Source organism: Saccoglossus kowalevskii, chromosome 17 (assembly GCF_978046115.1).
Source record: "Saccoglossus kowalevskii chromosome 17, keSacKowa6.1, whole genome shotgun sequence".
Lineage (NCBI taxonomy): Eukaryota > Metazoa > Hemichordata > Enteropneusta > Harrimaniidae > Saccoglossus > Saccoglossus kowalevskii.
This window is the reverse complement of record NC_140657.1, coordinates 9,847,999-10,136,356: the sequence shown is the minus strand read 5'-3', so window position 1 is coordinate 10,136,356 and position 288,358 is coordinate 9,847,999. Positions and strand designations below refer to the sequence as shown.

General features: G+C 36.5%; 6 protein-coding genes, 3 long non-coding RNA genes and 1 pseudogene across 9 annotated transcripts in view; 8 read left to right on the top strand and 2 right to left on the bottom strand.

Moving 5' to 3' along the window:
• Positions 1-3,325, top strand: part of LOC146732627 (NADPH oxidase 5-like) — a 4,170-nt gene extending 845 nt beyond the window's left edge. The window contains exon 2 of the mRNA XM_085491855.1: positions 3,158-3,325. Coding sequence (XP_085347981.1) covers positions 3,158-3,325 — 168 coding nt within the window. The remainder of the gene's footprint in view (positions 1-3,157) is intronic.
• Positions 3,326-5,187: 1,862 nt separating this feature from the next.
• Positions 5,188-21,694, top strand: LOC100371394 (NADPH oxidase 5-like). Its single transcript, XM_078010501.2, has 11 exons — positions 5,188-5,551; positions 8,092-8,282; positions 8,601-8,801; positions 11,094-11,275; positions 11,890-12,081; positions 12,271-12,403; positions 12,601-13,076; positions 13,498-13,572; positions 13,783-13,992; positions 19,292-19,558; positions 20,482-21,694. The coding sequence occupies exons 1-11, from the start codon at positions 5,325-5,327 to the stop codon at positions 20,611-20,613; spliced, it is 2,286 nt and encodes a 761-aa protein (XP_077866627.2). The 5' UTR covers positions 5,188-5,324; the 3' UTR covers positions 20,614-21,694.
• Positions 21,695-61,093: 39,399 nt separating this feature from the next.
• LOC144355095 (short transient receptor potential channel 4-like) lies at positions 61,094-103,454 on the top strand. The gene is made up of 10 exons (XM_085492550.1): positions 61,094-61,319; positions 76,842-76,972; positions 82,571-83,071; positions 92,429-92,783; positions 93,076-93,218; positions 93,611-94,224; positions 94,400-94,598; positions 97,877-98,038; positions 98,149-98,190; positions 100,690-103,454. The coding sequence occupies exons 1-10, from the start codon at positions 61,148-61,150 to the stop codon at positions 101,095-101,097; spliced, it is 2,727 nt and encodes a 908-aa protein (XP_085348676.1). The 5' UTR covers positions 61,094-61,147; the 3' UTR covers positions 101,098-103,454.
• Positions 103,455-114,128: 10,674 nt separating this feature from the next.
• On the top strand, positions 114,129-139,806 carry LOC100371550 (ATP-dependent RNA helicase A protein-like). The gene is made up of 31 exons (XM_078010494.2): positions 114,129-114,225; positions 115,855-115,972; positions 116,165-116,305; positions 116,927-117,044; positions 117,491-117,615; positions 117,970-118,109; positions 120,221-120,267; positions 120,981-121,117; positions 122,794-122,898; positions 123,103-123,255; positions 124,219-124,296; positions 124,693-124,812; positions 125,403-125,474; positions 126,042-126,183; positions 126,684-126,766; positions 127,528-127,684; positions 128,213-128,322; positions 129,575-129,673; positions 130,211-130,325; positions 130,742-130,836; positions 131,017-131,090; positions 131,421-131,573; positions 132,159-132,319; positions 132,738-132,849; positions 133,502-133,663; positions 133,937-134,021; positions 134,617-134,659; positions 135,803-136,026; positions 137,567-137,682; positions 138,310-138,531; positions 138,950-139,806. Exons 2-31 carry the CDS (start codon positions 115,862-115,864, stop codon positions 139,362-139,364), a joined length of 3,915 nt encoding a protein of 1,304 aa, XP_077866620.2. The 5' UTR covers positions 114,129-114,225; positions 115,855-115,861; the 3' UTR covers positions 139,365-139,806.
• A 6,834-nt stretch (positions 139,807-146,640) lies between these two features.
• LOC100371702 (laminin subunit gamma-1-like) lies at positions 146,641-209,618 on the top strand. The gene is made up of 28 exons (XM_002731040.4): positions 146,641-147,093; positions 171,737-172,038; positions 173,616-173,746; positions 174,417-174,595; positions 175,452-175,640; positions 177,840-177,957; positions 178,499-178,606; positions 179,200-179,336; positions 180,450-180,572; positions 181,812-182,004; positions 183,682-183,794; positions 184,064-184,288; positions 184,749-184,934; positions 185,540-185,669; positions 186,876-186,988; positions 187,679-187,969; positions 188,573-188,710; positions 189,205-189,396; positions 190,212-190,340; positions 192,239-192,419; positions 193,021-193,158; positions 194,848-195,022; positions 199,339-199,461; positions 203,145-203,259; positions 203,758-203,957; positions 204,603-204,761; positions 205,167-205,266; positions 206,487-209,618. Exons 1-28 carry the CDS (start codon positions 146,652-146,654, stop codon positions 206,744-206,746), a joined length of 4,890 nt encoding a protein of 1,629 aa, XP_002731086.3. The 5' UTR covers positions 146,641-146,651; the 3' UTR covers positions 206,747-209,618.
• A 1,036-nt stretch (positions 209,619-210,654) lies between these two features.
• On the top strand, positions 210,655-249,609 carry LOC144357057 (crystallin J1B-like). The gene is made up of 7 exons (XM_085492407.1): positions 210,655-210,946; positions 235,382-235,558; positions 236,008-236,118; positions 237,365-237,518; positions 246,218-246,396; positions 247,725-247,864; positions 249,085-249,609. Exons 1-7 carry the CDS (start codon positions 210,655-210,657, stop codon positions 249,172-249,174), a joined length of 1,143 nt encoding a protein of 380 aa, XP_085348533.1. The 3' UTR covers positions 249,175-249,609.
• LOC144357058 (uncharacterized) lies at positions 227,582-229,602 on the bottom strand (annotated as a pseudogene).
• Positions 249,610-250,916: 1,307 nt separating the features above from the next.
• Positions 250,917-251,713, top strand: LOC144352839 (uncharacterized). The gene is made up of 2 exons (XR_013420696.2): positions 250,917-251,140; positions 251,634-251,713. It is a non-coding gene; the product is annotated as an uncharacterized LOC144352839 (long non-coding RNA).
• A 19,780-nt stretch (positions 251,714-271,493) lies between these two features.
• On the top strand, positions 271,494-272,233 carry LOC146732626 (uncharacterized). The gene is made up of 2 exons (XR_014926894.1): positions 271,494-271,604; positions 272,088-272,233. It is a non-coding gene; the product is annotated as an uncharacterized LOC146732626 (long non-coding RNA).
• Positions 272,234-273,734: 1,501 nt separating this feature from the next.
• LOC146732625 (uncharacterized) lies at positions 273,735-274,965 on the bottom strand. The gene is made up of 2 exons (XR_014926830.1): positions 274,533-274,965; positions 273,735-274,355 (listed from the first exon to the last, which is right to left on the bottom strand). It is a non-coding gene; the product is annotated as an uncharacterized LOC146732625 (long non-coding RNA).
• Positions 274,966-288,358: the final 13,393 nt, after the last annotated feature.

Here is a 288,358-nt window from a genome sequence, read left to right as displayed (position 1 = left end):
ACCTCCAACCCCTTCACATCGGCTGAATCCCATTAACCCAACAGACTGAATGAACCAGACCTACAACCCATTCACATCGGCTATATCCCATTAACCCAACACACTATCCGAATCAGACCTACAACCCATTCACATTGGCTATATCCCATCAACCCAACAGACTGAACAAACCAGACCTACAACCCATTCATATCGGCTATATCCCATCAACCCAACAGACTGAACAAACTAGATCTACAACCCATTCACATCGGCTGAATCCCATTAACCCAACAGACTGAACGAACCAGACCTACAACCCATTCACATCAGCTGAATCCCATTAACCCAACAGACTGAAAGAACCAGACCTACAACCCATTCACATCGGCTGAATTCCATTAACCCAACAGACTGAACGAACCAGACCTACAACCCATTCACATCGGCTATATCCCATCAACCCAACAGACTGAACAAACCAGACCTACAACCCATTCACATCGGCTATATCCCATCAACTCAACAGACTGAAAAAAACCAGACCTACAACCCATTCACATCGGCTGAATCCCATTAACCCAACAGACTGAACGAACCAGACCTACAACCCATTCACATCGGCTATATCCCATTAACCCAACACACTAACCGAATCAGACCTACAACCCATTAACATCGGCTGAAACCCATTAACCCAACAGACTGAACGAACCAGACCTACAACCCATTCACATCAGCTGAATCCCATTAACCCAACAGACTGAAAGAACCAGACCTACAACCCATTCACATCGGCTGAATTCCATTAACCCAACAGACTGAACGAACCAGACCTACAACCCATTCACATCGGCTATATCCCATCAACCCAACAGACTGAACAAACCAGACCTACAATCCATTCACATCGGCTATATCCCATTAACCCAACACACTAACCGAATCAGACCTCCAACCCCTTCACATCGGCTGAATCCCATTAACCCAACAGACTGAACGAACCAGACCTACAACCCATTCACATCGGCTATATCCAATTAACCCAACACACTAACCGAATCAGACCTACAACCCATTCACATTGGCTATATCCCATCAACCCAACAGACTGAACAAACCAGACCTACAACCCATTCACATCGGCTGTATCCCATTGACACAACACACTAACCGAATCAGACCTACAACCCATTCACATTGGCTATATCCCATCAACCCAACAGACTGAACAAACCAGATCTACAACCATTCACATCGGCTGAATCCCATTAACCCAACAGACTGAACGAAGCAGACCTACAACCCATTCACATCAGCTGAATCGCATTAACCCAACAGACTGAAAGAACCAGACCTACAACCCATTCACATCGGCTGTATCCCATTGACACAACACACTAACCGAATCAGACCTACAACCCATTCACATTGGCTATATCCCATCAACCCAACAGACTGAACAAACCAGACCTACAACCCATTCACATCGGCTATATCCCATCAACCCAACAGACTGAAAAAACAGATCTACAACCATTCACATCGGCTGAATCCCATTAACCCAACAGACTGAACGAACCAGACCTACAACCCATTCACATCAGCTGAATCCCATTAACCCAACAGACTGAAAGAACCAGACCTACAACCCATTCACATCGGCTGAATCCCATTAACCCAACAGACTGAACGAACCAGACCTACAACCCATTCACATTGGCTATATCCCATTAACCCAACAGACTGAACAAACCAGACCTACAACCCATTCACATCGGCTATATCCCATCAACCCAACAGACTGAACAAACCAGACCTACAACCCACTCACATTGGCTGTATCCCATTGACACAACACACTAACCGAATCAGACCTACAACCCATTCACATCGGCTGAATCCCATTAACCCAACAGACTGAACGAACCAGACCTACAACCCATTCACATCAGCTGAATCCCATTAACCCAACAGACTGAACGAACCAGACCTACAACCCATTCACATCGGCTGAATCCCATTAACCCAACAGACTGAACGAACCAGACCTACAACCCATTCACATCGGCTGAATCCCATTAACCCAACAGACTGAACGAACCAGACCTACAACCCATTCACATCGGCTGAATCCCATTAACCCAACAGACTGAACGAACCAGACCTACAACCCATTCACATCGGCTGAATCCCATTAACCCAACAGACTGAACAAACCAGACCTACAACCCATTCACATCGGCTGAATCCCATTAACCCAACAGACTGAACAAACCAGACCTACAACCCATTCACATCGGCTGAATCCCATTAACCCAACAGACTGAACGAACCAGACCTACAACCCATTCACATCGGCTGAATCCCATTAACCCAACAGACTTAACAAACCAGACCTACAACCCATTCACATCGGCTGTTCCATCGTCCCAGTAGACTAAGCGAACCAGACCTACTACCCACTCAAATTCGGCTGTTCCATCGTCCCAGTAAACCAAACGAACCAGACCTACAACCCATTCATATCCGCTGTATCCCATTAACCCAACAGACTGGACGAACTAGACCTACAACCCATTCACATCGGCTATATCCCATCAACCCAACACACTAAACGAACCAGACTTACAACCAACTCACGTCGGCTGTTCCATCGTCCCAGTGGACTAAACGAACCAGACCTACAACCCACCCACAACGGCTGTTCCATCGTCCTAGTAGACCAAACGAACCAGGCCTACTACCCACTCAAATTCGGCTGTTCCATCGTCCCAGTAGACTAAACAAAACAGATCTACAACCCACTCACATCGGCTGTTCCATCGTCCCAGTACACCAAACGAACCAGACCTACAACCCACTCACATCGGCTGTTCCATCGTCCCAGTACACCAAACGAACCAGACCTACAACCTACTCACATCGGCTATATCCCATCAACCCAACACACTAAACGAACCAGACCTACAATCCATTCATACCGGCTATATCCAATCGTCCCAGTACACCAAAATAACCAGACCTACAGCCCGCTCACCCTACTGTATTCTATCAAGCTTGTGTAACAAACGAGCCAGTTCAGACATATAGTCCACTCACCTCGGGTGTTTTCCTTCACGATCGACTCAGTGTAATAAACCTAGTAACTAACGTACTTCCTCTCATTCTATTTCAGTCGTTTTTTGCTGAGAGATTCTTTGCATTATTTGACGCTGATGGCAGTGGCACTATCACGTTAGATGAATTGATGGGTGGGTTACAGTTACTGCTTAAAGGAAGCTCAGCAGATAGACTCAAATTTCTCTTTGATGTATACGATGTTGATGGTAAGTGGTCTTACTAAAACGCAACACGTGCCTTTGCAAAAGAGCGCCTCTATCCACCGATCTTTCCTTGACATTTTGGGAGTTCATTGATTGCTTTGATTAAGTTCCAGATTTGACAACAAGGTGTTCATACTGCATTTACTTCCCAAAGCGAGATACAAATACATTTTATTTATTAAAAGGTCGCGTGACAAATTTCATAAATTCATAAATGTATTTATCTATTGACTACCATAAAGGGGCGCGCCAGTACCATATTGTAGCATAATAGGCACGTCAATACCATTATGTATATTAATGGGCACGCCAGTAAAAAAATGTTTTTATAAATCACACACATCTGGACGCATGTCATGGCAGCGCTATGTTTTATTCACGTGAACCCACACTATCGAAATTTACGTTTATAATCGACAAACTAATGCCAATTTGCTCCACAAGATCCAGCACTAAATGTCAAACAAGTATTGTCCCTCGCAGTTTAAGCCGCGACTTCCTTCGTTTTTAAAAAAAATAAAATAGCGCCGCCAGAGGCAACTAGTTTTCCCCTCGACAGTTTCCGCTAATACATATTTATACACAATTGTACAATTACATAATTTCAGTCACCTCTACAACTATTTAAAATATGCACCAGTAATCCTGTGTTACCTGCCCATTATTATCTGACTCTTTGCTTCCCATGACCTTCTCCTTCAACCACAAAGCTGCAATTAAGTTTAAGCCGTAACAAATCGGGATACATAAATGTCACATATGCATGCACATAATACACCCATACAATATATCACATTGTAAGAATAGCATACCACTGCTTTAGGGCGCACCCCGTTGATAATCCACAATTGTGTATTCACCGTGGAATTATAACGTGTAGTAATCACTGGTAGCGACGTGACCCTGGACCGATGATTGGAAAATGGGAATGCGGCGACGCGAGAAAATATTCTGTAATAAAAAAAAAAATAAAAACATACAAAGTATGTATAAATAAAACTATAAAAGTACAATATGTAAAACTAAACGCAATTTAAAAAGTGAATTGTGAGCGCTGTTAAAAGGTTCAATAGTTCACTAGGCAGGTATTCACGCGAGGTAATAACACAAGTCTTGACGTGCACGCTAAGCCCCTAAACTACCTTAATGGATTGAATAGAGGGAAACTTTCTAATGTCCACAACATACAATTTACTCTGTCCATTTTAGTACTCGCTGTCGGCATTGCCTTACATTGAATAGTCACAGACAGTTTAGAATGGCAAAGCGCCATAGGGGGCGCTTAACCTTCACCCCGCCAACAATACCATTGTACAACTAATTTCTTCCTTTTAGGCTATTGTCTAAAACTATATCTATTGTTTGCTGATATTTTAAATATGTTTATTTCGATAATGAAAAACTGATTGTATGTGTTGTCATACATACGTATACAATATGATTATGTCATATCCCTAATAAGGGGCAACTTATTAATATATGGGTGGGCCCTAAGTTGGGTGGACCATGGGTGGACACTTCACAAAGTATTAGTGTTAAAGTACAATAGCCACATTGCGTGATAACAATGCATCACCCCATTCACTAATAAATAACCCGGCGCTTTAGGCTTCTTACATGATTTGTTGACATTCTATTTACTTATTTATATTATTATCATTATTAGTATTAAAAAACAAACAAAGATAACTCTTATGTCACCTGACAGTTCTATTATCATCATCGATATGTCACGTGATGGATTTTTTACATCATGCTGATATGAACCGACTTCACGAGAAAAACATTTTAGCAATGTCCTTTGTTGCCCGAGTGGGTATTAAACTATATAGTTACAGATGACTGCATCTCACACGTCACGTCACGACTGGTCGGCAGTAAACATACAGCCCACCTATGTTTCAATCACAGAGCCGTGCGCACGTTACTTGTCTCTCAGTACCTATACTGATCGTGTAAGTTTGCTTTTCTACATTATAACGTGAGGTTCTGTACATTTCTTTTTCCCCCCGAACCAACATGGCTACCTGTACAGGTAGTGGGCAAATAGACAAGGAGGAGCTTTACACGGTTCTGAAATCGTGCATGGAAGAGAGTGCTCTGCAGTTAAGTGAAGACAACCTGCAAATGTTAACAACGGCATTGTTTGAATCAGCTGACACCGATGGTAGCGGTACGATAAGTTTTGAAGAGTTGAAAGTGGAATTGGAAAAGAACCCCGAAGTCATGGAAAATTTGACAATCAGGTTCGTTACTATCATAATATCCTCCATGAATGCGTGTGATTGTGTACAGGTGGGTGTAGCCTTGACATTATACTCGTATTTCGACTGTATAGTCAATTCACAGTGGTACATTGTAGCCTGCTTAAATAAAATAAGAGTTAGTGTACGATAGGCGCACCATATACGTTTATTTCTTTAAACGCAATTAATTTAGTGTTATGTAGTTAAGTTAAGTTTATTCGACGACTCAACAAAACGGGAGCGTCGCATTCATTTGTAGTTGATGGTATGCCTTGCATACCCTATTTAATGGAAATATTTTTATTAGTTTTCTCTACCGTACCAAAAACATTTTTTTTAGCGAAAATAATCAAATTTATGATAGGAAATAAACTGTACAATCGTTTGATGATTGTACGTGACATATCCGAAAGAACTATAATTTCAATTCTAAGTCATACAATGTTTCGGATAAAAATCATGACGCGTCGTTATGCTCTCGGTGTTGGTGTTAATCTGCCTTCGAAAAGGCTGCACAAAATATATTAAGACTAAAGATAAAAAAAACGCCAGCGCTCCTCGTCGCATTTATATAAACAAGCAAAGCAATCTATGAGGACTTGTGACAGAACCCACGTAAAACACAACGCGATGCTTCGACTGGATTGCTCTCATCTCAGTTTATGAAAAGGGCGAACTTCCTGCCGCTGGGATACTTGTTTAGAAGTGATATGACCGCTAATGGGTTCCGATAATAGTCTCGAAAGAATTCGATATTCAGCGCCTCCAACTGCAAAACGGTCTCTTAAAAAAGTAAAACGTCTTTTAGTATAAATAAACTGCCCCCTAAAGAAATGTATAACAATTGTTTTCAAAATGATTTTTTTTTTATTTTCGATCTGGAGGTACCTAAAGCAGCCTTTGATTGTACAATCACCGTGACCATACGCACGCAGAACGCTGTTCCATTCGCCCACGGTCCGTTGCATTTAGAATGAATATGCTTGTGTTTCACTGGCATCGTATGATTTTATCTACAAATGTTATTGTTTTATTATTGTGGTGTTCACGCTACGGCTCCATAAATTTTCAGAACCCCTAAACCAGATCACCCCAAATAAGTCCCCATGCGTTTACACAACACTAGGTAGTTAAACCCGCGAAGCGAAAACTAACTTAGTTTGGTGCACTGTGATTTCCGTTATCTGACCTAATTGAGAACATGCGCGGTTTATTTTTATTTTTAACTTTTACCCGTCAGTGCGCTGTATATTAGCAGTAGCAAGTTTCGTACAAATATGTCTTGCACATACGCACATCTTACCCGATGTACACTTCAAATCATCACAATTTATTAGGAGATTATTGTTATATTTACCCTATTTATCATTAATGATAGCTTCTAAAAAAGAGTGCATGTGATAATATTCTATGTGGAAACTCAACAATTTGTCAGTGAAAAATGTCAGGTGTTTGTGCCCCTTCATAATACTTAGCAACAAATGAATTAATACTCATAAGTTGGCGACAATGAATGACCCTGTACTGTTTAGAGCACACACTACTCACTATACATTACCCGAAAACAGAATTACGGAGGATTAATTGTACATTTGTATATTAACTTTCAACTACCAAAACTTTTACTAAGTTGAGTCTATAATTAGTTTTTGGTGCGCCATGCAATATAAATATATTCAGATTACTACAAAGAGCAGGTGAAATTAATCAAATAAGTGGCGCAGGGCGCGCTTTTTGGCATACAATTATGCGTTTTTGCCAAGAAAGACCCAAATATTGCTAAAATGGTCGGAAATCTTAAGAATGGGGTAAAAATGATCGACTCGGTCGTGGCAATGGTGAAACAACAGCGGTGTATACCTATGTACTTCGACTTTGGGAGAGCCCTGGGTGACAATCTATTAAATTCGTGTGTTTCATATTTTATTAAACGCTAATTCTATTTAATTTGAGGAATAAAGTCAATAACATACTATTTCATTTGGTAACAAAGCCTGTTCACGTGACAGCTCATATGGAATGATATGCCAGGTGTAAAGCTAAAGTGACTTATTAGTAGTTAAGTGGTAAAAGGTGAAAGTGCATGGCCAAATAAAATTGTAAACCATGCGTGACGTAATTCGAGTTATCACTTTCATAAATCACTTTATTTGAACCCACACGGTACGATGTGCTTGTTTACTCGACTTTATACACGTACCATGAAGGAAGTTTAAAAATAATATATATACAGCCCGAACTATCAGCGTCCTTGTTTTGTATTGACAGAGGGCGCTGTCGATTCAAACTGTTCATAAGAGGCGATGATCACTTCGCCTGTATCGCGATATCGCGACAAAGCGTAGATCCTTGGGGTGTGTGACAAGTGAATACTTCAGTTAAGCAATTATTCACGTTTGAATGCAGCCCGAAAAAACAAACAAACGAACAAACAAACAGTGTATTTTACATGCGTTGTACGCGTCGAATGAAACTCATCTGGATTTGTTGCATATATACGTCTTAACGTACAATCTTTTTGTTTTTGTTTTTTGATATAGTGCTGCTAGTTGGTTGAAACCACCGGATAGGAAGAGATCAGGTCGGATCATTCCACGTTATCTCACATGGAGGTATATTCACAACAATCTAAAAAAAGTAGTTTTCCTTATCGTATATTTTCTGCTCAATATTGGTTTAGCATTTGATGGTGGCTGGAGATATAGACAGGAAAGCTGGTACATTATTGTAGGTGGGTGGATTACGTCATTCATTATTGTAGGAATGTAATTACGTCATGTATATTATGGTATACGAGTATCATTACGTCATATGTAATATGCTATATGATTATCATTACGTCATATTTAATATGCAAATATGAATATTGTTATATGGCACGTGATAACATACTGTACATAATGTATCATGTATCATAATGTATCATGTATCATATGTATCATTACGTCATTTACATTATTCATTATTATAACAACTACGTCATGCAGGTATATTGTCGTTGTGGTATGAGTAATACATGGGTAAATTTATAATTGTCTTTATATTTTAGCAAGAGCATGCGGTCAGTGTCTAAATTTTAACTGTGCCTTCATACTGATTTTAATGTTGCGGCAATGTTTGACGTTTTTGAGAGCGACCAGGCTAGCGCATTATCTGCCCCTTGACCAAAGTATCACTCTACACAAGATGGTTGGATTTGTGATCGCATTCTGTACTTTGGTCCACACAGTTGCACATATTGGCAATATAAGTAAGTCTACAATGTTTTTCGAATATATATTTTATTATTTTGTTTTTCAAAATACTTTGGGTTTATTCCTTAACTTGATAGTATTATTAATAGTCACCTCTACTTAGAAGTGCACTTATTAAACACATATCAACTGGCCATGAGTGTGATAGCATACATCTATTCCCCGATGGGTTTTAAGTCGCCTATTTACAGAGATCATAGGCATGAACAAGTTAATCTTACAATATTTAAAATGTTATCTATATGTTTTATACATGTAACTCATCAAACCAGTAGTCAACACAGTGCAATTCATAATAACAACAGTTGCCCATGTTCCTTATTCGAGCGTATACATGCAATATTGATTGAATTTACGATTGGTACTTCTCATAAGAATGCCAAATTTGATGTAGTAGTTTTGCAATGGAGTCAAAAGTCAGTAGTCGTCGCGTCACGTATGCGCAAAAACGGCTACTTTTGCTGTTGCCCAGACCAACGAGCACAAACTGATACGTTGATAAGTCTTAACTAAGTAATTTCTTAATTGAAAGGTATCAAAGGAGTCATTGACCTTAATTAGTGCATGCAGTGCTAAGGTCAAAACTTAAACACTTGGATGTTTATCTACACAAATGTCGCACATGTATCAAAGCCATGTATTTATAAGATATTTAACAGTGATCTTTATCCTATGATGGATGTCAATTCTCTGTCTGTCAAAATAAGAAAACGTGGAATTGCGTCGTTTTCGATATGCGTATTCATGGCCATCAATTATAAACAAAGATGTCTGCACATATGCATTTGGAGAGGAGTAAATCTGGGTGAGGTGAAGGCAGGGTAGCTTTAAAAGCCGTGAAAGAGTAGCTCTGACAAAGATGAATGCAGAGTAGCTCCTGGAGAGGTTAAAACAGTAGCTCTGAGAGAGGTGAAGGCAGAGTAGTTTTGAGAGATGTAGACGGAGTAGCTTTGGGAGAGGTGAAGACAGAGTAGCTTTGGGAGCGGAGATGGCCGAGTAGCTTTGAGAGAGGTGAAGACAGATTAGCTTTAAGAGAGGTGGAGGTAGAGTAGCTTTGGGAGAGGTGAAGACAGAGTAGCTTTAGGAGAGGTGATGACAGAGTAGCTTTGGGAGAGGTGAAGACAGAGTAGCTTTGGGAGAGGTGAAGACAGATTAGCTTTGATAGAAGTGTAAACAGATTAGCTTTGGGAGAGGTGAAGGCAGAGTAGCTTCGAGAGAGGTGAAATAAGAGTAGCTTTGAGAGAGGTGAAGACACAGTAGCTTTGAGAGAAGTGAAGGCAGAGTAGGTTTGAGAGAGGTGAAGACAGAGTAGCTTTGAGAGAGGTGAAGACAGAGTAGATTTGAGAGAGGTGAAGACAGAGTAGCTTTGAGAGAAGTGAAGACAGAGTAGCTTTGAGAGAGGTGAAGACAGAGTAGCTTTAGGAGAAGTGAAGGTAGATTAGCTCCAGGAGAGGTTGAAACAGTAGCTCTGAGAGAGGTGAGGGCAGAGTAGTTTTGGGAGAGGTGAAGGCAGAGTAGTTTTGAAAGCGGAGATGGCCGAGTAGCTTTGAGAGAGGTGAAGGCAGAGTAGTTTTGAGAGAGGTGAAGACAGAGTAGCTTTGGGAGAGGTGAAGACAGAGTTGCTTTGGGAGAGGTGAAGGCAGAGTAGTTTTGAGAGAGGTGGAGGCAGAATAGCTTTGAGAGAGGTGAAGACAGAGTAGCTTTGGGAGCGGAGATGGCCGAGTAGCTTTGGGAGAAGTGAAGGCAGAGTAGTTTTGGGAGAGGTGAAGATAGAGTAGCTTTGGGAGCCGAGATGGCAGAGTAGCTTTGGGAGTGGTGAAGGCAGAGTAGCTTTGAGAGAGGTGAAGGCAGAGTAGCTTTGAGAGAGGTGAAGACAGAGTAGCTTTGAGAGAGGTGAAGGACGAGTAGCTTTGGGAGAGATAGAGGCAGAGTAGTTGTGAGAGAGGTGAAGACAGAGTAGCTTTGAGAGAGGTGAAGGAAGAGTAGCTTTGGGAGAGATAGAGGCAGAGTAGTTGTGAGAGAGGTGAAGGCAGAGTAGCTTTGAGAGAGGTGAAGGCAGAGTAGCCTTTGGAGTGGAGCAGTCAGGGAAGCAGCATAGCTCTTAGAGCATAGACAACTCTATAATTTTATGAAATATGCTACGCTCTTCATTCAAATACTGATGTATAGACCTCATGAGATGTCTACCACATCCGGAAGCAAATGACATGTGCATTAGGGTTATCAGATATCAAAACAGTTTAAATATGTATTTTTAAACGCATCATAACTTTCCTCTTTGTTTGTAGTTGCCTATCATGATTTGCTTGGCCTCAAAATCTGGGAATGTTTATTCACTACTAAAGCAATGGTAGGCAGTGTCGACTGGCATTATGGCACAGCGTATATCACTGGTTGGATATTAGACTTAATACTTATCATTATGGTGGTGTGTTCAATGCCATTTGTTAGACGAAGTGGATATTTTCAGGTACGTGTAAACACAATGTAACACGAATCAGTAATAGTTTAGCATAAGTTGTATAATCGTTGAGCATTTGACTTCAATGACTTTGAATTAATTTTCCTAATCAATGTATACTATTTTGCAGCAACAGTCAGTATTAAAAATAATATAAAAAAATACATATTTGAGGATTTCTTTTTTACATTATGCTGTTCTCTTAACATACAGGAGAAACAATGTTTGCTTTTGTATAGTTACGTACTTCTCTCGTATAAATTAACTGAATACATTTACAGTGAATGCAAAACTTGAAATTGCCATTAAATAGCCTGGCTTATGCATTTAGTTGACTGTGATGGAAGTCAAATTTCTGAATTTCGAAATTAAAATTATATATGGTATGTTTTGTATGTGAAGAGTTAAAAACTCGCCAATCCATTTAGTGAATACAGTTTGTTGAAGAAATGTTGATTATTTGCTTAGCGCTTTTAACCTGTAATCGTTATTTACTGCTGATTTTATCTGACATCTTTATTCTCTTATTCAAATTCCATGTTTTATTTACCCTGAATCAGCATGAATTTGTCAACAATCATCATTGCTGTTACATATATAATATATATAATTATTGGTTTTAGGTGTTCTATTGGACTCATTTGTTATACATCTGGTTCTGGGCATTTTTATTGGTTCATGGTCCAAGGTTCTGGAAATGGTTCATAGCACCAGGTGCAATATTCCTTATTGAAAAAATAGCACGGTCGAAACTTGTGAAGACAGCACGATATGGGAAGACGTACATTGATGAAGTGAACTTGTTACCTTCAGGCGTGAGTATGATGATTCAAACTTTCCACACTCAGACAGAGTTTTACAGTACGAACTGAACTTGCTTTTGCCCAGCATGAATTATGTTTACTTGCTAATTTCAGGCGTGATCATAATACCTTAAAATTCATATTACTGATTACATCAGGGATTCGTGCAACTTTTCATTCACTATTACTTTTATGTTTCAGGTGACGCACCTGGTTATTACCCGACCTACCAATTTTCACTATCGACCTGGTGACTACATCTACATACAGATCCCGGCCATTGCTAAATACGAGTGGCATCCATTTACAATCAGTAGTCCACCAGAACAAGAAGGTAAGTCCCCTCACTTGAAAATACTCGACTCTAGATCAGTCATACATATAAACATACATATCTATATTAATGAATAAATATACCGTATGTGTTATCTAGCAATGGTACCTCAATAGAGATTGCAGAATATCAAAACATTATGGTTGAATCGGTGTACAAAAACAGCAACATATTTGATTTGTTTTTTTTTGCACTAGGAACGTTGTGGGTGCATGTTAGATCAGCAGGTCAGTGGACGAACAGACTCTATAAATATTTCGAAGAACGGAAACGTGAGCAAAAAAGGTTACATGCAGCGAATAGGGATGAGCCAGGTGAAGTGAATATTGCAATGGACATTGAGGAAGAGATTCAAAATGGTACGTTAACCAGTGAGAACGTAGCACTTCCAGTTGATAACCCGGATGATAACCAAGTTACGACGGACAGTAATATTGCAATGACGCCCTTATCCAATGGTGCAACAGTGTGCGCTGAACCAACAAATATAACAGAGTCTATTGATACACCAGAAAATAAGGAAACTGCTATAATGGCGGAAATATCACCAGCATCATCGCCAAATCCAAATGAAGACCAACCACAGTTAATAGGATTTCGACGAATGCCATCTTCACACGTTTATGTTGAGAGAGGTACTTTGTACAACGCTGAAGATACAACGGATTGTGACGTAAGTTATCACGTGACATTGCACGTGACATAAAAAAATAACATACCCAACCGTAAATTTGTTAACGAAGTCGAATAGGGAACTTTACAAGTTACAAACTCATGATATACATGAAGTGATGTCAGATGTTTCAAAAGGAGTGAGCACATCCTGCGCCACATGTGGTACCTACCATATGTCCTACTGAGTTATAAAATTATATGGTTTCTGTTTGACACATAATGGTCACGTGACAATGATGTCACCTGAGATATAACAGTGTTATTTGATCACAAGCGCACGACCAAATCAAAATCTGAATGTTATGACGAGTGATTCTCTATAACACCTTTGGTTTAATACTTAGTTTAGACAAAAGAAAAAAATCCCTATAAACCATTTACCATAATCATGGCTGAATCATTTATTTTATCATCTTTAGTCATCTACGAGGAAACGAAAAAAGTCACGTAAAGAAAGTATTGCGTTATCCAGCACATTGGATCGGCATGTAAGAGTAAGTGCACTCATCCGTTGCTATATATTAATATTGAGATATTTGCCTCGAAAAACTCAACTGTAATATTTAAATACATATTACAAAACATCCGAGCTAGAAATATCAACACACAATACAGTGTCTTAGTAACTTGAGTTGATCACTTTAACCCAAATACAACAGAATGGATCAGTTTTATATGAAATAAATCATTTTGTTTCCTGTTAGATCTATGTTGATGGTCCCTACGGTACACCAACGAGGCAGATATTTCAAGCGGAACACGCAGTGCTGATTGGTGCAGGCATTGGAGTGACACCGTTTGCGTCAATATTACAGAGTGTTATGTATCAATATAAAAAGAACAAACAGACATGCCCAAACTGTAGCCATTCCTGGATGACGGATATTCCAGCTGACACTATGAGGCTTCAAAAGGTAACTACGATATTAAAATCTCATCGATCGAGTGTTTATATGCAAATGTATACCCGGCGGCTCTCTCGAAAGCGAGAGTCACGCGACTTGTTATTTACCTTCAACAGTGTTATATTCTATCCCGTTGTCTCGTTTACTGCCCTTTGATCAATGCAATGAATGGATGCGATGAAGGGATGGAATAAAACACATTTCAGGGAAAGAAACAAGTCACATGACTGCTCGCTTCCAATTACTTGTCGGCGGTCATATACATGTATGGTATATTTATAGTCGAGTTGCTCTGTTCTTTGCATTTTGGATAAAATTCACAATTTGTGACAAATACTAAATCGGTTTGTTTTTATTATCTGAGACTTTATAAACTCATTTAGATTAAAACGAACCTGCCTTGAAACTTTAAAATAAAAAAATAATAAACATAATTACTGAATAAAACACCCTAAAACTAAAATTAAATACAGGAAAAAAAATAGCGCAAGTGGAATTTTTTTCTCCGAACATATATATGTTACTGTGATTATAAATATCTATGAAAAGTGCGTATTTTGGGGTTTTTGTTTTCCGTTGACGTTGTAGAAATAATCCTGAAGGCAACTGATTTTGGCAAGAAAATTCAGGAATATATAATAATCTGCTATATTCTCTATATTTTTGTTCTTCATTTGTTTTGAATTATATGAATAAAATTATTAAAGTATGTAGCCTGTCCAACAACTCGTGAACACCACCATTTAAGAGTAAATGTCTGTTAGGATCAAACAATGGTGGCAGGTGTCGAAAAATCGATTTGGCTCATATTTTGCACAGTGGTAGAACTTGGTCCACAACCCCTCAAAATAGATTTCTTTTAGATCAAAACTGTTTGTTGCCATGGTAACAGACAAACACAATTTTCTGGCCATTTTCCCCAATTTTTGCATCTCAAAAACACGGAAATCAGCATAATTCACGGAATTGTCACTGCCACAACTTTGAACTTATCGTCAAAACAATACAAAATCTGAATAGACCAATATTTTGGCTTTTTGAACAGTGTTTTGGAAGTTTGAAAGAAATAGACTTCAGTTTTTGGGCAGCCTGAAAACAATGCAATGGGTCGAGCTTCTAAAAAATGTAATTTTTTTGCCCAACTTTGTAATGCTATAAGTGTCGCTCTGGTATTTTTTCACGTGAAATTTGCACCATGCATGGATAATTGAAATATCTTTCAAATAATATCTTGCACAATTTGGTAACTTGTTTTGTTATTACGTGGACGTCCCAAGAAGTAGGTAATCTTTTGCGTTTGGCCAAAATTGTGGATGTAAGCCAACTTCAAAGTACTCTACATGACAACGTAAAATAGAATTCACGCTCAACTTCCCTCCAAATGTAGATCTATGCATGACTTATCAAATACATGCTTGTAGAGTTTCGGGTCGTAATGTTTAGTCACGTGGTTGTCCCTGAAAGTAGGCCATTTTTTGTACTAGGCGACATTTTGGAATTTTAGCCATGTTCAAAGTATTATACTGGACAAAGTAAAACAGAACGTTAATTCAACTTCTGGTCAAATGTAGCTCTATTTATTGCCTATCGAATAAATGCTTGTAGAGTTTTAGGTCTAATGTTTAGTCACGTGGTTGTCCCTGAAACTAGGCCATTTTTTTCACTAGGCTAAATTTTGGAATTTTAGCCATGTTCAAAGTATTATACTGGACAAAGTAAAACAGAACGTTAACTCAACTTCTAGTCAAATGTAGATCTACGATTGCCTATTAAATTAATGCTTGTAGAGTTTCGGGTCGTAATATTTAGTCCCATGGTTGTCTCTGAAAGTAGGCCATTTTTGCAGTAGGCGAAATTTTTGAATTATAGCCATGTTCAAAGTACTCTACGGGACAAAATGAAATAGAACGTTAACTCAACTTCTATTCAAATGTGAATCTACGATTGCCTATTAAATTAATGCTTGTAGAGTTTCGGGTCGTAATATTTTGTCACGTGGTTGTCCCTGAAAGTAGGCCATTTTTTGCAGTAGGCGAAATTTCGGAATTTTAGCCATATTCAAAGTATTATACTGGACAAAGTAAAACAGAACGTTAACTCAACTTTTAGTCAAATGTAGATCTTTGTATTGCCTATCAAACAAATGCTTGTAGAGTTTTGGGTCGTAATATATAGTCCCATGGTTGTCTCTGAAAGTAGGCCATATTTTTGCACTAGGCGAAAATTTGGAGTTTTAGCCATCTTCAAAGTACTCTACAGGACAAAGTGAAATAGAATTCTAACTCAACTTCTAGTCAGTTGTAGATCTATGTATTGCCTATTAAATGCATGATTGTTGAGTTTTGGATCGTAATGTTTAGTCACGTGACAATGCTGGGTGTTATCACAACACACTCATACTTCAAGCAGCTAGGCATATCAACGAAACGGCAGGAGTCACAATCAGACGAGTGGACTATTGCGACCCACAAAGGGAAAGGGTCATGGCAAACAGGCAGCAACAGTGAAGTCCCACATCAAGACCTGGATCAATGAGGGCCACAGTGTTGAGACGGCCGAGGAATTTAAGATTGCCGTAGAGTCTTGTGGTGGAATCCCAGGAGTTAAATTCTTTCTGTGTGAAGTGGGTGCAGGTGTTGCAGCGACATCCATAAAACTGTATGGAATCACCAAACTCAATAACTTTGAGTTTAGTGATGCAAGTCTACATGTCTGGCGAGCATACAACATCGGGGAAAGGAATCTTGTGCCTTGGATGCGATTGCCTGCCATAGAACCACCGCTGCTGAAAATTGTCAGTCAGCCGTCAAATCCTGGTTCTGCATTTCAACCCATCAAGTCCAGGCAGATGAAGGTGCAAGAGTCAGATTCTGATGAAGATGCGACAAGTCATGAAACTGTGCAACCCAGCCTTGACAGCATTTTCCCTTGTCCAGAAGAGAGCTGCGTCAAGGTTTATCAAACATGCAAAGGTCTGGAAGCTCGTGTAGCTGTCGGAAAGCAAGGCAAAGTTGAAGTACGCAGAAAAGCTTGCGCAAGGCCCGTGAGAAGTGCCACATGTAGAGCCATTCTTAAATAGAACAACACCTTGCCCATAGCAAGGATTGGCACTGTGCAGTCCGAAGAAGGCTGTCAGGTTTAGCCACAAGCAAAATGAGTACCTTGATAAGCGGTTTCGGCTTGGACAAGCTACTGGACGAAAGTCAGACCCGATTACTGTGTCCAAAGTGATGGGACATGCGCGTGATGCACAAGGCCAACGGCTATTCCAGGTGTGGGACTTTTTGACTGGCCAGCAAGTCTCTAGCTATTTCTCCTGACTGGCAGCTAAACGCCGTAAAGCTTCAGAAGATTCTGAGGAGGAGGAGCAACAGGACACTGCTGTAATCGAATCTTCTAATAGTCGCATACAGGAGGAAATCATCACCAACGTCCAACTATGTCACCCTGTCCTGTACGATACATTCAACCTTTGTGACTTGGCAAAGAGGAGATGTCAATGTCCAATGTATATTATATGGGTACTACAATGACTGATAAAGCACTTACAGTGTTATCCTAAAGTTTAGTTAAGCGCCGACTCTGTTATAAGTGTAAATATCAATTTGTAATAAATAAACTAAGATATTGTTTTAAATTCGGCTATGTTCTATAATGCATATCAAAAGAAACACTAACACGAGAACAAAAGTTTCTAACATTCAGTTGATACACAATGTCTAAATATGGCCTACTTTCAGAGACTTCCGGGACTAAACGTCACTTCCTAAAACTCTACGAGCATTTACTTGATAGGCAACACATAGATGACTGCCTTAAGAAGTTGAGTTCGAATCCTGATTTGTCAGGTACAGCATACTTTGAACATGGCTAAAATTCACAATTTTCGTCGAGCACAAAAAGTGACCTGCTTTCAGGGACAACAATGTGAATAAATGTCATGACCCGAAACTCTACAATCATTTATTCAGTAAAAAAAACACAAAGATGTACATTTGATCAGAAGTTGAATCAGAATTCTTCTTCATTTCGTCACGTAGCGTACTTTGAAAATTCACAATGCAAAAAGTGGCCTACTTTCAGGGACAACCACGTGACTTAACGTTATGACCCGAAACTCTACAAGCAGTTATTTAACCATAGAATACATAAATGTACATTTGACCAGAAGTTGAATTAGAATTATTGTTCACTTCGTCACATTGCGTACGTTGAACAAAGTTAAAATTCAAAATTTTCGTCAAATGCCAAAATTGGCCTACTTTCAGGGACAACCAAGTGACTGAACGTCATGACCCCAAACTCTACAAGCATTTATTTGATATACAAAACATAGATGTACATTTGACCGAAAGTTGAATTAGAATTATTGTTCACTTCGTCACGAAGTGTACGATGAACAGCGCTAAAATTCACAATTTTCGTCAAATGCAAAAAATGGCCTAATTTCAGGGACAACCACGTGACCGAACGTCATGACCCAAAGCTCTGCAAACATTCATTTGATAGACAATACATAGATTCACCTTTGATATTAAGTTGAATTAGAAAAATAATATTTTACTTCGTCATGTAGCGTACTTCAAACATGGCTAAAGTTCACAATTTTCTCCAAACACAAAAAGTGGCCTATTTTAAGGGACAGTCACGTGACAACCGAACGAGTTACCATATTTTGAAAAATAATATTTGAAAGATATTTCAATTATCTATGCATGGTGGAAATTTCAAGTGATAAAAATACCAGAGCGACACTTATAGCATTACAAAGTTGGGCAAAAAATTACATTTTTTAGAAGCTCGAAACATTGCATTGTTTTCAGGCTGCCCAAAAACTGAAGTCTATTTCTTTCAAACTTCCAAAACAATGTTCAAAAAGCCAAAATGTTGGATTATTCAGATCTTGTTTTGTTTTGACGATAAGTTCAAAGCTGTGGCAGTAACAATTCCGTGAATTATGCTGATTTCCGTGTTTTTGAGATGCAAAAAATGGGGAAAATGGCCAGAAAGTTTTATTTGCCCGTTACCATGGCAACAAGGAGTTTTGATTTAAAAGAAAGCTATTTTGAGGGGTTGACCAAGTACTATCACTGTGCAAAATATGAGCCAAATCCATTTTTGACCCCTGCCACCATTGTTTGATCCTTACAGACATTTGCTCGTAATATAATTTTGCTTGTTCAAAATACTGTATTTCTCCATCAAACGAAAGAATTTCATTATGTTTTTATTGTAGAGTTACAACTACTTAATTAACACTTGGCTCATTTAGTTAATACCTCTTTCAATACTATTGTGTTTATTTAAGGTTGACTTTATCTGGATAAATCGAGACCAGAAGTGTTTTGAGTGGTTTGTCAGCTTGTTGACGCAGCTAGAGTTGGAGCAAGCAGAGGAAGGCTCATTTGACAGATTTCTCGAGCTGCACATGTTTATGACAGCAGCCCTTGGCAAAACAGATATGAAAGGAATCGGACTACAGATGGCGCTAGACTTGTTACACAAAAAGTCGAACCGCGATTTAATCACAGGTCTGAAGACGAGGACGCAACCAGGAAGGCCAGAATGGAATAAGGTATGTACTCAAATATAGTATGAACCAATGCATTATAAGATGAGAGTTATCCAAAAATAATCAACATTGTTATTGTCGTTGTAATATTATTGCATGTATAAACATATATAATTTGTCGTTTACATTTAAAAAGGGGATTGTATTCTTACATGCTCTTTACTTCATCTAATGTTATTTTATTTATTATCAGCAACACTAATATGTATGCAATAATATATAAATTAGTTAAACGGTTGTGATCAGATTGGAATTACAAACATACAGTTAAAGCGGGAGGGTCGTCACCTGGCATACGCGGGCATTAAGTCCCAAGTGACGATAATAACACACGCTAAAAAGCAAAGGCTCATGGGTAGACGCTTGTTTGTAAACAATGACACGCTTTGGCAATCTGAAGCATGCGCAGGTGACGACTCCCCCGCTTTAAATAATTGATTACACAAAATAAACGATTTACCATTTCGAAAATACGCAAATAACATCTCATAAATTGTATGTAGATTGTGACAAAGTGGCAACATTGCTGTCCATATAACAATATCAATTTAAGATAAAAGTATTAAAACCCTATTAAAGTTCCTCGTGTGATGGCGCTGTACGCATTAAATTAACGTGTCCCATAATTGTAAGCCTAATTTCCATTATTATGGCCACAGTGTTATGATCACTTCCCTGCAATGAATCGCAAGCATTTGAAGAATGTTACATGCAAGTGTTAATAAACAAATGACAGAACATTCTGACAGACCACTCTGAACTAGATATAGTTCAATTAGAATTTGCCACTGATTCATTACTGATAATAACCTCATCAACTCCACTATCCAGCTAGAATTACTTTTTATACATAGATAAACTGTGATTATCGCACTTGTAATATGCTTTAGATATACATACTAAAATATGCTCAACTTATATTGCAGCTATTTTCAAAGATTGCAGAAGAAAGACGTGGAAAAGTCAAGATATTTTTTTGTGGTTCACCTGCTTTGGGTAAAACTATAAAATCACACTGTGAAAAATTTAATTTTAAATTTTCAAAGGAAAGTTTTTGAAAACCGCCATGATTCGATCGATGGAAATTATATTTGTACGTGTATTGACGTCATTTAAATATGGCGTGTATACCCAGAATGCACTTTGTACACTCACTTGTTTTGATTCATTTATACATTGGGGCTGGCGGTTTTAAAACCAACACATTTGTATATGCTACTTTCGTGTTAATTCAAATACTCATTTATTCACATTGAAAAATAACATCGTCACGTGTCAGTGCGAATATAACATAACCACATTTCAGTGAAATATCACATCGCTGAACGTGAGTATAGCACATAACCACACGTCGGTGACAATATCACATCGCAACATGTAATTGAGGATAACGCATTCGAATCAGATATTTGGAAAGTGGTTGTACTTTATAACTATACATCTCTGTATTTGCGTTGATCAGTGTAAAACTGTATTATTTGATTCCAAAACCATGATATTGTAGTACTTGTATATAACGTTTAATATATTTCATATATTGACCATATAAGACCGATCTAAGTGCTTGCTACAGCGGCGGACGTTCCGCTAACACATTTCTTTGTGTCACATAATGGAATCACAGACAAAATCACTGGCGAGCAAATAAGACAATAAGTACTTTATAGTTTTCAGTATTTTGTTTACTTTTAAATATTTAATTACACTTTTGTATTTTTTCAAAATGGTATATGTGAAAACTGTAATTTGTAGTTTACAAATCAAATCAAAATGAAGTGGCGTAATGCTTTGTATTCCAAGATCAGATCTGATAAACCACTGCAACAGCAACGCTGTTACGTCACTCTATTACGTTATACTGAACTATATTGGTAACAAGTTAATAACAATGCAGTATTTATGTTGATATTTCTTTTTTGTTTTACTAAAATACTATGTCCAAGCATATCACTTAATGTAAGAATGTTATAATTGACAACTATTATGTAGCAGTATTATTACATAATTTTAATATTCAGTTATTATTTACTATATACCTCATAGATGACCTATTTTCCCAAACACGTTTATGTATATATTTAATATAGTTTTTATTATGATTATTTCTTTTCCTAATAAATAACCATGATATATTCAGAATCTGTTATCCATCGATCCAAAAATAGAGATATCAACAAAAATCGCGTGTCAGAGAAGGCGTGACCCTTGTCTCTAATAATCTCTATGTTTACACTTGTTTGAGCAAGAAGGAACAATACTTGTAATCTGCTTACCAGAAATCAGTCCCACTTCGTATGGTACTTTGTGTGCATATTTCCCAGAGTCGAAATTGTCTGAGATGACCATTGTTAAGGCCAAATGTCCTCTAAAGCTGTCAACCGAATTGGACCATTCCATCAATTTTCAGTGTTTACAAGCTCTTTAAAAGTCATCCACCTTTGTTGCATTGTCCAATGGATTATATCTGAAGTAGATGTCATTAGACCTGATTTCTTTGAGTCTGTTTTCAACAAATACTGACAGCACTTTCTTAGATTTTATCTAGCTAAATACACACTGAGAGTCTGGCCATATAATCCGCTTTGTGACTGATAGTTGGAGTTTTCACAAAGTTTAGACTTCGTACGCCAATCTGGGGGCCAAGACGAGACTTTGAAAACACCAACTTCACCTTACACGAGTCTTCAGTAACACTACGTAAGTAAACAGTTGCTGCATACGCTCGCGCCAATGAATCACAGAAGGCAATAAGCTGGTAACTAAATTCTTTACAGGATACGGTTTACAAGTTATTGCTTGCAGTACTTCTCTCTTGGCTGAAACACAAGAATATTTGTCCATGTTAAGTACATTATTTCTTAAGGAGTCTTTAATAGTATCTCAGGATATGCCTACAACTGTGATTACCTTTATCGGCACAATTATGTTGAGGAATGTGGTCCAAGAATTTGTGCGAGTTCGATGCCCAGAAGCAGAGATTCATAGATGCAGTATTAGACATGGCTTTTTAATCATTATAAAGGTTGAGGGCTTCTTCGAGAGATTGGCATCCAGTAAATACGTTATCCACATATATATTATTTACTAACTTCAATGCATTAAAATGATGTGTTATACTAGTATCAGGGGGGAATTCTTTTCGCTGGGGTTCTCCACACGTGTCAGGGGGGAATCTCGTCTCGTCTCTATATCTCGTCCCCTTGAGGTGCGGGATAGGGAAAGTCACTTGAGCTTTACAGTCAAATAAGACACACACAACAAAATACGTTTCAACTCTCGTCTTAGTCGGTCAATCGAGCACTCTATAAGACACAGCGCCCTGGGGAGAAATCCCCAAGACTATCGCAAGGCTGGCCCAAGACTAGCCCAAGACTCTCCAGGACTGGACTGCGTCTGTCGTGCTGTACTCGCCAAGACCAACTAAAACAACTTTATTCATTTTCAAAACTCTAACCAATTACAAAGCAGAAAAAAGACTCTAGGGCGTAACCTTCGATCATAAGGCCAATCACACTAAGTACTGAATACGTCATATCCTATTGATTAATCGTTCACTACATTAATAACTACGAATACCAACTGTCAGAAATAGTAGTCCGAATAGCGACGGTTATCTCGTAATTAGTTCCAAATCACTGAGTTAAGTTCCGTCCAGGACCTCGCCTGCCTAAACGATGACAGACATAACACAGCCATTCGCTAATAATCAGCTAATTAAGTCGATCAACAGATACGCAAAAACAAATTCATCATACTAGCACCCAGTAGGAAGGGGCTAGATATTATGCCAAATAGAACTCGACAGAAACGGTATACCTGTACATTACCTTCCAACTTTTGACTGGTGTTGTTCTTTAACTAGAAAAAAATTAGTCACATCTATATCTGGCATTTGCAGACTTAATTGACAAAAATGCTTTCACAATCCTTGCTACCAGGACAACTTTATGAATCTGGAATCGTAATAGAAGACCACAGAGATTTTCTAAAATTATAGGCCTTTGATATATTTAGGCGTTTGTCACTCGTTCTGGTCATGCATCATATACAATTTTAACTTTTTTTGTTTCTTTAGCCTGGAGTGAAAACAGGGTGGTGAGGAATGTAGTGCTTCCTTGTACGTCCTTCAATGTTTGGTGGTACTGATTCAATTATTCCTCTCTTTTCTTCCTCTCTAATAATTTACTTATATTTCTTTAAAAGTTTCGGGATAATTGACTTGAAATGTATGTTAAGTTGTAATTGTCTGGCAGTTCTGTATTTCTATGGTCATTTAACTTAGTATCTTCCTTCTTCTAGCTTTACTGTTTTTTGAAGTCTTGAAGTGCCCTATCATCATCTGATCTTTCAAAGTAGCCAGTTATACAAATAGTCTCCTGTTTTCAGTATTGCTCCAGATTGAGTTTACTAAGAGGGTGGATCCGATTTAGTGAGTATCAAAGATTTAGGTTTCAGTTGGTTACCTAGTGTAAGTATTCACATGCTTGGTTCAGTAGTGAGTTCTGAATCTTGAATCTACCATTACACGTATGCTGCCATCAATGGTATCTATTATTGTTATGAATCCGCAACTAGAAAACTAACAAATGAAACATAGAGGGCGTCACATTGTAAAAAGATACATACACGATCCAGCTATACAATATTTTTAGTATGCATTTGTCCAAAGTTAATATACAGAGAAGGCATTTGTATTCCCAAATGTAAATTCATCCAAACGCAACAAACAACTTACCAACGTCGTCCTATAAAAATACACTAGTGAGAGTATTCACTATTGTCATATCACGTCGACTCGGTGAGTAATTGTCACACCGGGAAGACAAATAACCCCCAAATTGCAGTAAATAATGTTTTAATTTATGTAGCTGCTAAAATTGGGTTTTGTGTCAAAATGGCCAGCAGTGGGACAAAACAATTAGCTCTCTTTTTATGCAACAATATTTTTGTACTGATAGTGATTTGTGTACAGACTGTTTATTTTTATTTTTATTTTTACAGGAAATGTGGTTGGTGATCACACCAGTACTATAAATCACATAATATTACAGTACAGTCCTCGTTATCTAAAGTATCAGCATGGAGTTAAACACAATAATAGCAGCATGACGTCAAGGTGAGACGACCAGGTGCATGCAATTATGGTCTGCCTGATGTTTCACCAAAAAACGCAAGAAAGGAAATTGGTTCTCAATGGAAATAATGGTCACTAAATGTTGTCGTTCTGAACATTAGACTGTCACAGTTCATTGGAAATCTAATCGCCTGTAATAGAATTACGTCGTGTATTAGTATTATCTTCCTGTAGATCAGAATGCTAGAGACGATGAGATATATTTATCTGCTCTATGTCAGAGAGCCAGTCTTATACAAAATGAGAGCATAAAGGTTGTAATTGATACAGCCATGCGTGACAATAAGACTACCATCAACACGCAAATATCTGAAAAGTCTGTGTGACTTAATATGACCTGCTTTTTTTTTAAGGTTTCCAAATAGTCACTTGAGAATAGGTTTAAGAAGGTTTGGTCCAAGTTAAACATTATATATCATCTTCATCGTATTTCTATTATTTTAGATTCATGCTACTTAGTACTAAAAAATGAAAAAAATATTGGGATAACTGAACAATGTTTTAGAAAATAAAGGTCCAAATGGCCTTGAAAATGGCAAACGAAAAATGTGTAACATTTTAGGAGCATTACGCCAAAGTGAGACTACTTGTAACATGACACGGTCTGTCTAATGGCCCTCGCCAAACTCAGTATACTATTCCCCAGGTTTGTACTGGAAAACAGAGTAGATTAAAAATGATCGATAATGAATTACACCAATTCGCACCTATTTTACCCTCATTATGCTGGTATTACATACTATAAATTTAGACTGCAATCCAGCATATAATTGTATATAATTTGCATAACATTTGTAATTGGTGTGAAAATGCATGACAATAAAAGAACCAGGCTCGCGTGAAAGTCTATAGACCGCCCCTACAAATGTTCTATTGCTTTTTTAATTATACTTGCTTGTCGCCATTGAATATATCTAATTTATTGAGAATCAACTCAAAATCAGCTGCTTTGATACCATACATTTCTAAAAAGCTGCTTCCATGTCAAATTCACAACGTTTTTAAGGCCTGCCTCATGATTAAAAACTTAAAATGATCATTACCACTAGCTTCTGCCAGACAATACTATTTTCTGAGCCTAATAATTGGCACGCATGGTTATATCATTTATAACCTCAACGATATGATGGCTGGTTATCTAAAATTCTAGTATGTGAGTACATTGATAATAACAACTGCATTTATGAAGTTGTGATATTAGCAACAAGGTCTAATTAGCTTCCTATGCCACATTAAAAAAGTATGATCTTGTATAATTTAGTATCGTTCATTATTCTAGCTTTCTCCTCTCAAGGAATATAATAAGAGATGAGTGAACGATGGTGTACTGAATAAGTTTTGGATTGAGCATCAGCAGACTGGAACATGCATCCATGTGTCTCACCTCAACATAGTTGATGACATATAATCTGTAATTTAAACTGCATTATGTGCTGCTGTATGGCCTTCCATGCTTCAGATCCCAGAAAAAATCAAAAATATTCAATAGTTTTCTCGATATGTGTCAGATAGACACACCTTTACACGTGCATAACCTCTACAATTGTACTTTATATACATATTCTCTTCAACCAGCTTTATACAATTTCTAGTACTAATGGCAATACCAGCGATAAAAGCTCCAATACTAACAATAAGAGTACTTCTAAATAAAATTTGCGAGCTGGTATCCACTATTTCTTTCTCTACTCTAGGTTCATGTCTTCAGGAAGATAATAATATGCAACGTGATCTGGCGTTAGGCATCAGACAAACCAGGTCATGCATCAAATTGTCTATTATTGATGTCATGGCTTTAAAATTGCTTACCTCTACAGTGGGAACTAGGGCAAATGAGTATTTGCAGGCCATTTTCCAGAACATTTCATTTTGTTTTTTGGAAATTTGGTCAGTGATCCAGTAACATGAAATTATAAACAACATAAAGAAGACGTATAGTCTTCAATTCGACCAAACCTACATACACAGTTAAACAACTTTTTTCGACAAGAACACACTTTTGACATAATTAGATCTCGATCAATAACCTAAAAATAAGGGTGATTATAATGTAAGTCAGACAGAGCTTCGCGTGTGTTTGTGTCATAGCACGCATATCAATGTCTAAGCTTCACGATCGTACTTTGTATAATGCTGGCTGTTTGAAGTAGAGCATATGAATACACTACCAGCAACAAAATGTCCAATGCTAACAATGCGATTATTAAATAATTGTTGAATAGCATCAATTCTCACTAGACGTTTATTATTTACTATTGCTGCTTTCTATCTCCAAGATGATAATAATATGCAACATGATTCTATTTTAAATGATTAGTTATTTACGAAACTGTAATAGTCTAATGTTTACAACTACAGCGGTAACTACTGTAAACCCATCCCTATTCTTCTCATTACATCCTGTCTATAGTCTTGATGAATTAGCGCATACGTGTATGTATCTGGTTATGGGTTTTAAAATCGTTTGATACTAATACATTGGACGATGCTGTTTGCATTGTACAAACTATTATTATATAATTTATGATACGGTTTTGATCAACATCCAAAATGCTCTTTCTATGTACCGGGCATCATCAGTGTAGAAATGGTTGACATTGTTTTTCAAAATACCACAATGCTTGACAAAATACCACAATGGCGACATTGTCCGGGTAAGGTGTTTTATGAATTTGTTTATTAATACGTAACACAGCTGTCATTTTACTTCTGTTTCTATTGAATTTGGATTCTCATTGTATTTTCATAGCAAGCTGATGAGCTCCCTACTTATTTGTTTCAACTGAAAGTGAAGTTGTACCTTTGTCACACAAACACAATATTGACATATTTATGTGTAATCAAAAAAGCTGATTTTATGGTATGGTAGAGAACCTGAATATGATGTCTTTCATTTTTTCTTCGTCAAATGTACCATGTATATACTTGACCATTAGTTTATTCTTGTGTCCTATGTTGTATTGTGGGGATTAGCGTTTGTCATACTGTCATGAAAGCCAAGTTATCTTGTGGTTGTATATGATCGTAACATTTAAATCACCCTGATCGTACTTTGTCTAAAGTAAAATAAACTGAGTGTGCTGCAGTAGAAGGGAGGCAAACTCGCTACACCCATTCTTTCACAAATCTTTTAATATTTATAACTAAACACATTCTGTTACATATGTTTATACCTGTTGTAATGACATTTTAATGGAAAGTACGTGAGAGAACACAATGGATGTGGTGAGACTGTTTTCCCCCATGGAATGATCTTTTATATTTTAGTCAAAAATTCTTTAAATTCCTTAATTAAGAAAATAAATAAAAGGTAGCATATACGAGCACAGACTGTTAACAAAAGGAAGAGCAATCACACTATCGTGGTAGACCTTTCAACACAGACACATGCTATGTTTTCCATGGTGTAGTGAATTGCCTGTTAAAAAGCTGCACTTTCCTTTAGTCTGCCTTATATCTTAGACAATTTGCAGGGAGAAAGATTTATGGTAATTTGATACGACATATGTATTTGACTTTTGATGTAATGGCATTTCCTCTCTAGGTTAGATTAAGTTTGGCATCATTCAGACATACTACTATTACAGGTACCCTGTTGTTATGTATGTAGCATCGTTTATAACATCCATTGTTGTACTTAGTACAATGCATGGTGTGCATAACAATGAGACAACAGGGTACCCACAATAGTACGCATGAATGGTGCCTCTCCAAATAATCTAACGTTAATGCACTTTCACGGTGGATTCCATTAATTTATGGGTAGGCGTACGATGAATGCCATATTCAGAATCCAGAGACAAAGCTTCTCGAACATCTGAAGTAATTTATTTAATTGACACAACTCGTACAAATCACTGTAACGATGCTGATTATATGAACGGTAATCAATAATTATATTAATATTCTGGACATAATATCATTATTGTCGACAACCTGAGAGCGTAATGATTCGTACGCCTAACCCTATATTAATGGAATCGACTGGTAAAGTGCATTAACGTCAGATTTGACAGCCAAAAGCAGTATGTGATGCGGTTGGTATTCCATTCATCCACTGCTGTTGATTTTAGCCATAATGTCAATAGTTTAAAAGGCTTTAATAAATTAAGTTTGAAATGTTTGAAGTGTCCGTGTATACAATTTGCGTCATGGGTTAATACTTCTGTTCATCAGTTTCGGCTGTGTATCACTTCCCTGTTGGGCTTGGGGCCATGGCATTTGAAAACCGACAATTGTTGAAGACACACAGTCCGATTCGCATGGTTTCTCTAAAGCTAACCTTCCATGGCTATTCCCGAGCGTGATAGAAAAACATCCTTTTTTTATAATTTGTAGGTTTTTTATTGGGTACTTAATGAGTTACATTCCATAGAATTATAAAAAGTAACATAACTTCAAGTAGGTTCTTCCTGGTGAAAAATAAAAACACTTTGCTACAGTGAGCCTATCTCACAAAGGGCAGTAGAAGATTCCATTTTTTCAGATGTTTTACCATAGTGTTATTTTTTTGTGCAATAAACCTCTCAGACCGGTATACTCTTTTGATATATAGAGTCTCATAAAGTTTGGTTTTTTTTCATTCATTTTGCAAAAATATATATGTTTTCTGACAAGCAGTGCAATGAAATTAACCGTTAATATTTCCTTTGGGTCGGAAAGGATCATACACAGTTTACTTGATATTTTTTGTAACTTTAACGGTTTCCCCAATAGAATAATAAGTCTCTCCATAGGGCTACTGTGAAATCACAATCATAGAATAAATGTTGAATATTCTCTATTTCTTTGTTACAAAAGGTGCACATCTGACCGGAGAACTTAACTGGATTAATCTTACGGAGTTTCTCATTTGTATAAATGATTCCGTGTAACAATTTAAATTGGAATTCTCTTAATTTACAATCTATTGACATTTTTAACATTAATTTATACATGTGTTTCCATTCTAATAATTCTGGTTTCATTATAGCCTCCAGTGCTCTGTGACCTACCGGCGATGTGAACACTCTGTTTTTTAATTCCTCATTCAGATTTGATTTTGAAATGTCTTCCAATGGTGTATGAATTCCTGAGTTGGTTAAACATACCTTGTCTATCTCTTTTTCTTTTTGTTTCATATCACCTGGTATGGCGGCCACAAGGCCTAACCACTTTAGTTTTGTAATTAATGAAAAGTCGTCATTGGCCAAAGTTTCCCAAGGAATCAAATGTTTTCCATCAAACAGATCCGAAATTCTATATATTCCCATTTGGGCACTCTCCTTATAATAAACTGATTTGCCACCTATTTTAATATTTCTGTTGTTCCAAATAATTTGGTCTGTATTAACATACACTTTCTTGGTTTCCCCCTCCCAGATCCTAAGAGGTTCCGAGAGGAAGTCAGAGCACCGAAGCGATAATGCTTCAAAATGATAATTACACTTAAAAATAAGATTGCCTCCCACCCAAGACAGTTGGTTTTCTATAAATTGCTTATATGAATGAGTCATGTTTGGCTGTATATACCTTTTGATCCATAGGATCCTCTGTTGCTTTCTTAAAATATGTAAATCAGGCATACTAATGCCTCCTTGGCCCACGCCCTCTATCATTGTTCTCCGTGCTATTTTATCCTTTCCTTCCCATATGAAGTTATAAATAATTCTACGTGCCTCTTGGATGATCTTATTTCCTATTGCACAGGCACCCACTATATAATTAAATTGTGAAATGCCGAATGTCTTAACAATTTGGACTTTCCCAAATAAGGATAAACGTCTTTTCTCCAAGGGTTAAGCGCACTTTTCAAGTTGTCCAAAGCTTTAATAGCATTCCTTCTCCCACACTCTTTCTGATTGCCGGAGAAGTAAATACCTACGATTTGATAGGGGACGTGGGCCACTTGACCCCGAACAGCTTTTCCTGTCTGTCTTTCCATTTGCCCAGCCAAACTCCTTCTGACTTATTTCTATTTACTTTTAATCCTGAGCATTTATTGAAAATTATAAGCAACCCAATTAGTTCCCAGGCGGATTCCACATCTGACAGGAAGCATGACATATCATCTGCGAATGCCGCTTCCTTTACTTCTTTTCCCAAAACCCCAACACCCCTGATATCTTTATTAGACCTGATGGCCACCAGCAGGGTTTCTAAAACCAGAATAAAAAGCATGGGGGACAGGGGGTCTCCCTGTCGTACTCCCGTTGAATCTCAAAGTATCCTGTGCTATACCCTCTATTCATGACGCAGCATTCCACATTATTGTAGAGTGCTTTAATCCACTCATGGAACCGGGGTCCAAAGTAAAATTTTTCCAGCACTTTAAACATGAAAGCCCAGCTGATCGTATCAAAAGCTTTTTCGAAATCTATGGCTATTAACAATGCTGCCGCCTTTGTCTGTTCTGTGAATTGATAAATTTCGTCTATAAGTCTCACTTAATCCTGTATGTTACGACCCTTCACAAAAGCTGCCCGAGTTGCACCGATTAGGTCCGGGAGAACCTTTTCCAAACGCCCTGCGAGGGTCTTAGAAGCCATTTTTACATCAACGTTCATCAGGGAAATCGGTCTCCAGTTTTTTAAAAAGAGTAATAGTACTTTGTCTTTGAGATGTGGAAAATTTGCCGTACTGAAAAGCGCAGTTTAAGGAATTTATGATGAGTTTGCCAGTAGGCCTTGTAAAATTCTATAGTCAACCCACCGTTGCCAGGGCTTTTATTATCTTTCATTTTTTGTAATGTTTCAAAAACTTCCTTGGCGTTTAGTTGTCCCTCACAAATATCTATTTTGAAAGGCTTGGGGTCTCAAAATTATTTAAAAAGTTAATCATCTCAGTCTCGTTTAAATGCTCTTGAGAGTACAGTCTAGAGTAAAATGTTTTGATTTCCACTAAGATTTCCTGGGGTTTATCAATAATTTGTGTTTCCTTAATGGTAAGTTGTTTTATACTTGACTTCTTTTATTCATCTTTTCTAGTCCCAAAACATATCTATTACATTTCATAATGTTCCTCTAACTTTAATTTGATTCCTCCATAATCGCATAGTTTTCATCAGTTGGCTTTTCGGAACACACTTGTTGGGCGTTTTGAACTTTTATTCCAAGGTTTTCTCTTTCCTGTTTAGATTATTTTACCTTTTCTTTACTATACTTAATTGTAAATTCCCTATTTTTATATTTAATGAACTCCCATAATTTTTGTTTATCCTTTGTATCATTATGTTCTTGTTCCCAGCTTTTTATTTTGTCTTTAATCATTTTATCATAGTCTTTATCTTTTATGAGGGACGCATTAAATCTCCAATGGGAGGGTCCATGTTCTTGATGGTGTTTTTTCAAACTTAGTTTAACAGCTGAATGATCTGAATTCAGACCTGGGATTATGTCCACCTTATTTGTTATGTTTTGCAGGGTATCTGAGATGATAAAATAGTCTAGTCTGCTTTGTTGAATGAATGGCCGTTTTCTACGCCAAGTGAATCTTTTTTTGTTATCGTTCCGAATTCTCCAAATATCAATGAGGTCAAATTCTTCCACTATGGTCTCAACAATTTCCACTGATTTTTTCCATGGTCTAAAGTTCCCTCCTGACCTGTCTAGGTTATTTACTGTAAAGTTTAAATCTCCGCCCCAGATGATTGTATCATCTGATTGTATCATCTGGGTCCAAGGCCTCCTCTGTTAAGTAATTTTTTAAGTCGTACAAGAATTGTTTATGTTGTGCCTCTCTATTTGGCGCATAAGTGTCTATTTTCATCATGACCAGTCTCCCCTCACTAACATTTTTAATAACGGTCAGAACCCCCCTGCTGGTAGTTGTCCCATGAGAAAAAAACATTTCCCTTTAAATTGAGATTCCCAATAAATTTCATCCGCCTGGGTACTGTGGGTCTCCTGTAAATATACAATATCTATATTTGTTCCATTAATCAATTAGCTATTTTATTTCGCTTTTTATAGTCCCTCAGCCCTCTTGTGTTAAAAGTTAATAATGTTAAGTTAAGATCCACTTAAAGCAATAATGCATATAATGCATAATATCTTCACTTAAAGTTATATATTTGAAGCCTACCCAATTTTGTATAAAAAACAACAACAACAACAAACACACACAAAAAAAACAGATCATCGCTCATCAAAAGCCTAAACACTTGTATCAACATCTTAGGCACTGCGACTCTGGACGGCGTCCAGGACAACATGAAAACGTTTATAAAAATCCCTACTCATAGAAATTATTTAACTCACCTGCACTATGACCCCTTTCTACCCCTCAATGTGAACATATGAATAAGTAAATAATAAATACTCTGGCGTTATTTGAACGCTGGACACAATGTTAATTACATCATGGTTACGAAAGTTTGTGATCCCCTGCGTTCAAATCCTTTACCGTTATTGTCTTCATGACGTCTTCGTACATAAATGTCGCCGGTACTCGCCACGCTATGAAGCACTTTTTTTTCGGGTTTACACTCTGAAATTCCTTCTTGGCCGTCCACAGTCTCTTTCTTTCATTCAATACGTGTTTACTCACGTCGTCTGTGACGTAGATTTCCCTGTCATGGAATGGATTTTCTCGGAGGCACTTCGGTGCAGCATAGAGGATTCTTCTAGCAATACTCGCGTGGACGTGGTTTCCCTGATTTGAGTGGACGCGCTGGTACTATGTGTACACGCTGTATGGCGACGTTCTCCTCAATCCCGCTTACTTGCATGTGTTTCAAAATAGATTCGCTAATGAAACGGGCGCACGATCGCTCCTTCTTTTCCATGTCTTCCTCAAAACCAAAGAAATTTAGGTTAATTTGCCTTCCTCTGTTCTCTAGATCGTCATTGTTCAGTTCTCCCATCCTCACTTTGTGCTCCAGTTCCTTCACTTTGTTTATCAGCCATTTGATCGATTCTGCCTCACGTGCTACGTTTTCTATCGTCTTTTCAACTTCATCTACACGGTCGCCCACTTGATTCAATGACATTTCCATGTCTTCCACTTCACACCTGTACTATACCAATTACGGTAATATTACGTTGCGTGTGACAATCGGATGGTGATTCCCGCAGAAGGAAGTTGATGTTGATGCAAGGGTTTCAGGAGAAGGTGCAAGATATGGTCTTCAAAATGAGTCATTTATCATGACAGCTCGCAAGGTTCCAAATACAGATGGTTCATTCCCCATACATATGATGATATGATGGACCAGGATTTCATTCACAACCACAAGGAGTTGATAAATCCACTAGAACATGTGATCCGCTGCTTGAGCATTGGAGGGCATGCAGTCCACATGCATCATTTACGTTTGGTAGTTGATAGGTATGATGATAGTGGACGGAGGAAGAGTGACATAGATAGAGAGGATAGACAATACTGGGCAGCTGCTCAACGTCTAACATTTCTTAAGATACGCCTGTCTACGAAGGATTCAAGAGGCTGAAGATCGGAGTAGAGAGGATGTATTGGGGACAATTACATACTTTGAATTGATCTTGTTCTACATGGATATCTTCATTTCAAGAACAGCCACACTGAAATCAAGCGTTCAGCATGCTTCTTATGTATGCAACTTGCTGTGACTGTGGCGCATGTGGATAATTTAGGAGCACTTTATAACTCGTGAATGCTATCACGCCACATGCTATCATGACCACTAGGCCCCTAACACCTGGAAAAGGGGTCCGCCTGGATTTATCTGGTCGCCAACCATGCGAGGATTATTTTAGTGAAAATGGTAGTTTCATTAAAAACCAACATAATTTTTCATTTGCGGATTCGCTTCTCAATCTCTCCAGAATGAATCGCATCCAGGAAATGAGATCATACCCCAGTGCTCCGAGCGTCCCTCGTAAGCACAAAAAGCAAGAAGACATGTGGATGAATGGAAATGATTCAAATCCAAAGGCAGATTTAACCGAGTATCCATCTGATGGCGAAACGTTTAGTTCTTGGAAACAGGGACTCCACTAGTCCAACAAAGGGTGCATGATCATATACTACAGCGATGAAAAAGAAAGGTTCAGACAAAAAACCTTGGTAGCTCTGTGTGGCTTCAATGTGATTGTGCTATATCTGGAAATGGTGAGGATGTAATATTGGGCAGAGAGTTTAAAGGATAAGAAAATATGGCAGAACAAGCCTGGAGTATTTACTTGACATACCTGCAACAGAAAAGAAGACAATTGAACTGATGTTTAATCTATATGAAAGAGGTGGAAATTTGCATCAATATAAACCAGAAATGAAAAAGACTGTTAAATTGAGCAATGTTATAATGCCAGTTTTTCTTCAGTTCAGTAACAATGATGAATTCCGCCTTTCAAAACGAAGGAGGACATTGGTAGTCTTCGAATCAATTTTCTAAAATATATATAATATATATGTATTCACTTCACATCTGATCATCAGATGGGATTGGTTTTGCTTCTATAAAATTATTTGTTCTTGTATAGGGATGGTACCCGCCTGTTTCTCAAAAAAAGCAACAATTTGGCGTTGGTGGTTAGTTCTACTATTATGCGACTTACTTTTATTGTGTCTAAGATTTTAGACATACTGTAGGCATAATTTCGAGACTGTAACAGCTATAAAATACCAGGCTAAAATCCCAGGATGATATCTTTAAAGCCCGTTATGGACCATGGGGTATAAAGCAATTCCGTCATAATAATCAAATAACCCCCGCAAATAACAAAACAATAACATGATAGTCTCACCTTTACTTGCCTGAACAATGGGTAATTGGGTATTTTAAACCCTTTCTAAGTGGATGGGAGTATGTTTTAGAGTAAATGAATATCTTTTTTTACCTAATTGTGTCGTCAATATGGACCAGGGTTATAAATGTAATGACCTTCCCACATTTGAGGGGTTAATTTGAAATTTTGGTACAAGAATAGGTATCATAAAGTTCCTGAGTGAGGGGGCCGGGTCTTTCAGCTTCTGCTTTCTTAAGTTTAGTTTTCTGGGTTTTCTGCCCTGTATTCATGCCAAAGTCATTTGGAGCTGAACATAAAATTGCGTACTGGTATCTGATGGAATAAGAATCCTAGCAAAGTTGTGCATTGTGTATTAACTAACAAATAAATGATCATATATATTCATAATCATGTCAATAGTTCTCATCTTTCTTCATCAAACAACGAATGACACTACCGGGAGTTACATACACAGCAACCATAAGTAGTTTGTATAAATTGATCACACTCCACTTGAGTGAGAAAAAAACGGCAGAGAATGCTCGCAATAGGGGGTAGGATGTTTTCAATATATATCTGCAATAGGGGGTGTTTTTTTTTCTTTAATATGTCTGCTCTAGGGGGTACTAAATTTACATTGCGTCCGCAATAGGAGGTATGGTTTGACAATGGGGGCCTATTATTTTTCAGCACGAATACACACGATGTAAGGTTTTAATAGAGAGTGACCCCCCCCCCACAAGTATACAAGTCTTCTAAGTAGCTGTCTAAAGTTAAATCAAGGCATTTACACACAGCACACAAATTGTTATAAGTTATTTTCATACACGGTGTAATACGTTTATTTTCAAAACTACTGTGAACAATTATTAACAATTCACTTTAATTTTGAACACAATTATCAGTAGAATCATTGCCATCGAAATCAAGAACATCTGTGTCGGATTCACCGTTCACTGTGGAACGTTTTAACAAGACCGCTGATAATTCTTCTGCTGATGATTGAGTGTAGTGGTGTTGGTCAACTAAATCATCCATTCCTTGCAATGGTTGTGGGCTCACTAGTTGTATTTTTATGTTACCATAACCTGTTTGAGTATTGTTATTTGATTGGTGGTTTCGAAATAAATACTATGTCAACAACATACACTATGGCAGGATGTGTAAATACCCTACGGTGAGATGTGTAAATACATTATAATAAGATGTGTTAATACACTATGGCAAGATGTGTAAATACACTACGGTAAGATGTGATAATACACTATGGCAAGATGTGTAAATACACTACGGTAAGATTTGCTAATATACTACGGTAATATGTGTTAATATATTATACCAGTATATTGATGGTGCTAATCCATTGATTTGATTTGATTGGTCCAAACACAAAATGTGCATATGCAATCAATGGTATATTGGCTGAGAATGCACGGCTAAACCAAGTGGCCCTGGAACATGAATTGACTACATGTTTAATACGGAAATACATAAAACCGGTATTTTTAGGGAAATATAGTGATTGAATTTTTGAAGAATATTGAAAAAAATACTGAATTAAAAACATCTGAAAACTTATATAAGCATAATATTGCTTTTTGTTAATGGTGGGATCCAAGTTGTGAGCGTCGGTCGTTGGGCGATTGTCGTTCGCTACACAAACCTAAACCACCGTCCCTTAACACCTTGAGGTGCCTAAACGAACGCAGGAATGATGTGTTCTCCGTGTTGTTACTTTGAGATGGATTGCGAACTTACAACAAAGAAAACATTATCTTTAAGTACTAGATGGGATAGAGGGATTGAAGGACAAAAAACATGCACATGTATGCCACCAATAACAACCGGTGTCCCGTAGCGGCGTTCGAATTCTAGCTGACAAAATTGCAGTGAAATTGCACCTGGGTAATTGCCATCTGTTTCAAAGAACACGGGACAACGCAGAATTCGACGACGATATATAGTATTGTAATTCTCCACTATGGGTAAATAAATTACAGGAGATGATGAGGATTTGTGTCGAGTGTACACCAACCACTGCATTAGAGCGACGGCGTGCAAAGTCTTTCTTTCGGCCGGAGTTGAGACAAGGCATATTATGTACGTGTCACAAAAACGATGCGTGAATCCGATCTTACACCAACAAACTTACCCCAGAACAACGACAAAACTTGTCAGTCATACTGTCACAAAACTTTGGTTATACCAAAGGTATCCAGGTCAGATGTTGAGACACCGCGTCCCGCCGCATCTCAAATTTCGGTCGAACCAAGTACCGCTGAACGTCAAATATCCACAGTTATAAGTAGTATGATGAACCACAAAACCGGTTTATTTTTACAACTGTACTTGCAATGGGAAAATTACAATCCAAATTGTACAAAAACCGGAATGAAAACGTGGAAAATCTGTTGTTTTAATGATCCAAACTGTACACAACTCTATATTTCAAATGGCGTTGACGCAGTCAGTAAAAATTCAGAACAGTCATCTTTTGTTATGCTAATTCCTGTGTTTACGCTGCTCTATTCACCGTGGATACGTTTCTTTTTCATGCGGAATAAAAATTAGTTTGTATTCAATTTGAACTGTGTTGCGCATGTAATTTTGTATGCATTCAGCGTACAACTACATACTATTCTTATAAATATTCATGTTCAAGGCCCATAATCATGATCTTTTAGTAGATGAAAGTAAACTCTTTTTTTACTAGTTTTATTGAATTGTCAATATACTGGTATAATATAATAGGAATAACCCCCCGCCGAAGTTGGGTATACCACTTGATATTGCAGGCTCGTGCATATATGTCGTGAATTGTGCAATATCTAATGGTATACCCTTTGGCAGGGGGTCATTGCTTAAATACACTATGGCAAGATGTGTAAATACACTACGGGAAGATGTGTTAATACACTACGGCAAGTTCCTATCTTACCGGTAATGGATTACACACGATTGAGAATGGGTGGTATGACAAAACAAACGCTACCGTAGTCACATGCACACAGTGTGTTACTCGAGCTATGACTTATGACCGACAATTAACCATCAGCCCAAGCAACCCTGGGACCCTTGCTTCAAAATAGAATAAGGAATTACAAATCTGGTAAAGTAAGAATTTACAATCAAATATTAAACACTTTTCATAGGTTCACTGAATGAAGAACGAACTCATTGCAAATAAACAGCGTTTTTTTCAATCGCCCTCTATACGACCATATAAACAAAATTATGCTTGCATAGAATTCACTGTATATTGTTTTCACGTGAAGTTGGGTTATCCTAATTATTCGACAGCATTCACCATTCATTATTATGGAAAATCCTTGAGGCATATGGCTTCCCAACAAAGGTGTCACACGCAACGTAATATTACCGTAATTGATGTAGTGCAGGTGTGATGGTTCAAATACCAAAATGGCAACAGTAACAGAAAGACTTCCCTGGCGGCGATGATAACATACGAACACGGAGCCAACAGATGAGGTTTCAACTGGTACAGGTATTATTATACTCTGCAAACATCAAGTACAATAACGCGGTAAAACTCCACTACTCCAATAAATAGATACTTAAACTCCAATACAATTCAACGAGATCTCCGATCTGAACTCAGTGCTGAACAACTCCCCTATATATACCCCCACTGTCTATAAATAGACCATTACATCAGCATACATAATGAGTCTGGAACTTACTAAAAATTCTAGAATGTTCCATTACCTTCTATTGCCTCCTACAGTGTTCTATTACCTATTCAATCAGTCTCTAAAAAAATCTAGAATATTCCACCCATACACAGTACGGTTCTAGAGCATTCTCAGTGACACGGAAGTGGTAAATAAGTCGTATGCGACAAAAGGTCATCAACATCCTGAAGGACATGTATGCCAACAACCATTGCTGTGTAAGTCATGATGGACAACAAAGCGAATGGTTCTATTTGAAAACAGGAGTCAGACGGAGCTATGTGATATCACCCACCCTCTTTCTTATCATCAATGACTGGGTAATGAGAAAGGCCACCAGTAACAAGCAGCGAGGACTCTTCTGGGGACTGACCACCAGACTGGAGGACTGTGACTTTGCCGATGATATTGCCCTTCTCTCTCATACCCAGAAGGACAGCTAAAAATAAACAGATAAAGTGGACAAAACAGCAAGGAGTGTGGGACTCAAGATCCACTTAAACAAGAACGAGATAATGAAAATGAAGAACAGAAATACAACCAAAACCATTGTATGTGGCACCGAACTCGAAGAGGTAAAAGACTTCAAGTACCTGAGCAGCTATATTTCTGCCGACAGCAACATTGAGAAAAAAATCTCCACTAAAATTGGACTGGCAGCACAGGCTTTCAACAGTCTGCGGAATGTTTGGAAGTCCAAGGCCCTCCAGACCAGGGCCAAGCTGAAGATTTACAAGTCCAACGTCCGATCCATCCTTCTCTATGCTTCCGAGACATGGAGAACCAACAAGAAGATTGAAAGCAGGCTGAGGGCGTTTGAAGGACGCTGCCTCCGCCGCATCCTCAAGATCTGCTGGGAACAGCATGTCACCAACTTAGAAGTCTACAGGCGCACCTGCATCAATAGTATCACAGATGAGGTACAGCAGAGACGCTGAAGATGGCTGGGGCATGTGCTAAAAATGGGCAGAACCAGACACCCTCACGCTGCATTGAGATGGGCACCACCTAGGAAGAGAAAGATAGGCAGGCCTCTGGGCACCTGGAGAAGGACTGTGGAAGAGGAGTTGAAGGCAGCAGGGAAGACCTGGAATGAAATAGGATGGCTTGCTTAGGACCGTGACGGCTGGAAGAGATTTGTCGGCGCATTATGCTCCACCCGGAGCGAAAAGGAATAAACTAACTAACGTATTAAATGAATTGAAGCAAACCTACAATGCGAAAACAATTTAATACAATGGGAAGACAAATTAATGTAGTAGTAAATTACATATAATTTTTGTCGATTTACCAAAATTAACGACTATGTGCCATAAAAGATAGTGTATTCTGTTCCAATGTCCATCATTTCAAATATGATAAAAACGTATCAACTACCTTGCTTTGCATTTGTTTTACGGAGAAGAATGTAATTACGATCCACTATTTTTGCAGTGTTGCATTCCTTGCTAATTCTTTTCCGCTATTGTGTTTACACCATGAGACAACGAAGTCAACAAAAATCGTTTCAGCACAATGGAGACTCTTGCCATCAAATATATGTGAAGTCGTCTGTTTTAAGATGGATTGTTCCTGTGGTTTGGTAAAGGTGATTGAAAGTTGAAGTTTGTCTTGTTTCTAGTGGCGGAACAGGAACAGGTCTGGACGACCAGGGCTTTACTGAATTCCATTAAATTTTCAACAACTTGTGTTTTTTTGACAGTGTGTTTCCCAGGTTACCAGTGTTGTTTACCTACCTACATACACACCCAAAAACATGTTCGAATAATTAAATTAAAATGTACATGATTTGCGTCAAAATTTGCATCACTGCGACAACGACCGATTCATTTGATCAGCCAGTCGGGAATGTTTGCAGCTACTGATTTGGTTGCTGCCTCACTTTGGAAACTCACTTTGTGGCTGGTGTACTGGGTGACGTTTGGTTGTAAGCATTGCGTCAACAGTTGTGGAATTATTTGGGAGAGCTTCTGTCGAGTTACGTAGGACCCATCAATGAAAGCTGGGCATTCTGGTTGTTGAATGGTTATGTTTTTGTACTGACGATAGGCTCTCACTGAACAGACAGATGGGCCTGATGTGCCTAATGTTATATTTTGACCACGTCTTGGACGCTTTGATGCGAATTAATAGAATGTTTCGAACATCGTCCATATCAATATCGGAGTGCAGCATTGTTGTTAATGAGTCGTATGTAGCGTTGGAGCAGCAAACTCATGGGCATGGAGAAAGTCAAAAAATGCTACGGTGAGTGCTAACCACAGCATAAGCTGACGGCTGGTTGTAACAAGTCTGATGTGCAAAGCATGTTCTGTAGTGTGCGTAATAGTAAACCAGGTTGGTGACAAATAATAATGGCCCAGCAATGCAATTAAATAGAAATGGTGCTGACCGAAGTCCAAATGGCAATACTAGAAATAGTAGTTGTCCCACTTGTAGCCTAATAAGTGCCAGTCTTTTTGTCTGACTGAGCACATGCGAAATGCGTGCTGAATGTCTATGTTCACAAGTAGTGTGACCTGCTGGTAGTATCAATTAGACTTTCCAAACTTTCCGTAACGGAGTAACACTATTATCATACCTTCAGGTTAATTTAGAATAGCGTCCGGTTCTCTTCTTTTCTCAGAAAGCCTAAAAGACATCATTTGGTCCAAGTTGTTGCTGCTTCTTTAACGAATTCGAAGTGCTTCAAGATTTGGGAGAAAAGTGCTCTCATGGACATTAACGTGCCTTATATTTTGCGAAACATGGTGTAGTGAATTGCCTGTTAAAAAGCTGCACTTTCCTTTAGTCTGCCTTATATCTTAGACAATTTGCAGGGAGAAAGATTTATGGTAATTTGATACGACATATGTATTTGACTTTTGATGTAATGGCATTTCCTCTCTAGGTTAGATTAAGTTTGGCATCATTCAGACATACTACTATTACAGGTACCCTGTTGTTATGTATGTAGCATCGTTTATAACATCCATTGTTGTACTTAGTACAATGCATGGTGTGCATAACAATGAGACAACAGGGTACCCACAATAGTACGCATGAATGGTGCCTCTCCAAATAATCTAACGTTAATGCACTTTCACGGTGGATTCCATTAATTTATGGGTAGGCGTACGATGAATGCCATATTCAGAATCCAGAGACAAAGCTTCTCGAACATCTGAAGTAATTTATTTAATTGACACAACTCGTACAAATCACTGTAACGATGCTGATTATATGAACGGTAATCAATAATTATATTAATATTCTGGACATAATATCATTATTGTCGACAACCTGAGAGCGTAATGATTCGTACGCCTAACCCTATATTAATGGAATCGACTGGTAAAGTGCATTAACGTCAGATTTGACAGCCAAAAGCAGTATGTGATGCGGTTGGTATTCCATTCATCCACTGCTGTTGATTTTAGCCATAATGTCAATAGTTTAAAAGGCTTTAATAAATTAAGTTTGAAATGTTTGAAGTGTCCGTGTATACAATTTGCGTCATGGGTTAATACTTCTGTTCATCAGTTTCGGCTGTGTATCACTTCCCTGTTGGGCTTGGGGCCATGGCATTTGAAAACCGACAATTGTTGAAGACACACAGTCCGATTCGCATGGTTTCTCTAAAGCTAACCTTCCATGGCTATTCCCGAGCGTGATAGAAAAACATCCTTTTTTTATAATTTGTAGGTTTTTTATTGGGTACTTAATGAGTTACATTCCATAGAATTATAAAAAGTAACATAACTTCAAGTAGGTTCTTCCTGGTGAAAAATAAAAACACTTTGCTACAGTGAGCCTATCTCACAAAGGGCAGTAGAAGATTCCATTTTTTCAGATGTTTTACCATAGTGTTATTTTTTTGTGCAATAAACCTCTCAGACCGGTATACTCTTTTGATATATAGAGTCTCATAAAGTTTGGTTTTTTTTCATTCATTTTGCAAAAATATATATGTTTTCTGACAAGCAGTGCAATGAAATTAACCGTTAATATTTCCTTTGGGTCGGAAAGGATCATACACAGTTTACTTGATATTTTTTGTAACTTTAACGGTTTCCCCAATAGAATAATAAGTCTCTCCATAGGGCTACTGTGAAATCACAATCATAGAATAAATGTTGAATATTCTCTATTTCTTTGTTACAAAAGGTGCACATCTGACCGGAGAACTTAACTGGATTAATCTTACGGAGTTTCTCATTTGTATAAATGATTCCGTGTAACAATTTAAATTGGAATTCTCTTAATTTACAATCTATTGACATTTTTAACATTAATTTATACATGTGTTTCCATTCTAATAATTCTGGTTTCATTATAGCCTCCAGTGCTCTGTGACCTACCGGCGATGTGAACACTCTGTTTTTTAATTCCTCATTCAGATTTGATTTTGAAATGTCTTCCAATGGTGTATGAATTCCTGAGTTGGTTAAACATACCTTGTCTATCTCTTTTTCTTTTTGTTTCATATCACCTGGTATGGCGGCCACAAGGCCTAACCACTTTAGTTTTGTAATTAATGAAAAGTCGTCATTGGCCAAAGTTTCCCAAGGAATCAAATGTTTTCCATCAAACAGATCCGAAATTCTATATATTCCCATTTGGGCACTCTCCTTATAATAAACTGATTTGCCACCTATTTTAATATTTCTGTTGTTCCAAATAATTTGGTCTGTATTAACATACACTTTCTTGGTTTCCCCCTCCCAGATCCTAAGAGGTTCCGAGAGGAAGTCAGAGCACCGAAGCGATAATGCTTCAAAATGATAATTACACTTAAAAATAAGATTGCCTCCCACCCAAGACAGTTGGTTTTCTATAAATTGCTTATATGAATGAGTCATGTTTGGCTGTATATACCTTTTGATCCATAGGATCCTCTGTTGCTTTCTTAAAATATGTAAATCAGGCATACTAATGCCTCCTTGGCCCACGCCCTCTATCATTGTTCTCCGTGCTATTTTATCCTTTCCTTCCCATATGAAGTTATAAATAATTCTACGTGCCTCTTGGATGATCTTATTTCCTATTGCACAGGCACCCACTATATAATTAAATTGTGAAATGCCGAATGTCTTAACAATTTGGACTTTCCCAAATAAGGATAAACGTCTTTTCTCCAAGGGTTAAGCGCACTTTTCAAGTTGTCCAAAGCTTTAATAGCATTCCTTCTCCCACACTCTTTCTGATTGCCGGAGAAGTAAATACCTACGATTTGATAGGGGACGTGGGCCACTTGACCCCGAACAGCTTTTCCTGTCTGTCTTTCCATTTGCCCAGCCAAACTCCTTCTGACTTATTTCTATTTACTTTTAATCCTGAGCATTTATTGAAAATTATAAGCAACCCAATTAGTTCCCAGGCGGATTCCACATCTGACAGGAAGCATGACATATCATCTGCGAATGCCGCTTCCTTTACTTCTTTTCCCAAAACCCCAACACCCCTGATATCTTTATTAGACCTGATGGCCACCAGCAGGGTTTCTAAAACCAGAATAAAAAGCATGGGGGACAGGGGGTCTCCCTGTCGTACTCCCGTTGAATCTCAAAGTATCCTGTGCTATACCCTCTATTCATGACGCAGCATTCCACATTATTGTAGAGTGCTTTAATCCACTCATGGAACCGGGGTCCAAAGTAAAATTTTTCCAGCACTTTAAACATGAAAGCCCAGCTGATCGTATCAAAAGCTTTTTCGAAATCTATGGCTATTAACAATGCTGCCGCCTTTGTCTGTTCTGTGAATTGATAAATTTCGTCTATAAGTCTCACTTAATCCTGTATGTTACGACCCTTCACAAAAGCTGCCCGAGTTGCACCGATTAGGTCCGGGAGAACCTTTTCCAAACGCCCTGCGAGGGTCTTAGAAGCCATTTTTACATCAACGTTCATCAGGGAAATCGGTCTCCAGTTTTTTAAAAAGAGTAATAGTACTTTGTCTTTGAGATGTGGAAAATTTGCCGTACTGAAAAGCGCAGTTTAAGGAATTTATGATGAGTTTGCCAGTAGGCCTTGTAAAATTCTATAGTCAACCCACCGTTGCCAGGGCTTTTATTATCTTTCATTTTTTGTAATGTTTCAAAAACTTCCTTGGCGTTTAGTTGTCCCTCACAAATATCTATTTTGAAAGGCTTGGGGTCTCAAAATTATTTAAAAAGTTAATCATCTCAGTCTCGTTTAAATGCTCTTGAGAGTACAGTCTAGAGTAAAATGTTTTGATTTCCACTAAGATTTCCTGGGGTTTATCAATAATTTGTGTTTCCTTAATGGTAAGTTGTTTTATACTTGACTTCTTTTATTCATCTTTTCTAGTCCCAAAACATATCTATTACATTTCATAATGTTCCTCTAACTTTAATTTGATTCCTCCATAATCGCATAGTTTTCATCAGTTGGCTTTTCGGAACACACTTGTTGGGCGTTTTGAACTTTTATTCCAAGGTTTTCTCTTTCCTGTTTAGATTATTTTACCTTTTCTTTACTATACTTAATTGTAAATTCCCTATTTTTATATTTAATGAACTCCCATAATTTTTGTTTATCCTTTGTATCATTATGTTCTTGTTCCCAGCTTTTTATTTTGTCTTTAATCATTTTATCATAGTCTTTATCTTTTATGAGGGACGCATTAAATCTCCAATGGGAGGGTCCATGTTCTTGATGGTGTTTTTTCAAACTTAGTTTAACAGCTGAATGATCTGAATTCAGACCTGGGATTATGTCCACCTTATTTGTTATGTTTTGCAGGGTATCTGAGATGATAAAATAGTCTAGTCTGCTTTGTTGAATGAATGGCCGTTTTCTACGCCAAGTGAATCTTTTTTTGTTATCGTTCCGAATTCTCCAAATATCAATGAGGTCAAATTCTTCCACTATGGTCTCAACAATTTCCACTGATTTTTTCCATGGTCTAAAGTTCCCTCCTGACCTGTCTAGGTTATTTACTGTAAAGTTTAAATCTCCGCCCCAGATGATTGTATCATCTGATTGTATCATCTGGGTCCAAGGCCTCCTCTGTTAAGTAATTTTTTAAGTCGTACAAGAATTGTTTATGTTGTGCCTCTCTATTTGGCGCATAAGTGTCTATTTTCATCATGACCAGTCTCCCCTCACTAACATTTTTAATAACGGTCAGAACCCCCCTGCTGGTAGTTGTCCCATGAGAAAAAAACATTTCCCTTTAAATTGAGATTCCCAATAAATTTCATCCGCCTGGGTACTGTGGGTCTCCTGTAAATATACAATATCTATATTTGTTCCATTAATCAATTAGCTATTTTATTTCGCTTTTTATAGTCCCTCAGCCCTCTTGTGTTAAAAGTTAATAATGTTAAGTTAAGATCCACTTAAAGCAATAATGCATATAATGCATAATATCTTCACTTAAAGTTATATATTTGAAGCCTACCCAATTTTGTATAAAAAACAACAACAACAACAAACACACACAAAAAAAACAGATCATCGCTCATCAAAAGCCTAAACACTTGTATCAACATCTTAGGCACTGCGACTCTGGACGGCGTCCAGGACAACATGAAAACGTTTATAAAAATCCCTACTCATAGAAATTATTTAACTCACCTGCACTATGACCCCTTTCTACCCCTCAATGTGAACATATGAATAAGTAAATAATAAATACTCTGGCGTTATTTGAACGCTGGACACAATGTTAATTACATCATGGTTACGAAAGTTTGTGATCCCCTGCGTTCAAATCCTTTACCGTTATTGTCTTCATGACGTCTTCGTACATAAATGTCGCCGGTACTCGCCACGCTATGAAGCACTTTTTTTTCGGGTTTACACTCTGAAATTCCTTCTTGGCCGTCCACAGTCTCTTTCTTTCATTCAATACGTGTTTACTCACGTCGTCTGTGACGTAGATTTCCCTGTCATGGAATGGATTTTCTCGGAGGCACTTCGGTGCAGCATAGAGGATTCTTCTAGCAATACTCGCGTGGACGTGGTTTCCCTGATTTGAGTGGACGCGCTGGTACTATGTGTACACGCTGTATGGCGACGTTCTCCTCAATCCCGCTTACTTGCATGTGTTTCAAAATAGATTCGCTAATGAAACGGGCGCACGATCGCTCCTTCTTTTCCATGTCTTCCTCAAAACCAAAGAAATTTAGGTTAATTTGCCTTCCTCTGTTCTCTAGATCGTCATTGTTCAGTTCTCCCATCCTCACTTTGTGCTCCAGTTCCTTCACTTTGTTTATCAGCCATTTGATCGATTCTGCCTCACGTGCTACGTTTTCTATCGTCTTTTCAACTTCATCTACACGGTCGCCCACTTGATTCAATGACATTTCCATGTCTTCCACTTCACACCTGTACTATACCAATTACGGTAATATTACGTTGCGTGTGACAATCGGATGGTGATTCCCGCAGAAGGAAGTTGATGTTGATGCAAGGGTTTCAGGAGAAGGTGCAAGATATGGTCTTCAAAATGAGTCATTTATCATGACAGCTCGCAAGGTTCCAAATACAGATGGTTCATTCCCCATACATATGATGATATGATGGACCAGGATTTCATTCACAACCACAAGGAGTTGATAAATCCACTAGAACATGTGATCCGCTGCTTGAGCATTGGAGGGCATGCAGTCCACATGCATCATTTACGTTTGGTAGTTGATAGGTATGATGATAGTGGACGGAGGAAGAGTGACATAGATAGAGAGGATAGACAATACTGGGCAGCTGCTCAACGTCTAACATTTCTTAAGATACGCCTGTCTACGAAGGATTCAAGAGGCTGAAGATCGGAGTAGAGAGGATGTATTGGGGACAATTACATACTTTGAATTGATCTTGTTCTACATGGATATCTTCATTTCAAGAACAGCCACACTGAAATCAAGCGTTCAGCATGCTTCTTATGTATGCAACTTGCTGTGACTGTGGCGCATGTGGATAATTTAGGAGCACTTTATAACTCGTGAATGCTATCACGCCACATGCTATCATGACCACTAGGCCCCTAACACCTGGAAAAGGGGTCCGCCTGGATTTATCTGGTCGCCAACCATGCGAGGATTATTTTAGTGAAAATGGTAGTTTCATTAAAAACCAACATAATTTTTCATTTGCGGATTCGCTTCTCAATCTCTCCAGAATGAATCGCATCCAGGAAATGAGATCATACCCCAGTGCTCCGAGCGTCCCTCGTAAGCACAAAAAGCAAGAAGACATGTGGATGAATGGAAATGATTCAAATCCAAAGGCAGATTTAACCGAGTATCCATCTGATGGCGAAACGTTTAGTTCTTGGAAACAGGGACTCCACTAGTCCAACAAAGGGTGCATGATCATATACTACAGCGATGAAAAAGAAAGGTTCAGACAAAAAACCTTGGTAGCTCTGTGTGGCTTCAATGTGATTGTGCTATATCTGGAAATGGTGAGGATGTAATATTGGGCAGAGAGTTTAAAGGATAAGAAAATATGGCAGAACAAGCCTGGAGTATTTACTTGACATACCTGCAACAGAAAAGAAGACAATTGAACTGATGTTTAATCTATATGAAAGAGGTGGAAATTTGCATCAATATAAACCAGAAATGAAAAAGACTGTTAAATTGAGCAATGTTATAATGCCAGTTTTTCTTCAGTTCAGTAACAATGATGAATTCCGCCTTTCAAAACGAAGGAGGACATTGGTAGTCTTCGAATCAATTTTCTAAAATATATATAATATATATGTATTCACTTCACATCTGATCATCAGATGGGATTGGTTTTGCTTCTATAAAATTATTTGTTCTTGTATAGGGATGGTACCCGCCTGTTTCTCAAAAAAAGCAACAATTTGGCGTTGGTGGTTAGTTCTACTATTATGCGACTTACTTTTATTGTGTCTAAGATTTTAGACATACTGTAGGCATAATTTCGAGACTGTAACAGCTATAAAATACCAGGCTAAAATCCCAGGATGATATCTTTAAAGCCCGTTATGGACCATGGGGTATAAAGCAATTCCGTCATAATAATCAAATAACCCCCGCAAATAACAAAACAATAACATGATAGTCTCACCTTTACTTGCCTGAACAATGGGTAATTGGGTATTTTAAACCCTTTCTAAGTGGATGGGAGTATGTTTTAGAGTAAATGAATATCTTTTTTTACCTAATTGTGTCGTCAATATGGACCAGGGTTATAAATGTAATGACCTTCCCACATTTGAGGGGTTAATTTGAAATTTTGGTACAAGAATAGGTATCATAAAGTTCCTGAGTGAGGGGGCCGGGTCTTTCAGCTTCTGCTTTCTTAAGTTTAGTTTTCTGGGTTTTCTGCCCTGTATTCATGCCAAAGTCATTTGGAGCTGAACATAAAATTGCGTACTGGTATCTGATGGAATAAGAATCCTAGCAAAGTTGTGCATTGTGTATTAACTAACAAATAAATGATCATATATATTCATAATCATGTCAATAGTTCTCATCTTTCTTCATCAAACAACGAATGACACTACCGGGAGTTACATACACAGCAACCATAAGTAGTTTGTATAAATTGATCACACTCCACTTGAGTGAGAAAAAAACGGCAGAGAATGCTCGCAATAGGGGGTAGGATGTTTTCAATATATATCTGCAATAGGGGGTGTTTTTTTTTCTTTAATATGTCTGCTCTAGGGGGTACTAAATTTACATTGCGTCCGCAATAGGAGGTATGGTTTGACAATGGGGGCCTATTATTTTTCAGCACGAATACACACGATGTAAGGTTTTAATAGAGAGTGACCCCCCCCCCACAAGTATACAAGTCTTCTAAGTAGCTGTCTAAAGTTAAATCAAGGCATTTACACACAGCACACAAATTGTTATAAGTTATTTTCATACACGGTGTAATACGTTTATTTTCAAAACTACTGTGAACAATTATTAACAATTCACTTTAATTTTGAACACAATTATCAGTAGAATCATTGCCATCGAAATCAAGAACATCTGTGTCGGATTCACCGTTCACTGTGGAACGTTTTAACAAGACCGCTGATAATTCTTCTGCTGATGATTGAGTGTAGTGGTGTTGGTCAACTAAATCATCCATTCCTTGCAATGGTTGTGGGCTCACTAGTTGTATTTTTATGTTACCATAACCTGTTTGAGTATTGTTATTTGATTGGTGGTTTCGAAATAAATACTATGTCAACAACATACACTATGGCAGGATGTGTAAATACCCTACGGTGAGATGTGTAAATACATTATAATAAGATGTGTTAATACACTATGGCAAGATGTGTAAATACACTACGGTAAGATGTGATAATACACTATGGCAAGATGTGTAAATACACTACGGTAAGATTTGCTAATATACTACGGTAATATGTGTTAATATATTATACCAGTATATTGATGGTGCTAATCCATTGATTTGATTTGATTGGTCCAAACACAAAATGTGCATATGCAATCAATGGTATATTGGCTGAGAATGCACGGCTAAACCAAGTGGCCCTGGAACATGAATTGACTACATGTTTAATACGGAAATACATAAAACCGGTATTTTTAGGGAAATATAGTGATTGAATTTTTGAAGAATATTGAAAAAAATACTGAATTAAAAACATCTGAAAACTTATATAAGCATAATATTGCTTTTTGTTAATGGTGGGATCCAAGTTGTGAGCGTCGGTCGTTGGGCGATTGTCGTTCGCTACACAAACCTAAACCACCGTCCCTTAACACCTTGAGGTGCCTAAACGAACGCAGGAATGATGTGTTCTCCGTGTTGTTACTTTGAGATGGATTGCGAACTTACAACAAAGAAAACATTATCTTTAAGTACTAGATGGGATAGAGGGATTGAAGGACAAAAAACATGCACATGTATGCCACCAATAACAACCGGTGTCCCGTAGCGGCGTTCGAATTCTAGCTGACAAAATTGCAGTGAAATTGCACCTGGGTAATTGCCATCTGTTTCAAAGAACACGGGACAACGCAGAATTCGACGACGATATATAGTATTGTAATTCTCCACTATGGGTAAATAAATTACAGGAGATGATGAGGATTTGTGTCGAGTGTACACCAACCACTGCATTAGAGCGACGGCGTGCAAAGTCTTTCTTTCGGCCGGAGTTGAGACAAGGCATATTATGTACGTGTCACAAAAACGATGCGTGAATCCGATCTTACACCAACAAACTTACCCCAGAACAACGACAAAACTTGTCAGTCATACTGTCACAAAACTTTGGTTATACCAAAGGTATCCAGGTCAGATGTTGAGACACCGCGTCCCGCCGCATCTCAAATTTCGGTCGAACCAAGTACCGCTGAACGTCAAATATCCACAGTTATAAGTAGTATGATGAACCACAAAACCGGTTTATTTTTACAACTGTACTTGCAATGGGAAAATTACAATCCAAATTGTACAAAAACCGGAATGAAAACGTGGAAAATCTGTTGTTTTAATGATCCAAACTGTACACAACTCTATATTTCAAATGGCGTTGACGCAGTCAGTAAAAATTCAGAACAGTCATCTTTTGTTATGCTAATTCCTGTGTTTACGCTGCTCTATTCACCGTGGATACGTTTCTTTTTCATGCGGAATAAAAATTAGTTTGTATTCAATTTGAACTGTGTTGCGCATGTAATTTTGTATGCATTCAGCGTACAACTACATACTATTCTTATAAATATTCATGTTCAAGGCCCATAATCATGATCTTTTAGTAGATGAAAGTAAACTCTTTTTTTACTAGTTTTATTGAATTGTCAATATACTGGTATAATATAATAGGAATAACCCCCCGCCGAAGTTGGGTATACCACTTGATATTGCAGGCTCGTGCATATATGTCGTGAATTGTGCAATATCTAATGGTATACCCTTTGGCAGGGGGTCATTGCTTAAATACACTATGGCAAGATGTGTAAATACACTACGGGAAGATGTGTTAATACACTACGGCAAGTTCCTATCTTACCGGTAATGGATTACACACGATTGAGAATGGGTGGTATGACAAAACAAACGCTACCGTAGTCACATGCACACAGTGTGTTACTCGAGCTATGACTTATGACCGACAATTAACCATCAGCCCAAGCAACCCTGGGACCCTTGCTTCAAAATAGAATAAGGAATTACAAATCTGGTAAAGTAAGAATTTACAATCAAATATTAAACACTTTTCATAGGTTCACTGAATGAAGAACGAACTCATTGCAAATAAACAGCGTTTTTTTCAATCGCCCTCTATACGACCATATAAACAAAATTATGCTTGCATAGAATTCACTGTATATTGTTTTCACGTGAAGTTGGGTTATCCTAATTATTCGACAGCATTCACCATTCATTATTATGGAAAATCCTTGAGGCATATGGCTTCCCAACAAAGGTGTCACACGCAACGTAATATTACCGTAATTGATGTAGTGCAGGTGTGATGGTTCAAATACCAAAATGGCAACAGTAACAGAAAGACTTCCCTGGCGGCGATGATAACATACGAACACGGAGCCAACAGATGAGGTTTCAACTGGTACAGGTATTATTATACTCTGCAAACATCAAGTACAATAACGCGGTAAAACTCCACTACTCCAATAAATAGATACTTAAACTCCAATACAATTCAACGAGATCTCCGATCTGAACTCAGTGCTGAACAACTCCCCTATATATACCCCCACTGTCTATAAATAGACCATTACATCAGCATACATAATGAGTCTGGAACTTACTAAAAATTCTAGAATGTTCCATTACCTTCTATTGCCTCCTACAGTGTTCTATTACCTATTCAATCAGTCTCTAAAAAAATCTAGAATATTCCACCCATACACAGTACGGTTCTAGAGCATTCTCAGTGACACGGAAGTGGTAAATAAGTCGTATGCGACAAAAGGTCATCAACATCCTGAAGGACATGTATGCCAACAACCATTGCTGTGTAAGTCATGATGGACAACAAAGCGAATGGTTCTATTTGAAAACAGGAGTCAGACGGAGCTATGTGATATCACCCACCCTCTTTCTTATCATCAATGACTGGGTAATGAGAAAGGCCACCAGTAACAAGCAGCGAGGACTCTTCTGGGGACTGACCACCAGACTGGAGGACTGTGACTTTGCCGATGATATTGCCCTTCTCTCTCATACCCAGAAGGACAGCTAAAAATAAACAGATAAAGTGGACAAAACAGCAAGGAGTGTGGGACTCAAGATCCACTTAAACAAGAACGAGATAATGAAAATGAAGAACAGAAATACAACCAAAACCATTGTATGTGGCACCGAACTCGAAGAGGTAAAAGACTTCAAGTACCTGAGCAGCTATATTTCTGCCGACAGCAACATTGAGAAAAAAATCTCCACTAAAATTGGACTGGCAGCACAGGCTTTCAACAGTCTGCGGAATGTTTGGAAGTCCAAGGCCCTCCAGACCAGGGCCAAGCTGAAGATTTACAAGTCCAACGTCCGATCCATCCTTCTCTATGCTTCCGAGACATGGAGAACCAACAAGAAGATTGAAAGCAGGCTGAGGGCGTTTGAAGGACGCTGCCTCCGCCGCATCCTCAAGATCTGCTGGGAACAGCATGTCACCAACTTAGAAGTCTACAGGCGCACCTGCATCAATAGTATCACAGATGAGGTACAGCAGAGACGCTGAAGATGGCTGGGGCATGTGCTAAAAATGGGCAGAACCAGACACCCTCACGCTGCATTGAGATGGGCACCACCTAGGAAGAGAAAGATAGGCAGGCCTCTGGGCACCTGGAGAAGGACTGTGGAAGAGGAGTTGAAGGCAGCAGGGAAGACCTGGAATGAAATAGGATGGCTTGCTTAGGACCGTGACGGCTGGAAGAGATTTGTCGGCGCATTATGCTCCACCCGGAGCGAAAAGGAATAAACTAACTAACGTATTAAATGAATTGAAGCAAACCTACAATGCGAAAACAATTTAATACAATGGGAAGACAAATTAATGTAGTAGTAAATTACATATAATTTTTGTCGATTTACCAAAATTAACGACTATGTGCCATAAAAGATAGTGTATTCTGTTCCAATGTCCATCATTTCAAATATGATAAAAACGTATCAACTACCTTGCTTTGCATTTGTTTTACGGAGAAGAATGTAATTACGATCCACTATTTTTGCAGTGTTGCATTCCTTGCTAATTCTTTTCCGCTATTGTGTTTACACCATGAGACAACGAAGTCAACAAAAATCGTTTCAGCACAATGGAGACTCTTGCCATCAAATATATGTGAAGTCGTCTGTTTTAAGATGGATTGTTCCTGTGGTTTGGTAAAGGTGATTGAAAGTTGAAGTTTGTCTTGTTTCTAGTGGCGGAACAGGAACAGGTCTGGACGACCAGGGCTTTACTGAATTCCATTAAATTTTCAACAACTTGTGTTTTTTTGACAGTGTGTTTCCCAGGTTACCAGTGTTGTTTACCTACCTACATACACACCCAAAAACATGTTCGAATAATTAAATTAAAATGTACATGATTTGCGTCAAAATTTGCATCACTGCGACAACGACCGATTCATTTGATCAGCCAGTCGGGAATGTTTGCAGCTACTGATTTGGTTGCTGCCTCACTTTGGAAACTCACTTTGTGGCTGGTGTACTGGGTGACGTTTGGTTGTAAGCATTGCGTCAACAGTTGTGGAATTATTTGGGAGAGCTTCTGTCGAGTTACGTAGGACCCATCAATGAAAGCTGGGCATTCTGGTTGTTGAATGGTTATGTTTTTGTACTGACGATAGGCTCTCACTGAACAGACAGATGGGCCTGATGTGCCTAATGTTATATTTTGACCACGTCTTGGACGCTTTGATGCGAATTAATAGAATGTTTCGAACATCGTCCATATCAATATCGGAGTGCAGCATTGTTGTTAATGAGTCGTATGTAGCGTTGGAGCAGCAAACTCATGGGCATGGAGAAAGTCAAAAAATGCTACGGTGAGTGCTAACCACAGCATAAGCTGACGGCTGGTTGTAACAAGTCTGATGTGCAAAGCATGTTCTGTAGTGTGCGTAATAGTAAACCAGGTTGGTGACAAATAATAATGGCCCAGCAATGCAATTAAATAGAAATGGTGCTGACCGAAGTCCAAATGGCAATACTAGAAATAGTAGTTGTCCCACTTGTAGCCTAATAAGTGCCAGTCTTTTTGTCTGACTGAGCACATGCGAAATGCGTGCTGAATGTCTATGTTCACAAGTAGTGTGACCTGCTGGTAGTATCAATTAGACTTTCCAAACTTTCCGTAACGGAGTAACACTATTATCATACCTTCAGGTTAATTTAGAATAGCGTCCGGTTCTCTTCTTTTCTCAGAAAGCCTAAAAGACATCATTTGGTCCAAGTTGTTGCTGCTTCTTTAACGAATTCGAAGTGCTTCAAGATTTGGGAGAAAAGTGCTCTCATGGACATTAACGTGCCTTATATTTTGCGAAACATTTATAGTCTAGTGTTTTGGGTTGAAACATCGTTGGTAATTTTGTTTTCTGAAGTGTTTCAAACAGTTTTTGAGAAAAAAATGTTTAAATCGCATATGAGAATGCTTAGAGGATGTAATTGGAACTACAACTACCATTCACCAAATGAAGAGTATCGAAATCCATTAGACCACGAGGTACTTAATTCACCACGTGTCTCGATTTCCACTTGTACTTATAGGTCGGTAAGACCATATAAGCGTACATACAATTAATTTCTTCACAACTTAGTGCTTGACATAAAACATTTTTCAAAAGGTAATGTCACGAGCATCTCATTATGCGTTGAATTATCCATACCCTCGGTGATTGTCTAGTTAATAATGTTTCCAATGCTTTTCACTCAAATTTGTCTCTGTAAACATCTCCGGCAATCTGAATGACCTTAGCTGGAAACCAACGACATGCTTTAATAGTTCGGAGTAGATGCTTCACACTAAGCAAACTATTGACTCAGTAAAATTAAGCAACGTGGGTATGACTAACTAAAAAGTGTGTTTCATTGCCCAAGCACGCTTGCTAAACAGGAAAATTCACCGTAGTTTCCCAAGTGAGCGGCCAAAAGTAATCTCATTAAAAACAGCCAAAACAACTCAAGGTATAGGCCCACCATAAAGTACATTCATGGAAAAGGTTTATCTTTGATAAGAGCCACGAACGGCATCGAACACGGCCCACAGAATGCACGTGAACATTTTGGAAAACTTAACTCATGGGCCATACCAAAAAACTATACATGACGAAAGATTTTTTCGCTCGCAGAAAAGATACAAATGGCATAAATTATAAAGTTTTGATGCAATAAAAGTTTACGTAAGTATTGTTCAACGTTCAATTGCAATCAACAATGTCTGGGGCTTCTTTTCACTAAATAACTTTTCACCTACCAGTCACGATGAACTTCACTCGGATTGAACTAACAGTCGGTTGGCGCACCGCAGAAACATTGTTCTTCAGGAACGTCTCTCCTGCCCCGGAACTTGCGTTTGGCTTTCGATTTTCGCTCAGCGGCCAAACAATCCTCTTCCAACAGCATGCTACGATGCTGCCAGTCCCGGACCAAAAAAGAGAGCGTCCGTTTACACTATAAATAAACTTCTATATGATTTCATTTCATTCCTATAAGAAAAGTGTATACCACACAACAGCACAGGTGCGACTATAGCCACACCACATCACATTACAGTCATAACAAAGGTTCCCCTGAATGAGGTCGCCCTAAAGCCAACAGAAGAACTACTCACGGGAGGACACCACCCACGTATATGCGTGAATGCACAAAGAATATGGGGATATAAGCTAGTGTAAAAGAGGGGCTTAAATGCAGCGTAAGCCTGGGTTACACTTATTTTTCATAAAAAAGTGTTTTAACTCGCAAAAACACTTTTCTAAAAATAATAAAGCACTATTGATTTGATAGAAAATGCAGGCGTTTAATCATATAATACACATGTTTGCATTAGTGTGCTTTCTAAAACTGTGTATTTCAATGAAAACATGGAAGTGATATTCAATAGTCCAATAATAAAACAAAAGACAGCTTACAGATGATGTACGGAATGTTATAGTAGCTTCACATTTCCTTAAGAGAATATTTGAATCACAGTTTTTTAAACATTTTTCACCCCATTTTGCTACTTATCTATCCTGGTCAATTTCTCTACTAAAGTTTGGTGAACATTCGTCAACCGAATGCCAATGTCTTGTGGGCATTTTAGATAAATGAGTCAGGGTCATGTTCAATTTTAAGTTGATAAATGGTCTCATTCCTGATACTAAACACTTCAGGTGGAATGGTGAACATGGCGTCCAGGTCAAAAATAAACCGGAAATAGCATCGTCTGAAGAATTATTTTTGCAGGATCTAAACATGATTAAAATTGTTTTACGTATTTGGTTAACATAAATCTATTTTTCATTTTCAGTCATTTAATAATTATAACGGTCCTTACTTCTGGATTCCAATACTCATTCCCGAAGTTGTCTATATATGTTATATTTCGTGTAGTTGACGAAATTCGCCAGACACGAACTCCTCGTGAGAAGATTTAACAAAGTTTATCGAAGCACAATAAGACATTTACATGTTTGTGATTTGTGATTCATATCTGGTATTTAGTAGTTATTTGTGGTTGTGTGCCATGTTTGTAGGCTGTAGCTATGGTGAAAGCCATTATTCATGTTTCATAAGCGTCGCGTTTATCTTGCTACAATGTTACGTCAGAATAAATTATCTACCAGCACACTTTCTAGTTTGTTTAGGTTTTGTTCGCAACGAGTGAAAAACGTTGTATATATCAAGATGTAGAACATTTTCATATATTTTTTTCAAAGAAACAATTGAAAATATAAGAAAAATATAATTTGACGTTCACAAACAAATGAGAAAATGTATTTAAAAACATCATAAAAACGACAGAAAGGAAATCCGTGAACGGAATGCAATTTTACTTTCAAAATGTTTTTTTATTATATATATTACGATGATGCTGTGTCCATGTTTTTGTGTGACTTTATGTTCGAGTGGCACGCACCGTGGTATTCATAGCACCGTGATTCGATCAGTAAAGGTTGTTTTATTTTGGTGCGCGTTTGACAACCTTGCGAATCAGTTTTTCTTGGTGATTTGTAGTCTAGATGTTTTAGTCTCACTGGCGCTGCCCGTTATTTCCCGCAATCATGTCTTCTGTCGCACTCACTTACGGCTCGCAAAATGTACTAGTTTGGTTCGTCATTGACATAACGTCGTCAATGATAAAGGGTCTTAAGGTCAATTCGCTATACTTTAGTTGCTATTAGAAATGTTGAGCTAGAATCTCTAATCTGAGTTGAGCAAGATTCCCTAGACTGAGTTGCTCTAAAATCGCTCAGCCTGGCGCACTGAGTAAACTACAAATGTAGCGCTGCATTGTGGGCGGAGAATAACCACGTGGCGTGACAGGTTCATATAATACGTGATCACTTCATATGTATTGATATACACAGTGCTTTCTGAAGAGCATATTATAAATTTTACGGTTTGTAAGCATAAAACATTTATAAAGTTGAAATCTGCCATTGACCAATCAGAACGATCGCCGTGACGTCACAGCGGACGAATTCACGATCCGGTAAAAGAACGGGGGGGGGGTACATCTCGCTAATTATTATAGACAATCCAGTTGTATCAATTGGATTTCAATGAAACGTTCGGTAAATAAAATAATGCATAGATCGTATTAAATAGTTTGTCTATGAAATAATATAATAGGGACTCTCTAAATTAACTTCTAAATGTCTGAAAAGAGTATACCACACAACAGCACAGATGCGACATTAGCCACACCATATAATAGAGGCATAACATATTCCAGCGATAATACGTAACATAATGAAAAGTTCACATCATATATTGGAGAAACCGCATAGTATAAAAGAGTGATCACATGATATAATAGAAATATCACAGAACATCTTCACATCATACGAAAGAACATCACATAAGATAATGCAGTGAGCACGTAACATATTAGAGTTATTACATATTATAATGAATTGATCACCTTATATGGTGGATTAATCATTTAATACAGTGAAAAGATGACATCATATAATTATAAAATAATATAATGGGGGGGGGATCGCATAGTATAACAGGGTAATTACCTAATATAATGAATTGATGGCATTTTATAATGAGATATGTCATGTCATAAAAATATGTAGCAGCACATTAGACGGTCTTGACATTCCATTACAGCGCAATATACTAGTTCTACGCACGTCCCGCCGATGCTCTACAGGAACGCTCAAGGCCGATTGATGTAGGATACATTCGTGTGAGAATCATTATAGTCACTTTAATAAGGCAAACAAGAGCGTGTTGAAATTGTCACCGGGCGAGCCAGACTTAACTACGACTACAACGGGTCTCTTGAATACTTTTTTTTTTTTTTTCTCTTGAATACTTACGGAGACAACAAACATGACATTACCCAGCTCAGTAACAAATGCCTTATACTGAACAACATTTAGCACGTCGCCCATTGACAATGATTAAATAATTACTTTTTTCCCCATAAAAAATAAACTTAATCAAAATATCTGACTACCTCTTTGATAGAACATATTGTATCTTAGTGTGAATAGGAGCTTGCAGTATCGCGAAAAAAACTGTTCTTAAATATACATTTATGCCAAGTTTATGTGAAATTACTGTCATATATACATTCAACAACACCTGAGAAAAGTCGATGGTCGTCACGGCGTGTCATGATATATACGGCTTCCATCTGACGTACTGGTATGCAATGCGAGTAATATCAATTAAAATGAACAGATACTATTGTTTTAATCATTGTTTCTTACCGCATGTTGCTGATCAAATCTGATTGTGATTCATCATAAACTACAAAAATTATGTGCTTGCCAAACACACAATAGTATTCGTTGGAAACCAATCAAAATCACTAATACGCATGTGCAGAGATTTTTCAATGTACCAGACCATCTTTATTTAATCTTTGCTTCGTAGTCCTTTTATTACATAATCGTAGGTGTTGGTACTATGATCGCATATAATATGCCATTACCAGGTCACGGCATATAACCACGCAAATTCTAGAACGGTCGTTGAACTATGCAGTAGTTGGTTCAAAGATTATATGCGAGGCTAAAAGAATTATACGAAAAATACGAACATATGAAGCGTTACGAGAACAATACCCTCCTTACAAGGTTATGAAATTATCAGTAAAATGTCAACATCTCCGTTCTCTCTTGCAAAGAAAGATGAATGGGAATCTTAGAATGGGCGAGAATTATTTCGACTCAAACTCTAACAACATCACTGTTTCACAACCGCCTACATGGAACGTCAAACACAAATTACTTAGAGACAAAAGACAATTATAAAAAAAAAACGTTAACAATCTTAGTGTGCCGACGCCTAGAATTTAAAATTGATGTTTTATACTGGCTACACAGGCATTGATAATTGTTAGAAGAGTAAAGCAAACTTGGTAATAACATTATATTGAGTGTGACGTGTGCGGCAGACAATTACAATACTTAGCATAGGGGGCTTTGACGGATGACATGATATTACAAGTAAAAATACTTTTCTGTTCTATAAATACTCGTACACTATCGAATATTAGAGTGAAAAATCATTCATGCATTAATAATTAAATGTTCAGCTGTGGGATGATTATATTTGTGTACGCCACCACAGGCCGTGTGTTCGAATAGTGCCATTGGTTAGTGAAATACATATTTTAATTTCTGATGGAACGGGGAGTTACATGTAATAGTTGATTAGCCAATGATGTGATAAGGTTCGTCCTTGTATGAGACCATTGGTTTATTACCTCGTTGTGTCTGACACTTTCGGTCAGCGCTGTATTATCAAGTCTCACAAAATAAACACTTGTCTTTGTAAGCGTGCGTCCAAGGATCCGTATCAAGCTTGATCGACAGGTATGCAAATCGTATCACAGCGATAAAACCACAGGATACATTAACGGGAATATAACTATCTCGCACGACTGATGATGACACGCAGTAGCGCGGAACCACGTCTTGTGCACTATCATGGTTGAAGAAATCAAACATTTACTCGAGACGATATTTCTGTCAGCTGCCGAGAAAGGAGAGAAGAAAGCCGTTCTTATTTTATTGGAAAATGGTGACTTATTTGACGTAAATTGTACTGACAATGATGGAAAAAACGCTATTCTCGTGGCGCTGGAAAGCCGTAACCTAGGTGAGTGTCCGTATGTCTTTAGTCGTCATCAAATTACCAACTAAAGTTTTTCCCCCAATTAATAAGAATACATGCGTATTTGTTAATTAGAATTGCACCGAGGTGATATTTATTTTTGGAATTCATCTCATTTTACTTGCATCAACTAACGCAACTACCCGCGTGTATGTCCATTCTAGGCTCATTTTATAACGACACACTCCCCTGCAACCAGCACATCACTCAAGGCACTGACTAAATGTATGCAACGAATATTGTTCGATGTTATTAGTTTCATGGATCAAAAAAGACAGAGCAATTATTTTTAATAGACAGCAATTTCTAAAGATTCTCACAGAAACATGCCATAGAATAGTTGTGTTGGCTGAGCGCAGTTTCATCTACATTATATCTTCTAATGCTATTCTATGTATTGTACACGCTAACGGTATGGTACGGCATATCGTTATTTGGCAATAAAGGGAGTTACCCCTCCCCTTATAACTGCTCCCTCAAGTACAGATATATACAATATAACCGGCACGCAACTACACTGAAGGATCACTTAGGCAATAAAACACGTAATTACAGAATAATCCATCGAGTGCCTTGAATAATTCTTACTGGCTGCAACGTTGATTCATTGCTTGATCAAATTACGTTAATTTTATGTTTGCTTCTCACTCGTAGGGTGATTATGTTTTGCATGTAGTCAGTCAGTATTTCCATCTTCAATACCGCCCATCAAAAACAGGATCAGCATCTCTTTTCCCTGCGGATAACAGTCATTATTACGTTTCTGAAATATAGGTGTATTTTGAAGTGCTCCCGTATACATTTGGATGTAAACGTGAACGTGACTACACTTTGTGATCACAGTTACCTACATGCTATGCTATGTGCTGATCACATTTATAATGTGTATTGCCGAACAACAATTAACAGTCTGTAGTCAGATGACCATATTAATTGCAGCAATATATCATACGGCTCGACTAAAACTTACTGAATATTCTTTCATATGCCTTCAAAACTATCAAAAATGTAACTATCAAGCTAAAGTTGTTTGCATGGCGTACTTTAATGCAATCATTATCTGTAACTGTGAAAGACAAAAGATTCAGAGCTTATACTGCCGAATTGCTATGAAGTGCTGGGAGTTAGTGGGTACTACAAGTTATTGGTAGTGATATCACATTACCAGCCATAAACATAATTTTCGCAAAAAATGTTATCTAGAAAAACCAATAAATATGATTGTAGGATGATTCATTTCTTAAATTATTGCGAGTATTTATAAGTATTGGTTTCAACTCACACAATATTTAGAAACGATTTTATATCAAGGTATGCGATGGAGAAAATATTTATTTAGCAGTTGACATATTGAAGAGACATAAAACAATCAATGACCTGTAGTAAATTTATAAGCATATCTCAAAATATATGATGTAAAATGTACTTAAATACTAAAAGTTAAAACAAACAACTGCAATAATAAAAGCTTTGCGGGTAGGCAAAGTATATATGAGTTATTTTTGAATGACATTGTGGCGTATACACCATTGTAAATAATATACATATACTTTGACGTATAACAACACAAAATGAATCCCGGCCCATTTCATAACGCGAAATATCAAGAACGACGTGCCATCGAAAACCATTGTTGTACAGAATGGTAAATGAAATCATGCTGCAAATGATGTGCATTATCAGTGGAAACGTAGGCTTATAGATAACCCATCGGTAGTCATGACAATACAGTAGTAAAATACACAAATCATCGTCGTAAATATGAAGCTTGGAGTCGGAACTGAGTCCAGAAAACTCCAGACTTCCAACGTCTAGCACCAAGATGTTTCCGCCAATGTTCGCTCGTTCGTCTCTCTTTTTTCGTCCCGCTTCGTCTGTCCGACTTTTACTAAAGCCGAACAGTTTAACGAGAGCACTGTACATCAGTTCAGTTCGAATTAATTCACGTGACAAATTATAACATTCAAATGATATATGATTCAGCTGGACTGTAATATCAATTAATTAATATACACACACGTGTCCTGCATAGCACACTAACACATCCACAGAATTTTAGGATTTTCAATGACCGTATTTTAAAATATAAAATTATTTTAAAATGTATATTTATAAATCGTGCGAGAAAACATCCGGGATAACAGATTTTCTAGATAATTACATCTTAAGCCGAACTTTAGATGGCAGAAGGGAACGAATACTCGGGCTTTGTCCTATATATGTCTGTCTATATTTAAAAATTAAAACGAATGACAGAAACACAAATGACACACTAAAATAGTGGCGAAAAACGAGTGAGAGCATGTGCAATTTGTTAATGACAAAACCACAGTGTGTGCTGTGTTTTAATGGGAGAATGGCAGCTTGTGCACAGTGTAAAAGAAAACCAATGATACATTAAAACGAATACCATTCATTCGTTTTTCTGACAATGACAACACGAATGATAGCATGTGTTGTGTGTTAATGTTGAAATATCAGTATGTGTTGTGTGTTAATGTTGGAATGTCAGTATGTGCAGTGAGTTAATGAGAAAATGACAATATTGCAGTGTTAATGAAGGAATGTCAGTATGTGCAGTGAGATAATGAGAAAATGACAATATTGCAGTGTTAATGAAGGAATGTCAGTATGTGCAGTGAGTTAATGAGAAAATGACAATATTGCAGTGTTAATGAAGGAATGTCAGTATGTGCAGTGTGTTAATGAGAAAATGACAATATTGCAGTGTTAATGAAGGAATGACAGCTTGTACAGTGTCCCTGACCTCCAACACAATTCTGATTTTGCGCATCGGACGTTGAATAAGTTTCATTGTATCCGTTTTAAGAGGTCAAACATTTGATATCTTGGGAGCGCTGGAAGAGTCTAATAATTGCATTTTGTTCACGGTGTACGTTTTCCCTGCAACGCCTACATTTTTTATCCCGATGATTAACTTTTAAAATTAAAATTTTTTCAACAGTCCTCCCAGCCACCTGCTTAATTTCAATTGGTCGCCTTATAATGCAATGATATGGCTACATAATATCAATTTTATAGCGTAATAACAAATGCTCCGAAAATGCAGAAACACTTGTTTCTCAATTGTACTGGTGAAACAAGGGTCGTTCATTTGATATATGGATGTGTGTGTCGGGGACAGCTACAGTACGTACAGCTTGCAGCGGGGTTATTTATCGCACAAAGGTGCCAGATAAATGTTTTACGAGTGATGAGATTTTATTTTACTATGTTGAATGTCTATCTTTGTAATAATTGGGAAATAATGCCCACGCCATTAATCGTCCGATTAAACATACTGCACATACTGTCATTCCATATCTTTCGTTTTTAGTAACAACACGTGTGACTTTTCATCTGGGCGTGAGAGACATTGAATCCATAGTGGCTAGAGAAAAACGCATCGGAAACCTTGATAGCGTCTAGTTGCTTGAACACTCTGATCTATTTCTTTGGATGCATGTGTATTGCATTGTGATCAACTACATGTATATAGTTTGCATATGACAAATATGTATCGCATGTTTAGCGCGACGACCAGCCCTTTTCATCCTTGCTCTTCAGTAATGTGATGGCGTTTATCACTACTGATAATACATCAATACTAATAATACATCTATTGAATTATTCACCGTGTCAGAGTCCATAAATGCCACATGTGTATACAGTGTGCAGGTGTCGAATAAAGCATTAAATTTCCTGGCAACAAGAATGTGACGATATTTCCCTGACAGCGAGATTATGAGATGAATTAGTCGGTATTGATCAAACGTTCAACACTACCACCGACGAGGTGCAGCACATAGCGTTGCGGGCAACCTCGATTATACCGTGACTGCCATTGATTCAAGGCCGTTCACTCAGTAGTATTAGACTTAACGCATATATTTGTCATCAAAAGCCGTTTTTTACTGGATATCGATACGCATTCGAAGGAACGTCGGGCTCATAAATAAGCGAAACTTAACATCATTATCTGGTTTTTTTAATTAGTAAACACAATCAAGCAAAAGAAAACAGTTTCTTTATATCTAGTACCCGAATGTAGCATATTGATGACGTCACAGCTCACATAAAGATCGAATCGTTAATAATAGTCACATTAACCTAGTAATTAAGATAGATGGGGCTCTGTGACGAGCATGAAACATATATAAAGCAGTGTCTATGCGATTATAACGTGTCGAAACGAACAGTTTGCCGCCTGGTAACTGTTTTGTGGACCATGTTTTACTACTAAAATGTTCGAATAATCAACAATATTACATATATAGTACAGATTACATAGTCATTTGTCATTGATATTGTTTATAATGGGTATACAGACACGATAAAATAGTCTTTTCTAAAATGGAGTTTTCTTCGCATTTGCATAACTTAACCTGCCCAGGTATATTTTTGGTTCTGATAATTACTCTTGAGTCTGAGAATCGCTTAATAAAAGACTGTCAAAATCACATTCTTGCATAAAAGAAAGTGTCAAGAGCCTTGAAATAACTATGCAAATTACTCACGTGACCATTTGGTTATTCTCTATATTTTAATGTCAAAATCAAAACGAGGTTATTTCAAATCGTGCAAGTTTTAATATCATCAAAAACCAAAAGAAAATGTACGAAAATTACAGCGGCATTTTTTTTGCATTTGCTGGTCCGCATTTTTGTCGAGAACAGAAGAGCAAACATTGGAATGAATCATATAGGATGCCGGATTAACCAATCGTAAAATTTTCTGTCAAGAAGCTGTTCATCCCTGCTGCATTTTACTTGATAGTCTCGTCAAAATGCGGCTGCAGGATACACTGCATATCCCGTGATAATGTTTTTCATACTCCGCAAAAGCCGGGCGGAAGACAATGGCGTTCTATCATAATATATATATATATAATTTCAATTTCTATCAGAACACCTTTTTATGTGGCAATATCTTTAGAACTACACATCCCATGAGACGAGAAATGAGATATACTTTTAGTGAACACCTACTCATAATATTTCAATAAAAGCCTAGTAGAGTAAATATATTTTCTGGTCACCAAACTATATTCTCATGGCGGCCATTTTGTTTATTGTTTCATCTTAATCAACTGTGTGGGGACATGGTTTGATTTTTTATCAGTGCTATAAAACAATATGTAGAAAATAAGGTAACACTTAGTAAATCTTCTAAAAAAGCTGTGCATATTATTTGGCCTATTTCCTACAAAATATAGATTCTTGCCACGCAATTGCCAAATTACACCATGACGAAAAAGTGAAGTTAAAAGATTTAGCAAGCAGCCGATTTTCCCGTGCATAGCCTATTAATTAGTTACTGTATGCGAATACCTGTACTCTAGTCATTAAAAATTTAGTGACATTGAAACTTCGTTCTGAGCCAGTTATAGCTCTATCCGAATCAAATTTGAAAGCTTTGCGCTTCGAAATTTTACTAGACTTAAAATTGTCCGTTAATTTTGTTTTCTTAATTAATTGTGAAATTGTGTTCAGATTTTCAAACCACCAGTCGACAGTAGTGAAAAATCAAGACTGGTTTTTGAAAGCAAGATGATTTGCGTCAGTTTGATACGAATGTTAATTTGGCTGAAGTAAAAAAATATATTAATTTAAAAATTTGTTTACATGAAAGGTGTCGACGGTGTTTCATTAAAGAACAGAACTTCAATGAAGTTTGCATATAATACTGTAGAGTGAACAACTACCTGTGTAACCATGTCACGTGATAATTACGTGCATTTGTGTATTTCTTCACGCCTAATCACTTACACAAACAGCCGTGTCATGCATAAACTTAACAAATACCGCGTTGCTATTTTCTCGATGGTCTTATTTAAAGGAGACACTGCAATGGCAGAGTTTCTGCTTTTTTCATATATTATTTCTCGTGAAATTCCTTGTGGCCTTATCTGCTTCTAAATAATTCATGGAATCTTTTTATTTTATAGTACAACATCAATGAATACATATAAAACACAAGAGACTTGACTGTGATCGATGAAACTGTAGTCTTATCGATCACATTCGAGTTGGGATTGATTTCCAAATTTGTATTTATCAGCAAACATTACCCGGGAATACACAACAGGTTGGACCCACACGAAATATTCAGTTTGATTTAATTAATGGTTTGTTTTGAGCTGTTAAATGGAAACTCGGCAACATTAGCGAAACTTGACACAAGAACGAGACAATAATTTGTAGACATAACTAGTTTATCGGCCATGACGATTGTTTTTGTTAACTAATCGCTTTAAAATCCGCCCACGCAAGTCTTAACTTTTACTTTTTTCTTTTTTACTTGTGCTGCATTTCTCTCTATTTCAGTATCTCCTAATCGGGCTGCGAATAATTTCGCGTTGTTTGTTTAGAATTTATTCTTCTCCCCATATAACGATCAATGATTTTATTTTTTCTTCAGTCAAATTTCCTCCTTAAATACTCACAGCCATAGTTGTCGAAAAGATTTTGAGATTGTCCAGCAACGCTCACAAACCTCATTTTCATTTTTACTCAACGATAGTAGCGATCACGCTGGTACTTGTTCATACATTTGTCAGACCGGTCTAACGCTGGGATTAAAATTGGGGCATGCCTCGTACTCTTTTCCGGACGTGACTTATTTAGGCCGGGTAACAGTCCTCGTATAATGCTGGAGATGTGCTTCTAAAAACATTCTTCATCATGTGTACTCCATTGCTTCTAATATTTTAGGCGCACGGAGTTCTTTCTAAGCGTTTTGATCAGCATTCTGTTTCATTGGCATATAATGTGTTGATTACGACCCTCTTGTTGCACAAAGTGTAAATACACATATATATATATAAGTATAAATATATTAACTCACACATATGAAGATAGATGACGTAACCATGGCAATACAGTAGTAGGATACGCAAATGTGGCCACGAGGCTTCATCTTCGTGAACGTTTAACTGTTAGTCGGAACGCCCAGCACCAAATTTTGTCCGCCTGTTCGTCTCATTTTATTCGACTTCCTTCGTCTTCTCTCTTATACTAAAACTGAACAACTTAATTACAGTACTGTGAATCTATACAGATGTCGAATTCAGTGACGTAATAATTTATAACTTATATGGTGATATTATATCAATTTATTAATATGCACATGTGTTCTGCATTCACGCATGACGTAATGAAAGATCCAGGCATTTTATAGCATATTCTATTCAGAAAAGGGGGCATCGTGTTGACGATTTTATATTCGGGTTATGGCGTCGGATAACCTACTGTGCATGGACTAAACAGTTTGTCTCTGGGTGTCGACCAAGGGAATAATCTCAAAGAGCAACAATCAGAGCATGTGTCTAGGGCATTGTCCTTTCTGTAAAGTTCTATTATAAGCCCAATCATGTGATCTGATCTGAACTCAAAACTCATGATATTATTGTTTGTAAATTTATAAATATACAAAGGCGATGGCAGTTGCGCCAAGCAGATTTGCGTTGATGAAAACATAGAATTTGTCCACAATCCACCTCGCTCTACTACTCATTTGAGTTTTGATTTGGGCGTAGTAAACGCTGTGCTCATGATGGTTTGAGAACACGCGGTGAATCGTAATTTTCCTGCATATTCTAGTTTGCACAACAATTATTGATATATTTGATGTATGTAATTATAGATGTGTGTGCGTTTCACTGTGACAAATATAGCCAGAAATGACGACCGTAAATAACACATATCTGGCCCATGCGTCTTACGACCACAAGCACCTGAAACCATTGTATTTAGTGGTTCGTTGTTTATTATCACCACTGTGTAATATTACATAAATTACATATTTTCTACTAAATGCGACACGTGTAAAGTTTGCAAGTGTCGAAAAAAACATTAAATCATTTCGCCGCCGAATATTATTTCCTGACAATTAGAATGTGATAATCTTTTCCTGACAACGAGAAAACTAGGCGCTGTTGCACACAATTGATTGGCCAGCATTGACTCAAATTTCAACACAGCCTTCCTTGAGTTGCTCACAACCCTTATTGTAGCGCGTTTTCCAAAGATTTACCCATTGATCACCAGAACAGTTTGAATAGCGTTGACTTTCTAAAAGCATGTTATCTATCAGCACTCTGCTACTGTCAATCAATAGATTGCACAATCAATTGGATAACACTTGCAACGTGTGTTGTATCACCGGGAGGAACATCCCTTAATTTACCGTGTTTAAGAAAGTTCATTTTACTTAGGGTCATCTACCCTAATTTGTAGGAGTGTCATTGAACATTGTAAAACTGTCCCATACTGACATTGTTCAACGCTGACAAAATAATAATTAATAATTAATGAATGAATGCAGCACAAGAAGCCGATGTAGCCGACCGATAAATATCGAAGCTAAATTGTACATCCACTAAAATTCAACATTATCAATGTTTGATAATTTCAAATTAAAACGTTTTACTTAAATTACGCATCAACTATGTTATGAGTTAACAGGTGGCAGAGAGCCAGTTTCCGCTCATTATACCCGCCTAGACACTGCTTGATACCGTTTAATGCCCGCTATGGGAGGCTTATCTGTCATAATTACTAGGTTTATATGAGTATTATTAACGATACTCGATTCGATCGTTCTGCAGAACGTGACATCATCAATATTCTGGATTCGTGTATAACGAACTGTCATATCATACTCGATTTTTGTCACCTATTAAAAATACATGAGTTTTTTTCTTCGTTCGTTCATTATGGATCAGATTTTTACATATTTTTATATAGTGTGGCGGCATAAAATTAAAATACTAGCTATGAGTGACATCCAGCTTTTTGTGCAAGCTTCGAGGCTGATTTTAAGGCGAAATTAATCTTATATTCATTTGTTTATTGAGTTATTTTTAATACACACTACATATCATTTTAATATATATAGAAACTATAGAAACATTATATAAACTGTTTGTTTTACATGGAACTTCCCGTAACATTCAACGAATCCGAATGTTGGCGATCGTGATATATCCCACAAATAATTGTTTATTTACACAATGTGCTTATTTATGTGTTTATTTTAAACCACATATCAATGCCGCGATGCCATCAGAAATGCATAGGAGGCTCACCAAACAATAAATGCTATACAAATCAGTTTACAGTAGATTGCGCATATGCGATGTCCCAGCAACAGTGTTGTTCGATGAGACAAGCAATTTACGTGGCATTGTTTGTTTACACTGCAGATGTTTGATATCAATCTGATTGAAATATTATTCTAGTTTGAACTTCTTCTTTTTTAATATATGTTAATTATTTATTTTTATTTACTTGAAGCCCTGTCCAGCAGAAATTATTTGGGATAAACTGGGGTGGGGGCATTGCTAGGATTGACGCAATGTTTGTCAATAGAAAACAAAATTAATAGTATCACTGCACATTTTATTTTATTTTTGGTATAAAGAATGTATTTATTTTAAATGCAACTAGTGCGTACTTTATTTGTAGTATGCTATAATTTTAGATTGACTGCAGTATTAGTACTTTCACTCAAACATCAAATTGGTAAAGTGTGAGAAGCTTTCAGTTTGGCAAGACATGTTCTAATTGGTATTGGTGAAATGTGTTGATCTCTACCATGCAGATCAATTTTCACCCAAATATATGGATACCTTTGATAATTCTCGTCATTTGTCAGTGGAATTTGAATTCTATTTTTTACACAACAACCGCGAAAAGTATCAGTTATTGGTCAGGATATCAAGTGTAAGATAGTGTCATTTCTCGCTCTTGTATCACATATTTTGCAATTGATAATTCTGCAAATGAAACTATTTTATTGACAAAATGAGTTGATGTATATATGCAAATGAAGCCATTATATTGAATAATTCTATAATTCTCGCCATTTATCAGTGGGAATATGGATTATCCTTATTAGTATGTTGTTGTTGCTGTTGTTGTTGTTTTAAATTTCACACTACCACAGCAAGAAATATCAGTTATTGGTGTAGTGAGGTGCGCGGAAGTGTCAGTTACCCGCTCTAGTATAAAAAAAAAATTGCATTTCATACATTTCAGTGTACTAACATATGTACAACCCAATAAATTAACTCGATAAACCATTTAATAGATTGTTTTCTTTGTTTACAAATGAGATTCCACAACATTACACAGTTATTGTAATTGAATTGAATGTATGATTTCATTTCCAAGAAATGTGTACACTTCCTGCTGTATGTTCACAACGTTCGTTTATTCAGCCATCACTTCAACTTTACAACAAACTCTGGGAATAATTAACAAGAATGGAAACACAGTAAGTAAATCATAATGATGAGAGCACTGTGAACAACTATACTAAATAAAACAAAATCGAATCCCAAACAGATTTGAGTCTAGCGAATTTAAGTTGTATAAGGATCGCCGGCACTCGGCGTGCACGCTGAATATTGGAGCAAAAAAATAAAATATTTTAAAAATATTTCCTAATCAATAGTGCTGTGAACAATTGGTATTTACAGCTACACCTTCAATACCGTAGACAACTTGAAACCGATTGTCAACAAGTGTTTGGTCGATCTTTAGTAGTTCCATGGTCGAACCGGTGGAAAAAAGTCGTCATTCACGACCTAAAATGAAATCATCTAAGCCACAATATATGCATGAAAATTATTATGTTCGTTGCATTTAATAAAGTTAAACTTACCGAAAAGCCATGTTTTCACCATCGTTTTCTTCGCTAGCATCAGTAGAGTCGGTCATTTTATTTGTTTAAGATTTGATTTGTGACAAACATTTTAAAACACTGTGTATAAATAAAAAGTATTTTCTTTAACAGTGTTTTATAATAAATAATTCATGACATCCTTTTATTTTATTTATAGCCTAATCCAAATTAATACATTAGAACACAAGGAACTTGACTTTGATCGTTAAGACTGTGATCTCTTGGTAATATGCTGCATGACCTTGCCGAATGACCTTCCGTGATTCATTTTTCTCCAGCTTTGAAGCTGAGTTTGCTTCTTTTAGTTGCACCTCTTTTCAGTGCTAGGGTGTACCTTTTTTTGTCAAAATATTACCATGATGTCATCCCCCATAATACGATGGAATGCTCTATTATCACTATCACAGTAAATCAGATGTATTTTTAATGCAACTAGCAATTGCTATAAAAACCTTTCGAAAAAAGTTGCGTTGAGGCATGTGTTTCTATTTTTTTTAGTATTTTCTATATTTTACAAAACATAAATTCACAACATACGATTTTTTCAGCATTTGGACACCCAATATATTGCTATTTTTTCACTTGTTATAGACAAAATAAAAAAAGAATATAATTAATTAAACCTATGTTTAACTTTTGATTAACGTATCAGTCTCAGTGCTTTCTATCCGACATCGCGTTCACACATGTAATCATAAATTTGTAAAGTCCGTATTCATTCAAATGGGACCATTCTATTGCCATCAAATAATCAGCTGATTTATTTATGCAAATAAAACCGTTCTATTGACACAATGACGTCATGTATTTATACAAATGAAACCATTTCATTGCCACTAATGAAAGAAATATTTATGCAAACGAAAGCATTATATTGACACCATGACGTGATTTATTTATGCAAATGAAATCATTTTATTGGCACAATGAAAAAAATATTTATGTAAATGAAACCATTATGATGCTATCAATCATTAAAGTGAAGTAGTTATGCAAATGAAACGATTTATGCAAATGAAATCATCTTATTGGCACCAATAAAGTGATGTATTTATGCAAATGAACCCTTTTTATTGTGACCAATGAAGCGATGTATATATGCAAATGGATTCATTCTATTGATACCAATTGGGTGGTGTAATTATGCAAATGAAACTATCCTATTGACACAAAGACAGGATGTATTTATGCAAATGAAATCATCTTAATGGCACCAATAAAGTAATGTAATTATGCAATTGAAACCATTATATTCACACCAATGCAGTGCCTCGGCAAATATTTATCTGTTTATTATTTATTTGTTTGTTTATAATATTAATATTAATTTTAGTTGGTTGGGGAGGGTAGGCATGCATCATTTCATCATCATAGGCATACATCCATAGGTATACGTTCATAGGCATATGTTCATATGCATATATCGACTCTCTTGTATCAAGCGTTATATATAATATATAAACTATAACTATGTATAAATATGCATATATTCACTGACACATACAAATGTAGAACTATTTTATTAGACCCAAAGGCTATCCAGAGATAGTTTTTATTGCCCGTATACATGATTAGATATTCACAATGTGTCTTCAGGTCATTGCCGAATGTTAATCACATCATACTATTTCCGTGGTTGATGTATGATGGAATGTCTTCATTCACGGCATAATAATTCAATCTTTTTCCACTGATATTTTAAAAACACTTAACATGACTAGATACATGTTGGTGCTTAGGTGTTCTAATACAAATCAAAGACACCAAAATGTTTTCATTGTTGTTACATATATATATGTTAGCAATAACAATGTTCAATTATGTAGATCAGAATGCTTTCACGTTGTCTGTTCTGAACAGCAATTCCAATTTGTTTGTTTGTTTAATGGGCTAAATATCTCAAATTTTCTCAACACATGATTGCTGTTTCTAATTTTTTCGTAGCTATATTTTGTGTGTTTGCATACAACTAGTGTATGCATGTTTTTTTGTTGTTCGCGTCATTGATGGATCTAGTTAGATTAAATCAATACAATTGAAGCGTTTGGGAATAGCAGAAAACCCACTTGACTTTACTATGGACAATCACATCAATAACTATATTTATGTAAAGTAGATCTAATACTATACTTGATTTGTGGAGTTTTCGAAGAAGCTTAACTAAGGGATTAAGTAATATTTCAATGGCAGATGCCATAGTTTTATTACTGAAGTCTGATTTATTTTAAAATTATGAATGATATATTACTTAGGTACTAAATATGTCTCCACAAGTAATATTGTACTGCAAAACTGGACCAATTTAATTTAATTTAATACAAAATATAGTAATACAGCGAATGTACTTATGGGAGCCTCTTATTCACAAGACGGTAGTTATAACCATAATGCTTCAGCGTGCAGGGCTAAAAATTGTTAGTTCATTCGACGAATTTTTTTATGGAGACTCAGTACATAACGATATTGTGCACGCGTTAAATGTATTGTTCGTGAAAAACATCTCCAAATCTGTTTTATGAGCTTGATCCGTAGGGCCGTATTTCTCTTCCAACATCAAACTTTAACTTCTGAGTGGGTCTCCACATCTAAAAACTATGATTTCATTTTTAATTGAAATCGATACGCAATATCCATTTTGCACAATATTCACAAAGAATTTTCAGTTATCATTTTATTGAGTAGGCTAATAGTCGACGAATAAAAGCTTACTTGCGACAAATTTAGTTTTGGCGTGCTTTTAGGTTTATTCTAAGATCATACATGGGGGAATTGAATGTTTACCGATATGTGCATTATGCCTGTATCAGTCAATCATATCAATATATTTACTGGTCGTATCCAGCAAATGTAATAACCTAATAAATACATATTCTATAAATAGTTCAAAGCTTTGGTAATAATAATAATAATAATAACTTTATTTAATTAAGCGCAACAATTCCAACATATGAAGATCAAAGGCGCTGATACAATAAACAATCAGTCAAATATTAAAAGCACATTTAAATAAGTGCGTTTTCAGTCTGGATTTAAAAATGTCTACTGAAGGACTAGAACGAACAGACAGAGGTAATTCATTAAAAAGTTTAGGACCTAAATTTTCAAAAGCACGGTCTTTGTATAACACCTTGGACTTTTTACTACACACCTGACGAGTTTTAATAAGAAACTTTGATTCAGATCTTAAACTACGACTAGGTACATAAAATTCGATTAATTCACATAGATAATTTGGGGCAAAACCATACAAAGATTTATACACTAGTAAAAGTAATTTGAAATTGATTCTTTGTACAACTGGTAACCAATGAAGTTTAATAAAAATGTCTGTAATGTGGTCATATTTTCGAGCACGAGTGACAAGGCGGGCTGCTGCATTTTGTACACGAATAAGAGGTTTTATCTTAGTTACAGGGAGACCAGACAATAATGAATTACAGCTGTCTAAGCGAGAAGATATGAATGCATGTACCAACTTTTCAGTATCAGATTGGGATAATGATTTACGAATACGATTAATATTTCTTAGATGGGAATATCCAGATCTACAAATAGTAGAAATGTGTGTTTCCATAGATAGCTGCGAATCAAACAAGACACCTAAGTTTCTAGCACTTGACGAAGCACTAACCAATTCTTCACCAATTGCGATACTAGACAAAGGACACGAGTCTTGTGAGAATCTCCGAGACGACATGCACACAAATTCAGTTTTCGACACATTCAAAAGTAGGAAATTACAAGACATCCAATCGCTAACGTCTTGAATACATGTCTGAAGTATCACCCGGGCGCGAATTTGATCATCTTCAGAAACCGATAAATAAATCTGTGTGTCATCGGCGTAAAAATGATATTTTACGCCGTGACGTCGCAATAACTCGCCCAATGGACGCATGTACATTGAGAACAATAATGGCCCTAAGACGGAGCCCTGTGGAACACCGGTTTCTAATATAGACGTCATATCAGAAAATACATTTCCAATTTTCACTTTTTGAATGCGGTTACTCAAATACGACTCAAACCATTTGATGATGAGACCATTTAAACCAAAATTTGATCTCAACCTATCGATGAGAATCCTGTGATTCACAGTATCAAAAGCGGCTGAAAGATCCAAAAGTACGAGAGCAACTGAATTCTTAGAATTATCAATACTGCATAGTACATCGTTAGCGACCCGCAAAAGAGCCGTTTCAGTGCTATGTGCGGTCCGATACGCTGATTGAAACTCTTCATACAACGAATAATTCTCTAAATGTTGTTTCACTCTGGATGCAACGACACGTTCAAGGACTTTAGATATAAAAGACAAATTAGAAATCGGTCGATAATTTTTCAGCATGTTTGAATCCAACGATGCTTTCTTGAGCAGAGGTTTAATCAGCGCACATTTCATTTTCTCAGGAACACTTCCAGTGCGAAGTGATTCATTTATGATATCTGTTATAGGTGAAAGCAGGATAGAAAGGAATTTTCAAATTTTGGTAAATTTGTTGGAATGGTAATAATGTTAAGGAGTGAATGTAAAATGATTTACCCTATTATAGTTTTTTTCCAAATAGTAAGATTCAATTTTAGTTATGAATAGGGTTCTATTGTAAAACGCGTGATTATAGATGATACTACGCGTGACGGGTATACATCATATCAGACATGTCTATGTCATGTCTATGCACAGTGTTCTACGAATTCTACGAATTCTGCGAATACATCGAGACATTAAACAAAGCACATGCGTTTGAATACAATTAAATTCAAATTATAATCAATCATTTTATTTTTATTCGCCTCTTTATACATTTTTGTTTTCAGATGTACTGGAAATCCTTGCTTCGGACCGTCGAATTCACCTGGGGGATACGTTGCTGCGAGCCGTGAATGTGGGTTACACACCTGCAGTGGTGTCAATATGTAGATGCCTCAAAGACAGAAATGAACTACCAGTAAGTCGTCAGCTAGAAAATATACCTTATTCACCATACACCGCAACGACCACCGCTCTTTAATTTACAGTGACAAGTTTTGTTAGATATACAATAACCTTGACAATGGATCACAAGTACAAGAGTGGTGTAACAATACATGTGCTTGATATTTATGAAAACAAATACTTAATCTGTTACGCACTATTATATTCTTGAAAGTCACAATAGCATTCCATGTGACTATACCCAACATCCTGGTAATATAATGACGCATATATATTCATTTATTCATTACACATTACAGGATATCGCATTAACATCAGCCAAATGTGAAACTACACAATAAAGTTAAAAGAGGTTATTAAAATCAAACTAGCGGTTCCCGGTCCGGTATCCGCGGAGCTGCTTTGTCCCCTGTGCTCCGATGAACTCGCGCGAAATGCAAATGTATGCAAGAATATTCACGAGCTGAAAATTCAGTGCGGCGCCTCGTTTCGCCAGCAGACTGTAACAAATTGGAAACCCGTTGTTTAACTCCAAAAGAATGTTAATTGCTGTGTGAAAAATAAGACAATTTGAACGTAAATAAAAAAATCATGTATACCCGTACGTTTTTACATTTTTAGGACATTGTAGCAAGGTTTTTGCTGACCTATCAACATCGTGACTATGCAAATTTGATAAAATCACAGTCACTTGGGGGCTGAAAATCAATAAATACTAATTTTCAAAAAAAAATCATCCGCTATACGTATATAAATAAACAAGTTGTGAAACACGGCACCTAGTAAATCGACACCCTGTCGGTTTCAAATGTCGATTTCTTACCTTAAAATGCGAAACAAAAATGTTAGAGGAGATCAGGTGTTACGTTTATAATCAATGTTCATAATCGCTAACTTGGTTTTATTCAAAACTGCACAAATCCTGCGTTTTCTGATAATATCCGACGATTTCATGAACGAAAATGGCCAGCAGCCAGAATCAAGGGGGATTCGCACAGAGTTCTGGGTAAATCAAGTGCGCATACTCTTTTTCAGCCAATCAGGCGTGCCGTAACAGCGAGTATTCACAGTTATAATGATAAACACAATTGAATTATATAACGTAATTCATCACATCGTAACTAGGCAACAATTCGTTTTTCTGGAGATCGCGCGAAGAGGGTGGGGGTCAACTACCCGTCAAACCATCGAGGTCAAACTGCGTGAATATAATTAAGACGCTTTCGCTGACTTGGAAGCACTTGCACCAAAACAAATTGACAATCTCTATCAGAACAGGAATTTCAGCTTCCTGAACTTTGAACCAACTTCTATTAATTTTGCAAAAACAGTTGGCAGTTAAACTTTCTAGTTGACTAGTTGAACCTGCTCGTATTCGGACAGGAAAAATCCGTTTCCGGGTGACCTCATTAAAAGCTAATGAGTGAAATCGGAGCTATTAACCAGGTAATGGGAGATGCGATTTATCGTTTTGATTAGTGCAATAAAGCAATATTCTGGAGGCGAAATCAGCGGAACTCCACGGTGGATATGTTAGCTCCGCGGATATCAGACGGAAACTGCTTGATTGATTGTGATCACGTCCCTGAGTGTAGTCTACCATGATGTTTAATATATAACAACATATATACATTCATGATAATAATTAAATAAATGACTTATGATCAACCTACTCCTAGATGAAATAAATCAAACAAAACGCTTAAATATGGCAATAAAAGTTCAAGATATCAATATTGTCGAGTAGAGAGTTTGACAAATACGGACCACAAAAAAAAAACATTTTTGATCTTCACTCGAACTTTGGAACTAGAAAATTTAAATTGGTGGTCACACATGTATGATGGCCGTAAACGTCATTGACGTAAATTATTCTTGACTTGACTATCATATGAACATTTTTGCTTACAAATCTTCCAATGGGGATATCGATTATAATACTATCGAAATCCTACTTTAAGCATATAGACTTCCCTATGTGTTTAGTGCTAAGCTTCTTTGTTAAGTACAACAGCAAATATTCTCCCTGGTGTCCGGAGAGGGAACAGCCAGCACACCTTGACGAGGAAAACGTGCAACGCACTGGATTATTTACGTTATCGCGTGTAATACTAGGTTTTGAGGGCTGCCGAATCCAAACAAGTACACTCAAAAAGAACAAAAAAGCATGCTTTAGAAACATACATATGAAGACGTTGATTTGCCAGTATTTAATCCATTTTAACATCTTGGCTTGGATTAGGCTGCTTATCCTATTGATTAGCTCTTGAGCTGGCTGATACCAGACGTACAAATCGTGCGTAGAATGCCACAACGCGCGCGTTTCATACAGGATTTAAAAAGAGTAAGCATAAAGGGGTGCCTCAACTAACATAAAGCACATCTATTTCCTTTAGTCGAAGTATCATATGTGGCACGTAAAACAATGGAGAATGAGTATTTATCTCTTGCAATTTCTATACTCTATACTGATTGCGGAAGTCGTTTTTCCCTCACTGAATTAGATCGAAATAATTCATTTTGCAAAAAAAGTAAAAAAAAAAGATGATTGTTCAAACAATGTAATAAACCATATATTTTACAAAGCATTAAACAAAATTGATCCCACAAAACGTTGGTTGGAATAATTGTTGAGAAAGCAGGCAAAAATGTTATGTATTCTGAGAAATCATTAAAGCGGGAGAGTCTTCACCTACGCACGCGTGGGAATTGAGTCCCAAACAACGATAACAACACACGCTAAAAACGCAAAGGCTCATGGGTAGACGCTTGTTTGTAAACAATGACACGTTATGTCCATCTGACCCATGAGCAGGTGACGACTCCCCCGCTTTAATAATAACGAACTCCTTGAACAAAAAGGGAATGCGTGCACAGTTCAACATATATTAATAATACAAGTAGGATATTTCAAAATAACTAGAACGCTTACATGAGGTAATTTCGAATTGTCTTATCAAAATCCGTAGACTTACAGTCTTTCAAAAAATGCAAAACGAATGGTATGGTAGTATGTGGAATGTTGGAAGACAACCCATTTAGTCTTAAGTGATATGACTTCCCAGATGTTTCATACTTTTGAGGCAATATGGAAGCATTGGCAATTTCATAATGATCATATATTGAATGATATTGAAATGTCAATGTAAGTTACATGTAAGGCATGTTTGTGAGAAAGTCATGTGATAATCGACATGTACATTATGTAGATATTTCTGTTGCTTTACATAAATGTGGTCGATGCACGTGTTAGAAATGAATCGTATTGGATTTTTAACAATTAGCACATTTTTTTGAATTTCGAGGACGATAAACATTAGCAACTAACTTCTTCGGAAGAGGTAACCGCAATCTCAATTTTACCCCCGCCCCCAATTCTATTTATCTTGTATTGTTTGTATTTACATCATAATTATGTTCATTTAACAAATATTCACAAAAGAAAATAATATTGATTCTAAAGATGTCAGCTAACAGTGCAGACCTTGATTCATCGACTGTAAGTACCGTGATATATCGATTCTGCCCTCGCCTCCGGGATATTGCTTCATTGAACTTGTACTAATCAAAACGATAAATCACATCTCAGTGTCATCATCCAATTACGAATCACATTATCTGGTTTAGTCTGACCTATATTTAATTCGATAATGACTTTACTTTCTCAATTTAATTAGGTTTATTGCGTTCATTATCTATAATCATTTTTGTATAAATAGGTTAATTATTCCATCAACTTGAAATATGGTATCCATTGGGGAATATAAATCTCTGCTTCTACTTGTCAGGGAATGATGCATTGTTTTATTTTTTCTTGCTATTTCATCTTATGCTTCCTCTGACCACTGAGGTCATTTGTGATACATTTGGCAAAACATATTTTACAGTTGCTCAATGGTTATAGCACATATACCATTATTCAATGGCAAGATCGTTCGCTTTTTCTTTCTTGGACAACGTTGTGTAGACTGAACACAAAACGGTTTACCGAGGATCAGTTTTTTGACAGGCTGCAATAAAACGACATATTTTTGTCACTGAAGGACATCCCGACTGCGTACATTCGACTCGGGTCGCATAGTATGCGTAGCAACATGTATACATGCTGACCGGAAGTAGGATCCACATGACGTCAACTTTAAAAGTTGTTTGTTTACTCTATGTCTAAGTTTGCGATAACCTTTTGCCATAAGAATAATGGCCATAAACCATAAAACTCGGGCTAATATGTATTATACAACAATATAATACTGTATATATTACCATACATCTTTTTCGTGCGTGTAGTTATAATTTAATGAGAGATAACAGCCCGAAATGACAACGTTTTGCGTTGTACGACCTTTGCGTTCAGTGACGGCATTCTATTTCCGACACGCGCTATAGCGCTACTGCATCCAGTGTAAACAATAGAAAGTGCTCGAATGTGACGTCTACGTTGGTGACGTAGATTATCAAGAATAAGAAAACAAAATCCTGATATTCGAACCCGTGCAGATATGTTTTAGAATGAATACCGATTCAGCGCTTTACGGGATGCCAACTTGTATTATTGTGGTGTTAGATATATGAGGTTATCATCTGATATCACTTGTGGAGCTGGTTTGATACAGCTAACGTCATAGTATTATGGCAGTTCTACGAATGAATGATATTTTGATGTTCTCGCATGGCTAACTCCGAGTATCACATCGACAGAGGGATCGTGCCTTCACGAAGCTTCGCCTATTCATTCTGAAATTCTGATATCACAACAATAAAACAGCACCGTTTATTTTGTATATACAGGTATGCAAAACACCAACATTAAGTTGAATGCAGACAAGATAATGTCAGATGAGATCAGTCGTCAGAAAAATCTATGTATTTTACATATTTACAAGTTGAAGGTCAAGTTTATTGGAATGACAGTTGTATGTGTTCATTACGTTTACTCTGTACATATTTTTAATGCACTCAAATAAACGAAGAGCATATAACTGCTTAGTGTTCATGTATTTAACATGAAGTTCAAGAATATGTATTCCTGAATGGCTATGTAATTGTCAGATTTATGTGACTTATGGGAAAGACGCATCTGTGTCAGTTTAAACTGTATTTCACAAATGGATAATGTGGATGATGTAAACCGTCCTCAGTTTCCTTGACAACAACAACAAGAATAACAGCACAACGTGACGAATGCAAATATTTCTATTGACTTTATCAGTAGTAGAACCTACACCAAATAATTCACCTGCAGGATACACTTGGCAATTGAACAACTTGTAATTTCCTGCACGATAAAATACCGACATCGAACGTAATTTGAATGCAAATATATGCATAAACTAGGTACACTAGAGGATATGGGCACATACTATAAATCTACAGATTTTTGACATGTATACAAATTCCGATTATAGTCAATATATGATGAATATGAATATATAATAATAAAATTAAAAATGTCCTTATGAATTGGAATTGAAATGGCAAAATTTATTTTCATGTGTTGGTGCTACAGTGTTTGCATATGTTTTGTTACTAATACAGATTAATGTGAATAACTTTAACTGACATATAACAATTGACACGTTTGCTACAATTCCCGTTCTAAACTCTGTTTTAGGGAGGACTGTATTGCAAATCTTCCAACGATGATTTCCATGCTGATATGACCCCCGTTGTGCTGGCAGCTCAACATAACAACGTTGATGCTCTCAAGATACTGTTGGAATACGGGGCACGCATTGAGGACCCAGATTTTGTCGAATTCCTCTGCGAAGAATTCACTCTGCAGCATTCAGTTGGAAGAATAAATGTCTACAGCGCCATGACAGGTGTTGCGTGTCTCTCACTGACAAACGAAGATCCCTTGAAAGCTGCCTTCCAACTCAGCAGCAAGATGCGTAAACTGAGCGAGAGGGAGTTTGAATTTCGGTCAAGATACGCTGAGATGTCCCAGCATTGTGAAAACTTTGCCGCTGATTTGTTGGATTATATTCGCAACTCCAGCGAGCAGAATGTTATTCTCACCCACGATCCCGAGGAATGGTCACGTGATAGCTTCTGTGGTGATTTCAAGGAACCATTTAAAGTGAAAACGGCCATTAAGTATGATCAAAAGAAGGTAGGATGTTTTTTTTTTACAATAATTTATGTGGTCACCATGCTTTAAATCATAATGATAACGCGTCTATTGCACAAATGTGCACATTAAAATGAGTTAAGTCTGCAATTAATTATATTAAATAAACGTGTAATACGTCGCCACACCATCTGTTGAACATCTGTAATTTCCATGGTGTCATTAACCCAACAGTTAGACTGACCGAATTTAGAACATATTGCCTAGCATTGCATGGAAACGTTACGACCTAGATAATAATTACACTTCCATAAATATGTCTACCTGCGGGATTTCCTCGTAATTCATAATAATACTGTTTGCCAGGAATGTGTCAAGGAACATTAGACATACTATGAATAATAAACTTATTTCCGATATATAATGTCAGTAACGATAAGTACGTTATTAATAAGGCTTTGCACGAATAATGTGCTTCGAAATACTACCTTCATACAGCTGGCGTTCTCTGAACGACACATGGTGTTGGTCACGATTACGAGGGCATACTGAAAACAGATATGACGTAATCATAGAACATCACGTGAAAATATTCCTAAATAAATACCCCTTTCGCTTACACCTGTTTTTGTTTTAAAGAAAACAATTCCCCAGGGATTTTGACACCATATTCTCCAATTTAGAGTAGTCACGCTGTCTGCATTTTTTTAATAGACATGTCTAACTTTACTCAGTGTCGTGAATCATATACAACTTATAGGAGTTACGTACAAATATGAAACTTTTTGTCAGTGTTAATCAGTGAGTTAACTTCTCAGTGAATTATGAACAGTACTAGTAGTGATTTTAATGACCTTCTCGGAAATTGCCGTTACCGCTGTAGAGCTAAGACCTTGACTTTTAACCATTTCTGTGTTAGTATCTCGCGTTGTTTTGCGTGGACCCGATAGCATACTATTAGACTGGGGAATGGGACTTCATGGACGAAGATTCCGTGAAAGATGTAGTCTGTGTAGTCAGTATACTCCCAGGGGTGTACTGCGCTAAGGTGTATTCTAGTCGCGTGATTCGCATCAATCTGAAAGTGCCCTGGGGCAAAACAATGACGATGGGAGTTCTCGAACGGCAATTATTTATGCAAAAGAGACAATGAGGTTTTGTGAATACGCGTTCGATTCTTATATTCGTTTTTTTTTTGTAGTGTATTCACACGCTACGAAATAGATATATACGTTAAGCTGCATGTCAAATGTACAAATATACATTCATTAATAATAATAAGATGGATATTCTGGTATCATATTCAATAGAATTGTTTGAAATACAAGCATGTATTTCCTTACATTGGTTCCAAAATAGGCACTCGCAAATATGATAAATAGCACTGATAAAAATGTTAATTATAAATGCAAACCTATAGAGCCACCCAGTGGTTTATCTAAAAAAAAATGAATGTTGGTTTTATTCCTGAATGGTACCCAGTGTTTGCGTATCATAGATATTCTAGAAGTAACAAGCAGTTCATTATGAGACTCAATAATATTTTTACTTAACCGCGTTGCTATCCGGTACGGTACGGTACGTGACATGGAGGGAGGGTGGTGGGAACCTCGGCGTTCGCCTGAGCAGTAATTGCTAGCATATAACGGTATACACAAGAAGGACATTCTTACACGTAAAATACTGAACATGTTATATGCACCCGTATTTTTGAGATAATAGAATCAAAACATATATCCGAGCACTGGAAATGGTATTCGTATTCCATGTTAGCCCATTTTGAATTATAGATAGATTATTCTAATCTGTGTTTCATACTGCGTTAATCTCCCATATTCTTGTAATAGGCGTGGGTTCATAATATACGTCGATTAAATAAAAAGCTCCTTGTTAGGAGGTTGTGCATTTCACTTCTGTGATTTGCGTATTCAGCCCACACGTAATCACTTCATGTTAAGTAAATATGTTTTTGAACGAGATTGGTGTATTCTGAATATAAAAATGAAGACGTGTACAGTCGAGTTGACACATATAATGACGTCATTAACTATTCGTGGCGAAAACGTGTTAGTTATAGAATGAGTTCATGTTTGAATTTATTTTGTAAGGTGTAATTTTTACATGCATGGTGTTCATTCTGCTATGGTGTGAAACTGATTTATCACTGTCGATATGAACAGCTGGGTAGTCTATATGCATCAGTGGGTCTCTCCTGCATATTATCATTAATACGTTATTCTACAGTGACGAGAAAACATGACCAGTAGAGTGTAAAACCGCGAATATCGCTTATTACGTGTATTACTTCCGTATAACCATAGATGTGAAGAGAAATCACTTTCAGGCAGTGTTTGGAAAATATAATCCCAGTATTGATTTGGACGAAATTAACGACAACTGATTGATTATTTCAACCACAATCCCTGAAAAAAAAACGCATTTTTAGGTCATACTATTTCTCCTAGCTGCAAAAGTGAGTGGAATAAAATACAATGACGACATGAATAGAAATAATGCAGCCTTTTATAAAGCATGAAATTGCGATAAATCAATTGAGAATACAAAATACTAAGAGATATGCTAATCTAATCTAATCTAATCTAATCTAATCTAATCTAATCTAATCTAACGAATCACTGCATAATGACATATGGTGTCTCGTTTTGCGAACACGGCAACCTAATTCAAAATTTGCAATCACAAACTCGGCGATAACAAAAAACAATTGAGACAAAGACCTTGGCAACTGTGTGATGCGAAACACTATCTGTACTTGCTTTTCAATCGTTGGCAAGATGTGGACCCTTGTAGAACATCCGTTTCCGGATTATTGTTTTCCTGAGATATATTGAATTCCATGAATACATTTCTACGTCATGAACGGCAAATCTGGCAGAGATAGTTTAGATCTGAGAGATTCCATTCGTTGTTACCATGTCCTCGTGAGATTTGCTTTCAGGTTTGTTCAGGAAGATCATCAAACACGATGTACAATAAGAGGTCACCGTAATAATTATTTTCTTTTTCTCGAGACTTTAGGTTGTGCACAAGACCGTCTTTTGTGTCGTAGAACGTTTGCCATGATAGTTTTCAGAAAATTTAGGCAATCCCATAACGATCTCATGTAAGCGCTAAACACTTTGTATCTTTATTCATAGTGTTGTTTCAATATTCCGAATAGATTTTTTAATTAAATAAAAAAACATATACTGTCATATATATTTTATTGAAAATGTGTTTTCCTATGAATAAATACATATTTTTGTCATCTTATAACAAGTGCGCAAATTTGTGTTTACTCGTGGTAAACAGTGTAAGCACTGTATTATTAATATTTATGATTGTTAAACATAACTGAAAAACTAAGCTATATTAAGTGTTAAGGAGGATATATGGTCGTCAGTTGCAAATACCTAAAAGTAAATTTACAGGTGCCGCATCCACTGAGTGGTAGATAAGCTTCATTCGTGATACAGTATGTCAACAAGAACGCCAACTTTGCATCTAAGGGCTTTAGGTAGTGACGTCATTGTATGTTTTTGACAGAGACGGTGCGATAACTTGATTCCATAAGAGCAAACAGTCAAAAACACCGTTTAACTCTCTTTCAAGACAACGTTCCAATTTCAGTCGATTCGAATTTACTCTGTCACACCAAATGCTGTTTTCACCATTTTTGATTCGCATTACAATGTCGGCGTTTGTTTTTTCTGGTTGTAAAAAAATATGCCCCGTATCTCCAAAAACTTGTGAAGAAACAGCCATTTTTAGAAATTAAGAAAATATTAATTTAAAATAAGAATAAATTTTTTTATACCCTATGACGTATTTTTATTCTCATGCTCATGCTATCTAATATCGATCTAAACATTTTACGTCATTTTCATTGAATATAATATGTTCCACATATCGGTATCGAGATATTATTTTGAGATCGCTAACACCAAGGGAATATTTTCGCTGCGTGGCTGATGAAAAGCTGATGAGAATCTGTGCTATAAATTGTAATGCTGAGTCGTGAATCAGCAATGTTATGGATGCTGCGTACTTGTGTTGATAATTACTCCTAAGATTATAGTTGTCGCATTGCATGTGATTCACCCTTGAGCGATTTAGGTAGAGCATGCGAAATGGTCGATTTTATCAGAGGAGTAATACTTGAAACAGCCGGGTATTGTTGACACGTTGCAGTGACGGAAATCCAGATATGGGATTTGTGGGTAATTTTATTATTTTAGTGTTAGTTGCGTGGATACTGTGAACACAGTTTATAGGCCTATTCGGCACGACATACGGTGTACTACGCAGGTAGTATTTATGTGTGTGTTGAACACGCTGTAGATGCATTTACTCTCGGCCTACCAACCTCAAAATCCCAGTATACGTCTGTGAAGAATGGTAGTCGTCGGGTTGAGTTGGATATAGTTATGCCAACAAATTATTTATTGAACACTCAACTTTATAAAACCACGTTTTAGCACACACAATAGTAATTCAGCTTTCCATTTAGCATTTGCAAATAGAAAAACAATTACATATTAATAATATAAGAATATGCGTGCATATTAGTCACACATCAAAACGGCAGCGCAGTTGGTCGGATTAGGCTTGCTAGTTTAAAAAATAATTGTATTGCTCCTGTTCCCACAATACAACCATTACTTTAACATGCAATGCATTGTAGTGCCCAATTGATCTCAATGATTTATATTTATTGTGCGTCATATTGCCTTACGAGTATCATAACACTAAATATTGCGCAATTGTTTGGCAAAAAAGTTGAGCTAACATGCAGTGTAAGCGACTATTTGATCATTAACAACATATGGCCTCATGCCCCATGCTTCGTTTTCTCCACTCACACTGTCATTCTACGGTATTGAAGTGATTTATATTCGCTGCATGTAATATACCTGCATAGTTATAATTATGTATATTCATCATTATTTATTTAAAAATAACACGGTATTTATCGCCTACTGAATATGCTAATGTTCCCCGAGAGAGGTATTACATTCCGTCACGATATACCAAATAGTTTTACTTGTCGTTTATAACCTGTAAATACATGTACATCACGTTAACAGGAACATCCGTTCTGCTAATAACAAGTAATTGTATTCAGGAAAATCAATGGATGGTCTCTTCTTTAATTTGCAAGTTAGACAGCCTGTCTTGTAAGTTACTCAATAAATGACGTGTCACAGTCACTTTTCTGTAGCATGAAATGACATTCAACATTACCGCCGTCATGACATGTAACGCGATCCTCATCTATTTGATTACATATATCTTATATATTCAGTAGGCCTACAAGTCATATTGTTTCTATGAACATTTAAATATAGCCTTTCCAATTGCTATCGACATTCATAGCTACGAAATTGTATACTGTGCTGTAGCTGTACCATTCATATTTAAATCATTATTTATTATTACATGTATTCTATTATACTAACTGGCTTCATTGTTTTGGATAATAGTGTCAAATATATATAACATATATATAATAATGTGGATCTTAAATTAAACGCTATATTGTATTCAATAAATATGAGAATGAAAACTATAACTATTTCAAAACGATACGATATTATTGACAATACTAATTTCTGCATAATATGTATATATTTGCTTTGATATATACTGGTATACCACTTTGATATATACTGGTATACCACTTTGATATATACTGGTATACCACTTTGATATATACTGGTATACCACTTTGATATATACTGGTATACCACTTTGATATATACTGGTATACCACTTTGATATATACTGGTATACCACTTTGATATATACTGGTATACCACTTTTTATGTGTCCGACATACTGTTCAGCGTATTCCTTTAATCGAATTTAGCTTAGTTTCGAGTTATCCTGCAACACCATGAAATTAATTAGATTGTTTTTATCAGCTTTCATTGTGCAAAGTAATCTTCAACTTCAATTACGAACAGATAGTCAAATGAGGTAATCTCATCATGGATATTTTGAAAGTTAATGTTCACTCTACATAATGAATGATAATTTTACAGTGAAATGCGATGTACCCAAATTATGTCTAATATTAACCCAAATCCAATCTTTATATGTCTTTTACAGTCCAGTCAATTGTAGTCCCATCTTTAACCATAAATTTGTATGAACTCTGTGTACGACAGTCTTTATATTGACGTGTATTTGACACACAAAAAACACTTCGGGGAATTGCCGTGAGTAACACTAATTCAACTCGTCTAAAACCAATAATTCTAAGAGTAAGTGGTCTGTAATTAGCATTCATAGCAAACATGTTGGTGCGCCAAATGTCACGTGCATAATCCAAGAAACTTTCAAAGGATTTGTTAGTTCAATCATCAATATACTTCAAAAGTTGACATATGAGAACAATTCCAACTCATCTCAGTTACAAAGCTTCGACAAAAAAGATTACAGATGTTTGAGTTGATCACTCATTTCACGTTGTATATCGTTGGCAAACACGGTTATCGTATTTTGATTGTATGAACACTGTGATTGGTTCATTTCGAAGATTATATAGATAACACTCTCTCAATAGACATGTGTTTTCTCTTGTGGGCACTCCCGGGACATGACAGGCGTGACTGGCAGGCTAATAGTCGTGCATATCATTAACGCTGTACATCCATGAGAGCGTTCGCGTCGCCACCCCGGGTGCCCCCGAAGAAGTTAGCTTACGCAAACGTAATCCGGGGAAGTGGTGTCACGTGATTGTATTGGTCCATTGCCATGTAAGCCAAACTCGTGTAAAATGTTTGCAATTTATTTTGAAAACACACCGAGTTGCATTTTATGTTTGAGAAAATTACCTTAACAACTTTTACTTGTCTGTTTTGTCGTTCGCTATCTTTGCGACGAGGGCGGTTGAAACTGCCCCGAGGCGACGGCGCGAACGCACTCAATCTGAAAAGTTATATTTACATGACTCTACGTCAGTTACTGGTAGTCTCTTCACCGCAGTCCTATATATTATAATGTATTCAAGTATTATAATTTATTATACGTATTTAGTATAAACATAGTTTAACGTGTACATTTCACACATCACATCAACAACATTACTTATTGTAGAAATGCGTGTGAACATGTTCTTATCGGTCATCCCCCTATCAACATAAACTATAAATATAATATATAATATCTGTGCCGTTTAGAAAAAAATTACACAGACAGATGTGCTTGGTAAATGACATACTGGAATGCAAATTTAAATGTTTTTACATTGCGACCGTCTTTAGTTATGAACTGGTAAATATAATCGTAAAATATAACGACCAATAGTGTTGCATATCATTATCGCTGCTACACTACTATGTTGAGTTGCTTCCAAGGGTAGTGTTATTTGTAGGTTTACATGACTCAACGTGAGTTACCAGAAGTCTCGTCAACGCATAAACTGAATTTTGGCGTCCGCAATTGCCTTACATAATTAAATAAATCTTACTATGATATATTACTCCTTTGATTGCTCTTATTACATTTATAGAGAGCATTTAACAACATCACATGTGCAATACTATGTGTGTGAAAGTCTTAACATCTTGTCTGCCTATGCACAATTTTAAACACGCGAATCATCTACAATCATTGTACAGTTAGTTACCTCTTTTGTAACATTGTGCTCCACAGTTCTTTGAACACAAATATCCAGACTAATATGACTGGTAAATGTAAGATTAAATGTTTTGAAATTATGAGCTTTTTCATCTAGCAACTGGAAAATATTACGTGCTGTACCAAAAGGTACATAAAGATAAGCTATCATTAAGAAAAAATGTGAAGATCGTTGAAGTTCCTTTGGATTCATATCGTCTGCATGCCATTATTATTATTATTACTATTACTATTACTACTATTACTACTATTACTATTATTATTATTACTATTATTATTATTATTATTATTATTATTATTATTATTATTATTATTATTATTATTATTATTATTATTATTATTATTATTATTATTATTATTATTTATATTATTATTATTATTATTATTATTATGAGAATGACACACATCAGACATACAGGTATTAACGCACAATGTGTACCAATGCTACCTTTATATATTCATATGGCCTATGTGCCATCTTATATATAACGCGCCTTCAATTTGTATTTGAATTTTCTAGAGATTTACATTCCCAGGCCCAACCACCAAATATGTTCGAAAACGTCCAGGTATTCTAAGTGATAATAAACAATGACATGCCATATTAAAGTTCCACTTGCGTTGCTCTTCCAACTAGACAGCATTCCGAGGAAATATAAACTTGCACGTTTAGGCTTCAAACACATGTATACAGTTACCTGGACTTTTGACCCGGAATTGTATCCATTATGATATACGGATTTCACACATAGAGACAAAATGCCAAGTTTGAAGACCCTAGCTATTCTCCTTTGTAGTTATATAATAAACATTCATATACTTATGCTTTAAAGTTGACTTTTGATCCTAAAATGTAAAAAGATCTTGTGAACTGCATATTGTCACATACATGCAAATTTAGCACATGAAGGCGCTGGATATTTTCCCACACATGAATACAAACTTTGTCATGTCTTGTTGATAACATGTGTTATTCCCATTGGAGCTCCATATACATAAAACATACAGTGACCTCAACTTGTTGATCCCAAAATGCGTCCGGATGTATTGGGTCGCACAGGGAACACGTGTCAAGTATGAAGGCCCTGGTTATTTTCGTCCTGTAAATATATAACAAGCATACATAATCTCATACTGTGGCCTTGATCTTTGATTTTCAAAATGTAGCAAGGTCTTGTTAGTTACATGGGAAACGTGTGTAAATTATGATGACACAGCCTATTTTTCAATGTAGTTATACTGTATAATACTTAACACATGCCCTGACATTTAGTTTTTTTGTGCGAGTGACATAGAAAGTATTTGTATTCTGTAGTTTTGCATTATTAATTATCACACTCAGTTAAGTTACTTATTCATTACAATTCTAATGTTCTTATCTTTAATTACAATCAAATTGGATCGAATGATTTTTCCAACAGGTTTTTCAAATATATGTGTGTTATTTAGTAAATGTTATCTATCTAATTTAAGATTTGAAAGTTTCATTACATTGTTGCATAATATTAAAAACATATTCAGTTCAATTAACATGACAATTAAGTGAAATGAAACATATAAACAACCAAATACAATGTTCCATGTATATAATACTGTTTATGGAGTTCCGCCCAAGATAAACAAAATGTCAGTTATTTTGGATTAAATTAATTTGAACACAACCTACTAGTACGAAATAGTACATAGCAGTTTACGAATGTAAATATATATATATATATATATATATCAAACCATATATATTTTCGTTATTCACAGTTTGTGGCACACCCCCACAGTCAACAGAGTCTTGTGGAGAGATGGTATGCAGGACTCCCTGGCTGGAGGCGACATACATCGAACAAAGCAATGTTACTGTCATGTATCCTAATGATCAGCTTTCCAGTCATCTCGCTGTGTTACATGGTAGCACCGAAGCAAAAACCTGGCAACTACCTCAACACCCCATATGTCAGGTTTCTGTGTCATGTGATGTCACAGTTAGTTTTTCTCACTTTCCTGTTAGTGCATTTTGTTAATTTCAACGAGACTGACGATGACATCGATGAGCAGTATTCCGGGTTGAATTTATTGCCAACACAATGGGAGCTTGTTATACTTCTCTATATCATAGGTAGGTGAAATGTTTGTGCATTATATATCATTAGCACCATCAGAGTGGAACTGGACAAAGAAAAACAGATCAAAGATGGTAATATGGGAAACCAAAAGATTTGGGACAATTTGACTTTAAAAATCAATTACATTTAAAACGGCCAACCTTGTATTACTTAGTTAGCAGTATGTATTTATTTATTTACAATTTTGGTCTTTAAATGATATAAAATCACAGAAATTACACACACTCGTCACATTTGTGAAATATATGATACATATTATTAACCACTGTACTTTCCTATTTATAGCTATGACATGGAAGGAACTAAGCTGTCTTGTAAATAAAGGATTTTCTGCCTTCACTGATAACCTGGAAACAAAGCTGTTTGATAATGTGACATTAGCACTGTATTGGGGATGGATTATATTCCGAATGGTTGCTATTTGGCAGGTAGGACCATTTATATTTTTCGAAATATATGAACTCAGTTTATGTGTATTTATTAAGGCCAATAGTGTTATATTTCCTGGACAAAAGCTGCAATCATGTTATAATCTATATATAATGTGTAACTAAACAAAGGACAAACTACTGGTTTGAAAAAAAGTGACATATTGCTTAGTAATTCAGTAATTCGAACAACACATGACGGAAAAGACTCGTGTCAGATATACTGTTTGTGATTTCAGCAGTTTAATCTTGTTCGGCCCAAAACACTTAGTATATATGTGTTTCATTTTGAAATGTTCTTGATATTTCAGTACGCAGTCAACATGGGAGGAGGAGGAATTGTCGTGCAGGATGGTACTAATGTAACGTATCTGAGTGCGAACGTAGTACAGTCAACATCGCCCCCGCAGTATACCTTGCTGGATACCTTCATGAAGGACATCGTACAGCCATATAACAACAGTGATGATATGGGAAGAATCGCCATCTTGAATATTTTAGAAAAAGTTGACTACATCTTGGATGATACTGACCAACTCCAGGAAGAACTTGTGTCATTTCTGGAGTTAAGATTCAACGAACTTGAAAGTAAATTATCACCTAGTGAGACGTCTGGTAGAAAGAAGCGTTCTCCACGAGTCAAAATCTCCCGACCTTTCAGTAATAATGAAAAGCACGGTTACAGCAACTTGCGAGTTTTGAACACCACGGTGGGCAATCTTCCACCAACTCACCCACTACTCATTGCTGAGGCTATGTTAGCAGTCGCCAAGGTGTTTAGCTTCCTGGCAGTGGTACGAATGACTGTTGTGCACTTACATGTTGGGCCTATGCAGATTTCCTTTGCACGAATGGGTGGTGATATTCTCAAATTTACGGTATTGTTCGCGCTAATTCTTGTTGCGTTTTCTGTTGGATTCAGTGAACTGTACCACCTCTATACGTATGAGTTACTGGAAGATTGCAAGAATAAGAACATACGCCGATGCATAATACCATACCAAAAGTAAGTAATTGAATTACATCAGCTCTACCCAAGTAAGTATTATTCCCATACTCAATATGAATACTGCAGCACAATAGAACACTAAGCCTTTTTTGTATATTAGTTTTATCTGATATTCCACTACAGTATACATATGACATCTTATGATTCACTATTAATTCTTTGTTTTCTTTAGTTTTCAGACCTCGATGTTGACTCTATTCTGGACATTGTTCGGCATGACACCATTAACCAGTGTCGAGATAGATGTAGCTAACCATTGGATTACTGAGTTTATTGGACAATTCCTATTTGCTTTTTATCACCTCGTCGCCATCATTGCTTTACTTAACATATTGATAGCTATGATGAGTAATACCTATACCAGGATAGAGGTGAGTCTGGATGTCGAATAGGAGGTATCGATTTTTCTAGTTGACTGGTGCTTGTGTGGATTTTTCTTTAGAGAAGTTTTATCTGTTGTAAACAAAACCTGAGATTGGACCATTTTGTCATATTCATAAAGAAGATTTGATGAATGTAACTTTTGGTCGATCACACTGCTTTGTTTATTCATCAGAAGATGCAGATATACAGACATACTGTTCATTCTGGTTATTTACAGAGTTAATCTATCTTTTGTTATCCATTGTAATTTTAATCCAGAAAGTAAAGGCACATACAACTTCCAGTGCTGTGGACCACTACTGTCTAGCATTGCTGTTGTAGGTGGGGCTTCCTTAAGTCCAAAATCAACAAAGATGCTACCTTCATTTATTTTAGGCATTATAAACAATGATGATTACTTAACGAAAACAAGACTAGAATTTGAATAATCCAGAGTGACAGCAAAGTTGACCTTTAGTGGAAATGTTATTGTCCAGCAGTACAACAGATTCTTTCAGTTTTCTCAGAATAGAACATATTTTATAAAACAATTTTATCATACTGTGGAATACTTTATTTTCGCTGGAATTAATTTTCGCTGAAAAGGCTTTTTGGGCGTTTTGTATGGAATTTATTATCATTGATTTGTGAAAAACACGGAATACATCCTCGCAAGATGCTAATTCAAAGGTGTCTGAGGGAGTTACATGGCAGTTGGATGTTAAAATTGTTATTTTAATCCTCATAAAATTCAAATAGAAAATAAGATTTGCATTTGAGAACCGGTTTACTACTACACAGCTTCCTTACTTTTAAGTTATAATTGTTAGCAATATCATAGCTGTGTCTAAGTGTGTCTAGACAAAGTTCATAAATTCAAATTAACAGTATAAGACTATGGTGCTTAGAAGCCATTGAAACTTGTTATGCTATTTGACAAATGGTCTCCAGTCCCCTTTACCCCTACTTGATACAAACCGGAAGTTATTGTTTGTTTTGCCAAGAAACCTTTACTTTTGAATGGGAAGGTCTTGACAAGCCTTTGACAGTCTAGTAGGCTTCCTATGGGAGGCTGGAATAGCTTACTAGGCTCCCTGTTGTGAGTGTGGTTTCCGCATTGAATTCCTGTGGTATTGTAGGCTTTGTTCTCCTTGGTATAGCTACACATTAACTATTCAGAGGTCATTCCTAATACTTTATGCAACTGTAAGAATGTAAGAATGTTGGTAGGCCTCTCTCTGTATTAATAGATAACATTAAAAATTGTCATCTTGAGCTTGAACTTTGAACCTTTCACATGTGATTTACATTGGGTAGTTGTTTCACTGAGCTTTCACTGCTTTCATAGTTAGATATGTTTTCCATACAAAAACTGGAGAGATTTATTATGATTTCCATGTTTTCCCCTTTTGATAGTTGTGATATTAGTCTCTCAGCCGAGGATTTTGAAATAACGTGCACACAATTTGCCTAAAATAATGTTAATGCAAGTATTCATTTGTAACTATCTGCTTTTAGCTTGTACATTTCAAAAATTAGTTGCATTCAGTGAGTGCAAAGTGAAGCCTCACCAAAACCCAAAACATTGAGTACATGTATGCATCAGATCTATAAATAATTTTCTTTGGATTTAAATCATTTTTTTCGCATGTTTTGAAAATACCTGCAATTTATTCTTACAATTAAAAGAACGTGTGTAATTATAAGGTTATTACAAGATACAGCAAAATGTGCATAAAGGCAGTCATGTGATCGTATCAATACGCATGTGGTATTCTCACCTTATTTTTAGATTTCTATTTGCATTTAGCGGCATAAGCCATATTTCCTGCCCAAAATTCCTGTAAGAAAGCATTTTACATGTTTTTAATTTCTACTTGCGTGATTTTGTTCGTTTAGAAATGGGATTCTATTTCAACCACTTGCATTTATTGGTATTGTCAATAGAAAATGACCTGAAAGCTAAAAATAGCACTTCTGAGTACAGTAACTTAAATGATTAGAGTAGCTGTGATATTACAATCATTTCATAATTGTATGCAATGGGAGACTGAATGATAATTAGATTTTCTGGATTCTAATTTGAGTGATAGGGTAGTGGAGTGATCACTCGCCTCAGAAAGTATGGCCTAGAATTAAAATTTGGTAATTTTTTGCTGCTGCCAGATGTTTAATAACAGTTATAACTAAATGAAAAGTATTGTAGAATACTTTATTTTTGCTTGGAATTAATTTTCGCTATTTTCACTGAAGAAATGATTCAGTAAAAATAAAATCCAGCGAATATACCTTTTCCCCTATATTTTACATTCAACTCATCATCAATCAGTGAAAATAAAATTCATACAAAACACCCAAAAAGTCTTCAGGGAAAATTAATTCCAGCTAAAATAAAGTATTTAATCAATGACAGTGTAGTAATTAAATTTACACCTTACTAGATGCTTGCAATCTCTAACTTTTATTGTAGAAATTCAATTCTGAAAAAAGACACAATCTCGGGTATGTAGAATGACTGCTCTGAGTTCTCACACCATTGCATGCTGATAGGACACTGAAGTGTTTGTTAACCACAGCAACACTTGTAGACAGGAGGCTTTCTAAATTCACTCAGGCTTTCATTGTCCATGGTTAGTATGTGTGAATCCCCTTAGTAAACTAAACAACAGTCTGAGTTGCAGCTTTAGTCAGATTAACTGATTGTATCTAGACTGTGACATGTAACAGGTAGAGGCTTATAATCTTGGTAATGGGTTGTGACGTGTGAATAGCTTTGATAATTCAGGCTGTTAAAGATTACTTGATAGGGTTATCTTTTGTTAACTTCACTTTGTAATCAGGTGTTTACAGCTATTGACCTTGCTATAAGGACATCTATAGTACACACAATTAATTGATAATGTGCATACAATCAGTGTTTCTGTTTAATTTAGCAGCAATCTTGACTTTTAAACTTCCTGAGTAGATACATTTGTTCTACAATGTGCCCTGTTTTGTTGGGAAGGAGATTGCTACTAATCAGCATCAAGGATTTGTAAAATAAATGTTATTAAACCCTAAATTTAGTGGCTATTTTTGATTGGAAAATGACATTATTTTGCACTATATATTTACTTAATTAAGTGAGAACTGTTAAATGCACAAACAAGGAAATCCCAAAAATTGCCTAAGCTTTAAAAACAAACGTTGAGTAAATTGCATGAAAAAATATTGTATTACTTATTAACTTACCATTTTACTAGCTAATGTAACTTTTGGTCGATCACACTGCTTTGTTTATTCATAGGAAGATGCAGATATACAGTGGAAATTTAGTAGAACGATGCTTTGGATGAGCTACTACGAAGAAGTGTCTTCTCTGTCTCCGCCGTTCAATTTACTCCCTTCGTGGATGACGTTAAAAACATTTATCTTGTCAAGGATCAAAGGGAAAGATGCAAGAAAACGGGTATTTATTATTACCATAGACATGAGTTATTTGTTGTATAAATATGTGTGTGATATTAGTGTATTTCATGAAATATGTATTAATTGAAATATCTATCTATTTATCATCAGAGAAAAATCACTCGGATTGAGAAAAAAGACAATGAATACAAGGTAAGATATGCACATTATTCGTTGAACAGGAGTAAAACACTGCATTCTTTACGGGCAATAAATAAATAACTCGGGGATGGGATTGCAGTACAGGTATGGTACCAGGAAGTATGTATTACATACATTTAGGCTGATTTACTTTCCCTGTTTTGCCAGTCAACATGTAAATTTAGAAGGATTCATCTGTCCAAACATAATTGCATATGTAAAGATAGTGATTAGTGATTTAAGACACATATACTTTATACTTTATGAACTATGAAATTTCATAATCAATCCATTATAGTCTGATAATTCCAGCACATATAACACGCAATCATATTCAGTTATTTCATTTAGATGTAGAGTAAAGTTATTCACTGGTAGTATAATAGTAACAATGAATATATTAACACTTTGTCGGTAGCTAAAAAATAAAATGAAAGACGCTCAATTCAGACTCAGACTCTGTAATTACCACAAATAAATACACACACAACACACAAATTCAACACCGTGTGAATTACTCGATTTTATTGAGTAATGAATGTGGGCGAAGTTATCAGATGTGGTGACCTCAATGCCCGGAATGGTTTACTACAGGACTTTGTTGAAGACAACAACAAAACACTTTTGCGCACGTTTATTATTGGAATACAAATGTGTTATCCATGTTATATTTCCACGATATATTCACGTATATGGGTATATTAATATGTTTATTAGTGACATTTTTGTGTTTGCAAAGATTATGAAACAGACAAAATTATATTAAATGGTTTAACGCGGAATGTATTTAACTAAAACATTGTTGCTTAGAGCATTCCTAGCAAACCTCAACTTTGCTTGTTTACTGAATGTACTGCCTTTTGAATGTTGGTCACAGTTCAAATCTATGAAACAAATAGTGAGCTGTCAAACTGTGATAATTTCCATGAAGATTGTTTACAATGGTTCAATGACACCCTGGTATGTACCCGAGTTAAAATTATGTATGTTGAAATTATGCGTGCTCCCACGGCACATGAAAACACACACACAACCTTGTTCAGACGGAATTGAAATGGAGCTTTTACTATCTGCTAAATCTTTACGTCAAACTGTTTAACCTGTATTGGCTTGGTTTTTTGATATCTGTAAGACATATTCAGGATGTGATAACTTACAGCCACACGAGATACTACATTGCTTGATACTACAGGAAAGATACTATGTGAGAGAAACATAATAGATTGAATGAAAAAAGAATATAGTACAATTGATGTTGTCATCTCTCATATTCTAGTTAACAATCTGATAGAAAGAGAATCGGTCACGTAGAATGGAATAAATCAGAATTACCCTACAGTTTAAGCAAATTACACCGCCATTCCACGCAAATACAGTGTATGAGTACACAATTGCGAATGTGCAATATTTGTAAATGTTAATAGATTTGGAAACTTGGATTATGACGACAATCAGGAAAGTATTGCCACAACGATATTTTGCTTGTGTCGCTGGCAAATTAATTGCTGGTAACACTACATATGAATATGAATGTGTATACGTTAATAAATGCAGCCAGGTAAGCAGCGGGGTGGGCAGATGACTGTATGAAATAACCAAACAATCTTGTCAATAAACAGGATAAGCATCTTATAGTACAGTACTGTTGTTCCACAGACTCTTGGGCTAGACAGCTGCAGGGTGAGATACAATGCTTACCAATAGGGTCACGAACGGTCAAATCGTTGAATGGATTTGACAAGTATAACTCCGAATTGAAGATGACACAACATGTATTAACTGTAACCTCCAGTTGTTCTTCGCGATGTGATATTATTAATAGTCACATCAGGAAGACAATTATTCATATGCCACCAAATGCAGTTAATATTTGTTTAATTCATACTCAAATGTCTGATTGACAAATTTCTGGCAATTAAAAATAAATATATATGTTTCGTAAAGTTGTGGGTTAAATTAATTGCACGGGACTTCTGTACCAACATGATAAATGTGTGTGGAATTAATTATGTACATGATTTCAGTGTGCAGTGATACAGAAATATTTTACAGGTGAACCTACTTCCAATAATGTTGTATGGGGAGGAACTAGAATGACCGCCTCGACGAGTGAACAGATATTGACCACAGACTATTAATCTGTGGAAAAAAATGTATCCACATATCTCCATTCCGTAATTTCAATCAGGTCAGAGTTGTAAACCGCTACAAACAAATGGTTTGATCATGTATGGTCTTCATATCCAAATATACCTAGGATAGAATAGACTCTAACTATTTAAACAATAATGAATTCTCCGCGGCGCCATATTAGATGAGGTAGTAATAGTGAGTAAAAACCTTGAATTATGATAGTGTTGAGGTATAATATTATATACAGCATACTGAAGTTGTATTACTCGAAGTGTGTGTAAGAAACATTTATCGCAACCACTGCTAGACAAATTTTCAACAAGTGTTTTCTACAAATTGTTCTGTTGAACAAAATGATATATTATCTATATGTTTCAGGAGCTGGCCAAACAATTGGTACAGCGACTCACTTTCGACCGTAAAGGTGAAGAGGATTCTTCTTCTCAGGAAACATTGATGTTACAGCTGAAAGAAGACATGTCTGGGTTCAAATATGACATCTTTGAAACCTTAGGGGACATGTCAAAGACAGTCAACAGCATTCACAATGCTGTTGATGAGAGTGCTCCTGAATGTGACACAAAGGTTGGCAGTGATTTGTTAAGATCGGCTGAGGCCGCGATAATTAAAGCGAAGAATTGTATGCTTCCAATTCGACCAGATGTGTTCACGCAGATGAAAGGGTGTGGTAGCAAAGAGATTGATTTTGCTGATGACGATGATGATGATGATGTAGATGATGATGAAAATGATGATGATTCTAACGAGATGGAACATCAAGTCTGAGCACAGTGATGTATATATTTAAAATTGAAGTATGTAGTTGTACTCTTATTGGAGTCAGTATGTGATATATGTACACGTGTACTTTCATCAAGATTTACAACTTATGAGAACATTCCTCATAATACTAATGCAAGAACATGCTTCCGAGTTTTACATTAAAATGAATTGAATCTAGTTCGCCACTCCAAAATCTCATTCCTCAACTAAATAGTCTTTCTTAATCTGTCAAACATATATCCTTTGTGTTCAACTAATGATCATATATCTTAAATGTAGTCCCTCATTCTTTGTGTCTGAGATGTATGTCTTATATATCTGTCTTCAGCCTCACATTTCCGTCCTCGTCCCCAACTCGCTTTCTCTGGATAAATATGGCTTTTCAATCACAAACCTGGTTCACCAATCCTACATTAAGGTTCCTCAGTCCTAGTCTAACAATTCCCAAATTCTCTTATTTAGTTTCCAGCCCATATTCCATTCCTTAATCCTAGAATCTAGATTCGCAATCCCCAAATCTTTCCCAGTCCCAAGATTTGTTTGGTTAGTACCTAAATTCTGGTTCCCAATTTTGGTGTACCCATCTACAAATCTGGTTCATTAGTTGCAAATCATGGAATTTCTATCCCTGAAATGTCATTTTCATTCACACCATATTCGTGTTTTTCTGTATGACCTCAAACTATGTATGACCTCAAACTATGTATAACCCAAATTGTGTTTTTATGTGTGACTCCCAAAATGTGTTCTTCCGTGTCATCTAAAATTGTGTTCATCTCTATAACCATAAATTGTATATGTCTACATGACCTCTAATTTTGTTCCACTGCATGACCGCAAATCATGTTCATCTTTTCCCAAACTGTGTACCTCAATATGACCTCATATTGTGTTTATCTAAAGTCCTATTGTGTTCATCTGATCCAAAATTATGTATTTCTGAGTGGCGATGACCCAAAATTGCATTCCTCTGCAGCCTAATCCAAATTGATGTTCTTCCAACTGACCCCAACTTATGTTTTTCTGTATGATTACAAACTGTGTTTCTCTAAATCATCTGATCCATAATTGTGTTTCTCTCTGGTTATAGTTTACAGATTTCGTACTATCCCTTGCCTGTATTTAATTTTCAAACCCAGTCATGTATACCACATACAATTAAACACATTGAATTGTTCAACAGTACAACATGATATGGAAGTCACTATTCTAGAAAAAGTATGGACCAAATGTTTTTGCTTACTGTTTATTATTCTATATATAAAAATACAATTTCAATAATATAGTTAATTGAACATTCTATTCTAACAAAACTAGTTTTTACTGCATTAAACTATAAATAAGTTAGTGTGTATCTGCAAGTTTAAGTACAGTGTTGAGAAAGAGAACCATCAGGTTGTTGTAACATGTACTGTTTAAAAAGCACAAGCATGGCAATAACTAAATATAGTATTGAATGGTTTGATGATGTAAATTCAATAATGGTAAAATGTTGTATTGTAAAAATACGTGTTTTTCGTGATTGATAGTAGATCCAACGTTCAAATCTTTCTAGGCTTGTTGATTTTTTTGTTTGGTGAGCTTGGAACATAAAAGAAGACAAACAGAAGAAGAAAATGGAAAACAGATTAAATGGTTGACAATTTTGCACAATTTGAAAATATAAGTAAGACATACTCTCTGTACACATATCTGATGTCATTGTTAACACGGGATATTTTTACACGGCTGTCTAGAATTAGCGTGTTAGAATTTCAGTAATCAAACGCTGTACCTAAGTTATGACGTGGTGTATAAGATCACATTACCGGTAATTCTGAACACTTAACAAATGAGCTACAAATTAAACTGAGCATATTCACATTAACAATTATATTGGACGAAACCTTCAAACAAAAGCAGTACAAGTAGTAGTTATATCATGATCACTTCGCACAATTTGTTGTTGTTGGTATTGTTTTGCTATCGTCATAACAACGTCGTGATTTGACTAGCACATTTTTATTTTATAAGTCAAAGCATACCAGTATTCATACTTCATTAGAGTTGGTTAGTTCTGACAATCGTGTGTATAGCGCTTCTGATTCTCTTTATCAATAACATTAATAACTTTCAATATTGTATTTATTAGTGTTTGATATAGGGTAAAATAAAATTCTCTACAATTATTTCATTGGGTTTTAGAGGGCGGTGTGTCTAAAATACTGTATATAACCGAGATTGAAATTTGTGTACTAATATTGCAAACTTTTTTAAAATATTATTATATGTGATTTGTTGCTGATAGATTGTTCATATTATATATGATTTAAAATGTATGTCATATCTATTCTCAAATAAAGAATTATCTCTCAAATAAAGTGTTGTTATATGTTTGAGCTAATGCATATAGAAGTAAGCATTTCAGTCGAGTTGTGTACAAATTACACGAATCAGTGTCAGTCACATTCTCCTATATACACGATTTTAAAATCTATATTTATTTTGCATAATACAATGGTGCATATCATTCGCAGAAAATTAATTTCACGTTTCACTGCCAATCAATGAGTTACAATTCACTGAAGTTGTATTACAAATATAATATGATCATAAATGTAATAAAATGTAATTCCAACCACAAATGAAATAACTTCTTTTTCAACAAATGTAATATATTTGATCAACCATAAGTAGATGTAGATGTAGACAACACTCAGAGCAGGTGCCGACCTGCACTAGACTTCCTCGATATTTATATCAACACTCAGAACCACAGTTTAGACTTTCTATATGATTTGGAAATCTGAATGATCTTGCGATTAATACACGTATAACGTTTAATAATATTTCGGTATTTTCTTTTGGAACTGTACTGTATATTATACAATATATTACCTACACATATATTGTGTATGTAATATTGGGTCACATAATGAATAAGTGTGTCAAGTTTAAAGGCAATGGCTATTTTCAACTTATAATTATGTTGCGAAAATACATAAATTTATATTTTACCTGAAATTGTAACCCTTGTATTTCAAAAAAAAAAGTTGAATGCGGCCAAGTTTGAAAGTGTTAGCCATTACCCGTTATTATATAACTAGCTTTCATCAACCAGTACTGTAACCTTGAAGTGTGTGCTAATTTTGAAGGTGCTAGCTATTTTCCCATAACAAAGTGTGTGGTTATATTGTATAGTACAGACACACATACTGTGATTTTGACCTCTTCTGTCCAAGTTTGAGATATAACAACTCCTTCTTGTGGCTCAATAATGAACAAACGCATACAGTGACATTACCCTTTGATATTTTGAACTGAAAACGAGCCCAGGCGCTGTGTAGTTGCACAGGCAACGTCATTTCAAATTCCAAAGGATGCTGGCTATTCTAACCTGTAGTTAAATAACAAACGTACATAAACTCAAACTGTGAACAGCGAAATGTGGCAAGGTTTTGTGAATCGCACAAGTGTGCCTATTTGGGTGCCACTGGCTATTTCCCAACGTAGTTATATCATATAGTACAAAAACATATAAAAAAAACATGCTGTGACAATCGGCTTCGACACCTAAACAGTTACTGTGTTGTGCTGTGACATCGGGAACACTTGTCCCAAATTTCAAGTCATACCTATGTTTTCTTCGAGTTACAAACAGAAACCAACGCGCGCACATACACATGCATATAAGCACGCACTTACACAAACAAGTACAAACATGCACCACGCACGAATAATGTGTGGTTCTGTGATGAAAATTTATATTTATTTGGTTCACGGTTGAATAACGGGGACTTAATTTCATTTTATTTTACCACAGCAAATAACACACCCACACACATATATGCAAGGAAGGCTATGACACATTTGCATATATCATATATTGGCCTTGCTTACGTCAAAAACCAGTGAATCTCAACTCCCAAAATACTGACGGGAAAAAAAACAATTAATATATTAACCTTTCTGGATTGGCCTGAAATATGCCATTCAAATATAAGGGAATGATTAGGGTAAAATAAAAACAATGTTTTTACGCACATGCTTATTCTCCTCCTTTCCAGCTTTATAACTGCACCAAGGTAGTCTTTGCAATGTATTGGGTAAAACAAAGTAGATCAAACCACAATATCTGAAGCGATTTCAAAGGCAGTGCTTGTACTCTGAGCACTAGGTTGTTTGACTCATTTGGAAAATTAATCATAACTATTTCTATGTCAATGTCGGGTCTTCCTTGAATATACTCAGCGGAAGATTGTATTTGACAATCTGTAATACATTGCTTAGCAATAGAAACGTAAGTAAAATGATTTCAATTGAAATAAAGTACTTCTTTCTGTTAATAATAATTGAGGGAGTGCTGTGACTTCTAAGAAAATTATGTATGTCGCTTTACACCTGAGGCTATTTCACAAATTACCACCAGATACTCTAGCCTGTTGGAGAAGAGACGCTAGTGCACACTGAACGTGTTGCTCGACAAGACAGGGTTTTGCAAACAGAATAGCAATGACTTTGAACAGGATAAACACTATGTAATTTTGTTCTTATAAATACATTCTTGCACAATATCCAGAGAGCGGACAATATATTGTGATAACACTGATAGCAGCCAATTTGCTGAGCAGAACATTTTTACTGATCGTAATGGATCACCGATGGATAGCTTGTTTTATTGACATGCTGGCTACAGTTGAGTGAAATGCTTAAACGTCTCATTAAACTATCATCATGGTCATATGTGAGTGGGAAGATGAACAATAGAAGGTTGTTCTAACAAGTCAACTCCAATTTTACTACATTACGTTTTTCTTTAATGTAATGTAATATTAAATAAATAGTGTAATTTATGAAGCTAGTTATTTTCTTGATTATTCGCAATCCGGCAGCGATGGCCGCGATTGATCACGAATTCTAGTTCTCTGAAATATACAATTCGGTAGAGTAAACGTTTGCGCTCAATGGGTAATAGGCAGGTGGGTAAAGGGTACGCATTATTTGATATTGATTATGTTCGGTAACGAATTGTTGTTCAACATGTTTGTCACAGACTTGGACACTGGGAGATCAAAGCCACTACAAAATTAATAACTAAGGCATGAGACTTTTGAAAACATTGGTTAACGGGTCTACATATGATTGTGTTTGACTGGGCCTGGTTGACACTAATGTATCGATGTTATTGGGGCCTATAACATCTGTCTAAAATGTGTTCACATTCATATCTCGTACAGTCAAAAATAATATTTTTTAATATAGTAATATGCGTCAGTGCCATTTGCTGGGTTGACGTGCCTAGTTAGAACGTGAGTGTGTAATTGTATTTGGCACGACTGTTGTGACACTGTTTCACCTGAAGGACATTTGCTCAAACATATAGACTACCAGCATCCAGTATTTTTTTTTTATATTTTAGTACATATATTAAACAAGTGTCATTGACCAGAGAAGAGTGAAAAAGGTACGAAAATAAAGATTTAGGAGAAAAGAAAATCTATGAGATGAATTAGTGTTTTGCAACGTCTATACACATTGACATCTGTTGTCATTGTTCCCGAACAGAAAGACATATCCTCTGTACATTTCTTGAGACTGGGTGTCATTGTCAACAATGTGTCTATCAAATAAATTTGTGATGTAGTCGTTGATTCGTTTTCAGTCAATCTAAACATAGGACACCCTTCTTACTTTCTGCCAATCAACTTTTAAATATTTATTCAATTATTTGTGTGAGATTGTCGCAGACACAATGGGGAGGGGGCAAAGCCACTGCAGATTTATTACCCAAAGGATGCGACTTTAGAGAACGTTGGTTAACGGGTCCGTGTATGTTTGTGTTTGAGCGAGCCTGGTTGACCTCTATATGACCCATAATCAAATTATTTATTCATATTCACTGATTTATTTTTGTTTGCCTATCAGAGAATAACGTCATCATTGCACTTCGTTTGCGTGACGTCACTTGTTAGTACGTGATTTGTTCAAGGCCGTTGTGACATTATAGTCCATTCAAAAATAGAGGGTACCATCATGCATTTTTTATTTTCATTTCAGGAATTAGAAATGATGCCGTACTGTTTTCAACCTTAAATTTTATTATAATGTATTGTTCACTGCAGGATTCATTTACTGAATTACCGTGCCTCGTATCGGTGTTCCGATTGTTCCAAACACACGGTATGTCACTGTCCAACATGTGCTCACGGAACAAAAAATAATCAGTGAGTTTAAAGAAATATACTTCCTCCTCAGTTTTAAAAAAGATTATTATTTCCAGTGACGAAATCCGAGATCCCGTTTTTTAGGTCAGCCAGGTCATGGAGAGAACCTTATACCGACTGAACTACGCAGGTAGGCTGTGAAGGAATGCAATAAAAAGATCTAGATTAAACATGCATGTATCAGGTGTGCCCTGCCATGTACATCCGGGTCGTTTTCTTCCATAGTCATTTACATAAGAAACGTCACCTAGAATGTTTCTATAAGTTATTAAACAGCTAGCTGTCTGAGGCAATGTGAAAACAAAATTCCCATTTATCATGAATCAGTTTATAATAACAAGTTAAAACTATGGGTTCCGGTCAGTTGACTGCAAGGTAATTATATTCCTTGTGTACTGCAAAAGGTCTATACTTCAAATTTATCGTAAGGTAATGTACTTGATGTTGCTCTAAAATAGACCACTTGTAACCAACCTTGTGTGCTACCATGTGCCATTGTTGTCACCAATCATAACTTAGACCCAGCATTCGCTGTCAGTTTCTTCTAAGAAGATAATGTCCTCAGCACGTAACTTGTTTGAAGTCACAATAGAGAACAATGTATTTTACACGCGTTGTATACGTCGCTATGAGTTCCATATCTAACAGGACGCGGCGCGACGACCACCGCTTTTACAGTCGCGGCGGCACCGGGGGCAGAACTGCCGAAACCCTGAAAAGCTGAAACCCTTTGTGTCAGCAAAATTTGCCTCTCAAAATGCAGGAAATAGCGTTCAAGAAGGTCTAGATTTCAATTTTTGTCCGGGGAGTATGCCCGGACCCCCTAGTAAAATCGTGCCTTCCAGGGATTGTGAGCAGACCCCCCCCCCCTCGCAAAATTTCGTGCCACCGCCTCTGTTTTTAATACCGATGAAACTACGCTATGATGGTTCTGTCGAACAATCATATCGACGGTCAAATCTCACCGCTCCCACGCCCGCTATAGTATGCCACACGCTAAAAATATTTAAATACCATCAACTTCTGTTACGATGCCATCTGCTACGATTACGCCAAACCGCCATTCGCTGTTAATGCTCAACCTACGATTCAAGTTCTCCAGATGACTTCTTTGCTATGAGCGTGCAAATACATACTACGCTACAATACACAGCGATCCGGGACTATATTTGTACTGTGCTTACCGGTGAAGCTTAACGAACACTCGCTGGAGGTGATCTAACTAACGCGAATTACTCACAATATCGCTACTTCAAGAAAAATACGGGCAGAACCAAACTATTATTGATGCATGCTTGCAAAGATTTCGGGAACTAGCAGCCCAAAAAAAACATAACTCGTGACATAACTACCTCTAACCACATGTATGCCCGCATATACGTGGTCTGACGCATCGGGTAACGACTAAAAAAAACTACGGAACGTAACTTATACCGATGTTTCATGAGATTTAACTTCTCCACGACTTGTAATAAGGGCTCATTCGATCAGCAACGATAAAGATAAAATGTATCCCAACCACCACCTATTGCTACATTTCTTACCTGTTCGAATTCACGGCATATTCACACTTCATGGTCGTATACCGAACTGAGGCTCGACGACTTATACGTGGCTGTTGTGAAAACATAACTGTAGCGGTAATACATAGTTGTATACACCTCCCCTTCCACCACATCCTACAACACGTACTTATATAAGAAGAGGAATATGCTTTTACAAGTTTTCATATTGGTATTCGACATTGTTATGCCTTTAAACACGTGTGCCGCAGGTTACTTTACACATGTATGGTCAATGACCAGGACAAAGATTTCGCAAATCGTTTTGTTTTCATGAGCAATATTTTTTTCTTTGTTGAACAAACTCTTGATGATGATACATTTTAGACACCGCCAAGTTCGAAATTAACACGCCATCCAATCTATGTAGCAGAACTATTGGTAAGTTAATTTGGATGTGAAAATGTACGTGAATATGTCAGAAATAGGACAATTAGAAAATACAAAAAATTATTATTACCCATCTATAACATAAGGTCAATGATGCACACACGACATTCTGTACACGATTACTGGTTAATCTGGTTGTGTTGTTTTTGAACTTCAAGTTTAGCAATCTGGAAGAAAAGACAGAATTGATCATTCTAAAAACAAAAAGATTTTAGAACTTCTGTTTCATAAATGCCAAACTTGCATTTCAAAATACAAAAAATGTGCCTAAAATGGCAGACATTAAAATCTTCGAGTTTTTTTTTTCATTTAAATGAACATTCGACATTTTAGAAAACCGACATTTTTCAATTTGTTTGAAATGTACGTTTGTAATCTTTAAACCTCGTGTTCAGAATTTATGACAATTGTACTAGTATATATTTAAATGTTAAGGAAGGTAGCGAGAAGGGGTTTTGAATAAAGCATTCTCTGTCTGTTGTTTTATTCAGAACCATAATTTTAAGTATATGATTCATAAGCATAAGTATAGTGGGACAAGTTCGCATTAACTGGAAAGCCATTGTTTACATAAGTACCACGTGACAACAAAAATGGCGAAAATATAAAAGTTCAATAATTCCCAACCTGCCTAGAATGCAAAACGTTCGCGACTTTCCCTGACTTTCGAAGTCAGGTTATAAGTGGAATTGGTTGTCGGAGACGCCACGCCTTGCTCCACCGTTCAAGTGAGAACAGTCGTAATATCTATGACCGCGTACAAAATAACACGTCCAAATCAATAAAACTACTGGCGTCGGTATTTCTGATCCGGAAATACCGAACAATAAAAATGATGTAAAACAAGAGCGCACTAAGCTAGTTTCAACCAACCGGTCCTTTGCTTCTTGAAACTGAGATTCCGGTATTTGCGAACAATCTAGTACGCTACTGTGTTATTTGTTGAAGAATACATAGATTAAAGCTATACAATCTGATAAGTTCGGTGACTAAATAACGTGTGTAAAGAAATACTGTCTTCGATACCGGCCGTTTTTACTACACCGAAATTATTTCTAACTGACGCAGGTATACTTCGATACGGTGGACGTATATGTCACACGCAACGTAATATTACCGTAATTGGTATAGTACAGGTGTGATGGTTCAAATACCAAAATAGCAACAGTAACAGAAAGACTTCCCTGGCGGCGATGATAAAATACGAACACAGAGCCAACAGATGAGGCTTCAACTGGTACTGGTATTATTATACTCTGCAAACATCAAGTACAATAATGCGGTAAAACTCCACTACTCCAATAACTAGATACTTAAACTCCAATACAATTCAACGAGATCTCCGATCTGATCTCAGTGCTGAACAACTCCCCTATATATACCCACACTGTCTATAAATAGACCATTACATCAGCATACATAATGAGTCTGGAACTTACTACAAATTTCTAGAATGTTCCATTACCTTCTATTGCCTCCTACAGTGTCCTATTACCTATTCAACCAACTTCTAAAAATTCCACCCAGACACAGTGCGGTTCTAGAACATTCTCAGTCACACGGAAGTGGTAAACAAGTCGTATGCGACAGTATACATAACGCTTTGTTGAATTATGATACTAAATAAAACGCCGAAATTAAGCTTGTTTTCGTGTGCTGTCACGAGGGCGGATAAATAACGCTTTCATGATGTCATCATGACGACCGACTTATTGAAAAACCTGCTATTGAACCTTCCACGAAAATCATGGAATTTATGATTACAGTACATGGAAAGTTTCTTGTTTATTTTATATTTATTGTTTTCTGTAAAAGGGTTAATTATTCATTGGGTTTTAATTTTGCTTATTTCGCTGACTGGAAAATGCGCTAATTTAAGACCCAGTAAATATGTAAAATTTAGCATAGAACACATTAAATGATAAAACCGTGAAATTAAAATCCAATGAATATGCCTGAAATGGTGAATCAGCGAAATTTGAACGCAGTGAAAAGTAGTCATTTACGGTAATATTGTTTTATAAAATTATTTGTTTTATTTACACTATGAATTCCAGTGAACAAATCATATCGTTTGAGCAAAGAGAAATTTCATTGTAAATTTGTTTAAAATGTATATTTTATTTCATTCACTGTGTTGCTATTTTTTGTCCCAAAATATGACTTAGAGCCGATATTTCTTTTTTCGCTCGGGAGAATGTCTGAAAACGCTGAAGAAAGTGTAGTTATTATTGTGTATTATTATTAAGAAATACTGGATATCATATAATCCTAGTTTGAATTCAACATAGAGGGTTTCAAGGACTTAAGAGCCAAAATTTCGGATTATTATAATCCCTATGACGAATGGGTTAATTTCTAACCTAACGAGGGTTGAACTCCAGGAAGTTCACGATTCCTCGGGTGAATTTTCAACAGACATTACGGGAGATTCCAGCTACCGTAGACTTGTTAAAATCTCAAGACTGCGACTTTGGGGACATTGGTTTACGGGTTCCGTAAGAAATGTGTGTGTGTAAATGTGTAAGGTCAACACCAGGATGGCGCATTATTTACTTATTTATTTTAAATGTATTATTATGATATAATGGAATTCATATTTGTATGACATGTGTCCGAAAATGCGTCACCTTCGTGCTTCGTACAGTCTTGATAATCGATTCAAATAGTTCTTTACGTCAATGTAATTCGTTAAAGTGACGTCTACGCTGGTGAGTGATAAGAGGATGTAGTGACCCGTAATTATAGATGCATGCACTATGTTTCCTTTTCAAAATATTCGAATCCACATTGAATTTAGTTATTATCAGGTGCTGCATTCAATAATGAGAAATACTAACATCCCATGTTATCAATTATTTATTTGTCCATTTAGCGTTTGGTCACCTGTTATATTTAAGCGATTGAAATAAACATAGACGTAAAACGTGATCGGAGCCTCGTTAATATCCTGTCTTTATTGGAAAATTCACAAATTAAAAATAAAATTTATACCATTTGCACTCAGTATAAGTTGATGATACTACATTCAATTTTCCTGATCTACCAAATTACATTTCCGGCCTCTCGTACTACTTTTCAGCTTTCTAAAATAACCTTTCCAACTTTGCAGGAGTCTTTCTTGCCTTCTTAAACGACTCTACGAACTTTCCTTGCAACTATCTCGGTCTCCAATGCAACATTTAAGACTACGCAAGCAACTTTTCAGACGTTCCAAAATACTTGTGAACCTTTCATAAAGTCCTGCATTCGCTAATTGTCGAACCTTTCCCGTTTTTCGAAACACCTTTTGTGACTTGCGACTTTTGACAGGAAGTACTAGTATTTCCTGTATTATCAAACAGCATTGTGAGCTTTACTGCCCTCCAAAGCAACTTTTTGTACTTTGTAGACAACTTTCCTGTCTTCTCAAACCGCTTTGCGAACTTTTCATAGAAGTTTTCCGTATTCCAATGCAACTTTCACGACTTTATTGGCTTCTTTCCTCATCTAATAATAAAATAATTTCCCGCCTCCCAATACTAATTTTCTACCTTTGCAGACGATTTTCTTTTATCTTTTAAAACCACTTTGTGAATTTTTCATACAACTTTTCCGCCTTGCTATACAATTTTTATGACTTTTCAGAGGACATTTTTTTTTACATCTCAAACAAATTTCTCGCCTCTCAAAGCCACTTTTGCAAACGACTATTTTGTCGTTTGAAACCACTTTGCGAACTTTTCAAACAACTTTTCCGCTTTTCAAAGCAACTTTTATGACCTTCCAAACAACTTCCCACTGAATCGTTCTTGAAAGAACTTCACATGCGCACAAGCATTTTTAGCTTTCTTTCGTTCTTTTTTATCACAAGCTCGGCATAAATAGTTATGTCATAGTTAATATATTTAAGTATTTTTTTTAAATAACAACATCATGTTCCAAGAAAAGAATAAAAGTTTATTGCGAGAATGTCCCAGAGTATGCACGTAGTGGGAGAGCGTCCGCTATCTTGAAAATACAGCGTAATCGTTCCATATTTGGAATTTACATTTCTTATACATGTATATGTTAGGATGCAGATACTCTGCGCATTATCACAAAATTATGCAATGATGTAACTTATGGCGATACGATGACATATGTATATTAATAACGGATATATATATATATATACCATAGAAGAAACGCTACTTGGGTCTCCTCGCAATGCCTCTCCGCCAATTATTCATGCGATTTAGACTCGGGTTTCCGTGAATATCAAGTGATTTCTACTTGAATGCATGACAAGAAACATTTATTCTTGATTGCGCCCTCTATTGTCAAGAAGGACTAATCTTTTTGTTTATAACTTAAAACAATTTTTTTATAGTTACCTATAAATTTAATTTCGTATGTCACGTGGAGATTGAGAAATTCATTCCTGATTGTATTTAGCTTATTTGTATTTCACCATGATATAACTTTGTAATTATATTACTAGTATCGGGTCTTTTATATTCTTTTCTGCAATGTTCTTTCGTTTTTGTTTTGAGGCTATTTCGCACACTCAGCTCAGTAAAACACTCGATATATTGTACATGTATGACTTTCTGTGTGTAGTGACTTACTACCATGTTCATCCCCTACCCCACCCCCCACCCTCTGTCTTAATTTCTTCCTCATCTTCCTTCTTGTTCCTCGGATCGCGGCACTCGACCTTGCCCCATATGTGATCTCGATGTTATTTTCGATAGTATTTTTAACCCAGATTATACCGAGTCTGGGGTTGATGTGGGTATCAATGTTCCAGGATTTGCCCCATACTTTCTCTCCAAAACCCGTGGTGGGAGGGGTCGCATTTCTTGCAGTACTCGGGTCATTTATAGCGCCAACAGTAGTTAGTCCCGTACCTTCAAGCAACGCGAGAGTTTGAACTCGGTTAAAAAAAAATCACACGCCGATGCCGGCTTTCTGATGTTGTGTTGTTGTCTTCCACAAACACTGGTGTGAAACAGGTGAAGTATTCTTTACGAGAACACAAACCAATGTTAAGATGTATACATAGCGTGATTTTATAATGAATCGGCAAGACTCTTTGACCAGAATGACTCCGATTGTCGATTTCTGTCTTTATGATTGCTCTGCCAACAGTCCCTCTATAGAGGGACTGTGCTCTGCCTCTGTTTTTGGCACTGCACACTGTACCCCAGACTGTACATTCTGTGTGTTTAGTTTGCATTTAATTTTAAAAATAGCTTCTACACCCGTCTAAAATCAACGCCATGTCATGGAATTACAAATCATGTAGTGTCGCGACTATGTGTAATACAGTCTATTACAGATCTACGACTGTACACATTGTTTTGTTGATTTTACTAGTAATATTTTTACTTTCCCAAAAGTCATTGTTGCGCCAATAAATAAATTTAAAAGAAAGATTGTCCATTTTGCCCGATAATAGCGAGTTAAATACTGTATAGCACCATTGCTAAAATCCCTTGACAAATCTGCAGGGCCAGAAGTTCTCTAGGCCATTAGCCCTGAGTACAGTCCTGTGAGAGTAGACGAAATTTACATTCCCTTGTCGGGTGCCCTGGATCCTGCTATAAAATAAATGTGGTGGATGTGCAAGACTGAATGCATTCAGTGCTGTTTCTGGCCATCATTTGTTTGTGTTTGCTTCATCTGTTTTGTCGAAAACAGTGTGCACTAATTTGCTGCACTTAAGCAGGATTAATGGCAGTGTTTGAGTGGTCAGCCAACTAGGAGTGAATAGTTGCGTTCACGCACAGCTTCTTAGCACGGGCTAAGAGGTCAAATTCCTTAGCCCGTGCTAAGAAAACGTGCGTGAACGCTTAGCACGGGCTAAGGAATGCTGAGTACGGGTTAAATCTGATCCGAATTTAAGACATGCTCTAGACCCTTAGCACAGGCTAACGAAGTATGCGCGAATGCTTAGCCCAGGGCTGAGCGCCTTCTGCGGCGACCTTTGGGTGTGAAAATTATGCATGTGATCAAATACATCCAACTTTCTCATTCCCATGTTCGTATAACGACTCTATTCCACCAGTCATTACTCCGCGCTTGCTTCCACACTGATCGGCTCGCTGTAGTAGAGCGTACAGCAGCTCCAATTGTAGACAAAATAAATTTGGTTCGCTGTCTACAACATGCATTAATAAAACTCTGTATTCTGTTGCGCCGTTGTATACTGTTTCCGTGCATCCAAATAAATTGAGTCCGTCTTCTCCCGCGTTCCTGTGCACGTAGCTTCAAAATTAGAACGAAACATGCCAGCAGCAGAAATAGAACCTCGTGTTATCCATTTTTCGTTCGTAAATATCGGCTTACCAAAGGTCATCGACTGATAGCGCCCCTTAGCCCTCTATGTGCGTGGATGCAATTGGGTCTAGCCGAAATGCAAAAATGTTAGATAAACCTAAATCAGCTTAAATCTTAGCCCGTACTTCGTGTAACGTGAACACAACTATAATCACCCACCCAGACCCCGGGCTACCTCTCTAATTCTACTATACTTGTCAGTAATGCAAGTCATCCTTTTCCCCATCCCCTATTTGTCATTGCAATATTTAAAAAAATCATCCATTCATAAAGTGTCAATTTACCATTTATAATTTTTTCAGCAAGACAATGGCAGATATTAAAAACTTTCTCTATTCATGGTGTGGGAAGAAAAAAGTTGTACCACAATATGAATTCCGAAGTGCTGGATCCAAACATCGACAGAGATTCATGTGTGAAGTGAGTATACAAATAGTTTAATTTACATGTATGTACACCAAACAGGGCAAGAAATTTCTGATACCAAGGCTATTATTTCGACAATTACTGATAGTACCCCACTGTACTGTACTGTATTTCCATTAATTCTGTAATGGTTACTTGTGTCATAAAATGAAAGAAATGTTGTAAATCATTAAATTGTGTGTTTAGGTACGTGTACAAGATTACGATTACATCGGTGTTGGTAATTCTACGAGCAAGAAAGATGCCCAAGCAAACTGTGCAAGGGATTTTGTAAACTACCTCGTCAGAACTGGTAATTGCTTGGCGAGTGAGGTCCCACAAACTGGGGTATGTATTTTACAAAGTGATATTTGTTTTAAATTATGGTGATAGAGATCGCTGAAATTTGTACTTTAATTGATAGAATGTGAACTGCCCTTACACTATGTTTCACAAAGACTGTGCAATGGGAGTATCTTTTTCTCTCAAGGATACATCATACATTTTGAGAATACCAAAATCCATAAAGTTTAAAACAGATTTAGCAAACTTCTTTGTGTGGGGTCCAATCAAACTTTGCACTGGGAGCTGCCATGTTTGTTTTTATTATTAGAGGATGCTTATGCGCGTAATTATCCCGTATTTGGAATTCGCATTTCCTAATATGGTAGAATGAAAATACCCAGTGCAATACCGCAAAATACGACGCTCTGTAACTTACGGTGTTACAGTGACAGATGTATGATTATTCAGCGAGACATGTTATGACTTCAATTCAAATACTGATACTGTATTTGCTCTATTAGAAGTGCATGCAATTACCTACATGTCTTGTTAATATCAGTGTGAGGTTCGTGGATTTACAATTTTGGCTGACATGTGCCTCTGCTGGAGATGTGCTTCTAATAGATCAAATATAGTTTTCTTTTATTTACTACGTGTAGTTGCTCATGTCTGTTTCTATGACAGGCTAATCCATTACCAAGTGTATTAGAGACTGCTGGTGGTGCTGCATTGCCTGATGGAGCTGGTGTTCTGCCGTCTGGTGTGGCACCCCCTCCACATCAAAGCGCAAGTATTAGTATCGGTGAGTAATGCAACACATTCCACATACTGTAACGCTGCTGTCTTGCAAACATCATGAAAAGTGTATTATGAAAGATTTGATTTGATTTGATTTGATTTGATGAATTATACTTTTGTAGCACAAGCAGAATATGTCATTAATCCTGTATTACCTGGTAAGTAGCACGTGCACTAACATGAATGAGCGAAATGTGTGTCTATTGTTGAACAAAGTCATATTGTATTTATCTGGCATAGGTTGATTGCAATTTTTTGCTAAGTGCATTTCAATTAGAGATGTGCTTCTAATAGACCAAATACAGTAATCTTGTTGATAAAGTGTATATTATGTTTGGCTTGTTACAATTTTAATCTGAGATGTACAGTGTATACATGTGACTATGTCAGAACTACGACCACTGATGTGTAACAATATTGTTGTCTCAGTATGATGCAATTGTTTCATAGGACCTGGAGAAGGTACAGCTAGAATGTTGCCATCTTTATTTGATGCTAGTCAACCTGGTGGAGGAGAGGAGGGATTCAGACAGAAGTATTTTGATGCAGCTGGAGATCGTAAAAAGTTTGAGGAGGTAAGACGAATCTATATTTTGGGACACCAAAGCCATTATACACTGGGTGAGTGTGTCATAGAATCAATTGGAAAATCTTGATCAGATTTTTGGCCCTGGTTAGTGCAAAAATATTATGACAAATCATGATGCCATAATGATAGAAAGTTATTTCACACAGCCTGTTACTTTGAATGTGATTTCTGGCAAAAAACACTATGGTGCACCATTAGCACTTAAATTAGTAAAAGTATCAGGATAAAGCTGAGACATTAAATGGCACATAGTTTTAAAAATTTTCCTGGTATCTTATAATAACTATCACACTGTAATGACAATACACAATTCTCAATAACTGCTAAATATTTTTAACAGAGTGAAAGTGTTGATTTGAATGCTGGTCTCCATGGCAACTGGACTTTTGACAATGCCAAATCTCGTTTACATCAGTTTATGCAGACAAATCGCATCAATGCGGAGTATAAATACACCACGGTTGGTCCGGATCACAATAGGTAACGTTGGTAATAATTTTATCTATAAAAATCTCAAATAACCGCTAATTTGGCACAATTTGGTTAAATTTTCCTGAATACAGAATCAAAAGTTAGGGACCGTAATCACTGTTGTATGCATGCGTATTGCATGCATTATGTCTCGCCACTCCCCATTGTGCCAAATCCATGGCTTAGTTTGAGTGGGCAGCCAATCACCAAATGTTTAAAAAAACTCTCTGATAAAGTCATAAACCCAGAGCACTTCATTTAGAACATCAACACTTTGAAAAGAAATAATGTTAAACAAATAAATTGTATCATAAACTATTATGTTTAGATAAAATGAGATGCACACAATTCAAAATTACAATTTGTCTGTAGGTTTAACTTTTATTATGTTTTTTTTTTTTTCAATAAATTAATTGACTGGTCAGGTACTTTGTAAGACTAATTGTCTGGAATTTTGCTAAAAAAATCAGTGAACAGTAGTGTTAACTTCTATAAAATGTCATCGTCTTATATGTGCTGAAATCACTTTTAATCAGATTTAACAGTAATTAGAGAAATATTGGTAATACAGTTGTATGTAAACACCTATGTGAACTGAACTCATTTCTCAGTCCCTTTGGTGTTTAGCTGTTATTGTTGTGTATATCTTGAGATTAGTAGTACTACATGTTGTAAAGTTTCACCTCATAAAGTCACTGGGTTATTACAGAGTTCATTTGCATACTATGTATATGTTATGAAAGAGACTCTGTGGCTGTGAGACATGTGTAGACTTTGTGAGGTGTTACTAATAAATGCTCACTCTGTGTTTCGTTTGTCAACACCGATAGAGCATTGAAATGCCACCTGATATATCACCATTTGCAGAATTGATCAAGACACCACATCAAAAATCACAGTTGCCTATGAATACGTCATCGGTTTTTAACTTACTTGGTGGTTCAATGGCTTGGTAATTAAATCATGGCAGCCATATTTTGATTCTTGCCCCCATGTTGTTTTGTAGAGAGACTCACCATTGTCTGTTTGCATTAAGTTGATGTTGTTAGTGAAAGTGATTTTCTCCACTACCATTAGCAACATATAAAGTGAATATTTAGTGATTTTTGATGTGGTTTCTCCATAAAAGGTGATATATCAAGTGTCCAGAAATGACTGGATTTCAACAGTATCAGGTTTGTATATCATATTTATATTATTTTATTTATGTTTTCATGGAACATACCGTACTGGTCAGACTTTACCGCCCATGCTCGGCTAAGCATCCCTCTAAAATGCCCTAAATTTGGCTGTCTAATCATAAAATCTTGTCTTTGATTATTGTTTGCCTTTTACGAATAGTGTAATTGAATTTAAATAACACAGTGGTAACCATGCATAAACAATGACCTGTTAACAGCCGTGATAGTTAGTAAATACTCATTCCATATTCACCATTCAAAAATTGCTAATTACCAGTTTATAAATAATTCATACCATGTTTTCGCCAAAATCAATTCCAAAAATCATACTTTGAATCAATATTTCACTTCTGCATTTCGGGAATCCTAGGCAAATTAAGTACTATGCAGCATTCTGATTGGTTAATAACAGATTTCACCTAGCATGTGAAAGAACGTTGTTGCAGGTCAAATTGTTTATTTCCTATATTCTTCAATATTTCTGGAAATGAACACTAATTTTGGAGCCAACAGACAAAATTTTTGTAAATTTTCAGATTTTATTCAAAAAATTTGACTATTTTTGTCCCAATCTTCTGAAGGAACAAATGCTACAACTAATAAACGGGACTATTTTGTGAATTTGTGATGAAAAGAGGAAACTGGTGGTGAAAAGGTTAACCTATGAACCTATTAGACATGTGTGCATACATATATTTACCATATACACTGTAATTTTACAAGGAAAACGTACAAGGACTATGTCATGATTTATCCTACTATAAATTTATTTGTTGATGATGCTTAAAATAAAATTGCTTTTAGGTTGTTTTTGACATGTTTGGTTAACCAACATAACCACTACATTATCATCAATCGCCAAATGCTACCAGAAATGCGGGATTTGTAAACTTGTTTTACTGATTTATTTTTATGTCATTTTTGCTTTCTATTTTTCAGGAGTTTTGTTACTGAATTAACTATCTTTGTGAAGCAGCTGAAGCGAAGTAAGTTCATTATCATGATGCTGTCCAACATGTTTATGCTAATTTATGCAAATATCTGAACTGTGAGGGCAGTATTTACCAGATCAAATAAATTACTGATATTGGTATTTGGTTGCATAACTTATCAGTAGAATTTGGATGCAAAATAATCATAGATAATTTGGTTTTCACATGACTAATATTTGTTATAGTTATAGTAAAATGTATAAAAATCAGTGATTTCTGAAATGTTGGCCAAATTCAAAAGGTAAAACCTTGAAAAGTGAGGTATTTTTTGTGTCTAGGTGGTCGTTTTCAAGTGATGATTTGTTACTTTCATCATCACTAACACTGTCCTTTACCAAATATCTGTTCTTAATTTGTTGCAAGAAAAAAATTTTAAGGGAGGTGAAAAAAAAATGAAATCTGGGGAATTTTGAGAGATGATGCAATTTTGAAATTGTTATTGTATACCATCAGCTGATGACTTGTGAATAATTATGAAAGTAGACTAGAAGTAATATGAAGCGTCTCTGTCCCATTCTGAATGCTTTGTCACTTGGCATTGGTGTTCTAATAGTGACTATATCTAGATACGGTGTGTGCATGTGTACTATGATTTTGGGAAGCCATGGTGATACCTGCGACGTAGCCCGGACCACAAGATATTGAGGTGCAAGTTAGTGAGGGACCACTGTATTCATTTTCACATCTTTCTCACTTTTATTTTGTAGATGTATATGCCCGTGAACATGGTTCTAATAAGAAGCTCGGATCGCAGGCATGTGCGTTATCGCTAGTCAGACAGCTATTTCATCTCGGGGTTATAGAGCCGTATGGTGGTCCGAAAAAGAAGAAAGACTCTGAAGAAGTATGTATTTTATTATGACAGATATTCACTGTGTGGCTACGTGTACCATTACAATTGTTAGTGTCTTATGCTGATGATACAGTATTGTGTGCTAAAAAATAAATACCAAACCTAGCATGCAAATTACTGTAAAAACCAAGATTTTAAACATTGAGATTGCTCTGAATGTTGTAAGATCAGAACAACTAATTACCTACTTTGTTTCAAAATATTATTGAGTACCCGTGGACTTTTGTCACACTATATGTCACGCAGACATATTCCAATTGTTCTAATCTTAACTTTTTCAACACTAGATTTTCTTGCCAAAATGTTTCGACACTTTTTTCTTATATTCTTCAATATTTCAGGAAATTAATCCTAAATTTGGAGCCAACAAACAAAATTTGAATCAATTGTCAGTTTTTACTAAAAAAAAATTAACTATTTTTTTCCCAATCTTGTGAAGGAAAGTGCAGACTATAGACAGGACTATTTTGGAACTGGTGGTGAAAATTCAGAGCAATCTCAGTAATAAAATCCTATTATTTTTCACTACAGTAATTTTAAACCTGGTTATGTGTGCTGTCCTTACTCTCACCAGTCACACAAGGTGAATTATGTGATGGAATTGCATACAATGAACGGTCATCATTTAAAAGTATGTCATCACCAACATTGTTGTGGTCTTAAAAAAAAACATGAATTGGGCGAGATATATCATCACAAGCTTTCTACCGGTAGTTGTTAGTTGTATGATCCTGTCGGAGAAAGTTACTCCGAGTTATATGAAATTCAAGGACAAGCGACTCCACACCCGTTTCATGTAGTACCAGCTGTGATACTAATAGTTTATATATCAGCCTTTTATATTAGCCAGCCGGATTCTAAAAGTAAATCCTCTTGTTAATTACGTGTGTTTAATTAGTCTTGTTACCATGGTATTTATAGAGCCAATCACGACATAGTATTTTCATAGACATGGCCAATCACTGATCGTAAGTTTGTCCTTCAAGCTTTCCCGCCTTTTTTCACTCTTTTTTTGTGGGCTATGTTTCCTATGACGTTCGATTTAAGGGTATATAAGAATGAAACACACGCTTCTCGATATGTATTTCTTCAGTTTGTAACTCGTTACTATGTTCCAGCATTCGCTGTTGAATAAACCATTAGTTTATTAGTTTCTTAGACGAATTGCTGTCTCCGTGTCTGACATTTGTATACCCCCGCTCAAGGAGTCCGGTTTTTAACTGCATTCCCCCACAGATCCCAGGATATCCAGTCATTGAGAAGTAAAAATGAGTGTTGTTGAATCTGTTGTAGGGGTTTAATCATAGAAACAGCGATTCTTCTTTAAGCATCAATGAAAAGCAGATACTAAACTAGACTCAAAATTCACACATACTAGTGAGCAGTTTACCCTGATGCCTTACATGTATATATTGATGCCCTCCAAAATAGCAAAATATTCAATCAAAGTAATTTTGAATAAATTTCATTTTGAAATTATTCTCAAAATACCAATGATCAAGTGATTTATTTACTGAAGTAGAGATCTGTGTGTAGCTTGGGTGATCATAAAAGAAAACTGACATCTTCATTTCTGACTTGAATTTAAGGGTAATTTTAACGTTTTCTTTAGCAAGTTTGTGTTTGTTTGTTTGAATAATAGTTGGTTTTATTTTATTCCATTTCAGATGCCACCTTATAATGTTGGGATGAGTCCAGAATTGGAGACTCAGTTGTCTAACACACTACAGGCTTTTGACGTGCGGCCAGTGCCAGAAGTGAAACCAGAAGAGGTACTATATATATTAATTTGTTACTTCAAAGTTTTTGTACATGAGTTTTCCACCAATATAATAGTGTGTTACATCGTATAAGAGAAATTCATTATAGTACAGTGCATTTGATTGGTACACATTTTATGATATCATTCTACTTTACTGAGAAATTGTCACACAATTGAATACATTACTAATTAACACATTGTGTTGTCGTGACAGGGAAATGAATCTGGGACTTCGTTGGTAATTGCAAAACAAGAAAGATTTCAGAATTCACAGCCATCTAGAGGAGGAGTTGTACCGTGGTCACCACCGCAACAAAACTGGAATCCCTGGATAAGCTGCAACATTGATGAAGGACCTCTAGCCTTTGTAAGTTATACTATGGTGTCATAGGCATTATGGCAATAATGAATTTTAAACCACTTGGTCATGTGACACACATTTCTGGCAGTATGTCTATTTCGTAATGCCATACATTATGCAATATGTCTTTATGCATATTGTAAATTTCTATGGTTGTATTTAACTGTACATTACTTGTAAACAAGCATTGCAACAGCTTACATATGTTATCTGCATCAAAGTGTTAAAGTGTAAATTCTAGCGTTGACAAGAAGATAGGAATTAAGGGATTTACTTCTTGCTCTCTAGAGTATTTTTTATCCACTTTGCTGATTTTATTCCATTCAATAGCCTTGAATCATCTATTAGCAAATACAGGCATACAATAGATTTTTTGCATTTTTGTTAATTATGCAAAACATCTGCTTGCTAAAGCTTTCAATAACTCGTTATCATGTAATTGCGATTGTATACACCATACAGTTGTAGCGTTTACAAATCATAAACACATGAACTTTACACATGCAATTACATATATGCATCAGTGAGATGGCTGCAATTTAAACAGTAACTGATTTATAATATCAGGGTATACAACTTTCATAATGATATAAGGTAATACTGTAGAATACTTTATTTTAGCTGGAATTAATTTTCACTTAAAAGACTTTTTGGGTGTTTTGTATGGAATTTATTTTCACTGATTTTTGACAAGTTGAATGTGAAATATAGGAAAAAATGTATATTCGCTGGATTTTATTTTCACTGAATCACTCCTTATTAATTCCTTATTAATTCCAAGCAAAAATAAAGTATTTTACAGTATGCAATAACAATCTCACGAGGAGCAAACTCATGCTTTAAAAACTACCATTGGTTTACTTGTGTAAACAGAAAGTGAGTAAATTATCGTCACAGTAAAAAAAACTCAAAACTCACATGTCACACTCAGGATCACTTATAAAATGGTTGATATTTTTACAATTTCAGGCTCCATTGGAACAAGTGAGTCAAGATTTGCAGAAATCTCAACAACATCAGATGGCTACTGACAAGGACTTGCAGAAGGTATGTATCAATGAATAGTTTAGACATTTCTGCAAATTTTGTGACCCTAAAGTCATTACTTGTTATGAAACTTGTCAAGTTACCTAATAATTACATGTGTTTTTTTTTTACAAACTGTGTAATAGTGTTCAGAGATACTTTGATGGGTTAGCTACTACAATTCAAAAATACAAATACATCGGCGTAATATGTGCATTGTCTTTAATAACAGTAGTACGTACTGCATAGAAGAAAAGTATGAAAGTTGTTTTCTATGGAGACAATGATGCTGAAATTTATTTCTCAAAACATCTTAGTTAAAAATCAAACAAGGGTAATCAGATTTTTTTAAGATTCACTTTTTTCCATTCGACAAAATACAGTATTTTTATCACTTATTATTTTTGTTAATTTCAGATGTTAGCTGAACGTGCCGAATTACCAGTACATGATTCACTGCAAAATATTTTAGAGACAATAAACAGAAATCCAGTTGTAATTATCAGAGGAGCTACAGGGTGTGGTAAGACTACACAGGTAAGTTATAGTCTCAGGGGTTGACCTGACACAACTGGCAAACAACTACTTGAAATAAATAGCAACACTACTCAGGACAACTAATATAACTGGTTGAGATAAGTGGTTGATTTAACTAGCATCAATGGTTGAGATTACTGACATGACTATTTGAGATAACTAATTACTAAGATAACAATTAATATTACTGGCATAACTAGATGTTATAACTAGTTGAAATTACTTGCATAGCTAGTTTAGATAACTTATACTAGAATAACTATTTAGGAAACTGGCTTAACTTGTAAAGATAGCTAACATAACCTTTTGAGATAATTTTTGATATACCGGGTACATGTAACTAACATAAACAGTTAAGATGACTAGCATAACTAATCAACTAGCTAGAACAACTTTTTGAAATAACTAGTTGAAATAATTAACATAACTAGTTGAGGTAGCTAGCATAACTAGTTGAAATAAATTATTGAGATAACAGAAATATCATCTGCTCTTCATAGGAGTGGATATATGAACACATGTAATCTACTGTAAAAAACTTTTTCCAGAATGAGTTAAATTTAAAAATGTGTAATGTTGTTGAATTTCAGGTACCACAGTTTCTGTTAGACGAAATGATAAAAATGGGACTAGGTGCATATTGCAATATTATTGTAACACAGGTGAGTTTACATTATACAAAATATATGATTTCTTACTAAGCTTTCAGGGCCTGGTTTGTTTATTTTAACTGCTGATAACTGTGATCCTAAACTTTAAGGTCATATATGAAGGAGAGTTACTGTAATGCCATTCACTTGTATTTACTTTGATATTAACATTGAGAGGCATTGAGAAAATCCTGTGACAAAACGGATTTAGTTGAATATTCTGAAATTATCAAAAAATAATGCCTAAAGCAACAAGACTCTTGATACAGTGTATATAGTAGATAATATTTGGTAATTGTTGTTCTAAGTAACTATTCAAACTAGCTAGAAGTTTTGAGCAATGGCTCTTTATTGATAGCTTTGAAAAAAATGTTTAAACATAATTCTTCGCTTCTCAATGGCTGTTCAATTCTGCTAAGCATAGCTAACTTAGATATAGTGCAACCTGTCTGAATTGTACACTGAATGGACAGAGGAAACTTCTCACTTTACAAAGGTATGCAGTTTGTGTTGGCTGTCTATAGAGGTGGGACTGGATCAGGTTAATACTGAAAGTGTTACTATGTGTTTGACTTTCAGCCTAGAAGAATCAGTGCTATATCTGTAGCGGAGAGAGTGGCTAACGAACGTGGTGAACACCTGGGTATGAGTGTTGGCTACTCTGTGAGATTTGAATCTGTGTTGCCGAGAGCATTGGGTGCTATGCTGTTCTGCACTGTTGGTAAGTCCCATACCTGGAGTGTGGATTATTGTAATCAGGGGTGCTTGCTGTAGGATTTCTGAAAAAAGGGACAATTAGAGGTGTATTTCCCATATTACATCAACCCAGGGTTCATTTTTTATTCTACTTGTGGTATGATTCATGGTAATCCGCTTGTGATAACAATAAGTCAGTGTCATGTATGAGACAAATCGCAAGCATCACAAGAAATGATGAAAAATTCTCATTACTACAAAACTGTGTTCTAGATAATATACATATACATGCATGTAAGTCACTACCATGTGTATTCATTCAATCTGAAACCTGAAAGTATATGTGTGAAAAATGTAATCTGTCCCTTTACTTAAAAGCCGTTGCAGCTATATTTGTATTTGTTATTGAATATATTGCCTATTAACAGAAATTGTGCATCCAAGCACCCATGTTTTTTGATAGGTCTGTTTGTCTGTCTGGTGGTCAAATATTATATCACAGCCCAGATTTCTGTTCTTCACTAGGTACTCTACTGAGGAAATTAGAGGCTGGTTTGAGAGGTATATCACATGTAATTATTGATGAAATCCATGAAAGAGATATCAATGTAAGTTATCAATTTTGTAAAGTGTGTGTGGTCCTATTCATCCCACACCGAGACGTAAAGCTGCAATCAGGTCCCTCCATTTCTGTCTATCCTTGGCCACAATCTCTGCTCCACTCCAGGTCAGGTTTGCTTGAGCAAGCTCTGTGATAATGGTTCTTCTCTATGTGGTTTTTGGCCTCCCTCTGTTTCGTTTACCCTGTGGCGTCCAGCGAAGTGCATTCTAAGAACATGACCCAACCATCCTAGTCTTCAGCTCTTAATTTCAATAATAATGTCCTGAGAATGTGTTAAAGGTCATCATTGAAGATGATCAATGGCCAGATTATTCTGCAAATTCTCTTAAGGCAAGCATTGTGGAAAAATGTTAACTTGGTCATGTCGGATTGTGTTACACGCTAGCATTTGCATGTATAAGGTATGACAGATTTTACATTGCTATTGTATAGCTTGAATTTAAGCTTCTGACTGTATTGGTTGGATTTCCAAATTGGATTTAGTTTTATGAAGGCATTCCTGGCTTTGGCTATTCTTGATTTGATGTCTTTACTTGTGCTGTCCTCTTTGCTTACATTACTGCCCAGGTAAGTGAAGTCATCAACTTCATTGATGGCCTTACCCTGAATTTTGAGTTGGTTTTGGTTTGTTGTTGTTGATTTTGTAATATAATCTAAGTCAATTAGTTAATAATGAAACAAATGAAACCGAACGTTGTTAATTCCCTCCATGTTACAATGACAGCTGTGTTTATTTTCAATATTCAGACTGATTTCTTACTGGTTGTGATTCGTGATATGGTACGTGCTTACCCTGACATGAGAGTAGTGTTGATGTCAGCAACCATCGACACTACAATGTTTTCACAATACTTTGGTGATTGTCCAGTAGTAGAAGTGCATGGAAGAACACATCCTGTGCAAGGTGAGGTAACTCCGACAACACCTTATCATGTTTCAACTTTTAAATTGTCAGTAAACAATGTATGATGAAGTAGCACTTCTGTGGGATTCAGGCACTAGAATTGAATGGGTTCAATTATCAGTGTTCACTGATGGCGTCATTGAGTGGCCCTCTAGAGGTGAAATAATGCCATACAAAGTGGACGTTTGTCGTCTACTTCACAGCCTGTTTTATACTCGATATTGAGAGCATTTCGCAGCACATACAAGTTGTTTTTATCGCCAGAATACATTCATAGATCTCAAATTTCATGTACGGAGTGGCAAAAGCCAGACCTCTGCTCTCCTTTAAGGAATATCCGAATCACTAATTAATTTCGAACACGTTTTACTCCTGTTGATACCTTAAAGCGGGGGAGTCGTCATCTGTGCATGCGTCAGGTGGTCATAGCATGTCATTGTTTACAAACACACGTCTACCCATGAGTCTTTGCGTTGTTAGCGTGTGTTGTTATCGTCGTTTGGGACTCAATTTGGATTTGTTTTTCAGAGTATTACTTGGAAGATTGTGTGCAAATGTTGGGATTTGTACCGCCATCGGATAGTAGGAAAAGAAAACGTGATGTAGATGATCTTCCGGATGGTGACGATGGGGATGATGTAAGAATCTTGTATTTACTATCAAAATACTTATAACTCTAATATAGAATAGTATTCCAAAAAATATGATTTTGTCAAATCGGAAATTATGATCAGTTACTTTCATAAAACAAACTGTTTATGGTCTGATCACAGATATGATATTGATTTTCTGATAAAAATTAGATCTTTTTCTGGAAGAGACTACTGTAGATGTATTAATTATTCACGAGGTTTGAATTTCGCTTTTTTGAATCCATGTTGAATATAAAAAAGTACAATTAATTAATCACATTTTTTTACATGAGTTTAATCTTTTGGACACCAAACTTTCTCGCCCAAATGTTTCTGCACTTTTTTTCTCATAGTATTCAATATTTCTGGAAATGAACCCTAATTTTGGAGCCAAGAGACAAAATTTTAGTAAATTTTCAGTTTTTACTCAACAAAAATTGCCATTTTTGTCCCAGTCTTCTGAAGAAAAGTGCAGACTATAAAGAAGACTATTTTGTGAATTTGTGATGAAAAGAGGTAATCGGTGGTGAAAAGAAAAGTAGTGGTTAAAACCAAGTGAATGTGCTCAAATAGTGAAATTAACTACTCATGAAAAGTAATTCTTACAGACAAGTTTTGAGAATTAATGCTTTGACAACATGAAAGGATTTGGTAGATAAACGCAATTGCAAATAAAAGCAGGTCAATAGTGTAAACAGCCATACATTATAATTCTAGAGAATGGCAGTTTGATATCAAATAATACTCAAAATAAATGGATTGTTGTCTAATCATCATGTTAAATACTGTAAAGGGGTTAATTATTCATTGGGTTTTAATTTTGCTGACTGGAAAATGCACTAAATTAAAACCCAGTGAATATGTAAAATTGAGCATAGAACACATTATCTAAATGATAAAACCGTGAATTTAAAACCCACTGAATATGCCTATACAGTATGTCTATTAACTCTTTGAGCGCCAAGGTTAACTTTTCTCAACATTCACAATTTTAGTCCCACATAATTTTTTCGTAATTTTTTCATAATTTTGATCAATATTTGTAGCCTATTGAAAATTATGTCCATTTAGTCCAAAATTGTCAAAAAAATATATATAGAAAAATGCATAACAACAGACACTATGCTGGTGCTTCAAAAGTTGATATCACCTTGGAGTGATAGATTGGCTAATAAGCTGAAAATGCATAGTGTTTGTTTGTAACTGTGTAGGAGATCCAAGGTAAAGATTTTTGTAACACTGATTATCTGTTTTTCAGGAGAATTGCAATAAAATGATCAGTAATGAATACAATCCAGCAACCAAGGCTGCCATGTCTCAACTCAGTGAGAAAGAAATGTCATTTGAACTAATTGAGGTAAGGATCCTTTGAAACTGAACTTTTTTAGCTTATACACACATGATATTTTTGATCATGAATTGAGTAAATACTGAATATGTGCAGTGAATTTGTGTGTAAATTCCCTCGAAAATGTTTTATTTTGTGGGAAACCACCAGAAAATATTGGGGGATTGTTTCCTATTAATTACGACACTAACATTCTGAATTCAGTGTTGATGACTGTTAGTAGTGAGACTATATTACATGTACCAATGATGGCAATAGAATCCTGTTACTGAATGCAAACATTTGCGTAGCGTGAAACGTTCTATGTTACTGGCTGTTATCTTAGATATATATACAGGGAAAGATAAAAAGTTTCTTTTTAAGAATACCGCAAAGTATGCACTCAGGCAGTATGGTGACGCAGCAACCTCTACTACACACCAGTATGATCACTGTACTGCCTTGTGCATACTGTACTTTGCGGTATTTTCTTATTAAACAATATTCTTGGTAGCGTTTATTAAAATCAGATTTACAAAACTAAGACTGTTTTGATTTATTCTACAGTCATTGTTGCGGTATATCAAGGGTCTTGGTGTTCCTGGTGCTATATTAGTTTTCTTACCAGGATGGAATCTAATTTTTGCATTGATGAGACATCTACAGGACCATCCTGAGTTTGGTAAGTAGTCTGCGTTCTTTCAGTTTAAAATACTCCAATAATAGAAGTACATGTACGTTAAAGTTGTGTATTTTATCTGCATTAGATAAACCTGTCTGCCATTCCCAACCCCTTTCAATGTCATTTCAGTTAATATTCTGTTTCATGTAAAGCGAAAATGGAAAAAATACTGTGAAACGGTTTAATTCTTGCTCCTAGAAAGTTTTATGATGCGATGACAATTCATTTGCAAAAGTTGCTGACACTTCATTTCATTTCAGCGCCAGGGAAATTCTAACTGTTACTGTTACAACCAGGCAGCTATTGGCTTTAATGTAAAAAATTGAATAGTTGATATGTATTTTTTAATGCAAAAAACAAAACTCTCTTAGATAATTATCGCATGCCTGTGGACTAATTGTTTTATTTACGAACAGGTAGCAGGAATTATTGTATACTGCCTTTACATTCACAAATACCGAGGGAAGACCAGCATAGAGTCTTTGAACCTGTACCAGAAGGAGTTACCAAGGTAACAGTTTACATCATCTCTGTTTATTTTCCAACCTTAGTAGATTCAGGCTTTATGCATAACTGAGATGAGTCACCATTTCCTTTCCATCGTCGTCATGATTTACTTTTAAGATTGACTATTCTGACTACTGGAATTGAAAACATCTGATATGTAGAGTATTGTTGTTTATTTCTGCAGATTATTCTGTCAACAAACATTGCAGAGACAAGTATCACCATCAATGATGTGGTCTTTGTCATTGATTCATGCAAGTGAGTGAGTGTACTTTATATACTGACCTCTGATGCCAATAATAAGAGTGTCACTCTGTTATCATAATTTCATTCCCTTTATATTCTTTAGCCAATTCCATAAGCATTCTGTAACGACTAAGGCAGATGTCATATGTGTTGTATCACACACATTTTATAGGAAAATAAAACCACGTCACATCTACCAAAATAGTTTTGGAGGATAACAAAAGCTCAAAGTTTAGTAGTAATCTCTTGCCAATGTAATTTATGAGTCTCATCATTAAGATTCAAATTTCCAATTTCTCACATGTCTCAAAGTTATAAATCTGTCGTTCTGTTTGATTTCAGAGCTAAGATGAAGTTGTTTACATCGCATAATAACATGACCAATTACGCTACAGTGTGGGCTTCAAAAACAAACCTAGAGCAAAGAAGAGGCAGAGCTGGCCGCGTCCGTCCAGGATTTGCTTTCCATCTTTGCAGTCGACTAAGATTTGAAAAGTTAGTAATTTTTTCATTCCGTTACTTATGTCAATTTCCTTCACTGAAAATGCCTAATATGTTTCAGTTGAAAATGCGTGTCAAATCCTTGCGTATCTATGATAATGTTTCTTTCCTTCTTCTATCAATAGCACTTTCAACTATCCCGGATTTCTGATTACCTTCAAAATTTGTTACCTACCCGGTACCTACTTCATATGATACCTGCGTTTTTGATATTTCTATTCGCCAGTTCGACCTGTTATTGAAATTTATCCCATGTATGACGCCTGCTCCATGAGATACATCCATTGTATAATTTTAATATCTCTGATTGATTGATGTATTCTTATAACAAGTGAGAATGAGAAAACAGACCAAAATTATTTAAGATTTTAATGTTAACAATTCAGCTAAGATTGTAAGCAAATAACACCGAATAAACGGCAAGGTAAATACTACGTCTAATTATAGTAAACACGTACTGCGTGCGTGACTCAAATCGGCGCTCGCGTACGGCACCTTAAGCTAGCTAAGATTGTAATAGTGTTTGGATAGCTGTGCTCTATTGTTTAAATAACACGTATAATTCATTGTTTGCTGCAGGCTGGACACTCACTCTACTCCAGAAATTCTACGTACGCCCCTCCATGAGTTATCACTGGCGATCAAGTTATTAAGACTTGGTGGTATTGGTCCATTCTTATCAAAGGCAATTGAACCACCACCAATTGATGCTGTCATTGAAGCTGAGGTGCTGCTCAAAGGTGACAAGAACATTGATATACCTTTTGCTTCGCTGAAATTTTTGAGGGGATCATACACATGTATACTAGGTTTGAATCACATGGACATGTACCGTAAAATCTGCATTAGAAGCTGCATCCCTAATAGAAGTCGCACCCATTATTTTGTATAATTGAGACCCAATAATTCATCATTTCTCATACATGTAGATGCTCTAAAAGAAGCCATATCTTCTCTGTTGCATTGTACCATTTTAATGAAAACTGCGGATTCTAATACAGATTTTACAGTAGGCTTGAAATTGAATATGCATATCACGCATGCAGAAAATTTTAAAAAAATTTAAGCCAATATAATTGCTATAGTAAATGAGAAATATTCTGTAAATCATTCTCTGTGACTTGAGTGTGCAGTATTTAATGGTGTGATTTGTTACAGATATGAATGCATTAGATGCCAATGATGAGTTGACACCACTTGGAAGAATTCTTGCTAAACTACCAATTGAACCAAGACTTGGTAAAACTATTGTACTGGCATGTGCTTTCTAGTGAGTGAAATACAATCATGTGTGTCTTTCATTTTGCATTGCAATTTTTTTTATCTATAAAGAACAAAAAACTTCCATTATATAAATGCACTACAAATGACTGGTCCAAGTGTGTGATTGCCGCCGTGGGTATTTTGAACATCATTAATAATTGGACCTCAGTGGTGTCAAACTATATTACACTCGTAGATTCTGCAATCATTTCCGATTTGCACTCAGATTTTTGTTTGTAAAATGTTGGCATATGTTACAAGTATACATTAGTCAATATGTTTTATAAATTATGAAAACATACATTTTGTCCAAATGTTTTTATCATCTTCTCGAATAACTTGATGTTTTGTTTGGTATATAACAATTTTTGTCTCCAATGCATAAAACTTTTCAAACGTGATAATTTTTTTCGGCAACATTTTTGTCAGTTTTTAGTATTTTGTATAGACATAATATTTTTATTGGCTACGAGTTTTGATCAAAATTTTGAAATAATTATGAAAAAATTATGCGGGTTTTAAAATTCCAAACAATGACAAAAGTTGACTTCAGTGCTCAAAGGGTTAAGAACCGCCATGTCTAATTATCACACTAGCAAGTCACTTAAAAATTGATGAAAAAAAGCTTCAATAAATTTCCCAATTCACTTTTTTCACAGCCTTGGTGACGCAGTGTGTAGTATTGCTGCTAGTACATGCTTCCCTGAACCATTTGTCACCGATGCACGGCGGTTAAACTGGACACACAGACAGTATGCTGGAACTCGTCATAGCGACCATGTTGCTATGCTGAATGCTTACCAGTCATGGGAGGACGCTCGGTAAGAAACACACTTTGTATCGTCATGGAAACTCTCATAAATGCCTCTCTTAAAGATTAAGATGTTTGTGTTCAAAGCATTTGAAGCCAGGAAACAATTAACAAATTAATTATTATTTAATTACGTGTGATTTAAAACCAAGAATAGTATCATATTTTACTTGTACCTGTTACATTTTAAACATTGTTTTGAATTGTTTGTATATGGGCAGGTGGCCTAGAAAAGCAATAAAATAAAATATCTCTTAAAAATTTGGAATATTCTTGTTAATAGGTCATATGGTGAAGACAGTGAGAGACGTTTTTGTGATTCTAAGTCGCTGTCCATGCCAACCCTAAGAATGACCGCTGAAGCTAAGGTTTGTCTAGATCTCTTCAATATACTGTAAACCACTTTAATTTTGTGATGGAAAAATGTTTGCTTCCATGTAGTCAAAATTAATGTGTCAGTAAGGGATGTGTTAACAATAAGTTATGAAGCAAGAAAAAAATGAACAAAATTATTCAAATCTTCATATTTTCTGAGGTTTGTAGAAACCAAATTAACCCAATCAGTACCCATCTCTGCAACCCATAAACATTATTGATATTTGATGATTTATTGGTGTTTGCGAGGTTGTTGTATGGTGTGATTTCTACTGTTTCACAAAATAAAAGTGATTTACAGTATTTTTTTTTCAAAATTGTTCTCACATACAATTGTTTTCTATATCAGTATTGTCACTGTATTGTCATTTTGCTTGAATACTTGGGTGTTATTTTTATCAACACTGGCTGACTCCCCTCCCTATAGTATATTTTAGTCTGTTTCAGCCTATTAAAACTAGGACAACTGATTAGCCCTCCAATCTGTCTCTGAAAATGCATCATTGTTTTGTTGATATCAATGGACCGTGGGATTACCTTTGATGATTACATCATTGATTTTAATCGTTTTTTTATTTCTTTTCTCAGAATCAGTTACGTGACATTCTAATCAGTTGCGATTTCCCAGAAGGTATGTCAACAATATTGTTTCTATTAAACGGAAAGTGAACAAACATGTTCAGTTTATTACCCCCAGAATATATAATCAAAGGAATTGTCGCCACACACTATCACCATTGTGTCATTGACTTTTGTTTGCTTATCTGTGAGATATCTTTAAGATACAGTATTTACTCCATTAGATGTGCACATAAACAAAAATTACATTTGATGTATACTGAATCATTAAAATATGACTTGCAGTACAGCTCAAAACTTGCTTACTCAACACGTTAACGCACGTTAACACTACGTTAAGATCGCGTTATGACCATGCCAACATAACGTTAATGGATGTTAGCTCATTAACTTTGGTAGCTTTGTTTGCATGCAAATGAGGAGAACAATGAAACTGAACGTGTGGGACAAAAATATTTCAAAACAAGGACGCCTAAATGGTTTAGTAACAAGTTACGTTTTGAAAATAAACTTCAAAATGTCATGCTTCAACTCATAAGTTTTGTAAATTGTACTTGCAATCAGAGTATTATTTTTAGTAACTGTCTGTTGAGGTGGTATTATTTCTAGTTGCAATAAAGTTATTTGGATAACCATTAATTCCTGACATTAATTCAGGAAAATGCATGTTTCTTTAACTGACTTAAGAGATAAGCCAAAGTTATTAATATTGAGCCATGTGTATATTTTTTTGTTCTAATTTTCATTATATGTTGAATATTTGCATTGATTGTGGACCGAGAGAAACAACCTTTTACAAAAAATACATGTCTGTTTGTCATTTTAGTAAGAGTACGTCAGATTTTAATTATTCTGTGTACAACACTTGTTTTTGTTTGGTTGGGAGATATGCACTCCAAAATAGTGTATACAGTAAATATTTTATTCTGAGGATAGATGTTATAGTTATTTGGCTTCCTTGAATAAGGTCAATAATCTCACTTATTTCAATCTCTGCAATCAAATTTTTCCATGGTTACCGACAAGCGTCAATGGAATTCTGTGATGCCATTGGTCGATTGATGCTCACATGAAACTGGAACAGAATAAGATCTTTATTGTATATCACCATACTTTGTTACGAAAGTTGTGTACCCATTTCTTGATGCCATCTCAAGTCAATCAAGCAATAATTTTACATCATTTATTTTTTAAGATTGTGTGGCTCCCCAGGTGTTCAACTTCACTGGTCCCGATTCCAACTTGGATGTTGTCATCACATTGTTTGTGTTAGGACTTTATCCTAATGTGTGTATACACAAAGATAAACGTAAAGTGCTGACAACGGAAGGCAAAGCTGCACTCATCCATAAACACTCTGTCAATTGCAGTAATAGGGATCAGAACTTTCCGTCTCCATTCTTTGTGTTTGGTGAAAAGGTAAGATTTTATTTCATCCATGGTGAACATAGAATAGAAACGATGAGATATCTGTTGCACAGTGTTCTCAATGTGTTGGTGATAGAATAGAGATAAAGGAACTGATACTGTTGTAATATTAATGCTAAAGTTTTTTTCTATTATTGCTCTCTGGACTTTTGAAAAACTTTTGTATAACTTATATTCTATGCATCAGAAAATCTATTTGTCTCCAAATAATTGTCTTGCTGTGACATAGTCTACCTGTCCTTCTGCTGATGTGTATAAATTTACATTTCAAATTGTTCTAAAAAATATGAATATTAAATGATTCATAAATAAATTGTTGTGTTCATAGGTCTACCTTAGTCATTAGGATAATGCATATCAGTGCTGAACACCAATAAATTCACTTCTTGTGAATATAACAAGGGTTATATGTGGATTAACTGTCACCAGTTTACTATCCATTCCCCTCTGTACCTCTAATAACAAACATTTCCCTTGACATGAGACATGTTACAATTTATGGATCATAAGTTGCTATAATGTATTGCTTAATTGCTGTAAATGAAACCTGGCTAACTCATTGGTTCTAGAAACTGGAAACATTATTGATAAGCCAATCCATAACTTATTTCTCATAATATTGTACCCCAGCTGCCTCTATCTGTTTTTGCTACCGCAAAACAGATTTTAGAACATTTTTTATATGTCGTAGCGAAGAGTACAGACAGAGGCATATGCGATGCCAATATTATTGGCCACTTGTTGACATTGTAGCATAATGTGAAGACAGCGACATGTGCAGTGCCATGTATAATGTTAATAAACATTATTATACATCTGTCACCGTAACGCCATACGTTACATCGTGCCGTAATTTTGCGGTATTTTATGGGGTATTTTCATTCTACTGTATAAGGAAATGCAAATTCCAAATATGGAATGGTTGCACACATAAGTGTCCTCTAATAATAAAAACAAAGATGGCTGCCATCAGGGTTTGATCGACCTCCACACAAAGAAGCTCGCTGATTCTGTTCTAAACTTATTGATGATGTATCATTGGGGGGGGGGGGGGAGATGTATAATAATGAGGTTATTATGAGGATACTGTAAAGTATGCACTTAGACAGTACGCCTTTGCATCGACCTCTGCTGCAAATCTGTTGATACTTCCGCTGTACTGTCTTCGTGCATACTTTCGATATCCTCGTAATAACCTCATAGTATGGTATGTACATGTATGTGATAAATACAATCGCTATTAACACATCGGCTGCTGATGTCGTTATATACTATTCATATCGGCTATCCACTGGCGATAGATAGGCAATGTTGTTTTTGGCGATAGATAAGTGTTAAATATAGAGTGGCAAGATGTTTCTTCTAGTCAGTACTGGAGTAACAGACTTTGATATAACCCAGGGGTAGTGGGTATTATGGGTGTTTATTTGTTCTAACTTGATATCTTAGCTCAGCCCAAGTAGCACCCTGTGACAAATAATTTGACTGTAACTATGAAATAACTTCATTTTATTTATTTTTTTATTTTCAGTTGCGGACACGTGCTGTATCTGCTAAACAGATGACGATGGTTACACCTTTTCAGCTATTGCTATTTGGTTCAAGAACGGTGGAATCTTTAAATGGGATTATCAAGCTGGATGACTGGTGAGTTAGTTGTTGTATCCAACCTGATTTGCTTAGTGTAGCATTGAGAGCCATTATTCCTCACATACGCTGTTTGTGTTTTTGCCCATGAGGAAATGATTGCAGCAAATTATGTCACCATTGTTGTCAAATATTACTGGTTTCATAATGTCAATTTGATCTTGGCCTTGAACATAGGTGAAAATGTGGCTTAGAATAGCATAGCAAGTATTTGAAGAGTTAAATAACCATGAGATGTGTGTATAACCTTTTCACCACCAGTTCGCTCTTTTCATCACAAATTCACAAAATGGGCATGTTTATAGTCTGCACTATTCTTCTGAAGATTGGGAAAAAAATAGTTTTTGAGTAAAAACCAAAAAATGACTCAAATTTTGTCTGTAGAAAAAAAAAAAAGAGAAATTCTGGTGGTGAAAAGGTTAATGTTGACTGTGGGTAGCATGCTTTCATTACATTGGGATGTGTTTATGGTTTTGATTGCATTTATGCTATTGCTAGTTTCTTGTATCCCCATCTGTGAGAAAAAAGAAAAATACCAAAAAAGAAATGATTTGATCTTAAATCTGAATTCTGCAGCCTGGCAACTCATTCCATAAATACATAACAACTCTTTATCTGTTCTCTCAGGATTAACTTAAGGTTAAGTCACCAATCCGCAGCCAAGATAGTGGCACTGCGTCCTCCAGTGGAAAGATTAATTATCAAGATAGCCAGTGATCCTCAGATTATTAGTGAACCTGCAGAGGAGGATGATTTGTTACTTAAAGTGATCCGTGCCCTATCAAAACCTAATGCTGGTAAATTTGGTGTTGAGAACCAAACATCTGGTGGTAACAGCAGCCAATCAGGGTAAGTGTTGTATTCTGTGTTCTAGCCATTTTGATCTGCTCCAATGACACTACTTCTTACATACCGGTATCAATACACCCAGGTGATCAAGGGGACATATAACATCTTCACAAAAGTATGTATTCTCATCCATGAAATAAAAGAGTCCCAAAAATGTCACAGTAAGTTTGTACTGGCTGTGTGGAGGATTATTTTTAAATGATGTATGATTGTGATCCGCACTTCAAGCCATGTACGATTTATTTGTATTGGTCAATTAGTGATAATATGGGCAGATGATATGTATGTACACTCCTGTGTGTATAGCAAAATATCATTTTAACTCTGGTTAGATGAATGCATCCATCTGCAGCACTGCATATTAGTATAGTCTGGGAATACTGTTGTTTATGTTAAATTCTGTTATATTGATTTGCAGTTATGGTCCTCCATCACAAAGGCCCAGATTCTCATCTGACGGCGGTGGCGGCAGCGGATACAGACCAAGATTTGGCAGTGGTGGAGGTGGTTACCAAGGTGGTGGGGGATATAGAGGAGGTGGAGGGTACAGAGAAGGTGGAGGATACAGAGGAGGTTACAGAGGTGGGGGAGGCTATAGAGGTGGTTATGGTGGATATCAAAGTGGAAGAGGGGGTGGATATAGAGGAGGCGGAAATGGATACAGGGGACAGGGTGGTAACAGTAATTATGGGGGAGCCGGTGGTAACAGTAATTATGGGGGAGGCGGTGGTAACAGTAATTATGGGGGAGGTGCTAGCAATTACGGTGGTGTGGGAGGTAACAGTGAGTATGGTGGAGCAGGAGGTAGTGAATATGGGGGAGGAAATGAATGATATCAAAATTAGAAGAATCAGTAATCAAGACACTGATTCATGAATAATCAATTTTGTTCAGTAATGTAATTTTACTTCATCAAACTTTTAAAAGTATTTTTCACTGGGAAAATGGGAAATAGCTCTATAAAATTTTTGTCAAATTAGTGACAACAAAAATTAATTATACCAGACATCTTTGATTATTTTCATAGAACAAACTATGTTGCAACCACAACAACATGTCATTGGTTTTATATGAGTAACTGCCTTTTATCTTTGTTTTTATTAGTACTTGAAATGTCCTGTGATGTATTGTTCACAAGGTAGCAAGCCCAGGAGGATTAGAAGACTTTGTTCATTGTTTGGGGGGGAGGCAATAAAGATTGAAAGATTGCTTGCTACAATCACATGTTTTGTTTACATTCTTCATATTTTGAATACAAGTGTATGTGGTTCACAATCTCTGTATGAATACATGTGTTTGTATTAAAATCTACATATGAATAGGAATGTGTGGTGTGCAATCTCCATATGAATACAAGTGCATGGTTTACAATATACATTTACAATCTACATATAATGAAAGTATGTAGTTTACAATCTACATATAAATACCAGTGTGTGGTTTACAATCTCCATGTGAATACAATGAATACAAGTGTGTAGTTTACAATCTTTCACAAGAAGGTTGTGGCAATAAAATACTATCCCTTATGAATAAAGTGTGTGGTTTACATTGGCCATGTGTATATCAATACAACCAGCTGTTGTAACTATTGTTTCAGTCGCACACATAGTCGTAATTTGCGAGTGGTTTACAATATTCATATGATAGTGAATGTTGATTACACTCACTGACATAAATGCCATCTGCTAATTCAAAAAGTCTATTTGGATGGTGGGAACATTGCCTGGAAAAGCAGATGCTAAGTTTCAAAAGTAGCTTTCAAAGGTACAAAAAGTTTGAAAATTCGCTTTAGGGGTGGAAAGCCACTTACGAAGTTCAAACAAATTGTATTGAATCCATGAAGGTTGCCTCAAATGTCACGAAAGCCATCTGCAAACTTTAAAAGTCGCAGGGAACTAAACAAATTAAAAAATCACTTGGAAAGGTCAAGAAAGTTTCAAATATATTTGAAATTGAGAACGTTTCTTGAGAAGTCTCAAAAACCATCTTTGAAGTTTCGAAAACCACTTGGAATGTAGACAGTGGCTGGAAAAGTCATGAAAGCCATATGCAAAGATCAAACACATTCTCCAATCACGCTGTTTGGTGTTCTCATAGAAACACCAAGAAATGATCTTCAAGCCAAGAGATGAACACGTTTTAAGTGGTCGTATTTTTGGAAGCCCCAAATTTCAGCGCCGTAAGTCAAAATAGGGATGATTTTGGTGTCGAAAATTTTAAAATAAACATCGTATGGGAGTGATTTTAACAGTGATAAAGATCGAAGTGTGTACAAAAGAACTTTTCTAGCTTGATGTGCCAATAATTTGGTTGCATAAAATAATTTTTGAGAAAACAGAAGGCCAAGATATTTATAATACGACACAGTTTCAACCACTTCGCCCTGGTACGTCCATTTCTCGTTCTTGCATAAATGTCCCCCACTCTTAAAAACAATAATCTTAGTTTTCCTTAAATTCACTGACATATTCCAGTTATCAAAATGTAAATCAAGTTTCATTTCAAGACGCTGAATACCGCTAATGAAATCGGCTACTAATGCTACATCATCAGAGAAAAGGAGACAAAATAATTCTACAAGATCTGGAAATAAATGAAAACAATAGAAATCAGATTGTTCAGCTCATAACTTAATTCATTAATAAATAAATAAAGAGAATAGAAAGGGGCCTAACACATACAGCCCTGCCGTATACCTATGGAGCAGTTAAATTAACCTCAGACTTGTATTACGAGTGTGAGTCCTAACACACGATTGGTATTTGCATAGATATAATGTAATACTTTGAACATCTTCCCCGTTGACACCCCCCCCCCCCCATGAGCAAAACATACTACAATCTTTGTCTTTCCACGGTGTTAAATGCTTTGGACAAATTACACAATACAATTTATCACGTTTCTTGGTAATATATGTTATCAAATGTCAATAATCATGCCTAAACCCAGCCTGTGCCTCGTCGATTTTCCCCCAAAGCATTCCCCCAAAAAGTTAAGCGTGCATTTAATATGGATGAAAAAATCTTACTAAAAATACCAAGTAGCGATATCGCTCTATAATTACCTGGATCATTCTTTGGACCATTTTTTATAAATGGGAACGATAATCGCCTTTGACCACTCAATTGGAACAACACCAGATTAAAATATTTTATTAAAAAGCACTAGTAAATATGGCAACAGAAACTGAATAGAACTTTTAAAAAATTCCCCAAGAAGAACGTCTGGTCCTGGGGATTCACTATTTTCGATTCTGTGATTGGGCCATTCTAAATATCCCAATCAATCTCCCTGTTATACGTAAAGGTATCAACTGATTCCAAATAACTTAACAATTCGGTGTTATAAATAAACACATTATTTGTTGTCGAGATAAAATAGAGAATTGATTTGGTTGTATATTAGATAAAATGGTGTTTTTTTTCGGAAAACAATACCTCTAATCGTGGGCCAGAACTGTTTAATACTGTTTGTATAAAAGACATTACTAGTATGTTTGCTTTCTGTCTATCAATGTAAGATTGCTTTCAGTGCTTTCTCTCACGGCAAGTGTATTTAAATGTGTTGCGCGCACTCTAATAAGCTCTCAAATGGTCAGGGTGGTTTGTACGCCAAAATCTCCGTAACAATTTATATTTTTGCTCTTTGAGCGTTCAACATGTGGTGTAAAACCATATCGGTTGGCCACGCTTACCTCCAAAATTGGAAGATGTCATGCGACTTTCTACTACATTAAGCCTACTTTTGACAGAAAGAGAATTGGTATTGAATTGGTAAAAGAATTACTAGTACTACGGTTTCCTAAACAGCTAAATTTGCTTTGATCCCTCCCCACTTTTGGGTTGCGTGTGAATGCTACTCCCGGTCTGTAACGCTGTTAACAAGGAAGGTAAACAATAAAGGCAGGTGGTCAGATTCCGACCGCGATGCTATGGAAATATCTAGTATTTTATAAAACAGATGTGGAAACTATGACATAATCAACTATGTTCGTACCATTATGTGTGATGCATGTGAAGTCACTTACACCTGCTTGATTACCAAGTTTGCCGTTTAACATGTGTACTCCAAAAGTATAACACAGCTAAAAAAAAAAAACGCCCAAATAAATTGATTTCTGTATTTTTAGATACACGTGGTATGTGAAAAGGGTCTTCCGCATACCCAGCTTAACGATCTACTACATAATTTGGATTATCATGAAAAGGTAATTGACTTCATTGGCTTTTCTACTGTCAAATTTTTTTACCTCCATGATTTATCTAATTCAGATTCCAAGATTCCAGTGTTAGTGTCTTAATTGCGATAGGACGTGGACGTATGCGGGGGATATATACACTCACATAAAGAATGTCTTTCTTCTCATTGAAAAGCTCCCCTTTAAACAATAAAACTATACAATCATTTTACATATTTGATTAAACCATTCTTGATTAGAACACTCATCCCGCCAACAAAACGACCACGTGTGGAGATTCTTGGCCTAGATCAACTGAAAAAAGTGAAACCAGTAAGTTGATCAATAAATTGGTCGTCATTCTCAACCCAAGTTAAATAAAAGGATTATATCGTAATTACAAATAAAATCAACAAAATCAGGGGAGTATACTAGTAATTTACTTTTTAGCCTTCTAACGTTCCTGGAAATGAATTTCAGTTCTGTCTGTCCGTGGCCGAATTCCTATTCTGAAGCAATGTCGTTATTAGCTGCAAGCATTTTTTGTAAGCTAGTTCTTGGTTCTTCTGTCCTCGGTGATATTTGTTCACTGGCACCAAGACTGCGATCGGGTTCGGAGTTTACGCTTTCGGTTCTATCCACTTTATCACTATCAAACGCTACCAATCTACCATTCTTATAATATCCCTTTCGGCTCTGTTTCCTCAGATTGTTTAGATATCTCTGTTGCCGTTTTGTTTTGTCAGCGCCATTACCAATGCCATCCACTTTTAAGTCAGTACGCGCAGAAAGAGCCAACAATCGTCATCAAAATGATGAAATTCCATGATGTTTACGGTGCACTCAATCTGATAAACTAGTTTTGGCTTTTTTTTGTTTGTATTTTGGGATATTTATTTTATTTTATTTTGATCTAGTATTTATTTGTTGATATGTTTTTGAAGTTTTGGTAGTTGCGAAAGCAGTGGCTGGCGATAGTTAAAAATATACCGAATCACAAGTACGTAACAAAAAATACAAAATAATTAAAAAAAATAGTAAAAGTAAAATAAATATATAAAATATAGTACACTTTACAATACATCAGATTTTAATCAGATTGGATGCGCTCTCACGATATCACGTTTTATCCAGGTTTTGGCTTTAGACCGTCAACATCAATTTGGTTAATATTTGCAGTCTCTTTTAAGCCCGACAGCAATTTTGTTATTTCGCGTAGACCAGTTTTTATTACAGGTCTGCTGTAACTTATCCTGTGTCGTTTTCATCTTTCGAGATATACTTCCATTTTACCGTTGAGTTCTTTACTAATTTTGCGCAATTCCGTCATATTTTCTGAATTACTATCAACCGTGCGTGAATTTGTGTAAGAGCCTGGATTAGCGCCGGGATTTAATTCAATATTACCGATACACAACAGCACCAGGATACGTTTCATATTGCTTCCATTGTCATGCAAAATTGCCGTGTAAAATTGCCAATTCTTGCTCGGCAGGCTTCAACAGAGATACCCATTGCACCAATATTCTCCACTTAGAACGAGTCAGTAATCACACTGCCGATGGTTCTGCATGAACTCAATAACGCAATAACGCTTGGAAAGCAGCAAAAAAAAAAAAAAAAAAAAAAAAAAAAAACTTACGGGAGCAGAGATTCGCAACTCTGTGTTCATTAACACCCTCAACGACCAAAGTAACTTTGAAAGGCTGGAAAGTTATCTGAAAAGATCCCGTAAACCATCTGACGTGTTCGTAAAGTAACTTTGTAAGGAAGGAAAGTTGCCTGAAAATTCATGAAGGCTGTCTGAAGAATTCTTACATTAACTTTGGAAGGCAGAAGAGTTGTGTGAAAAGATCACGAAAGCCATCTTACGAGTTCAATGTGCAATGGGAACGAACTATCGAATGAATGGACATAAGTGTATGCAGGCAGCGTATAACCAGAGAGGAAACGAGATTATTTTATCTATATCAATATCAACAAAGGAAATTACTTTTTGTAGACACTGTATAAACATTTCCTATAAATACGCCCTCTAGTGACGAAACGTAGCGTGAATAGGTGGCAGGAAAGTTGTTCAAAGCGTCGTATCGTTTTGTAGTCGTCTACTAACTAATGATGAGAATGTTGTGGGAGATTTTACTATATTTTAGATGATGAACTAAACACATACAGTTGTCGATTTGAACGGCATTGTCTTCATTCATATACATTGTTTTAGCATATTGAACAGATTGAGAGGTGACTTATTTAAAAGTTGCATGAAACCTCGTGTTTTTCTGTATGAACAATTACAATTATTGTACAACAACTACCGATTACCGATAATATATCTTGATGTCGGGTTGTCGGTTCCGGAAACAAATATTTGTGTTCACTTAATAATACACTATAATAGTATTATGCGGAGAGGCAATTTATGATCGGGTGGGGTACAAACGTTTTTTTGTTCCAGCTACAGCAGCTGTGTTATTATCAGTTATACATCTAATTATAAAAATGTTCCCATCAAGTTTAAAAAAAAACAGTTCTGTATCGTTTATGGTAAACTAATTCAATCGTGTCTGGCGTGAAGAACGCCCCCCCCCCTTTAGCTAATGGCTGAGACCGTATACTAGGTTTTGATTATCTGTCGTCCAATTCACATGGTTCGCTGAAGCCGACCATCCGAGGTCGCAGAATTATTTAGTGAACCGCTGCTGGTGGGTATGCTCGTCGTCGCGTTAATAACTTAATTAATAATCTGCGGGTAATGTATGGTAAGACAAATACAACATTAAAGAGAAAATTACAATAATAATACTGTAAAGAAAAAAATACAAATAACAAAAACGTTACTTTTTGTATATTGTTTGTTTTAGGTGTTTAACTAGTGGAAAACTGTTGTTGCATATGTGATTATATTGTTTATTCTATCCTGTTTGTTTAAAATTAATTGTGTCACGCGCAGATTTTTTCCTTTATCAATTTAGCGTGCCATTGAAGTGCGCCGCATACGTTATAACAGAGGATTTTATTGTTTGCTAATTTCAGAGGATGTTTTGCCGACCCAAATCAATCTTCCCTACTTGTTCCGAAAGCATTATTTAATTAAAGGGTAGTGGTCGTCGCGCAACGCATGTTCGAATTTCATTTAAACTCAGACTAGTAATAGTATTACTAGTCTGAGATTTATACAGACAATGTATCTCACACGAGTTGTGTACGTCGCTATGAGTCTCATATCGAACAAGGCACTGCGTGACGACCACCACCCTTTATTGTAAACTGTTACAAATATACGCGTGTCACAATCTTAATTTTCTTTGGACGATAAGCAAAATCTTTTTTCTGGGCCTAAATGCGCTAAAATATAATTCAGTATGTGAAGTTATTAGATACTAGTATGTTTCCTGCATCTTCTCCAGAAATCATCCCGGCACCAGGAAATATACCACCTTTTCATCAGCAGAACTCAGCCGTTCTTTGGAATCTCTTGCGATTCTGACGGTAGATCTCATGAGAAAAGTTGTTCTACAATTATTGATTTATTTGCAATTCAATGTACACTCGCTTGTGGGACTTGCTCAATAGATTTGGAAAATGTGCTTTCCAGTTTTTTATTTATTCTAATCAATGAGACCGGAACATCTTTTCATGGAGCTGCGTGATCTTTGTGACCGGAACATGCTTGTCTCGCCACTGAATGGGTGATGAGATCCCAAAGTATAACCAAATTTCCTCTGGTATGTAGCGCGGCGCATTCCGTATCCGTTTGATCAGTCTATTCTTAATAAAATATACACGGTTTTGAGCAAGGACGCTTGTGGATACTCCCAACGCCCAGTCACGTTCGAACCCATAACTTCAAGCTGCCACCCCTGCTGTCGATTCGAAGAAAAGTTTGGAATAGTCCATCAACGCCTTGCCCCACAATTCTGTGCGAAACGATTTCTTGAGAATGGCGGTCGGAGAAATGATAGCTATGGGTAGGCTCCTGAAATTATCGCCGTTTTGCCCTGGAACAAACTATTTCTTAGCAACACTTTTATTAACTGTACTCACTAACCATTTTAGTTTTGCTCAACAAAGTCGAAGCGCTTGTTACGATTCGCAAGGACGACCACAGCGTTGCATCGCCGAGTTTGTAAACGCCGCGTACGAAGTGAAGATAGAATCAACTAACACATGCGGCTATGATAGGACTTTATTCTGCCTCCAGACCGGCGTTACCGGTGCCACTAAGTCATGCGATGAATGCGTAGCCTCCGATCCAAATCTACGACACCCGCCTCGTTATATGACTGATTACAACAGTGACCAGAACACAACATGGTGGCAGAGCGAAACTATGTACGAGAATATTCAGTATCCACATTCAGTCAATTTAACGCTGCCGCTGGGTGAGTACCGGCGTCTTAATGTTATAACTTCTAAATACTATGCCACTTTTTACAGCTATTAAGAGACATTTCATACATGATATGTTCCTGGGTTTATAAAAGGTCAAAGAGATCAGGTCGTAAATAGTCAAAATTGGGCCAGTGACCACTGGCACCAACGGCAGAGTACTCTATTAAATTTCAAGTGTTTGCACATTAAAGTACATTCTCGCTTCTACCAATATAATAACAAAGCTCTGGTGAGAATGACAATCTTGTTATTGCAGCTCTCCCACCCCTTGAGTTAAAATCTGTAAATTGGTATATGCGAACAGCTGAGTTATACAAACGCCATTGATTGTACGCCACAATGAATGCGTCTCGTATTGTTGACTTGACACATTTTACCTGGAGTTGTCATTCCGAAGATGGAAAAAAACTTAACAGCACTGACCGTTAATACAGCTTCAAGTAGAAGGCCAGACAACTAGTTGAATAATTTGTTTGTGTTTGGGGAAAACTAGGCCCAAATCCTCTTGGAGAATAATCAAGAAATGTGCCCGTTTGTTTTTCTTCAGCTAGGTAAATTCCCGCAATACCTAGGGGTGTGGGTGTAAAGTATATGTATAAGTATACTATCAAAAATTTATAAAATAAGCCCTCGTATTATAAATCTTTGATATTATACTATATATAAACTTTGTGTTTAATATATATTTTTTTGTTTACATACACACCATATGTTAAGTGATTGAAGTGCCTGGGGTCTTAAAAGTCAATCCTATTCCTCCCAGAACGAAAAAAAAAAAGGACGAGATGGGGGGTTGAATTTTTTCTACAACATTATCGTAAATCACGTTTTATGAGAGTAACCCCTGATTATAAGTTCTAATGTATTTATATCCAAGAAACCCACAGTTATTGGCAAGCACATTTTGTGCATCAGTCAAAGCAACCGTTCCAGAGGATTCCAGTGAAATTCTCCCTTCTGCAACAATTTTGGAATTGAAATAAAGCCGTTTATAAATTGCTTTATATTCATTAAACACCATCTTTTGAAAATCTTGTTAGTTGGTAATTTCTAAAAAGTTTTTTTTTTTTTTGAATCATTAAATCATAAATATTATTAAACTGTTTGCAGTGTAACATGTACAATGTTTCCTATAGGAGAATCCCTTGAGTATATTCTACTGGTAATTTTATCTGAGTACCCCCCAGTGGATAACAGTTTGTGTGTAGTGTGTGGTCCACATTATTATTTCCAGTATTTTCACTAAACTTTTATCTAAATTCCGTCTGTGTTTATACATTTTCTCCACTGAAGGTCCATTTATTCGGCCATTACCTGACCATTATACCTTGGCAGAATTCCCATAATAAATCTGTATTCAATGATGTCGGAATCAAACAAAATGGCGCTTGCCATGGTACGTTTCCATGGGAAATCGAGCAAGAGGTTTGTGTCTTTGTCATTCAGGCGTCGATTGGTTTAAATTTGAAATTAAGTTGTTATATGATGTTTTTCCTTGTTTTTCTGATTCAAAACAGATTTACTAATACTCCAAAAAAATCTTACTCCATTAATAACAGCAATGCAAGTGACAAGTATATAAAACAAGTGCGTGTCAGTATTGAAACTTACTATTCAGTTTACTGAGATTGAAAATAGTTTCTTTGTATGCGACTGTACGTTGTAGTGTCAACACTTATTGCTAAATTGGCAAAATAAAGTGGTTAATCATTTCATTAGACTGGGTCAATATTGAAAAAGGAAATGCCAAAGAATAAAAAGCCTTGCTTCATGGTCTGCTAGTTTCTATGCATAGTGAACTGTTCTCTTCACAGCCACACCAGATTAAATACTGGAATTTAATCTGTTAGATTATAATGTTGTAAAGTACGAAGATGAATTTGTACAATAAAAAGTATGACATTTGTAGAGTTTTTTGTTTGCTCTTGAGTGTTTTTGTTCACCTTGTGGAAGGAAGGTGTCTATACATATATATAAGTGTTATCAATTGACACCCACTACATAGGGAAGTAGTGTCTGTGTTCCTGTTAATTACCTTGATGTTTCTTGTGGGTGGGTGGGTGTGTGCTTGTCTGGCAGTCTGTCTGTTAACCATATTTGGTTCTGTTATAGCGACATCATCTGTCTTTTTTAAATCATTTCTGTCATATTTCTCATTGAGTCAAAATTACTCTTTTGATAACAAATAGATGATGTTGTCATGTAATTGTGAGGATGTAAATACTACACACATGCAAAATGCGGCATAACATTTTCCCAATATTTGCAAGGTATTATCAATTCTGGGTGCTCTATAAATTTTGAATATTAGTGATAATTGAAAACAGAAAACAAATAACCATTTCAATATAACAGTTACGAATTAATCTAGTGATATTTGGGAGATTTTGAAAACAAAGTTTACTAACTAACATTTACTGATATAGAGAAAACATGTATTGTATTTGTTCTACTGTTAAATCAATTTATTTTCAGTATTTTAATATTTTTTAGAAATCTCACTTTATTGTTATTCTACAAGTTCACATGAATTTAATTTATCAAATTTTAAAATCAAAATTAAAAACCAGTGATTAATTTACAATATTAGAAGAACATGTACTTATGTAAATGACCGAAGGCATATTTTAATTATACATACAAGTACATTGTGTACATGTAAATGCAATTATTCTGCTTCAAGTGTGTTGCTATGCGAAATGCACATCTAGTAGAGAAAATATGGTATATTCCCTGTCATGTGACATATTGCTGTGCATGTGCGTGCTCATGTATATTCAAATGTCCTTTTTACTCAGTATTACCATATATAGATTAATTATTATAATTACTATAAAGACATTTATAAAAAAAAGTTGCTTGTACCCATGTATTGTGTACTGCATGTAAAAAACTATGTCCTCATTAGTTGCTTCCAGTCATCCATTATTTTGTATTGATTAATTGAAATAGTAACCCAGATTTCACACAATAAACTCATCTCCCCTGGGTGCCATTGAAGACTTCAAGGATTTCTCAAGAAATGGGAGGTTCTGTACACAAGGTCTCAATTCATGCAAATAAACTTGCTGAATATTATCACTGTCATAATCAGACCTTGTCATTTGGGTATGGTCTAGTAAGCTTCCAGAGTTTCAGTTTTTATTGTATTTTCTCTGATACATGTTTGTCATTCCATAGAATTAAAACTAGTGATATATCCCTCCCTCCCTTCATGTTTGTTTCATCTCTCTCAGTACACACTTGCATTCTTCAATTATAGAGCTAACCTTGTCAGCCCAGGAACTAACTTTTCCGGGTTAGACCATTATTTTCAGGGGGTATGCTCCTGTTATGGATGTTGCTTAAAAATATGCTGTTCCACGTTCAAGTTAATATTTTGCATCAGTGGAATAAATTAAATAATGTTCTCATTCATTATGTTCCAATTTTGTGTAAATGAACAATGTAATTGATGCGTAATGTAACTGTTGCATGGGACCCACACCAAATATTTGCCATTATTGTTCTAATAACATTTCAGTTAAGTTCTTTTTTTTTTAGCTAGCATGTTATTTTCAAATTAAGATGTTTCTAATTTTAAAATAAAATTCCATCTCATTAAGAGATTGTTGGCACTTTATTTAGTTAAATTTGCTAAAATACTGTCAATGCATTAATTATTTACTTTTTAATATCACTATTTTAGCTGATAAGTAAAATCTGCTAAATTAAATCTTCAGGAACACGTAAAATAACAATAAAACTCATTGTTTCCTTGACAAATTCATGAAATTAAAACACAGGAAATATGCTCAAAACACCAAAATAGTGAAATTAATATCAGTGAAAATAAATAATTTTACGGTAACATGTACCGTAGCTATTTCAACTTGCTTTAAAATCATATTTTATAGAACATTTTGCGACTCAAACTTAATCTAATCTCAGAAATCTAAACTTAGTCTTTATTTTTTTTAACTATTATCAGTTGTATTTTAAATTATTACCCAGTTTCTATTTTGAGCATTTTTTGGACCATTTAAAATGTAAAAATGATAGAATTATTGTCAATTTATGAAGGAGAATCATTCTGTTATACTGTGACATTGAACTTGTAATGTACATATACTGACATGTGTCCTCTTCCTCCAGTTCTTCTCAAATATACAGAATACAAAACTCAAAAGGAAGTGACAATTATTTCGCCTAAATAAACAAATTAAATCAGGCAGATAAACTTGCAGTGGATTTCAATAAATAATTATAGCTTTGGTCATTTACCTTGTCATGGTTGATTGGTTCAGGGACCAAAAAGTCATTCCGAGGGCGGTTGAAGTCTACTGCTAGTGTTTGTGTGTCTCGATTCCAAAAAAAACTTTCATACACGCATGTCTATGTTGATTTGAATATATTTGCTACCGAAAAAATATATTTGACTCATTAATACCGTACAGCGAAAGACAATAAATGGTAAAAATGCCCGCTGTTTACATCTAATGTATGAATAATAAATAATATTTATAATATTTTTGTTAATAATTTTTTATTTATTTACCCAATAATAATAACAACAATAAGAAACACTGAAAAAAAAAAAAACAGAAGTAAGCCATACAGAAAACTAATGGTAAGAAAAATACACATATATATTGGGTAAAATGGAAATCAGAAAAATATGTTGCACGTGGCAATAGAGTTTGTGGTTTGCAGTGTAAATTAAATCTAGCTACAATAAATGGGTCACTTCAGTGTATGGTTACCATATGCGTATTATAATTTTTGTTTTGCTGTGCGTTAATACACGTACCACTGTATATTGTATCATTACTCGTGGTGCTTTTTTCTTTGCAATGTGATAATACAGATCAAATTATATCACATTTTTCACTTGTTATGTTAGTTAATTCTGGTTCAGTATAATTGTGTCATCTGTATTTCAAATTTATAAGCTTCTAGGCAGACATTATGACACTAAAGGTTAGATGGGAGGGGCAGGGTGGCAACAAGGGAGGGCAGTGTCTCAAATCAAATATAACTGTCATTTATTTCTGAAAAAAACCTGGATCAAATTTGTGTTTGGCTGTTTTGATGACATTTTGATTTATATCGCTGTCAGAGTGTTGCAAAGCCTGCTTTCATGGCCAGCGCATCCCACACATCCATCTTAGCAATAACTCTTGCGTTTTTATGCATACACAGAGTAACAGTAGCAGAAGTTTACATTCCAACTAAAATTCCTGTTGCTTCTAAAGACAATTTATTAATGCCTTCATAGTAGTATGGTATCAATATCACTGCTAACTGTGCTGGATTATGACAGCATGGCTGCCTGGTCATGACCTTCACATACTAGTTAAAAGTATAAAGTTTCAGTTTGGCTTGCTGGATATGTTGGCTTGCTCATTGAGGCCCAGGGTGGGTACTTAACATACAGCACTGAAACCATACAATTGCACTGTGATTGTAACACATTTCTTTTATAAAATAGAATTTTTATGTTTAATGAAACAAAATTAATATCAATTAAAATGATTTTGTTATTAAAAGTACATGTAATTAACGCAATGTTGAATTGAAGTGAAATTAAAAAATAAGTTTTAGTTAATGATTATTTTCTGACAGCTGTTTTGTATACTTAGATGGTGGATTTTTGTTTCTCCATCTTGCATGGAGCTTGTCTTCTGCAGAAAGGGGATCAGTTGTGTTGTCAACAATTACTGTAAAATAATTTAATTTACCTGGAATTAATTTTCGCTGAAAAGACTATTTGTATTGAATTTATTTTCAATGATTCTTGACGAGTTAAATGTAAAATATAGAAAAAAAGTTATATTTGCTGGATTTTTATTCACTGAATCATTCCTTCAGCGAAATAAGTGAAAATTAATTCCAAGCAAAAATAAAGTATTTTACAGTATATTTAAATATAGAACCAACAAAATTTCCTTGAAAGTGGTTAAATGCAAGCTTTCATGAAATTTAATGATTGTATAACTGTTTTAGTAGCTTAGCTAAATTCCTAACTGAAATATCTCTTATCTTGACCAAGGTTGTACGTACATTGCCATTGTATACTGATTTGCACAGTAGACTTGCATGGTATAAAGTTTCTCTGGTCTTCAGTGCTGCTAATTAGGATTAGCCTGCAGGTGTTAATTAGATGGCTATGTAAACAGTTGGTGATATTGATACAAGATTGGAAATAGATTATGGATGCTACTGGTTGGTTTTAACTTTGGATTTTCCGAAAACTTGTATTTTTGTTTTTTTAAGATTTCCTGATTTAAGAGTTTTGACAGGGACCAGTTTTTGTAAAAGCATCTGGACTTCATGACCTAGCAACCCCGATTGTTGTTGTTGTTAAGACAGTGCTACACAATTTGGGGTTTGTTCGTGACTTACGAAAATTGGTCTCTCCTAAATTTAAAGCTGTTTATAGAGATTTTACAAATTACACTATTAGCGATTGACTATTTGAAACTCTTGTGGTAGAGTTAGGGATAACAAATCTACACAGAGTATATTTATAGAAAATATTTATAGAAAAAAAGCACGAGAAGTGAAGAAAAAAAAACACAAACAACCAAAACAAGCTCCAAACTACATGTAAGAAGAAAATAAATCATGCTTTTTCCCACATTATTTCATCCGTGTTTTTAATAGTTGAACAAAATTTAGGACTGTTGTATTTTGAAAAAGTACCAGCAATGTACAGTGAGCATCAATGTGGTCATTCCTAGTGGAAAAGTTGTCCTTAGTTACACATGATACAGCCTTTGCTGCACTTCGCAGGGTGATCTGAAGAAACTTATACTTAAAGGGGAACCTTCCAAGCCCAGGGATTGCACCAAAGAATCATGGGACACTATTGTTTATGTTATTTACAGAGTTAATCTATCTTTTGTTATCCATTGTAATTTTAATCCAGAAAGTAAAGGCACATACAACTTCCACTGCTGTGGACCACTACTGTCTAGCATTGCTGTTGTAGGTGGGGCTTCCTTAAGTCCAAAATCAACAAAGATGCTACCTTCATTTATTTTAGGCATTATAAACAATGATGATTACTTAACGAAAACAAGACTAGAATTTGAATAATCCAGAGTGACAGCAAAGTTGACCTTTAGTGGAAATGTTATTGTCCAGCAGTACAACAGATTCTTTCAGTTTTCTCAGAATAGAACATATTTTATAAAACAATTTTATCATACTGTGGAATACTTTATTTTCGCTGGAATTAATTTTCGCTGAAAAGGCTTTTTGGGCGTTTTGTATGGAATTTATTTTCATTGATTTTTGATAAGTTTAATGTAAAATATAGGAAAAAAAGTATATTCGGTGGATTTTATTTTCACGGAATCATCCCAATAGCGAAAATTAATTCCAAGTGAAAATAAAGTATTCTACAGTAGTTGATTTGCCATATGTTCATGAAAGCAACTATATAGTTCTCCTTGCTTCATTGTCTGTAGTAACAAGAATTGTGAAAAACACAGAATACATCCTCGCAAGATGCTAATTCAAAGGTGTCTGAGGGAGTTGCATGGCAGTTGGATGTTAAAATTGTTATTTTAATCCTCATAAAATTCAAATAGAAAATAAGATTTGCATTTGAGAACCGGTTTACTACTACACGGCTTCCTTACTTTTAAGTTATAATTGTTAGCAATATCATAGCTGTGTCTAAGTATGTCTAGACAAAGTTCATAAATTCAAATTAACAGTATAAGACTATGGTGCTTAGAAGCCATTGAAACTTGTTATGCTATTTGACAAATGGTCTCCAGTCCCCTTTACCCCTACTTGATACAAACCGGAAGTTATTGTTTGTTTTGCCAAGAAACCTTTACTTTTGAATGGGAAGGTCTTGACAAGCCTTTGACAGTCTAGTAGGCTTCCTATGGGAGGCTGGAATAGCTTACTAGGCTCCCTGTTGTGAGTGTGGTTTCCGCATTGAATTCCTGTGGTATTGTAGGCTTTGTTCTCCTTGGTATAGCTACACATTAACTATTCAGAGGTCATTCCTAATACTTTATGCAACTGTAAGAATATGTTGGTAGGCCTCTCTCTGTATTAATAGATAACATTAAAAATTGTCATCTTGAGCTTGAACTTTGAACCTTTCACATGTGATTTACATTGGGTAGTTGTTTCACTGAGCATGTATTTGCTTTCATAGTTTATAGATATGTTTTCCATACAAAAACTGGAGAGATTTATTATGATTTCCATGTTTTCCCCTTTTGATAGTTGTGATATTAGTCTCTCAGCCGAGGATTTTGAAATAACGTGCACACAATTTGCCTAAAATAATGTTAATGCAAGTATCCATTTGTAACTATCTGCTTTTAGCTTGTACATTTCAAAAATTAGTTGCATTCAGTGAGTGGAAGGTGAAGCCTCACCAAAACCCAAAACATTGTCAAAACATTGAGTACATGTATGCATCAGATCTATAAATAATATTCTTTAGATTTAAATCATTTTTTTCGCATGTTTTGAAAATACCTGCAATTTATTCTTACAATTAAAAGAACGTGTGTAATTATAAGGTTATTACAAGATACAGCAAAATGTGTATAAAGGCAGTCATGTGATCGTATCAATGCGTATGTAGTATTCTCATGATAACCTTATTTTTAGATTTTTATTTGCATTTAGCGGCATAAGTCATATTTCCTGCCCAAAATTCCTGTAAGAAAGCATTTTACATGTTTTTAATTTGTACTTGCGTGATTTTGTTCGTTTAGAAATGGGATTCTATTTCAACCGCTTGCATTTATTGGTATTGTCAATAGAAAATGACCTGAAAGCTAAAATAGCACTTCTGAGTATAACTTAAATGATTAGAGTAGCTGTGATATTACAATCATTTCATAATTGTATGCAATGGGAGACTGAATGATAATTTGAGTGATAGGGTAGTGGAGTGATCACTCGCCTCAGAAAGTATGGCCTAGAATTAAAATTTGGTAATTTTTTGCTGCCAAATGTTTAATAACAGTTATAACTAAATGAAAAGTACTGTAGAATACTTTATTTTTGCTTGGAATTAATTTTCGCTATTTTCACTGAAGAAATGATTTAGTAAAAATAAAATCCAGCAAATATACCTTTTCCCCTATATTTTACATTCAACTCGTCAAAAATCAGTGAAAATAAAATTCATACAAAACACCCAAAAAGTCTTCAGGGAAAATTAATTCCAGCTAAAATAATGTATTTAATCAATGACAGTGTAGTACTGTAGAATACTTTATTTTCGCTTGGAATTTATTTTCGCTATTTTCGCTGAAGGGATGATTCCGTGAAAATAAAATCCAGCGAATATACTTTTTTTCCTATATTTTCACTTTAAACTCATCCAAAATCAGTGAAAATAAATTCCAAGCAAACGCCCAAAAAGCCTTTTCAGCGAAAATTAATTCCGGCGAAAATAAAGTATTCCACAGTAATTAAATTTACACCTTACTAGATGCTTGCAATCTCTAACTTTTATTGTAGAAATTCAATTCTGAAAAAAGACACAATCTCGGGTATGTAGAATGACTGCTCTGAGTTCTCACACCATTGCATGCTGATAGGACACTGAAGTGTTTGTTAACCACAGCAACACTTGTAGACAGGAGGCTTTCTAAATTCACTCAGGCTTTCATTGTCCATGGTTAGTATGTGTGAATCCCCTTAGTAAACTAAACAACAGTCTGAGTTGCAGCTTTAGTCGGATTAACTGATTGTATCTAGACTGTGACATGTAACAGGTAGAGGCTTCTAATCTTGGTAATGGGTTGTGACGTGTGAATAGCTTTGATAATTCAGGCTGTTAAAGATTACTTGATAGGATTATCTTTTGTTAACTTCACTTTGTAATCAGGTGTTTACAGCTATTGACCTTGCTATAAGGACATCTATAGTACACACAATTAATTGATAATGTGCATACAATCAGTGTTTCTGTTTAATTTAGCAGCAATCTTGACTTTTAAACTTCCTGAGTAGATACATTTGTTCTACAATGTGCCCTGTTTTGTTGGGAAGGAGATTGCTACTAATCAGCATCAAGGATTTGTAAAATAAATGTTATTAAACCCTAAATTGAGTGGCTATTTTTGATTGGAAAATGACATTATTTTGCACTATATATTTACTTAATTAGGTGAGAACTGTTAAATGCACAAACAAGAAAATCCCAAAGATTGCCTAAGCTTTAAAAACAAACGTTGAGTAAATCACATGAAAAAATATTGTATTACTTATTAACTTACCATTTTACTAGCTAATCAGGTGCTAGAATGCAAATTTCCTGTGAGTCCATCTTTACCCATGATGCAATATATAAAAGAAAATTTAGGTTGCACACATTAGCATTCAAGATTGTTATTTGATTCAGTCACAAAATCTCAAGAAAAACCTTCATTTCTAGAAATCCTACTGCAAATTAATGAGTCTGTGAGAAAACTAATTGTGTTTATCTCAGACTGTTTGTGGTAGTGTCCTTGCGTATTTATGAAGCATGTAATACCGGTAAATGCATTTTGTGTTTTTGAATGCGACGAAAAACTTTCCAAGCATTCACTGCGATCTGTGATGTTATTGGTTAGAATTGTTGTGCACCTGGAATGAGATGGCTTTTAAGTGTTTGCAAATGCGACAGTTGGTTTCTAGTGAGATCTTAATCGCATAACACCATACTAAATACACTAAACCTGTCATGCAAACTGACATAACTGAATTCCTAAACATTCCACACCTATTACATGATGTACAAAAACTCTTTCTGTGAACTAAACAATTTTCTCAGTCATATTGGTGGACAATTTAGGCAAGTATATGTCAACAATGGAGTATTGTATGTGTTAGATAATGCAAGCTGCACCTATAGAGTACACACTGTATTCCAAAAATGCTGCTGTTTTTGTATGTGTTGAAAACTGGCATTGTCATCTGTGTTAGGGTATGCTAACTTCTTCCCTGCCATAATGTGCTCAAACACTGGGGTAAACAAAAAGTGTACATTTATGTCAAAGATCTAGGTGAGATCAAGAGCTAGATTAGATCAATTATATGGATGGGATCAAGAAAGAGGTAAGGTCGAGAGAAAGCCAAGATAGATCAATAAATAGGTGGGATTGAGTAAAAGGTAGGATCAACAGATAGATGAGATTAAGACATAGGTGGGATCAAGAGAAGGGCAAAATCAAGAGATAGATCAAATCAAGTGGTAGATTGGATCAATAGATAGTTGGGATCAATAGATAGGTGAGATCAATAGATAGGTGAGATCAATAGATAGGTGGGATCAAGAGATAGTTGGGATCAAGAGATAGTTGGGATCAAGAGATAGTTGGGATCAAGAGATAGGTGGGATCAAGAGATAGGTGGGATCAATAGATAGGTGGGATCAATAGATAGGTGGGATCAATAGATAGGTGGGATCAAGAGATAGTTGGGATCAAGAGATATGTTGGATAAAAGGTAGATGGAATCGAGAGATATTTGGGATTAAAAGATAGATGGGTTCAAGAGATAGGAAAGATCAAGGTGCATGATTAAGGTGCCTGCGATAATTAATACACAATTTTTTTTTTTTTTTTTAGATGTGCCTTGCACTGGTTTATTATTATTAAGTAAAGTATGTCACTATTTTGACCCCCCCCCCCCCCCACGGTCAAGCCCATCTTTTTGAACATTTTAGCAAAATACGAATAGTATTTTGAAAATAATTCCAATGCTCTCCATAGTTCCCATAGCAGTGAATGTAATGAATGATTCATATAGAATATAGCTTCTAATAGAGCAAATGTAGTCTTTTTACATAACTCTACGGTTATGTGTAACAAATAGCGATGAAATTCCCTTGTCTGTGGACTGTAGCGTTTCATTTTCGTTTGTGTGACTTGTTGACGGGAATGTTGAGGGAATGTTGATCGAGTGATCTTGTGGTCTTATCAGAATGGCACTGACTATGAAAAGCCCCAGCAACTGCTGGCTTGGCAGTAACATGTAATTTAAATCTCATCATATCATATGAACTGAAATAAAATACACCACAGCTGTAAAATGTAGATGAAGTTACAATGCTGGCTTGTATTGTATCATTATGATGTAGATAACAAGTTTGTTCCCACACATATTTTTATCCCATATTGTGTTCAGAGATTTGATGTGCTCAACTGTTTTTTCTTTTTATTCAACGTTTTAAGCTATTGAGTATAACAATGAGAGTGAAATTAAATTCTGCCTATCATACTGATTTGAGATTACCGGTACAACCGGGTAGCTATTCTATTTGTTGTCCTTTAAAGAATCTGAGGACATTCTGATTGTTTCTCTGGATGCCAGTGCCTGCTTGCTGTATTTCAGGTTTCCTTGTAGCTCATAATTGGTGATTTTACGTTCAACTGTGAGATCTTGTGTATTGTGTGAAATCGAATGATTTGATTTTTAACTCGAAATTCATGGCTCAAAGTTGAAAGGCCAATCTTTGATTGGGGAATATTGCGTTTAAATACCCTTACTTCGTTGATATTGACCAGCATCAATTATTATGCGTGGAAATATCCCCCAAAATACTTTCCCGTTTGTCGAGTCCCATGCGATGTTTGACATCATTACCACGCTATGAATTTTGTTTTTACGTTAAGTTTCACGCATATTGCGGGATCTCGGAGTGAGCGGAAAATAGTCTATTCTGATGTGTATGAAGAAATAAATCAGGTACTTATTTTTGTTCAACCTGTGCATGTTGACCAGAAATCTGATGTGTGTTCAGTCATTAATCTAGAAATAACTGCATAATGCAGGAAAGTTATGAAATTTCCTGCTATGGTTTCAGTTTTGATCACATATAGGAGACTTCATACCTGACCATGTAGTCCCAGAAATACACAGACTGATGAAGCATTATGGTCTGTGATGATTAACACATTGCTGAACAAAGTGTATTGAACAATATTTTATGCATACACACTGTGCTGGAAAAATGTTCTTTTTCAGTTCCTGAAATGCCTCCATGAGTTTGGTAGTCATTCCTTTATTTATTAGCTCCGCTGTCGACTTTGTCGAGCGGAGCTTATCATATGAGTGATTGTCCGTTGTCGTCGTCAGTGTCAATGTTTTACTTTTTCGACTTCTTCTTGAAAACTATAAGCCTGAATGCTTTGATACTTGGTGTATATGTACCTTGGGTAGACCTCTCTCAGATTTGTTCATTTCATGTTGATATCTTCAATTCTCTAATTTTGGTGAATATTTTTGTCATTTTTGGTAAAAAGTGATATTTTCGACTTCTTGTTAAAAACCGCAAGTGCAATTGCTTTGATATTACATATATAGGTACTACATGTGGACCTCTCTCAGATTTGTTCATTTTGTAATGATATCTTCAATTCTCTAATTTTGATGAATATTTTTGTCATTTTTGGTAAAAAGTGATATTTTCGACTTCTTGTTGAAAATTGCAAGTCTGATTGTTTTTATATTACATATATAGGTCCTACATGTGGACGACTTTCAGATTTGATAATTTTGTGGTGTTATCTTCAATTATGTAATTTTGATGAAAGTTTTTGTCATTTTTGGTGAAAAGTGATATTTTTAAATTCTTGTTGAAAACAGCAAGTCCCATTGCTTTGATACTATACATATTGTTCATTTTCTAATGATATCTTCTGTTCTTTCATTGAAATGTGCATTGCTAACAGCGGAGCTATCTCAGCCGTCAGGCTGCTTGTAGTCTGTCTATTACCCATTTACCGTACTCGTACTAGAATACCCATCTGAAGACACAGTTTTGGTTTGATCAACAGAAACACCACTCTTTCCTGGTGATGTTGTAAGTTGTCTCTCTGAGTGCTATATGTTAGATGCATTGGTAGTGTGACATACAGGCCAAGTGGGTGTGACCCACCCTTGTCAGACTCTGTCAGTGATATATCTCTTTGACTGACACCCAATGGTTTACATTGTCATTGAACATTTAGACTTAGTTGCTGTGTATTGGAGTGTGAACGTCTGCTGTGTTTACTCCTCATAAATTCTATGTTAAGTTTTGTCCATTGCATTGTGTAGCATTCAATTATGGCAGTAGAGTGCAGTGCACTTGGAGTTTTTCCCCATAGGGAATTGACAGTACAGTAGTGTGATGGCAGTATGTTGTACAGGGTCTGCCTGTTTTTATTTCGTCCTGTTCATTTCTATGTAAAAATGGTATGCAATAACCTAATGTACTGTAGAATACTTTATTTTCGCTTGGAATTAATTTTCGCTATTTTCGCTTAAGGAATGTTTCGGTGAAAATAAAGTCCAGCGAATATACCTTTTTTCTCATACTTTACATTCAACTCGTCAATAATCAGTGAAAATAAATTCCTTAGAAAACAGCCAAAAAGTCTTTTCAGTGAAAATTAATTCCAGTGAAAATAAAGTACTTTACAGTATGCCTCTGTGATCACCCCAGTCATACTTGGATGATCAAAGCAGACAGTTGATGCATTTGGCTTCTATGCCACAATAGCACTTACTAAAATCAGAGCTTGAACTTTGGAGTTCACACCCATTTTCAAAACGAAAATTTATAAAATGGCCTTAGCACATAGGATTAACATAGGAAATATACACACATATGTGCACCAAGGCAAAACTCATTGGGCATCAAGGCAGTTGCTTTTGTTGCCTTCGTGAAGTTCAAACCCTGCAAAATTTCTTTGTAGCTCTAGAGTGCTACTGAATGAGGATGATGTTGTGTTGGTGAATTGTCTGATCAAACATCATGAATTGATGGAAAATCAATGTTTCTCTTCCGTCGACATCAGCAGACTCAAATTGATTCCTGCCAAACGTTTTGTGCAAAGATTGATGTTACTATAATGGCAGTAATGCTGACATCGACCTAAGAGAAAATGAAATTAATGTTTCTGGTAGTGTCATCAAAATAGCTTACAAGGTTCCCATTGGTTGCCACACTCTGATCATGAGGCATTGACCAATCATAGAACACCTTGTTTTGTTCACATTCCTGATTTAACAACAGTTCCACTTTCTTTGTACACAAGAAAAAAACCTTCCCCTCTTGCCTTGTTCATGCTTTTAAAGACTGACAACTGTAGTGTCCGTTTCTCACAATAAGTCTGTCACTGAATTCTTTAAAGATGTCATTATGCTAGTTTTTTGCACGTTTTATTTTAAAATAGAACACACTCGACCCACTGTCTTCCATTGATATGTGAAAATAAAGGGAACATGTGCTATAAAAAAGATGTGTACTATAAAAAGAACCTTACTATAAAAGAAATAAAAACTATAAAGGACCTAATTATTCACGGCATTTTATATTTTACTCATTCAACAAATTCCTATCTGGACCTTATAAAGGAATGTGATGCAATATTGTTTGAAAAAACCAAATTCAAAAATATTATTCTGTATAAAAAAATTCTTAAAAGAACTAAAAATCCTGATTTTTTGAACAGGTTTATAAAATGAATCATTAAGAGCCAAAAAGTGATGGTTTTCCAAACTTGTTTCCATGGAAACATTGACCTTATGAATTACCTATAGCTGTACTTTTGATGTGAAAAATATACAATTAAAGTTCATAATTCTAAGACAAGTTCTGGTTCTGTAAGTGTTTTACTTGGCTAAACTGTCAGCCACAGGGAAGAATATTTCAGTGTCAGTTTGTCAGGCACATCCTTTCGTGATGTAAATAGTTAAACCCAATTTACCTGTACTACCCTATAAGTACCTATATGGAATTGGGTCAGCTAGGTCCTTTATCTATCCCTGGAGGGTATGTGACCTACATACACACATATATTATGTACTATTCTATAAGTTGTCCACTACAAAATGATTGGTTAATGGACCAATTGACCTTTTCACTGAGTTTCGTTCACATCATTCAAACATTCAAATATACTTACTTTATTATTCATATGTACGCCTTAAGTGAAATTTACTGTGGGAAGAAACCAGTCATCTTTTTGATGTTCTTTGGCAAGTTGACGATGTTTCACGAAACGTGCGTATGATCAGAAAATAGCATGTGGATCAGCACACATTGTTGAAACAATATTCCTAAATTAAAAATGTTCAAATTTGAAAAAGTGGTTTATCATTATTCATATACATGTACCGCCATGAATTATACCCCCAGTAGTCAGGGTACATACTATATTTTACAAGTCTATGTACTTCACTCACTTGACTTTTTATCTACTTGGTGACTTATTGAGAATTTATGAGTTTGCCAAGTTTAGTACATTGCAATGGTTTCTTTTGTGTGGCCTTTGTTATTGGAGGTCTATTGATGGTCATGGTCATTGCTATGCATTGTGATCAAACCTGAGTGTCCCCATAGTGTGTTTTACAAGCAATTGTTTCTTTTTGCATGCACATTGTGGATTTAATGTTGTATTGTCTGCAAAACTTAGTTGGAAGTTGTTTTCGATTTTCAGTATCTTGGCCAAAAGATGACCGCAAAAGTTGCGGCATTTGCGGGTTATACTGATCAAAAGACGAATTATGTCAATTCACCCATTGAGTTGGTCATTTATCGTTTTTACTAAAATAAATCATGTCATGCATTATATGTATTTCAAATTCTGCCTTGGGTACGCATTAAACGCAACTAACCATTATTACTCAATGTTCAAAGTTTCCTTGGACACAGTAGGAACAGGAGTAAAACAATCATCCTATAATTTCAAAAAAGGGACCTAATGGTGATATGTAAGGAATAACTCGAAAGTTTTGCATCTCGGTCTTCTCTTAAATGAAAATACTTCACATTAAATATTGATTTTGTTACATAATCCATCTTCAATCATCAAACAGATAATCCTGTAAATCGATGACTACGCAACTGCTTGATATTGTTCACTTTTAGCATGGCAGTTATGTTGCGAAATAACAAAGCTGTTGTATTTATTTCAATATCACTTAACATGTCGAAGACTTCAAACTCAATTTTGCTGACATTGATCTTCAAAGTAAAGGCATGTGCTGAGAAAATGTTTTACCTGACCCAAAATAATCTTTTTTGCAAGGAAAATAAACTTATTTAGCGTCAAACGTCCCACAGTCATCTGTTCTGATTCTATGAACTTATTGTCAGGTCAAGTCTTTGATCTGACCATATCTAGTGGTCGTCACTCAGTCTGTAGACAGACAGATGGAATGCACATCACTATCTAATTCAAAGAAACTTTTTGTCTTTTAAAAATATTCATGCCCACAGGCGGAAACTTGCGATGCTTGGATGGACGAAGAACAGATTGAGATTTGAAATCGGCAATCATGTGAAGAACCTTTGTGGCATGTATTGGTAGTTGCATGTTCCCTTGTTTGTTGATAATATCTATTTGTTTAGTATTAGTTGTACCTGTATCAAAACAAACATTATATGCTTTCTGCTACCTACATGACCTTTATCAATCGGTAGTACGGCTGAAATCGGACTCTTTGCAGGTGTTGTATCACACACAGTTTCTCCTTGAACAATACGTGTCAAATCTTAAAAAAACATTCTTAAGGTGGTCCTCTACTAAAGAGAGGTACAACTAGAAAATGAAATAACAAACAAACATACCACATATAAACAGTGCATTGATGTGTATAAACAAGTTACATGTACTCCAGGTTATATTGCAAGTGTACTGAAAAGTGCATGCTGGGAAAAGTGCATGCTGGGAATGATGTTATTTCACATTTAGAACACATACTGTAAAGGGGGTAATTATTCACTGGGTTTTAATTTAGCTTATTTCGCTGACTGGAAAAATGCGCTAAATTAAAACACAGTGAATATGTAAAATTTAGCATAGAACACATTATCTAAATGACGAAACCGTGAATTTAAAACCCACTGAATATGCCCGAAATGGTAAATCAGTGAAATTTAAACCCAGTGAAAATTAGTCATTTTACAGTAGTCAGTGAAAAGATTTTATACTTAGTGATTAATTTTAGTTCTACATATCTCATTCTGTAACAATTTTTATATCTGACAACAGCACATAAAATCTGACAGATTAGGTTTGTAGCCGCAAATTGTGGTCTGGAAACCAATTATTTTTTTACAAGTTGGTCTCAGAAAATGTCTGTGTAAATAATTTTTTAAAAGTTTCTATTCATCATTAACACCAGGTTGGTACTAGCTGTTGAGGACAAAATCTTAATTTAGCTAAAGTGTCAACTATCTTATTGTGAGAATATACTTTATGTTAAATTAGCGATATCTTGAATTAGCGAAATTACGGATTAGCTAAATTAGCTAAAATAACATGCTAGCTAAAAAGACACGTTTTACAGTATATATGGGTATTCTGAGACATCAATAGCAATGTGTTCACTTGTCAAGTAAAGATGTATAACCCCAAGGTAAAATATGATACAAATGTGAAAGACCAATATTTGTATAGCGCCCATCTAGTTAATTAAATGAGTCTTGAACAGCGGACATTGTATAGTGATACTGTATAGTGTACTAACTAAGTTATTAACAGATTGTATAGCAGTCAGTTTATGGTGTACGTGACCTATCTGGTTGCACAATTGCCTTTGATAATTACACCAAGCATTGGATGCATTCACTGATAATTACCATACTCCATTCATTGGGTGGTCGATCCACTAAACAACTCGCACCAACAGAAGCTTACTGTGTTCGCTGGTTATTCTGTATAAAATTCTGAATGCTTGTGACTGTTATTGCTAACATTCGTGTAACATAGCTGTGTAATAGATATTGGCTTCTCGTTGCAAACTTTGCAGGTTTCTGTGATTGTTCTGGTGGAGTTTGCAGGACCTCACATGACCAGATTAGCGTACCTCATTTTCTCCTCGACTACACTGCCGCTTTATAAAGATAACAGAATTTCACATGCTTCACCGCTGGCCAGGGCATTTACCGTTTATTATCTTTTGCCATTGATCATGCACTAATCTTTCATCGCTATTTAGTGAACTGAATTCCTTTACTCACTTGGATAGCCTGACCTTTCAAGGACTTCTCTATTGAGTACTGCATTCACATTGAAATGTTAACCACAGTAAATTAGGTCTGAACTTTTTAGGGTCATTTTTTTCCCCGGACATACAGATGTACTGTTGGTGATCCAATATAAAATAAAGGATTAAAGGATTTTTGTTGTATTTTGCAACTTGATGTGATAAATTATGATGTGACAACTCGTGATAATTTGTTATTAACCTTGTTAATAACTACTACTATTGACCTGCAGCCCTGCTAATGACTTGCAGCCCTGCTAATGACCTGCAGCCCTGCCATTGACTTGTAACCCTGTCATTGACCCGCAGCCCTGTCATTGACCCGCAGCCCTGTCATTGACCCGTAACCCTGTCATTGACCCGCAACCCTGTCATTGACCCGCAACCCTGTCATTGACCCGCAACCCTGTCATTGACCCGCAGCCCTGTCATTGACCCGCAGCCCTGTCATTGACCCGCAACCCTGTCATTGACCCGCAGCCCTGTCATTGACTCGCAGCCCTGTCATTGGCCCGCAACCCTGTCATTGGCCTGCAACCCCGTCATTGGCCCGCAACCCCGTCATTGGCCCGCAACCCCGTCATTGGCCCGCAACCCTGTCATTGGCCCGCAATCCTGTCATTGGCCCGCAACCCTGTCATTGGCCCGCAACCCTGTCATTGGCCCGCAACCCTGTCATTGGCCCGCAACCCTGTCATTGGCCCGCAACCCTGTCATTGGCCCGCAACCCTGTCATTGACCCGCAACCCTGTCATTGACCCGCAACCCTGTCATTGACCCGCAACCCTGTCATTGACCCGCAACCCTGTCATTGACCCGCAACCCTACCAATTGGCCTGCAACCCTACCAATTGGCCTGCAACCCTACTATTGGCCTGCAACCCTACCATTGACTTGCAACCCTGCCATTGACTTGCAACCCTGTCATTGACCCGCAACCCTGTCATTGACCCGCAGCCCTGTCATTGGCCCGCAACCCTGCCATTGACCCGTAGCCCTGTCATTGACCTGCAGCCCTGTCATTGACCTGCAGCCCTGTCATTGACCCGCAACCCTGTCATTGGCCCGCAACCCTGTCATTGGCCCGCAACCCTGTCATTGGCCCGCAACCCTGTCATTGGCCTGCAACCCTACCAATTGGCCCGCAACCCTACTATTGACCTGCAACCCTGTCATTGACCCGCAACCCTGTCATTGACCTGCAGCCGTCATTGGCCCGCAACCCTGTCATTGATCCGTAGTCCTGTCATTGACCTGCAGCCCTGTCATTGACCTGCAGCCCTGTCATTGACCTGCAGCCCTGTCATTGACCTGCAGCCCTGTCATTGACCCGCAACCCTGTCATTGGCCTGCAACCCTACTATTGACCTGCAACCCTACCATTGACCTGCAACCATGTCGTTGACCCGCAACCCTGTCATTGACCCTGCAACCCTGACATTGTCCCGGAACCCTGCCATTGACCCGGAACCCTGCCATTGACCCGGAACCCTGCCATTGACCTGCAGCCCTGCTATTGTCCTGCAGCCCTGCTATTGTCCTGAAACCCTGCTATTGGCCTGAAACCCTGCTATTGACCTGCTGCCATGCTATTGACCTGCTACCCTGCTATTGTCCTGCTACCCTGTCATTGACCTGCTACCCTGTCATTGATCTGCAACCCTACTATTGACTGCAACCCTGCTATTGACCTGCAACCCTGCTATTGACCCGCAACCCTGCTGCTATTGACCCACAACCCTGCTATTGACCCGCAACCCTGCTATTGACCCGCAACCCTACTATTGTCCTGCAACCCTACTATTGTCCTGTAACCCTGCTATTGACCTGTGACCCTGCTATTAACTTACAATAACTTACAAGCAAGTTATGTTGATTTGTAAATTGTACAAGTAGTACATTATGAGACCTACATTGCAATGGCTGTCTATTTTAAGCGTTTAAAACAGTTTTTCCCCACTGCTCATTTTTCATAAATAAGACATTTGTGATCACATTTTCTAGGGGTACAAACTTGATACATACACCATGGTTAAAGTTATCTAGTGTTTTGAGGGTTCCCCTTGACTACTCATGGTCAACTGTACATACATGTAGGTAGTCACATGTAGCAATGGTCTCATGTATCCCAAGTATGTAATCCAAAGACTGGAACCAAATTAGCCCAAAACATTGCAGAAATGGAAATGGTGTGTTAAAGCATGTCACATTACATGGTGGGATTTCCTGTGCTACATGCATTGATGACTGCCATGCTCTAATGGACACTTCAAGTTCACTGCAATGACTCCTGGAATGGAATGCCCTTCCATGCTGTTTGTGTTTCCTTTATAGTAAATTCACCATAGCCACTGTAAGCTTTAACGACCTCAGTCTCTGGCAGTCAAATTTTATGTTGAATTTTATCTTCATGTGTAAGCTAGTTTTTCGGTCTGCTTGTTTCACTGTCTCCATGGCTTCAGGATGTTTCCTATAAAATGATAACTTGCATGCATTATGTTTGTAATTTATCTGTTCTGTGTTTGTTTCCAGTCTGCCATGATATTCAGAGAATAATATGATATCATGACAGAATAATTGAACCTCAAATCATCTATAGAGAGCTATGCTGTATAAAACAGTTTGAATGCTTTGTGTAACATGGCTGTGTAATGGATATTGGCTTCTAGTACTTTATTATACCTGGAATTAAATATTCACTGAAAAGCCATTTTGGCTGTTTTGTGTGATGTTCATTTTTACTGTATTTTGATTAGTTATTGAATGATAAACCAAGAAAAAATGTGTTTTCACAGGATTTTAATTTTTCTGATTCACTTTCTTCAGTAAAAATAATTAAAAAATTTAATTGAAAAAACAGTACCAGTACTTAAAAGCCATTCAGACGTGGCATACGAGACAACTGAAATACCAATACTATTGAGTGAGAATTATATTTAATTTATATTACCACACTGTTATACCCATACATTTGAAGTATTTCACCCTGGCAGTGTTAACTGATTTGTAAATTTGGATGATAAAATCTGAATATAACCTTTTCATTTGTTGCATTTTCCCCTTAACGATAAACATTTGTAATCAATAATAAACAATTAATAACTGGAGATGCAGCTTTCTGTTCGTTTCTATGGAAACTCGGATTTGTAAATAAATCTTGTCATGTGAGCAGACCATGTTGGTCTCTGTGGTCTAGACATCTTGAAGAGAGTTGTCAACTATAGGGCCACACAGCTAGCTCAGCTGATAGGTCCTGATAGCTAGATGATTGTATTGTTTACGGGATTGAGTCTGGAATGGAGGGGACAATCAGTGATACATTTTGAGCAGATTTAACTGTAGTAAAAATTAATACGATAACATTATTCTACTTTTGTATCGTCTATTCCAGATATATTGAAAAAACTTGAGATAATGAAATAAACTAACTGTGTTAACCCTACAGGTTCTATAAATGTATTTACTGTGGTATCACTGCCCTACTCTCAGTTTTCTCAGAGGCCTGTGATTTGTATCATTTGTGTCAAGGTTAGCTTTACTTGTGAGACTGATTTATTTGACATTTGGTGGTGTTCATGGGCTGTGTGACGCAATATCTTCAGAGTATAGTGTGAATTGGCTTTTCTATTTCTCACTTAAATGGACAAGCTGAAAATCAAAAATTTTCTATTTATGTCATGGGTATAAACTGAATTTCATTGGCATACCAAACTGAACTATTTGTTTTTTACACTTGCTCTTATAAGATTTCACAGAATGCATCAAACACAATCAAAGTTATCATGTATTTTAATTATTTAATTAAGCAATTAACAGATTTAATTGCTCTATGCATGATTATTGTTTTGTTATAAGCATAATCCACTGCCATCACTTGGGTGACTGTTTACTTCCCTTGGCAGTTGGCATTCATACTCTTTATATTTAATCTTTTATATGTTTGGGACATTTCAATATACATATATTATAAGCACATTTCCATTAAAAGTGCACATGAATCAAAATTGTATACATTGTATGATTATTAAAATTTTATGGCTATGGAAATGCATCGGGTTTTGAATAAGATTTGTAAAAATTCTAAACTTAGGAAAACTGGGTAACAACTTTAAACATGACTTTTGACACTTGTATCTGCAAAAACAGTTATAATATAAAAGACAAAAATGAAACCTAGAACATATATATAAAAAATAATCTACTCTATTTTTGAAAAGCATTTTCTGGGAGCAACATTATGCCTAATATGGTATGAGTGATGAAAGAGTATTCCATACATAGCATTGTTGTATGACTTGTCAAGGCATTTTGTGTATAAATCTGTGAAAGCTAATATGAGTTATGTGATGTTATTCTATGACATCGTCAGTTGTACTGTGATAAGGGCGAGGTAAATAAGAATTATCTGCAAAATATCCTCTAATCTCTACCTACTGTGATCTTGTGCTCTTTCAGTAATCCTCCTCGATAATCTGTGGTTTAATCTGTTACGATCAAATCACTTAAAAAATACAACAAAGAGTGCTATGATTCATCAGGGTTAGAGATATGCAGGTTTACTTTATTTTACCCTTTTCTTATGGCCGCAAGATATGCTTAGAAATTGTTTTAACTTGAATTTTGATAACCACCACCCTCTTTCCATCAACAATTCATGCAATAGTAACATTTTTTGAGTAAAAACTAAAAATTGATTCAAATTTTTTCTGAAAACTCCAAGATTAGGGTTCGTTTCCAGCAGTATTGAAGAACATACAAGATAAAAGTGCAGACAAATTTGAGTGAGAAAGTCTGGTGGTGAAAAGGCTAAATTAAATTATTTTTACCCAAAATTAATAATTACTTTCACACAAGAAAAATATTTAAAACTGGTAAAAATTACAGGGATGTGAATAATATGTGTGGATACAAGTGGTGTTGACTTGTTTGGCATGTTATGTCTTGTACGGAAGATAGTCATTAGGACTAGGCCAGACACTGGTCACTGCATTTTATATGATTTTGTTGCTATAGCAACCATGATAAGTCTGTTGAAATGGCAGAAAATAGATCTCACTACTTGTCTCCTCTGTATGTGAAGACATTTGCAGACAGATTGATACATATTGAGGAGGTTGAGATTGGTGTACTGTAGTAGGATTGTAGGTCAAACTTAGGAAGTAATAGTAGAGCAAGGAATGTGACATGTATAATGAGAGGTCAAGTCATCTATGTTGATAACTTTACTAAAATAAACGCCCATTTTGGCTTCAATGTCAAGGTCATTCATTATAGACAGTTCCACAGTTTTTATAAAGTCGCCACATTGGGTCAATACATGAAAGGGTTATAGTGTGCACTCCCAAAAAATGAATTTATTTTCATTTTTTTTCTTATATCGATTTCTTATTAAATTTATTGTGATAAAATTATGTCATATCATCCTCCTAATTATAAAAATGTCAGAAACTGTCCAAAATCTGACTTCAAATTTTACTTCTTTATCATCTGCGTTAGATTGGTCTATAATCAGATGTACGTGTTGGTGGGAATAGTAAAAACAAAAGATGTTATTTTTATACACCTCAACACTAGATGACGCTGTTCACATTAATAACCTGTAACTGTTATCGCTAACTGTTTAGTTTGTTTTCCTTGCAGGCAAGTCGTTTGAAGTGACCTATGTGAGGCTGAAGTTTCACACCAGTCGTCCAGAAAGCTTTGCCATTTACAAAAAGACTGTCATCGATGGTGAATGGATACCGTGGCAGTACTACAGTGGTAGCTGTCAGTCTGTGTACAACCAAGAAAATAGAGGTGTTATTGTTGTCGGGGATGAAACAAAACCAATTTGTACAGATGAGTTCAGTGATATCTCTCCACTTACCGGTGGCAATGTAGCCTTCAGTACTTTGGAAGGCAGACCCAGTGCCTATGATTTTGACAATAGTTTAGTTCTACAGGTATGTATTGTTTGTATTTATAATTCCCATATTTGATTGTTCTGTAAGAAATAAAGCTCCAATAGATAGAAGTGCATGTATGCTGACAAGTTTATATTGGGTTTATTGCGATTGCAACCATGTATTATAGTCTTTCTGTTGTCTGAACTGTTTAATCACCAATTTTTAGCTCCGCTGTCGACTTTGTCGAGCGGAGCTTATCATATGAGTGGATTGCCCGTTGTCGTCGTCCGTGTCAATGTTTTACTTTTTCGACTTCTTCTTGAAAACTACAAGCCTGAATGCTTTGATACTTGGTGTATATGTACCTTGGGTAGACCTCTCTCAGATTTGTTCATTTCATGATGATATCTTCAATTCTCTAATTTTGGTGAATATTTTTGTCATTTTTGGTAAAAAGTGATATTTTCAACTTCTTGTTAAAAACCGCAAGTCCAATTGCTTTGATATTACATATATAGGTACTACATGTGGACCTCTCTCAGATTTGTTCATTTTGTAATGACATCTTTAATTCTCTAATTTTGGTGAATATTTTTGTCATTTTTGGTAAAAAGTGATATTTTCAACTTCTTGTTGAAAACCACAAGTCCAATTGCTTTGATATTACATATATAGGTACTACATGTGGACCTCTCTCAGATTTGTTCATTTCATGATGATATCTTTAATTCTCTAATTTTGGTGAATATTTTTGTATTTTTTGGTAAAAAGTGATATTTTCGACTTCTTGTTGAAAACCGCAAGTCCAATTGATATATTATTCATATAGGTACTACATGTGGACCTCTCTCAGATTTGTTCATTTTCTAATGATATCTTCTGTTCTTTAATTGCCATGTGCATTGCTAACAGCGGAGCTATCTCAGCCGACAGGCTGCTTGTTTTATAAAGTACTTGATAATTACAAAGCTTACAAATTACAAAAAAAAAAAAATTGTGTAAAAAATATAATTGTTGACGTAAGTGCATGTGCTTCTAATAGTGAAAACACTTAAAGTTCTTTTTCATTTGTGTTTACTGGAGTTGTACATTTCTAAAGCTTTATTCAGGTATTTAGACTATAATGCGACATATACATGTATGATGGTATGAATTTCTTTGATTTGTTGGACGTATTTGTTGATTAATCCTTGTTCCGACCCTTTAATCTTAAATGTTGGAGGTGAATCTTCAATTGAAATTAAACATTTAGTATGTCCTACACTTTTAGCAAGTCCCACACTTTTTCCAAATTCACATGACTAAATACGAGCCATAATAAAACCCAATACTCAAATAATGCATTAGAGAATGAAGTGAGAGAGCAATTTTAGTAGTGGCTTTTAAAAAAAATGTCATCTTTAATTGCTATGTCTCTAACACTATTTGATCAATAGTGTTATTATTATAATATAATCTCTTATAAAAAAGTAGAATGGATATAACATTGTTTACACAAAAGCGTGGACAAATGTGCGCAGATGGTAATGGAAATTTTAATGCGTACTGCGCTGTTGGTTTTCAGTGATTTGTTGTGAATTCCAAGTAAATATTTTATGGAATTTATTCACATTAAATTGTTGTTATATATCTAGGAATGGGTAACAGCTACTGATATTTTAGTGACACTGAACAGACTGAATACATTTGGAGATGAAGTATTCCGAGATCCCAATGTGTTGAGATCATATTACTACGCTATCTCAGATTTTGCAGTTGGTGGAAGGTAATTACTACATGTACTTTAAGTTTAAGATAACACTATTCAACCTCAGATTAACACTTGAAGCAAAGTTTACAATTTATTATGAAGTGCATTATGAATACAATGCAGATGCATTATAATTGAGAAATATCATCATGCTAAATTAATTAATATTTTGTGATTTGTGTAAAAATAATTTTAGAATTCAAATCGGTATACTGGATATGATAAATACTTTAATAGTGGAAACTGTTACATGAAAAAAACCTAAAATACAATTTGCTTTTACAAATGAAACTTAATTTTCACTAAATATTGCACTTTACATGCATTTGAATTTATTGTTTATAATTTATTTTTATTTTTTCCTGGTATCATTATCCACTTTCCATTAACTCTTTCAGTTAACATTCATTTCCTTTCACTAAATAAACAAAATTATTTTTTCTGTATTTTTTTCAAAAATGTTGATGAATAACTTATAGTCAATGGGAAATTATCGGCATGTCCATTTTGTACAAAATTAAAAATGAAATTGAAGAAATAAACATGAAAATTTGCAAATGTTGCGTTTATATTTTGGCGGGAAGAAAACATTTAAATAGTTTAACGGGAAAGCCGATTGCTGGTTACCTGTACATTTATCACCCCATTGTATTGCTTATATTTGTATAATTATTTTATGTCTTAGATGTAAATGTAATGGACATGCAAGTGAATGTGTTAGAAGTACAGGTGATAATGGTGATTTTAAAGTGGTATGTCGATGTGAACATAACACAGCTGGTCCCGACTGTAACGAATGTCTGCCATTCTATAACGATGTACCATGGAAGGTAGCTACGGCAACCAATGCACATGAATGTCAGGGTGAGTCAGTGATGGTTGGAATTTGTGTAGTGGTCCTCGTACATGGAAATTTATGCCATTCACTGTGGTATTCAGTTTACCATGGTGTTTAATTTTCTGAGATGTCCAGTTTACAGAGATTTTCAGTTTACAAAAATGTGCTTTATAGTGGTTTACAGTTTACCAAGGTGATTTTTTGTTTGTTTTGTTTAAAATCTTTTTGTGCTCGGCGACAGTTCTGGACATTGAATGTCACTGTTGTCTCTCCTGACTTTTTTTTGTATGTGCAAATTGCAAGTGCTAGTGCTGACACATAGTGCATTTTGCCACAGAAGTCATATTCATGTTTAGGACTACATGACAGGCCATCTATCTATCAAATGTCAATTTAATGCACTATTTCCAAAGTCGCATTCGTTAGTGAAAGAATCTCTGCCAGTGGAATTGGCTTTCCCATTGAGTCTGTGGCACACTCACCCAGGGTAAGGGACGACCTGACCTGTTCAGTCTGATTTGGGTCTACCGATCATTTGTCTGATGCAACAACCACTATGCTACCAGTGGTTGTTGTATTGCATCCAGTGTTATTTACCAAGGTATTCAGTTTTCTGTGGCTTCCAGTTTACTTATTAGTGTTATATCTATATCAAATCGGTTGAAATAAAAAATTAGAAATAAATACTGGCACTACCGATACCTATTTCTGAGGGGCCAGTGTTTTTCTACTAGTTCTTTATGTTCTAAGGTGCCTGTCTTGACAATAGTTCTGTGGGTTCTGGGGTGCATGTCTTGGCCCGAGTTCTGATAGCCCAGAGTACCTTGGCAATGGTTACCTATTTCATTTACTGATACGATAATATTACCTTGTTATTGACAGCCTGTGACTGTAATGGACTTTCTAATAGATGTTACTTTAATGAAGATTTATTTGAAAGAACCGGACACGGTGGTTACTGTGTGGAGTGCAGGTTGAATACTGCTGGTCCTAACTGTGAAAGATGCAGAGACGATTATTATAGAACATCGCCCACTGATTTCTGCCAGCCATGTCATTGTAATGCTACCGGTGAGTTGTTAACCCCTTCACCACCATTGTATATTCTAATTTTGTCTCCTTCCTCAAAATAGTCCCCTATCCTTTCTACGTTTACATCAAAACTTTATCCAGTGTTTTCCCCAGGATACACAGCATGGCAGTACCGCCACAGTGATTTTTTTCACTGCCACACTGGTTCTACTCTGTCATGGCCATTATTCTGACTACTACAGTGTTATTTCCATTGTGGCATTGTTGACTGTTTAAACAAAAAGTTGCTGAAATTTAATAACTTGTGTGTAGTTGTAACACTCTTGAAACAATAACAGTTTGTAAGTCAATAATTTTGTGCATTGTGTAAATAAAGAGGTAAATCATCACAATTTTTGTTCTGAGTAATTATGCAGATGTGTGCAAATTTTTACCACTACAGTGGTTTGAATTTCTGGGGAAAACACTGTTATCAAAGCATGAATGCGATATATAGTTTATATTGTTTCATAACTACAGTAAAACCTGTCAAAACCGACCCCTGGATAAACCGACCTACTGTCAGAACCGACCGATTTATGTAGTCCCGAAATTTCTCCATAGACGCCTATGTTAAAACAACCTGTGAAATCCGACCACTGTCTACTCCGAACACCGACCGCATTGATCGGCCCCAAGTTCAATATTCACACTGAATACATCGACCATCCGACCAGTTGCACCACGTCCGCTGTCTAGTAATCCGGTCTGCCCGACCTAAAAAGTGTGCATTGTGTTGAATTTACCGTGAACGTCACAGAAACAATATCAAATCTCACACTACAAGTAACGTCCCGTGTAAAACAATAGCAACTGATTAAGTTTTTCACACCACACGCCATCGCATCGCGTGATGTCTGGACAGTGTAATGACCCCGGATATAAACAAATGATCGGGGTCATCAACTTCAATTGCGGTGAAGCACACTGCTTTATCACTTCTTCAACGATCAAAACATTGAGTTTTCTTCTTTCCATAACGATTCTGATCGACAATTTTGTGTTTTCGAATGTTTCCGTAAAGGGGGCTTCAAGATTGAAATTTATGATGACGAAGAAGCAGACGATGACAAAGAATTCGGAAACCTTATTTAGCATGTTGCAGAGCCGCAAACACAGTGTAGCGTTGTAGAATACCTCCACTTTGATGAACGTATACCGACTGAAGCAATGTATGACGGCGAGTGGGAGCAACAGATTGTTGAGAATTTTATTGCAGACAAAGAAAACCATGAATCTACAGACAACGATGACAACGACAGTCAAATTATTGACCCCCACGATGACCGTGACTTGACGCATGGCGATGTGCTAGACATGTTGACAAGATTACAAAACTTCGCAATAAACAAAGACTCCAGCTACTTGACAGATATCCAAAATTTCATAATTCGAACGAACAAAATCGTTGAAAAAAGATGTTCTTTAAAGCGGTGAAAACTTGATGATTTTTTTACATCGTAATTTGATTCATTGACTTAACAGCAAAATCAACTGTCTGCATAAATTATAATAATTACATGTAGCTCAAGTGAACTTACGTTGTGATGTCATTCAAAATGGACGCCTTCAGTTACGATACGCGATACTTACCCGGTCTGTTCCAACAGTTATTTTAATGTTTATTGATTTCATGTACATACCATAATATTCTTGTCTTGTTTGGTAAATTATTTTATTGAAACAATACAATAAATGTAAATACATGTATAATCACCGGAGGCAAACTCCGGTGTCTTTCATTTGTCCCGTGTTTACAGCACATGTAATTGTTGTTTCAATCGAAGTTATGCCCACCCTGAATAAACCGACTCCCTCTGAAAACCGACCATAGATCCCAGTCCCAGTCATGGTCGGTTTTGACAGGTTTTACTGTATTGTAAAGTACTTTATTTTCGCTTGGAATTAATTTTCGCTATTTTCGCAGAAGGATGATTCAGTGAAAATAAAATCCAGGGAATATACCTTTTTTTTTGTATTTTACATTCAACTCATCAAAAATCAGTGAAATTTAATTCCATACAAAACACTTAAAAAGTCTTTTCAGTGAAAATTAATTCCAGCTAAAATAAAGTATTTTACAGTGGTGTTGGAAATTTCACTTAAGTAGTAAAAAAACAAAAATGTGAAAATGGTGATACTGTATCAAAAATGGTAGCTGTATTTTATATATTTCAAGTCATTTTTGTCCATTTGTAGGATCGGTGACAACTCAGTGTGATGAAACAGGTCGCTGTATATGTAAACCAGGGGTAACCGGTGAGAAATGTGTGCATTGTATGCCAGATTTCTATGACTTTTCTGTCACTGGCTGCAGGTAAGCAAACTTTGTCTACTAGTAATAGTTTTAACGGAATTCTGTAAATGTGACTGTGAAGGATATGGGAAAAGTCTGGACTTGATATAAATTAATCTTGTGTTTTTCTTGTTCAAATTTGAATACTAGTGATTTTTAACTTCTTTGCCTTAATTTTATATTTTTTGATCAAGACCTGGTAATTAAATTTTACATTCATCTGGTTCAAAACCAATAATGAAATTATAGAAAATAATGAAAAATGTGATATTTGGTCAAAGCTTGGAAAATTGCACCTTAGTTGTTTTTTCTGGCTTTTGTAAAATACTTCAATTTAGCTGGAATTCATTTTTGCCAAATAGACTTGAGTGTCTTGTATGAATGTATGGATTTTATTTTCACTGTTTTTTGATGAGTTGAATGTAAAATATAGAAAAAAGGTGTATGCACTGGATTTTATTTTCATTGACAGTGAAAATTAATTCTAAACTAAAATAAATTATTTTGCAGTGTATAAATTAATGATTAGTGTGAACCCAGCTCTTCAATGTTAACTTTTCAGGCCATGTGCATGTACAATTGGTGGAAGTTTAAATAATGATCCAAGATGCAGGCCTGATACTGGTATTTGTACTTGTAAAGTAAATGTGGAAGGTCTTAACTGTGACAAGTAAGTTCATCTTTTTCATACTGATCATACTCAATTAACACGACAATGTTTTATGGTACATCTTTCTGTGTGTGAAAAAAGACGATGAATGACAACACCTTTGTTAGGACACCTTTGTATAATCGCTATACATTTGATATTCAACCCAATACCCATTGCATCATACAATTATTAAATGTAAATAATCAATGTATTTTACACACGTTGTGTACGTCACTATGAGTCCCTTTGAGTGATTTTTATTGTTCTACATACTTTATTTTCCAACATTTGTGTTTCTCGCTGTATGTGCAAATAAAATACTATTATAGTCAAAATACAACTTTATTTTTGGCAAAAACGTGCGCTTTCATGCAAATTTATGCTTACTCATAGAGCATATATGTTTTAAACTGAGTAAAAAACAGCATTTACTGCTTTATTGCTTCGTTCTCTTCACAGCATACATTTATCATTCGTGTAGATTGTAGCATGTTGTGGTCTTCTTGATTTTTCACAATAAATTTCAACACATTCCTCATGGTGGAAATTGCCTGCCCTTGTGTTTATTCACCCTTGGTGTGTCTCATTGTTGCAATGTGCTTGCATTACAGATGTAAACCAGGTTACTTCAATCTACGAGAGGATAATGAATTTGGATGTAGTGCATGTTTTTGTTATGGACATGCTTCAGTCTGTACCTCAGCCTCTGGATTCACACCGAATTTCTTAGAGTATACATTTGATTCAGGTAAGTTACATCTCAACCTGATAACAAGCTGAAGTAGATGGAGGCTCTGTTCATTTGTACATTTCTATCTATCCTCCAGATTCTAGTGGCACATAGGGCCTCCATCGAACGTGTTCTATCAACTGCTGCGACTCTGGCTTTCATCCAGCCTTGTCTCTTTCCTTTTCAACAATGCATCGCCAAGTTGTTTTGGGTCTACCCTGTTTCCTTTTCCCTTCTGGGCCAATGTTAATTCTGTGTTACATATACTTCTAGAATTCTCTCTTAAGGTGTGCCCAATAAATTTCCATCTCCTCTTCATTACTATTATAGCACTCAGTTTCTCCATACCATTCCTGGTTAGTAGTTCTTCAATCCTAACATGATCTTGCCTGTTTACCTTCAGTATCCTCTTTATTGAGTTTTCTTTTGTCACCTTTTGCAAGTTTCAGATCCATATAGTTCTGACAACTCCAATGATTTGGACATTGCTTCTAACTATCTCTGGCCACAAATTAGTATGCAAATCTTACTGTGGAAAATATTCTTGGATGTGATATATTCTCTCACCTGATGGGTTCTGTCAGAGGTACATTACTTGGGGTTTGCAACGCACATAGTACTGTATGGTGACATCATGTCAAGATCCCATTCAAGTCTCTTCTCGTAGATAGCGAGACTGAGGCTACAACCTTCTGACATGAAATAGACTGTTTGTAATAATCAATAAAACATGTATTACCACATTCATAGTGAAAAAATGTAATACATCGAAAATGTACAGAAAATATAGTTATCGTAATCCGTCATATCTTGAGCAGCTATTTTGATCCAGCTGGACATCCCAGTATCCTAGTTACCTCGGGCATGCGCATTCGCATTTTTTCTGAGTTGGAACGTTTATGCGAGATCGAGATTGAAACGGGATCTTGGTATCATGTCACCCTTGTTGCAAACCCCAAGTAATGTACCTCTGGTTCTGTATAATACTGTCCATGAAAATAAATTAATGGTGCGGTATAAACTAGATGTCTATATGCAACATGCGAGTCCAGGTCATTTAGTGACTTTTCTATTGACTACCAACCAATGCAAGATCCTTCAAAAAGTTTTGAATGTTAATTATTTCACCAGGAGCTGAAGGCTGGACTGTAGAGGACAGCAGAGGAGATGACCAAGCGTTATCATGGATTGACCTCACTAAATCTATTCGTGCCCAAGCTCCCGATTTATATCCATATTACTTTATTGCACCTGGTGAGTTGAATTCATATCATTATTGACATGCACATAACTTACTTCCTAGTACTGCGTTAGACAGCTCTGACTTCTTTCATACCTCTCACTGATGTTTTCCAAGTTTGTACCTTGAAAATTAAACAATAATATAGTTGTCACTTAATAAGTAATCTCTCTTTGTCCACTGTGTTTAACTCTTTCAACTTTTGTTTACAATTCATATTTGAAACCCATATAATTTTTTCCTAATTTTTTAAAAATTAGATCAAGACTTGTAATAAATTATGTTCATCCAGTCCAAAATTATTCAAATAAAAACTGTGAAGTCTTGGCAGATTCCCCTCTATGAAACCTGTATTCACTCTTGACAAAATCAAACCTTGCATGCTCTGATGCATTTCTATTGAAAATGGATCACAAAAGTGTGTGTTGTGATCCATTTCAATGAGAAATCAAACGCAAAGTCGTATATTTTCATTAGTTAAAGTGGAGGAGTCATCACCTGCGCAGGCATCAGATGTCAATATTGTGTCATTGTTTACAAAAGCGTCTACCAATGAGCTATTGCGATTTTAGCATGTTTGGTAATCTTCACCTTCCCACTTTAAGCATGAGGTGATACAAAATAACAAAATCTGTAAATTTAAATTTGAAATAGATTTGTGTTGTTATTACGAGAATTCTTATTGGATGGATTCATCTCATTAATAAATGTCCAATCAAATCATTCAGTTTAACTGATAATTTAGCTTTTCCTAACACGATCACCCACACAGGTTTGTGAATACGGCCATGAGTGGTTAGGGTTCAGTGAAACCATGCAAGTCGAACAATAGTACCACGAATAAGCCAACTAGAACATTTCATTACATGCTCTCATGTAATATATTCTAAATATTATTCAAGTTTCTCTTTGTAAAGAGAAGCCAGCATACCTAATTATTTCAAACAATGAGTTGTTGCTCTCTCTTGCTTTGCAAATATATGTATAAACTTAATTTAGTAACATTTTGTAAACACATCTGCAAAATTCAGAGCTTTATGAATGTTTATGAATGATTATACAATGGATATTAATCTTTGTATTTTATGTCTTTTGTTACATCGATAATGTTTAAAGAAGGTCCTTAAACGTTCGCTTGAGATAAGTTTATATTTGCTGAGCCTATAGACCTGTAGCTACATTACTAGTCCTTTCCCAACTTACAAATTCAACGATAGTACCCAAGTATGAAATATTTGTTTTTGTTTTTTTAGATGAAATGTTGGGTAATCAAAGATTCAGTTATGGTCAAGAATTGTCTTTTACATTTCGTGTTGATAATGATGATGATGAAATCCATCTATATGAAGATCTTATAATCCAGGGTGCTGGTTATTCCGTCACTCTGCCGTTGACTGCGCAAGGAAATCCACAACCGTCTACAGTAATACAAGAATACAAGTATAGGTAAAAATCAATAATAATTGCTTGCTTGGGGTTAATATGATTGTTTGTGTCGCAAATCTGCCTACTAGTATTAAGGTAAAACATTTTAAAAATTTATCTGTGATTCAGACATCTCTAAAAGTAAAACCATTTTACTTTTAACAACCTTTACATCCTCTGAAAGCTTAGATATAGTCATATGTTATATGATAGTACATATTCCGTACCAATATTTGTCCCAGGGATTACCTGACAGTCAATGCTTTTGCTATTGTGCTTGATTTTCTATTCTGACTATTTTGTGTAATTTAGTTGAATATTTGTTAATAGTTCATTTTGAGAGTAGTATCATCTTCAGCCAAACTGTTCTATCATAAAGGATTATGGGTATTTTGAGGGCAAAGTCTCGGGAGTAAAAGCAAAATCTTTCAATTTTGTCCAGAAAAATACCTGTATTCCTCACATTAGTTTGACTGATCACAATCTTATCCCAACCTTTAAGGTAGCGGGACTATTATTTGCATACTTGTTTTCATATTTTAATTGGGACCAAATGACTACAAATAGACCCAGGAAAGTATATATTTTTGGAATCGCCAGACTTCAAGCTTTTCAAAGGTGTGTTTGTCATGCCCGTATCTGCATTCTACGGTGCGTTACTTAATCAAAAGTGAAAAATTACTTTTTTTGTAAAAAAAATAATTACGCATTTATGCTGGTGATAAGAAGTTTTGTTTTCACTTTTCCTAGTTGTTCAATAGTCTGGTAAATTGAATGTGTCTGGTCAGTTTTATTTGATTAACGCGTAGTGTCCTGAATTTTAATTTCTGTTTTAGTCACATTGACCCCAACTCAAACCACAACACATTGGTAAATAATCTATGAAATAGTTTGTCTGGACACATTCAAGTTCCTCTCATTGTCACCTTAAAGCTGTGAAAATTTGGTGTTAATCCGACGAAAATAAGTATACGTTATTTTTTGTTAAAGACCTTGTATTTTAAAAAACATAAACTCCTAGAAAACGTTGATGAAGTCACAGCAAAGATTTTCAAGCTTGTTTAATTGCACAAGCGATTTATTTTCCCATCAAGGTCTGTTTTACCATGTGTAGGGGCATCCAAATGTGTAAGGCTATTGGAAACCCAAAAAAATAAAGGAATGGGATAGCTATAGTTCGATAAAACGGCAAATGAAAACACTAAAATCAATGATTTTTTTTCAGTGGCTGTGTGACCTTGTGTCTGACACATTCATATGCAAATGACTAATCAGTGAAATAAACGGGGGCCAAGACAAACCACTCAAATGTTTGGAAACACTCATTGTGTGTCAGATAGCTACTGATAACACATCCTAACATTGCTTTGTCTTGAGTTAATCTTTGAAACATATAGGCACACAAATTAAACCTGTGTTGTTGATTTTAGAAAACACTACTGAAGCTGCCTTGCTTCCCTTCAGAAAATCTACATTTTAACCAACTTACATGACATTCTAGGTTACGCTGACTTTGTCAGATGAAAGTTTATAGTGCATTTCATCAATTAATAAATAAATGTGAAAATCGTAATTTTCAACACAAATAATAGTCTCGCTACCTTAAATGACCTATTTGCATTACTTTCTTTGGCATTACAAGAATTGTTGTGCTATCAGAAATCAGTGATGTGTACTTAATTGTATTTTCCTATTCAGATTGCACCAGGATCCGTCCTATGGTTGGCGCCCCACATTATCAGCTTTTGAAATGCAACGGATGCTCACTGAACTAACTGCTATTAAAATAAGAGCTACATACCAGGATAGAGGTGAACTCTCATTTTTAATTTCACATTATTTATTAGTACATGTTACTGAATTTTTATATATATATATATATATATATATATATATATATGCATATATATAATTTTCTTTTTCTATAGTATGTTTTTAAATGTAAATTTTAAATGTAATTTTAGATAACCAAACAGAGTTCTATAATTTTAGTGTCAAGTTGTCTCAAAATGAGGAATGTTCCACCAAAAATATGACCATGTTCTAATTGATTTATGGATGTAATACTATTTATTCACAGGTGTGGGATTTCTTGATAATGTTAAACTGGCGACAGCAGGCAGCTCGTCAGGCTTCGATGAAGTTGATTGGGTAGAGTTATGTCAGTGTCCTGACGGGTATGTTGGACAATTCTGTGAGGACTGTGCCGCTGGATATCGAAGAGAAAATCCCAACTCAGGGGCCTTTAGTAGATGTATACCATGCGAGTGTAATGGACATTCTTCTGCTTGTGATGTTTTAACTGGTCAGTATATTTATTAAAGTAAAGTCTGTTTTAGTATTTCTGCAAAATCAACACTGAGGGCGCTAGTTTTTAGTAATGATGTCATAAGTATATCATTCAAATATTCAGACAATCAACAATGAGGGCGCTGCTTCTGAGTTATGTCATTAGTGTATCATTAGTTGACAACACCTGAGTATGTGTAACATAAACACGTGAAAATGTCATTTATGACTCCAAACAATTTTTTAGATAACAATATTTTTCTTTTACTCAAGACTCTAATACTGAAAAGCAGAATTATATATTGATAACCATAGAAACAAAATCACAGCTCTGTATTTCAGTGTATTTTCCTTGATTTGTGTGATGATGAATGATTGAAAATCACACAGACTTGCTATAAAACTGTCTCTACCAAATTATGTACATATTGAAATGAATCCTATGGATGCTGACACTGTTTCTGTGCAATTACCAGGTGCATGTCTATGTGAACACAACACTCAGGGTGATAACTGTGAACAGTGTAAATCTGGTTACTACGGCAATGCCAGACAAGGGACAGAAGATGATTGCACTAAATGCCCTTGCCCCAATAATGGGGAGTGTTTACAGATACCGGATGGTGAAGTGGTTTGTACAAACTGTGATAGTGGATATACAGGTAAGTTGTTCATACTGAATGCAGAGTTATGTTATGTTTGGAGGCTGAATTTTAGTTTAAATGGTTGACTTGCAATTTTGGTATATACTACCATTTTGAATATACCAAAGTGCATCAATATTTCATCAATAACCTAAATTCTGAAACTTCACTGAAAACCTTTCTGTATGAAGCTTAATTTACTATATTAAAGTGCTTAATGCAATAAATTGTTTTTCTTCACAAACCAGTACATTTTAACCTTGAATGAAACTGTAAACATCTTTATTTTCAGTAGAGAATAATGTTTGTGAATTTTGTGAGTCAGTGAAAATTTTTATTTTTGGTAGCAGTTAAAATTTCTCTGAGGTCATGTGACATGGAGGGTCAGTGACTTTCGCAAAATTTTGTCTTTATGAATGCCTAAATTGTAAAAATTTCTAGCAGAAATAAAATCAGTAAGCCATTCAAATCCACATCCACTCTGTGGGAGGTTGCTATATTGACAATGTCTGTATTCGTTAGTTATCTCACATTGGTTGAAACTATAATTTGCAGTTTCTCTATAGAAGTTACACAGTTACTACTCAAGATTTGTTCCTAAATTGTATCGCATTACTCTGCAGGTACCCGTTGTGAGATGTGTGCTGATGGTTACTATGGTGATCCACTCGGTGACTTTGGTTCTCCACAACCTTGTCGAGAATGTCTCTGTAATGGTAACATTGATTCTAATGCTGTCGCTAACTGTGATGGGTAAGTCACCATAGCATCTACAAGGTTTCCATTTTTTGCTTCCCTGTCGATGAAGTCGCTTATACTGTATTACTGATTGTCCGTCGTCGTCATCGTCAACTTCACATTTTCAACTTCTTCTTAAAACCCACCAGCTGTATAGCTGTGAAACTTTCTAGGAAGGTTCCTTGGGTGGTTCTCTTCCAGATGTGTTCATTTCGTGTGGATATGTTCAATTGTCTTATTTATAGCAAATATTTTTGCCATTTTTGGTCAAGAATACTATTTTCGACTTCTTCTTGAAAACCGCTAGCCCAAATGCTTAACTTGGTGTGTAGGTTCCTTCGGTGGACTTCTCTCAGATTTGTTCATTCCATGATGATATTTTCAATTATCTAATTTTGGTGAATATTTTTGTCATTTTTGGTCAAAAACATTATTTTCAACTTTTCCTTGAAAACCTCTAACCTGATTGTTTTGTAAATTTATTTGTAGGCACCTTGGGTGGACCTCTGTCAGATTTGTTCACTTCCTGTCAACATCTTCAATTCTCTATTTTTAGCAAATATTTTCGTCATTTTTCATCAAAATAAACATATTTTGTCCTTCAAAACTAGTAGTCCAAATTCTTTTGGGTAGATCTCTATTAGATTTCTCCATTTCGTAAAGATATCTTTAATTCTCTGCAACAAAATCAAGAAAGTTGGTGTCTTGCGATATTAAAGCAGCTAGCATTAAATATAAATTGCTTCTTAGTTATTGCTTTTAGAGCATGCTTCACAAACAGCAGAGCTATATCAGCCGACAGACTGCTAGTTAATTACTTTTTATTTCTAATTCGCTGATGGCATGGATAAGTTCATATCTCTGACTGCAGACATCACTCGTGTTGTGTTAAATGGACAGCTTGGAGGTTCATTCTCAACACTGAGAATTTGATTTTCAAATGTGTGCTTAATTGGCTATCTCCAAGGAGTCTGCATCCTTTAAATGGAAAATATTGACATTGTTTGGGTGAAACTTGAATGAACATTTGTTTTGCATCAACTTGAAAATTACAACTAAAATGGCTTGGAATGTTAATAATATGGGACTGGAGTTTACTGCAATGGCCTGGAATTTGATTTCCTCTGAGGTGTATGAACTTAGCACATTGAATCTTGTTTGTTGAAGTCAAGATACTTAGTCTGTCTCTTGTGTGATATCTCAATTTGTTTCCATTATCAGTTTAACAGGTGAATGCTTGAAGTGTATCTATAATACTGCTGGATATTATTGTCAAGACTGTTTACCCGGTTACTATGGTGATGCTATATCTGAACCAAAGGGACAGTGCAAACGTAAGTTAATCAAATTATTCTTGAAAAGGTTCTTGAAATATCAGAATGCTACTTGGATGAAAAACATCTGCTCCTGTTTTGACGTTTTGAGTTATCACAGAAATAATAAATTGGCATTATTAAAAAATTAAAAAGCTATTGAAATCACAGTGCTAGGGTCAGAATTATTGAAATTAAAGGTACTAACTGACTCTCTGATAAAGTGTTGAAATTTTGTGTGAATAAATTCTGAAAGCCTGCTGTTTATTTACCCTCACTTGCATGCAACACTGATTATTCACAAGGGACTTTTTCTGCTCTTGATTCTTGATTTATCAAAAAAACATTTGATAGATGCACAAGTAATTATTATTATGAAGTTGGCATACAATCAATTGCAGAATCAAGTTGGGTTTTTGATCTCCCAACAGTAGAATATGCAGGATGTCTGTATTTAACATCTGGTGATCGCTGATTAAAAACATTATGAAAATCTTTGTTTCTGTGCCATTGTAGAATCAGAATGATTGTTAAAAGGGCGGTGGTTGCCAATGCAAATTTGAATTTTAAACATACAGCGTGTACGTTGCTAGGAGTCTCACATCGAATGGAACATGATGACCACCAGCTTTGAACTATGATAGTAAGATAGAGAGATATCATACATTCTTATTAGTATGTTCAATTATTTTTATTTTCCTCTCATTACAGCTTGTGATTGTTATTTGCCGGGTTCCAGAGGAGCAGCGTGTCACCCAGTAGATGGACAATGTGATTGTCAACCCTATGTGAGAGGCCGCAACTGTAGCGAGTGTCGACCGGGTTACTGGAATATCGATAGCGGTACCGGATGTATCGAATGTAATTGTAATTATATGGGTTCATTGAATGGTGAATGTGAAATATCCACTGGTAACTGTATTTGTCAGCCTGGTGTTACCGGTGAAAAGTGTGATCGCTGTCTACCGCATTATTATGGATTCTCGCAAGATGGCTGCTCTGGTGAGTATTCCGCCATCGCCACATGAGTGCAACTTTTATTATTTATTTACAAAATTTTATTCAACAACTTTACCATTTACAAAATTAATAAAGTATAATCTATGTTGTACATTTAACATGTTTCGCTGTAAATAATGACCAGATAACTGTATTTGCCCTATTAGTAACGCATACATTTATTAAATAATGAGGTGTGTCTGGTCAAAATTTTGATGATTCAGTGTACAACGAATGCGGTTGTTGGTTTATATGTATTTTCTAATGGGGATGTACTTCTAATAGAACAATTACAGTACTGTAAAATGACTGATTTTCACTGGGTTTAAATTTCACTGATTAACCATTTTTAGGCATATTCAGTGGGTTTTAAATTCACGGGTTTATCATTTAGATAATGTGTTCTATGCTAAATTTTACATATTCACTCGGTTTTAATTTTAGCGCATTTTCCAGTCAGCAAAATAAGCAAAATTGAAACACAGTGAATAATTAACTCCTTTACAGTAACTGTTACCACAGGACTTGTTTTAACACCTGTAATGCAGGCCTGATTGGCAAACGCTTTTAATTTCCTGGATCTAACTTATTCTGTTTTGTTTGCAGCATGTAACTGCGATCCCCAAGGATCATTAAGCCTACAGTGTGATGATTTTGGACAGTGTCTTTGTAAAGATGGTGTCATTGGTGAGAAATGTGACATGTGTTCAGAAAATAGATACAATTTGGCATTAGGATGCATTGGTAAGTATCTGAACATGGATTCAAGGGTGGATAAATAAGGGGCATGGGTCTTGTGTTAACTTTTCTGGTGGTAACTTAGACACTACTCGTGTTGTCCGATTTTGCACATGATCAAATGATTTAGTTTGACATGCTTCAAATTTGTGAAATGATTAGTGAAAGAATGACATGTACTCCAAAATATTGTGTAAATGATGTAACTTTAATCTCTGCGTACAACCAAATGATTATTTTGTGCAAGTTTTCACTCATGTTAAAAGCTGCTAACGACTGTCATTGGTTGACAGTTTTGTTGATTTTAAAGCAAATTGACTTGATTTCTGATTAGCTTAGGTTTTGATCAAATTTTTAAAAAAAAGTTGAATTTGGGGTTTTAAGGATTGAAATCAATTGGAGTCGGTCACCTACATTGTATATGAATCGGAGCATGGAAACAGAAATATAGAAAATGGACATTTATCTGATTATAATAATTTCATCATGTCTTTTCACAGCCTGCCCAGCTTGTTATGATCTAGTGCAGGATAAAGTAGACGAACATAGAAAGAAACTCAACGAACTCAGAGACTTGATTGACAACATTGGATCCAATCCAGAAGCCATTAACGATGAAGATTTTGAAAAACGTTTGAAAGAAGTTAACGATACTATCAATCAATTATTGAAAGAAGCCAAGATGGCTGCAGGTATGTCTACAGGGTTATAATTCTTTAAAACACTTGATGAAATGTTATATTTTATCCAGTGATACTAGAGATCATAGAAACAGACAAAAATATTTACCGGTACTGTAAAATTGCTTCAATTTCGTTGGAGACAAATTTTTGCACAGTGGCCGAAATTTTATCTAGTCCACATTTCACTGAGCTCTAAAGAAAAATTTTAAAATGTCATTAATTAATTTTTTTGCGAACATTACTCGCAGGTAAAATGAAATGGTTTATGGTAATTTTCATTATTATTGCATGTTTTGTCATTAAATACTAGTAGTTTGAATGTTCATACAGAATCTAAAAAAAACGAACACATGTAAATGCGATACAGCATTAGCTGTAGAATATGAGGTTGTAGATTGATTTATTTTAAAATGAGTTACAAAACAGCTTTTTTATTGACAGGAAACATTTATGTGACCAGCCCCATGATAATATTATCTTTGCACATTGATTTTCAAACGAGAACAAGTCTACAACAATTTATGAACATTAGTGTGTAAATAGTTTGTCGTATTGTGTCTGATACTGAAACATTTTCAAAAATAAATTACATGTTCAGTTGAGTTTTGATTTAAACCAAGGTTCTTCAATCCCTGGGAGTGCACCATGGAATCATGGGATACTATTTTTTGTTTTGTTTAACCAACTAATCTATGGTTTCCCATTGTCTTTTCAATCCAGTAAGAAAATAAACTGAAAATTAATCCAATGAACGACCCTGCACTTTAATGCTTGTCTACTTATAGCATTATGTTATTATTATGTATTTTTGTTATTGTTTGCAGGTAATGATACAACTCTCTTAGAGCACTTAGATGACATCAAAGACAGCATTGATGGATTACAGGACCAATTACAGAAGATTGGGAGCAATGTTGACATGGCACAGGAATCTACGGACAGTGCTAAAGACGGTGAGTTGATAATCACAAGTTACATAAATAGTGTTAAATGTTTATGTACATCCAAGCCATTTAAGTAGCCTACAAAATCAGCCTATCTAGAGCGAAGGGGAACGGACTGATTTTGTGGGTAAATCAGAATTCCTTGGAAGAGGAAATGGACGTATGCTATTGCCCAAATAAAGTCAACCATGATGTGTTTATATAATTCATATATTTTAGTCAATTATTTTACAGAGAATATTCAACACAGTGGTCAATACCGTAAAATTCATAATATTGTCCATGTTCTGTATCCAAGCATAGACACTATAGTTTTACTTGCACATTCACCCCCAAATTCAATGCAGTAATTACAGAATATAGCTAAAGCCAAGGATTTATTAGATATTTGATAGTGTTCTTAGTCTGCTGTACAAGATCAGAAAATTTCCTGCCTACTAAAAAATAAATTTATTTTCATGATTGATAAACAGGGTTACAGTACTCATTTCGCCCAGCCTCCCGCCCGCTTCCGGATTTCGATCGCTTTTTTTTCGCTCGCTTTGTTCAATTCGACCACGCAATTTCCGCTTTTTTTCCGACCGCGCAAATCCAGAAGTATCCGCTCGCGCAATCGCTCGCTCGCTCGCCTGACAGAGTAGAAGTGTGTCATTTTTGTTTTTATAATGTTAAAATAAGAATAAATACAATCAAAAATTTATAGAACGACCGTTGAAAAAATACGGTGGATCACACGGCCATATAAAATTGGTAATAATACATACGCGTAGCAATAATGTCCACCATAAACAAGATCGAACCAAACATGTGAAATCAAATACGACACTGACACAGACACAACTAATATGAAATAAAACCATTCAATTTTTGGTGGAGAGCTAAAAATGTCTACTGTAGAGTATGGTATTCATTGTGTAACCGTGTATAGGGTGACGGTTGTCATGCACGCATGGTTTGGGTTTAACACGGGTCAAGTTGTAGATATGTAAATCTATGGCACCTATAACAATTGAAGAATATCTGCAGGAATAGTAAGACTGTGAAAAAAAACGACCAATCGATTGTTATAGAATGACAGCAGTGTAAAATTTGTCAAACAAATACAATACTTGCAAATGTAATGTCGGCCAGCGCCCATCTTACTTGTCCGAAGTTGTCGAAGCCGACATCAATGGAGATCGCGTTTTTTAACTAGGCGGCTGGCAAGCGGACTAACACGTTACATAAACTTGTTGAATTACAAGTATGGTTTTTATTTCTGCGCCCAATGTCTCGTTATAAAATAAAGGATTCAAAGTTTGCAGGGTATTCCGTTTTTTGCGAACTCTGGGCGAAATACTTTCATGAGCTGTACGTAGTTCACTTACAGCCAAAACAAAGTCAGCTTGGACATTAAGTTGTGAGACGCGACAAAACAAACGCTGCCAGTGATAGATTACGTGAATAAAAAAACCAAAATAAACGCAATCAAAGGCGCCGACCACACGCTTTGGAAATAAATAGAACGCGTTGCTAAGAGGAATCGCACCTGCATCTCGACGACGTCTCCGGTCATGAGCAGGGTTTGCCGCGTCTTAGAAAAATTGAAAGTTAAAAAGGAATCAGTGTCGGGGAACCATTCACAATGTTTGCATTAAAAATCCCCCGCGAAAACCTTTTTTTTTTTTCTGTTACAAACACTATGGTACCTGAATCCCGATTAATTCATAAATATGAATCGTTAAGGGTCAATTTCCTGCAATCCTTCAAGATTAAATTTGCCGATCATGGCAGAGAATCTGGATATGGTGTGTACAAATAAAACTAGGATTATATGAATAGTAAATCCATGCTTTGTGAGATACATTGCAGGTTGTATACTAAACGTTGTAAAATGTCACCACCTTATTACATTACTTTGCATGCAGATATCGGCAATGCTGAGGATGCGATTAAAAGAGCACAAGACACATTAGCTGAAGCTGAAAGATACCTCAATGAGAAAGGACAGGAAGCTTTAGACAAAGCTGCCGATGCTGCCAAAGATCTTGGATCACAGTCAGAAAAAATGACTAAACTGGCTAAAAAAGCTAAAGAGGCTGCTGAGCAGTAAGTCATAACATCTAATTTACGTATATCTCCTATCATTTATTGATTTTGACATAGAACTAGAGTGCTTAATATATTTGCTGTTACGAACAATAAAATAGTTGTAATATTTTGAAGCGAAACTTAAGGCTACTAAGGCAAAACCCACTTTATGTAAAAGACTCCACCATTAGCCAGAGGCAATGCTCATACTCCATTACAACAGAGCATTTATTCACCTGTATTGAAGATTTGCAGGTTCAAGTTCACATGATATTTTGTTTGATTATGACAGTGACACTGCAGGCTAGAGTTTATAAATGCTGCACATTGTCAACAGATCTCATTTTCAATTTGTGAAAAGTGACATCACATTTCCAGTTCATGGTATTATAAGTAAATAAGTTGTATGAAATGCATACTTTGAGGATTATTCGATTTGTTTTATAACAACAAACTAAGAACTAGGACAACAAAATGGCGGATAATTATTTCCCATTTGGGAAAAAATACCCCATGGCACAGAAACTTGCAAATTGTCTACTGCTATGACACAATGAATGTTTTGTTTTTTAAATCTGAAGAGTTGTGAATTCAATGTTGTTTGTTTTCTACATTCCAGACAAACTGAAGAAGCTATGGAGATTGATGGAACGGCCAATGAAGCACTTGACACATCTAAAGAAGCGTTGAAATTGGCGCAGGATGCCTTGGACAAACAGGATGACATCTCAGATAAAATAGACATGTTGAAAGACAAGTAAGAAATTCCAGTTATTACATTGTATATAATGAATACCGTAAAATTCCTAATTGAGGCCGCGGCTTTAATTAAAATTAATTTTTTCAATGGACTAATTTAGATGCGTAAAGTCTTGGTGCGGCTTTAATTAGAGCATTCACTTCGATAACAGTGGGAATTTTTTTCAAAAAACAAAGGCCAGACGGGATAATGGTATGCTAATTTGTAGCGATTCTAAGCGCACTTTCGGATTTTTACACACAGAAAAACTTGTACACAAATGAAATTTCACACTGTATAACATACTGCACAATAAATAATATCTACAAATAGATTTGTATGCATTTGCAGATTACGGTACTGTGTACTACAATCTCTTGAATAGACTAATTCGTTAGCATCGGTATAGGTCACAACTGAGAGACAGCCATCTGACACAGTCGATAGCGTTCGACTACTGACATGTTCGACTTCCGGCAGAGTGACTGTACATTTTAATTTAGACATCGGGGAAATTAAAATAAAAAAAAATAAAAAAAGTCAATCAAAAAAAAAATTTTCGCATGATAACAAAAAAAATACTCAGTATATTATTTAATGTAATATATATTTATTTTCTTATTTTTTTTGATAACAAAAAGTATATTCTAAAAGAAGTAAAAACAAAAACGAATGCATTCTTAGTAGCAAATGATCACTGTAAAGGTCATGCTGCGTTTCACACAAGTGAATAACTTACTTATTTTTGAAGTGTTACAATTGCTGATTATTACCCAGTAGTGATTACAATAACGTATAAAAAATAAGTTCGTTGAATTGTTATGAACATTCAACTTTGTTTCACCGCAAGCGAATGATTTCGGTCACATATAAACGCTTGATCCGATACGATATCCGCCATGTTTGTTCAAACATTTTTAGTGACTTGAAACTGTTTTTGACCTAATTAAGCAATCGAAACGCTGGATGGTGCCAACGTGATTAGTTTACCATAGCTCATTTAAATATGTTAATGTAGTTCAGTGACCTCATGGTAAACGAAACACGGAAGAGATTTACCGTTGTTGTAGTGCGATCGCTTGGCTTTGATTTTGATGAGAAAACGGCATGATTTTTTTTTAAATCAAGAAATTAGTTGTTTTCGAAAGATAAGCTGAGCATTGAAGAAAAATTTAACCCATTCACGCTACCCACAATAAACCTATACTCTGGAATAAGCCTCAATGAAGACAGAAAACCTAAATTAGACTCTAATCTAAGCTTCAGGAATCATTGAAATGTTCGAAAAATTATGCCTTAATTTAAAATTGAATGGTATATCTATTTCTGAAATATGTGGTGGCTGTTTGGTTTATGAAAGTTTGGGATGCGGCTTATATTGCAGGCTTTTCCTGGGATCAAAACTTGTCAATTTCATCATGAAACAATGTCTCAAGTTAGGGGTGCGGCTTCTATTAAAGCTGCGGCCTCAAATATGTCACTGCAATCATGAGTTATGAATTGTACAATCAACTAGTGCAGTACTTAAAAAGCCATCAACAAACTTTTAAATTCTGCAGGTGACTTGAAGTTAGTGCCGCTCTTTGAATCAACAATTGAAATAAATGTACTCCATTGAATGAAGTTCATGGAAAGTTACCTTTCATAGTTCCAAATAAGCAAAGCTGAGATTGTTTCACTATGTTATTTTCTCTTGATGGTATCCAGGTATGATGATATCGAAGCATTAGCTCAAGAAGCAATGGCTGTTGCCATGGAAGCACAGGAAAGAGCCAATGAACTGCTGAAGGAAGCTACAACAATCCTTGCTGATGCTAACTCCCCACTCCCAACTATTGATGTTGGACCACTGAAAGGAAATGCATCAGATATCATCAGAGGGGTAAGTATTCTACTCAATTTTATTGCAATGCAGTGATTGTGGACACATCTAATCATTCTCATTAGGTAATGTGATTACTGATTGTGTGTCCATTGTAATCTTAGCAATCAATACCTGCTGTGTGTGTATAAATGTCACCAAATGCTTACTAATATAATATTCACCAAACTGCCTACTGGTACAATATCTACTAATAAATCACCATGATATGCCCAGTAGTGATTGCATAACCATGACTTGCCAACTGATCCCATCACCTCCACCACATGCCAACTGATCCCATCACCTCTACCACATACCAACTGATCCCATCACCTCTACCACATGCCAACTGATCCCATCACCTCTACCACATGCCAACTGGTCCCATCACCTCTACCACATACACTGATCACATCACCTCTACCACATGCCAACTGATCCCATCACCTCTACCACATGCCAACTGATCCCATCACCTCTACCACATACCAACTGATCACATCACCTCTACCACATGCCAACTGATCACATCACCTCTACCACATGCCAACTGATCCCATCACCTCTACCACATGCCAACTGATCCCATCACCTCTACCACATGCCAACTGATCCTATCACCTCCACCACATGCCAACTGGTCCCATCACCTCCACCACATGCCAACTGGTCCCATCACCTCTACCACATGCTAACTGGTCCCATCACCTCTACCACATGCCAACTGATCCCATCACCTCTACCACATACCAACTGGTCCCATCACCTCCACCACATGCCAACTGGTCCCATCACCTCTACCACATACCAACTGATCCCATCACCTCCACCACATGCCAACTGATCACATCACCTCTACCACATGCCAACTGATCACATCACCTCTACCACATGCCAACTGATTACATCACCTCCACCACATACCAACTGATCCCATCACCTCCACCACATGCCAACTGGTCCCATCACCTCTACCACATACCAACTGATCCCATCACCTCCACCACATGCCAACTGATCACATCACCTCTACCACATGCCAACTGATCCCATCACCTCTACCACATGCCAACTGATCCCATCACCTCTACCACATGCCAACTGATCCCATTACATCTACCACATGCCAACTGATCCCATCACCTCTACCACATACCAACTGATCCCATCACCTCCACCACATGCCAACTGATCACATCACCTCTACCACATGCCAACTGATCCCATTACATCTACCACATGCCAACTGATCCCATCACCTCTACCACATGCCAACTGATCACATCACCTCTACTACATGCCAACTGATCACATCACCTCTACCACATGCCAAATGATCACATCACCTCTACCACATGCCAACTGATCACATCACCTCTACCACATGCCAACTGATCCCATCACATCTACCACATGCCAACTGATCCCATCACCTGTACCACATGCCAACTGATCACATCACCTCTACCACATACCAACTGATCCCATTACATCTACCACATGCCAACTGATCCCATCACCTCCACCACATACCAACTGATCCCATCACCTCCACCACATGCCAACTGATCACATCACCTCTACCACATGCAAACTGATCACATCACCTCTACCACATGCCAACTGATCCCATTACATCTACCACATGCCAACTGATCCCATTACATCTACCACATGCCAACTGATCACATCACCTCTATCACATGCCAACTGATCACATCACCTCTACCGCATGCCAACTCATCACATCACCTCTACCACATGCCAACTGATCACATCACCTCTACCACATGCCAACTGATCACATCACCCCTACCACATGCCAACTGATCCCATCACCTCTACCACATGCCAACTGATCCCATCACCTCTACCACATACCAACTGATCACATCACCTCTACCACATGCCAACTGATCACATCACCTCTACCACATGCCAACTGATCCCATCACCTCTACCACATGCCAACTGATCCCATCACCTCTACCACATGCCAACTGATCCTATCACCTCCACCACATGCCAACTGGTCCCATCACCTCCACCACATGCCAACTGGTCCCATCACCTCTACCACATGCTAACTGGTCCCATCACCTCTACCACATGCCAACTGATCCCATCACCTCTACCACATACCAACTGGTCCCATCACCTCCACCACATGCCAACTGGTCCCATCACCTCTACCACATACCAACTGATCCCATCACCTCCACCACATGCCAACTGATCACATCACCTCTACCACATGCCAACTGATCACATCACCTCTACCACATGCCAACTGATTACATCACCTCCACCACATACCAACTGATCCCATCACCTCCACCACATGCCAACTGGTCCCATCACCTCTACCACATACCAACTGATCCCATCACCTCCACCACATGCCAACTGATCACATCACCTCTACCACATGCCAACTGATCCCATCACCTCTACCACATGCCAACTGATCCCATCACCTCTACCACATGCCAACTGATCCCATTACATCTACCACATGCCAACTGATCCCATCACCTCTACCACATACCAACTGATCCCATCACCTCCACCACATGCCAACTGATCACATCACCTCTACCACATGCCAACTGATCCCATTACATCTACCACATGCCAACTGATCCCATCACCTCTACCACATGCCAACTGATCACATCACCTCTACTACATGCCAACTGATCACATCACCTCTACCACATGCCAAATGATCACATCACCTCTACCACATGCCAACTGATCACATCACCTCTACCACATGCCAACTGATCCCATCACATCTACCACATGCCAACTGATCCCATCACCTGTACCACATGCCAACTGATCACATCACCTCTACCACATACCAACTGATCCCATTACATCTACCACATGCCAACTGATCCCATCACCTCCACCACATACCAACTGATCCCATCACCTCCACCACATGCCAACTGATCACATCACCTCTACCACATGCAAACTGATCACATCACCTCTACCACATGCCAACTGATCCCATTACATCTACCACATGCCAACTGATCCCATTACATCTACCACATGCCAACTGATCACATCACCTCTATCACATGCCAACTGATCACATCACCTCTACCGCATGCCAACTCATCACATCACCTCTACCACATGCCAACTGATCACATCACCTCTACCACATGCCAACTGATCACATCACCCCTACCACATGCCAACTGATCACATCACCGCTACCACATGCCAACTGATCACATCACCTCTACCACATGCCAACTGATCACATCACCTCTACCACATGCCAACTGATCACCTCACCTCTACCACATGCCAAATGATCACATCACCTCTACCACATGCCAACTGATCACATCACCTCTACCACTTGCCAACTGATCACATCACCTCTACCACTTGCCAACTGATCACATCACCTCTACCACATGCCAACTGATCACATCACCTCTACCACATGCCAACTGATCACATCACCTCTACCACATGCCAAATAGTCAGATCACCTCTACCACATACCAACTGATTGCATCACCACCACATGCCTACTGCTACTCGCATCACCACCACATGCAAACTGCTGATCGCATCACCACCACATGACCACTGCTGATCGCATCACCACCACATGCCCACTGCTTATCGCATCACCACCATATGCCTACTGCTCCTCGCATCACCGCCACATGCCTACTGCTACTCGCATCACCGCCACATGCCTACTGCTACTCGCATCACCACCACATGCCTACTGCTACTCGCATCACCACCACATGCAAACTGCTGATCTCATCACCACCACATGCAAACTGCTGATCGCATCACCACCACATGCCCACTGCTGATCGCATCACCACCACATGCCAACTGCTGATCTCATCACCACCACATGCAAACTGCTGATCGCATCACCACCACATGCCCACTGCTGATCGCATCACCACCACATGCCCACTGCTGATCGCATCACCACATGTCTACTGCTACTCGCATCACCACCACCACATGCCAACTGCTGATCGCATCACCACCACATGCCTACTACTACTCGCATCACCACCACATGCCTACTGCTACTCGCATCACCACCACATGCCTACTGCTACTTGCATCACCACCGCATACCCACTACTGACCGCCTTACCACCACATGCCTACTGCTACTCGCATCACCACCACATGCAAACAGCTGATCGCATCACCACCACATGCCCACTGCTACTCGCATCACCACCACATGCCCCAATGATCACATTCCTGCCTGGCTTCACACTGCTTCCATTTTGGCTCAAAGCGCATCATGTCAATTGTTAATGCAGGCCAATAGGATAAAAGCGGAAGCAGATCAGTTGATAGCCGATAATAGAGACCTATTAAAAGAAGTGGAAATGGAATCCCAAGAAGCCAAAGATTTGTTACAAGATGGACTAGCTGCACAACAGGTAGATAATCACATGGTACAGAGTCATTTATTTATTTATTCGTCTGGATGCAGTTAAATTGTATTTCACTCAATGTGTGCGTGTTTGTTTCTTTTTATTCTAATTGTGATTTACTGTTTAACCCTTTCCATTGTCCAATTCAATTTCATTCATCATATTTTTAAATAGACAAATAGTATTGCTGCTTATGTTTGGTCTAATTTTATCATGACAATATAATTTTACCCAAATTTTATGAAGTCGCCCACAAAAACTCTGATTGCCTGGATGTCAATATTAATAAAAGTCTATGGTTATTTAGTACCAAGCTGACTGATGTTGGTATCAGTTTTGTGCCATGCTAATGACCTTGAAAGGGTTAACCAGTCACTGAGACCTATATGAAGTCAAATAAACCAACTAACTAAGGATGCCAATGAAACTACAAAAGTTTGCATCAATAAATTCCATTGAATTGTTTGTGCTTGCATGCTTTACTATCTCAAATCTTGCCTTTTTCTTTTGATTTAAAAAATAATAGATTTTTTGCATTTCTTTTGATGAGATTGATATTTGACTTTATTAGAAAGATTACAGTAGATTATAATCAGGTGGTCCAACTACCGTACTAGACCGAGTTAGCGCCCAGGGGCCTCAACTCAGAAAATCATGATTTTTTTAGGGGTGGGCGCTTACCCGAGCACCCTCCTTCAACATGTGACAGATTGAGGGGGGTAATTACGTGTTTGAGGGAAAATCAAATTACGTAATTAGTTGCATCGTCATTGATTTTTATAATGAAGAAACAGAAATGATCACAAAAAATATGCTCATTTTATTACAATATTAATTACGTACCACCAGAATTTACGAAATTAAAAACATTAGAAGAAGACTTTCCGGTAATGCAATGCGGAAGTGAATTATTGATGTCGAAGTATGTTCTGTTGGAATTGATTTCAGCAAATAAACGACATAGTTTTTTTCAAAAAAACTGGTGCCTAGCCATTTTTGAGAGGTAATCTGAATATGGCATGAAATATTTACCGCATTTTACTTGTATTAACAGGTCATTGTCGAAGCATAGTTTACACACGGTTACCGTGGTCTATGCATTCACAACATATTCGCAGTGGTCGATATCCACGCTGTATCATATAAAAACGATTACCAAGATTCGTTACGCAAGATCAAGTTTTAAATTAGTTGCACTTTGAAGGGGTGGGCGATTTGCCAAATGTGACCTCGAATATAAAAATTGCGCAAAAGTGCCTGGGCATGTGCGCTAACGCGGTCAAGTACGGTAATAGAAATATTACAGTAGATTATAATTTGGTAGTTCAACTAATAGAAGGATTACAGTAGATTATAATTTGGTGTTTCAACTAATAGAAGGATTACAGTAGATTATAATTTGGTAGTTCAACTAATAGAAGGATTACAGTAGATTATAATTTGGTGTTTCAACTAATAGGATTACAGTAGATTATAATTTGGTAGTCCAACTAATAGAAAGATTACAATATATTATAATCAGGTGGTCCAACTAATGGAAGGATTATAGTAGATTATAATTTGGTGGTTCAACTAATTAAAGGATTACAGTACATTATAATCAGGTGGTCCAACTAATATGATTACAGTAGATTTTAATCAGGTGGTCCAACTAATAGAAAGATTACAATAGATTATAATCAGTGGTCCAATTAATAGAACGATTACAATAGATTGTAATCAGTGGTCCAACTAATAGAAAGATTACAATAGATTGTAATCAGGTGGTCCAACTAATAGAAAGATTACAATAGATTGTAATCAGGTGGTCCAACTAATAGAAAGATTACAATAGATTGTAATCAGTGGTCCAACTAATAGAAAGATTACAATAGATTGTAATCAGGTGGTCCAACTAATAGAAAGATTACAATAGATTGTAATCAGTGGTCCAACTAATAGAAAGATTACAATATATTATAATCAGGTGGTCCAACTAATAGAAAGATTACAATATATTATAATCAGGTGGTCCAACTAATAGAAGGATTACAGTAGATTTTAATCAGTGGTCCAACTAATAGAAAGATTACAATATATTATAATCAGGTGGTCCAACTAATAGAAGGATTACAGTAGATTATAATCAGGTGGTCCAACTAATAGAAAGATTACAATAGATTGTAATCAGTGGTCCAACTAATAGAAAGATTACAATAGATTGTAATCAGTGGTCCAACTAATGGAAAGATTACAATAGATTGTAATCAGGTGGTCCAACTAATAGAAAGATTACAATATATTATAATCAGGTGGTCCAACTAATAAAATGATTATAGTAGATTATAATCAGTGGTTCAACTAATAGAAAGATTACAGTAGATTATAATCAGGTGGTCCAACTAATAGAAAGATTACAATAGATTGTAATCAGTGGTCCAACTAATAGAAAGATTACAATAGATTGTAATCAGTGGTCCAACTAATAGAAAGATTACAATATATTATAATCAGGTGGTCCAACTAATAAAATGATTATAGTAGATTATAATCAGTGGTTCAACTAATAGAAAGATTACAGTAGATTATAATCAGGTGGTCCAACTAATAGAAAGATTACAATAGATTGTAATCAGTGGTCCAACTAATAGAAAGATTACAATAGATTGTAATCAGTGGTCCAACTAATGGAAAGATTACAATAGATTGTAATCAGGTGGTCCAACTAATAGAAAGATTACAATATATTATAATCAGGTGGTCCAACTAATAGAAGGATTACAATAGATTATAATCAGGTGGTCCAACTAATAGAAAGATTACAATAGATTGTAATCAGTGGTCCAACTAATAGAAAGATTACAATAGATTGTAATCAGTGGTCCAACTAATGGAAAGATTACAATAGATTGTAATCAGGTGGTCCAACTAATAGAAAGATTACAATATATTATAATCAGGTGGTCCAACTAATAAAATGATTATAGTAGATTATAATCAGGTGGTCCAACTAATAGAAGGATTACAGTAGATTATAATCAGGTGGTCCAACTAATAGAAGGATTACAGTAGATTATAATTAGTGGTCCAACTAATAGAAAGATTACAATATATTATAATCAGGTGGTCCAACTAATAAAATGATTATAGTAGATTATAATCAGGTGGTCCAACTAATAGAAGGATTACAGTAGATTATAATCAGGTGGTCCAACTAATAGAAGGATTACAGTAGATTATAATCAGTGGTCCAAATAATAGAAAGATTGCAATAGATTATAATCAGGTGGTTCAACTAATAGAAGGATTACAGTAGATTTTAATCAGTGGTCCAACTAATAGAAAGATTACAATAGATTATATTCTGGTGGTCCAACTAATTGAAAGATTACAATAGATTAAAATTTGGTGGTTCAACTAATAGAAGGATTACAGTAGATTATAATTAGTGGTTCAACTAATTAAAAGATTATAGGTAAATGGTTGTCCAACTTTAAAAAGAATAACAGTAGTCAGTCAGGACAATTCAATTTCGTCTTCAAAATTTAATTGAAATCCAAAATCGACAGTGCTTGAGGTGTGCTCTGCTGTTCATCTTTTTTATTCAAAAAAATTGAAAAATAATAGAAAACGTTGCAGCTGTTATCTGTTTAGTTTGAGAAACTTGTGGTAGCATATTCCTGACTGTCGTCCATCTTGTTTGTTTCCAGGAAGCTGACTTGCTATTGGCTAGAGTGGATGCAGCAGAAGCCATTGCCCAGGCTGCTATCAACCAAGGTGATAAGACTGTGAAGGAAGCCAGAGATATGCTTGACACACTCAGAGGTAGGTAGACTCGCTTCTATAACATGTCTTGATGATTTACTGTAAAACCATTTATGTTCACTGACATTTAATTTCATTATTTTGTGTTGAGCACATTCACTGTGTTTTAATTTCACAAATCTATCAAAGGAAAAAATGAGTTTTATTGTTATTTTACATGTTAATTTTACATATCAGTGAAAATAGCGAAATAGCCTTAAAATAAGGATTAATAAAATATTGAATGGGGAAAAATGGCGATAGGCGATGCCTTAAAATATTGACTCGTGATTCATCTGGTATTAGTTTAGTAGAATTGTATGATAAAAATAAATTTATTAGGAACTTTTGTTAATGATGCGTTCCCACTATATATAAAACATCACTCCCACAGCAAGCTGGAAATATGAAATGTGTTCAATGATAGTGTTTTTTTAAAAAATATGATTTATTAAAAACTAGAAACTTACTTTATGTAGAATAGCGCTCTCTAACTTTGTGTCAAATTTTGGATACTAGGGTTCAATGACCTTGTTGAGGAGAGTAAGGGAGCCGCTGAAGACGCTCTAGATAGAATTCCTGAAATAGAGAGATTGATCAGAGAAGCTAACGACACCGCCAATGAAGCCAATGATGCCATAGAGGGTGCTGAAGCTGATGCAATTCAAGCAAGAGATATTGCTAATGAGGCTGAGACCACTGCTGTTGAAGCATCTGAGGTAAAGTCAACTTACCCATCATTCACTTGTAAAATGTTGTCATGGCAACCTCTTCCGTGAATCAGTGTTCATTCAAAATATTATAAAAATACACACTCATATAAAATACAAAATGTGTTCTTTTGGAAGCATATCTGTAATTAGAAGCACACAGAAAATAACAAAATTACATCTAGTGTACGCTGAATCATTAAAATCTGGCCATGCAGACATGTGCTACTAATAGAGTATATACAGTAGGTTGCAGTTGAGATATTTAATACTAAGGAAAACGGAGCTTTTTTCATGACGGGATAGGAACTCCAGTTTTGTCAAGCAAACTAAAAAACATTGTGATACAGTAAGGTATCGAAGGAGTCACCGGCGGTAATTAGTGCAAGTTGCACCCAGGTCAAACCTCATACTTGTGATTTCCATATGAAAAGCGCATTGGATTGTGGGAAAATCAATGTTTATCAACTACCGCGCTTTAACAAATCCCACTTATTAAATTAGTCAGCATAATTTGTATTATGATGTATAATGAAAATTTGATTTTTTTTTTTTTTCAAAAATTCAATAAAAACTTTTCAAAAAAGTTGACACACATGCAGATCAGAGTTGTATTAACATTTTAATAATTTTCTCTTATTGTTTAATTTTCAGGGAGCTGGGCAAGTGAAGGAAGATGCAGAAGAAACTTTGGATGATGCAACTGGTTTAAGTGACGAAGCAATGCAACTGATGATGGATGTTGATGACACTGAACAAGAATTAGACGAGTTAGATAAACAAGCAGATAACGATGCTGCCTTAGCTCAAGAGGTAAGCACTTCACAGATTGATAGCTGTCACATCTGTGGATTTCACGTTTGGCTTTAAATGATTGAATAAAAATGAAAGACCACAGATTAATAATTAACCACATTGCGTTGCAATGTCTGGTTGCATTGAATAATTATCAACTACAATTTTGATTTATGATATTTATATAAATCCTGCCAACTTTTCTAATTTTAGCTCCCCTGAAGATATGGCCAGGCAAAGCTTATCGTTTTAATGATTTTCTGTTGCTGTTGGTGACAACTTTACATTTTGACTTCTTCCTGGAAACCACCAGCCTTATTGCTTTGATATCTTGTCTCACATAGGTCTCTAACAAAATTGTCAATTGATCAACTATTTCACTCCAAGTTTGTTCATACATAATTGCTTTTGTTTCATTTTCAGGCACTTATGAAAGCCAATGAAGCCCGCAGAAATGCGCAAGAAGCATCAGACACAGTACAGTCTGCATTAAGTGATGTGAACGACCTATTGAATGAACTTGGTAAGAATTCAAAGTCAAATTGTATGAATGAAAGAGATTAATTTGTAATTACTGATGGATAAGTACTTACATGATACAAAAATATAAATGATATTGACATATTCTGAGGTTTTCAGCCACAATGCAAGCTATACTTGTATGAAGCAGATTATTATTCTCGTATTTGCTTTGTTAGTAGTGCATAAGCAGGTATCAAAAATGGTTAGACTACGTTATGTTTTAATAATCCAGCATACAATAAATGAAATATTTTGTCTTATGTGCACTTGTATTAAAGATGTGTGTTGAGATATCTAACCTTATGTAACGACAAAAACTATAGGTTTCAGCCACCCATAAAAAACGATCAGATGTTTATAGATGACGGAGCGGAGCTGGTCATATAAGTGGTTTTCTGTTGTTGTCAGTCTGTCAACAATTACATTTCCATCTTCTTCTTTAAAACTACTGCTCAGTTGCTTTGATACTTGAGTGGACCTCTGACAGATTTATTCATTTTGTGATGATAGCTTCAATTCTATATTTTTGGCGAATATTTTTGGTAGAAAATGCTATTTCCGACTTCCTTTTGGAAAATACTGGTAATTGCTTTGGTGGACCTCTGTTAAATTTGTTCATTTTGCGATGATATCTTAAATTCTCCATTTTTGGCGAATATTTGTTATTCTTTACTTTCTACTACTACAATTGGTTTGACATTTTATTAGCTCTGCTGTCGACTTTGTCGAGCGGAGCTTATCATATGACTGATTGTCCGTCGGCGTCTGGCGTCCTTCGCCCGTGTCAATGTTTTACTTTTTCGACTTCTTCTTGAAAACTACAAGCCTGAATGCTCTGATACTTGGTGTGTATGTACCTAGGGTAGACCTCTTTTAGATTTGTTTATTTCATGATGATATCTTCAATTCTCTAATTTCGGTGAATATTTATGTAAAAAGTGATATTTTTGACTTCTTGTTAAAAACCACAAGTCCAATTGCTTTGATATTACATATATCGATGCTACATGTGGACCTTTCTCAGATTTGTTCATTTCGGGATGATATCATAAATTCTCTAATTTTGGTGAATATTTTTGTCATTTTTGGTAAAAAGTGATATTTTCGACTTCTTGTTAAAAACCAAAAGTCCAATTGCTTTGATATTACATATATAGGTACTACATGTAGACCTTTCTCAGATTATATGTTTTCACAACTGGGTTCGTATTTTTTTTCCAGCTCATTTGGAACCGATTGATCTCGAGAGACTAAATGAGTTAGAGGGTCAACTGGCAGACACCAATGACACGTTACAGGATGCAGATTTGGATAATAAACTCGAAGATTTAAAAGCAGCCCGGGATCAACAGAAGCAGTGGATAATGGATTACGAAGATGCATTGGTAGATCTCAGAGCAGCCGTCCAGAATATCCGAGATATCAACGATTCTCTTCCGGACCAATGCTACAGAGAAGAAACGCTAGAAAATCCACCCTAATTCGAATCAGTTTCAGTTCATTTACTTATTTGTATTTTGGGGTCATAGTTCATGGACTTTGAGGCCGAGACAAAACTGAGATGGGATACCTTTTATTATTTTTACGCAAGACTGTATTTTGGCCTTTATCCTTGTCTAATACTTGCAATAACTATGATTCCTTGAGAGTATAGTATTCTCTCCTTCCCATCTTCTTCTCAGGGTATCTGAAATAAACAAGTCCATGTTATTTTATTGTTTAACGTCATATATCAAGTCTGAATACAAAAAACCATCTTTCTATAAAAAAAGTTCATCTTAAACAAAAGGAAAACTTTTCTTTTGATTCATTGATGTCATTCTGTGTTCTTCTATTTATGTGAAGAGTATTTGATAATTCAACATACACCACTGCACAGATTGTGCGCAAATTTTCCTATACTGTATTCACTTTATTAGAGAACTACAATTATGTAAAAAAAGAAATTTACATTAACATGTGTACATTGGTGTTTTTAAAAGTCAATCAATATTTTTAGACTTTATTGGAGATGCGCTTTTAACAAAACAGTATTTTTTTTTTTTGTAATTGGTGGTCCTAATAGAGGGAATATGGTTTTTGGGGAAAATAGGCTGTATTTGAATGACATACAGCTACAAACAGGAATTCTTGTAATGCACTTTCACTCTTGTTGATGGTCGCCCCGACCGAGAGTGCCTTTCATGTCTTTCCAGTAGGCATTATTCAAATTTTGCTGCAATGCATCATGGGAAGCCATTACTCCTTCTAATATTATCATGTATATATAACGTAATCCATAATTATGAATCATATCCTAGCATATTTCAGGATTTTATTGCAGTGGTCCAATCAGGGCGCACTTAATGATTATGTGATTAAGACTAACCAATAAACAAATAGTCTGTGATTATTAATCTTTTTAATTTTTTTGATAACAAAATTTTTTTCTAGGATGAACAAAAGATTCACATGGTGCTTTAAATTGTGACATAAATTTTGTGTATGCCATTTTACTTTTTAAAGATAACGTTTTTGTCTCTTATGATATATTTTTTAGTAATTTTCTACTTATTCATCCTATTTGTATTTATATTTAGTCTTTTATTTATCAGTATCGAGTATTATCATAAATATATATATTTTGTGTACCCAATCATGTATTCTAAATGGGGGAAAAAAAATTTTGCCATGGAAACAATATCTCTGTTGTCAGCATTAGTTTATTTGTAAAAAGAAAGTACATCATTACAAGTGTTCAATCATTGATGTAATGACACTGACTAAAATATAACTATTTCTCATACTGTATTTGCTCTATTAGTAGCATATGCGCTTACATAATTTACAGAGGTATTTCTATACAACAATAACTATTGTTAGACTACATGCGTTTTTATTGGAGATGCATTATAATAGAACAAATATGGTTTTTCATCAAAAACTCTAAATCATCTTGTAAATCAAACAAATCCAGATTGATTCATCACAATTAAGTAGAACATTGGTTTCCGTGGCAACATAAATATTATTCAGAATCTATAGTCCTTAAAGTTTGAGGGACCTTTAAAGCGGGGGAGCGTTAGCGATTAATGTAATCGACGCTTAGGATTCAATTCCTGTGTGTGTCTGTGCAGGTGACAACCCTCTGCTTTAAATACATCTGTCTTGAATTGCATCTTGATAGGAACGTCTGATTTATTGTAAAATAAAAATAATTTTGGTGACAAAAGAATCAGTGTTCCTTTGATGAAATGAGGTAAAAATAGCCAGCGTGCATTCACCTAAGATTTAGTAATACAGAATTGTAAAGCTGACATGCACTAACATTCTATTATTCATTACATACAAATCTTATGTTTGCGCAAAAACAGTTTTGCTGCTTCTTTAAAACAAGGCACAGGTTCCAAATGAATATGCATGATGACTTGTAGGCAAAACCTTTGTTTGAGGGGAAGGGGGAGGGGGGGGGGGAGAATTTCTGCTTAAACAGTATATTTATTACATGATAAATTGTACCATATTGTTTTCATAAAAATGCATTTGCAAACAAAAACGATCTAAAGCTACTCCTAGTTATCAACACTGGCTATTTTTAAGCCGTGGGGCAATGGTTTGATTATCTGTCAGAATATATATACCTAGTTAAAGGGCAGTGGTCGTCGCGCTGAACATGTGCGCCATTTGTGTTGATAAACATTGATTTTCCCATAATCCAATGCACTCTTCTAATAGAAATCACAAGTTAGAGGTTTGACCTGGGCGTGACTTGCATTAATTACTACCGGTGACTCCTTCGATACCCCTCCAATCTCCTGAAAAAGTACATAATTAAAGCTTGGTAACATCTCAGTTTGTACTCGTTGATCTGCGCAACAGCCAAAGTCGCCATCTTTGTTTATATGAGACCCATATATTTCGCGCATGCATGGCCCGACGACTACCACCCTTTAAATATACTTGTAGCTTACTAAATCCTCAATTTGACTTGTAATATGGACACCCATTCACTACTTGTTTTTCATATTCCGAACACATTCATTGACCTTATTTGCTGGTGCACATATGTGGTATATATAGAAACCTTTTTAAGTTTTAATATAATAGAACAATTATTTTTTTTTTTATAAATTATTAAACTTGTTTTCACATAATAATTAATGGATGTGGGACAAAGACTGGTAATGTTTATTATGTATATCAACTAACTTTTAAAATATTTTCAAAGTCCTATACAAAGTATGGTATTTTGTTTGTTGATTATGCAAACATGTATTGGTTCATGTGATTTAGTCTAAACTTGTATGTTTTGCATGTATCCTTTGTACACAAATATATCAGTATTTTGACAATAAATACGATCCTCCAACCCAATGCAGCCTCTGTTTTCTTTTATCTGAGAGTAGCAAGGAGGGTAGCTGGTACAGATTACAGGAAATGAAAACGGCATTTTACGCTTTTACAGGAAATAAAATGAAAGTTCCATTTACAGTAAAAAATAGGGTTTTACTCTTTACAGATAAAACTAATTACATTTTTATATTTTTCATAATTTGCGTTTAAGGATCAAAATAGGAAATTTCGTACGAGTTACAACATTTAATTTGGAAAATGCTTTATAGGCTGTTAAAATAGCTGATTACATTTTATACCTTGAATTTACGTTTCTTATATATTTAAATTACCGTATTGCGAAAATTGATTACAGCTTATGAAAATACCCCTTGCCGATCCTCTTTTTCTTATTATTTTAGTCATCAAATTTATTCATTTCTCATATAAAGATATCCAGAACCATTTCTTGGAGATGGTTCTTGGTTAGGATGTTGAGGGCATCTGTGGGTCAAAATTTGCTTTTTTAGCCAAAAAATTACCTCAATTTTTGCTAAAATGTCCTAAAATTTGGGGGACAAAAAGATCGGTTCGACCATGAAATTTGGGGTCAGAACAGCGGTGCATACCCGTGTACTTCAACAATGAGCCGGGCCGGAGTGTGAGACGCACTATGCTCTGAATTGACACAAATTGTTATTTCCCGTAAAAGTCTATAAATTGTTGCTATTTCTCCTTCAATTTCATTAAAATGGTTGTTCATATATATTTTTGAGCGAGTTGTAGTGACTATAGATTTTTAACTCTGGTAAACACATGAGGAATGTCCGGGGGAATGTCCCTCTAATATTAACGTCTCTGTTGTACTCCAGATAATATTTGGTAATCGTTGTCTTAAGTAACTATTAAAAACAGCCAGACGTTTCGAGTAATGGCTTTTTATCGATAGTATCGATTTTGTTAGACTTGACTTTTCCTTTAACACATGCGAAATGTCCTCTACCGTATCTATTGTACACCGTTGTGCCCCAAGTTGAATCCAGCGATAGAGGGCGCAATTAAAAAAAAAATGCTCGTCATGCTGCATGCTGCAGGGTCAATGTCAAAGTTTGTATTGCTGAACTGTGTGGATGTCGTGCTGTTTGTCGCAGTTTTCGCAAGTTTCCACAATTTAGCTGTCGATTGCAAGGACAACTCACCACCGCAGTGCGACTCCAACGAAAACGGTCATTGTGAGTGCGGTAGAAACGAAGAAATTGAAGAGTTTAATAATCCGTGCAGTTCGCTTTCTTCTGGGTCACTGTATCAGAAAATGACGAAGGAAAGAGCAATTGCCGCAGTCGTCGGTGCTCATGTTGCTGATGCAGCAGGTAGGAAGCCCATTTCCTACCCCAGACCATTCGTCCCGGTGATAGCGATAACACCGGGACGAATGGTCTGGGGTACCCATTTCCTAACTGTAATGTTCTTAAAGAATAATTATGAGACAGTTTATCTGAGGGAAAGGACTGGTTTGTTTATTTAACCAACTGATGACTGAACCCTGGTTGCTAGGTGCTACTGAGCATGCCCGCATAATTAATTACAAGACAAGACTAGGTCAAAGGTCACAATAATACAGAAGTAGAATACTACATCTCTCCTCTCTTTTAGATAAACAAGGAAACTCACGAAAGCATGTATAACAAATATAACTTATCAATATTTAAAAGTCTTCAAATTGTAATTGTTGATATTGTGAATATCAAAGTCAAGGAACGAACAATATTTATGAAAGTATGAACTTGAACTTACAATTTTTTTAAAACATAGGCATATGTTCACTCACCGTCCCTCGAGGGACGGTGGTTCACTCAATAAAACAAAAGAAATTACATAACACTAACTTCAAAATCGTTTCAATTGTGAGTGAAGGGATCGACGTCCTTTTACTCAAATGCCATTATTTTCGGATTATTTTGCCCAAATCACGAAAGTATGACATGTTTTAGAAACTAAGTTATGTAGTCTTGAAGATAACTTGGTTTTTGTCTTTCTCTCTTGGATCTACGTATCGATTCTGGTGGATTTGTTGATGTTTGAGGATTGTCTAATATTTGAAGATTGTCCGATATTGTTTGATTAGTTTCTACATTATTTTCATGAGGAATTCTCTTAAAGAATGAAGCATTTCTGGTGATCTCATGATTTCCTCTCTGGACGGTGGTCATACTGCCTTTCTTACTCACAACTTCATATGGCTCAGGATTGAATGGAGTTGACATTTTATTTCTCTTTTGTTGTTTTACAAGGACTCGGTCTCCGATGCCTAAATCTGATGCTTTAGCATGGTTGCGTGTGTCTGCATACTTCTTCATGCATAATTTTCTCTTTGCATCACTTGCTTGAATTTTCCTATCAGGTTTATTATTATATATCTGAGGTAGGGTTGTTTTCATTTTTCTACTATTCAAAGCTTTGAATGGAGAAATGCCTGTAGTTGAATGTGGTGTAGCTCTATACTGACGCAGAAATTGAAAAAGTCCTTGGCACCAGCTTTTGCCTTCTAGCTTGGCTGCACGGACTGCTTTTTCCAGCGTTCGCATCATCCTCTCGGCTTCTCCATTAGCTTTTGGCCACAATGGTGTTATTTTTCTATGTCTAAATCCAACATATTTAGAAAAGCGTTTAAACTCATCTCCATTATATGGCGGGCCATTATCAGTTTTAACAATGTCCGGTATACCTTGTCTGGCAAAGATTGCATCGAAGTGCGGGATAGCTGCTTCTGCAGATGTAGAATTACAAATTTCTACCTCTGGGTATCTACTGTAGTCATCGATGACTACCAACAAATATTTACCATTTGGGAATGGACCACAGAAATCTTCTGAGACCTCTTGCCAAGGACCATTTGGCAGTGTAGACATTTTTAATGGCTCGATAGTAGGTTTTGGTCCATGTGTTGATGCTTGACATGGTATGCACCTGGTTACTGTTTCTTCCACCATTCTGTCAATACCTGGAAACCAAAGAGTTTCTCTCAGCAACTTTTTCGTTTTTACAACACCTTGATGACCGACATGAGCTAAACATATGGCTTTCTGTTGCAATTTCTTTGGAACCACAATTCTGTTTCCACGTAACACAACTCCATTGGCTGTTGACAGTTCGTCTTTGACTGCTTTGTATTGTACAACATCATGATGCAAATCATACCACTTTTGTGTGTTAATAACTTCCATTATTTTCTGTAAGATTTCATCTTCCGATGTTGCTTGCTTAATTTCAGCCATTGTCATAGCAGGGGGTATCGCATTCTCAATTATAAAATTTATGTATGTATCAATACGTGAAACATGGTCTTTACAGTGGTTTACCTGGTCAGGATGTCGACTCATGTAATCAGCAGGGTTGGATTCACCTGGTTGATACTCAAGAACTACTTGATACGGTTGAAGACGCAAACTTAGTCTTTCAAGTCTGGCTGTTAATTTAGAATTAGACTTATTGAACATGCCTTCTAATGGCTTATGGTCGGTTATCACCTTGAATTCTGAACCAAATACATAAATGTGAAAATGTTCACAAGCCCATATAACTGCAAGGGCTTCTCGCTCTGTCTGGCTGTACCGTGACTCTGTATCTGTCAGTGCACGACTTGCATATGCAATGATATTACAAGTATCTCTGGTCTCATTTACTTGTGTTAAAACTGCACCAAGGCCTGTTGGGCTTGCATCTACTAACAGCTCTGTTTTCAGCCTTGGATCAAAGTATTTCATCACCCTGTGACTTGCCATCAGGCTTTTTAACTTCTTGAATGATCCTTGTTGCTCAGGTCCCCATTCCCACTTTGTATCTTTGTGAGTTAGAATACGTAATGGTGTTGCAATAGTTGCAAAATCAGGCACAAATCGAGCAATGTATTGAGCCATGCCTAGGAAACTACGTACAGCTGTTGCATCTTCTGGTGCTCTGACATTGATTATTGCTGTCACTTTCTTATCATCCGCCATTATACCGGCACTGGAAAATGTATGACCATAGAACTGAATCAAAGACTTGCTGAACTCACATTTCTGTTGATTAGCTGTGATGTTATACTTCCGCAGCCTTTGGAACACTGCTCTTAGCATTTCATCATGTTCCTGTTGTGTCTTACCATATATGATAATGTCATCTGAAAGATTTCTAGCACCACGTATACCTTGTATCATGTCTGATACTGCTTTCTGAAATATTTCAGCAGCAGAGTTTATTCCGAAACTCAGTCTCTTGTATCTGTATAAACCCATATGAGTAGCAAACGTAGTTATATGCCTTGATTTTGTGTCCAGCTCAAGCTGATGGTAACCTTGGTTTAGATCAATCTTGCTGAACACCGTTGCACCATTTAGATCCACAATCAGGTCTTCTATTGTTGGCATGGGATGTCTCCCCCTTTCTATAGCTTGATTGGCAGCTCTCATGTCAACACATACTCTGATTCCTGTCTTTTTAGGTACTATTACTATGGGAGATACCCACGGAGTGGCTCCATCTGCCTTCTCTATTATGTCTAACTGCTCTAGCTTATTTATCTCTGCTTCAACTTGCTCACGTACATGGAATGGCACTCGCCGATGCTGCTGTGCAACTGGTTTGACTGATGTGTTAATATGCAAAATTGCTTTTGTATCTCGCATCTTGCCAATACCTTCAAATCTGTCTGCATACTCCTCAATCAAACTATCACTGGTACATGTAGAAAGTGAATTTACTATGTGTAGTAAACCAAGCTGTGTTGCTGTATAATAACCCAGTAAATTTCCTGCTGATCCTTTTACAACATGGAACTTAGTGACAGTAGACTGTTGGGTTATAGGAGACTTTACATTCACCTTAACTTCACCAAGTATTGGAAGTGGTTTCTTAGATCCATATGCATACACATTCTTTGAACATTGTGTAATTTCTGCATTATTCAACAGCTTGCATGTTTTCTCGTCTAACACATTTGTCCCTGCACCAGAATCAATGATACATTTAACTGTTTGACCATCTATGTCAATTTTAGTATCAGGCTGTTGATTGGTTGATATGGAGGACACTGTGATGTGATATGCATAATCATCATCTGAGGAAGAAAAATCTTTAGTTGTAGCAGAATTGACATGTTGCAATATTTTACTCCGACATACTTTAGCGAAATGTCCTGTTTTATCACATTTTCTGCATTTTTGATCTCTTGCTGGACATTCACCTGAATGTGGATATTTTCCTCCACACCTGAAACACGACTTGTGTTTTCTGTCAGGCTCCACTCGTTTTGGTTTACCAGTATACTGCTGGGATTTCTTATATTTATTTCTTTTCCACTGGCTCTTTTTTACAGGCTGGACTGTATTTACTTCTGTTTCTGTCTCAGACTGATTTTCAATACCTCTGGCTTGACGTTCAGAAACTTCAAAAGAACGACCAGAATCTAACAGTGCCTCTAATGTTAAATCATCTCTCAGAGCTTTACGACGTAACCTAGTTGACACACATGATAATACTATCTGGGATTTTATTTCTTCATTAACATCATGAAAACCACAATTTCTTGCTAGTTGTTTCAAACGGGTAAAATACTGATCCAAAGATTCATCAGTTTTCTGAGTAGCATGCCTAAAAACATTGACCTCATAGGTTTTATTCACCTTTGGCAGGAAATATTTATTCAGGGCATCTACAGCCGCTTTGTATACATTGTCACTGCCCTCAACGTCAGGTAGTGTTTCAAAAACATCAGTGACCTCATCTCCCGCAGAAAACAACAGCAGTGCTCGTTTTCTTGCATTGTTTTTTATATCGTATGCAACTAGAAATGTCTCAAATTTCTTCAACCATTTCTCCCATCGAGGACCAATAGAAGTCCCCATACACAGAAAAAGCTGGGAATACTGGTAATGCAGTAGCCATGTCCACAATGTGTCACTTTCCACTCCAGAATTGATTTATATTATGTACTGTACCTCCTTGGTGCTGTGCACTAAAGTATTGCTGCTCAGATTTCTGCAACTTTCTGTCTTCAAGGTCAAATTTCTTCTTCAGATTACTTCAAAAATTCTGGAAATTTGCATCTGGATGATCCTGGGTGTACCATTAAACTACTAGTAATTTATCACTCGTCGCCAAAATGTAATGTTCTTAAAGAATAATTATGAGACAGTTTATCTGAGGGAAAGGACTGGTTTGTTTATTTAACCAACTGATGACTGAACCCTGGTTGCTAGGTGCTACTGAGCATGCCCGCATAATTAATTACAAGACAAGACTAGGTCAAAGGTCACAATAATACAGAAGTAGAATACTACACTAACGACTACAGACATTACGGCCCTGGTTCTGACAAAATCAAGTGCAGAACTTCGCGTTTTTGACAAAATTAGTCATAAATCGCATGACAATGTTCATTCGTTTATAGACCACTTTCCCGGAAGTAGCAAAACTGGGGTGCAAAAAAATGCTTTATCATGGCGGAAAATACAAACATGTCAGCTGATAGTTGATAAAAAGAATTTTATTTTTCTTACGTCAATTGGTACATCCAGAAGCACAATATCACGCGTGCAAGTTTACGTTACACCCCAATTTCGCATGCGAAAGCCGTATCTTCGACTTCCGGGAAGTCGTCTATTATGTAATGGTACAATGAAATAGCATTATTTTGTGTGTTACAGTTAAAGCGCGGTAGTCTCGTGCAGCGCCTGTTCGAATTTCATGTAAACAATCAATGTATTTTACACGCGTTGTATACGTCGCTATGAGTCCCATATCGAACAGGACGCCTTTTAAGCCCGGGGGGGGGGGGGGGTTCACTCAATATTAAAACCTTTCACCATGTGCGTTCTTGCTAAAAAAAATAATAGGCCCCTAGGGGTCTCATGCCACTAATCAACCAATACACCGTTTTCATAAAGAGGGCGCAAATCCAGTCACGTGCTATTTTGCGATCGAAATCAAGGCTAGTGAGTATAGTAGACAGGCCATTTGCTCGAAAAATTAGGCCTTTTTTCCTGTCAAAGTTTTCTCTTCGGATTTTATGCCAGGAAGCTTGTTAGAATATATTAAAACTTGGGGCATGTTGAAAATTGTCCAAAAATTCAAGATGGCGGACGTGTTTCAAAATGGCGGACTTTTTAATATATTTTCGCGATACTGTGGAGATATTATCACTATAATTATACTTTTTTTTTCCTACCAAAGTTTTCTCTTCGGATTTTATGCCAGGAAGCATGTTAGAATATATTAAAACTTGGGGCATGTTGAAAATTGTCCAAAAATTCAAGATGGCGGACCAGTTTCAAAATGGCGGACTTTTTAATATATTTTCGCGATACTGTGGAGATATTATCACTATAATTATACTATTTTTTTTTCTACCAAAGTTTTCTCTTCGGATTTTATGCCAGGAAGCATGTTAGAATATATTAAAACTTGGGGCATGTTGAAAATTGTCCAAAAATTCAAGATGGCGGACCAGTTTCAAAATGGCGAACTTTTTAATATATTTTCGCTATAACTGTGGAGATATCATTTGAATTATACTATTTTTTTTCTATCAAAGTCTTCTCTTCAGATTTTATGCTTGGAAGCTTGGGGCATGTTGAACATTTTCTAAAAATTCAAGATGGCGGACCAGTTTCAAAATGGCGGACCTTTTAAATGCATATTCGCTATACTGTGGAGATATTATCGTTATTATTATTATAATTATTTTTTTCTAGCAAAGGTTTCAGATTTCATCCCAGAAACCAAGTTACAATATTTTATGACTTGTTTAAATGACCAAACAATTTAAGATAGTTGAATAATTTAAAGATGGTGGACTTTCAACTTTTAAATGCAATTTTGGTATACTAGAGAGATATTATCATCACACCAATTTATTCAGAAAATTGTACATTTATATGAAATACATGTATTAAAATGTCGATGCTTGACATAGAAAATCACAATTACCGGTAGTTCAATAGCAAACCTCCCTGAAAAGAAATTTAAGATTCATACACACACACACACACACCCCCCCCACACACACACATATATATATATATATATATATATATATAACCAAAATTAAAAACTTTCATCAGAGTCATAATCAAAATCATAGTCACTGATATCTGTGCTATCTTCTTCCTCATTATCGTCAATTCTTGAAAATATTTCATCATTATCACTGTTGTCAGGCTGGCTGTCACAAGGCGGAAATTGGTTACATGTGTACCATACCGGAACTATGCTGTCTTCTTCTTCTTTACATCCCCATGTTTCATTGGGTGGTGGATAATTAATCATCTGCTCTGTGCACTGATGCCAAATATATGCCTGGAAGCAACTTCGCTTTAAATGTTGGATTGCACTATTCTCATCTGGGATTATTCCTGAACTTGACTTGACTTTCTGTTTTTCATACTCATTTCGAACTCTTGTGTCAACATAATATTCATCTGTTTTGCCTGCGTACATTACAGTTCGAAAGAATTCCTTGGCTTGTGACAATTCTTTTACTGAGGCCAAAGTGGAACCAATGTTGTTCAGCAGGCTGTAACAATTCAATTTGTTCATCTTTTTTCATGGCTTTAATTTCCCAATTCCAAATGGAAAGGAAGTGGTATCACATCCAGTGATGCTGTGATATGCTGGAGCCGATATGTCCACAAATTGACTCAATATCCACGAATCTTTGGTCACCAACTTTCATTTGCCATTTCCGATTGAAAAGGCGAGTTGGGAATTTATGAACCAGCAACACTAAGACATCAGTGTCTGTTGCATGAACAATCACGGGTGCATCAGACTTATTAGCCTCCAGCATCAAGCGAGTATCAGCTTCACAATGGTTACTCTCTTCAAGATCTGTTATATTTTCATTGGCGATCAGCCAGGTCTTTTCATTTTCTGTAATGCAGAGTGGTATTTTGAACATATCTTTGTGGTCTTTGGCATAATTTACCAGGAAACTTATCAGTTCTGTTTTATTCTCTGAGTTATGAAGGAAAATGTCCCAATCTTTTCGCTGTGGCATACTTTGCTCATGAATTGTAATTAAAACTCTCTTACCAGGGTTCCCTCTGCGACGCTGTGTAAATTGTTTTGTAGTCTCCTGTGTGTAGTTGTCAAAATATCACACCAAGTGAGTATGCTCGATCCGCAGGTGCAGGTGTGCAGAATCTGAAGTATGCCTTTGCATACTCTCCCCATGTTGGCTTGGTTTTAATTGATCTAACTGCAGCCATGCCATCAATTAACCATGCTGCCTCTGACAAAGGAGTTTGCATCTCAGCATTCGATTCATCAATCAGGTAATTTCGTAGAGCTGATTTGCAACCTTGTCTGAGATCTCTATCAGGTGAGGCTAATGCGAGTGGAACACTAGTTAGAGGGTAGGAGTGTGCTTCCCTTGGACTTCCCCAGCTTTACCAACAAGAACACCAAATGCTTGTCTGTCTTCTTTGAGAACACTCACTGCTTTTGGAACTTTTTTTGTTCGTTCCATACCAGTTTTTAGTTTAGGGTTTTTAATTGGTGCAAAAATGCTGACCCTGTTGTCTGTGGTTTTGAGTCGTTCATCAACAAACTCAATATACATGTCTTCTCCCATCGCAGAAGAATTCAATAGACCTTTGATTACAGCTGACTCTATTTGTGCCCCAGTTTTGAAATGTCTAGCAGGACCCTGAAGAAATGGGTCAAAATATTTGTCCAGCTGCAGGACAAGACTTTCAATCATAGTCTCGTGCTTCTTAATTGCTCCAACAGTTGTTTCCTTGTGAACAGACTGTGTCAAAACTTTCAAACGTTCCTTTAGGTTAACTCGAACTGTAGCCATAGAGTGACTCGTTTTCACAAATGTATCTACAGCTCTTTCGTTTGTACTACATCCTCCTTGCATAGGCCCTCCTCTAACCTTTACTTCTCTGTTAATAGTTGTTTCAGTTATTAAGTCGCCATGGATGATTGAGAATGGCTTACCAGAGACTGAACCACCAAAACCATTAACTAGGAGATCATTCCATGCTACTGTTTGCTTACTTTTGATATCGTGCAGCTTAACGTGTTGATATGTCAGATAACGGGCATAGTTTTGATGCCCGATTGCAAAGCACTTTGGTAACAATGCCCGCTCTGCTGCTAAGTGGCACTCAATTGTTTTTTCTCTGACAGCACTGATGAAGCAAAGAACAGCTGAGACATCACGAATGTACTGTACCATCATTTGAGATTGAGTGTCGGATGTGTCTGTCAATTTCTTCACCATTTCTTTGAATCCTTCTGAATCAACTAAGGACTTCAAATTGTCTGTTGACTGCAAAATTCTCAAATTCACAATTTTCTCTTTTAATTCATGGCTTATGTCATCATTCATCAAAATACTTTTCATTCGGTAACGAACGAGTGCCTCAAAAGCTTGCTTATGTAGTCTTATACTCCTATGATAGTGCTTCCCTTCCATTGCTTGATCAACAGAACCTTGAGCTATTACATCAGCATCCACCCACCATTATTTTAATCCAAGACAAGAATATTTTTTTCCGAGGATTTTTAGGTTGACCAAAATCGTATGGAATCCACCCAAAAAGGTAATGATTTGATCATACTTTCCTTGGTTTAACCATTGAATGATCAGAACTTTTGAATCGATGGCTTCATCTGCATGAAGAAAAATATGATCTGTTCCTAGTTGATCAATCATTTTTAAAACCATATCCATATACCATTTGACAACATTGTCTTTAGGAGGAAGTGGAATGACTGGGAGGTACTCTAATTTGCATTTTGATGTGGTGGTGTCTGTAACAGATTTCATGAAATCTGTCCATGATCCAACAGGCTGAAGATCATCAATGCTCATTTCTGGCTGCACTTCGAGAAGAATATCTCTGCTTACAGCTCCACACAATACCCAAGCTACATCACGCTGAAATGCTTCTTCAATCAATGGTGAATCTTTGAACTTGTCCTCAAAATCAGGCGTCGCAGGGGGGTCCGCCCGTTTTTTTGGAATAACATACGAGCCATAATCTTTCTGTTCCTGGTGCAATAGATCACCATATGGTTGACATGACGTTAACCTCTTGTCGCCTGGAAAAGATGCCTGGAATATTGTTCCTGTGGTGTGATGTGTCGTTCGTGACCCTGTCAGAGTTTGCTGTCGACCATCAGAGTTATCAAAGGTAATATGAACTGCCCTACCCTTCACAAACCCAGGTGGAAGCATCTGTGCATGCTCCATTGTGACTTCGTCTGCCCAAGTATTGCTTAGGAGCCTAATGTCATTGTAAGATATAGTGATACCACTTCTGTGCAACAATCTTGATGCCTCCTTACTTCCGGTCAATCTGTTGATTGTCAAGCCCATGGCGATATTTAAAGGTGATCTACCATGTGATTTCATTGCTTCCCATCCTTGAGCAAGGCTGGAAAATTTGTGACTTAAGTCCAAGGGCGTATTGACAATTCCATTTTCATTGATCAGCCATTTGTCATTCAATGACCATGCTATAGCATTGAAGACACACTCTAGTGGAATATACGTTTCCAAAGACTTGCAGAGTTCATCATTTGTTGGGGGCCAGTCAAGTGGCTGTCTATCTGCAAGTTTTCGTCTTACAAGTCTTGCAAATGCTTTGGTTAGGTCAACCTCTCGTAAACCATGGCTTTTAATGCAGCCTCAACATAGGTAACAGGTCCGACTAAGCTGCAATGTAGGACTTGCGATCTCATCTTTAAAGGTTTCTTCAAGATGCGTCTTAAGATATTTTGTTTGTCTTATTGGTGGTTCATTGAGGCTAAAATCAGAACTTATCTCTTCGATGTCTTTCAAGAGCTCAGTCATGAGAAAGGATTGTTTATCTAGGATTACTCTTCGTCTGATCATTTCATCAAAACACTCTATAGCTTTGCGTTCTTGCTCTTTTTTGTTTGTCGACGTTTCTTTCTTGTTGTAGGTGTATGAAAATGCAGCATAGCATTTCTTGTGGTAATAGACATCAGCTGCAAACACATCGTATGATGCACCATTGAGTAGAATATCAATTTTCTTTGCAGCATCATAATGCCGATCATGCTCATCTAACAGCTTCTTTGCCACCAAGGTTTTTAGCTTAAAAGCAGCTTTTTCTTCTGAACAGCGTGCTAGTCCACCACCATTGTATGGTCTTCCATCATCACTTGAATTTTGGTTACATATCGAACATGATTTTTCAGTCCTTTTTTCTCTAATAATTTTGGTTCTCTTTCTCCCACTGGCCAATAGTAGTGATTCCCCTTCACCACAACTATCATTTGCTTCTTCATCAATATTTCCTTTCTCAAGCTTACTTGACTGCAGCACTTTTGTTGATAATCTACTTCTGAATGAAACTGTGCAAGATTTATGACTGTACAATGTCTCAGTGAAACTTTTGGGGAGCCTCGATGCTGCTTCGCGAAATGCCTTATAAGGTTGGTCTATACAAACACGTTTGTCGATTTTTGACCACAAAACAGCATTTTTCTGAATCGTCTCAAATGCTACTGACTGGACTGGCTTTTTGTCTTTATCTTCAATAAACAAGTCACACAAAATGCATCGATAAGATCCAGGGCTGTTGGTTTTCAGATAAGGAACTGCTGACATAATTCTAGTGCTGAAAAAATAATTTTTAGACAGTAAAGGTGATTAAAAATAAATTATTCAAATCTTGAAAAAAAAACTACCCAAATAAAATTTTAAAAATTTGCTAACTTAACTTAAGTAAAAAACAACACAGTCAAGCTGATAATAAATATATTAAAAAATGTAATTGATTACTTACATTTGGTTATTTTTGTTCTGTTTAAATGCCTTCCTTTATTTCCAGATTCAATCGTTCCAGTTTGGCTAAAATTTCTGTTAGACCAGTAAGCTTAACGTCTGCCCATGCACTAATCAAAACAGCAGTGTAGTGAGATTCAATAAACCAAATTCACAAAGTACAAGAAAACCCTGAAGCTCTGATCCACATGTAATTACATCAGTAAAACTGAATAGATTTTATTTATGGTCATATAAACGATGAAATTTCAGTATAACAATAAAAGGTGTTAACAATGTTTCAGAGGGTACATTGTTGTGAATATGATTTCAGGTGCATGCATTACGTTTTCAGATATTGTCATTTGCATCATTTTAATATTTCAACAAATCCTAATATATTCTAACATGCTTCCTTGCATAAAATCTGAAAAGTAAAAATATGATAGCCCCCACAAATAGCACAATTATAATGACAATATCTCAACACTATAGCAATTATGTATTTAAAAGGCCGCCATTTTAAAAACTAGGCCGCCATCTTGAATTTTTGGGAAATGTTCAACATGCCCCAAGCTTCCTGGTATAAAATCTGAAGAGTAAACGTTGATAGAAAAAAAATAGTATAATTCAAATGATATTATCCCCACAGTTATAGCGAAAATATATTAAAAAGTCCGCCATTTTGAAACTGGTCCGCCATCTTGAATTTTTTGAACAATTTTCAACATGCCTCAAGTCTTAATATATTCTAACATGCTTCCTGGCATAAAATCCGAAGAGAAAACTTTGGTAGAAAAAAATAGTATAATTATAGTGATATTATCTCCACAGTATCGCGAAAATATATTAAAAAGTCCGCCATTTTGAAACAGGTCCGCCATCTTGAATTTTTGGACAATTTTCAACATGCCCCAAGTTTTAATATATTCTAACACGCTTCCTGGCATAAAATCCGAAGAGAAAACTTTGGTAGAAAAAAAATAGTATAATTATAGTGATATTATCTCCACAGTATCGCGAAAATATATTAAAAAGTCCGCCATTTTGAAACAGGTCCGCCATCTTGAATTTTTGGACAATTTTCAACATGCCCCAAGTTTTAATATATTCTAACACGCTTCCTGGCATAAAATCCGAAGAGAAAACTTTGGTAGAAAAAAAATAGTATAATTATAGTGATATTATCTCCACAGTATCGCGAAAATATATTAAAAAGTCCGCCATTTTGAAACAGGTCCGCCATCTTGAATTTTTGGACAATTTTCAACATGCCCCAAGTTTTAATATATTCTAACACGCTTCCTGGCATAAAATCCGAAGAGAAAACTTTGGTAGAAAAAAAATAGTATAATTATAGTGATATTATCTCCACAGTATCGCGAAAATATATTAAAAAGTCCGCCATTTTGAAACAGGTCCGCCATCTTGAATTTTTGGACAATTTTCAACATGCCCCAAGTTTTAATATATTCTAACACGCTTCCTGGCATAAAATCCGAAGAGAAAACTTTGACAGGAAAAAAGGCCTAATTTTTCTAGCAAATGGCCTGTCTATAGCAACCAGGGTTGCCAATATGTAAACATTGCCACCGCGAGTACTTTAAAAGTTTTATAGTTGAAGTACATGGACGTCTCTTTTCGGATTTTTTTTGGAAGCCGCTGTATTTTGCTGATAGTTGTCACAAAAATGGGTAAGATTATTATTGTTTTACTATTAATGCCTTTGTTTTTCTGTGTCCAATGGTTTTCGTTGTTAAAATACCATAAAACCGGTCATTTCCCACGACTCCCAAGGAGTTAACTTAGTTACTAACGTTAGTACCTTCCATGGTTAATTTTTTACACAGACCTTAGGTCCGTGTTACAACTATCCATTTAGTTTAATCCCAGCAGCCCATTACGAATAAAAAAAAATGATTCCATGGCTTGATTTATATATAACAACGTGATATCGCCGGCCCCACATCGTTCTTGTACGCTTACCCGGAAGTCCCTTTATAACACAATATACATGGAGTTACTAGTGTGCTGTTGATTATTTCTATATTTAACTACAACATTTTTTATTTATATTGCAGTGCATATTTGGGTAGACCATGCCCACAGTTTGCTGTGTACCGTTCTGCTAGGGTAAAGGGTACCGTTTGGTTGACGGACATAACGTTTCATTTTTTAGTTTCCCTAAAAATAAAAACATTTTGAAGCAATGGATCCATGCTATAAAAAGAGATCCCGGCAAAAACTTTAAACTGAACAGGTCAACAAAAATATGCCAAGGAGCATTTCACAGAAAAAGATTTTAAGTACACTCTGGCAAAGGGGAGATTTTTACTAAATAATGCAGTACCATCATGTTTTAAGTGGTCAGAATCAAAGACACCTAGTAGAAGAAATCCAAAGGATGAAGTACGAAAACGCATTTGTAGTCAAAACGACCTCGCAGTTATCACAACAACCACTGAAGCTGGCGAAAATATTGAAAAATGTGTTGAAGAAAAAGAACAACTTGACAAAATAAGACAACTTGAAGAAGTTATAAATAAAAATAGTACAACAATAAAATCACTGGAAAATGAAGTCAAGGAGCTTAAGAAATCAAAAGAGAACGTTATGAATATAAATCAAATACTTAAAAATGAAATTATAAGTTTAAATAGTCAATTAGAAACTTTAGAAAACAAATGCACACAGAATGAGTTTAGTGTAAGAAGATTTTTAAATTCAGATGAAAGTATACAATTGTCGCGCGCAGTTATCTAACATGAACAAATTTTACTTTCTGTATGATGTTCTCCAAGCTAGTTTGTAATTTCAGACATTGTTTTGATAACCACGAGTTGCGTCCTGAGAGACTAGATCGGTTTCTGTAGCAACCGTGACGCTATATCCAAACGTTCGCTACATTGTTTCCCATTGCGTTCTCGCGGTATTTGTCTGTTTACCGCCCAAAATTCCCACCAAAGTTCTGCCTCGTGTTAGTCGCGTGTCACTCCTAATATGGAATGACAGCGTTATGTTTAGTTTGTATGCGCCAATCATTAGCGTTGTTTTATTTTCGGAACGTTTTGGCATGATATATTCTAGAGTACAAACACGTGTTTGGCACTTCTCCGATTAGCTGTCACCGAGACAAATGCCGCTCTAACGTTGACAATTACATTAACCAGGCAAAGCGCTGTTGTGAGAAGTCCGATTCAGGCCGTCGCTGTAATTCCTTCTATGGTAGCTTCGCAACTTGATGCTCGTTATGAACACCCTCCTTTCTATGCTCTCTACGATGTCAACTCCTCATGGAGCTATTATTTAACGATCTATATTTTATACCAAGAAGTATTTGCTGTACAACGTATTGATGTTCATGTTGAGTACAAATAAACAAGTTTGAATTGTACCTCGCGTCTGTTCAACTCAAGAAAACACAACGCAATCGATGTCCGTTTCAATAACAATTCCGCATGTTTAATCAGTTCGTTTTATGTGACGAAAAGAACACCCCAACCTCTAGTTTTGCGATATAAACTTATCCACCACAACAATTTTATACTGGGTTTCCATGTACTTCTTTATTTTTAAATTTATTTGAATTTTTAGATACAGGAGAGAATGCAGAAAATATTATTTATTGGAAGCGTAGTAATCAAACGTGTGGATTGCAATATGATTTATGTGGTCACAATGACAACAACAACAATAATAAGTTGGGAAGACCAAGGAAATTGGAGCCTCTTGATGAATTCTTTCTTGTTATGTGTCGACTTAGACAAGGGTTCCCCGAATATCATCTTTCATTTCTATATAATATTTCAGTATCAACAGTGAGTCGCATAGTTATTACTTGGATAAATTATATGAATCTGAAATTAGGTAGTTTGGATATCTGGCCTACCCAGCAAGTAATAACAGATATCATGCCATTGTCAATGAGGGAGAAATATCCCTCATGCAGAGTAATATTAGATTGTACTGAGATAAGGTGTGAAGTGCCTTCATCACTTATTTTACAATCTGAACTATTTTCTCATTATAAAAACCATGTTACCATGAAGGCATTGATTGGCATAGCCCCAAGTGGTAGTACAACCTTTGTCAGTCAGTTGTACACTGGTTCTATTAGTGATAGAGAAATAGTTAAACGTAGTGGCATACTGAACATGCTATTTGATGTTGGTGACTCTGTGATGGCAGATAAGGGGTTTACAATATCTGATTTACTTGCTGAGAAGGGGGTCTCACTCAATATCCCACCATTTCTAGAAAAGAGGGGGCAACTAGAGGCAGATGAGGTCACTGAAACTCAAGAAATTGCATCAGAGAGAATTCATGTAGAAAGGGCCATAAATAAAGTTAAAAAAATTCATATTTGGGATAGATTGTTTCCATTGTGTATGTTTGATAGTGTGAACCAAATATGGACAGAATGTGCATTATTGTGCAATTTCCATGACCCTATTATTAGTGCATAGAAATAAGTTTAATTATTATTATATGTCAGTATATTGTGTTAAATGTTACATGCCATAGTTTTGCAAAGTGGTGCACATTATTTTCTTTTTGGGTACAACCAGTTACTGTACAGTCATGACTACATTTTCATAGTGCAATAAATTAAATTTAAAAAATGTTTTGAATATACATGTAATGTAAATAGAATAAAAATACACAGCCGTTTAACTTGTCATGTACAATACTTTTATTAATAAGTTATTAAATATTCTTACATAGTATATGAAAATTGAATGTACATATTACACATAGTTTATGGCAGTGCATGATACTATACATTTGTTTTTATTTATATAAAGTATTTGTAATAAAATTGCTTTAGATAATATTGTAACAAAATACAAAACATGTTGTAGAAAATTTTTAAATTTTACACTTGAATTAAATATGGCTTGGCATGACTATCAGAAAATAATCTTTTGGAATAATTTACAATTAAATAAATTTATCAATTTAAATCAACCTCTGACTTTCTAATGCTCAAATACCAAGCAGCTATATCCATTTAATAAACAAGCAATACTAATTTAGCAACTGGGTTTGTAAACCATTTTTTGGTGGGTGAATTGAACATATTTGCCATGCAGCAGTTGTTTCAGTCACTGGAAGGATGTATTTTGTTATCATTAATTACACAAGGGCCATAGTAATTATTGAAAAATAATAATAGTTTGCACATCATGTCATGCCAAAATAAGGGTTCAAATCTAATTCATTCAATACTGAGTCCCTTGTGTGTGTATACAATAAAATCACACCATTTGGCACCAGTTATGGCCATTTGACCCTGAACTTGGTAAAAATACCTATGTGACCATTTTAGTTTTGGTTTATTACCAATATTCTCACAACAGAACTTTGGATCTAGACATGCATCCAAAGGAGTAATGTTTTTCTTTGTTTCTGGACATTTGACCTCACAAATTCCAAATGCAGGCTGTACACCTTTGTCAATGACCTTTCCATCAGGGGTGGCAGCAAGGAAGCCCAATACCTGGCTCACAACTAATCCACACTTAAAAACTGATATATCATAATTGAGACCATGCATATGCTTAATATAACTTTGTAGAGCTCTATTTTCAAATTTGTGTCCATGTTCTGTATATGTAGACTTGAAAGAAGTTGATTTATACAATCTCTGTACTAATGTATCAAAATTACATTGACGATTACAAATATCATAAAATGTAGATGCAGTTAACCTTGCTTTGCGGTGCTCCCACCACTCACTGCAATCTGCTTGTTGTCGTGTATTAGCCTCTATGTTTGAGGCAGTTGGCTGATCAACTTCAAGTGATAAGAGCAATTGTTTTAATTCATTGGAAATAAAGGGGTCATTAGAAGAGTTCATTGAAATATTTGATAAAGGGAATTTTGGAAAATTTAAAGGAGTGAACATGTAAACAGGAATCCTTGGAAGAGTATCAACTGATATGTCTACAGAAAAATTTGACTCAGTAAAAGCAAGTTGATAACTTAAAACTGAGCCTCGTGGCATTTCACCATCTCTAGTATCACACATATCAGTATTATCACTTAAAGGTGTGATCAAAGTAGCACCACCAGTTTTTGGATTCCTCTCTGTATATTTAGATTTAAGTGTAATCTCATTGTTGACATTTATGATATCACCCTTTACTGCTTTGTATAATGTACAATGGACTGAATTATCACTACAGTTACTACCAACCTTTAACTTTTTCACATATACCGCCATAGATGGCTGAGGATCAATACCATCAGTTCTTCGTCTGTTCCATCTTTGCAGCTTAGATGTTATTGGTAAATCATAAGAATAATTATTTGAATCATCAGTGGTGTTCTTTAAATTATACAAAGAAAATTCACATATACGAAACATAAGACCAATTAAATGATTACAATGACCTGATTTACCAGCTACACATGTACATTTACCATGTATCACTTCCCCTGTAATTAAATGTAAACAAAGAAATAATTGATGTGGCTCCTTGGATTTACTATAACTTGGACTACACTTAGCTTTAAACAAAAAATGTAGTCCAGAAATAATTGTTACAATATCAAATAAATATTTTTCTTGATTAAAAACGTTCCCACGCTGAAAAGCTGTTGGTTCTGCTTGGTCTTTTTTTTTTCTTTATGCAAGGTCTTGCCCCCAGTGGCAACTTTTACATCCATCCGTGCACGAGAGAAGAGGGGTAGGTTTTCAAGGGATGTACCCCATCCAGACTGAGGGTAAGAAACTGCGGCAGAGGTTGAGGTTGACGTAGATAGATATTCAGTTTGTCCAATTTTCTGCTTAGTGTAAACATTATTTGGGTCTGGATCCACAATCTTTTTGTCCAATTTATTTACAATGAAGTGATTTACCCTGTTAAAAAAATCAAACAGTTTAATTGTTTAATGCTTTGTTTCTTGGACCTGAGATGTAAGGAAGACATTAAATTTTAAAAATGCATTTTGTCCTAAAGACAACTTATGGCTTACTGGATATATTATATTTAATAGATAATGAAATATTAGTACAGATGTGTGTAATACGACTATTTAGCAAAAACAATGCAGGTAATAACACCACATCCTACAAATTATAAAAAATTCCAGAACTTACCGAGCAATAAGCTCTGCTTTTGTCATATTCTGTTTTGGTCGGTCCCCACAACACAGCAACCAAAACCTCAATTCATCATTGCAAAGCCTTGCAGGGTTTCTACCATTCAATGACGCACCTGGAATATCATTTTCTGACAGGTCCGAGTCCATATTTTTAACTGGATCTACAAGCATAAAATAAAATTTATACACAACCTTTTCTGAATTTTGAATGGAAGCTCTGAAAAATTAACTATAGTGTCTTCATTTACACATTTTTGAAAAAAATATTTCCGTCAGTACCGATCACGTCCATACATCACACGTGAACGTTCATCGCGTATAATTTTGCCAACTTGCGCCGTCGGGCGTCAATATTACAAATTATAGAGGCGGTGTCATAAAACAAGAAACAACCAATTTATCAAGCAATTTATACAATTAAATTCCGTAGATTACAGCTCCCTGACTACACCTGATTACACCATGGACGTACGTCCATGACTACACAGTTATGTCTGACATTTACAGCATACAGCTGATTTCCCGCTTCGTCACTCCACGGAAACAATGACTATTGCCTGGTAATAAGTTGTAATTGCACACACACACTCGGTAAAACAAATGAAACAAAAAAATAAATACATAAGCAAAACGAAAGAAATCAATTTCTTACCATTAAAACCTCAAGGAGTCTGTCATGAAGCTGTCAATGTTTACATTTAGAAAATCCCAGGCAACCCTGGTTGCTATACTCACTAGCCTCGATTTCGATCGCAAAATAGCACGTGACTGGATTTGCACCCTCTTTATGAAAACGGTGTATGGCTGCTCAATTTAAATGCCTAGCAAGAACCAATGAAATTTTTTAAATATTTTTTTTCTCAGGTGCTCCCTGTTTGAGGGCGTAATCACCTGGGTCAGAGGTGAGACCAACTTGTGGTCTTTTGTTTACTACTTAGCGGCTGTGTACCTGTGGGTTTATTCTGTGTGTATTCGGATGTTCTAATCTTAGTGTTTTTCCAGTGATTTCTCTTGGTGCAATCCAAATACAGTAGATGTGTCTTGTTTACCTGAGATTTGCAAGAGTTTGAGCTGGCCAACATGTTAGTTTTTTTCATATGGTTGATTACTGGCATGTTGATTTCCCATTTTTGAGCCATATTTTCAACTTTCTTCGTCATTTTCATATAGCAATCTCGTCATATGTTAACATTGTCGTCTATGGAAATTCAATTAGTGGTATGAGCCATAGGGCTGGCAGCACATTGACAAACCATACCTCCTATTGCGGACGCAATGTAAATTTAGTACCCCCTAAAGCAGACATATTGAAAAAAAAAACACCCCCTATTTCAAACGTATATTGAGAACATCCTACCCCCTATTGCGAGGATTCTCTGCTGTTTTTTGCACTGAAGTGGAGTGTGATCAACTCAAACAAGTTACTGTGTATGCAACTCCTGTTGGTGTCATTCGTGGTTTGATGAAGAAATGTGAGAACTATTGACATGATTGTGAATATGATCATTTATTTGATAGTTTAATACACAGTGCACACAACTTTGCCAGGATTCTTATTCCATCAGATACCATTACGCAATATTATGGTCAGCTCCGAGTGACTTTGGCATGAATACAGGGCATAAAACCCAGAAAAAAGCAGGAGCTGAATGCGAATGAGGCCAAGGCACGAAAAGAGTTTCGGAAGTGTGGATGATTCGGGGGGGGGGGGTGACTTTCTGTATGCTGTTTATTGTAATCGACGAAACGAAACGGGATAACACACATAATGAAAATTAAACTGTAATCAGTGAAAACGAGTTTTATATGCACAATATTTACAAAATATTCGCTGAAAATAATATTTAATACGCATATGGCTCTTTCGCTAATTACAGATAATCGAAAATCTGTAATCAGCGAAACAAGGGTCTGACACATACATGTACAATATTCACAACTGTCAGACGACACTTTACCAGTATATTTACCTTTCAGTAGTTTATATAACTAGATAAAACATTTGCCGAAAATAAAAGGATTTTAATTAGTGAATGGTTCGTTTCCCTAATTATAGACAATTGTTTTATGAAGTTTTATACACGAGTGAAAAGTACAAATACTGGTCAGGTTTCGTCCCATAGTTGTGATTATTGTACGTGCAAGACCCTTGTTTCGCCGTGTGATTGCAGATTTCTGATTATCTGTAATTAGCGAAACGAACCGTTTACTAAATAAAATCCTGTTCTTTTCGGCAAATGTTTTAGGGTGTTAAATACATGACTGTAAGGTAAATATACTCATGGAATTGTGAAAAGGTTTCTTATTGATGTCATGAAGAGATTATGTAGGTTGGATTTATTTCCTGTATTTACTTTAAGTGCAAAAATTTTCTAAAAATTTTAATTATGTGCTTTTTCCAATAATTTTATTGCAGCTCCTAATTACAAATAAATAAATAAAAATACTGGTCATGTTTTGTCTCCAGTGGTGGTTTATTGCTTAAATATTATTTTTAGCAAAATTTTGTAAATATTGTGCGTATAAAACCCATTTTCACTGAATACAGTTTAATTTTCATTATGTGTGTTATCCCGTTTCGTTTTGTTACGTTTCTTTGATTACAATAAGCCTCCATATGTTCGTGTTCTAAGTGGCGGGAAGTCCCGGTGGGAAAGTTCAGGCGGATGTTTGCGGCCTGGTCGGAGTTATGGGCCCGCCAATTCGGGGCCTAGGGCGGTGTATGGGAGTGGTTGTTGCAAGAGGGGGCTACAGCGGACGCAGCAACCCTGTGAGTTTTTGGCCCCTGCATTAGTTTCGAGACCACCATATCAACCGGCTTGAACTAAAAGCAGTGCACTTAGCACTACCACACTTTCTACCTTCTACCACACTTTCTTTCTGTAGTTCGAGACCACAGAGTCCTGTTCCGCACAGGCAACGCAGCGGTGGTCTCCTTCAAGAAGGAGGGGGGACGTGTTCCCTATCGTTGTCAGTCCTAGCGAAGCAAATTCTCCTTTGGTGCCTGGAATCCAATGTGGAGCTAACCGCACACCACCTTCCAGGGGTGAGTAACAGTCTTTCAGATGCCCTTTCAGGGCGGCTCCGTCTCCAGAATAGGGAGTGGCTAATACCCCAATGGGTAGCCTCCAGACTGTTTTTGTTGTGGGACAGTCCAAAGATAGACCAGTTTGCCACACCCCGGAACGCCAAGCTCCCGACGTACATAACACTCCTGCCGACTTCAGGAGCCTGGGCGCTTTGCTAACCCCGTGGACCCACTTAGTTGTATACGCCTTTCCTCCCTTCTTGCTAGTTCACCGGGCACCGGAGAAAACTTTGACAGGTGCACACCTGCATATTGTCATTGGTCGCACCTAATTGGCCAACCAAGACCTAGTTTCCACTTCTGTTGGAAATGTTAGTCGAAACACCAGTAGTGCTTCCGGACTTACTGGGCCTGCTGTCCCAACCGGACGGAGCACGACCAACGAGCCCAGCGGGTATCACTTAAACGCATAGAAGCTCTCAGTAGACCCGCACATTCGAAAGGTTTATCTGAGCGGGCTGCCAACGTCCTGGCCAGGGCGAACAGGGATTCAACCCACGCTGCCTACGTTTCTAGGTTGCGAGCATACACTGATTGGTGTAGTGGAAAGGAGATTTGATCCATATCATCCCTCTATTGGCCAGGTAGCAGACTCCTTCGTCCACCTGTTTGACGAAGTGGGTTTGTCCTGCGCAGCGATCATTGGCTACAGGTCGGCCTTGTCCCCTACCATTGAGAACACTTTGGGAACAAGACTAGCCGATTGTCCTATTATTAGGAAACTATTTACTGCTTTCCAGACGCCGAGACCCTGTACGAGGGAACCGCCCAACCACTCTAAGCAGACCGCCCTTTGAGCCTCTGCGATCAGCACCACTCAAGCTTTTGAGGTGGAAAATAGTCTTCCTACTGGCCCTCGCCTCAGCGTTGACCAGAGCTGGGGGCATTGTCCTTCTCAAACGATGTACCACCGTTATGGACAATCATGTTGTGCTAAAAACAGGAATAAGGTTTCTCGCCAAGATCATCATCTCCGGGCTGTCAATTTTGTCTGCCCGGAAGGTCAGGAGGAATTGTTTCTCTGTCCGGTTCGAGCACGGAGCTGCTACCAAAACCCTACTAAGGATTCGGGACGGGGTGCCAGTCACATGTCTTTGTGTTTCAGCCCAGGCAGGCAGGATAGGCCGGCCTCCCCACCTTCCTTCACCAGGTGGATTACTGCTACTGTATTAGAGGTCTATAATACTTTAACTTCCTTTACATAGAGCTCGCATAGACACCAAGTATGAGCGCATGAGGTCTGTGTGATTGCTAACTCGCTAGTGCTAGCGTCAGGTGCCCCCCTCGAGCACATACTTAGGGCAGGCTTCTGGAGAACGCAGAACGTCTTTATCAACCACTACCTAAGAGACACCTAATCGATTGAGGAGAGTCTCTTTAGGTTGGCTCCCGTCGTAGCGGGTCAGACTTGGTTTGCTGACCGAGCCCGAACGACAACAAGGGTCCCTGCACATAGGCAATAAATCAGTCTCAGCATTTTTGCAGACAGATTTCTTTACCATCAGCGCTCCCTGGAAGCTCCCAGGTTCCGCTTTGCGGCCTATGCCCTCATGCAGAACTGTTTCGGTCTTTACTTCGAAAGCATACTATCCCATGAATTGGGTTGGGGTCTAGCTTACTTGGGCACACCGAACACTGTCACCGCAGCAACCATTTGGCTTCTTGCTCCGGGGACAGTACTGACAAAGGAGAACACCACCCTTTTTTGGGTCTTAACTAAGGTGTTGAGTGATTATTGTACAGTGTTTCATCTCGGACTGGGAAGACTTTCATAATTTTTCTGTTTGCTCAGAAATCCTGCCACCTATCGGCGTCTGACTCTGCCTAGAGTTCAAAATAGTCATTTTGACTGACCGGAGTCTATGGTGGGTAATTGATCGTAGTGAATTTAGGCAGAGGGTTCTCCGAACCTGCCTATTCACATAGTTCATACCCACCATAGACTCAGGGTCCCTCCCAACCACCCCACTTTTTCCATAGCGTTGGTCTAAGTCTTCGATGCGGAGAGAAAAGAACCAGAGTGAGTATCCAGCCCTAATGGCGCCACCATATGGGCTCGGTCACGTGGTTCGTGACGTAATGGAAAAGAATCTTGGGGTCATGGGGCTTCCCCTGACCTAGATTCTATCTCTCCGTCATTTGCAGAATCGCTGATTAATGCCTACAATTCAAAATGGTCATCTTGACTGACTGGAGTCTATGGTGGGTATGAACTATGTGAATAGGCGGGTTCGGAGAAATCCTCTGCCTAAGTTACAGTTGTTGCTTGGATCCTGACACCTGCCACTTAAGGGGCCACTGTATTGACTGTTAATTCATACTCACTATGTGTGTGCATTTATCAACTACATGTATGCTACAACCTGTTCTAAAATCTGTTCCGAAAAAGTCATTTATTACTGTGACTTTGGTAATCGAAAGTATTACACGGCAAAGAAAAAAAAAAAGGAAATGATTTATGCACATCATTCTCATTAGAGGTGTGTAGGAAAAAAATCTCAGACTGTGCATAGTCAAATTATGATTACGTTAGCTGTTTTTCTTTAGCTGTATAAGTGAATTGATAAATTGCCACTGAAAATTACATTGTAGCTGCTTTAAAGTTTTAAATATAGGAAGAAGGTATTTTCACAGGATTTTATTTTCACTGTACCACACCTTCACTAAAAATACAACTTCAAGTAAAAATAACAGTATTAGAGTTTCTGACCAATCAAATTGGGTTAATTAAACTCGTAATGTTTGTATTTCTCACTAATTGCACATATAATAAACTATCAATGTGAAAATTTATTTTAAGTTTATATATTCACATTTTAGCTCAGCCATTGCATTGGATTTACAATGCAACAAAACTTGAAGAAGCTTTGAAAGGCCCAACAAATCCTGAATTCAGACCAGAGTCATTGTGTCCATTTTATACTCAAGATACTGGTAAACTCAGTTGCTATGGTGACCACTCATTTATTGTATTGGAATCACTCGCCGAGAAAAATGGTAAGACGCGATATTTTGGGGATCACAACTGTAATATAATAATTCATTCATTCAATTTGATGTATCTGTATGCACATATTATGTACGTTATTACATGTACATTAACTGTAGTTTAAAAATTCAAACATGCATAAAATGATAAATTTTATCAACATGTTCCATATTGAGGTACTGTATGAATGAATAGTTTCATAATTTTTACCATTTCCTATGAAATTTTGGACTCTTGTATCTCATAATATTGTCAGGTGATCCCAAGTTTATTTTTCATTTTTAGTGTCCTGATTTCATGAAACTAAAATAATGGAAGTATGACGGCGATGATATATACTTTTCAATTTCATTTTGAATGTTGTGATGTTACTATAACCTTCTATGGTCACATGATAAATCAGGTTATTTTGAACCCCTCGCTCTATTTACACGACCACTTACTAATTGATGTCTAGGTGTTGATGTTGGTGATTATGGTGAACGATTATATAAGTACTATGGAGCGGGTACAGAAGCTGAGAAAGCCAGACAATCTAAAGCCTATCCAGTTGCAGGACCATGGACTAATTAATAGTTGTATTAAAACATTTCTGGAAAAATATGAAAAGAAGGACCCAGTGACAGGTATGCATACTTACCATATCAGCTTTGAATTTGGTGTTCAACATTTCGTCAAGAATGATTTTGTGGAAAGTACATTTCGCCGAATGACCATTACATCGAAATTTAAATAAACTCATATTTCTAGAAATCTTAATGCAATGTAGTGATTCTATGAAAGAACTGATTTGTGTTTATACATGTATTCAATTGTTTTTGTTAATATCCTAGCTTATTTGCACAGCGAGATACATTTTGCGTTTTTCATAATCATTTCTACTTATCAATCATATATTTTCAAGCACCCCTGTGTTCGATGTGTTTGATTTACAAACACGGAATATAACCAGTAGTTTGCTTTTCGTGAGATCTTCATCACATGGCTTAAAAAGTTGCTTACCCCTATCGTATGAATTCTTTGTATTGTATATAATTACAAAATAAAGACTCGTAAATTTGAAACTCATTTGCAAAAACTGCTGTATTATAATCGGTCATGAAATGTCTCATTTAATGTTGTTTTTTCTTGACTTGAACCTTTTCACCACCAGTTACCCTCTTTTCATCACAACTTTACAAAATAGTCCTGTTTATAGCCAGCACTTTCCACCAGAAGATTGAACAAAAATAGCAACATTTTGTGAGTAAAAACTGAAAATTGACTCAAACTTTGTCTTTTTGCTCCAAAATTAGTGTTGATTTTCAGACATATTGAAGAATATATAAAAAAGTGCAGAACAATTTGTGTGGGAAAGTCTGGTGGTGAAAAGGTTAATGACTCATCATGATTCAGTTAAAAATTTTAGCATGAGATTGAAATTTGCAGTAAAATACTTTTGTATAATATGGAGACTGGTTGCCCATTAGAACAATCTTAAAAATAAATAGAATACAGAGTTATGGTAAGTCATATTACCAGTAATACATTGTCCAATTTATTATTATCATAGTCACCTTCATTTTTGCTGAAAATTACAGTTTGATTGGTGTTGTAGGCTCAAATGAATATTCAGGCTTATTTTGTGATAAACTATTACGCAATTATATTTTTTACCAGGGTTTTAGTTATTGCTCATGCCAACCAGATTTTTTATTTTAATTTTCTCTGGAGAAAATTATACAGGCAGATTTTCTTGTGCATTTTGAAAAAAAAATATTCTTCAGTTTTATGTCTGTTAAGCTGTACAATATTCTTGTGTTGTTTTTTTGAAGGAAGTGATATCTCTGACATGCATACCTGTAGTGTTGCTATCCCTGTGGTTGCCAAGTATGCAGGTAAACCAGAGATGCTGGAAAATGTCAGAAAGATTATTGAGGTTACATCACTCAATGAAGAAGCTATAACCATTGGATTAGTGTGTGCAAGGTATGCTGGGATATGATGATAGGATAACGTTAACTTAGTGGAAGCCATTTTGAAGATAGTACTCCCATGGTGCATTTCACCATCTACTCCCATGATGCATTTCACATACTCCCATGATGCATTTCACCTTCTACTCCCATGATGCATTTCACCTTCTCGTACTTCTGTGGTACATTTCTCCTTCTACTCCCATGATGCATTTCACATACTCCCATGATGCATTTCACCTTCTACTCCCATGATGCATTTCACCTTCTCGTACTTCTGTGGTACATTTCTCCTTCTACTCCCATGGTGCATTTCACTTAGTATTCCATTGTGCTTAACACCTTTGAATACTCCCATGGGGCAATTGACCTTCTAGTACTCCCATGGTGCAATTCACCTTCTAGTACTTCTATGGAACATTTCACCTTTTACTCCCATGGTCATTTCACTTAGTACTCCATGGTGCATTACACCACAGTCCCTCTATCCCCGGTCTGGAAACGACTAGCGTTCTTTTATCTCGAACCGCGTTGCGGGTAAACAAACCGTTCACACCCTGGCCAAGGGATTCAGGAAGTCGGTCAGATTACAATACCGTCAGAATATGCATTAAAATTGGCAAATTTACCGTCATACAAATGAATACCTCATTGTATGACTTCACTTTGACTTCAAATTCGGGCAACTACAACGTAAACAAAATTAGCACTATGAAATTTGGGGTTTTTGAACTCTGATACGCATCAATACCAGCCTACCAACTCATAAACATCCAGTTCCTGCCATGTAAAGATTAATATGGGAAATTATGTTCATCTTTTAGTTTTAATTGGAAAAAAAGTTTGTGTATCAACATACTAACATCGCTAAACAAATCTTGTCAAAATGGCATTGTTTATGTTAACGTGGTCGATTAAAAAACCTGTTATATTTCTGATTCTTGGGGGTTCATAACAGTTCAAGTCAACTATACAAGAACTATTGATTTTATTCAATGCAAAAGTATAAAACAATGCTTCAATTTTTGTAAATAAATTTCAATAAAGTTGAATAGCATACCTTGTCATTTCAATAAAGTTGAATAGCATACCTTGTCATTTAATAAATGTTGCCATTTGCATTTATGATCAAAAAAGCATCCGGAAAAATTGCCCAGTTTAACATTAATAAAATGCGGTGTGACAAATAACAAATCAGCCCTTAAATTTTAAATATGTTTCGACCATAAAATGTCAAAATCGAAGACAAATATTGGTTTTGCGCCTAGACGTAGGGTAAATAAAATAAGAGTTCATTTAAATCATCTTAAAATCAAACCCCAATTTTTGGGGTGAAGGTATGAAAATTTGTTGTGAAAATATTGTCACTGCTGGTGAAATAGATGAATTAATGAACTACTCACTGGGTAAAATATGACCTTATACAGATATCCTGATTACAAATATTATGTAAAAAAGCTTGAATTCTGGAATAAACAACTAAGTTGTAAAAAACACATAGCAATGATGTCAAAAATAGTGTCTTGCTATGTACTGATCATGTGACCATACCCCGAAATGCGCATTTGCAAGGGAATGAGGCCAATTCACACCTACCGGATTCGACTGATACCCCACCCTGGGCGATCTTATGGAGGATTCAATTTTTTTTTAGAAAAATGTGGACTAAAAGATCGCCCGGGCGATCTTTTGGCAGATATTACGAGGCCTATCTTGTCTGGAAAAATAACCCTGCGTTGATAAAAATGGTCTAGAAAAAATAATGTTTTGCGTTGACCAAATATAATCATGCAAAGTACGTACATTGGTGAGAGGTCACGACTCGGTTAGCCTTGCTCAACTGGTTCGTAACCAGTCTTGTGATTGGTTGTTGACAAATGCTGAACAGGCCACGCCTCCAACTGTGCCGCGCGTTCGGGCAAACCGTTAGGAATTCATAAATGGAGTAAATTTGTGTAGTTTTCTTGATTTATTCTGCAGATATCGGTAAAATGTAGGTAAGGCTTTGGCGAAATTTGAAGAAGCAACTAATATTCTTCAACCTGGTATTTTTTTTAGATTTTATTTTTTATTTTTTTCGTCTGTTTTTTCGAGTTTAAAAAATGTGAGCTGGCTGGAGCCTTCATCCCTTGTCCATTTCTTACACTAGATACCAGCCGATACCCCCCCCCCCCCCCCCCCCGCTCATAGAGACTGCGTATTACAGTTGATTATAGTTCCTGGGCTCCCTGTGATTTTACGTGAACAAGAACATGCACTAAGAAGGAAAAGCAAGTCAAAGTCGAAACGGGGTGCATCATGGACATGACACAATACACGCTCAGCGACATCATTTTGGGACGCAATTGAACTTCAACTACTTTGCGAAACTTGCTGCGCGGCGATGCTGGCATCAAGTGTGTTGACCGAAGTTTGACCCCAAGTCACGCGCTGAACTAGCGCGTTACCTTAGCAACATTTTTCTTTTGTGGTCCGCGCGTCGATCTAGTTAAAATTGTTATTATATCCGACGGTACTGTAATTACGCAACTTGTATGCAACTCTGTATCAGCTCTGAATATTTAGTCCCCGTTCGGACGCAGTCCGAAAACGGGGACTTATGTTTTGCCCTGTGTGCGTCCGTCCGTCCGTGCGTCCGTGATCACCTGTATCTCGAACATGCATGGACCGATTAAGTTCAAACTTCACTCATACATCGCACATTATATGGGACATATGCACATGCATTTTTTTCATGATCCGATTAACGATAGCCGAATAGCGGCCATTTTAAGGCCGAAAATGCATCAAAATCGCACATTTTCACCATTCCGGACCCGGATCTCAGTTATGCATGGACGGATTTTGTTCAAATTTGGTACATACATTAAACATGATAGGACCTTGATGCACGTCATTTTTTTTTTGGATCGGGTTCGAAATGGCCGACTGGCGGCCATTTTGTTTTAAAGAATTCAGTTCTGGATCCGTATCTGAGACATGCTTGGATTGATCGAGTTCAAACTTCACACACACAAGGTACATCATGTCACAAATATGTATGTGCATTTGTTTCATGATCTCATTAACGATAGCCAAATGGCGGCCGCTTTAAGGCCGAAAATGCATTGAAATCGCACATTTTCACCATTCCGGACCCGGATCTCAGTTATGCATGGACGGATTTCATTCAAATTTGGTACATACATTTAACATAATAGGACCTTGATGCACGTCATTTTTTTTTTCGGATCAAGTTCGAAATAGCCGACTGGCGGCCAATTTGTTTTAAAGAATTCAGTTCTGGATCCGTATCCGAGACATGTCTGGATTGATCAAGTTCAAACTTCACACACACAAGGTACATCATGTCACAAATATGTATGTGCATTTGTTTCATGATCTCATTAACGATAGCCAAATGGCGGCCGCTTTAAGGCCGAAAATGCATTGAAATCGCACATTTTCACCATTCCGGACCCGGATCTCAGTTATGCATGGACGGATTTCATTCAAATTTGGTACATACATTAAACATGATAGGACCTTGATGCACGTCATTTTTTTTTTCGGATCAAGTTCGAAATAGCCGACTGGCGGCCATTTTGTTTTAAAGAATTCAGTTCTGGATCCGTATCCGAGACATGCTTGGATTGATCGAGTTCAAACTTCACACACACAAGGTACATCATGTCACAAATATGTATGTGCATTTGTTTCATGATCTCATTAACGATAGCCAAATGGCGGCCGCTTTAAGGCCGAAAATGCATTGAAATCGCACATTTTCACCATTCCGGACCCGTATCTCAGTTATGCATGGATGGATTTTGTTCAAATTTGGTACATACATTAAACATAATAGGACCTTGATGCAGGTCTTTTTTTTTTCGGATCAAGTTCGAAATGGCTGACTGGCGGCCATTTTGTTAAAGAATTCAGTTCTGGATCCGTATCCAAGACATGTCTGGATTGATCAAGTTCAAACTTCACACACACATGGTACATCATGTCACAAATAGATATGTGCCTTTGTTTCATGATCTGCTTAACAATAGCGGAATGATGGCCATTTTAAGGCCGAAAATGCATCAAAATCACGTATTTTCACAATTCCAGAACCGGATCTCAGTCATGCATGGATGGATTTTGTTCAGATTTAGCACAATGTGTTGTACATATGCAGGTGCATTTCGGTCATGATCTGCTTTGAATGTATATGTCAGTCAAATATGAACAGAACGGGGACGTGTCATTGACAATGACTTGTTCAACTTTGTAATGTATTGCTTTCATGATAATTACGCAAACTCAAATTAATTTTTACTATTGTTAGGATGCTGACCCGGGGTATTGGGTCTGTGAATATTTCAAAATTACCGACTTGATAATGCGTTGCATTTGTAATAATTACGCAAACATAAACATGGGCGCATTTAAATCATCAAAAATGAGAAAGTCGAGAAAATATTTTATCGATGTTCCAATGGTGTTTTTTTTATTCGAAATGAAGTGAACATGTAATATAAACCATACCATGCGTCAAGTTAAATTTTACTATAATATAATAAACTCTGGACAGCGCACTTCGATCGCAATATTCACGTACATTTCGACTGAACTCTAATAACAACGCAGAGTTCACGCACTGATATTTAAATTCGGGCCATCCAGCTTGACGCAAATCAATATAGTTACTTGTCATGTGTTCAAAAAATCATTCAACTCTCATAAATACCATGAACGCGAAGAGTTATCTGGGGGTTAACTGAAAGGGAACGTCTTTTTTTGAACAAAAAACACGTCAGTACAAGATTATGTGTACAAGGTTGGCTTTATAGAACGTACATGGCCGCTTAACTCTGTGTTTTTTTAATAATCATGTCGCATGTGAAACGCAGGAGACATTTTAGTTCGTCCATTTCTTGTTTACCGACTTTTTGTCTGGAATGCGATACAGACAAAGATTATATAAACATGACTGATAACAACCAAGAGGCTCGAACCAGGAAGGCTTGGATATTTTAAACTTCGTAAATAACAATCTTTTCAAGCGTAGACTTTATTCGAGTGTAATAAACGTAAGTGAAATGTATTTTAACGAGTCATAATACGCAACAACAATTCGTATACAGCATTGGTTTTATTGAAGTTTTAATGCTTTTCGACTTCACAGTGAATTATTTTAACGTATTTGAAATAGCGCGCTCGATACAAGATGTCGGACAGGAAAATTGGGGTCTGTAAAAATGTTTGTTGGTTCAGTCAGGCAATGTGTGGACCAAAACATCGCCCACTATTTGAAACATCGCCCATGGGCGGGGTTTAGGATGGGCGGGGTATCAGCCGAATCCGGTAATACAATGACCGTTTCCAGACTGGGGATAGAGTGACTGTGATTACATGGTGATTACATGATTACATGGTACTCCCATGGTGTATTTCACTGGTGTACTCCCATAGTGCATTTCACTCGGTATTCCATGGTGCATTACACCTTTGAGTACTCCCATGGTGCAATACACCTTCCAGTATTCCATGGTGCATTACACCTTTGAGTACTCCCATGGTGCAATACACCTTCCAGTATTCCATGGTGCATTACACCTTTGAGTACTCCCATGGTGCAATACACCTTCCAGTATTCCATGGTGCATTACACCTTTGAGTACTCCCATGGTGCAATACACCTTCCAGTATTCCATGGTGCATTACACCTTTGAGTACTCCCATGGTGCAATACACCTTCCAGTACTCCCATGGTGCAATACACCTTCCAGTATTCCATGGTGCATTACACCTTTGAGTACTCCCATGGTGCAATACACCTTCCAGTATTCCATGGTGCATTACACCTTTGAGTACTCCCATGGTGCAATACACCTTCCAGTATTCCATGGTGCATTACACCTTTGAGTACTCCCATGGTGCAATACACCTTCAAGTATTCCATGGTGCATTACACCTTTGAGTACTCCCATGGTGCAATACACCTTCCAGTACTCCCATGGTGCAATACACCTTCCAGTACTCCCATGGTGCAATACACCTTCCAGTATTCCATGGTGCATTACACCTTTGAGTACTCCCATGGTGCAATACACCTTCCAGTACTCCCATGGTGCAATACACCTTCCAGTATTCCATGGTGCATTACACCTTTGAGTACTCCCATGGTGCAATACACCTTCCAGTACTCCCATGGTGCAATACACCTTCCAGTACTCCCATGGTGCAATACACCTTCCAGTATTCCATGGTGCATTACACCTTTGAGTACTCCCATGGTGCAATACACCTTCCAGTATTCCATGGTGCAATTACACCTTTGAGTACTCCCATGGTGCAATACACCTTCAAGTATTCCATGGTGCATTACACCTTTGAGTACTCCCATGGTGCAATACACCTTCCAGTACTCCCATGGTGCAATACACCTTTGAGTACTCCCATGGTGCATTACACCTTCCAGTATTCCATGGTGCATTACACCTTTGAGTACTCCCATGGTGCAATACACCTTCCAGTATTCCATGGTGCATTACACCTTTGAGTACTCCCATGGTGCAATACACCTTCCAGTATTCCATGGTGCAATTACACCTTTGAGTACTCCCATGGTGCATTTCACTCAGTATTCCATGGTGCATTACACCTTTGAGTACTCCCATAGTGCAATACACCTTCCAGTATTCCATGGTGCATTACACCTTCCAGTATTCCATGGTGCATTACACCTTTGAGTACTCCCATGGTGCAATACACCTTCCAGTATTCCATGGTGCATTACACCTTTGAGTACTCCCATGGTGCAATACACCTTCCAGTATTCCATGGTGCAATTACACCTTTGAGTACTCCCATGGTGCAATACACCGTCAAGTATTCCATGGTGCAATTACACCTTTGATTACTCCCATGGTGCAATACACCTTCCAGTATTCCATGGTGCAATTACACCTTTGAGTACTCCCATGGTGCAATACACCTTCCAGTATTCCATGGTGCAATTACACCTTTGAGTACTCCCATGGTGCAATACACCTTCCAGTATTCCATGGTGCAATTACACCTTTGAGTACTCCCATGGTGCAATACACCTTCCAGTATTCCATGGTGCAATTACACCTTTGAGTACTCCCATGGTGCAATACACCTTCCAGTATTCCATGGTGCATTACACCTTTGAGTACTCCCATGGTGCAATACACCTTCCAGTATTCCATGGTGCATTACACCTTTGAGTACTCCCATGGTGCAATACACCTTCCAGTATTCCATGGTGCATTACACCTTTGAGTACTCCCATGGTGCAATACACCTTCCAGTACTCCCATGGTGCAATACACCTTCCAGTACTCCCATGGTGCAATACACCTTCCAGTATTCCATGGTGCATTACACCTTTGAGTACTCCCATGGTGCAATACACCTTCCTGTATTCCATGGTGCATTACACCTTTGAGTACTCCCATGGTGCAATACACCTTCCAGTATTCCATGGTGCATTACACCTTTGAGTACTCCCATGGTGCAATACACCTTCAAGTATTCCATGGTGCAATTACACCTTTGAGTACTCCCATGGTGCAAATCACCTTCCAGTATTCCATGGTGCAATTACACCTTTGAGTACTCCCATGGTGCAATACACCTTCCAGTATTCCATGGTGCAATTACACCTTTGAGTACTCCCATGGTGCAATACACCTTTGAGTACTCCCATGGTGCAATACACCTTCCAGTACTTCCATGGTGCAATACACCTTCCAGTACTTCCATGGTGCATTACACCTTTGAGTACTCCCATGGTGCATTACACCTTCTAATATTTTAGTTCAATCTTTCAGGTAAAATCATCAACTATATCATTCACACAGTTTGATTTGTGGAAGTAGGCACATTGATTTTGCGAAAAACAAAATCTCCAACTTGCTGCCGAAAACGTAACAAATTGTTATATTTGTTTGGTTTGTGACATGAGTTAAAGAAATTATTTTCCTGCCAAGTTAATGCATTTACTAAAGAGAATCAAATACTATTAACCCATATCCAGAATATATAATAAACAAGGTCAGCAGAATATCATTTAATTTTCTGAAGTTTGTGATGCTGATATACATTTATCACTTAGAGGTGAAATGCATCATGGGAACTCTTCATTCATACACGTTTTCAAACAACCACTGAACAAAAAATATAATATTATACTTTGTCACGTGCAGCAATTATTAATATTATAACTGATTGCAGATTGAATTATTTTACAACATGCACAATTTAGGGTCTGTATATTTCTACATAATGTTTCTAAGTTTTAATGAGTATTTTTTTGTATAGCAATCTCTAAAATAAGTTATCTGTAAGTTAAGTTTCTGTTATGTTTGTGTCCCGTCAAATATTTTAGCACTTCTCCATTTTTGAAAAACAGCATTTTTGACAGCAGTTTGCTGACCATCCATTGAGTCATTCCCTCTGCTTCAAAGCAAAGATTTGCTTACAGTCCACTGCTTTACATAATTCTCTGTACAAGCCCTGAGTCTCTGAAGTTTTGTTAGGAAACAGTTTCACTGCATGTATTCTCATAAATTACATGGTTTTTTTAATCCAAATATCTCTTCATGTTCTACTCTCACCATGATGGTTGTTTCTGGAACTGTTACAAAAACAAAAAAATTCAAATTCATAACAGCTTTAATAATTTAATCTGGTTTTGTTTGGTTTCATTTGTAGACTGTTAGAATACTATATATTGAATGGAAATGATTCTAAAGCTGTGGAGAAGATTACAGAACAACTCGGCAAAAGCCCCACTGATAATGACAAAAAAGTACTGACTTATTTAAAGAGTGTTGCTGAAATGAAGAATGAATCGCATGTCAAAGCAAGCAGTTCATATGGCATCTCATGTGGTAAGTCACATTGTGACATGTACATAGGGTGACCTGTATTGCGCCACGTTGGGTGACCTGTATTGCAACACGTTGGGTGACCTGTATTGCGACACGTTGGGTGACCTGTATTGCGACATGTAGGGTGACCTGTATTGCGACATGTAGGGTGACCTGTATTGCGACAGGTTGGGTGACCTGTATTGCAACACGTAGGGTGACCTGTATTGCGACAGGTTGGGTGACCTGTATTGCAACACGTAGGGTGACCTGTATTGCAACACGTAGGGTGACCTGTATTGCAACACGTAGGGTGACCTGTATTGCGACATGTAGGGTGACCTGTATTGCGCCACGTAGGGTGACCTGTATTGTGACACTTAGGGTGACCTGTATTACAGCAAATAGGGTGAACTGTATTGCGACACATTGGGTGACCTGTGTTGCAGCAAATAGGGTGACCTGTATTGTGACATGTTGGGGACCTGTATTGCGACACGTGGGGTGACCTGTATTGCAACATGTAGGGTGACCTGTATTGCGCCACGTAGGGTGACCTGTATTGTGACACTTAGGGTGACCTGTGTTGCAGCAAATAGGGTGACCTGTGTTGCAGCAAATAGGGTGACCTGTATTGCGACACATAGGGTGACCTGTGTTGCAGCAAATAGGGTGACCTGTATTGCGACACGTAGGGTGACCTGTATTGCGACACGTAGGGTGACCTGTATTGCAACACGTAGGGTGACCTGTATTGCAACACGTAGGGTGACCTGTATTGCAACACGTAGGGTGACCTGTATTGCAACACGTAAGGTGACCTGTATTGCGACACGTAGGGTGACCTGTGTTGCAGCAAATAGGGTGACCTGTGTTGTGACACGTAGGGTGACCTGTATTGCGACACGTAGGGTGACCTGTATTGCGACACGTAGGGTGACCTGTATTGCAACACGTAGGGTGACCTGTTTTGCGACGCATAGGGTGACCTGTGTATAAACTCTAGATACCATATCTCTATTCCTTATTTGCTGGAAATATACATTTGGCCACCAAATAGATAAATTCAGAGATTCACTTTCAGCTAATGGGCAAGTGATCCCCCAAATCGATAAAGAAGATGCTCTTTTATCAGTTTAAAATTGTTCATTTTGATAATGGGTAGGGGAACCACTGTATAAGAAGAATGATAAATGATGTTGGTGTACATGATGCATTTAAACTGATACAATGTTTTGCTTGACAAGATGCTAGCTGACCTTCGTCATTACTTCACTTTTACTAACTGTTATGAATCCTTGCATCCTTAAAAAGTCAGCCATATGAATTGTTATTATTTTCCCTTTCAGCTTATCCTGGGGCTTTCCAGACGGCTGTCGATGCAATATTAAAGCACACTGACTTTGTGTCCGCTGTACGTGGTAATATTTATGTGGGTGGTGATACTTGCAGTAGAATTCAGTTCATTGCAGCGTGCCTTGCTGCACAGGTAGGTTCAAACAGAAAATAAGTAAGGCATGTTATAAATTCCACAACACGTTGTTAGACAGCGAACCAAATTTATTTTGTCTACGATTGGTGCTGCTGTACGGTCTACTACAGCGACCCGATCAGTGTGGAAGCATGTACACTGAGCTCGGTTGTTATAATTAGTTTTGTGTTAAAGCAGGAGGGTCATCACCTGCGTACATGCGGGAATTGAGTCCCAAGCGGCGATAACAACACACGCTAAAAATGCAAAGGCTGAAAGGTAGACGCTTGTTTTTAAACAATGACACGCTATGGCCATCTGACGCATGCGCAGGTGACGACTCCCCCTGCTTTAATTTCAGCTATTGTAGATTATATTTGACAAGTACATTCATATACATTCCCTGGAAAAAACCCACTTTGGACTATTCCTGATTTTACACCATGAATATCACTGTTTGTGACTTGTATGCTAACTTTGTTTATGAGTATGTGTTTTGATGTACCGGTAATTATCTGTCACAACTGGTGACAAATATTGATGTTTTTGTAGATTGTCGCCAATATTTTCTGTGCTATCTCATACCTTGGTTAATTCTTCATGTGATTCTTCATCACATGACAACAGGAAGAGAACTCGATCATCATTCTTTTCACTCGTCACCTGTTCATGCAAATGTTTTCCTAATCATTTCAGCTATCTAGGGAGGCACTTGACAAGCCCCGATCTGTCTTTTTCAAAAGATACACAAGTCTGAATATTACTTCAGATATAGGTTTTCTGGTATTTAGCTGCAAATATGTTCCTGTGTCCTTTTGTCAAAGCTATCACAGTAATGTGTCCATTAATGTACTGTGTAGGTGATAGATTTGCAATTGCATAATATATTCTCTACTAATGCAAAACAAACAAATGATACCAACCATTCACGTTCTCTACATCTTGCTTCCAAATCAGGCAGCATTTTGTACAGAAATGTCAGCAGTTGCCATATTTGTTTACGAATTCAAATTTTAACATGTCCACCAAAAACAACATTGACATTAGATAAAATTATTTGGACCGGGGCTTCACTGTTAGAAAAAAAATACCTTGGTGATTGTTTCACACTTCTCTCGCACAGGGAGTTTGAAACCAGGTGGGAGATGATAATTATGGCATGTCTACATGTAATGTGTAAACATCTGATTGTTGTCATGATTATATGGTATAATAGATTTTTTAAATCTTTATTTCAGGGAGGAATAGAGACCATTCCAGAAGACTGGCAAAAGAAGACTGTGTGCTATCCTAGACTTTTAGAGCTTGCTGGAAAATTGGTAGAATAAATAGAAATGATTTAGTACTGATTCTGGTTGATCTATACTAACTTTTATATATTTATCAATGTGTAATTTGAATTGAGTTTATTTGAAAATTATTGAAAATATTATTTTTTTCATTTATAGCAAATAATTTATAACAATATTTACTATATATCATAACTACTGATGCTACTTTTCTCAAATTTTGATATTTTTGATACACAAACTTTACTGAAAAAACTAAAACGTTACTGATTGCTGCTTGGATATCTAAGTCAAGTCGAAAATGACTTACAAGAGTGTGCCTGATTAGCTACATAAGACTAACAGTCAAACCAAGTCTTGTATAACTACTTTGACTCAACTGAGATATCTTGGCTTATTTGTGTGTGTATCATGCAATAAAATTTAAGGTTACTACATTTATTAAATAAAAATATGAACAGATTGTTACATTTATTCATTTTGTAATATGAACTGTTCATTAAGCACACTATCTGCTGCAGACATGTCTAATGTTGAGTTATTTTGAACAATAATCACAGCCATCCCTAATGTTGAGCTATGTGGACCAATAATCTCAGCCATTCCCAATGTTGAACAATGTGGACCAATCATCACAACCATCCCTATTGTTGATCTATGTTGACCAATAATCACAGCCATCCCTATTGTTGATCTATGTGGACCAATACTCACAGCCATTCCCAATGTGGACCAATAATCTCAGCCTTTTCCAATGTTGATCTATGTGGACCAATTATCACAGCCATCCCCAATGTTGAGCTATGTGCACCAATAATCACAGCCATCCCCAATGTTGAGCTATGTGGACCAATCATCACAGCCATTCCCAATGTTGATCTATGTGGACCAATCATCACAGCCATTCTCAATGTTGATCTATGTGGACCAATCATCACAGCCATTCCCAATGTTGAGCTATGTGGACCAATCATCACAGCCATTCCCAATGTTGATCTATGTGGACCAATCATCACAGCCATTCTCAATGTTGAGCTATGTGGACCAATCATCACAGCCATTCCCAATGTTGAGCTATGTGGACCAATCATCACAGCCATTCTCAATGTTGAGCTATGTGGACCAATCATCACATCCATTCACAATGTTGAGCTATGTGGACCAATAATCACAGCCATCCCCAGTGTTCAGCTATGTGGACCAATAATCACAGCCATTCCCAATTTTGAGCTATGTGCACCGATAATCACAGCCATCTCCAATGTTGAGCTATGTGAACCAATTATCACAACTGTCCCCAATGTTGAGCAATGTGGTCCAATAATCACAGCAATTCCCATTGTTGAGCTATGTGCACCGATAATCACAGCCATCTCCAATGTTGAGCTATGTGAACCAATTATCACAACTGTCCCCAATGTTGAGCAATGTGGTCCAATAATCACAGCAATTCCCAATGTTGAGCTATGTAGACCAATCACCATAGCCATTCTCAATGTTGGGCTATGTGGACCAATCATCACAACCATCCCCATTGTTGAGCAATGTGGACCAATCATCACAGCCATCCCCATTGTTGAGCTATGTGGACCCATCATCACAGCCATTCCCAATGTTCAGCTATGTGGACCCATCATCACAGCCATTCCAAATGTTGGGCTATGTGGACCAATCATCACAACCATCCTCATTGTTGAGCTGTGTGGACCAATCATCACAGCAATTCCCAATGTTGAGCTATGTGAACCAATAATCACAGCTGTAAGTTGTGCAAACCTCCCCTCTGATTGGTTATTGATTACATAGTTAGATTCCTTTGTTTCACCTGTTTGACCTGTGGTGAACTCTGGGCTAGGCAGGCTATTGTCTTCAGTTCAGCATGTGCTTCTGAAGAGTGAAGACGTCTCTGTGTCTGCTCTGAATTGCCCTGCCGCATTGGGTTTTCTGAAACTTGCTAGGTTTGCTAACATTTGTACACCGGTCCGGGAAGGTGCCACTAAACGAGGTAAGGAAGGTTTTCTTTTCATTGTTGGCTTCATCAGCATGAAATTATTGGCAGTGATTTGTTACAAGTTTGAGTACTCGTATGAACTCTATTTTATCACTCTTACTTTGGGTTATTATTGCAAGTCTGTAAATGTTAGTATTCGCTAGTATTTGTTAAGACTTATTTCTTGAAAATTGTTTTGTTATTTATATTATTTTCCACCCATTTTTTGTGCCCAAACACATTGCGTACATGTGGTCAGCTGCACGTTTTGTAAAGCACATGGTATGCAATGTGTGCTTTGGCTGGTCAAAATGGTTGACAAATATTTCAGTTAGCATTGTTACTTATTGTTACATATTTTATTTGCCGTATATTTATTGGTTGTATCGCTCGACTTTCTGCACATATTAAGAGAAATGTATATTTAATTTACTGTACATTTTATGATGAGAATTGTTTGATTTACTTCGACTATTATAGTTTCCCTATTTTGTTTTGTATATTTTAGAACCATATTCTGGAGATGTACTAACTTGTTTTGATTCCGTAACGATTGACCATATGGAATAAATATATGATATAACCAGAGTACGCGTTTCTAGTTGGTGGCGTAAGAGACTGTAATACCTGTGGGAGCTTGTGATGCCTACAACAGCCATCCCCAATGTTGAGCTATGTGCACCGATAATCACAGCCATCCCCAATGTTGAGCTATGTGAACCAATAATCACAGCCATCCCCGATGTTGAGCTATGTGAACCAATAATCACAGCCATCCCCGATGTTGAGCTATGTGGACCAATAATCACAGCCATCCCCAATGTTGAGCTATGTGCACCAATAATCACAGCCATCCCCAATGTTGAGCTATGTGGACCAATAATCACAGCCATCCCCAATGTTGAGCAATGTTGACCAATAATCACAGCCATCCCCAATGTTGAGCAATGTGGATCAATCGTCACAGCCATCCCCAATGTTGAGCAATGTGGATCAATCGTCACATCCATTCACAATGTTGAGCTATGTGGACCAATCATCACAGCCATTACCAATGTTGAGCTATGTGGACCAATCATCACAGCCATTCTCAATGTTGAGCTATGTGGACCAATCATCACAGCCATTTCCAATGTTGAGCTATGTGGACCAATCATCACATCCATTCACAATGTTGAGCTATGTGGACCAATCATCACAGCCATTACCAATGTTGAGCTATGTGGACCAATAATCACAGCCATCCCCAATGTTCAGCTATGTGGACCAATCATCACAGCCATTTCCAATGTTGAGCTATGTGGACCAATCATCACATCCATTTCCAATGTTGAGCTATGTGGACCAATCATCACAGCCATTCTCAATGTTGAGCTATGTGGACCAATCATCACAGCCATTACCAATGTTGAGCTATGTGGACCAATCATCACAGCCATTACCAATGTTGAGCTATGTGGACCAATCATCACATCCATTTCCAATGTTGAGCTATGTGGACCAATCATCACAGCCATTCTCAATGTTGAGTTATGTGGACCAATCATCACAGCCATTCCCAATGTTGATCTATGTGGACCAATCATCACAGCCATTCTCAATGTTGAGCTATGTGGACCAATCATCACATCCATTTCCAATGTTGAGCTATGTGGACCAATCATCACAGCCATTCTCAATGTTGAGCTATGTGGACCAATCATCACAGCCATTACCAATGTTGAGCTATGTGGACCAATCATCACAGCCATTACCAATGTTGAGATATGTGGACCAATCATCACATCCATTTCCAATGTTGAGCTATGTGGACCAATCATCACAGCCATTACCAATGTTGAGCTATGTGGACCAATCATCACAGCCATTACCAATGTTGAGCTATGTGGACCAATCATCACAGCCATTCCCAATGTTGATCTATGTGGACCAATCATCACAGCCATTCTCAATGTTGAGCTATGTGGACCAATCATCACAGCCATTCCCAATGTTGAGCTATGTGGACCAATCATCACAGCCATTCCCAATGTTGATCTATGTGGACCAATCATCACAGCCATTCTCAATGTTGAGCTATGTGGACCAATCATCACAGCCATTCCCAATGTTGAGCTATGTGGACCAATCATCACAGCCATTCCCAATGTTGAGCTATGTGGACCAATCATCACAGCCATTTCCAATGTTGAGCTATGTGGACCAATCATCACATCCATTCACAATGTTGAGCTATGTGGACCAATAATCACAGCCATTCCCAATTTTGAGCTATGTGCACCGATAATCACAGCCATCTCCAATGTTGAGCTATGTGAACCAATTATCACAACTGTCCCCAATGTTGAGCAATGTGGTCCAATAATCACAGCAATTCCCATTGTTGAGCTATGTGAACCGATAATCACAGCCATCTCCAATGTTGAGCTATGTGAACCAATTATCACAACTGTCCCCAATGTTGAGCAATGTGGTCCAATAATCACAGCAATTCCCAATGTTGAGCTATGTAGACCAATCATCATAGCCATTCTCAATGTTGGGCTATGTGGACCAATCATCACAACCATCCCCATTGTTGAGCAATGTGGACCAATCATCACAGCCATCCCCATTGTTGAGCTATGTGGACCCATCATCACAGCCATTCCCAATGTTCAGCTATGTGGACCCATCATCACAGCCATTCCAAATGTTGGGCTATGTGGACCAATCATCACAACCATCCTCATTGTTGAGCTGTGTGGACCAATCATCACAGCAATTCCCAATGTTGAGCTATGTGAACCAATAATCACAGCCATCCCCAATGTTGAGCTATGTGCACCGATAATCACAGCCATCCCCAATGTTGAGCTATGTGAACCAATAATCACAGCCATCCCCGATGTTGAGCTATGTGAACCAATAATCACAGCCATCCCCGATGTTGAGCTATGTGGACCAATAATCACAGCCATCCCCAATGTTGAGCTATGTGCACCAATAATCACAGCCATCCCCAATGTTGAGCTATGTGCACCAATCATCACAGCCATCCCCAATGTTGAGCTATGTGGACCAATCATCACAGCCATTCTCAATGTTGAGCTATGTGGACCAATCATCACAGCCATTCTCAATGTTGAGCTATGTGGACCAATCATCACAGCCATTCCCAATGTTGAGCTATGTGGACCAATCATCACAGCCATTCCCAATGTTGATCTATGTGGACCAATCATCACAGCCATTCTCAATGTTGAGCTATGTGAACCAATAATCACAGCCATCCCCAATGTTGAGCTATGTGCACCGATAATCACAGCCATCCCCAATGTTGAGCTATGTGAACCAATAATCACAGCCATCCCCGATGTTGAGCTATGTGGACCAATAATCACAGCCATCCCCAATGTTGAGCTATGTGCACCGATAATCACAGCCATCCCCAATGTTGAGCTATGTGAACCAATAATCACAGCCATCCCCGATGTTGAGCTATGTGGACCAATAATCACAGCCATCCCCAATGTTGAGCTATGTGCACCAATAATCACAGCCATCCCCAATGTTGAGCTATGTGCACCAATAATCACAGCCATCCCCAATGTTGAGCAATGTTGACCAATAATCACAGCCATCCCCAATGTTGAGCAATGTGGATCAATCGTCACAGCCATCCCCAATGTTGAGCAATGTGGATCAATCGTCACATCCATTCACAATGTTGAGCTATGTGGACCAATCATCACAGCCATTACCAATGTTGAGCTATGTGGACCAATTATCACAGCCATTCTCAATGTTGAGCTATGTGAACCGATAATCACAGCCATCTCCAATGTTGAGCTATGTGAACCAATTATCACAACTGTCCCCAATGTTGAGCAATGTGGTCCAATAATCACAGCAATTCCCAATGTTGAGCTATGTAGACCAATCATCATAGCCATTCTCAATGTTGGGCTATGTGGACCAATCATCACAACCATCCCCATTGTTGAGCAATGTGGACCAATCATCACAGCCATCCCCATTGTTGAGCTATGTGGACCCATCATCACAGCCATTCCCAATGTTCAGCTATGTGGACCCATCATCACAGCCATTCCAAATGTTGGGCTATGTGGACCAATCATCACAACCATCCTCATTGTTGAGCTGTGTGGACCAATCATCACAGCAATTCCCAATGTTGAGCTATGTGAACCAATAATCACAGCCATCCCCAATGTTGAGCTATGTGCACCGATAATCACAGCCATCCCCAATGTTGAGCTATGTGAACCAATAATCACAGCCATCCCCGATGTTGAGCTATGTGAACCAATAATCACAGCCATCCCCGATGTTGAGCTATGTGGACCAATAATCACAGCCATCCCCAATGTTGAGCTATGTGCACCAATAATCACAGCCATCCCCAATGTTGAGCTATGTGCACCAATAATCACAGCCATCCCCAATGTTGAGCTATGTGGACCAATCATCACAGCCATTCTCAATGTTGAGCTATGTGGACCAATCATCACAGCCATTCTCAATGTTGAGCTATGTGGACCAATCATCACAGCCATTCCCAATGTTGAGCTATGTGGACCAATCATCACAGCCATTCCCAATGTTGATCTATGTGGACCAATCATCACAGCCATTCTCAATGTTGAGCTATGTGGACCAATCATCACAGCCATTCCCAATGTTAAGCTATGTGGACCAATCATCACAGCCATTCTCAATGTTGAGCTATGTGGACCAATCATCACATCCATTCACAATGTTGAGCTATGTGGACCAATAATCACAGCCATCCCCAGTGTTCAGCTATGTGGACCAATAATCACAGCCATTCCCAATTTTGAGCTATGTGCACCGATAATCACAGCCATCTCCAATGTTGAGCTATGTGAACCAATTATCACAACTGTCCCCAATGTTGAGCAATGTGGTCCAATAATCACAGCAATTCCCATTGTTGAGCTATGTGCACCGATAATCACAGCCATCTCCAATGTTGAGCTATGTGAACCAATTATCACAACTGTCCCCAATGTTGAGCAATGTGGTCCAATAATCACAGCAATTCCCAATGTTGAGCTATGTAGACCAATCACCATAGCCATTCTCAATGTTGGGCTATGTGGACCAATCATCACAACCATCCCCATTGTTGAGCAATGTGGACCAATCATCACAGCCATCCTCATTGTTGAGCTATGTGGACCCATCATCACAGCCATTCCCAATGTTCAGCTATGTGGACCCATCATCACAGCCATTCCAAATGTTGGGCTATGTGGACCAATCATCACAACCATCCTCATTGTTGAGCTGTGTGGACCAATCATCACAGCAATTCCCAATGTTGAGCTATGTGAACCAATAATCACAGCCATCCCCAATGTTGAGCTATGTGCACCGATAATCACAGCCATCCCCAATGTTGAGCTATGTGAACCAATAATCACAGCCATCCCCGATGTTGAGCTATGTGGACCAATAATCACAGCCATCCCCAATGTTGAGCTATGTGGACCAATAATCACAGCCATCCCCAATGTTGAGCTATGTGCACCAATAATCACAGCCATCCCCAATGTTGAGCAATGTTGACCAATAATCACAGCCATCCCCAATGTTGAGCAATGTGGATCAATCGTCACAGCCATCCCCAATGTTGAGCAATGTGGATCAATCGTCACATCCATTCACAATGTTGAGCTATGTGGACCAATCATCACAGCCATTACCAATGTTGAGCTATGTGGACCAATTATCACAGCCATTCTCAATGTTGAGCTATGTGGACCAATCATCACAGCCATTTCCAATGTTGAGCTATGTGGACCAATCATCACATCCATTCACAATGTTGAGCTATGTGGACCAATCATCATAGCCATTACCAATGTTGAGCTATGTGGACCAATAATCACAGCCATCCCCAATGTTCAGCTATGTGGACCAATAATCACAGCCATTCCCAATTTTGAGCTATGTGCATCGATAATCACAGCTATCTCCAATGTTGAGCTATGTGAACCAATTATCACAACTGTCCCCAATGTTGAGCAATGTGGTCCAATAATCACAGCAATTCCCATTGTTGAGCTATGTGGACCAATAATCACAGCCATCCCCAATTTTGAGCTATGTGCACCGATAATCACAGCCATCTCCAATGTTGAGCTATGTGAACCAATTATCACAACTGTCCCCAATGTTGAGCAATGTGGTCCAATAATCACAGCAATTCCCAATGTTGAGCTATGTAGAAACAATCATCATAGCCATTCTCAATGTTGGGCTATGTGGACCAATCATCACAACCATCCCCATTGTTGAGCAATGTGGACCAATCATCACAGCCATCTCCATTGTTGAGCTATGTGGACCAATCATCACAGCCATTCCAAATGTTGAGCTATGTAGAAACAATCATCATAGCCATTCTCAATGTTGGGCTGTGTGGACCAATCATCACAGCAATTCCCATTGTTGAGCAATGTGGACCAATCATCACAGCCATCTCCATTGTTGAGCTATGTGGACCCATCATCACAGCCATTCCAAATGTTGGGCTATGTGGACCAATCATCACAACCATCCTCATTGTTGAGCTATGTGGACCCATCATCACAGCCATTCCAAATGTTGAGCTATGTGGACCAATCATCACAACCATCCTCATTGTTGAGCTGTGTGGACCAATCATCACAGCAATTCCCAATGTTGAGCTGTGTGGACCAATCATCACAGCAATTTCCAATGTTCAGCTATGTGAACCAATAATCACAGCCATCCCCAATGTTGAGCTATGTGCACCGATAATCACAGCCATCCCCAATGTTGAGCTATGTGAACCAATAATCACAGCCATCCCCGATGTTGAGCTATGTGGACCAATAATCACAGCCATCCCCAATGTTGAGCTATGTGCACCAATAATCACAGCCATCCCCAATGTTGAGCTATGTGCACCGATAATCACAGCCATCCCCAATGTTGAGCAATGTTGGCCAATAATCACAGCCATCCCCAATGTTGAGCAATGTGGATCAATCGTCACATCCATTCCCAATGTTGAGCTGTGTGGACCAATCATCACAGCCATCCCCAATGTTGAGCTATGTGGACCAATAATCACAGCCATCCCCAATGTTGAGCTATGTGGACCAATAATCACAGCCATCCCCAATGTTGAGCAATGTGGACCAATAATCACAGCCATCCCCAATGTTGAGCTATGTGGACCAATAATCACAGCCATCCCCAATGTTGAGCTATGTGGACCAATAATCACAGCCATCCCCAATGTTGAGCAATGTTGGCCAATAATCACAGCCATCCCCAATGTTGAGCAATGTGGATCAATCGTCACATCCATTCCCAATGTTGAGCTGTGTGGACCAATCATCACAGCCATCCCCAATGTTGAGCTATGTGGACCAATAATCACAGCCATCCCCAATGTTGAGCTATGTGGACCAATAATCACAGCCATCCCCAATGTTGAGCAATGTGGATCAATAGTCACATCCATTCCCAATGTTGAGCTGTGTGGACCAATCATCACAGCAATTCCCAATGTTGAGCTATGTGCACCAATAATCACAGCCATCCCCAATGTTGAGCTATGTGGACCAATAATCACAGCCATCCCCAATGTTGAGCAATGTGGAGCAATAACCACAGCCATTCTCTAGTTGTGCTTTGTGGGCCAATAATCACAGCCATTCCTTATGTTGATACGTAGATCAATAATCTCAGACATTCCAAATGTTGGGCTATGAAATCCAGTTGTTACCACAGACGTCATACATGTACTAATACTTTCATGCGATGCAATTTGTTATACCGCCACCCATGTTGAGATTAAACATTTGTTAACAGTATTGTCTGGTGAACAAATTAACATGGCGCCTGAATTACGTGGTGCACTTATATTTCTAATAACTAGTATGAGTTAAATTGTATTATGTACTGACTGGTTGAACCATCCTTACACTGTAATATAGACTGGAGGTGTTAGCGCGAAATCATTTCGCAGTTACACCTCCATTTCGCAATATATTTAATTTTATTTAAACTACAAAAACAAATTAATCGCTCGACTGCGCCAGTCTAACTGTAATATTAAAACAATGCCTTACTTGCAACAAAGTTCATGAATCACATGAATTCTTCAAGTCAAATTGTATCACGTTTGTTTTGATAGATCATGTTTGCCAGAGCACAGTTCTACATATTTAAAGCGCGGTGGTCGTCGCGCAGCGCGTGTTCGAATTTCATGTAAATAAACAATGTATTTTACACGCGTTCTATACGTCGTTATGAGTCCCATATCGAACAGGACGCGGCTCGACGACTGCCGCCCTTTAACGTAGCACGTGCACACCATTCAATACTCTCGGCGTAGCAGAGACGTTACGTTCATCTTGATAAATATTTGTAAATTTTACAATTCAAGCTTGAAATGAGAGGTCGATTGAATACATTACAACGTTGTTGCGCACGGTGCTCGGTGATTGATTGGTTGGTTTGATTCAACTGTCATTGAAATTTATAAATATTTACAAAGATGAAGGGAGTGCCTTTGTTTCGTCAAGAGAACTTTGTACTGAGAACTCATTATTCACAGATAATAAGTATCAAGGAAAAATGAATCGGTGATGTATGCTACATCACAGGCCCTCTATAGGTAGATATAGAGGGACTGTGGTTACTTTAAAACCCTATTCACTCTGCATGGAATAATCAATTATATTTGTCACTGTGCAATTAAACAATCTTCTAAACATTTGTTTAGAATAATTTTTTTCAATGACAAAGTGTCCAAGCTATTGAACGGTGCCATCTCGGCCAGGGACAGCGTCACTGCAGTCGGAACCTGCTGTACCAATATAAGTCATTGGAACGCACTGTAGCAGCGCAGTTGATCTCGTATCTTTCTCATAATAAACCTTTCGCAAAATGCAAGTCTGCCTATCAGACAAATCACAGTACTGAAACTGCACTTTTACGTGTTCATAATGACATTAAGCTGGCTTTAAACAATAACAAAGATGTAATTTGAATTATGCTGAATTTATCAGCTGGTAGATCACACAATTTTACTTAACAGGCTCAAGTCACGATTCGAGATCCGCGGTAATGTTTATAATTGGTTAAAATCGTATCTCTTCGATCGTTACCAGCGTGTAGAAATGAAATCCATATTTTCTATATCAACTAGACTTGGCTTAGGCGTCCCGTAGGGTTCAGTATTGGAACCAATTTATTTTTAGTTTGTATACATTGAAAATATTATATATAAATATAGTTGTGAGTAAGTACTCTACGCTGATGACACCCAAATTGATGTATTATGTGACTTATATATAGTAATTGGTTATCTCCATTAGAATCTTGGGTAGATGATATTCGTAGATGGATGATGTCCAATTAATTAATATTAACTGACAATAAAACAGAAGTTATGAAATTCACGTCCTGTTATAAGAAAGACGCCCAGGAGCTAAGATCCTTAAGAGTTGGCACATATAACATTGCTCCAGGTAGCTTCAGTAAAAAACTTAGAAGTTTTCTTTGACTGCGATGGGAAAATGTCCAATAGTGTCAACTCTATATGTAAGGCTGCGTTTTTTATCTTGTTAACATACGGAAAATCGCATTTGTAATATCTCGACTCGACTACAACAATTCTCTCCTATATGACATACCACAACATCAACTAGACAGAATTCAATCAGTGCAGAATGCCGCAGCTCGTCCCATCAATCGCTGTAGGAAATCTGACCACATCGCACCACTACTCAAAACTCTTCACTCGTTTCGTGTCGAGTATTGTATCAAGTACAAACTATGTCTTATCACTTTTAGGATTATCCAATGCAAATGTCCGGACTATCTTAAATCCATTGTGACATCATATGAACCACCACGTACTCTCGGGTCATCGGTGAGCAGTCGGCAACAACGTCAATATACCATTACCACTACGAAAACATATGGCCGGCAGGCATTTTCGATTATTGCCCCAATCTTATGGAACGATCTTCCTCCATCATTACGTTCATGCTCATCAACAGCTACTTTAAGATCATCTGTTTTCGGTTGTTTAGCCACCTGTGGGGGTTTTAATTACAAAATTCCTTTTTAATTCTATTTGTATAATTTCAACTGAGACGCAGTGTAGTGCGCTATATAAAGTATAATATCATATCGTTATTATTTTGTCATTGTATTTAGTAAACCCAGAGTTTACTTGTGAGAGTGCTTTGCGATCTTCAAAGTATGCCATTATGGAGATTGAAATGATTGTCTCGATAGCAAATTAGTTGATTAGCTCATCCAAATGTTGTTACATGGAGTCAAACAATCTCTATACGAGCGCCATCAACAGAGTGCAATTATAATCTGCAGTTGGCTATACATGCAAGCACTGCCATTCTTGACACAAACAGATAATGAATTACGACGCATGTGTGCTCATCAATTGTCTTTACTATTAGATAGTTTAATTCAGAGGGGGACAAACATGTGATCTGTGGAGAAGATCTTAATACATGTACGGATCCGTCAATTGACAGTCAGGGTGGAAATTTGAGACACAGTCGACATTTACTGAATACTGTTACAGACTTGTTAGAATCACACGAGCTTATTGATATTTGGAGGGTGAGAATCCCCTCAAAAACACTTTACTTGGCGTCAAAGAAATCCACTGATTCAAAGTCGTTTGGACTATTGATTAGTTTCGAATTCCCTCTAGGACAATGTTGAATCTGTCTCAATTTTGACATCAATCTCCTCAGATCATTCAGCAATTTGTATATATTTTGATTGTGATGTGTGGGGAAAGCATGGTAGATCCTATTGGAAATTTAACAATACCTTATGTACTGATCAAGATTATACTACCCAGTTAACTCAACATATAAATGAATGGCTATAAGAATTTAAAGAGATAGATGTGAGAGAGTTGTGGGAGTTACTGAAATACAAAATCAGACATTTTACAAGGTTCTACTAAAAAAATAAAGCCCATACAAAACATGAAAAAAATATCCAATTAGAGATACAAATTTCAGATTTTGAGTTAGACCTCTTAATGGGGACCTTCAGAATGAAAAATATTTACAAGCAAAATCACAATTGGAATTACTATTCGCTCAAGGTGTGATTGGTATGAGTTGGGAGAAAAGAATACTAATTATTTTCTAGGTTTAGAGAAACTCACAAAGCTAATACAACAGTAAAACGTTTAATTAACAATGGAACAGAAATAACCAATCCGTATCTGACACAGACTGAAATTAAACATTTTTATTCAAAATTGTATGCTGCTAACAAGATAGATTTAAATAGTGAAAATGCAAAATGTTTTTTAGATAACAACATTCCAAAACTGAGTAATAATCAAAAGACATCATGTGAAGGGCTTTTGAATATTAATGAATGTTTTATTGTACTTCAGTCACTCCCTGCCAATAAAACTCCAGGTAACGACGGCCTTTCTGCAGAGTTTTACAAAGCTTTTTGGCATATCATTGGTACACCTCAATTAAACAGTTTTAATTCTTCATTTCAAAAAAGGCCAGTTATCCGCTTCTCAGAAACAAGATGTGATAACGTTGATTGCAAAAAAAAGGCAAAGACAAAACTATGGTTCAAAATTATAGACCTATTTCCTTAATAAATGTTGATGTTAAAATCCCATCCAAAGCAATTGCAAAACGAATTTCAAATGTATTGCCGAAGATAACAAATCCACATATGTGTGCATATGTGAAGGGTTGTTACATTGGAGATGCGGTGCGTACATCTGCTAGATATAATGTGGTTAACAAGACACCAACATAAACCAGGAGTCTTGTTATCACTAAACATTCAAAAGCCATTTGACTCTGTTAACCACAGTTTTATCATAACAACGAGAAAACCCAAATATAGAAGTTATCTCTTTTTTAAAGAAGACATTTAAACTTGTAATGTGCGCAGACGATATATCATGTTTAGTTCATCCATCCTCAATACAAAGTACTTTTTTATGGTCAATAATTTTGGTAAATGCTCTGGGTTAAGGTTAAATAGGAACAAAACAGAAGCATTTTTGATGGGTTATGGCCACAAACCGAAAGATAAAGAGGATATTAAAAGGTCAGTTGGGTTAAGGATTCTGGGTATTTCTGTAACTTATAATGAGAAGCTATTCATTTCTGAGAATTTAAATTTAACATTGACAAAATTAAAACAGTTCTGTGGCTTGTTGTCACTGAGGTGGTTATCAATTATTGGCAAAATTCAGAATTTAAAAATACTCGGTATCCCACAATTTGTGTATTTTTCGACAATGATTTCAACCCCTAATTATGAAGACAATTTAAAAATTCATTTAATTACATTTTGAAAGATTATGACCGAGTTAAAATAACTTCTTTAATTGCGGGTATAGAGGATGGAGGTCTGAACATGGTGGAAATTGATTTTTTTCTAAAAGCGCAAAGAATGAAATTGGTTCTATGACTGTTTTCGTCAGAACCATCTGGTTGGAGAAACATAGAACCACTACTAAATATCAAAGGGGTAGACATGTATTATCTTGTAATTTTGATGTAGAAAGTTTAGTAGATAACTTTCCACCATTTTATGTTGACATTACTAGAGAGTGGTCACATTTAATGCACCATTCCCCCAATTCTGTGTATAATATTGACATAATATTGACTTAAGGCATACCTGGTTTGAATCTGATTAATAGTATTTTGGGGATGGAGAGTACATTAATATTAAATCCTTAACGACTAAAATAATTTACAAAAAAAAAATATAATCAGATAATTGAGCCACCCTCGATAGTGCAAACATTTAGGAACTAGCAATTGGTCAAAGGGTATGCAGATCAGTAGGCAAGGCTAGTGCGTCAGCTCCCCACGTAAAAACTGCGATAAACTGCTCGAAACTTTAACAAACAAGGGATATACAGAACTATAAGTAGAAGAGAACCGGATGACGTCATGGGACATAAAAGTGACAAAGAGAAGTCGGTAAATAAAGGCAATAAAGAAGACGGGACAACACATGGTACCAATTCGTCACTGGGTGGTTATCTCGGGTAGCCCTCCGCATAAAGAAAAAAAAGTGCGTCACTGGAAGGAGAGGAAGTTTGCCTGGAATAGGTTTATTGTCTATTAAAAGAGGTAATGAAGAAAACAGATAAACACTACGAAAATGTTCAAAAGATTCAGATGAAACTAAATGAAGTAGAAGAGCGTCAAACAATCGCCGAACAGAAGATAAAAATAAATGTTAATGTATAAATAAAAATGTTTGTATCTCACCAATACGTTTCATATTGGCATTAGAAATATTTCTGGTGAAATTGATAACACAACAAAACATTAATGGAATTTGGGTGGGGGAAGATGAGATAAAAAAAAGCATCTTTTGCTGATGACTTGACATGTTTTTTTCAGGGATATTGAATCAGCACAAACATGTTTGAATTACTAGAAAAAATCAAAGAAATTTCAGGTCTATCGATAAATAAGAGTAAAAGTGAAGCCCTATGGATAGGAAAAAAATAAAGAGTGCAAAGAAAGACCACTCAACTTAAGTGGCCAACTGATCCAATAAAAATTGTTGGAATTTTTGTATCCTATGATAAAAACATTGCAAGAGAACTAAATCTGGCTGAACCACTAGAAAAAATAAGAAAAACATTGACATTTTGGAGAAGGTACAGATCATCAAAACATAGCTAAATTCTGCTATTTGAACATGTCCGAAACTATGACGAGCAGGATGATTTCATTCAAACTTTGTATGCTGATTAATTGGATAAATGTGCACGTAATAAGTTACAAGGTTAGAAGGCACATAGCTGATTGTTGACCATTTTTGTTTTTATTTATGTTCATATGCTCGTTCTTCACTATTATATTGCTCGGATCAGTTCACACATACAAGTAATATACCATACTATACCAATTTCCCTTGTTAAAGTGAAAGTAATTTTGTTTTGAAATCTATGTCCCAGAGATGATTACGCGTATAGGCAGACATAATTAGTTCTTGTAGGATCAATTCAAAATCCGGAACTTCATATGTTGGGTTCCGTCCGTCATTTCTCAAAGATGACTGAACCAATTTGAATTGTGTGGTAAAAAGGCAATTCTTGATGGGGGTATAAGCGCGTCGATTAGTTTTCCGTTCTACTGACCAACTGACTGCCATTTTAGTTCCAAAAATCAGCATTTGGGCATCTCTTCAACCGTTACTCAGGTATTCCTGGACCGAATTTATTTAAACATGGTAATCCCATTATTAATGGTCAGTTACTTTTTTTTCGCGTGGCCATTTAAAAAAAGTCTTCTGCCAGTTTCTTTTGTACATTTTTACAGATTTTAATTAAATCTGGTTCAATTTCATAATGTCATCAACCATTTCTTAGGTATGTCTCGGAGATTTGATTCAAACTGTGTATGCACATCACACGTGGTGCGGTACTGAGTGTGTCAAAATGGCCGATCGACAGCCATATTGGTGTTATGTGTCATACAGTGTCTATTAATTTCCTCTATAACTACCACGGCACGTTTATTCGATTTCTCGACAGTTCGGGTGTTATAATTTAAATAACGAATTCTACGTTGCCCAATATTTCGTGATAACAGGGCTCGGTGGGGATATTTGGTTAAATAATGGACTCGATTTCGTATCTCTATTACTGCGCACATTCCCGCCAGTCCTTCACCCAATAAAGGGCAAGACGTCTTTTTTATTCACACCTGAAAGGCCTCACTGCTCTTGAATACACTCTAAAATGTCATCTGTTTGTTCCACCTTTTATTAGTTAACTTGCGATAGCAAATTGAATACCACTTGCCATTTAGATAACTCTTGTCTCAAATTAAATTGTGTTTTTTTTTCAGCTATACCTATATAAGACAGTACTCGGAAGTTGTCAACGTCGACTCAATCTCATTCAATCTGACAATCACGATGATGATGAGAACTACCGTGTTTTTCTTAGTCTGTGCCAGTATGGCTGTACTAGCTTCTGCGCACATGTGTGTGAGAAGAGGGCTGAGGTATGTGCGGAACCAACCTGGCTGCAATTCGTCGTCTCGTGAGGTGTATTCCTGTCATGGCCATTGCTCATCGTATTCACGGGTATCGTCTCTATATCCATTCCACATTGAGGCTACATGCACGTGTTGTGAAGCAATGGAGTCGGAGTTGCTGCTTATGAGAGAGAAGTGTTTTCTGCGCAAAGCACGCATGGTACAAGTTCCATCTGCAGTCAGTTGTATGTGTCGGCCATGTTCTAGTATATAACTATGCCACGAACGTGAAATTAAGAACATATAACGTCTTCAGATATATGGTTTTTGTTTGTATGTGTTGGCACACATTCTGCCAAGTGACCATGATCCAGTCAATGAACATTTGGCATCAGTAATCAGACTTTTCCCGGTGACGTCCATTGTCATCGCACAGAAATGCGTACTTTACCGTTGATATGTGTCAATTTAGACACCGTGGACTCTCCCTGTACGTTATACGTGTCGATTCAAACACCACGGATACCACCACAGCTGAAGCATGCCAGGCAGTATATTAAATTGGCACCAAAAACCTGACAGTAATCATTCTGAACTCGTGGCAAGTTTGTTTCATGATGTTGCAAGCTCAACGTACCAGATATAGAAGAACGTAGTGTATATATATAAATAAATATATAATAATTTATTGACACAACACCGATATAGTACAAAACGGCAGTATGGCCACTAAATACAACTATTAACTACATTTAAAATAGAATTAACATATTTGGCGAAAGTTATAAGATGAGTATCCAAAGCACTTAATAAATAAATGAATTTACATTCTTGATTTAGTTTTTAAATTCTGGAAAGCTAATATTGTGAAAAAAATTATCTCTATTTGATTTAATCTGAGTTTGAACAGTTCATAACATAGTGTTTTTCATCACCCACGTCAGATGAGTCGCACAATTTGCATATTCTTTGTTTTTGATGGATATTATTGTATCGCCCTTTCTCAATTGGCAAATTATGGCTTGAAATTCTTAATTTTGTAATTGCTGATCTTATTTTATTTTATAATTCAAAATTACTTTTCAAATTTGTAATTTTTCTTTACCAGTAAGTATGTCTTTAATTTGTTGCCAACATTTTGATTGTTGTCTTTATTGAGTTGCTTCATCCATTCATTATTATATGTATCTTTAAGTTTATTTTGAATAATTCTTTTTATGTTTTTAGAATTTAGATTATTAGCTTCCCAGAGTTTGTTACATTTAAGTGTTTCTAACATGTGTTTTATAAAAGTTACAAATGATTTCTGTCCTTGTTCGTGTAGATCCAGTTCATTTTTTAAAGCTATCTTTGTCAGAATCGGGGACTTTCCATGTGCTATCCTTGCCCAGTAGGAGAACACATTGTTAATTACCTCCAAATGTATGGGGTATCGACCTAATTCGCCTCATGATACAATGTTTGAGCTTGTTCTGTGGACTCCTAATGTATTCTTGCAGAATTTTAAATGTAGTTTTTTTATATTCCCAATTGTCATTTGTGATTGATTTGAGTGTCCCTTTGTGTTTGAAATTGTTGATGATATAGGTACCCCATATTTCACTCCCATATATACAAACTGGTTTTACCATGCTGTCAAATAAATAACATAGTGTGTTAATTTGGGTATTGGCATAAATATTGAATTGTTGTCTAATTGAAAAGTAGCTTTTTTGTGCTTTCAGAGTCAATGATTTAATGCAGGTTTTGAAGTTACTATTTGAGTTAAAATTGATTCCTAAATATGGTAATTGATTGTCAATCTGTATCTTTTTGTTATCAATATAGAAACTCTCTGAATTATCAATTTTTTTGTTCATAATCAGAATTTTTGTTTTCTTTACACTAACATTTAATTTCCAGCTTTTACAATAGTTTTGTAATTTAAAAAGGGAGTTTTGTAGTCCAGATTTAGTCTTTGATAGAATGACTATATCATCAGCATACATAAGGCATGGAATTGGTTCCTTACCCAAAATTGGGCAATCAGCTGTATCTTTCATTAGAATACTTGGTAAATCATTCACAAATATGTTGAATAAGGGTGGTGATAGTGGACACCCTTGGCGAGTGCCTAACTTACTTTCAAAATAATTATATTGTTGGTGACAATCAACACAAACACCATTTTCCATAATCTCTGTATGTATAAATGGTGTCTTATGTTGCTATGGTCACTGTGAACTACTGACAAGAATAGACAAGTTTCGAGAGTAATAGCGCCATCAGCCGGTTACCGTGCCAAAATGTGGTTGTGCGATTTCCCGCTCGCGTAATGTATTTGATGGTTTCCCTGGTTTCAAGCGTTCTGATGAGCTACGCAGCGAAATTACCCCACCTACGCCGACATAATCGTAATGTGTTTACACCAGCGCGTAGAAGTTACTAAGGTGTCTTCGAAACTTGTCCATTGAAAATAAACACAAATTTCACAGCACTTTATAATAACAACTTATCAAATCAATGTTTTTACAAAAGAAGTCAATGGTATTGTATGTTGACAAGATACAATACTAGTGACTTCTTAGAAGTGATGTGTAAGCATAACAACTTGATGTAAATGTTTAAAATTTCAGCTTTTTTTGAATTGCCATTGAAGTTGTAATTAATTTTTATAAACAGCTAATTCGATTTGAATTTCATTTCTTTATGTACAGTAAAGATAATGTTTACGAATATTGCAAGAATATTGCAGGTATCTGGATTAAGATATTATTGAAATAAAAGCTAAACCTTACAGATGGTTGTTGATTTTTATCTTATATTCATCTTGTGAAAAATCAGAGAAAATCGAAAATTAACATTCGACGTGTGTCGTGACGAGCCAATACTTCATGTTATAAATTAACACCCAGCAGTTAGCGACTACTTCATATTTAATTCACTATGTAGAACATACCCCAGCAGGCAATAGAAAATTTAAAAAAATAACACTTACATTTAAAAAAATAAAACAATCAATAAAACGACACCCACAACTAATATTAGTACAAGAGATCATCCGGGTATTTTCATCGCTTGGCAACCCTAACCGGTGAAAACAACGATTAAACACTCTCTGTTGAGACTCTCCCGAATGTTGTAAAAAGATTGTCTCATACTCGAGAATCTGCTGTTTTCGACTGGGAGTTTCACAGCAACTCGCACAGTGCTATACATGGACCATCGTAGCTGCGCGTCTAAGCAACATGGAACGTATGTAGCTCCGCCATGAAAATATAAGTGATTGTACACGAAACCAACAAACATCGATATTAACAAAACATACTCTATCAGGTCCAGCGAATGATTTCTCTGCTGAACGTTCTACGTTACAAAATTGGACAAAATATGAACTGAATAAATGCCAAGATTTTTTTTGAAGTTGTTGAGTATTGTAATAGTATTGTAAAACTGAATATGGTGTTCATAGTGTGATTACAGAATATCGATTACTATTTCCAGCAACTTTTCAAATTTCGTTTTCCGAAATAATTATCAAATCGTGTTAATTAATTCACAACAACCGTAATCATGCATAATTACAACCTGTGTCAGAAACTAAAACAGCGTGTAATAGACTTCCCGACGGCAATCCGTCGACAACAACCAATCAGAAGTCGTTAATTTATCCCAACCAGCAATGACTTTAATAAGTCCAATCTTAATTGAAATTAATTCTTTTCGCCACCGTATCTGAAATTAATTTTCCCTATATCTGAAATATCTGTGAAATCTGAGTTTATTAAAGTTGTTGCTGTTCTACACGCTAATGTAGCCGAAACATCTTCAAAAATATGGGTTTCACTGTAATTTGGTCCGTAATACACTCGCCGACTTGTAGACGTCTGTATAGTATTTGCATATACATGTATATATATACTAGTATAAAACGCAGTAACTGTTACGATTTATTGTCATGTCGCTAACGTATAGCACCTGGTAATAGCGAGATTACTTGACACTATCAACCGATGTTTCTAAAATGGGTCAATAAATGTCAGCTTTCTAAAGTTTCAAAGACAGCGGGTGCATGCGATCTGAGTTATTTTAGAAACCAATAGTTAATCTTGTTGACACTCACGCAAATGGCGCATTATACTGTATCGGAACAGGGGAAGGGGTAATATTGTGTTATGTTCAAGTTAACTAAATTCTGCGTTTCTGCATTTAGATTATGACCTGTCTCCTGATTAACTTACAGTGTATCCCAAAGGTGCTTCGTTCTTCACACTGTGTTATCAGTTTCTTTCTGATACCTCTTTATTTGAACCCCTTCAACATTCAACCTCGAAGCTATACGCAGTTCATCTGATCTGAGCTGATTGGTTATTTTCAACATATTTTCGAATTGTCAGTATTCTTCATGTTTACATTCACATTAATATGGTATGCCGGCGACAACGTGCGTGTACCACTGTCCACTAATGCAATACCGGCGAACGTGTTAAACAATAATGTAATCGACAACCAACCCCGTATAGCAGCGATTAGCCAGCAAAACAGTATACTTAGGTCGTACTTTTTAAGTTTATGCGCGTCTCCCAACATCAATAAATATTTGAACATGTAAATACTATACATTCACATAATATATGAATATTTAATGAATATCATTTCTTTGTACATTAATTTATATGTTTTTCAAAATATGTTCCAATTTAACAATGACAAATGTGTACATTTTGCTTGTCCTTAATTATTTTGGCTATAAACTTAATTTTATTTTTTATTACTTTTGTTATTGATGCTCTTTTATTTCATTATTTTACTTTGATTTTGATTTTGTGATTTTTTTTAATTCCGCCCTACCTACATCTGACCCGATGCCTATGTAACGAGATTTCAACGAGACCCACTATCGACGATTTTAGTCAACGAATCATAGACCAAAAACCCCATTAGAAAATAGAATTTGTAAACAATGCCCATTACAGGAGATCGAAGACGAATTACACTTTCTTTTAGTTTGCCCACGATATCAAACAGATAGAAATGATTTTATTTCCAATATTTTATTCCCCAAAGAAAGCATTACCAACCTGCAAAAATTCACATATTTAATGAAAAGTAATGACAGAAATATAATAAAACTTTTAGGGGACTTTTTGCATAAATCATTTATTTTAAGAAATGAGCTTTTTTTGGATATAATACCTTGACTCTTTTTTTTCTATTTTTTACGTTATCGTACTTTGATTTTTTTTAATCACTTATATATTTATTGCTGTAAACCAATAGAACATTTGTAATTCTAAGGATGCAATAAAGTTATTATTATTATTATTATTATTAGACCTCCTTCTATAGCGCACATGATGACGTCACCGGGCAGAGTCAGGTGGCAAACACACTCAAATAAAATGGCGGATTATACCGACGTTAGCGACCGTGAATAACACGGCTTTTCGGTAAGTTTATCATTGTCAAACGAAAGTCGTTTTTATGTTAATATTGTGGCTCGAATGGTTCGACTTTAGATCGTTATTTCGCATAGTTATTCTGGGAGTGACGATTTTGTTTCCACCGGTTCGACCGAACACCAGTGTCTTTTTCCAGTCGCCTGCCCTGGAGACGGCTGATGTTTTGTTGACGATCGGGCCAAAATCGTCTACGGTATTGAAGCTGTAAATATTCATCAAATTGTATCAACATTTTGTACATTATGCAATAACTCTTTATTAAAGTAATTGAGCTGATTTGGACTGGAATAAAATATTTTTTTATTTGGAACACATCGCAATTGATCAGGAAATATTTGTTTGCTCCAATTTTCTGCGTCGATGCCGTGGGCCGGTGACCGTTATACAATTTAAAATCAGTTTGCATTGTTTACTATAGCTGTTTACAGTGTTCTAATCATTACGATTTACTTATTTTTGCTTCCATTCTAGATAATTATGCTCAGTGATGTAAAATTGAAGCGATGACTGAATGAACGAACCTCGGCTGGCGAAGATGTATCTGGAAATATTCAATGTAATGACAAAAATTGTAAAATGCAGTGGAATTTCTTTTGTAAATAAAAATATACTAGCAATTTTCTATTAATGCTTTATTCAAGTGGGCAAAATATAATGTACAGAAAGATTGCCCGTATACACTGAAAAGTAAGCAACCGACAGCCTGTAGCATATGAAAATTTGTGCTTACAACTGGTTTTTAATCCGTGTCGAAAACGTGCACAGAATGGTCGTTTTGTGCACGTTTTCGACACGGCTTATCAGCTACCTCAAGTGCCAAATCCATGAAATAAACAACCAATGTCAATAGAGTAGCCTAGGTGTTAAAAATGGATTAAGTACTGGCAAACCAGCTTCTGCATAGGTATGTTTCTAAACGCTTGCTTTTTAGCTGATTTAGTCATCATTTTTGAACTCAGAAGCCCGCAAAACCTGATATTACATGTGAGAACGAAACAAATCCGTTGAGATTTCACGTTTTCCCGTAAAAGGGATGCTGGCTGTTCCCTCTCTGGACTCCCTCCCCGCGTATACTAGTACTGGTACTACCATGCATGGTACTACCAACTCTAACCATGTCCCCATTTGGTGACGCATGTCAACTATAAACGGGCATCAATACTCATTTCGCCCAATATTTCGCTTTTATAACATTTTATAACATATCACTTAATTTCCGACCGGAAACACGACCATGTTTTTATCCCTTTTTTTTCTCACTCGCTTATTAAAAACACTAACCGCTTGTCCAAACACTGAACACTGGCACATGAGTTGTCGAAATGGTTGTTTTAGTGCTAAAGTTTGAGGATTCAATGAGTACTAACCATTATTTAATTTCGAACAACACTTCCAACCCATCATACTTTGTTTCGTTCGCGAACGTACAGCAGGACTGCGTTCCGTTTTAATCCAAGGCTGCTATATCGTTTCAACAACATGATTATCGAGACAATTACGTGATACAGGCAATGCTGACTCCTTAGGGCAGAGAGCAGATACACCAGGAACATATTGATGCACCGGCCATGTATTTAAAATGCGAGCATGCAGACGGGCGATATTTCTGGGTTCGCGCGCAGTAGTTAAAGTTACATTATAGGTACGACCATGAGGGCGCTGTTCATACTCGGATGCGATGGACATTATAGGTACGACCATGAGGGCGCTGTTCATACTCGGATGCGATGACGTCATATGGGGTGGGATGACGTCACAATGGGAGGCTGTGCATAGCTTAGCATAAATAATGACGTCACAATGGGAATTCGTGCATAAATTAGCATAAATGAGGAGCAATGCCGTAAAGGGGATCATTTGAATGAGGATGACGTCACAATGGAATATTGTGAATACATTTGCATACATAAAATTGATGTGAATACGAAGTCGTGTCGAGGTCATCGTGAATACATTTGCATAAATTACCATCATTTTTTTAATTATTTTTTTTTAATTATTTTTAATTTTTTTTAATTATTTTTTTTAATTGGACAGGCGTGGACGAAAGATTTTTCATAATGTGTCATAGAGGGCGCTCTCTCTCACACACACACACACACTAATAAATACACGGCATTTTTGAAAACTAACGGAGTTTATTGCACAAAAGAAGTAAACAAGAATGAAATATTGACATGGAGTATACATTCATGGCGTGGTTGAGTATTTTTTTTAACGCCACGAAACAAACATACGATGTGAGTAAGGAAAATAGTTGCGTAGCGTATAAATGTTTAGCATGATTAAATATTTCTTAACACCTCGAAAAATACGTACATACATGTAAATGTGCGGCGTGGTTAAATTCATTTTTCACGTCACGAGAAATACGAGTACATAAACGATTCGATTAAATACACGGAAGAGTGAAAAGTCAATAATTATACAGTAAACAGTGAACAATAAAAATAATTCATTCTATATATACATATGTTGTTCATCGTTTATATTTTCTTACCTCATATTTGCTTTGTTTTGTTTGAGTAAATTATTTTTAACGACACGAAAAAATACGAGAACATAAACGATTCGATTAAAAACACAGAAAACGGAAACGTCAATAATAGTAAACAGTGAACAATAAATAATAATTCATTCTATATATACATGTTCATTTTTACATTTCTTACATCCTTTCAATGAGTCAAGCAGTCTGTACATTTTTTTTATTCCATCGCTCCAATCAGAATCGCTCATCTGTCGTAGAAGAAAAAAGAGAGAGAGAGAATAATATTAAAAACCAATAGTCACTCCGTAAAACTGCGGTAATAAACCCCGCTAAAATGCAAAGTATGCAAAATCGGTTGGTCGACGTACAGTTTGTTTTTTCAAAAATGGTGGACTACGGTACGATGAGTTAAAATATATAATTACCTGATCGTTTCACAGAATAACTTTTGACATACATAATCATCACACGGAATGAGTTTACGGTGTAACGTAGCGATTTTCGTTTTTCCCTTGGCGAAGAAGATATGTCCTCGCCTTCTTGCCGAAGATTCAAAGGCGGTAAACCAAGTTTGACCTTCTGTGAAAGGTCATCTCATGGATATCTACACAACGAGTCATACACGACGTATTGGCTACACATTGCTTAAAATCAAAGTATTTGATGATTGTAGATCCACGTACGAGAAATCTCTTAAATTCTGTGACATGACTACCGTACGAGTCAAAATAGTCTTCGTGGTAAGGTATTTCAGACAGAAAGTGGCCCAATGCGTTCCACCCGCGAATATCAACGGTGTTTGATACGAGCGATGTGTATTATTCCGAAGCACTGTCCGTGAATGCCAGTTTGAACTCAATCACAAGATTAAGTGTGAGTGCATAGGATTATTTATAAATCGTTCGTCATAAATGTTCCTAATGTGAAATAGACCTCCCACGTAGATGATAAACAACAGATGTTGGTGTATTTGTATATTTATGTTATCTAAAACATGAACACTCGCAAACAGCCTGAGGGATAGGGTTTCAAGTTGAAAGCATTACCCCTATACCTGCGTGTATGGGATAATGATAACAGGACTGGAAACACGGGGTCAACTTGATTCGGTCAACGTGAATCAGTATGGTTCTTGTCCATCACCAATTCACTTTTCTGAAAAGGCACACCCCCACAGAGTGTAATGGCATTCCACAGCTACCATCCAAGTGCTACAATTGATTTACTCATTACAGTAGCGTTAATTTGGATTAGCGCTTCCTTCTCATCACTTTTCTCATCACAGTACCGTCTTGCGTAGTTATATAGTGTCTTCACATACGCGCTAAAGATTCCTGACCTGACACCATTCAGTTACTCTGATCGTTTTTGTATCATTTTTGAAGGTTTATTTTACAACGACTGGAAAACCGACTGAAAATCAAGACTATTCAGTTCATTCTCTTCACTAATGAAATGGCAGTACTCAGCAAACTATCATTCGTCGTTTTTTTAAACATGATTTCGAATATCCACGATTTCGAAATTCTAGAAGAGGCAAGAACGAACGTTACATTTGAATGGTCAAATGACAAGGGGCTGACCCCGCTTGAATGCGCAACAGAATGTATTAAATACAACCATATTCAATATTTCGCTTTTTTAGTGTTGACCCATTTAAACGACAGAACCAGTCTCGAAACACTGAAAGCCATAGCGGATGCTTCAAAAAACGAATTTCTCTTCCAATGGCTCGAAACCAAATTAAATGAAGCACTATGATTCTTCACAAATTACGATGACATCCTTCACAGCCTGGCAAAAGAAATCACTCAACTAACCTCACCACCAGATTCGAATTTCCACGATCAACGATCAACGACGAAAAAAATTAACCATTGAGGTAACAGGCTTCGCTACAGAGAAACAATGGAAGTTACTAGCTCGCCAAATTGAATACTTTGAAACGGGACATCTAGCCGATCATCATCGAGACATCGACTCAGAGACTGTACGCCTCAGCAAAACAACCGATTGATGAATTCGTGGACTCAAATTCTAACAAGAACAATCCTGACATAATACTTAAACTACGCTCCTTGCAAGAACATGTGGACATGAACACGACATTTCTACCCACAAGATGAAGGACATAATTTTAGTATATCTGTTAATTACTTTACGATTGGAAACTCTCGATAGAACACATTTTTATGAATGAATTGGTTTTCCGATTTGAAAATCATTGAGTAGGTATTCATGCATTAATTAATTAATAATGATCAGTCCATTGAATTTGTGTCTCACCCAAAAAAAAATCAGAACAGCATTACTAGACATCTCCATATTATCCAAATTTCGAAATTATACATATTTTAATATTAAATTTACTATTTTTTTTACCATCAAACTACTGAATCACTGTACATATAATATACTTATACGTATACCATTGACAAATTCAGACTCCGCTTATAAATTATACTCGATTATGTTTTTACCAATCATTACCCCGCCCATCATTCATGATTCGATTGACCACGTTCTGAATAATTCGTACACACAGATAAACGGATTTTTGCGATATACATGTACTTCTTGTTTTCACTCCAAAACTTACTGCTTATTTGATCCCTCAATCAAAAGCTGTTTTACTTGGGATTGACCAAGAGTGTATTTCCACGTTAAACTGATGTGACGACATGTCGGTCATCAACGATTTCATAAAGGGTGACTGTCGAAAAGTGGGACACCAATAATTTAAAATAATTAGTTATACTGGAGAGAATGGATGACATTGTTTAATATTATAGAGATGTTGCGTAGTTCGTTCTTTGACGGTAAGCACGTACGCATACCATACACGTTGTATGCTAATTCATGTTAAATAAAATGCGCTAAGTTTTGATTATTCCCAAGATGTACAGAGAGCACTCGCTTATCCATTAGACAGATTCCACTATACAATTACATGTATAATATCCTGACCGCATTGTTTACACTCTCGTAAATCGACTGTTTGACGTGACTGGGGCACCGGTGGACGAGGAATGCGTGCGTGCACATTACATTTCGTCAACACTTTCATTCATAATAGTATCACTTGCAATATGGCGTAATATCAATCGACGATCCTCAAAATACTGTATGTATGTATGCACGTTGTAGTTCGAATGATTAGATATTTCTTTTATTTTGCCATTTTTGTCGATTCTTTCATTATGAACAGTGTTGACTTGCTCTCGAAATAAATACTTTTACACCGATGTTACCGTTTGTAATGTTTATAAGTGTATACGTGAAAGATATTCGCCTTTGAAATAATAATTGAAGACACAACTATATAGTCTTCAAATCAGCTGGGTGTTATTATTGAAGTAACGCACGACGCGTGATATTGTTGTAATGGGGTCTGATCGCGTTCCATAACTCCTGAATAATGCCATGAATCAAATTGTCCTAACAACATGGTAAACACGGGTCAGCAATAAGTAGCTATTTTATCGGTGAGGAAAGATCTGCTTCTTGATTGCGATTATGATTATGTCTAATATAATGTATAATAATCTATTACTCTACGTACACAACTTGAAGTGGGCTTTTCAATTCAACTCACTGCGGCCGTACACAACATGGCTAGTTCCCCCTTCGAAAGAGTGCGTGCGTGTGTTGCAACGCTATCTGTGACCACTGAGCTTTTCAAATATTTACAAAGCACGATGTGATAACTGAGGTGGTAAACTGACCATGATGTCAATATCCAACCATCTAATTTACACAATAACAATTAAAATTGAAACCGTATTCATGCGTGGGATCTTGGTTGGAAATACAACGAAGTAACAAAAAACCAACAAAGTGTAACAATAATAAAATCACAAACAAGTGAATGTAAAGCAAAAAAAAAAAAAAAAAAAATATTTGGTGTTTGGTTTAGGCATTTGGCATTTTAGGATTTTTTTTTCTTATCGTGCCCTGAATCAGATGTGGACGAATGTTCCTAGCTCAATGATTGTTTTGTCATTTTAACTTTTTAGTATACCTGTTAGGTGTTCATCATCTGTTCTAAAGTTGATTTTATTGTATTTAATATTTTAATCATGATTTTTTTTGTTTCTTATTGTATAGATTACAAATGAGAAGATATTTTTTTTCGTTCTCAATTTTCTAGTTGTCACAAACTGAGCAAATTCAGTCTTCAGCTATAAGATTATATACAATAAAGTAACAAAAATAAGCAATGTGTAACAATAATAAAATCACAAACATTTGAATGTAAAGAAAAACAAAATTATTTTGTGGTTGGTTTAGGCATCTGGTATTTTAGTTTTTTTCTTGTCGTAACCTGAAACAGATGTAGACGAATTTTCCTAGCTCAATGATTATTTTGTCATTTTAACTTCTTAGTATATCTGTTAGGTATTCATCGTCCGTCCTAAAGTTGATTTTATTGTATTTAATATTTAATCATGATTATTTCGTTCCTCCAAGTATAGATTACAATTGAGAAGTTGTTTTTCGTTCTCAATTTTCTAGTTGTCACAAACTGGGCAAATTTAGTCTTCAGCTATAAAGTTATTATATCTACCCCCTTTCCATTTGAAGGGTATGAGCCTTTATTCCGAGTTTCGCCTTAGCGCAGCACTATGTTTTAGATTTTTTATTGTGGTGAGATATTTTTTATATGCAAATTCTGTTTTAATTTTCTGTAGGTTCGTAACTTGTTTTTATGATGTGTACTTTTATTTGCATCATGTAATGTTTCTGTGCTATGAATTTCTAAAGGATTGTTCGAATTACCTGTCAATGTTTCAATGATTTTCTTTTTTGTCATCCTGAGATTTATGTGTATTCCAAAATATTTTTTTTCCATAGTCAAATTGTCTAAAATCTGATTCATGTCTTTTACAAGGATATTTTCTCAACTCTAGCAGGCTTGCCAAATTTCTTGGTTTGCTATTTACTTTGATTCATGTCTTTTACCCAGTTGTCTTTTCCCTTTTCGTCAATATGTATTCCAAGTTTGTGAGCTTCGTGAACTAGCGAGTTTGAGTTAGAATTATTTATTTTGATCCAATATTTCAATCTAGTTGCTACGGGGGAGGATATTTGCCCAACTCTAGCAGGCTAGCGAAATTTCTTGCTTTGCTATTTAATTTTAGAAGGTATTTGCAGTAATATATTTTCATTTTTTTTTTCCATTGGTCTTTTGATTGGAAAAACAAAACAAAAACAAAATGTATACTTTCTATATACTCAATTTCAATTACTCAGTTTTTAATCTATTCTTTTTGATTATTTACTCATTAGTAGATTTCCCCTTCTTTGTGTAATAAACTCCGTTAGTTTTCAAAATGACGTGTATTTATTAGAGTGTGCGTGTGTGTGTGTGTGAGCGCCATCTACGATACATTCTGAAAATCTTTCGTCCACGCCTGTCCAATTAAAAAATAAATAAAACATCCAATTAAAAAATAATAAAAAAAAATTAAATTGATGGTAATTTATGCAAATGTATTCACGATGACCTCGACACGACCTCGTATTCACATCAATTTTATGTATGCAAATGTATTCACAATATCCCATTGTGACGTCATCCTCATTCAAATGAACCCTTTACATCCATTTATGCTAATTTATGCACGAAATCCTATTTTGACGTCATCATTTATGCTAATCTATGCTTACATCCATTTATGCTAATTTATGCACGAAATCCTATTGTGACGTCATCATTTATGCTAATCTATGCTTCCAAGTATGACGTCATCGCATCCCAATATGAACAGCGCCCTCATGGTCGTACCGAGGTGGAAGCATAGATTAGCATAAATGATGACGTCACAATAGGATTTCGTGCATAAATTAGCATAAATGGATGTAAGCATAGATTAGCATAAATGATGACGTCAAAATAGGATTTCGTGCATAAATTAGCATAAATGGATGTAAAGGGTTCATTTGAATGAGGATGACGTCACAATGGGATATTGTGAATACATTTGCATACATAAAATTGATGTGAATACGAGGTCGTGTCGAGGTCATCGTGAATACATTTGCATAAATTACCATCAATTTAATTTTTTTTTATTATTTTTTAATTGGATGTTTTATTTATTTTTTAATTGGACAGGCGTGGACGAAAGATTTTCAGAATGTATCGTAGATGGCGCTCACACACACACACACGCACACTCTAATAAATACACGTCATTTTGAAAACTAACGGAGTTTATTACACAAAGAAGGGGAAATCTACTAATGAGTAAATAATCAAAAAGAATAGATTAAAAACTGAGTAATTGAAATTGAGTATATAGAAAGTATACATTTTGTTTTTGTTTTGTTTTTCCAATCAAAAGACCAATGAAAAAAAAAAATGAAAATATATTACTGCAAATACCTTCTAAAATTAAATAGCAAAGCAAGAAATTTCGCTAGCCTGCTAGAGTTGGGCAAATATCCTCCCCCGTAGCAACTAGATTGAAATATTGGATCAAAATAAATAATTCTAACTCAAACTCGCTAGTTCACGAAGCTCACAAACTTGGAATACATATTGACGAAAAGGGAAAAGACAACTGGGTAAAAGACATGAATCAAAGTAAATAGCAAACCAAGAAATTTGGCAAGCCTGCTAGAGTTGAGAAAATATCCTTGTAAAAGACATGAATCAGATTTTAGACAATTTGACTATGGAAAAAAAATATTTTGGAATACACATAAATCTCAGGATGACAAAAAAGAAAATCATTGAAACATTGACAGGTAATTCGAACAATCCTTTAGAAATTCATAGCACAGAAACATTACATGATGCAAATAAAAGTACACATCATAAAAACAAGTTACGAACCTACAGAAAATTAAAACAGAATTTGCATATAAAAAATATCTCACCACAATAAAAAATCTAAAACATAGTGCTGCGCTAAGGCGAAACTCGGAATAAAGGCTCATACCCTTCAAATGGAAAGGGGGTAGATATAATAACTTTATAGCTGAAGACTAAATTTGCCCAGTTTGTGACAACTAGAAAATTGAGAACGAAAAACAACTTCTCAATTGTAATCTATACTTGGAGGAACGAAATAATCATGATTAAATATTAAATACAATAAAATCAACTTTAGGACGGACGATGAACACCTAACAGATATACTAAGAAGTTAAAATGACAAAATAATCATTGAGCTAGGAAAATTCGTCTACATCTGTTTCAGGTTACGACAAGAAAAAAACTAAAATACCAGATGCCTAAACCAACCACAAAATAATTTTGTTTTTCTTTACATTCAAATGTTTGTGATTTTATTATTGTTACACATTGCTTATTTTTGTTACTTTATTGTATATAATCTTATAGCTGAAGACTGAATTTGCTCAGTTTGTGACAACTAGAAAATTGAGAACGAAAAAAAATATCTTCTCATTTGTAATCTATACAATAAGAAACAAAAAAAATCATGATTAAAATATTAAATACAATAAAATCAACTTTAGAACAGATGATGAACACCTAACAGGTATACTAAAAAGTTAAAATGACAAAACAATCATTGAGCTAGGAACATTCGTCCACATCTGATTCAGGGCACGATAAGAAAAAAAAATCCTAAAATGCCAAATGCCTAAACCAAACACCAAATATTTTTTTTTTTTTTTTTTTTGCTTTACATTCACTTGTTTGTGATTTTATTATTGTTACACTTTGTTGGTTTTTTGTTACTTCGTTGTATTTCCAACCAAGATCCCACGCATGAATACGGTTTCAATTTTAATTGTTATTGTGTAAATTAGATGGTTGGATATTGACATCATGGTCAGTTTACCACCTCAGTTATCACATCGTGCTTTGTAAATATTTGAAAAGCTCAGTGGTCACAGATAGCGTTGCAACACACGCACGCACTCTTTCGAAGGGGGAACTAGCCATGTTGTGTACGGCCGCAGTGAGTTGAATTGAAAAGCCCACTTCAAGTTGTGTACGTAGAGTAATAGATTATTATACATTATATTAGACATAATCATAATCGCAATCAAGAAGCAGATCTTTCCTCACCGATAAAATAGCTACTTATTGCTGACCCGTGTTTACCATGTTGTTAGGACAATTTGATTCATGGCATTATTCAGGAGTTATGGAACGCGATCAGACCCCATTACAACAATATCACGCGTCGTGCGTTACTTCAATAATAACACCCAGCTGATTTGAAGACTATATAGTTGTGTCTTCAATTATTATTTCAAAGGCGAATATCTTTCACGTATACACTTATAAACATTACAAACGGTAACATCGGTGTAAAAGTATTTATTTCGAGAGCAAGTCAACACTGTTCATAATGAAAGAATCGACAAAAATGGCAAAATAAAAGAAATATCTAATCATTCGAACTACAACGTGCATACATACATACAGTATTTTGAGGATCGTCGATTGATATTACGCCATATTGCAAGTGATACTATTATGAATGAAAGTGTTGACGAAATGTAATGTGCACGCACGCATTCCTCGTCCACCGGTGCCCCAGTCACGTCAAACAGTCGATTTACGAGAGTGTAAACAATGCGGTCAGGATATTATACATGTAATTGTATAGTGGAATCTGTCTAATGGATAAGCGAGTGCTCTCTGTACATCTTGGGAATAATCAAAACTTAGCGCATTTTATTTAACATGAATTAGCATACAACGTGTATGGTATGCGTACGTGCTTACCGTCAAAGAACGAACTACGCAACATCTCTATAATATTAAACAATGTCATCCATTCTCTCCAGTATAACTAATTATTTTAAATTATTGGTGTCCCACTTTTCGACAGTCACCCTTTATGAAATCGTTGATGACCGACATGTCGTCACATCAGTTTAACGTGGAAATACACTCTTGGTCAATCCCAAGTAAAACAGCTTTTGATTGAGGGATCAAATAAGCAGTAAGTTTTGGAGTGAAAACAAGAAGTACATGTATATCGCAAAAATCCGTTTATCTGTGTGTACGAATTATTCAGAACGTGGTCAATCGAATCATGAATGATGGGCGGGGTAATGATTGGTAAAAACATAATCGAGTATAATTTATAAGCGGAGTCTGAATTTGTCAATGGTATACGTATAGTATATTATATGTACAGTGATTCAGTAGTTTGATGGTAAAAAAAATAGTAAATTTAATATTAAAATATGTATAATTTCGAAATTTGGATAATATGGAGATGTCTAGTAATGCTGTTCTGATTTTTTTTTGGGTGAGACACAAATTCAATGGACTGATCATTATTAATTAATTAATGCATGAATACCTACTCAATGATTTTCAAATCGGAAAACCAATTCATTCATAAAAATGTGTTCTATCGAGAGTTTCCAATCGTAAAGTAATTAACAGATATACTAAAATTATGTCCTTCATCTTGTGGGTAGAAATGTCGTGTTCATGTCCACATGTTCTTGCAAGGAGCGTAGTTTAAGTATTATGTCAGGATTGTTCTTGTTAGAATTTGAGTCCACGAATTCATCAATCGGTTGTTTTGCTGAGGCGTTACAGTCTCTGAGTCGATGTCTCGATGATGATCGGCTAGATGTCCCGTTTCAAAGTATTCAATTTGGCGAGCTAGTAACTTCCATTGTTTCTCTGTAGCGAAGCCTGTTACCTCAATGGTTAATTTTTTTCGTCGTTGATCGTTGATCGTGGAAATTCGAATCTGGTGGTGAGGTTAGTTGAGTGATTTCTTTTGCCAGGCTGTGAAGGATGTCATCGTAATTTGTGAAGAATCATAGTGCTTCATTTAATTTGGTTTCGAGCCATTGGAAGAGAAATTCGTTTTTTGAAGCATCCGCTATGGCTTTCAGTGTTTCGAGACTGGTTCTGTCGTTTAAATGGGTCAACACTAAAAAAGCGAAATATTGAATATGGTTGTATTTAATACATTCTGTTGCGCATTCAAGCGGGGTCAGCCCCTTGTCATTTGACCATTCAAATGTAACGTTCGTTCTTGCCTCTTCTAGAATTTCGAAATCGTGGATATTCGAAATCATGTTTAAAAAAACGACGAATGATAGTTTGCTGAGTACTGCCATTTCATTAGTGAAGAGAATGAACTGAATAGTCTTGATTTTCAGTCGGTTTTCCAGTCGTTGTAAAATAAACCTTCAAAAATGATACAAAAACGATCAGAGTAACTGAATGGTGTCAGGTCAGGAATCTTTAGCGCGTATGTGAAGACACTATATAACTACGCAAGACGGTACTGTGATGAGAAAAGTGATGAGAAGGAAGCGCTAATCCAAATTAACGCTACTGTAATGAGTAAATCAATTGTAGCACTTGGATGGTAGCTGTGGAATGCCATTACACTCTGTGGGGGTGTGCCTTTTCAGAAAAGTGAATTGGTGATGGACAAGAACCATACTGATTCACGTTGACCGAATCAAGTTGACCCCGTGTTTCCAGTCCTGTTATCATTATCCCATACACGCAGGTATAGGGGTAATGCTTTCAACTTGAAACCCTATCCCTCAGGCTGTTTGCGAGTGTTCATGTTTTAGATAACATAAATATACAAATACACCAACATCTGTTGTTTATCATCTACGTGGGAGGTCTATTTCACATTAGGAACATTTATGACGAACGATTTATAAATAATCCTATGCACTCACACTTAATCTTGTGATTGAGTTCAAACTGGCATTCACGGACAGTGCTTCGGAATAATACACATCGCTCGTATCAAACACCGTTGATATTCGCGGGTGGAACGCATTGGGCCACTTTCTGTCTGAAATACCTTACCACGAAGACTATTTTGACTCGTACGGTAGTCATGTCACAGAATTTAAGAGATTTCTCGTACGTGGATCTACAATCATCAAATACTTTGATTTCAAGCAATGTGTAGCCAATACGTCGTGTATGACTCGTTGTGTAGATATCCATGAGATGACCTTTCACAGAAGGTCAAACTTGGTTTACCGCCTTTGAATCTTCGGCAAGAAGGCGAGGACATATCTTCTTCGCCAAGGGAAAAACGAAAATCGCTACGTTACACCGTAAACTCATTCCGTGTGATGATTATGTATGTCAAAAGTTATTCTGTGAAACGATCAGGTAATTATATATTTTAACTCATCGTACCGTAGTCCACCATTTTTGAAAAAACAAACTGTACGTCGACCAACCGATTTTGCATACTTTGCATTTTAGCGGGGTTTATTACCGCAGTTTTACGGAGTGACTATTGGTTTTTAATATTATTCTCTCTCTCTCTTTTTTCTTCTACGACAGATGAGCGATTCTGATTGGAGCGATGGAATAAAAAAAATGTACAGACTGCTTGACTCATTGAAAGGATGTAAGAAATGTAAAAATGAACATGTATATATAGAATGAATTATTATTTATTGTTCACTGTTTACTATTATTGACGTTTCCGTTTTCTGTGTTTTTAATCGAATCGTTTATGTTCTCGTATTTTTTCGTGTCGTTAAAAATAATTTACTCAAACAAAACAAAGCAAATATGAGGTAAGAAAATATAAACGATGAACAACATATGTATATATAGAATGAATTATTTTTATTGTTCACTGTTTACTGTATAATTATTGACTTTTCACTCTTCCGTGTATTTAATCGAATCGTTTATGTACTCGTATTTCTCGTGACGTGAAAAATGAATTTAACCACGCCGCACATTTACATGTATGTACGTATTTTTCGAGGTGTTAAGAAATATTTAATCATGCTAAACATTTATACGCTACGCAACTATTTTCCTTACTCACATCGTATGTTTGTTTCGTGGCGTTAAAAAAAAGACTCAACCACGCCATGAATGTATACTCCATGTCAATATTTCATTCTTGTTTACTTCTTTTGTGCAATAAACTCCGTTAGTTTTCAAAAATGCCGTGTATTTATTAGTGTGTGTGTGTGTGTGTGTGAGAGAGAGCGCCCTCTATGACACATTATGAAAAATCTTTCGTCCACGCCTGTCCAATTAAAAAAAATAATTAAAAAAAATTAAAAATAATTAAAAAAATGATGGTAATTTATGCAAATGTATTCACGATGACCTCGACACGACTTCGTATTCACATCAATTTTATGTATGCAAATGTATTCACAATATTCCATTGTGACGTCATCCTCATTCAAATGATCCCCTTTACGGCATTGCTCCTCATTTATGCTAATTTATGCACGAATTCCCATTGTGACGTCATTATTTATGCTAAGCTATGCACAGCCTCCCATTGTGACGTCATCCCACCCCATATGACGTCATCGCATCCGAGTATGAACAGCGCCCTCATGGTCGTACCTATAATGTCCATCGCATCCGAGTATGAACAGCGCCCTCATGGTCGTACCTATAATGTAACTTTAACTACTGCGCGCTCGAAAAAATAAGCGAAAATTATTCAACAGGCGGTTGCAAAAGCGATTAAAAATGATAATCGAAAAGCAGAAGCAAGCAGGAGGTTGGGTGAAATTAGTGCTGTACATTCAGGTTCTTTGTAAAAATACGATCGGCCAAGATCTATATCATTCTGAGGCACGCTAGAGACAGACAAAATGCAGTTTTAAATATTGACACCGTTCGTATTTTTTAAATGAGTCAAAAAATAAATAAATTGTATGCTGCTTAAGCGATGATGGATCGAAACAGACTCGTTTTGCAAGTTTTAACGGCTACGTTCTGCTGAAGATATAAGACTTCACTTTCGGAGTTATTACCGAAGATAATGTACAACAGCAAAAAACAACAACATTTGGTTATGTGAAATAGAGTAGAATTCATGTAGGTCCAATCAGTACTGTTGTATCGTCTATTTCGTCAACCGAATGTTACTACCCGGACCTGCTCGTCGATTATTATTGCAAATGTCATTTTTTTTCCAGAATCAATTGGGTATAAGAACGTTATTTTAGAATGATTTTCATTTGGTTTCACCAAAGTCAATTGTCTTTGGTTTCACGTGATAGTTAATCTGATTTATCATATAGCATTACAAACAGGAAGTCCTCGGCATGGGTCAGAGTACTAGTATACTCCAGACCACTCGTTTTGATGAATGGTCTGGGTGTGGCTTGTGGGTAAGAATAGAAAATTAATTTCGGTGAGGTTGTGATTATTTGGATTTTTGAGAACGAATTTTTACTATTGAAATGAAATTATCACGTCTAGGGGTGAATTGTTAATAGGTGAAGTGATATTAAAAACATAAGTAGTTTATCTTCTTGCGTACACCGCAACAACAAAGGTTTATTTTCTAACACAGATCTCCAGTCAAGAGGGTGGTGTTTGGACGTAACCCCAGAGTTAAACCATAGACAATATAGTAGGAAGGACAAGCAACTCCAGCGATTCTATTGTAGCAGGGTAGGCTGGAAAAAAGTTAAGCTGATTTAAACTAACCGTTAACATAAACTAAATATTTATTTCGATTTCTCGTTAAGGTAGAGATGCCTGACAGGTATTTTAATTAGTTAATTAGGCAACCAAGATGACCTCCCTTGTCCGCAAAACTATATACAGACAAAACAAAGTCAGCTTGGACATTCAGTTGTGAGACATGACAAAATAAACGGTGCCAGTGATAGATTTCGCGAATGAAAGAACAAAATAAACGCAATCAAAGGCGCCGACCACGCGCGTTCGAAATATATAGAACTGACGAGAAATTTCGCCTGCATCTTTCACTCACGCAAACGCACACACATGCTATTTCCGTATATTGAATACGTTGGTAACGGAAGGGACAAGTTTAAATCATCTTTGTATTAACACAACTTGAAAGCAACAGTCTCACACTGAATATATGTTTATAAATTATCAAACTAAACAATCAATGAAGCGGTCTGCGTAATTTCGTTGATGAGAGTCGCCTACGGTATTCCATGGGTATTCTAAATGGCCGTTGCTGATCACGAGTTCCCGTGTGTAGATGATTTGCTCGATGTTTTTTTTTTTTCGGATTTTGATGACGGTGGAAATGATAGTGAAGAAGATCCAAACGCAGTAGACACAGCAATTCATGTTAACAACTCTGTGTGTGTGATTCAGAGCCCGGGCATCAACATCGAAAATAGCGAAGATTTGCGTTTCCTTGATCGTCACGTAAAAGAAACCCTTTGAAACGCTAACAAAAAACCGATAATAGTGAAAATAAAATAATAAAGACAATCGTGCCTCATTTATTCACAAGTATTCGAGTTATTTTGTTGAAATTATTAATAAAAACAGGGT

Excerpts from the sequence above, each read along its gene's own strand:
- LOC100371394 (XM_078010501.2), top strand. The coding sequence starts at position 5,325 with ATGGCTACCTGTACAGGTAGTGGGCAAATAGACAAGGAGGAGCTTTAC. Across the intron at positions 8,802-11,093 it reads TGCACATATTGGCAATATAA|TTGCCTATCATGATTTGCTT; the intron begins GTAAGTCTACAA and ends CTTTGTTTGTAG. Across the intron at positions 13,077-13,497 it reads AAGATACAACGGATTGTGAC|TCATCTACGAGGAAACGAAA; the intron begins GTAAGTTATCAC and ends TATCATCTTTAG.
- LOC144357057 (XM_085492407.1), top strand. The coding sequence starts at position 210,655 with ATGCTGCATGCTGCAGGGTCAATGTCAAAGTTTGTATTGCTGAACTGT. Across the intron at positions 210,947-235,381 it reads TCATGTTGCTGATGCAGCAG|CTCAGCCATTGCATTGGATT; the intron begins GTAGGAAGCCCA and ends TTCACATTTTAG. Across the intron at positions 235,559-236,007 it reads ATCACTCGCCGAGAAAAATG|GTGTTGATGTTGGTGATTAT; the intron begins GTAAGACGCGAT and ends ATTGATGTCTAG.
- LOC100371702 (XM_002731040.4), top strand. The coding sequence starts at position 146,652 with ATGGCGGTCGGAGAAATGATAGCTATGGGTAGGCTCCTGAAATTATCG. Across the intron at positions 183,795-184,063 it reads AGCTACATACCAGGATAGAG|GTGTGGGATTTCTTGATAAT; the intron begins GTGAACTCTCAT and ends ATTTATTCACAG. Across the intron at positions 203,260-203,757 it reads TATGCTTGACACACTCAGAG|GGTTCAATGACCTTGTTGAG; the intron begins GTAGGTAGACTC and ends TTTGGATACTAG.
- LOC144355095 (XM_085492550.1), top strand. The coding sequence starts at position 61,148 with ATGGTTGAAGAAATCAAACATTTACTCGAGACGATATTTCTGTCAGCT. Across the intron at positions 83,072-92,428 it reads TTAAGTATGATCAAAAGAAG|TTTGTGGCACACCCCCACAG; the intron begins GTAGGATGTTTT and ends CGTTATTCACAG. Across the intron at positions 94,225-94,399 it reads TGCATAATACCATACCAAAA|TTTTCAGACCTCGATGTTGA; the intron begins GTAAGTAATTGA and ends TGTTTTCTTTAG.
- LOC100371550 (XM_078010494.2), top strand. The coding sequence starts at position 115,862 with ATGGCAGATATTAAAAACTTTCTCTATTCATGGTGTGGGAAGAAAAAA. Across the intron at positions 127,685-128,212 it reads AAGAACACATCCTGTGCAAG|AGTATTACTTGGAAGATTGT; the intron begins GTGAGGTAACTC and ends TTTGTTTTTCAG. Across the intron at positions 132,850-133,501 it reads GTACTGGCATGTGCTTTCTA|CCTTGGTGACGCAGTGTGTA; the intron begins GTGAGTGAAATA and ends CTTTTTTCACAG.